This window comes from Diceros bicornis, chromosome 11, assembly GCF_020826845.1.
Source record: "Diceros bicornis minor isolate mBicDic1 chromosome 11, mDicBic1.mat.cur, whole genome shotgun sequence".
Classification (NCBI taxonomy): Eukaryota; Metazoa; Chordata; class Mammalia; order Perissodactyla; family Rhinocerotidae; genus Diceros; species Diceros bicornis.
The window spans coordinates 71,198,770-71,456,987 of NC_080750.1; the positions used below are offsets into that span (position 1 = coordinate 71,198,770).

The 258,218-nt window shown below is 45.5% G+C and overlaps 7 protein-coding genes across 14 annotated transcripts in view; 2 read left to right on the top strand and 5 right to left on the bottom strand.

Annotated features, from left to right (window-relative positions):
* The window catches only part of EGR3 (early growth response 3), a 6,224-nt gene extending 1,988 nt beyond the window's left edge, over nucleotides 1-4,236 (top strand). Inside the window, exon 2 of the mRNA XM_058550532.1 lies at nucleotides 1-4,236. This exon is cut by the window's left edge and continues 118 nt beyond it. Within this exon, the coding sequence (XP_058406515.1) occupies nucleotides 1-892 (892 nt within the window). The 3' untranslated portion in view covers nucleotides 893-4,236.
* Nucleotides 4,237-22,708: 18,472 nt separating this feature from the next.
* BIN3 (bridging integrator 3) lies at nucleotides 22,709-68,836 on the top strand. 2 transcript variants are annotated; one of them, XM_058550542.1, is made up of 9 exons: nucleotides 22,709-22,796; nucleotides 46,588-46,636; nucleotides 53,541-53,581; nucleotides 54,008-54,069; nucleotides 57,533-57,669; nucleotides 58,256-58,296; nucleotides 64,476-64,617; nucleotides 64,803-64,937; nucleotides 67,581-68,836. In XM_058550542.1, exons 1-9 carry the CDS (start codon nucleotides 22,789-22,791, stop codon nucleotides 67,725-67,727), a joined length of 762 nt encoding a protein of 253 aa, XP_058406525.1. In that variant the 5' UTR covers nucleotides 22,709-22,788; the 3' UTR covers nucleotides 67,728-68,836. The 2 variants fall into 2 exon arrangements, with proteins under 2 accessions (XP_058406525.1, XP_058406524.1); XM_058550541.1 differs by lacking the exon at nucleotides 22,709-22,796 and adding an exon at nucleotides 29,695-31,066.
* Nucleotides 68,761-84,381, bottom strand: CCAR2 (cell cycle and apoptosis regulator 2). 3 transcript variants are annotated; one of them, XM_058550535.1, is made up of 21 exons: nucleotides 84,285-84,381; nucleotides 83,382-83,476; nucleotides 83,015-83,106; nucleotides 82,499-82,590; nucleotides 82,177-82,291; nucleotides 81,876-82,005; nucleotides 81,595-81,691; nucleotides 77,829-77,948; nucleotides 74,810-75,032; nucleotides 74,605-74,718; nucleotides 74,101-74,264; nucleotides 73,460-73,631; nucleotides 73,142-73,372; nucleotides 72,813-73,034; nucleotides 72,075-72,219; nucleotides 71,852-71,931; nucleotides 71,259-71,405; nucleotides 70,962-71,073; nucleotides 70,679-70,864; nucleotides 70,321-70,526; nucleotides 68,761-69,594 (listed from the first exon to the last, which is right to left on the bottom strand). In XM_058550535.1, exons 2-21 carry the CDS (start codon nucleotides 83,437-83,439, stop codon nucleotides 69,550-69,552), a joined length of 2,751 nt encoding a protein of 916 aa, XP_058406518.1. In that variant the 5' UTR covers nucleotides 83,440-83,476; nucleotides 84,285-84,381; the 3' UTR covers nucleotides 68,761-69,549. The 3 variants fall into 3 exon arrangements, with proteins under 3 accessions (XP_058406518.1, XP_058406516.1, XP_058406517.1); XM_058550533.1 differs by having other exon boundaries at nucleotides 71,852-71,934; XM_058550534.1 differs by lacking the exon at nucleotides 84,285-84,381 and adding an exon at nucleotides 83,767-83,923 and having other exon boundaries at nucleotides 71,852-71,934.
* Nucleotides 84,382-85,205: 824 nt separating this feature from the next.
* C11H8orf58 (chromosome 11 C8orf58 homolog) lies at nucleotides 85,206-90,394 on the bottom strand. 4 transcript variants are annotated; one of them, XM_058550539.1, is made up of 7 exons: nucleotides 89,881-90,394; nucleotides 87,981-88,492; nucleotides 87,509-87,649; nucleotides 87,253-87,364; nucleotides 87,012-87,124; nucleotides 86,687-86,769; nucleotides 85,206-86,152 (listed from the first exon to the last, which is right to left on the bottom strand). In XM_058550539.1, exons 1-7 carry the CDS (start codon nucleotides 89,927-89,929, stop codon nucleotides 86,041-86,043), a joined length of 1,122 nt encoding a protein of 373 aa, XP_058406522.1. In that variant the 5' UTR covers nucleotides 89,930-90,394; the 3' UTR covers nucleotides 85,206-86,040. The 4 variants fall into 4 exon arrangements, with proteins under 4 accessions (XP_058406522.1, XP_058406520.1, XP_058406519.1 ...); XM_058550537.1 differs by having other exon boundaries at nucleotides 86,687-86,793; nucleotides 89,881-90,393; XM_058550536.1 differs by lacking the exon at nucleotides 89,881-90,394 and having other exon boundaries at nucleotides 87,981-88,972.
* Nucleotides 90,395-90,425: 31 nt separating this feature from the next.
* Nucleotides 90,426-107,729, bottom strand: PDLIM2 (PDZ and LIM domain 2). The gene is given in 14 exon segments (XM_058550543.1): nucleotides 90,426-95,302; nucleotides 96,358-96,475; nucleotides 98,023-98,171; nucleotides 98,405-98,487; nucleotides 101,874-101,952; nucleotides 102,109-102,260; nucleotides 102,393-102,462; nucleotides 104,588-104,739; nucleotides 105,452-105,546; nucleotides 106,663-106,688; nucleotides 106,690-106,774; nucleotides 106,777-106,862; nucleotides 106,895-107,061; nucleotides 107,064-107,729. Coding segments are annotated over 14 exon segments (1,896 nt in total). The 5' UTR covers nucleotides 107,520-107,729; the 3' UTR covers nucleotides 90,426-95,124.
* A 1,008-nt stretch (nucleotides 107,730-108,737) lies between these two features.
* On the bottom strand, nucleotides 108,738-131,700 carry SORBS3 (sorbin and SH3 domain containing 3). The gene is made up of 21 exons (XM_058550544.1): nucleotides 131,520-131,700; nucleotides 128,866-129,022; nucleotides 128,485-128,599; nucleotides 126,635-126,828; nucleotides 125,704-125,767; nucleotides 123,248-123,289; nucleotides 122,697-122,790; nucleotides 120,904-120,994; nucleotides 120,632-120,718; nucleotides 120,480-120,533; nucleotides 119,579-119,665; nucleotides 119,056-119,102; nucleotides 118,486-118,625; nucleotides 118,224-118,276; nucleotides 118,050-118,096; nucleotides 117,753-117,867; nucleotides 115,688-115,813; nucleotides 113,930-114,238; nucleotides 113,020-113,123; nucleotides 112,344-112,450; nucleotides 108,738-111,283 (listed from the first exon to the last, which is right to left on the bottom strand). The coding sequence occupies exons 2-21, from the start codon at nucleotides 128,965-128,967 to the stop codon at nucleotides 111,222-111,224; spliced, it is 2,040 nt and encodes a 679-aa protein (XP_058406527.1). The 5' UTR covers nucleotides 128,968-129,022; nucleotides 131,520-131,700; the 3' UTR covers nucleotides 108,738-111,221.
* Nucleotides 131,701-140,182: 8,482 nt separating this feature from the next.
* PPP3CC (protein phosphatase 3 catalytic subunit gamma) lies at nucleotides 140,183-242,383 on the bottom strand. Of its 2 annotated transcripts, XM_058550545.1 has the most exons (14): nucleotides 242,072-242,382; nucleotides 199,789-199,986; nucleotides 199,327-199,451; nucleotides 190,286-190,397; nucleotides 180,873-181,018; nucleotides 179,298-179,437; nucleotides 176,182-176,259; nucleotides 176,002-176,096; nucleotides 171,720-171,845; nucleotides 170,929-171,000; nucleotides 151,007-151,088; nucleotides 150,305-150,402; nucleotides 145,016-145,045; nucleotides 140,183-143,703 (listed from the first exon to the last, which is right to left on the bottom strand). In XM_058550545.1, the coding sequence occupies exons 1-14, from the start codon at nucleotides 242,118-242,120 to the stop codon at nucleotides 143,474-143,476; spliced, it is 1,581 nt and encodes a 526-aa protein (XP_058406528.1). In that variant the 5' UTR covers nucleotides 242,121-242,382; the 3' UTR covers nucleotides 140,183-143,473. The 2 variants fall into 2 exon arrangements, with proteins under 2 accessions (XP_058406528.1, XP_058406529.1); XM_058550546.1 differs by lacking the exon at nucleotides 145,016-145,045 and having other exon boundaries at nucleotides 242,072-242,383.
* Between the last annotated feature and the right edge of the window lie 15,835 nt (nucleotides 242,384-258,218).

A 258,218-nucleotide genomic window follows, 5' to 3' on the forward strand; every position in this document is an offset into this window, starting at 1 on the left:
CGACTCCCCTTCCAACTGGTGCCAGGACAACATCATTAGCCTCATGAGCGCCGGCATCTTGGGGGTGCCCCCCGCCTCAGGGGCACTCAGCACGCAGACCTCCACGGCTAGCATGGTGCAGCCGCCACAGGGCGATGTGGAGGCCATGTATCCGGCGCTGCCCCCCTATTCTAACTGCAGTGATCTCTACTCGGAGCCTGTGTCTTTCCACGACCCCCAAGGCAACCCTGGGCTCGCCTATTCCCCCCAGGATTACCAATCGGCTAAGCCGGCCCTGGACAGCAATCTCTTCCCCATGATTCCTGACTATAATCTATATCATCACCCCAACGACATGGGCTCCATTCCGGAGCACAAGCCCTTCCAGGGCATGGACCCCATCCGGGTCAACCCGCCTCCTATTACCCCCCTGGAGACCATCAAGGCATTCAAAGACAAGCAGATCCACCCGGGCTTCGGAAGCCTGCCCCAGCCACCGCTCACGCTCAAGCCTATCCGGCCCCGCAAGTACCCCAACCGACCCAGCAAGACCCCGCTCCACGAGCGGCCCCACGCGTGCCCGGCGGAGGGCTGCGACCGCCGTTTCAGCCGCTCGGACGAGCTGACCCGGCACCTGCGCATCCACACGGGCCACAAGCCCTTCCAGTGTCGGATCTGCATGCGGAGCTTCAGCCGCAGCGACCACCTTACCACTCATATCCGCACTCATACGGGCGAGAAGCCCTTTGCCTGCGAGTTCTGCGGCCGCAAGTTTGCGCGCAGCGATGAGCGCAAGCGCCACGCCAAGATCCATCTCAAGCAAAAGGAGAAGAAGGCGGAGAAGGGGGGTGCACCCTCTGCTTCCTCGGCGCCCCCCGTGTCCCTGGCCCCTGTGGTCACCACCTGCGCCTGAGGCTCGGGCCCCAACACTTTTCCCCTCCAGTGTTTCTCGGCTGCTCGCCTGAAAGCAGCGGGAAAGCTACCACGGAGGCGCAGGGGCCGCGCCCTGGCCTCTTATGGACGTGAGGTCCCTTGTTCCCCTTCGATGTCCCCCGTTTCCACCTTTTCACACCGGCCAACGGTTGGAGGCCAGGGCAGGAGACGCCTTCCCCTCGCTGCCCCCCTTAGCCAAGGCGTGGGGGCGGAAAGGTGGCGTCTAGCCCGCTTTGTTCAGTTCGGATCGCCTTGATCCAGGGGCCGCCGGGCCGCGCCAAGGACCTGCGGGGGACTGAAGGCGGGGCCTGCCCAAACCTCGCCCGACCCAAGCACCTCACTGTTCCTCCCACGTCTCCCTCGGTTCCCCCTCGAAGACCCGAGAGGGGGAGGGGGTAAGGAGCGCACCAAAGCGCAGAGCTTGCTGCCCGCCGCACGCACGCGCGTCTGCGTGCGGGGATGCGCGCGAGTGTGCGTGCTCGCGTGAGTGTATGTGTGCGTGTGTGTGTGCGCGCGCGCGTGTGTGGGAGACTCTTGAGCTGAACTGGGCTGTGTCCACCCCAACTCTTCCCCACATCGCGTCCCCAGGCGGCTGGGGAATGTCCCAGGCTGGGGGCCTGCACGTGGCCGGACGAGACGGTCTTCCATCTGCTCAGAAATAATATTTCTTACAGAAATGCCTCGGATGCCGCCGCCGCGGTACTGTTACCGCCGCTTAGGGTTTAGCCCCTCAGAACCCTGCCTTTTCTGAGCGCTTCCCTCTTAGGCCTCAGGGCAGTTTGGTCATCGGGGAGAAGGAGCAGCTATCACTGAACCTGCCTTTTAAAACGTGTGTTTCCTCAGCCCCACTTTCTAATCCATGTTCCTGAGTTTGCCCTCTGCCCTTTTCCCGTCTTCTCCCTTCTCTCTAAGCCTTCTCCCGTCTCTTTCAAAGTCTTTTTCCAGAAAGGCAGGCCTCAACCAGCCACCCCATTTCACCATGTTTTTGTTTTTTCTCACTCACATACCCATTTCTCCTTCCCGCCATTGATGGGAAGGTAGGCTCTTTTTTTGCCCTTTGTCATCACCAACACAACAGAGTTTAAATCTACGTATATGGTGTGTGTGTGTATGTATGTATATGTGTGTATGCTATATATACATATATATAGCATATACACTATATGTATTCCTAGGAAAATGAAATCTCTAGGGTACTTGGCTATCCGGTGCAGTGCACCGGAATAAAGAGAATTTGTAGGCATATATGGCTTTAAATGATTTATTTTTTATGAAAAATGTAACTGATGAGATTATACCTACATATGTGTGTGAGTATGTATATATACACATACACATATACACATACACACGTATCTCTGTCCAAATTTTCCTCAATGATATGGGGATTTTTGCATTACTCCATGTTGATGAATGAAGCATATCTTTTCCATACCCCAATCTCACCTTCTCCCTGCCCTACCTCACCTCTTCTCAGGCACCCCCTCTTCCCCAGCCCTCTCCACACAGGGGTGATTCTTTTGAAGTGGAGGAGTGGGGAAGGTTGCTCTCTGACACAGCTTCCAGCACAGTCTTGAATGAATGTACTGTTCCCTATTAGCGGTATTTCTCCTGTGGTCAGTAAGCTGCCCAGAGAGAAGGAACAAAGGTCTGGAGTTTACAGAATGTCTGTTTTTAAAGTCACTTTATGCTTTTCCCACTTTTTTTTTAAGAAAAAAGCACCATTTTTTGTTTTTTTGGTGGTGGATAAATAATACTAAAAGGAGTCTAGTGAAAGGGAAAAAGAATCAAAGAGCAGGGGATTGAGGGTTTCCAGGTACTTGGACTTTGTGTAGAGGAAGAGAGAAGAGGATGAAGTTTGCCAGGAGGGCCCATATTTTTTCAGCTGAAGGGTAAAATCTTTCTTTGCAGAGACAGTATTTTGCTGAATACTTTTTATAATGTGATAATTATTGAAAACAAAAATTTTGGTCACTTCGAAGCTGGAAGGAGGAACCAGATATCCTTTAATATTTTTCCTTGCTCCTTCTGGTTTATGCATGTCACTGCATGATAACTCTGAGTTTTCCTTTGTTTTAACAAAACTGTTCTCAAACATTTAAGCTAAACTAAGAGAAAAATAACTTTGTTGCCAAAAGGTTGTGCTATCCAGATTTTTTATATGTCTGCATGTTTTAAAAAACAACAAAAGAAAATGCACTCTAACTTATGTGAACTGAGAGAAAAAAATCAGGTTTTAAACAGGAAAACCTATGGGGAATGATATTTTTTGAAAGACTTTTGTATAAAGTTGAGTACTTAGAAAAAGACAAACCAGATGTAATATATTTTGTGGATGTTTTTATTTCTTGGATTTATAGTACCTTATACTAAGGTTAAAAAAATATGCTTGATATTGTGAAAAGGTGAAATTCTTCACCAACATTTCATTTGCTCCTTTGTCACATTGTTATGCCAATATAATATAGTTAATGAAAACAGCATTTTTAAAAACCGGAATATTGAAATGGTGTAATGTTGTACCATTTGCACTGTGAGCAAATGCTAATACAGTAAATATATTGTGTTTGCTGACAATCAGCCGGCCTATAAATCTCCTTATTTTATTTCTTGTTTTCATAGCATAAAGTTTTGGTTTGGCCTGTTTTTTTGTCTTGTTTTGTTTTTGACTGGTGGTTGGTTTGATAGGTTCTTATGCCTGGTCTTGCCGTTCTTGCTCTGAAAACTCTCAACGTGGAAACGTGAAATTTGGTGTTATTGGAAGTTGGTTAGAATTTTTTTTGGATCCTGGTGTTTCAAATCCAATGTTGAGTGTTCACTGTGGTTCTAAGAGCATAGGATTCTCCTCCACCCTCTGGGAGCCTCAAACTGCCAGAGAGATTAGATGAACAGATTAGATAAGCTAATGGGACTCAGGGCTAGTGACTGGAAACTTCTGAACTCTTGTCTCCAGTTTCCAATGGCTATTTGAAGGTAGAAGGGAGGGGATCTGCTGGTTTATGAACTATTTCTCTGATGGCCACAGGAAGCACCAGAACAGGACCCTGAAGGGTCTCTACAGCCACACTGAGTAGTGCTCTTGCTAAAGCTTTTAAAGCATGAAAAACAGGTAGAGACTTGAGAGGGGTTCTTCAGGGTTGGCAAGATAACCAGCGAGATTGGAAGCTCTTTTGTTGTCATATAATTGGGAAAAATCAGGTTTAAAAGTTCTACAACATCAGTCCCATTTGAACAGGATTCTCCAGGCCTTACTGTTTGTAGCTGCCTGGGAAAGGTGGTCCTGGCTGAAAAACAAGCTCTTATGAACCACCTAAGGATCCAAGGCTCCCCCCCCCCCCCCCCCCCGCCAAAGCCCCAGTAGATAGTTGTATGTCACAGCTGCACAGCCTTCTAGTTGCTGTATGTGGGACGCGGCCCCAACATGGCCGGAGAAGCGGCGCATAGTTGCGCGCCCGGGATCCGAACCCCGGGCCGCCAGCATCGGAGCATGCGCACTTAACCGCTAAGCCATGGGCCGGCCCAATCCAAGGCTTTTAAAAGAAAGAACATTTGGGATTTGGAGAACATACAGGGAATGTTTTATATAACATTAACCCCTCGCATTTTATGACTTCTATCCCCCACTAAAGCAATGCTTCCCCTACCCTATGAGCTTTCTTTTCCAGAACCTTCCCCTTCCTTAACTGAGTTTATTTGCCAGCCCTAGAGCTTTCCCCATTTCTCTTGTACCCTCCACTTCCTTCCAGTGTTCACATCTCCATCCTGCTCCCCTCACCTTATTTCCTGTAGTCTTTAGAATCCTTTATCCCTGTGAGCCTGGTTCTAGAGCAGTCTTTGGACAGGCCAGTCCTCTCTCTCTCCCTTTCTTCCTGCCTGCCCTCTAAAAAAACTCCCTTGCAGGGCCGGCCCGGTGGCGCAAGTAGTTATGTGCACGCGCTCCGCTGCGGCAGCCCGGGGTTCGCTGGTTCGGATCCCGGGCACGCACCGACACACTGCTTGGCAAGCCATGCTGTGGCGGCGTACCATATAAAGTGGAGGAAGATGGACATGGATGTTAGCCCAGGGCCAGTCTTCCTCAGTAAAAAAAAGAGGAGGATTGGCAGATGTTAGCACAGGGCTGATCTTCCTCACACACACACAAAAAAAAACTCTTGGGCTTCTCTGCCATGCATTTTACGTATTATCTGCCTCAGCAAAGTTTAAGGACTTGGTGTATGTAAATGTAGCACCACATTGTACATGGGGGACAGTGTCTCAGTGCCTGAGGTGCCAACCAGGCCAACCACACAGTGACAGAAAGGTAGTATAGCATCCCTGCTCAGAAACCGCTCTTGCCGCCGCAATGCATGCCCATCACAGTGAAAAATATGGGTGGTATTTCTGGTTGGCTCTAGTTACTACGAAGTTGAGGCCAGACCTGGGTGGAGGAGGTGGGCTGTGGCCTTAGAAAAGAATGTTTTTGAAGTGAGAAATCAATAAAGAGAATGCAGTATGGAATCTTAAATTGTCTCACCCACACAATTCTAGGTGACTAGCTGCCATCTTGAATTCCCTTCTCTTACCTCATGAAACTTTAAAAATTCCAATCTGCAACTTTATGTACAGCCACAAGGAGGTATCCTTCTTTTTTAACAAAGGGAATCCAAGATGGCACAAAAGTCCTAATGATCAAGTGTATAATCTATCTCTTTGCTAAACTAGATGTTTCCTTTCAGATTTCTGTGTGTTTTTCAAGTGAATATTATCAGAGGAAGATAGCATCACTGGGTGTCTTCATAGTTAGCATCCAGCCCCACCTGCACCTTCTCCAATCAAACCAAGCCTTCAGAGTCACACTTTCATCAACAGTGTACTATGCTGCATGATTAATCAACTCACTTCCCATTGGTGCATATTACTTAACCCAACCTGGTTCAACCACTGAGTTACTTGGCAATATGGCAGCCTGCCTGACTGGCACCAGCCTGGTGTGGTGTAATCTCTGATTCACACTTTGTAGCTAGATAAGGCTGTCCCAGATAGCATCACACCAGAAACCCAACCTGCCTGGGTTTTGTAAATATGGGGAGAGGAGACACAACCCTGAAACTTAGGGATGAAGTGGGGAGATGGTAGAGGAAAGGGCTGGATGGAGTTATCATGAGAAGGAATCAATGGAGGCTTTGCAAAGAAGCAGCCCAGGAGCACAATCAGGCATAAAATGTGGAAGAGGTAGAGGCATAGCCCCTTCCAAGTAACCCCTAAGGTGTTTGGGGGATAAATGAAAAGATGCCTTACATACAAACACACACACACACACACACACACACACACACACGTCAGAAGTGACATACTGAGGGTGATGATGACTCTTTGCAAAATTTTACTCAGTGAACTGGGGTTGGGTATAAATGAGGAAATACTTTGTGAGAACTGGGGCAAGGAGTGGCATATGGTTTTATATGGTGGTGGTGGTGGTGAGTGTGTAAGTTTGTGGCTGTATATTATTCACAAGTATATAAAAAGAAATAGCAAGGTGTATTCTGGTGAATGAAGGCAATAGCCTATGGCCAGTCACTACTGATCTCATTTTGCCAGTCCAGAATTTGACTGCCATGGATGAGGGGGTTGTGGGCTGCCTTTTCCTGGCCTTAATTGGCTCCCCTGGTGTCCTGGAATAATAAGCCTGGGGAAAGTAGGAGGCCTCTGTGTGTCCCAAAGACTAGAAATCATATTGGCAAAATCTTAACAACTAGGGGCAAAAGACTTTCTAAAAGGTGCCATGGAGTTTTTAAAATAGGTTGTAATCCTAAATCTATCCCAAGTGGTTCTTTTCAGAAAACCCACTCTTTGTGCAGAGAGAAATGAGGTCTCCAGAGGAAGAGGAAAGATCTGAGTGAATCTCGGAGCCCCTTGGTCACACTAATCCCTGGGTCAGCCCTGAGGACACAATCACACCACCATCAGTCATCCACAGAGGCCAAGAACATGTCTGGCCTCGACAGCTTCTTCCAGCACCCTAGCTCTTGAAACGTCACCACTCAAAAGAGTAGTGAAGGTTCCCATCTACCCCATCTCTAGTATTTTCAATGATTAGTCATTTTCAGAGCCGTCTGCAAGAACAGATGTGGGCCAGGGTTGGGGGCTATAGTCTCTGACATGTCTATACCCAGGCAGGAAGGGACCAGGCCCTCACTCTCCTGCCTGGGATCCTCATTCCCATCCTCATCATAGCTGCTTCATCTGGGGTCTGAAATTGAGGCAGTCCCTGCCACTGCCCCTGCTGGCAACCAGGGGCACAGTGCTCCTCTGCCCACTGACCCCAGCATTGAAATGCTATTTCTTCCCTTCTGGCAAACACGCAGATGGTTAGAAGAAAGGTTTCTGAGCAATCTGACTAAGGAGCTAATGCAAACAGAACACGGCCAAAAAGCTGCATACAAGAAGAATTAGAGAATGCAAGGTTCTAGATGGTGCTGGCTGCTCAACAAAAACCCAGTCTAACATCTAGGCTGTGTGGGAATTGGACCACCATATGGTTTCTTTAATGTTGCCTGACCTGCTTCTTGGCCTTGTCTCCAGGGGGCCCCCAGCACATTCTTTCAGGGCCAGGACATGGGGCTTCCTCGGTTTACTAAGATCCTGCTCTGCTCTCAAGGTCCCTGGATGAAGGACAAAGAAGGAACTCTCTGGGCCTCAGAATGCCTTTCCCGGACCTCAGACATCCTACCCTGTTCCTACAGTCTGCTCCTTCACCCCACTCCTGGGGGCCTCCAGGACTCTACATCCCTCCAGTCCCATCATTGCTTCAATGATGCTCTGGGCCCTGCCCATTTTGCATACAGCATGATCACTAGTCCTTCGGGCTGGGTCTCCCCATGATAGAGCCATGGCCCTCAGCCATCTTTATCTTGGGCCTTCATAGTGGCATCAGGACCCAATCAGAAACAGGCTGCTCTTTTCTGACCCAGCCAAGAGCAGACTTGAGTTCCCTTTTGGGTTACCACTGAGTTCCTAGTTATGGTCTTAGGAATGCTTCCACCTCTCAGCTCCTTGGAGGAAAAGAGATCTCTAACCCCCCCTGAGGCTGGGGACACCCCAGCCCTCCAGAGGAGAAGTTACCCTTGTCCATGGACCTGTATTCTCTGGGGTGGCTCACCAGGGAGTGGCCCCCCACCAAGAATGCATCAGGTTCCTGTCTCCACCAAAGGGAGAGAGCTTAGTGACCAGAACAGAGCTGGCCTCCAGGCACTTTGGCTTCTTCTCAACAAAAGGCTGCAAGAGCTCTAACACTTTCTACTCCTTAGCATTTTGCCCCTCTAGGTTGTCCAGGTGCCTAAAGGTCTTCCATTCCTCCTATTCCCTTCTCCTCACTGCTTAGGAAATTGAGGCCATTGGAGCAGGAAGGCAGAAAACTTCCAGTGCCTGTGCGACCCCAGGGTACCAAGGAAAGCCTTCTTGGGGCACTCTTTACTTACGCAGGTCTTTGTCCTGAAAATTGAGAGGTAGTTTGATAACCCAGCAGCTATTCCAGCTTTTCCCTTGGGGCACTTAACCTGCTTTGGAATCATTACCTCCATCCTAGATCTGAATTTCAACTCTGCCACTTTCTTGCAGCATGAATGTCAGCAAGTTTCTTAGTCTCTCTGAACCTCAGTTTCCTCCTGTTTTATCGTTGCTATCGTGGGGTTCAAATGCAGTAACGTATATGGTGCCTAGTTCATTGTGGGTGCTCCATAAATGTGACTTATCTTCCTTATCCTTTGCCTCTGTCCCCTTCCCCTAACTTTCAAATACAGATTCAAGAAAGAGGGTTCTGTCTTCACCAGGGATCAGTACCCCAATTCATACACAGCCAGAGGAACTTGCAGTCCTCCCCACCACTCCCAGCTCCAGCCATCCACTGGACATCTATATTCTGAAAATGGATCCTCTCTACCCCACCCCCAATCTGCCCAGAAGACACAAGTCCTGTCCCCTCTTGGCCACAGCTGCTGTTCATTGTTACCATTTCCTGGCCTGGCTCCTGACCCCTTACCAGGTCCTTTTGTCTCTCTCACTTAGATGGGTGGCTGTAACACCTTCTTGATCCAGTATCATCTGCAAAGTTAATTAATGTGTCATTGGGCTGTTGCCTGCTTCCTGATCCTTATCAGAGATTTAAATAAAATGCAGCAGCAGACCCAGCTCTTCCTCCTCTGTTCCTCTCCCTGGATCCCAGGCTCTTCTAAGTCATCTGTCCTTGACCTCAGCCTTCTGGCTGGTTCTCAGCTTCCAGCCTCAGGGCTGGTGGCGCTGCCCCTGCCCAACCCTAGTTTGGGCACAGAAATGCCAAGCAGGGCTTTAATGGCAATGATGTTCTGTGAGAGAATCATGGACATCTGGGTCCTTACCTCCTCCTACCCCCTTGGGCGGGTCTCCCTGGATTTATAGAGTCATAAGGGACCTTGAGAGGCTATTTAGTCCAATTCACTTCTTTTAGGTAAGGAAACGAAGGCCTCCAGAGCTTCCATGACTTGTCCAAGATCACACAGCCAGTAAGGGCAGAGCCAGGATTTCAGATCCAGGCTTTCGGTGGAGGGTCCTGTGGAGAGGTGCTGATTGCTTCATTTATTTAATAAATATCTGTTGAGGGATATAGCAGAGAACCAAAAATCCCTCCTTTCTCATAGCTTCCCTTCTCCAGGGCAGAAATAAGTAAAAAACAAACAAGTAAATACATACTACGTCCGATTGTGATATGTGTTATACAGAAACATTCAGCAGAGTAAGAAGAATGGGGAGTGATGGGGTGGGGGGTACAATTACATATAGGGTGGTCCAGGACAGCCTCAGAGGGAGGGGCCTTTGTGTGTGGTTGCGGGAAGTGCTGGAGCTGGCCATGTGGACACCTGGGCAAGAGCGCTCTGGGCAGAGGGGACAGCAAGTGTAAAGGTCCTGATGATGGTGTTCTTGGACTGTTCGATGAACCACATGGAGCCAGAGTGGCTGGAAACAAGTTAGGAAAGGAGTCAGCCATAAGAAGAAGTCAGAGGGCAGTGTGGGACCAGATCATGGAGAAAGCAAACAACTTCTGAAGGCTGATGGTCAGGGAGAGGCCTCTGAGCCCCAGGGCTGCCAGGCCACGGGATGCGTGCCCTCTCCCTCTGCCCAGGCTGCCTCTCCTTTCAGCCCTCAAAGCTGCCCTTTCTCTGCTTGGCTTTCTAATCCCCCTGACTGCAGTCTTCTTAACCTTTCTTTCATGTCCTCTCAGAGGCCACTGATGATTCCTAAACTCCAACTTGGTCAAGGAGAGACAGAACTGCCTCCTTCAAGAACCACAGCCTGAGAACCCTTTCTCCTCCTGTTGACGTTCACCTTGGTGCCAAGTTCCAAACAAGATGGATGACTCTTCCTGCTGCCCAACCTTAGAGTGGGAATCTCCCTCGGCCTCATCTCTCAGAAATCGCTCCTGCAAAGCCGGCTCCTTCCTTTGTCTGTGGCTGGATTGGCCTTGTTTCCTGCCTTGGCAAAGAGGCCAGGTTCCTCCAATATGGTCATATTCTCACCCCTACCCTGAGCCCTGAACATGTAAGATGGGACATTCCTAAAATCACTTGATCCACAACACTCCTTGCCACAGGCTCCATTGCCCTAGATTGTTACAAATCTTAGTCTTGTGGCATCATTTCTGTAGAGTTGTCTAAGCAGTTTCATTCTGGAGAAGAAAAATTTCTTCCCCTAGCCTTTTTTCGATCTTCTACATCATGTCTTTCCAAAAGCCCCCCTTAGTCTCTGTCTTTCCCTGGCAGCTTGGCATCATCCAGAGCTTCTTTGCATTTCATTCATTCATCCATTAATTTAGTAAAACTGCATTAAGCCAGGTACAGTACCTGTCCCTGGGGTGGTGGGGGAGCGACAGGTAGTACAAAGATAACCACGAACATGACACTGTCTCTGCGCTCAGGGATCTTCCATTTAGTCAGGGGAGAAGCAGACACATAAACAGACGGTTTCAATACATGAGGCCTAGTGTTATGTGATGGTGATCCCTGATAAAGTCCCCTAAATCAGAGTCTGCGGGGAGGTGGGGGAGCGGGAGATGGGGGTAAGGGAAACTTCCTGGAGGATCTCAGAAAGTCCTCTCCCAGGTCCCACAATAATAACAAAACCACTAAGGTACTGAGAACTTTCTACATGCCAAGTGTAGGATTATCCCATTGGACTCTAGGTAGAGTGGATCTACCCCAGGATGCTCACCTGGTGGCCTGAGGGGCTGATCACTCTCTTGTCCTTTTCCCCAAGGAGGAAGAGAAAATCCTAGTGGCCCATGGGCCCCGGGAAACAACATAGCAGCTTGGCATCTCTGGTGCATGCCCAGCTGGCTTGGTGGAGGTTGTCCAACCCAGAAGATACTTCCCTGTGTTACATTCTGGTCGCTTCTTCTTGCTTCAGGGCAGACTTTTCCAGGGCTGCAAGAGAGGTTAGAATGGGGGCTCCATCTTCTGATTCTCCTTGGTCCATGCAGAGTATCCCTCTGGCTGACCTCCCTGCCTGGTCCTCAGCCCAGGGCCAGAGACGGTGAGTGGGGAGGAAAAGCCTTCCCACATCCTTTTCTCTTTGGGCACTTAGAGTTCTGCTCCCACAATTCCATGCATCGACAAACCTCTGCATTCCTCCTTCTCAGCCAACCCACCTGCTATTCCTTTGCTGTTGGTTGAAGGGCTCAGGCCTCTCAGCCAAAAGAGTGAGCTGTAGCTTCAGTCCCAGCATTGCCTTTCTCTGTGTTAGACCATGAGTCAATCTCAAAACTTGGCTGAGCCTCTATTCTCCCATCTGTACAATGGGGCTAATATCCCTACTCCACAGGCCTTTGAGAGGGTTCACTGTGATGTAAAATTATGGAAAAGAGCTCTCCTGTCCCAGAAGCCTGAAGAAGACTATTGGGGGACACTTTTCTCCTTCTGCAGGTGGATATTCTGGGAAGATGTTCTAGGCAGAGCTAGGAGCCAGATCTGAACTCTCTTTACTAGGTCAGGTGAGAAAACCACACAAGATCCAGATGGCTCCGAGGTGACAAGCCCAGGAATGATCCCTGCTTCGTTGTTAGAAACTGTACCTTCTGGGTCTTATGACGCTGACATCTGCATCCAGTGGGAATATATGTTGCTAAACAGCTGTATCCCTTTGAGCTCCACTGCATCAGGAGTTAGGAGGCCTGGCTTCTGGTCTTGACTGACATTAGGACAAAGCTGCACGACATTGCAAAGTCATAGTCCCCCTCTGGGTCTTAAAGTCCCAGTGAGAAAAGTGAGTGGCACTAGTGGTGGATCCATACAGCACCTCCAGCTCTATGCAGAGGTTCCTGGACCATTGCTCTGTGCACACAAGACCCACCCCTCCACCTCACAGCTGGGGGGCTGAGCCAGGGCCCAGAAGGGGCAGGATGAGGGAGAAGCCTCTGCTCTTCTCCTCCTGGGCCCAAACTTAAAGATCCCCCTTCTTGCTGCTCGGAAGCGCCAGCCTCTCTCCATTCCCATTGGATCCCTGGGGCTCTGTTCCCTGTCTCTAGTTCCTTCTGGCCTGAATCCTTGGGGGGAATATTCTGTGGCTGTGTTTGTTTCTTGGACTGTGTTTTTTTAACACTTTGTCTCTCATATTTGCCTGAAAAGTATGTAGAAACTGACATTTACTGAGGTCTCCTGGTTTGGGGTCCCATTCGACCCAGATGCTCTCAGCAGTTGCCTCATGATCAGCCTTATGCTCATGGACTAGAAAGTCCCCAAGGGTGGCCAGCTCCTGGATGGAGCCACTGCCCTGGTGACGGAGCAGCAGGGGACTAGCGGGCTCAGAAGCTCTGCCTTTGGGTCTCTACTCCAAGTTTCCTCCTGCTGGGAGTCTTCTGGTTTTGTATTTTAGCCCCAAACACTCCACCTGAGACTCTGCCTCTCCTACCAGGGCCTCGTCTTAGGAAAGTCCTTTCAAGAAGTCCTGGAACCTCATTCCTCTTCCCATCCCCAAAGCCTAAGTGTGCTCCTCCCCATCCTCCTCCCAAACAGCCTGCCCGGAACAAGCAGCCCCTCCCTGCCGGCAAGCCCTCTCTCCCATCTTGAACATCACCAATTTACTCCATTCCTCACTGCACTACAGAATCTGCTGTGTTACCCAACCACCCCTAGGTCAAGCCTGCATGTTGGATGAGTTGAGTCATCACCTCCATCTCCTCCCCAACCCTCCCAGGACCCAGGCCTTGGTCTGGTTTAGCAGGCTGGGAGGGAGGGCTCCATCCCTTCCATGTAAGTAGCCTCCTAGGCCCCATGGGCCTCCTGGGACCAGGAGTTTCCTGGTTCAACCTAACTTTGTCTTCCCTGGAACAATACCTGGTGGGCCCTCCTATGTCCTCAGTACTATAGACCCCCCCATCACCACCTAGACCACCCAGCAGATCACCTGAGTTTGCTGACTGCCCATCTCTCCACCCTGGCCCCTTCTCTGACTAGTCATGGAAACTCTCTGGGCCTCAGATGACACATCTGTAAAATGAGGGTAATAATACCTCTCCTGCCTCAGGCAGGACACTGGGCCAGCCGATTTCCCAAGGTCCTCTTCCAGTCCTCTGAAGTCTGCTTGTTCTCAGGTCTTTCTCTCCCTTACTCTTAGGATACCTCTTCTGCAACCACCTGGGATTCTTAGTTCCATGTATCCCTATTCTCCTGCGCCAGCTCTCTCCTCAGCTCCCACCTCTCTCCCATCCACATCCTCCTACCGTCGAGTTTCTACAGACTTTCCTGTAGGAGTCTACAAACAACTCCAAGAAAATCCCTGAGAAAAGGCCTTCAGACAAACCCCCCAGAGGTTCAGGTCACCACTTCCCTCTGCACTCCCCCACACTGTCCAGGGAAACCCAGAGGTTCGAGAGCAAAGCCCAGTGTCCCTCTGGGGACAAGAAGGCAGGCTCTGTCCTCTGTTCACACCACATTCTGGAGGTGGCAGGGCCCTCAGCAGTCCCTTCTGTCTGCAGCCTGGGCTGCACAGCTCCCATCTTTGTGTGCACCCTGCACACACATGCACGCAGCAACCCTACTCAACTCAGCCACAAGCACAGTCTCTCCTGCTTTCCCTCCCCCTCTCTATTTCTCTTTCTGCGCTGTGCTCCCAGAACACACCCTCCCAGCCCACCAATCCTACACACGCTGCTGCACTTTACAAGCATCAGCTCCAGAATTTCCCAGTTCTCCACTCGCTCCTCCACCCCATCCCTCCAACTCCTCCACCCCCAAAGGGTGGGCCCTGTCTGCCCACAAGACAAAGATGCCTCAGCTTCTCCCGGCCTGCCTTTGGAGGAAGGGTCTTTGCTGGCTCCTCCATAAGCCCCTTGCCTCCCTTTCCCTATGAGGAAAAGCAGCCCCAGGCCCCCACCAGCCCAGGCAGCCCCTCCCCAGCATCTGGTGAGAGGACAAGAAGAAGGAAGAACTGTAGGTTCTTTTCTCCAAGACTCCTAGATTTTGTACCAAAATGCAGGGTGTGCTCCTGTTTGCATTTTTTTTTTTTTTGTTTCCTTTCTGAAAATAACCATGAAACTATCATTTCCTCCCACTGCCTTTTTCCCTATCTTATTTGGATTAGCAGAGTTGCTGGGAAAGGTGGTTTGGAGCCACCGACAGCCTCCTTCTCTGGCCGGGGTCCAGAGAACTCACAGGTGGCCTTCAAGCAGGTGCTGCCAGCTGGGCACTGGGTCCCACAGGGTGGAGGGAAGGAGCAGAGACACTGGGCACAGTGGGTCCCTGCAACCCCCTTGGTCTAAGACTTACGGGAAGCCAGGTTTCTGCCCAGCCTTGTCCCCAAGCTGGCAAATATTGGGAACAACTCTGCCCTGGTTTTCCCTCAGCTGTAGCTTCTGGGTGTGGGGGAGGGACCGGCAGGTCAGCCCCCTCCCTTGGCTGACAAGAGGGGAAGCTGCAATGGATGCAGTCTTTCACAGTGAGATGGGGGAACCAACACAAAGGAATCTGTACTTACACAAGAAGGAAAATGGGGTGCAGGCTAGAGGGTGTATTTCTCTTTTTCCATTTTGTTTTTATGCAATACCTGCTCCCATTCAGCCATTCTGGGCACTCATGCTGCTGCACTAGGAAGCAAGCCTCTGAAGATGCCAGATTCAGGGCTGAGGGTGGTGGATCATAGAGGCGCCCAAAGGAACCTGCCGCTCACTCCACTCAAGTGCCTTCAGGGTCCAGCCCACTGAACCCCAAGACTTGCTTGAGAAGCTGAGTTCTCCCCACCTCCCCTGGCCCTCACTGTGGACTGCCGGCCCTGCGGGTCTCAAGCCCTCTCTGACACCTCAGAGAGGTCAGAGACAACGCACTCTGGCAGAGGGGAGAGTAGGTAGAAACGGAGGGTGGGAAGCCAGGCCTTCTTGCCCTGACAGTCGTTGCACAAGGTACCCCATCCCAAAGGCCACAGCCACAGGACTCCAGCCTCCGAAGCCTACAGGGCCTGCCTTTGGTGTGGCTGAAGACAATGTTGAGGGAGGACCCCTGGGGCCTGGGAACTTGCAGTCCCGTACAAGGTGAGGGATGGCTGAGGCCAGAAGAGGGGTGAAGTCCTAGATGGCGCCTAGACCTTGGCCTGGCCCTCCAGGGCAGGAGGAGTTTGTGCCTCTGGCACCCTCCTCACTGGCACTTAGCCTCTCTTCCCCCACGGTGTGTCTTCTTAGGGGATTCTTTCCTGATCAATCCAGAGGTACAGGGGGCTAGCGCTGGAGGGAGACAGCTAGCCTGGCCTCACTGGCACCACTGGTTTCTCCTATACAGCAACAAGACCCTCTCTACATGGCCCCTCATGCTGGGCACCACCTTGTCACTGTGACCAGATTTACCCTCAGGAAGGCTGGAGTAGTGGCATCTGCTCCATCCGGTTTCTCTGGGTCAGGCTGCTGCAATGGGGGCTCATTCTTCTCTTTGAGGGTCCTCGACTGCCCAAAAGGCAGAAGCCTTGATATGAACTCCTCCCCTACCCCCACAGCCCTTCCAAACACATCCACCCCACGCACCCCCTCAATCCTGCCCCTTCCTCCCCAGCAGGACCCTTCCCCACCCCCACTCCCTGTTCCAGGCTGAGCTGCTGGGCTATTTGGGGCTCTGGCCAGCCCTGCGGTGTAATCAGTGCCCAGGGATAATTGCCACCTGCCCCGCCGGTGTCTGGGGGCTGTCTCGGCCGCAGCAGCAGGGGGCGGACACTGGGCAGCCAGGCCTGGAGCGGGGTCAGGCTAGGGCAGTCTTCCCTACTCCCTAGATCTGCTTTTCACCACACGTGGGACCTGTAAGGATTCCCTAGGAAAGCCTTGCGCTCCCGGGTACTGTGCCCACCTGGGACACCCTGCGGCTTCAGCTGGGAATGGATGGCTATCCCAGCCAGGGGACAAAAGTCCTGAGGCCACTCTATCACCCACAATCAGCTCAAAGCCTGCCCTCCCCACACCGCCTTCTGATATCAGTGGGTACTCCTCCTGGCTGCAAGTTGACCTCTGGGCGGGGCCACAGCTAGAGTTGGGCTTTGCAGCTACAAAGATTTCAGTTTGACCTTCATCACAGGCTTTCCTGTGGTCAAGCCCACTGAGCCTCATTGTCCTCCTTCAGGGAGGTGGTGAAGGCTAATGAGAAGACATGTGACAGTGAATCTTCCACAAATGCTAGCTCCCTCCCCTCTTGCTACTTTCTTCTTTCCGCTAAGGTAGTTTAGACAGCCTGGGTTTATTTAAATGCCTGTCATTCTCATTTGGCCAACTCTATGACCTTGAGCAATTGGTTCAGCCTCGGTTTCTTCATCTATAAAGGAGCTGCCTCAAGTTACTGTGAAGAATACATCACCTACTACATGTAAAACACTTAGCCCAGCACCAATAAGACTGGACAATGGTAGTTATTATTATGGGGAGCTGCAAAGGGCAGAAAATGGGGATGGGGAGCATCCAGAGGCCAGCTGTCAGCTGCTCAGGAGAGCAAAGCCTGAAGAAACATGCTGGGGCTGATGGCACAAAACACACAGAGACCCCAGTGCCAGACATCATCTATGCAGTTATGGCCCTGGGGGCTGAGGGCGACTTTTCCCAGGCTGCCTCCCTCTTTCAACCCCATTTGCTCTAAGATGGTGCCATATAAGCTTTTCCAGGTCATAGAATACCAAACACCTGTGGATATCTTATTTTTAAAAGAGAATCGGCAACAGCAAAATCAAGATGAAGTACTTTGCTCTTGGGACATGTAGAAATAAAATTGTTTTTATTTACTGTTATAGTCCAAAGATTATTTGTCCTAATCCTTGGAATTCACACAGATATCCACGAGCAGCTATTATTTGAAGGGCCACTCAGATAAATGTTTTCTTCCCAGGGTGCAGCAACATTGTGAGGGGAATGGGCTGCAGGGCTGGACGGCAAGAACAGGATCCACAGGGTCGGCCTGTCCCTGACTTAGCCCAGCTCCATCCCTCCCTGCTTCAGTGCCTTCCCCAACAAGGCGCAGAGCACAGAGCACCTGTCTCAGCCACCCCAGCCAACAGGCCAGACCAGGAGAGCGCCTCAGCTCTCCTGCTCCACCAGCACCAAGGCAGGAGCAAAGAAGGCCTCTTTGGATAGGAAGGTGAGCCCAAAGTACTAGATACTGCATCCTGGGGTTGGAGAGGAAGGAAGAATGCCGAAGTGTGGGGCGCGGAAAGTGGGTACCCTCCCCATCTGCAGGAACTTCTCAACCCCAGTCTGAGCCCTGAAGGCAGCAGTTCTTAGTTCCACCGCGGCCTGGGCACCAGCCCGACATCACAGCCATCATGGACTCTGAGCTCTCCCTCATCCTTTTCAGCCACCAATGCCCCACCTCAGGAACTGTGTCTTCAGTGACTTCCTCTGACTCCCCTCTCCTGGGTGTACCCTGGACCAGCCTGGAGGAACAGGCCACCTCAAGCCAATTCAGAGCCTGGGAGCAGTGGGCTCAGTGTTCCTCCTGCCAGTTCTCCTTCCAGAGGGTGCCCTACCATGGACCAAGCCAGCAGGGGCCTGCCGAGCCTTGACCAAGCAGCCCTCGGACAGATGCCTGGGGCACACGTCGTCCAGTGGGGACTGTTTTCCCTCCTGGGTGCACTCTCTCTCTCACTGCGTCTCCTCCCTGGCTTCTGTGAGCTAATCAGGGAGAAAGAGGGGGAGGAGGGGGATGCTGCTGCCTTCCCCGTTATCTGCAGCAATCCGGTGACTAATGCTCCCAGTTGGTAAAAAGGCAGTGTAATCAAAACACTTTTTTTTTTTAGTCCTTAAAGTTAGTCATTCTCCCAGAGTGGAAGAAAAGAAAGCCCACAGCAGGCACCATGAAATGCAAGCTGAGAGGCTCTCGCTGCGGGTGGAACTAAAGCATTGGCCGTGGCAGCTCCCTGTGGGTCTCAGGTTTGGGCCCCCTCCTCTGGGCCTTTGGCTAGCCTTCCTCCACACATTCAGTTGTTCTTGCTTTCCTTGACCTCTGGGCTGTCTGATCCCTGAAGGACTTCCATGCCAAGCCAGGATCTGCCGTTTTCTCTCACCCTGCCACGTGCTGCCACCTGCTGGTCCTGAGCTCTCCAAACTACAGGAAGCATATAAAGGCTCCCAGGGTGAGGCCAAGCATGGATCCTTTGTGCACTGGCCGCCCTCCATCCCCACCCGGGCCATTCAGTGCTGTGCTTCTCTTGGCTCCATCTGTCTCCTGGCTTCTGACCCCATATTGCCTTGACAGAGCCATGATTGTCAGGAACCTCAGGAATCATCAGCAAGATGTGGTATACCATAGTGGCAAAAAGCGTAAGTGTCAGAGCCAGGTCACCCAGGTTAGAATCTCCGTTTTACCACCTACTGGCTGTGCTTCTGCTCCTCCACGCTGATAACAATAATAGTACCTATCTCATAGGGTTGTTTAAAGATTCAATGTGAGCTGCTTAGAGCAGTGCCTAGCACATTGTGAGTGCTCAATTACTAACTCGTAATAAAAATAAGAACAACAGGGGCTGGCCCGGTGGCATAGTGGTTAAGTTCACATGCTCCGCTTCAGCAGGCTGGGGTTCACAGGTGCGGATCCTGGGCACAGACCTACGCACTGCTTATCAAGCCATGCTGTGGTAGTGTCCCATATAAAGTAGAGGAAGATGGGCATGGTTGTTAGCCCAGGGCCAATCTTCCTCTGCAAAAAGAGGAGGATTGGCAACAGATGTTAGCTCAGGGCTAATCTTCCTCACCAAAAACAATAATAATAATAATAATAATAATAATAATAATAATAAAGTGGAATGTGTACCATCACATCCCCCTTACTCATCCAAGGCAGACATTGTTAATCAATCACAGAACTTCTCCACCAACAGCAGATTCCCCAGATTCCTCAACACTGCACTCTAGGCAGCCAGTATCAAGTGGTGGAGTTGGCATGTGGGATCTAACCTAGACTCTTTACATTACAGTCAAGGAAGATGAGGCCCTGAGGAGGGAAGAGACTCCCTCAAGCTACTTGAAGGCAAAGCCAGGGTCTAGACAGCTATTCCTGGCCCTGACTGCTGCTTGGCAGCCCAACTTCTAATCTGCCACTTCACCCTGAACTTTGAGCCGTCCAGTGGCTTCCCCACTGGAAAGTCTAAGTCTAATATCTTCCTTCTTCTCCCACCCGTGCTCCTCTCCCTTGTCCTTGGCCCACAGCTGCCTAGAGAACCCTGTTGTTCTGAGGCATCTTGCTGAACAACTGCAGAACAGGGAGAAGCGGAGAGTGAAATCACATAGAAACCTGAGGGTCTGGGTCTTAATTTATGCTGCAGGAGCCTCCCTGAGATACAAAGGCCTTCAGGGCTGCAAGGGAGCTCTGCCCATCGATTTGGCCCCTTTGCATTCAGCCCCTTCAGTCTCAGCCCTTAAGCTCTAATGAAGCCCCTAATGGCTCAGGTCCAGTTCTGGAGTCCTTACTCTAAGATGATTAGAGGCTGGCATAGTGAAAGAATCAGAGGGTCAGCCCTAGACACCACTGTGGGGAAGGCTGGAAGAGGGCATACATAACAGGCTCAGAGATGAGGATCATGGGGAGCACTGCTTACCAATTTCTGAGTAAAAAGCTCCAAGGAACAGTCAGGGGTCTGGTGGCAGAGCTGGTTCCTCAGCTGCTTTCCCTCTGGTAAACAGCTTTGCCTCCCAAAGAGATCTCTGCCACCTGAACACTCTTCTAACTTCAGGCTCAGACTTCTGGGGAGGAAGCAGTATCCACTAGGCTTGAAACCAGGAGCACCCACCTCTACATGAAGCTCCTCCACTCTCAGCTTCCACTTAGAAACCAAATTTGCTCCTTTTCCATCCCTCCCCTGAAGGGGCAGAATCAACCATATTGTGACATCCTTTGGTTCCAAAACAGAAAAACATCTCCCAACCCTGGGTCTGGAGACCCTGAAGCTGAGTTTTCCACAACAGTGAGAGGTGTTTGTGCTTCCTCGTGTTCAGCTCCCCAGGGATCAATGCCACATGGCATACCATGCTCACGGAGGGAAGCTTGTGGGTCCACAGGACAGCAGGATGCCTGACCATGCATCCTCAGCCTAGCATGCCTCAAAGTGAGCAAATGAACCACAGGTAAGGAGACAGAGCTCAGCTCAGAGCAGACACTCCAGACAGACTTCTGGGAGGCCAGCACTCTTCTCAGTAACCTCAAAGGTCCTGCTGGCTGCATTAAAGGTCTGGGGTTGGAGGTAAGCAGCACAGCCCCAGTAGGGCCTCAGGCTGAAGCCTTTCCTCCCAGAAGGTTCATATTTGGCTTCATCCTAATACATCGCTGACTCCTCAGACCTGCTCACTTCTCTCAGCTTGCCTCTCTGCTCAGGCCCCACCTCATAAGCCTCCCTCATTCTATTTCCTGAGGGCCTCTGGAGTCAACAAGACAGTTGAGTTGGAACCTCAAAATGTCAGAGACTTGGGCAATGTTATCCATCCACTCATCTTCTAGATGAGGGGACTAAGGCCCAGAGAAGGGATGTGACTTGCCTGAGGTCAGCTGTAGTGTCAAAGATGGAACTAGAGCCCAGGACTTCTCCAGACTCTTCAGCCAGAACTCATTGTTATTGCCCTACAGAATGTGTCTCCTACCCTCTAGCCCTAAAACAGACTTCCCCTGGGATATGTCAGTTGTCTAGGCTAATATTTTGGGAAATTCTTTAGCACTATGGGGCAATAACTAGGAGACAGAGTGTGGGGAAAGGAGGAAGCAGGTGGGAGAGCCATCCACAGGAGCTGAAATGCCAGGAGGCTCATACACATACACAGCACCCTCCATCCATCCATCACACCCTGTGCAAAGCAGCAAGGACTGTCCCTCCCTTGGCCCACACTCTCTGCCCGGCTGCTGTGTAGTGACTTCTCCTCCTCCTCCTTACTCTTCAAAGCTGCTCTAGTGCTCATCTGGGCCTGTTCCCTGAGGAATAACATGGTGATGAAGCTGAGCTGTGTGATGTGCTTGGGGGCCACTCTCTATTGGAAAACTTTTGAGACAAACTCTAGACCCTCAAGAATGGAAACAAAAAACGCAAATGAGAGACGACCTCCCATGGACAATCGTCTGAGCTCCCCTACTCCCGCTGACCAAGCCCTCCACCCTGCCCTGGGAGGTCAGAGCAAATCATACACGTCTTCTGCTCTAGTTCATTGGCTTAGCTACTCTTCCAGCAGCCCCTAAAACACTAGAGTACATTTGAAGGAGAATGGATTCCTCCTCACTGCCTGCTCCTCTCTCTCCTAAGGCGGGAAATTCTTGGGAGTGAGGAGCCCAACACAGCCCAGAACCCCAGGCAGCTTATGAGGCACTAAGGCCTTGAATTCTGACTTTGGGGGACCCAAGGCAAGTGAGCTGCGTGCTTGGAACTCAGGCCTCTTCTCGACCAAGATAAGTTCCCTCTGCCTGGACCCTCTCCAGCCCTCACCTCATATTCACCTGGCTAGCCTGATTCACCTTCAGACTTGGATTATACGTTGGCTCCTCCTGGAAGCCTTCACTAAAACCGCATGTGTAGCTTAGGGGGGGCCCTTTCCAGGCTGCCACAGCCCCTGTGCTTTCCCATCATATATCATCAATCACGTGGTTGCCTATTTACCTCTCCCTCCAGGTAAGGAGCTCTGGGAGAGCATAAGGCAGGATCCATACTACTTTTTCATGGTTGCATCTTGGGGTCAACACAGTGCCTGGGACATCATAGTAGCTTAATGACTATTTGTTAAACGATGAGTAGAAAGAATGGGACCAGTCACATCATGTGGGTTCCACGGAGGGAAGCACAGAGGCAAGGGAGCCACCCCTACTCTTTGTCCTCTTTTGTTGAGTAAATCCACAGAACACTCCAACTTGAAAAGCACCTGTCCCACTTATATTCAGCGCCCTGTGCCATCCTGAAGGTGGAAAAAGATCGATTTGTTTGTCGGTAACAGGTAACCCATGTACAGGGTACAAAATTTAAAACATACAAAAGACCATAAGTGAATGTAAGTCTCCCTCAAACCCCTCCCCAAGGGCTCTTTCTCCCATAGACAATTACTGCTCCTGTCTCTGGATTAGAAATTTCTTAACAGAAAAACTGAGGCAATAACCCCGTTAAGCGACACGTGTAGTCAGCAGAAGACAATTTTACAAGTCAATGTTTAAGGCAGAAAACGCCCCCAGGGGTCCTTGTGCCCCCGCCAAGGCAGCAGGGCCCCGAGCCACGGCAAATCGGCGGGAACCCCGCGGCGGCGGAAGGGTTAACGCCCCGCCCCGCCTCCCAGCCGCCGCTTCCGGGCATTGGGGGCGGGGCCTACGTCACTTCCTGGAGACTGGCTGAATCCGGAAGTGATCCCCGAGGACCGAGAGGTGGCTGAGGACTGCAGCGCGGGGCAGGTGGATTACCATGAGCTGGTGAGTGAGGCCCGGGCGGCCGGGGCCGCTGTGCGCCTGGCCCTGCGTCCCTCTGAGTCCCTTTGCCCGCGCTGCCCTCACGGACTCGCCGCCCCAGAGCAGGGCCCGACGGGCGCCGGCTCTCGGGTCGTTCAAGGGGCCTTCCTCCGGTGCTTCCCTGGCGTCCCCATCTCTCGGCAGGACTCACCGGGAAGTGGGGCGGGGGATCCCCTTAGCCTGGGATCCCGGGTCTGACTCGTTTCCTGACTCTCTGTTCGGAGGAGCCTGTCCCATCTTTTCCCAGGTGCTTGAAGGGAGGGACTTCTCTGTTCCCTCCTCTTAAACATCGTTGAGGTGGAGTGTCTTCTTTCTCCCCTGTGGGCATCTCTCGCATCTCTCCACCGTTCCCATCAGCCCCAGGGCTCTGGCCCTCTGTCAGTCTGGGTCCCCGTTCGCTGATCAAAACCCACTCTTTTTCGGATGACTAGCCTTTGCACCAATTAACGGTCTTCAAAAGACAAAACTTGCTTCTCTTTTGGAAGTGGCCAGAATTAAACACCCACACCCACACTCCCAGGATAGGATTGGACTAGTTTTAATCATGTCCAAGGCCATTACCCGTTCACTCTTTTCACTCTAAAATAGACATAGGTAAGCTTAAACATGGGAACTATCAGGTGATGAGAAAAGAAGCCGGGGCGTCTTGGAGTAGTACAGTCACAACTCCAGAGCTGGAAGGCTCGTTGCTAGGGAACTGTGTGATACTCGGCTGGTAGTAGACACTTCATAATGTTTAATGGTTGATTTATTTTATACGACTCTGTTTCCCAAAGGACCTTACCTTCAGGCTCAAGGACCTGTATATCCACAACTCCAAACCTCAGGGAATCCAACTATAGTGTGCTTGTGTGAATACATTGACCCCCAGAGATGTATGAGATGAATCAGCCCTTTTGGAAACTGAGTTCCATCGGTGTAGGGAACATGTTTGCCACTCTATTCTCAGAGTCTAGCCTATTTCTTTATGCAAAGTAAGTGCGCGATAACTAGTTATGAATGAATAAAGATAGTAGAATATCCTTTGGGAAGGCTTTTGCAGGCTCACATTTGGCCGTCAGTGGAGACAGCTCTGGCCACAAGCAGCTAATGTCAGTCAGTGTTAAGGACAACTTTCTAATGTAAAATTTAAACCATTTCTGTCCCCCCATCTCCCCTGCTTCTTAGGTGAAGATTGATGGACAGATGTCAGACAATTGGCACCAGCATGTGGAGGGAAGCCCCGAGCTATGCCCTAATAAGCCCCATCAGGAGCTTCTCTTTTTCCCTCCACCTTTGCTCCAGGAGGCTGATAGGGAGCTGGAGCCTTAAAAAACTGTCTCATATTGTTATAACCTAGTTAGTGATGGGCAAAGTGGCAGTCCTTCAGTTCCCTTTCCTAGAAGAATTATTTCCTTTAAAGTGTCAGCCTGGGTCCCCAACCTTGTGATGTAGATGTCCTCTTGCCTGCTGCATCTTGAATCTTTGGAGTTCTCTTGCCTAATTTTTCAAGGTAAGAAGCAGAAAGTGCAGGTTCTTTATATTGCTTAGGTTGGCATTTACAATTTTTAAAAGTGAATTGATCTTTTCTTCACAAATCCAGAGAAGAGTAGAGCAGAGACCACTAAAGGTAAAGGATTCTCTGGGTGATCTGAAGCACATTGTTTCCACCTGTCCTGCAGAAAATTTTTTCCTGAAAAACTAGTAGCCTGTTTCCTGAAGTCTGTCAGGTTGGAGAGAATTGAAATTGATAACAACTGTCTAGCAAAAGCTGAGATTTTTATCCAGTAGAATTAATTTATCAGTACATGCACGTCTTGGCACCTCGCTGGACTGAGGATCACAACCAAAAGGGTGGCTTTGTCCCTCAAAGCTGAGATTCCTTTCTCTTCCTCCTTAGAGGCTTCTACGTCATCTCTTGCGTGGACCCTGACCCTCTCTCCCTGAGAGAGGAACAGCACCAGCGCCTGGGCACACAATTGCACTCAGTTCCTTGTTCAATGGCTGGCAAGGAGACCGGGGCTGGGTCCTTCTGATTCACTCCTAGAGTGGTTTTCCTGCTCCTAGAATGAATCCATCCATTCATCTGAAACTGGAATTCTCAGTGGGGGAAGAGACCAAAGTGACGTAGAGCTATCATGGGAGGCTGATGCCCAAGGTCAAGTTCATCAAGCACTTGGGATACGCCAGCCATCATTGAATAAGGCCTAAGGGCACACAGCCCATGGTCCCCAGAGGGGAACCATTGTTCTGGACTAGGCTGGGCTTTCAAAATGTCACAGTGAGAAATGTCCAATATTGATGCCCTTTGCACACTGTGGACTTTGCATGAAGAGTGAGAGGTCTCTGTTCTCTGCTTCCTCTGTGCATGCAGCCCGCCCACCCCTTGTTTGTGTAGTGAGTACCTGCTGCCTTCCTACACCATCTCCCCATCCACTCATCCACCCATCAGCCTTTCAGCAAGGTGGCCCAGTGGTGTGCCCTGCTATGAAGAAGTCATTTGATGTTCACATTTTAGATGGCTGATCCACCTCTTGGTCCCAAGCCAAGTGCTTCTCTTTCTCCTCTCCTCCTCCTTGTCTCCGCCTCTTTCTTCCTGTGTGTGTGCCTTTATTATGGTATGGAGGGAGAATTAAGTAGAATTAAGAATAGTGACCTTAATCTGACTTAGCTATCTCCAGGGATTCTAGCCTTCTCTGGAACTACACACCTTGATGATTTTAGGCTTGAATGATGAGGAAAAAGGAGTACTGGAGGAAATCTTCCTGTACCTAGGGGTCCAGGAAGAACAAAGGAAATTAGAGTCAGTGCAGGTAAGTTTGGCTAGGAGTTAGAGTGCTGAGTTCAGGTTTTGGTTCTCTCATTCACAATGTGGCCTGGTCAAGCATTTAACCTTTCTCTGTCTTGCTTTCTCCAACTATAGCATGTAGTGGATAATCCCAGCTGACACTGTGTCATCCAAGTCTGTTGTGAAAAGAATGGAGAATATGCAGATATGATTTTTTTCTGACTCTTCTGGGCTCTTCCACCTCGGTCTGCCCCTTAAATATTGGTATTCCTTGGGGTCAGTCCTCTTTTTTTTTTTTTTTTTTGCCTGTTCTCACTCTGTATACCCTCTGCATCATCAGGGTGAAGGCCTAACTCTGGGCCATGACTTATAAGGCCTTCTGGATCTGGCTGTCCCTCTTTACTCCAGTGTCCAAGCTTCTCCTGGTCTCTCGTGCCCCTGCTCCTCTCTATGTGCTGTTTCCTCTGCCTGAAATGCCCTTTACTCCCACCCCCATCTATCAGGCCAACAGCCACTCATCCTTCAAGAGTCAGTCAATGGCTGCCCACAGCCTGCCAAGCTGAGTTGGGTGCCCCTTCTCTGACCCTCATTAGCATCTGTACTTGAATTGTTGGTTTACTTGTCAGTAACCCCACTAGTCTATGAGCTGTTGAAAACAGGGACTGTCTCTTGGTCACACTGTACCCCCAGCACTGATCCCGGCAACCAGTAAATGTTTATTGAATGTATGAATGACGACTTTTTCCCATGTACTGCCTTGCCTTAGCTCGGGAAAAATTTTTTGATAAAAACATGCAAAACCTACAAGCCACTTCCTGAAATGAAGAGCCTCTAAGAGTGCTGTTGTTAGATCGACTGATGGAAGAAGTGGCTCTCCAGCCTCTCTGAGACCCTCTCTGTTCTCTCCCCTCTCCTCTCTGCCCACCCCCACCCAAACTACTTTATTCTGTATTTCCATAAGACTTCTATAGTACTTCCACGTCCTTCCATCTCACAAATGTGCACCTCTCTCCCGTGTAAACTCTGAGAGCAGGATTTATAACCTCTTCCTCTTTGTTTACACACTATCTTGCACATAGTAGGTACCTAATTGGTAATGTTGAATGAAATGTAAAGAAAGGACGGTAAACTGCTGGGTCAGACGGAACCATCCATATAGTTTCAAACATCTCAGTGGAGTCTCTTTTCCCTCTAGTATTACCATTGCTATCTTACGTTTGTATTGAGTGCTTTTAACTTTTCAAATTACTTTCCCATTTGTTATCTGATTTCGTCCTCACGTCTACATCCTCATGTCTTTGAAGTATGCAGTTTAGGTCTTATTATCTCCATTTGACAACTTGTTAGAATTCACTCAGGGAGTACCTGGCAGAACTGAAACTAACACCTGTGTCTCGTGAGTATTCTCTCCACCTGAACGGGAACGTTAGAAAAGTGAAAGATCATTCCTGAGCTGGTTGGAACCCAAAGGAAGATACTGTATTTTAAATGCTAGGGTGTATCAGCACTACCAGGTTGATAGTGAATTACAGGAAGTTGCTGAGTTTCACACATAAAATGCTAGAGGTAGTCCTTTGTCCTGCAGACCTCCAGCTATTCTGGGCCATCTCAGCTTCTTCCTACTGTGGGGCCTCCCTGCCTGTGACTTTGGACAGGCCAAGCACTCCCCAGGCTTTTTCCTCCTCTGTAGAGAGCATGGTAATGCCAGAAGACAGGGACCCCCTGCAGAGCCTGAGCGAGTCTGTATTTAACATGGCTTTGGGCACAAATGTAAAACACCTCATTCTTATTTCAGCTGTTTGTAATGAGCGGGGGAAGGGACTTTTTCCAGTTTTTGGAGTAGTTGGAAAAGTATCTTGAGCCCCACAGCTTCTTAGTCCAAGGCACTTTCTTATGCATTATACTCTTTAAGTAAATCTGTTGTAGCCTTTAGAGTTGGCAGTTAAGCTACTAGAGTTGTTTTCCCAAACCCATTATTTTGGTGGCTAATCCATTAAATAGGGCCCCGTATAGAGTGTTGCACATAGATAATGCTTAATAAATATATGTTGATTTAATGCTTATTGAAGATTTTTAACGTATAAGGGCTTATACTAAATGGTGGGGGACATTCAGAAGGCGATAAGAATCGATCCCTGTCTTCAGCATATGTAAAGTGCCAGGGATTCACAGGAATGACAGCAGATTGCTAAATGTCAGTGTGGCATTGACAAGAAAGACTTCAACTAGAGGATGTGGTTTTGCTGAACCTTGACCTAGCAAGTATGTACTGTTTCAGTGGGGAATAAGAGAGAGGTCCAAGTTAGAAGAATGGCATGAAAAGGTGTGTGAAGACAGAAGGCATCCAGAGTGTTTGGGCAGACAGTTAGGAGGCTGGTGTGGGTTAGTAAATAGTGATGTGGGGAGAGGCCTCGTGGATGAGAGTTGGCACTCTAGTTGGGGCCATGTGGAAAGTGCTTTCAGTGCCATGCTGAGGAATTGAAATTGAGCCTGGGCTTTTGAAAATTGAAGGTTTGGGGGCAGGGAAGTGGTGTGGCCAAAGCAGTGATTTAGATTAATTTGGCAGTGCTCTGCAGTGTAACTCAGAACAGAGAAAGAATGGAGCCAGGGGGCTGACTAGGACAGTGGCTTCCAAAACTTTTTGACCACAACTCGCAGTCAGAAATCCCTTTGATATCCCAACTCAAACACACACTTATACTCAAAAGTTTCAGTATGTGTGCTGTGCACTCTGATATTATGTTCTATTTCATTTTTAAAGGAATGACTCACTTCAATTGATTTCATGACTAATTTTGATATATGTTTACAATGGAATAATGTGTAGCAATTTAAATGATGAATGAGTGATAGGTATTCTATATAGACTCCAGTTTGAAAATCACTTATCTGGGAGTTTATTACAAATACTCAGACTATAAGCTAACACCTGTGACTCCAGCCAGCAAAGATAGAGTTGCTCATTTATTTGGTTGTTTTTCAAGGGTTATAATGAGAAATACAGAAGGAGCAACTGTAAAGAACGCTAGTGGTATTCTTCATAAGAACTTACTTCATAGATTTGAAAACTGTCAATCAATTTGTAGAAAAGAAAACCTGAATGGACAAAAGCCTTTACCAAGATGTTCTGTTTATTAGTAATCGGGGAAAAGCAGATTAAACCAACAGTGAGGGCCGGCCCCGTGGCTTAGCGGTTAAGTGAGTGCGCTCCGCTGCTGGCGGCCCGGGTTCGGATCCCGGGTGTGCACCAACGCACCGCTTCTCCGGCCATGCTGAGGCCGCATCCCACATACAGCAACTAGAAGGATGTGCAGCTATGACATACAACTATCTACTGGGGCTTTGGGAGAAAAAATAAATAAATAAATAAAATTATTTAAAAAAAAAAAACAACAGTGAGATACCATTTCACAGCCATCAGACTGGCAAAAATTTTAAAGTCTGGGAGTGCCAAGTATCTGAGGATGAGGAGCAGTGGGGACTCTGATCCACTTCCAAGTGAGGTGTGTAAATTGATACAGCCACTTTGGAGATTTTGCAGTACCTCCCACAGTTGGAGACATACCTACCCCCTCACCCATGGAAACTCCTGCACTTGTGCAGCAGGAGACATGCACAGGAATGTTGCTTCATCATTTGTAGGTGTCCAGCCTCCAAAGGATGGGTAGATAAAATGTAATATCTTTCCGTAAGAAAATATAGAGTCATTAAAATGAATGAAGTAAAGCTGTGTATATCAGTCCTGGACAAATCTCAAAAACATAATGGTGAACATAAAAAGCTAGTTTCAAAATGATGCATTCAATGTTGTACTATTTATATAAAGTTTAGGCCTGTAAAACAATACTACATTGTGCTTATAGATTTAAACTTATGTAGTAAAAGTATGAGAATAATAAATACTAAATACAGAGTAGTGGTTACCTTTAGGGTAGCAAGGAGGGAGAGAAAGACATGGAATCAGGCTGTAACACTGAGGGAGCTTTGACAGTATCTGTGCTGTGGTACTGTTCAAAGAATAAGATCTGAAGCAAGTATGGCTTCATGTTAGAGTTTGACAATGCTAGGTGGTAGCTACATGAGTATTTATTATATATTCTCTATAGTTTTCTGAGTGTTTACAATATTTCATAACTTTTGTCATGCCTAGCCTGACCAGCATCATGGCTAGGGCTGACCTCACTTTTCATAGCAAGAGAATTATTGCCTCCTGTGGCCAGTAGGTGGGGATGGCCTAGGGAGGTGGGCCTAGAAGTGAGTTTCCATCCCAGTGCTCCTCCTTCTACCTCCTGCTTTTTAGGGGCCAGACCTTCAGCAGAGAAGAGGAAAAGGTGGAGTGAAACCTCTTTTTATAATTCTTTGTTGGTAAGAGACAGCAGTGAAGATGAGATTAGAGATAACTAATCTGGTGCTTCTGAGTGTCTGCGTCTAAGCCACTGTTAACCCATCAGAATGGAAATCAGGCCACTGGAGGCTTCTCTCTGGCTTGTTCAGGAAGCAGGTTAAACCTTTCACCTCAGAACGCCTTATGTTTTGCCGTTTATAAAATGGGGAAATCCACTTTCTACCCCTTCCTGTCTTAACAGATTAGAATGAGGATAAGCGATAACTTGTCTATCAAATATTAGGAGTTTCTTAAAGAGCTGCAAAAAAAAATCCACACTGCCTCCCTGGATTGCCTGCCTTCCTCCCTTTTCTTGACCTTTAGATGCTCCATCAGCTTCTGTAGTCCTTTTACTACTCAGCAGGAAGCCACTACTCAATTTTAAGCAAATATGTTCACTTGGGCCTGGTGGTGGTACGTTATGATATGGGACTGCTGCTTGCCCCCAAAACAGAACAAATCATTTCAGATTTCCCAACCATACTTATCTATGTGTGACTCTGTGCAGGTCACCCCCTCTGGACCTCAGTTTGATCATCATCATCAAAATACCGCCACCACCATCTTTGCAGCAAATACTTACGGGGTGCTTACTGTATGTCAGGAGCTGTTTTAAGCATTAAACTGACTTAGCTTTCCCCGCAGCCCTATAAAATAGGTATGTCATTATCCCAGTTTGTAGGCAAGGACATAGGAAGGTTAGATAACTTGTCCAAAGTCTCACAGCTGGCAATTGGCAGAGTCAGGACTTGAACTCAAGCAGTCTGGCTCCAGAGTCTATCCCTTTATCCAGTGCCCTGTCTCTTGGGTGAAATACAGGAGTGCAACTTAAATGAACTGACGTATGGGAAGCACCCAGCACAGACACTGGCAATAGTAGATGCTCAATAAATAGTCGCTTTGATGAGGTGATCTCACCCAACATTCTGTAATTCATTCTGTCTTTATTTTTCAGAGGTCAGCCTGGGGAGTGTGGGGAAGGAGAGATCACAGCTGAGCTGGGTGATTGTTCTGGTCCAAGTAGCAAATCAGCCAAGTCATGCCTTTTATTTTTAAACACACACATACCTCCTCAGACTGGTGGTAAGTCAGGGTAGTGTTCTGTGTGCTCTGATTTTGGACCCAGCTAATTTAGTAGAAGGACTGAGCTGGAGCTGGAGAGACTGTGGTCATAGGCACTGGAAATGGATCATTTACAGCTCAATTCGTTTCCCCTTCTGATAGGGGCTCTCACATCCTTGCTCAGGCTGAACTTCCCTTGGCCCTCTGGCACAGTGGCCAGCTGGCCCTTCAGAGAGGACGGCATCCAACGAGCAGCTGCTCGGCCGGAGCCAGCTGCCTCTCCGTAAGCCCTGCCCTGGCCCTGGCCCTCTGTTTTCCCTCTCCAGTTGTCAAGGTGGTGGTAGCCTTGGTGGGGACTCAGACCAGAGAAGGCAGCGACCCAAGGATAGAGTAACAGAAGAATGGGGGGAGGAGGGGCTTGTACTTCAGCCTGCAGAAGCTGCTGCCTTTCGCCCACCTTCCTGCTCTTGCCGAGACAGTGACTCAGGCCCAGACCACTCCCTGGGGAGCCAGGATTTCAGCCACTATCAACTGCCGCCTACTCTTTGCTCAGCCCTCCCTTCATTCTCACCTCCCCCTTCCCCCCAAAACTGTGATCTTTGCCCAGCTAGAGATATCAGAAAGATGTAAGGTGGGGTAGGCTGAATCATTTCAGGATTCTTTCCACCCCTAAGCCAAGCCTAGGCTCATTCACATTCAACAGAAACAAATTCCAGAGGCCAAGTGAAGACCAGGGGAGAATGTATAGGTTTTAGCTTCTTTACATTCTTCTTTGTAATGGAAGTGGAGGACTCTCCAAAGAAGGCAGGGCTCAAGGGATCTGCTGGGGTGACCAGGGGATCCCCACCCAACTGCCATCTGGGCCTGCCTCTTGTCTCTGCCTCTGCAGTAGAGGGGGTGGGGAAACAAGAGATTGAAAAACATAGCAAATTGAAAATGCAAAAGAGCTGTTTTGGTAAATAGACATTACACAATAGCAGGAGTTTTTTGGGAAAGATTTTATTGAGACAGAATTAGCCAACTGGCATCATGCTGCTAATAGAGATATTTACTGTTTGAAAAAGTATATTTGTAGCTTTGGAGACCATCCTGTTGACTTTTCTTTATTGTGAAAGAAAATAGAACGTTTTTTTCCCCCTCTCACTCTGTACACATAGAACTTTTTTTTGTTTTTGAGGTGGGGCATGTTGGGGGTTGGAGAAGGGTAGGGTTGAGAGAAACGTTTTCTCCATTTTGTTGCTGAAGCCAAAATATCACTTCTCCTGCCCTCTGGTGCTCATATTTATGGAATGGCAAGCAGAACCAAGTAAGGAATCCTACTCTAGAGGCCGGGAGCTCAGAGCCCTCTTGATTTCTTTCAGAACATGGAGATTCTCTGGGGAGCAAGCCTAGCCTTCTCTCTGGACCTCTGCCTACCCACCCGATTCCAAGGGGAGCGCCCTGAGTGAAGCTGTGAGGAGGTGGGAAGAAAAGTCTCTGTCCTGGAGGACTGCTGGCCTGGCCCCATACCCCAGCTATGCCGAGGCAGCACTGCTCTTGGAGAGGCTTCGCTGCTGTTGCTCTTGCCGCACACTTTCCAAAGCAGCTGTGTCTCCTGAGGAAGTCCCCACGCTCCAGCAGGGGATGAGAACCCAGAGATGCAGTTGGGGATCAGTGAGAAGAGGAAGGAGAGCGGCTGAAGGGTAGTTGTTTTGCTCTTCCCTCTTGCTTTCCCTGCGCCACCTTTCACCACTTCGGTGGCAGAGAAATCTGACCCTTCCATCAGAGCACCTGCCCTAGTTTTCTGGCTGTTTCTCTGGCAGAGTGGAGCATATCCGCCATTTGGCAGCCTCAAAATAAACCCGGAAGACTCTTCTCCCTTCATATTTCCTCTTAGATGCTTTAAAATGTTTTCCCTTGAACTATACTCTGACAACTTCAGCAGGCTTTACCGCCCAGGCCAAAGGCCAGCTCTCTTTTGTTTGCTCCACTGAATGTGCTTTTCCTTGACCCCAGCTGGTACTTGTGGCTGATGATACCCTTTCTAGGTTTTGTTTTAGTCAGATAAAGATTGAGATACCAAAGACAATGATAGCACCTTTCTTAGTTCTTTCTATAGCCTTATCTAAGAGGAGTTTTTTTCAGGAAGCTTAAATTAGAGTATGGTATTTTATAGGGCCCTTGGGGCAATGTACTTATTTTACTCACTGATTTAATCATTCATTCAGTGCTGACTGTGCACAAAGCTAGACTGTGAGCTTCATGAGATCATGGAATGAGTCTATCTGGTTCATCCTGATATCTCTAGAACCTAGCTGAGTGCTAGGCCTAAAGGAGACCCTTAATAGATACATACTGAATATTCATTCAATGAAAGGTTGAAAATAGCACTGTGCCTGGTACAGTACTTACAGGAGTTGCAAAGAACCATACCATGTAGTCCCTGCCCTTGAAGTGCTTATGTGTCATAATCAGAAAGCAAGATGTATACACATCAAAGTTCATTCACTTTACCCTTTACCCAGCGGAATTTACTTCAGCGATGAAAGATGGCTCAGTCTTAGGAAACCTATTTGCATAGTTAGTTCATCACAATACTGGGTGGTAGGGGAACAAACTGGTCATCTAAATGCATGCTGAAAAGGCACTGGTATAATTCAAAACTCCAGTCTTTGTATCTTTTAGTAAACTAGGAACAGAAAGATATTTCCTTACTATTAGGAGGCTTTCTGGCTGAAACCAGTAACCCTCTTCATATTTAATAGTGAAAGACAGACTCAAAGCATTTTTACTAAAGTCAGAAACATTTTTTTCTATAATTTCTAGCCAATGCCATAACACAAGACAAGAAAGAGGTATAAAATGTTGGGAAAGAAAAGGGAAATTTTATCATTTTCAAATGGTATGACTATCTATTTTGAAAACCCAATTAGTTCTTTTTATTTTTTTTTCTTTCCAGCTGAATTTCTTGAGCTATATAGGTTAAGTATGTAGGTGTGGTAACTAGTTTCAGGGTAAATATGTAACACCCAATAGCTTTATTGTGTACCAGGAAGATAAAACGAAAAAGAGAAGTCCATTTACAGTATAAGCAAAAATATAAAATTCCAAGGAATGCACCTAATACATGTGTAGAACTAAAAATTTCACATGTAAGTATTACCTTAGGATCTTATTATTTAACAAAGTTAATGTAGAGGACATACATGAAAAAAGCTTTTAAGCCTAAAGGACATAATAAAAAGACTTGAATGAATGGAAAGAAATATTATGGCCCTGAATGAGCAAGCCTAATATTTGTAAAGATGTAGGTTCTTCAAAAGTTAATCTATAAATATAATGCATTTTCAATCATTAATATCCTGATTTGGGGGGTTGGGGGGCACAGCAGATGATTTGGAAGTTCATGTTAAATATTAAAACAAATTAAAAAGCCAAGAAATTACCTGAAAAAGAAATGTAATGAGAAGGAATTTGCTTTACTAGGTATTGAGAGCTGTTATAAACCTGAACAATTAAATCTATGTTATTGGCAGAAGAGTAGGCAGGTCCATGGTATGGAATAGAAGTATTTAACACTGAAAAAATGATTTTTCAATGATAGATTATTTTTAAAATTTAAAAAAAATTTTTAATTATTTTTAAAAGATAGAAAATTTAAAAAATTTTTAAAAGTCAGTTAAAACAACTGGCTAGCCATACACTCAAACTCTGAATGGAGTAAAGATTTAAATATAAAAAATAAACTGCTAAAATTCATATGGAAGCACAAGAGACACAGAATAGTCAAAACAATCTTGACAAAGAACCAAGTTGGAGGACTCACACTTCCCAATCTGAAGACTTACTACAGAGCTACAGTAATTAAGACAGTGTGGTACTGGCAATAAAGATAAACATGTAGATCAACGGAATAGACTTGAGAGTCCAGAAATAAGCCTTTACAATTTATGGTCAATTGATGCCAAGATGCCAAGACAGTTCAGTGGGGAGGAATAGTCTTTTCGACAGACAATGCTGGGATAACTGGATACCCACATGCAAAAGAATGAAGTAGGACCCTTACCTCACACTGTATATAAAAATTAATTCAAAATGGATCAAAAACCTAAGTGTAGGAGATAAAACTCTAAAACTCTAAGAAGAAAACGTAGAGGTGAGTCTTCATGACCTTGGATTTGGCAAAGAATTCTTAGAAATGATACCAAAGCACAAACAACAAAAGAAAAAATAGATTCAGCTTCTTCAAAATCTAAAACTTTTGTGCTTCAAAGGACACCATTAAGAAAGTGAAAAAACAACTCACAGATGAGAGAAAATATTTGCAAATCATATATCTGATTAGCAAATTGAACCCAGAATTTATAAGGAACTCTTACAACTCAACAATAAAAAAAGACAACCCATTTTTAAAATAGGCAAAAGATTTGAACAGACGTTTCTCCAAAAAAGACATACAAATGACCAAGAAGCACATGAAAAGATGCTCAACATCATTAGTCATTAGAGAAATGCAAATTAAAGCCACAGTGAAATAGCCCTCATTCCCACTAGAATGGCTAAAATTAAAAAAACAGACAATGACAAGTGTTGGTGAGGAGGTGGAGGAGTTGCAACCCTTGTAAGCTGCTGGCGGGAATGTAAAACAGTGCAGCCATTTTGGAAAACAATCTGGCAGTTCCTCAAAAGGTTAAACATAGACTTACCGTATGGCCCAGCAATTTCACTCCTAGGTATGTACCCAAGAGAAAGGAAAACATACATCCACACAAAAACCTATACAGGGGACCGGCCCCGTGGCATAGTGGTTAAGTGCGTGCGCTCTGCTGCTGGTGGCGCGGGTTCAGATCCCGGGCGCACACCGATGCACCACTTGTCAGGCCATGCTGTGGTGGCGTCCCATATAAAGTGGAGGAAGGTGGGCACAGATGTTAGCCTAGGGCCAGTCTTCCTCAGCAAAAAGAGGAGGATTGGCGTGGATGTTAGCTCAGGGCTAATCTTCCTCACACACACACACACACACAAATTTTAAAACCTATACAGGAATGTTCATAGCAGCTTTATTCGTAATTCATAAAGTGGAATTCATAATTCGTAATTCAAAAAGTGGAAACAACCCAAATGTCTATCACCTGATGAATGGATAAACTAAATGTGGTATATCCATGCAATGGAACGTTATTCAGTGATTAAAAAATGAGGCATATGAAGTGTGCAGAATAGGCAAATCCATAGAGACAGAAAGTAGATTAATGGTTGCTAGGGACCTGAGTGCAGGGGAGAAATAGGGAGTGGCTGCTAATAGATATGGAGGGTTTTTTTTGGGTGATGAAAATGTTTTGAAATTAGATAATGGTGATAGTTGCACAACTCTCTGAATATACTAAAGGCAACCAAATTGTACATTTTAAAATGATGAATGTTATGTTATGTGAATTATATCTCAATAAAGCTGTTACTTAAAAGTTAATAAATAAACCAGGTTCTGAGTAAAGATAACAAATTGAATACATACATCTAATTTATCTTCCTCACAAATCCCACAAAAACATAGTAAAGCGATTTTTTAAGGCATAAATCTACAGATTCAAGGAGAATAGAAAAGACATGAGCAACATTTGGGAATTGGAATGCAAGTGCATGAGGTAACTGACTTAGCAGTTCCAAGAAATCCAGATCCTCAGCTGGCATTTAGGAAAACCAAGAGCCAGCCCGGCTTACATCACAGAATCCTCAAAGGTTCAGGAACTGGTGGCACTAGTGCCTCTAGAAGTGGGGTGAAGCTGAGCGCTCAGATCCGGAGGACTGCTTGAAAGCTGTTTATGAGTAAGCTGTGAGCCCTGCCATCTCCCCCCAGCTCCATTTCACCAGGAGCCTGTCCTGCCAGAAGAATGAAGGGCCCTCCCGCCCCGGACAGCATGAAACAGGGAGTTTCTATACTGGGGCACACAAAGGTGGGTTTACTGGTGAGACTCATAAAGCTTAAGCTGCAGGGCCCCTCGCTTGCATGGACACTGTCCAAGGCCCTGGAAGGAACTCTAGCCATGTGTTCACATAATCCTGCCTTTTTGTAAACTTCAAAAACGTATTTATACTGCACTCGGTTAAGAAAACCTCTGCCTTCGCTTCCTCCTTTGTCCTTTCTAGTACCCCTCATGTTAGGCAGCTTTGGAGGAGCCTGGGCCTTTTTGAGAATAGATCTGGGGGTGGTGGTTGAACTGGGAGTAAGCTCTTTTAACTGCAATTTGTAAAGACATTTTTGGAAAACTTTAATAAAACAGATGAGAAATTATGGATTCCTAAGTTGGAGATATATGAAGGGTACCTCTTTTGGTCATCTTTAAATTTGTTTAAAAACTAAGGGAAAGGGGCTGGCCCAGTGGCACAGCAGTTAAGTGCGCGTGCTCCGCTGCGGCAGCTTGGGATTCGGATCCCAGGTGTGCACCAACCATGGTTTGTCAAGCCATGCTGTGGCACATCCCATAGAAAGTGGAGGAAGATGGGCACGGATGTTAGCCCAGGGCCAGTCTTCCTCAGCAGAAAGAGGAGGATTGGCGACAGATGTGAGCTCAGGGCTGATCTTCCTCACAAAATAATTAATTAATTAATTAAATAAAAACTAAGGGAAAATTTGGATAAAAAATAATGGAACACAAAACAAAAGTGGCAAAGGTTAGCAATTAAATCAATAGATATTATTCTAAAATCAAGTAAAATATAGTGGAACATTTTCAAATTGTACCAAAAGCTAGTGGTTCATTATGAGAATGAGATCAAGTGTTGATTGTTTGATAGTCCAGTTAATGTAGAGGAGGAGCAAATCATATGAACACATTGATAAAACATTTAAATTTCTGGTGGATTTAACATGACAGACATGACGACGATAACATAAAACTCATGATATGCCCTCCTACAAGGACATCAGTGACAAACCAGTGACTCTCATTCATTTGGAGAGCATTTAAGATTAGTCATTGTACACAAAAACTTGAAATGTGCCCTGAAATTTTATAGCTTATTTATGAAAGAAACATGAGATTTTCCTAAATTTTACAACAATCCTAAAATTTATATATTATCAGTAAGCTGAAAAAAGTCTTTTCTAAACTGTCAGTGATAGAAAACAAATTTCAATCAACCATACTAGAGGAAAGGCTGAATTATCTTCTTTTCTCTCTAAGAAAATGATGTTACCAACTCTATGTCACATGAAGAGGCAATCATAGACTATGTAGCCAAAAATTGTAGGAAAATAAATATAGAGGTGTGTCAGGCAGATGATTAATAAAAATATTAGGTTATTCTTGATTTTCTGATGTTCAGGTTATTTGTCAGCTGTTGTAACTTGTAATTTGTTATGCTCTTTTCTCTGTCTAAATAAATATTCACTTTCATGCCTATTTTTGTATTTATAATTTTGTATTTTTTTTCTTTAAAAGGGCATGCAAAGTTGTACGAGCTTCAGGCCCACAAAACCCAGACCCACCTCCAGCACCTCAAGCTGAGAGTAGGACTCCCAGAAGGACTCCGGAAGGCCGGAGGATGGTGTGAATGAATGCATGTGGGTGCTGACACACCCCTTCCCCTCCCCAGCACACACACGACCTCTTCTGCTCACTGAACTCCTAGGCGCTGAGCTGGGCCTTTACTCCCAAGGCAAGAGAGTGAAAGAATCTTCTCTAGGGAATCTTACCTGCCTAGGAGAAAAGATTAGATACTGACATCAGGGATTCCCCACCAAACTGCTCAGCCAGATCATCCTACACAGTAGACAGACATTATCCATTTACTCACAGCTTCTAGTCAGTTTTTTTTGTCCCCAGTCATATGTGTGAGCAGGCAACCAAGAATTACCACACATCCAAGGGAAGCATTTAGTATGAAAAATAGAGACGAAAACAGGAAAAAAAGCAATTGAAGGGAAACTGAGACTATTAAGGAAGAAGATACTTTTTTAAAGTTATCATTAAGATCCTCAGAGAGATGAAACATCTATGAAATAAAAACAGGATATCATAAAAATAAAAAGGACATCCTGAAAATTAAAAAGAGCTCTCAGAAATTAAAAATATGATAGCAGAAATGAAAAACTCTTTAGAAGTATTAGAAGATAAGGAAAAATTGAAAAGTAGAGAAATGAGAGGATCAGCCAAGGAGGATCAGCGTTGGAATTAGAAGAATTTCAGAAATAAGAAACAGAAAATGAGGGGGAAGAAATCAACAACAACAAAGTGTTTTTTAATCCCAGAACTAAAGATTATAAATTGCCGACTAAAAGAGTCCAGCCAGCACAATGGATGCAATTAGACCCACAGGTACATGGTTGTGAAATTTTACACCACTGAGGACAAACATAAGATCCTGTAAGCTTGCATAAAAAAAATAAAAAACATCACATCCAAAGGACAGCTTTAGACTTCACCATCACAGCAGTACTGGGAAATTAGAAGCCAGTGAGTCAATGCCTTTGAGATTCTGAAGGAAAATATGTCCAGCCTATAATTCTATACCCAGACAAACTAACTAGTGTGAGGGTAGAATAAAAAGGGTTTTGGTTATGCAAAGTCTCAAAACTTATCTCCCACACACTTTTTCTCCACCCAAATGAGGAGTAAACTAAGAAAGAGGACAGGGAATCCAGGTGGAAAAAATCCTAGGAGAGAGGCGAAAGGAATCCCTGTGAGGATAGGGAAGGGAGAGCCCAGGGTCCTAGCTGTCACCAGGAGTGGAGGCCACCAGACTGGAGCAGATCAAAAGGCTCCAGGAGAGACTGCTTCAGGAAGTGACAATGGTAGAGTACCTGATATGAGTGAATGTATTTAGAGTACATTTAGACTACTGAGATGGAATGAGGGATAAGTACATAGAAAATTAAGCAAATGAAAGAAAAGTGACAATTATTCATTGTAGGGAAAGCAAAAAATTATGTGGTGTTAGTTATGTACTGCTGTGTAACAAATTACCCCACAACTTAGTCTTAGCTGGGGGGGTTGGCTTGGGAACTCTAGAGGTTGCGATTCTTCTGAAGGCTTGGCTGAGGCTGAGCAATCTGCTGGCTGCCACATGCAGGAAGGAAAATAAAGCACATTGTGCTTCTAATAGTTTACTTAGCATTGATCTAACCAAATCACAACAGAACTGTATTAAGAGGAGGAGTTGCAGACGTGTCTTTGTGTATTAGGGGAGGAAGCCCAAAAGAGGTTTGTTGGTCTCGTTGAATCTTCCTCTTCCAAAATAAAAAGTCAACCGCTAGTTCCTAACACCTAACAATCAAGAGATAGCAATACAAGCAGTACAAGCATACCAGCACAAGCAGCAGAGCAGAAAGTGCTTATCTCAGGCAAATGAGACTGGGGGGGCCTAGAATCTAATTTTTACTTAACAAACCTTGTTGCCTTATTAAGCTACGCACAGGTATAACTTTGATAAAAGTAAAACTTAGATTAATAAAAGGGAATCAGTAATAAATATAGGTGAATTTTTATATGTTGGGGTGGAGAGGGAAGGGCTTTCTCAGTATGAACCGAAAGAAGAAATCATAAAGGATAAAGATAGACTTCGTAGATTTGACTGCATGCTAATCAAAAGCTTCTGTACATTAAACACACGTGTACAAAAGGGAAAAGCAAACACTAAGCCAGGAAAAAACACTGATATGCAGGGCAAAGGGCTGGTGGTAAAATGTAAACTATTTCAGTCTTTTAAAACATGTAAACTGTTTCAGTCGGTCCCTCTAGGGCAATTAGGCAAATGTGTCAAAGCCTTGAACATGTATATATCCTTTGACCTAACAATTCCAATTCTAAGAATTATCCTATGTGACTAATCCTTGATGTGCACAAAGATTTAGCTATTAGAGTTTTTTTTAATAATAGAAGAGGGGCCGGCCCCATGGCGCAAGCGGTTAAGTGCGCGCGCTCCACTGCGGCTGCCCGGGGTTCGCTGGTTCGGATCCCAGGCGCACACCGACATGCTGCTTGTTGAGCCATGCTGTGGTAGCGTCCCATATAAAGGAGAGGAAGATGGGCACGGATGTTAGCTCAGGGCCAATCTTCCTCAGCAACAAAGGAGGAGGATTGGTATCAGAGTTAGCTCAGGGCTGATCTTCCTCACAAAAAAAATAATAATAGTTAAAAAAATAATAATAATAGAAGAAAATTTTGAAACTGTTGAGTTAACCACCAGTAAGTGATGTGGGTTACAGTAATAAAACTAGTGGCAAAGTGTACAATGAAATACTAGGTAGCTCTTAAAAGTCAGGCTGATGAAAACTACGTATTGCCATATAAAAACATTCATAATATATGTTTCCTTTATTTTTTAAACGTTATGTAAATATGCATATATACACATGTACATATACGGATGTACACGCTGAGATTCAGAGGATTACTGTTTATTTTTCTTTGGGATTTTGTGTGTGTTTGTCCTTTATCTTTTTCCATGTTTTCCAAGTTTTTGACACTGATCAGGTGTTATTTTTGTAGTCAAGAAGAAAACTTAAGGGATTTTTTTAGTTTACTTGAAAAACATGGAAAGTGCAAAGAAGAAAACAGTAATCATATTCTCACCATCCAGAATTAACCACTACGAACATTTGGCATATTTGCTTCAGTTTTTTTCTTTCTACTGATTTTTAAAATATAATTAACACTAGGGGCCGGGCTGGTGGCGTAGTGGTTAAGTTTCGCCCTCTCTGCTTTGGCAACCCAGGGTTCATGGGTTCGGATCCCAGGCATGGACCTACGCACCGCTCATCAACTCATGTTGTGGTGGCATCCCACATACAAATAGAGGAAGACTGGCACAGATGTTAGCTCAGGGCCAATCTTCCTCACCAAAAAAAAAAAAAAATCTAGATAATTAACACCAAAACATTGATTTTGATTATCTTTTAGGTATGAAACTGTGGGCTGTTTTGGGTTTTTTTCCTCCTTCTTTTCTCTCTCTCTCTTCTCTGTCTCTTTTGTACTTTATAAAGTACAAGTTTTCTCTGATTAGCATGTTTTACTTTTTAAAGGGATAAACTGTAAGTAACTGTAAAAGGTAAAATATTTTAAAATGCCAAATAAATTCTGAGACTTTTAGAAGAATGTAAGCAAGATTTTGGACTTGAGAACAGCTTTGATTAAGCTGGGAGAAGGGAAAGCATTCCATATGGGTGGGGTGGCCGTATGTCCTAGTTGCCGTGGTCAATCCAAGTTTTATGCCTATTGTCCTGATGACATTATTAATGACATTTTTGCACTCAAAAATGTCCCAGTTGGGGACAGGAAGTTATAAGGAGTCTGGATTTGGGGGGTTAATGAACAGCCACTTGGCTGAATCAGGGTAGTTATATTGGGTGAAAGGGAAAGAAGACTGGAAGGAAGGTTGAGACCATATTATAGAGGCACTGACTGCTGATTTAAGAAGTACCCAGTCTAGGACTGGGTACAAGATAAGCCTAGAGCATCTCCTAGTCCAGAAAGTAAGGAAGTACCAAACAAAACACACACACACACACACAGATGTGGGTGTGTCAGAAGGACACAGTTACCATAGAAATTTTTCAAGTTCAGCGCTCTCAGTTCGTGGATGAGAAAGCTGATCTGGAGAGGTTCAGTGACTGGCCCAGATCTCCCAGCTGAAAGAGCTGCCAGTGGCCAACGCTGGAACAGTTTGAGCAACAAAATAAAGTAGTGTTGACCAAAGTATAAAATAAATACCTATGAGTCCATAGTGATATAAATGATTGAATGAATAAATAAATGGGGGAGAATAGGAATATCCCATGTAGAATTCCAAGAATTCCAAAGAATTCTAAGTAATTTATGCAAATACTCTGCCCTCGAAGAGGTAGAGTGTAACTCCTGGCTCCTGAAGTGTGGGCCGTGCATAGTGGCTTCCTCCCAAAGAGGGGTGTGGGGGTGGGCAGGGAGTCACTGTATAGTGAAGACACCTGAGAAACACTGCTGCTGCCAGGTGACCAAGGTGGATATCAACAGTAATAAGTCATGTTGATAGCTCAGACCCTGAATATGATGTGGTGAGAATGGCACTTCACCTTTTCCTCCCCAAAACCCATAACCCCAGTCTAGTCATGAGAAAAATATCAGACAAATCCCAGCTGAGGGAGATTCTGTAAAATACCTGACCAGCACTCGTTAAAACTGTCAAGGTCATCAAAAACAAGGAAAGTCTGAGAAAATATCACAGCCAAGAGGAGTCTAAGGAGACTTAATGACTAAATGTAATGTGGTAACCTGGGTAGGATCCTGGAACTGAAAAAGGACATTAGGTAAAAACTAAAGAAATCTGATTAAAGTGTAGACTTATTTTTATTTATTTATTTTTTTGTGTGTGAGGAAGATCAGCCCTGAGCTAACATCCATGCTAATCCTCCTCTTTTTGCTGAGGAAGACTGGCTCTGAGCTAACATCTATTGCCAATCCTCCTCCTTTTTTGCCCCCAAAGCCCCAGTAGATAGTGGCGTGTCATAGTTGCACATCCTTCTCGTTGCTGTATATGGGACGCGGCCTCAGCATGGCCGGAGAAGCGGTGCATCAGTGCGCGCCCGGGATCCGAACCTGGGCCGCCAGCAGCGGAGTGCGTGCACTTAACCGCTAAGCCACGGGGCCGGCCCTAAAGTGTAGACTTTAATATATCAATATTGGTTCATTAATTGTGACAAATGTACCACACTGATATAAGATGTTAATAATAAAGGAAACTGGATGTGCAATATATGGAAATTATTTACTATCTTCACAATTGTTCTGTAAATCTAAAACTTTTAAAATTAAAAGTTTATTTTTCCTAAAAAGGCATTCTTCCAGCAGGCAGAGATGGCTTTTGAAGAGGTCAGTTGAAAATAATCGGAAGAGTGTGATAAAGCTGTGTGTGATCCCAGGTGCTGGTGCAGAAGCACCCACACCTCATAGCAAGCACCCGCACCTCAGCGAAAGCCTCCCTCCTCCTTATAGCGTGTCCTCCTTCGTTTCCATTCTCTTAAAGAACAAAGGTTCCCCTTCTACATTCCACAGTATTTTAAGATTAGGTATTTTGATCAGATGATTTTTCCTAGTTCCTTCAAATACGTGTAACAAATTCGTGTGAAAGAGTATTGAACTATGAGTAGTAGAGAGAACACTAGACTGGAAGGCGCAGCCCTAACTGCTTGTTCCTGGTCCTGTTGTGAATCAGCAGAACGACCCTGGGCCAGTCACTGAACCTCTCCAGATCAGCTTTCTCATCTACGAACTTAGAGGGCTGAACTGGAAAAATTTCTGTGGTAACTTGCAGTTCTAAAAATACTGTGATTCTAAATTAAGATGTAGAGAGAGGCTGTGGCACCACAAATAATGGAATCTAAGTGCCAAATTTCTTTGCACCTCGTCTGTAGTACTAGACTCCAAGTTGGAATCATTTTGAAGACCACTCTGAGAATTCTGTAGAATTCTCATCCTACTCCCCATGTTCTTGGAATGGAAATTCAGCTTAGAATTCAAGTTTTAGGTAAGCTGAAAGGACCATCTATTCCCACTCTTTTGTAGTTTAAGAAACTGAGCTCCAGAGAGATTGTGATCAAATCACAAAACTAGTCAGAGGCAGAGACCAGGTTTTCTGATTCCTGGTCTAGAGTTTTTTATACCACAACGTGCTTCATACAGAACAGGACCAATCTTTTCTCACTGCCACCAGGACCTCATTTTTACTGTCACCAAAATGGTCCTTGAGGGCTATTATTCACTGTCCAAAACCATTGTGTCAGTCAACCCAATATGATTTTGGGAAAAGTAACTGGGGGCCGGGGGAGGGGACTAAGGAGCTCATCTCCCCTTAACCTTCCTTCTTTAGGTCTGAGAAAGGGAAATGGCCATTTCGTTTTGTCTTTCTTTTTCAGTTCTGTAGCTTCCCTTTCCCCTGGTAATTATATAGCCCGAGATTATTTGTTTATAAAAGCCGCGTGAATCAGCCAGCCCCCAAATGGTTAACGCTCCCAAATTATGGGGCTGGGTTAACAATAAACAGGATGTCCTCCAGAAATTAAATTTAAACCACTGTGACTCAGGCTGGCCCATCTCAACCAGATTGTTGTCTGGGGTTATTATCGGTGGTTAATTATACCGTTGGGTTTAGCAACAGTGTTGGTCAGTTTGAGGCAAGAGAAACCAGGCTCAGGGAGAAGGTGGTGTGGAGGGAAGGGCCTGGTGGAGGGGGTGGTGCAGCAGTGGAAGCGGGAGGTTTGAATGGAAGAGACTCTCAGGGTCCTGAGCACGGAAAGGAGAGTAGTGAGAGTGGGGTCTAATCTGTACCCTCAGGGCTCCTGCTGTAGCCTCTTCCCTGAGTTGATCCCAGGGGTGCTTAACTCACTCCTGGGGGCAGAGGGGAGCCTGCGTTTCTGTCACTGTTGGGATGCGCTGTGTTTGCCTTCTAGCCTGGCCGCACTTCTTTTCTTTTCAGAATTGTAGAATCATAGAATTTTCAGCGCCTTAAGGAAGCTTCTGAATTACCTAGTTTAACCCTCTCACGTCACAGAGGAGGAAATTAAGTCTCAGGGCCATCATTACCTGCCAAAGGGCAGCCTTCTCATCGGAGGTGGAGGCGGGGTTAATGCTCAGGTCTAGACTCCTAGACCGTGACCTTCCTTCCTTCATCACGCCAAGCTGTCTTCCACCTCCAAGTGAGGAACCTGAGGTGCAGAGCTTCCTAGCACGTTCAAGGCAGACTTGGGCTGGATTTCAGATTCCTCTCTGAGTTAGCTGCGTTTAGATTTTGTCAGTTCTCCTGGGACATAACCCAGCCTGGCTGGTCCTTAATGCCCCTACAATTTGTCATCTCTCCCTAGCCATACAAGAAGCCCTTCAGATCCAGTTTGTCCCTCCATAGAGCAGTAGTAAAGCACCTGATACGGTTGATCAGTGGTTTTTATGGTGGTTTGTTTTTTTTTTTTTTTTAAGATTTTATTTCTTTATTTCCCCCGCAAAGCCCCAGTAGATAGTTGTGTGTCATAGCTGCATATCCTTCCAGCTGCTGCATGTGGGACGCGGCCCCAGCACGGCCGGAGAAGCAGCGCGCCAGTGCGCGCCCGGGATCCGAACCCAGGCCGCCAGCAGCGGAGCGCGGGCACTCAACCGCTAAGCCACGGGGCCGGCCCATTTTATGGTGTTTTTTAAAGGCATGTTTTCAAGGGTGATAGCTATCAAGTGAGCCTGTAATTTCTGACTTTGCAGCTCCTCAAGACACAAGAATTATAGTGACTGTTATTCATACAGTGTCTCCCCTTACCTGCCTTCACCTTTGCAATGTATTTAAATGACAGACTACTAGTAAAAAAGATGCCCTGGGGCAGAAGGTGGTGCCCAAGACCTCCATCTGACACTGTCCACAAGAGGATGCCTCTCCTAGAGCTGCTGATGGTCCTAGACGCACAGGGCACACGATACTGTACTGGCCAGCAAGCCACTGCTACTCTTCTTTATCCTCCTGGGGGAAAATGGCCTCTACGTCATCAGTTGTTTTCAGCCACATCCTTCTCCATTTCTCCTAACATCCTTCATTGTCTCTTTCTCTTGTAGGATTCCTTTCAAGATTGGGCAGCCCAAGAAGCAGATAGTCCCCAAAACAGTGAGTAACCTGATTCTGAGACTCAGTTCTGTCTCACATGGCCTTCACATTGAACCAGAGCTTTGACTCAACACATCATGGGGCTGGGAAGGCAGAACCTGGCCCTTATTATTCCCAGTCATGTGGCACTGGAACCTCACATAGACTGGGGCTTGCAGGGGCCTCTGGTCCTGGGACATTTTCCTCCCTCAGATCAGCCTGGGCACCTCCACCTCCTAGGGCAGGTGGAAAAGATGGATTACAAAGGTGAGGAGGAATACAGTCACGCGTCACTTAACGACAGGGATATATTCTGAGAAATGTGTCGTCAGGTGATTTCATTGTATGAACATCATAGAGTGTACTTACACAAACCTAGGTGGTACAGCCTACTACACACCTAGGCTCTATGGTACTAATCTCACGGGACCACCGTCATATATGTGGTCTGTCGTTGACTGAAACGTCGTCGTGTGGCGTGTGACTGCACACTGCTTCTGAACAGCCCATCTCTGGGATCTGGCGTGGCTGTGTGCACTTTCCTAAGAGGGCTCCTGAAACATAGACCCTTGCCAAGGCCATGTCCCAGGCATTGATCTCTGGCGACTTCAGGCTGCGTGAAAGACCAGGCCCCTTTCTCTCCACTGCTAAATGCATTCTTAGCGAGGACAGAGTCACTCAGTGGGAGAAGGTAATTGAATCCTATCCCCCTTTGTGAGCCCACAGTTCATATCCCTATTGTATCTCCAGAATGGGAGGGGAAGAGAATCATAGACTCTTAGAAAGCTAGAGCTGGAAGTCGTTAGAGATCATCTGGTCCAACCTCCTGATTGTTCCTGATGAGGAAACCAAGGCCCATGGAGTCACAGTGACTTTCCAAGGTTATGAAAACCAAATGCAGACAGAGCTGGAATTAGAACTTGAGCCTGAACCTCTGTTCAGTATTCTTTCCATTGCCTTATGCTGCCTCACTCAGGCAGTGGAGATCTCCCGAGGTTTTGGAATTCTAGTAAGGAATGGCCTCTTCAACCCCCTCACCACAAATGTGAGCAAGGTTCTTGGTTTTAACATGGGACACCATAACGCCCCTCTCATTGTGACAGCTCCCGGAAGCCCAGCACCGTCAGCCTGCTGGAGGCCCTTGACTGTCATCCCAGCCCCTGGTGGTTCTTGTCTTAATAACCTCAGCCCTCCTTGGCTCAGGACTCAGAACTACAGGAAAGATATTGCTTCAGTTTGGCAGGAAGGGAAGTTCAGCACACATCTGACCAATGGCTTTATCATTGGGAAATCCAAAATTAGGTTACTTAAAAGGAAATGGGTCCACGTTAAAAGAGCCTTCCTCTTTTCAAGCAGAGGCAGGCCATGGCCAAACTCGAAGTTTACCTCCCATGCAGAGGCTGACCATCTGTGGAGGCTCTCAGCTGAAGCGCAAAGAATCTGGGCGTGCAAGTGTTGGGTTCTAACCAGCTACAGGAAGTGGGAAGGTGTGGCTTTGAGTCTCCAGAGTTTAATCCAGGGCAGATCTGAAAGGGAAGTGGTTTTGAGAAGGGACTTTTATTCCCAATACTCACTACCAAAAAACAAAAAGAAAACAAACAAAAAACCGTCCTAAAGCCCCAACCTTTATTTGAGATGGCCTTTGTGCTCCATGGAAAAGTATAAGCTAGAATGCAGTTTCCAGCTTCTTTGCCAAAGTTTGTTGCCAGAATGATCTCTGGGTCTTTTCATCTGAGGAGTAGCAAGGACTCCCCAGAGGAGGGGCAGATGCACAGTCTGGGAAAACCGTCAGCACCTGCGGATGGCCCCCTGCAGGCCCATGGCCTCCCTCTTCCCTTCCTGGCATCAGTCGCGTTTGGGATGGAATTGTAGTCCTCTACCTTCTGGCATCAGGTCCCTCAGACAGACTGGGCATCAGATAATGGTTAAGAAGCCGGATTTGGAAGGTTCCCTGCCTGGATTCCCATCCTGGCTCAGCCACAAGCCAATGTGACCTTAGGCAAGTTCCTAACTCTCTTTGAGCCTCCTTCTCCTTTGTAAAGTGGGGTGATCCTAGTACCTGTGTCATTGCGTATTATGTGTCTTGCATGAGCTGGTGCGTTTGAAGCACTTAGCACAGTGTCTGGCATGTAGTAAGCCCTCCGTAAGTATAAACTACGTTACAGGAAGACGGTTGATTTGCCTCTCTTTATAAACCGCCAGGGACTCAACCTGTCTCCAGCAGCTAGATTCCCCATTGCAATGAAATGGTAGGCTGGGCCTTTGATCTCTCACAGGGAATCAAAGCCGAGTTACAGCTTGGAATAGAGTTATTTGCTTCCTCAACTCCCCAGAGGCACTCAAGTACATGTAGCAAGATCCTGCCTCTTCAGAGTCTGGTTCTCCACGCCACAAGCCCCCTGCTGGCCCCCAAAACAGGCCAGGGCTGTGCGGTTGTCTCAGCATCTCAGGCAGCTGCCCCCAGTGGTGACACACTCTCTTATTCTTGCCCAGGAACTCAGGGAGAGGAGCAGATGTGGCTGCCTGGGTTATTGGAAGTCGTGGCACCCCTGTCATGGGAAGAAATGCTCGTGTTATCTTCAGGGAGTTTTAGAAGGTTTTTGACTCAAGGCACCCAACTGTCAGACACAAAGAAAGCATTGTGTGTTTGCCCTCACTGTTCTCCTGTGCCTAGGTTATTAACGCACATTCCGTTATTGTCGAGGCTTTGGCTGGAATGGCATGTTCTTTGCAGGGGCTGACCCCTGGGGCTGAAATGGAAGAACAGAAATCTCCCCCACCTCCCAATCCTGGCCTTCTGCTTAGTCACCTCCCACTCCCCCAGTTTATAAAGTAGCTGGAGCACCTTGGTGTGGTGAGAAAAAGCTCCACCTCCATCCGTAACCTGGGAGGATGGAAGAGCTCTTTGAAGCAAGGATGACCCTGAGTCTCACACACAAAGGAAAGCACACACTTAGATTCATAGCTAGGTAGGCGCTCTATGAAGTCAAGGCAGAAGAGAGTCCCGCCACGTTGAGACTTCACTTGAGAAAGATTTTCACGTGCAAAATGGAGGGACCCGCAGCTCATTCCTTAATCTTGTTGTAGCATACCAAAGGGAAGCTGCTTCCCCCCCGCCCCCCACCCCGAGCATCCCTTGAAGAGGGACTTCTCAGAGCCCTGAGCGCTCCCTCTGCCTCAGCTCTGATCTGACACAGCTTAGAGCCCTGGCTCTGCCTGCTGGTCTCCTTTCTCACTTCAACATGAGTGTGGGAACTGAGCCCATTCCTTCATTTAACAACTACTGAGCTCCCGCTCTGTGCCAGCCTGACCCAGGCACTGAGGCTGGAGCCGTGAGCAGCACAGTCCCTCACTTCCACCCTAGCCTTCAAGAATGCAGGGAGCAGCCAAGGCAATGGTCTGGTGCTTGATTCTCCCTGCGCTAACCTCGCCAGGCTGCCCCAGCCTGCCCTGCCCCTCCAACAGTCGAGCACATGTGTTTACACTTGCATTGTTGACTGGGGTCCAGTTGCCTTTTGGCAACGGCATCAGGCATTCAAAGATGTTCAGATCTTTTGTGTTTGGCTCTTCCCCTCAGAATGGATATCCCTTGGAATGAGACTCCAGTGTGTCCCTTTATTCCTTATGCATTATCTGAGGAGCTAGGATCCTCGTGGTGTCCCCTTGAATCTCTCCCTAGTAGAGGAGAGAGGTCTCAGAACCAGTGAGCTATGGAAGCAGCCACAACTCAGCTATAGAGGCTCCCGGAAGCAGGGAAACTTCTCTTCAGCTGTCGGACAGCCTTGAGCGGTGTGGAGGGGACGATTGAGCTCCCACTCCCAACATACTTCTCAGCTTCCCGTGTGAGACCTCGAGTTTCTCATCAACTGGAATGATCCATCCCAGTTGGAAACCTGCAGTCCCCCTCTGTGCAAGTCCAAGCAGTCCCCGCCAGGGAGCCCAGGTGTTCTCTGACATCCCCCACACATCGGCACGCTTGGGGATTGCAAAAGAGAGTGCCGGAAGCCAAGGCTGCAGCTCCAGGGGCTGGGCAGGCGCTCGGCCTCCTGTCCCGGAGCACCGACTCTGGGTTCTTGATCTTCAGGAGAGCTGGATTCTGGCCAAGACAACCTTAATTTTAATTTCATCTCTTTGGAAAAAATACTTTTAATATGTAAAGACTCTGCTCAGCTGTCACATCTTACGAAGTAAGAAAGGAGTTATGTCCAGTGAAAGGAGGCCCCGATATAGTCCAGGCACAGGAATTCAGGCTTAGCCAAAATCAGGGTTTTCCTAGCTGTCAATTGACTATGTGCTTTGTACTGCTTGTCCTCTCTGCCAAAGGGTGACAAGCCAGTCTGCACCCCCAGACTGCTCTGGTCCTCTCCCCACCCCAGTGCATAGGAAGGAACAAGGAGACACCGTCCGTCCGTGGGCCAGGCACTTTGCTCTGTGCTCTACCTAAACTGCTTGTTGACCCTCCAAACAAGCCGATGCAGCTGAGGCTGTCCCTGCATTTCCTTGTTAGCCACCTGAAATTTACATGGGATAAGTCTAAATGAAATTAACCCGTTTTACTAGAAAAGAAACTGAGATTCAGAATGTTAGGTCATATTTGTAATGCTCCACAGCTAGTGTGAGAGTTCATATCTTATCTGTCGTTGCCCATCCTCTCTACCACCTTCTCCCACAGCACTGTTGGAGAAAGGACTAGACTAACCTCAGTGCGGACTTGGAAGGGCCCAGGCAAGGCCCCTTTGCTCCAGAACAAATCTCCCGGCTGCAATCGCACCAGAGGCTTTTCAGGCCTGTAGCTAAGACTTTGATTCCTGTCCAACTACAAATCCCCTGAGTTAGGTAACACTTTCAACTTTCACCAGGCATATGTGCTTTAGTGGGAGTGAATTTTGAATTTTGAGTTGCTCTTAGGAAAGAGCAGCTTTTGATGGATCATAAGGAAGGCGATGATGAAAATTTTGGGTTCCTGGATGGAGAAAGAGTGGGTCTGTTAAAAAGAGGGAAAAAGATTGTAGGATAGGAGGCTGGGGCAATGGTGAATTTTACTTCACAATTTTCTGTAAGGTTCTAGATGGTAGGATCATAAAGTAAGGAAATGACTGTGTGTTCCTGCTTCTAAACTTTACAGTTCAAATGAGGAAGGTGAGATATCTCCACGCAAGGGAGACATGTTGTTGTGCCCTGAGGACCTTAGCTGAGTAGGTCCCTGCCGGGCCCTCTGTCAGTCTTCCCCAGTGTGCAGTTGTCTGCGTATTTGTTTTATCTCCCCCACCAGAGCCCATGCTGTTATATTCACTAGTGTGTATTCACTAGCACCTGGCAGAAGCATTGCACTCAGTAGGTGCTCAGTAAATGTTTGTGGCATGATGAGTGTAGTTTTTAAAAAAAAAAAAAGACCTGAGCTAGGAGTTGAATTCTAGCCTTGCTTTGCCACTTACAAGCCCTGTGTCCTTATGTCTATCACTTTCCCTCTCTGGACTTCATCCTCATTTTTAATGTGACATAATTGGCCTGAATAATGTTCTGACATTCCATGACTGTTGAATTTACCTGAACCCAAGCATGGAGTGTGAGGTCGATGGGTTTGTAGAATGCTCTTTCACTGGGGGCGTGTTGACGGAAGGGCGTGCAGGTGAAGAACAGGAGGGCTTTGACAGTCGCTGCAGATTTGCACTCCCTGACCTTCACCCTGTGACAAGCGTGAGAGTCAGGAGCTCTGGGTCTCACCGGCAGGGTTCTCGGAGTAACAGCCAAGCAAGGCAGCTTTTTCGGTCATGGCTTTAGTTCATCAGCAAACCCCTTGTTTTCCCTTTTGGTAGAATGATGGTTAAGAGCACAGACTTTGGAGCCAGGCTGCCTGTGTTCAGATGCCAGCTCTGCCGCTCACTAGTGGTGTCACCTTGCGCAGCTTACTTCACCTCTGTCCCAGCGACCTCCTCAGTGCCGTGAGAGCCACAAGCACACCTGTCTCCTAGAGGTGTGGAGGAGAAATCATGAGTGAGCACCCACGGCTGATAGCTGGGTCACTTCGTGGAGCACCTCAGCCCAGAGGCTCAGCAAGCCAGACAGGGAGCCGGTGCTGCCCCTGCAGAAGAGAACGAAGGAGAGGCCTTGAGCTCGGTCCCCTCCTTTGGGCTCCCAGACGTCATGCACTTCACAGGCCGCTGCCCTGAGAGACCATTGCTGAGGCCCCGTTTTACAGATGGGGAGACTCAGGCCCTAGGACTGCAAGGGACTTTCTTGACTTCACTTGACCTCTAGGCAGCAGAATTGGGTTCAGGATTCACACCCACTCAGTTTAAATATTGGCATTGGGGAAGCCTAATAACCAATCAAGAATTTAGAGAGCCTTGCCTGAATCCATGGTAATAGTATTTGTGTTTGGTACATCCCAGAGCACAGAGCATGGACATATCATCTTTCTTGATCCACCCTGAACTTAGCAGGTGGTAGGACCTGTGATGAAACCAGGGCTGTGACGGGGAGGTGACCTGCTCCGGCTCAGAGCTGCTAAGTGGCCGAGACAGTGCCAACTCCAGACCCGCCCACTTTCTTCTGCGCCCTGCTGCCTCCCTGGATGGGTTTCAGTCACATTCTGAGCACCTTACCTGCCACACAAGGGGAGGGTGAGAAGAGGGAACACAGCTTAGCGCCTCGCTCCCTGTGGCAGAATAACAGAGCCACAATCCGCTGGTGCTTGCCTGGCTGGCCCATCTGGGAGGAGAGTCTTTCGCCCTAAATCAAACACTTAATTAATTTGGGAACACAGGGATGTCGTATCATTAAGGATCTGCTGGTGCTTGTGTGAACTGGACGCTGCTGTTTTCTGCAGACTGTGGGAGGGCGTGGAGGGAGTTTCAGGAGGCTGACAGATTTTTTCCAATGTGTTGTCATTTCTCTGATGATTGAGTTCTCTCTTTTGTTACAGGTGGAGAGAGACTTTGAAAGGGAGTATGGAAAACTCCAGCAGTGAGTGTCAAACCCCAGAAGGACAGGGTGGAGGGTCAGAGAAGGGCAGGAGCCTTCTGCCAGGTCTTACTTCCCAAACTGCCTCATCTGCTCACCTCCCGTGAGTGGGCTGCTCATCTGCCCTGTTAGCACCCTGGGAGCCAAGGCCAGCTCAGTTCACCACCTGCCAGAAATTCTCCCACAACCGATGGCTGCGTGACAGTCGTGAACTCATAGCCTTTGGGTGCTTGGCTTCATGCAGAGCTTGTAGGAGCCCTTCAGTCAGTGGGAAAAATCCCCATAGAGAAGGAGGGGCGCCTTCTCCTCCCGGCAGGCATTCCAGAGTATCAGGTTGGGCTTGACTCAGGTAGACAAGAAGAAAGGGGCCAAAAGCAAGTTAGCGATGCCACGATGCCATGTATCCAGGCCCATGCCCCTGCCTTGCAGGCTGGAGGAGCAGACCAAGAGGCTGCAGAAGGACATGAAGAAGAGCACCGATGCTGACCTGGGTAGGTGGCACGTCCCCCACCCCCCGACTGACCTGGACTGGGTGGGGTAGAAAGGGATGCACTCCTCCCTCAGTCACTTTAGGGCTGGCTTTGAAGTAAGTGCACCTCACAGATGCCTGACACATGTCCCTGAGAAGTGGCTTGAGGTCATGCTTCACTTAGCAGATCACCACGCACCACTTTTCCCCACCGCAGCCAGGGGCCTGCCTGCCTGCCTGCCTGCCTGCGCAGAGTGCTGGCTCCCAAGGCCTGTGCCGCAGATCTTCGTGCCACTGGTGGTCCAGAGGACGTGGGCGGCTCTGAACGTGACTGCCCCTCACTCCTGGCCCCTAGCATCTGCAGACTGTGTGTAGCAAGCCAAGGGTCTGGTTTTGGAGTCCGTCTGTCACTTGTTTTGCTGTTGGTTCTGCATTACCTGGGCTACATCTTTGTCATTTCCCACTGCCTTTCCAGTGAGGGAGATGCTATGACCTATTGCTTCCTTTCTTTCCTACTTCTCCAGACAACTGCACCAGCAGAGCATAAATGAAGGGAAGGTAGTTGTTTTCATAGTGAGCAACTTTGGAAGCAAGTAGAACGTCAAGGATCCATGAAGTGGAGTCTGGCTATAGAGAGAGTAGTGTTCCAACAAAGAAATCAGGATAAACTGGGGACCCCTGGAGCCTAGGAGTACTGGCCTCCTCTGCCCCAAGTCAGAAGTGGAGTCTGGGCAGAGAAAGCCCTCCTGAAACAGTGGCGCCTCAGCCCATGACAAGGCCTGAGCCCCACAGTCCATGCAGAGAGCCCCACACGGTGGTGTGTCTGAGTCACTGGAGGGCTCGCTACAACTACAACGCGGATCGCCTGGTCCCCCCAGGCCTCTGATTCGTCAGGTCTGGGCAAGGCCTGAAAGTCTGTGTTTCTAATCAGTTCGAAGGCCATGCTGATGCAGCTGGTCCGGGGACCACACTTTGAGAACCACTGCTCCAAACAATTGAGAGGAATCAAAGTATACCTTTCCTGATCTTGGAATTTCCTAAGGTGCCTGGACTATATCTAAAATCCCAAGCTGTGTCCAAAACAACATCGTCTAGGTGCAACATTTGGAGGTTGTATCCAGAGACACACGTGGAGTCCAAGATCCTTGCTCTCTCTAAGGTTCAGAGACCACCAGCCTCCCAGTTTGTGCTGGGCTGACCAGGCCCCTCCCCTGTCCCTGCAGAGGCAGAATGAGGGATGTGAGCTGGTCCAGAGGAGAGTGGAGGCCACGGTGTCCTGCTGTGCTCACAGGGCCGTAATGTCTCGGGTGGGGATTCCAGGCCCAGTGCTACACCAGTGGCTAATTGCCTGATGGGACACATGCTGTTAACTGACTTTAGAAGATTAGGGCAAAGAAAGAGACAAAGACATGAAGATGTGAAGGCTTTAGGAAAGAAAAGGAAAATGGGGAAGAAAGTCTTCCCCGCAACCCCCTGACTTTTCAGGGGTTTTTCCTCAAATGTTAAAAAAAATTTAAATATTAAAAAATATATATATTTTAAAAAATATTAAAATATTGAATATTAAATAATTAAATATTAAAAATAAAATTTATATTTTATATTAATTTTAAATATTAAAAAAAATAAAAAGCATTTCCAGTTTTGTCCAGGTTTTTATTCTTTCAAGTATGCTGTCTGTGATGACCGTTTCATCATTCGGTCAAGCTACACATGATGTTTGCTCCTAAGTAGGCTTCCAGAGTCACTTCCCAGATTTTAAAGGGGGGTTTTCCTCCATTGCTTCAGCATTTCTGGGAAGTTTACATTTCCAGGCTTCTACCATATTTTGCCCTTTTGCTGGGTGCCTTTTGCTCCCAAATTCAAGAGAAACCCCAGGACGGTGCTCTGGGCAGCCAGTCATCCACTTTTTTGCTGGCATGCAGAGGGGCCTGGCTGAGGAGGGACCCTCTTGTTTCTGTTTCCCCCACTCAAAATGTAGAGGCCAGCCCCTCCTGGAGGGCTGGGGTTGGGACCACTCACTCCTCACATGGAGTGTGAGGCAAGGCCACATCTGCACTGAACTGGGAGGCGGACCTTATCTATTTGATTCTAAGGCCTTTTTTCACATTTAACCTCTCTAAAGTCGGGGTGTCATAACACTTGATAGTGTGTTCTGCTTTAATTGGCAGCATTTGTTTTTTCTTAGTGGTTTATACAATAACGGTGTGTCTTACAATTGATAGCATCTTAAATTCAATGACATAAAATAGTAAGAAATACATTCAAAACCTTGTTTTCCCCTGAGACTCTGAAACTGATACAGACACTATGGAATGAGCATGGCCCTTCTCCATCCTGTCTTCTCACTCCTCTAGAATTTTGTTTGCAAATAATGGAGACTTGAAAATTTGTACGAGACCAAGAACTCCAAAGCTGCTCATAGGTCTCCATCCTGCCTCTGAGCTGCCCTCTGACTTCCAGGCTCCCCATCTGTCGAACAGGCATCTAAGCACACACGTGAGGCTGCAGTTGGGCAGCGGTCTCCATCCATGGAGAAGTGGTTCAGAGAGGACCTTTAACAATGTAAGCAGACACCTCGTCAGAGCCTCGAAGAGCCTGCCCGCTGCTTTCCCCAGGCCGGATCACCAGGAGGCCCGTGGCCAAGGAGGCGGGTGCCCAGGGTCTAGTCCTAGCTCAGCACCTGCAGCTGTCTGATGTCGGAGGAGTTACAGACTCTTCTGAGCCTCACTTGCCTCATGCATAAAATGGAACCAAAATACCTCTACCCTAGATGTCTCCTGGGTTCTTTGAGCCCTAAGTAAGACAGTGGGTGCCTGCAAACTCTGGCAGAGGCAGGCTGGAGACCTGACTACTGTATGTCATGGAAACCAGGGTTGCCTAGCTACACCAAATCTGGCCTATTTTTGTCAATAAAGTTTTGTTGGTACACAGCCACACCCATTCTTTAGGTATCCTCTGTGGCGGAGTTGAGTAGTTGTAACAGATACCATGCGGCCCGCAAAGCCTCACATGTGACTCTGGCCCGTTTGATAAGTTGGCCAGCCCTGGTGGAGAGCACTGTGTTACTCTTGTCCCAAACCAAGCTTCACGTCCCAACTGCCTGGAGAGTTTTTTAAAAATGCGTATTCCTGGATTTCAGACTTACGGAATTAGAATCTTTGGAGCTAGAAGTCTATATTTCTTACAGCTTCCCACCCAGATGATTCTGCTCTAACCCAGAGTTTGGAAAATTAAGTCATTGCAACAGGTATAAACCACTCAAAAGAATTACCCAGAACAGCGTCAGATGATCAGGCATGAATATTATACAATGAGGACTAATGTCTTATGGTTCTCTGGTACTTTGTAGTTTTTATGGCCTGTGGCCGTGGGTGGAGGTCATCCAGGTGCAGGTCCCTGGACCAAAGGAGGACAGGGAGTCCTGAGGACAAGACCTTGAAGCCAGGCCCTTCACAGGTTCACTGAGCTTTGACTTCTTACAGCCATGTCCAAATCTGCTGTGAAGATATCCTTGGACTTGCTCTCCAATCCCCTCTGTGAGCAAGACCAGGACTTTCTGAACATGGTCACAGCCCTGGACACAGCCATGAAGCGGATGGATGCCTTCAACCAGGAAAAGGTGACTGGGGTCTTGGTTCCCTGCTTCTCGTGGCTTCTGTCTGGGTGGAGCACCCGCATGGAGTCCTTACAGACCCTGACTCCCTTTGGGCACCCTCAGCTCTCTGAGGCCTATGTGTCCCAAGCCCTGTGAGCTCTCTCCTGGCCGACCTGCTTCAGCATTGAGTGCTTCCTGTGGCTCCTGTGGGCTCACGTCTCTCACTGTGAGGCCACGAGGGAGACTTGGGTCAGTCAACTCTGCCCACCCGTGGCCCCTCCAGCTATCTGTAGTTGCCCAGCCAGCATCTTCACTGAGCAAGGTGATTATTGGCCTTGGCAGACTGTGGCTAGCAGAACGAGAACTGACCAGGGAAAAGGACAGTGCTCCTTGTCACCTTTCAGGCTTCCTGGTTGTTCTCTCTGCCTCACTCTAGCTGCAGAGTTAGGGGTTCCCCACCTCACCTGCCTGCTGTGGTCTCCTCCCTACCTGGGGCTCTTGGGATACCCCTGACAGGTCTCCTTTCTCTTCTCAGGAACTGAGGGCCTCCCCTTTTACGAAGAGTCTGACGTCCCCCCAGTTTTGATGTCGTCGGTTTTTCTTTTGACAGGTGAACCAGATTCAAAAGACGGTGATTGAACCCTTAAAAAAGTGAGTAAAGATCGTCTGGGGACCACAGGCCTCGGGGAACTAGACTCAGGGCACTTATCGGAAAGACAGGTCAACTGGCCACTTGGGGACTGAATATTATTGCTAGCAGCCTGTCCCCAGCCTCGCATGTGCTGACAGGAAACTCAGTGGGGACGCTGGCTACGTGATCTCCGGTAGCTGCAGAGCCCGGCCGTGTCCAGACACCCTCTGAGGGCAGGGCACTCCCAACCCTCCACGGCAGCTGGCAGGTGCTCCAATGGGCATTTTGCTGTTTTTCCCTTTGTTCCTGATTGAAAACCAGCGGGACCAGAGCTTGCTGAATTAAGCTAGCAGAGATCTTGGCCAGGCCTCAGCGGAGATGAGCGAGGCCTTTCATCTCTCTCAGCCGGATTGGAAGAGCAGCTGCCTGCAGCACTCAGCTTTTGAAATGTGGGGGTGGCCACACATGGGGAAGGGCGCAGCAGCGGGGTCCCGCCTGGGAAGGTCCCCTAACTCATGACCTGTCAGGGTCAGAAATTCTTCTGTGAGACTCATCTTCTGTCGGACAGGCTCTAGTCAGTGATCAGACAGGCCTATTCCCTGGGTGCCCTCAGGGGTGGGCCAGGGGGACAGGCAGGAGCATTGCCTTGAAGCTCCCGAATCACTTCATCTGCTTCCCTCAGCCTCTCCCAAACAGGCTCTGACCTAGAAAGGCTCCCGGCTCCCGCCCGGCAGCTGCGCAGCTGCACGTTATTACCTCTTCTGTGGTGGTCCCTGGCAGTCGCCTCACCCTGCCCGGTCATGAGGCTCTGCTAATTAGCATTAGGCCTGGCCCGGGGCCCAGAGGGAGATGAAGAGAGCAGGTCTGAGTGTCGGGGTTGTTGAGCTCTTCATGCCTGTGTAGGCCCAAGGGGGGTGGACGGCAGGGAGAGCTCTAAGCTGGGGCTGTCCGGAGGCTCAGCCATGGTAGGGAGGCTGAGCCTGGCATGGGAAGGGATTTCTCCCTGCACCCAGTTCCTTCCTAGCCCCTGCTCAGCCCCAGGTCCAAGGGTCACATGAGGAGCTGGGTGCTGAGGAGGCCAGTGGCTCAGGAGGGAGGCGTCAGAAAGAGCTCCCATTGCTTGTGGCTTTCTGACCCGGTTCCAGGACCAACGGTTAAGACCTGGGTGGGAAGGATTGATGGCAGAGCAGACCCTGCACACAGGGGTCCCAGGGGCTGCCACAGAGGCTGCCATGGACACCCACAGCTGGCTGGCAGAGCTGGGCAGGGGACACCAGCTCAGAGAACTGGGGGACTGACGCCCGTCTCGATTTCACAACCAACGAGGCGGCCTTGAAATCTGATGCCTAGCTTCTGGAGCCACATAGAGAGAAATCCCGGTTGCTTCCCACCACCCTAGCAGCCCACCACCTGCCAGGAAGGTGGGTGAGTGGCAGAGGGGGCAGGCACCATCTCCGCAGCAGATCCGCTGACCTCTGCGTGAGCCCCCCGGGCCTACCTGGCTACCCAGGCCAGCTTCTCTGCACCCCATTGCCGACATGTGATCTCCCCCAACCACATGAAACCGGCACCACCCGTTGCCTCCTCTTGCCAGGAGAGCAGCTCCCAGGGACCCCAGCACCGGAAACAGGAAACTGCAGCTTTCCTGTCCTCTGATGAGGAACATTGCCACATGGCCACCCCACCGCCCCCAGCCTCCCCCAGGGGCTTGGCCTCTAATCCCCCAGTCTCTGGGCCGCGTTCACATGGTCGGATGGGGATGCTTTCAATTTCCCTTTCCTGGTGGGTGGAAGATCCCGGCTGTGTGGGCACAGATTGAGGAATGGCAGGCATTCCCCACCAGGGCCGGCTGCTCCCAACCCACCTCCCAGCCGGCCTCTTTCTCCCTCCCCCTTTCCCTCCTCCCTTTCTCACTGTCTCTTCACCCCACGCTCACCCAGGGGAGGCAGTTTGCTGCTGAACCTTAGGACAGGCGAGTGCCTGGTGTGGGCCTAGCCCTGTCCTCCCTTCTTTGAGGACAGACGTAATGCAGACTTTAGGAGCCTATGATCCGGTGCGGAAGCCATGATGGTATTCTCAAGAAAAGGCACCAGTAGAATAAGTGCCGAGGTGGTGCAGTCGGATGGATGTGCTGGATGGGCAGTCCCAGCCTGCTCCCACCCCACCCATGGCCTTGGCCAGGTCCCTGCTCCTCTGAGTCTATTTCCCCATCTATGGAAAGGAAGAGCCAGACTGAACTCTTGCTATGGCATAGTCAGTGCTCAGGAGCAGGGGAGGGAGATGTCGGGGGGCTGAAATGGTCAGGTGAGCTGCGTGTGGAGGTCGGAGCCTATCCTGGGACTCTGGCTCAGGGACTTCCGTGTTCCACTTCACTACTGTTTATCAGGGGAGAAGCAGGGGACTGAGCACAAGAGGGCTGGCTTTCCAGCCATGCTTCTTTGCGGCAGCCCAGTACAAGTGCGGACTTCACCCTGCAGGTGAGCTGGGCCCCTATCCCTTGTCAGGTGAAGTCAGCAGGTACCTCTGTAGGGTCCCAGGGGCATGTCTGCGAGGGGCCCAGGCACTGGGGACCAGCCTACGCTTGTCCTCACCTCCCTGCTGACTTCCCTCCGCTGGCCTGCAGGTGGAGGAAAGCACTACCAGCACTTTACACTGAGGGGGGGGGTCTGCTGCCGGACGATCCCCTCTCCTCGCACAACACTGTGGTATTTATACCGCCAGACATGTGGAGCTGGCAAAGTCTGTTCTGTTGCTTCTAAGTAGAAAACGGGGAGGTGGGGCCTCAGAGGGGGAGGACCCTGGAGTCAAGGATCATAGGGTGCTTGTCCCCCACTCTTGTCAGCCACCTCAGAATACACTGTGGGATCTCCCTGCCCGACGTTAGTTACCCCACTTTAATGTGAGAAGAGCGTGACTCCTGCCCCTGCCCCTAGGGAGTCCCGAAGCTACCCAGGTGGTAAGTGATCTGTGTTTCATCTAGAGTGAACTAAGCCAGCTGAGCCTTCCGTGGCCTCTTCGCTTGACTGTGAGATGCTCCTGTGGGAGGCAGAAGTTATCATGGTTTTCCTGGAGGGTCTGATAAGCAGCTGGGATCAGTTTTCACTGCAGCCACTTCCTCCCCACAGAGGACAGGTGGTCTTGTTTGCAGAAGGCTGAAGGTAGTGTCGTATAGACACAAGCACTCTTAGACCACCCATCCTTGAGGCTTCCTGGCTCTTCATGGAGACTTGTTACCCCTGGATCCACGCCTTACTCACCCTTCTTGGCTCAGGCCTTGGCCCTGGGGTTGAATTTCTGTTTCCTTTGTAGGCTGATGCAGTCCCGGCATTTAGTCAGCCTTCCTGGTATATCTGAGCCTGGCCCTGGGGGAACTGAGGGAAGGGATTTATGAGGATGAGCCAAGGTACAAGTGTTGCCGGGGTCACAGGGCATCAGGAGCTCATGGCCGACCAGCGTGATGATAGTCCAGCTTTGTACCTGTGCGATGCGCTGCACACGCATTGCTGCATCTGTCGTGGTGCCCTTTCCTGAGGAGCGGAGCTCCAAGTGATGGGGTTGTGGCAAAGGCAAGAAAACCCTCCACTGCCGCCCCCTGTCTGTCTCTCACTCTCGTCCTGTCTCTGTGCTGGCACCCGGTCAAGTGGACAGCAGAGGCCCAGCCACTGGGGCCACCAAAGCAGCAGGTTGCTTCTAATGAGAGAATCAGGGTGGCTGCTAGAAGCCCTTTTCCAGTTGGGGTGGAGGGGGAGGTGGCATGGTGGCTTCTCAGGCCCAACTCTACCTGCTCCTTTGAGCCACATGATTCTCAGCTGCCAGTCACACTCCCCCCAGGAAGGGAGAAGGGTTCACCTAGCAACTGAGACCCTATCATAGAAACTGCCTAAGGCAAGAGCAGTGAGGCTAGCTCCTGCCGATGATCTCACCTGTTCAGACCTTCTCCAGGGGGACCATTTGTGGTCCCCACATCCAGTTTGCACAGCACCAAGTAGACCTACATCTTCCGCCTGGCAAATCAGTCATTCAAATACTGAGTTGATTACTACATAGGGGGCGTGTAAGAGGGTTCAGAGAACCTGAGGGTGGTCTTGCCCACTTCTTTAGCATTTCCAGTTAGGTAGTGAACCCATTAGGGACACCCATTAAGTTAGAAGACTTTGTGTTAGTAGCCTTCCTCAGGGATAAGCCCTTTGTTTCATCAGAATCTACTGCCTGGGTCTGTAGCTGTGTTTGGGACACTTAATGCTTTGGTCAAGTTTATATTCTCTATTTTCTGACAAAAGTATTCATTACTCTTATGTCACATGTACTCTTGATTTGTTGAGACTTTTAAAAACCAAATTCATGGTCTTTTTTTTTTTTTTTTTTTTTGGTGAGGAAGATCAGCCCTGAGTTAACATCCATGCTAATCCTCCTCTTTTTGCTGAGGAAGACCGGCTCTGAGCTAACATCTATTGCCAATCCTCCTCCTTTTTTTTTTTCCCCAAAGCCCAGTAGATAGTGGCATGTCATAGTTGCACATCCTTCTAGTTGCTGTATGTGGGACGCGGCCTCAGCATGACCAGAGAAGCGGTGCATCGGTGCACGCCCAGGATCCAAACCTGGGCCGCCGGTAGCGGAGCGTGCGCACTTAACCGCTAAGCCACGGGGCCGGCCCCATGGTCATGTTTTTTTGAGAGGCAGCCTTGGAAAATCATTCTTCGTGTGGTATCTGCCTACCCGATGATGACCCGTGAGCTTAGAGACGCCCTCCTGGCTCTGAGCGCTCGTGAAAGGCTGAAATCAGCAACCAGTTGAGGTCCCAGTGAGGAGAGCCCCAACTTCATAACTCATTCCTGCTGACCCCCCTTCATCTTCTCTGGGTTGCTTCAGGATGAACTGCCTCTTCTCCTGGTCCTGGGTTGCCCACTCTGTGCTTCTCAATGCTGAATAACCACTGTGCCGTCATTTTCCTTGGATGCATGGCCAGATCTCCACCGACTGCTTGGGCTCTCAGCTTGCGTGGTAGACGCCTCTGCCACCAAGCCCTCCAGCAGCAGTGATAGCACCTCCTGCCCCTTGGGAAGGAAGTTGCCCGATCTTCTCCTGTCCAGTTCCGGAAAGCATGCTTGCAGGTTTGCCTTGCCATCTCCAGCACTCATTAATCAGGAGAGATGGATGAGTCCTGCCCCGTGTCGAGCTCAAGATGTCATTGCCCCTCCCAGTTAAAGATGACACTGGTCACAAAGATTATGCCCACGGTGGCCAAAAATGGCAGAGCATCTGCTGCTGCTCTTTCTGAATGGCCCACTCCTCTGAACATTTCCTTGTGGTCCTTTTTAGTCCCGGTGGGGTAGGAAGAGATCCTTGAGTCGTTTTCCTTGAACATCTGGTTTGACAGTTTGGCCATTTCAATGGTAGAACCAAAAGAGTCCTGCTTTTCCTGTGGTCAGCTGGTAGAATGGGCCAGGAGTAGGTTTTGATTGCAGTTCTGTCGTCTGCTGGGATGCTTGAGTTCTCTGCTGGACCGTCTCTACCTAATTGTGACCTTGGCCAAGTGACGTCATCTCTCTGACCTCAATTTCTTTAGTTTTTTTAAAGGAAGATGTTGGACAGATGACTTCCCTGGAGTCTGCAGCTCTGCCACAGGTCTCTGTAAAGTGTCATAGGCAATGGGTGGGTAAGGGGCAGTGGCAGTGTAAGTGGCATCATGCATTCGTGACCCATCGTGTCTCCTTCCAGTCAGTGGAGTGACCCCTAGCCCTGTCTTCCCTCCCTTGGCTTACCCCAAGACAGCATTCTCAGTAGCATGAGCTCCGCGGCGGCCAGGGCCTCTCTGTCTCGTTCACAGTGAAATCCCCGAGACCTGGAACAGGGTCTGACACTTAGTAGGCACTCAATGTATTGTGTGTGTGTGTGTGTGGGAAAGATCTGAGCTAACATCCACGCCAATCTTCCTCTTTTTGCTGAGGAAGATTGGCCCTGGGCTAATATCCATGCCCATCTTCCTCTACTCTATATGGGACGCCGCCACAGCATGGCCTGACAAGCCGTGCATCGGTGTGCGCCCAGGATCCGAACCCGGGCTGCCAGCAGCAGAGCATGTGCACTTAACCGCTACACCACAGGGCCAGCCCCTCAATGTGTATTTTTGGCTGAATGATGAGCTTCGTGCCTGCAGCTCCAAGAACGGGCCCGTATCCAACCCAGCTGTGTCTGGCAGGTTTGGCAGTGTCTTCCCGAGCCTCAACATGGCAGTGAAACGACGGGAGCAGGCCTTGCAGGACTACAGGAGATTGCAGGCCAAGGTGGAGAAGTATGAGGAGAAGGAGAAGACAGGGCCAGTGCTGGCCAAACTCCACCAGGTACGAAGGAGAAGGGAGAGCTGGGGCGGGCAGCAGGCCACGTGGTCACACATGGCAAGTTCCTCCTTCACCTGGGGACCAACTCTGGGGCTGTGGAGCCAAGACACCAAATGTCCTGAGACCCCCACAGCAGGGACGCTGGATAAGCCAGTGACAGCTGTGACACCCAGGGTCTTGTTCCCCAGGCCCGAGAAGAGCTTCGGCCCGTGCGGGACGACTTTGAGGCCAAGAACAAGCAGCTCCTGGATGAGATGCCACGGTTCTACAACAGCCGACTGGACTACTTCCAGCCCAGCTTTGAGTCCCTGATCCGAGCACAGGTGAGGCCGCGCCCCACCCTGCCCCAAATGATGGCCCAGCACCCTTTCCCTTGGGAGAGAGCCATGGGCTTTGTAGACACGTCTCGTGCTGCTCCCTGCTCCCTGCTCCCCACACTGGAAGAGTGACTTAGCCATTCTCTGCAAGGACAGCATCGCCCCCAAGGGACGGAATCCAGGGGGCCTCTGGAGACTCAGACTCTGGGTGTCTGCTGGAATTTGTTTGGGTTCCTATATTGCTCTTGGTTAATCCCAGCCCTAGGACGAGGTTCCTTTTTGCTTAACAGTTCTTACCTCAAGTTCTCTCTCTCCTCTCACATTTTACCACGAGCAGCAAGAAGAAACCAGGCCACTGCTTTAGCACCTCACTTTGATGGGTGGGTTCTTTGCCTGGTGTGCTCGGGAGGTCAGGGATAGAGGGCTATAGGGCAAAGGCCCTTTTCTGAGGACCCTGCACCCCCTACACCCTAGTTAGTCCTATTCTATTGACGGGGGACTTTTAGTGACCTTTGAAGGGGTCCCTGAACCCTGCAGAGAGCTGTGTTCAGGGCCCCTGTCTGGGTGCCGGGCTGTGGTGCCCCTTCCAGTGGAAAGGCAGGCTGAGTGCGGCCTGGGCATGGGTGGAGGTACCCTGTGTAGCACTGGGGCCATGCAACTGGAGGCTCGGACACAGGCCAAGCCCCTGTCTTTCCCGCTACTCCAGGCTGTAAGGACAAAGAGTGTGCAATTGGGTATAGCTCCTGCCCCCCTCGCCCCCCTCGCCCCCCATTCTTCAAGCCATTAGCAGGGATTATTCTCACCACTTGTAAAAGAGAAAACACTGAGGTGTCAAAGCCAAGAGGTCTCCATGTGGGACCCCAGCTGACTGCAGGTGCTTAGCATCCTGCTGCCTTTCCCAGCAAGTAACAAAGCTCAAGACTCGACCTGTCCGTCCACCTCCAGCCCACTCCTGCACTTGGCCTGGGTATCTGGCTCCCTCCAGTGGACACTGCCGTTCTTTGCAGTGTCCACAGTTGCAGGCACCAGAGGAAAACTTCCCTCCCAGCGTGTCTGCCATCTTTGGCCCACACAAAACCCATGGGGCCGCACACTTGGGATCAGGAACCCTAAGCAGGATCGATGTTGGGGCTGGGACTTGTTACTGACCATGTCCTTGGTCGTTAGGGGAAAATGAGGCAGAGAACTAATATGCACAAGGGAGTGGGGGGGTTCCCACACTTGCCCATAGAGCATTGCCCCTGGAATAGGGGCTTCCTTCCAGCAGCTTCACCCTGGGCCCTGGAGGAATGTGTTTAAGGAGACCTGTGCCTTCCCTCTCCTGTGCCATCACCACCCCTGCTCCCAGCCCCCCAGCCTGCTGCATGCTGCCCTGCCCCCTCCATCCTGTTGCTCATGGAAGGAAGTTCCAGGGTGCCCAGGCTTCGGGGTGCCCAGGTTGGAGCAGTTTGGGGGCTAGGGATGCCCTGTAACCAGGCAGCAGCGTGGCTGGAGGTTGTTTACTGCCTCCTCAGCACCAGCCTCCCCCTCCCGTGGCTGCCACTGCCATTAGTCACTGGAGAAGTGAGCATTCCTAGTGACTCAGCCAGCGCAGTGCGGCTCTCAGCTCTCGGGCAGGGAGTTTCGGGGAGAGGGCCATCCCTCGCCCTCCCCAGCACTAGCCCAGGCCCCTGTGCCCTGAGGTGAAGAGCTTGATTTAGCTCCCCTCAGACCAGTGGAAACCTAGCTGTGGGAGACACTTCCTCAGAAGCAGCTCAGCCACCACCTTGCCACCAAACCTGCCACTCCGCCTTGCCTTGCCAGTAACAGCACTCCCAGCGTCTAGAGTAGTTGAGTTCCTTCTCCCCAGAGATAGCTTGGAGCTGGAGATCATAACATTTAGGGGTGTTTGAATAGTGTGGGACACTTGCATGAAAGTATGGATCTCCCTCATTCCTCGGCATGCCCCCGCCCCACTCCTTAGACCTCTCCCATCCCACTTCTGGGGCCTATGTAGAAGGAGACATGAAGTGAGCCTGGCCTCACCCCTGCTTTCCTGGCTGCCCGCTCAGGTGGTGAGTAACGGTGGGACGAGTTGGGAAGGAACAGGAGGCTAGGAAGGGTCACCTTTCTCAACTTTACTTCTAAAGACTGACTCTTTATAAAGACTGGGAGGGAGGGTCATGCCATGCCCTCTCTCCTGTGGATGGAAGCTTCTGGCTTCTCCTGGCTTCGATAAAGCAGTAAGCCCCTAGTCACAGTGCCTGACTTCCTAGCCTCCCCAGGACCCACCAAGGGTCCTCTTGCTGCTGCCAGCCCCGTGTCTTCCTCCTCACCCCTTACCCCTCAGCTGCTTGAGGAGCTCCTCCGCCTCCCACCTCACGAGAACCTGCTGCTTCCCTTCGACTTAGTGCCACCGTGGGCAGTGGCTTCATCCTCCCTGGTCACTGCGCAGTTTAGGGAGATGGGCCAAGGGGCAGGGCAGTGGTGGAGGGGAAAGTGGAAACCAGCCCCCTTCACTCAGCCCACGGCGCTCTGCTTGCCAGAACAGCAGCGGACTCGGGTTCTCTGGTTCACCGGTCCTGCTGTGCCCAGGGGGTGGCGGTGCTGTGGGGGCTTGGTACCCTGGGAGCCCAGCAGCTGCCAACCTCCTCCTGCCTCCCACCCCAGGTTGTGTACTACTCTGAAATGCATAAGATCTTCGGAGACCTGACCCAACAGCTTGACCAGCCTGGCCACCCGGACGAGCATCGGGAACGGGAGAATGAGGCCAAACTGAGCGAGCTCAGAGCCCTCTCTATTGTGGCTGATGACTGAGTCCCAGCCCCCTCGGAAGGCCCTGGGGTCATGTCAGCCTCTCTAGTTCGCCCTTTTCAAGCTTGGACTCAGGCGTCAGCCAGCAAAAGGGCCTCCCCTGGGAGAAGTATGGGGATGGCAGCAGCTCCTGCTCTACCTCACTAGCCCTCTGGAATAAGCCTGGCACCAAGAGCCCCGAACAGGCTGCTATCTCCCCACCCACAGCAAGAGCCCGCAGACAGGTAAACAATGTAGGGGCTTTCTTATTTCCAAAAGAACCATCCAAAGTGCATCCTGGCCTAGGGCCAGAGCAAGCTCCTAGCCTTCATCTTTGAAGGGCATGGGCTTTGTCATCTCACTCGAGGTCTTAGCCATGCTTGCATGGTTGGGATCACATCTACCTCCAAAAGACCCATCCTGGGGAGTCCACCCACCCTTGTTGCCTTTCCACTTCAGACTGTCTTTCCTGGGAGAGGTCCGTGACACTGCCCTGGGGAATATGAGAGCTGTGGTCCTTCAGTCCTGACAGGCCCCTCACTCCAGCCTCCGCTTAGCCCACTTCCAGCCCTTAGGTCAAGTGCAAGGAAGTGCCCCAAGTCTTGTAGGTTCCCTAGGAAATCGGGACTCAACTCATGTAAATATCCTATCACACACAATGTCACAGACCAATTCACAGGCCTCAAAGCAAGAACAGTGGGTTTATGTCTCACCTATTTGGAATGTTTTTATTTTTTCAAGTAAAGTTTTAAATAAAATTTCCACATATTATTGTGCTGTAACTAAAAGGAGGGGAGAGCCACCCCAGGTTTTTTTTCAGGCTTATGCTGCCCCCTGGTGAGCTGGCAGGACCCCTACAGCAGCCATCTCCTGACCAGCAGGCAGCAGAGCCCAGAGCACAAGGAGCTCTTCCTGCTTTGCCACCCTGCCCCTCCCCGCCTTCGGGAGGTGGCTACACCTCAGATCCAGCAGAGGCAGGGCCCAAGGCCGGGAGGAAGGGAGGGAGCATGGACAGACCTAGAAGAGGAGGAAGAGAAGAGCTATGGAGGACACTTGGTTTGTTTTTGACTTTGGTTTATTTAAAAAACAAAAAGCCAAAAAAAAAAAAAAAAAAAAACAACTTTATATACAAAGTCAAACTGAAACGACGCATTATGGAAAGAGGCAAGACTTATGGGGAACAGGGAGAAAGGCTGGGCCAGAGCCAATACCACATTCTGAACACAGGGAGCCAGGGGAAAGAGGTGCTGGTTTCTTCTAGCAAGTCTGGGGTGGCTGGAACACAGTGTTCACTGGCAACCACAGTCCGGCACCGATCGCTCACTAGCACGGCCTCCACTCCTGTGACAGCCAAGGGAGGCCCTTCCCCAAGAACCCGCTCCTGTAACCTGGCAGGATGTGTGCCATCCAGAGGAGGGGCTCTTACCCCCAGCCCAATTCCGTGTCTGTTTCTTCAGTTTATTGGCATCAGACCTTATGACATACTCGAAAAGCCTTTTCCTCCCCTGTCTTATTCTAAACTGGAAGAGGACAGGAGAAAGTCAGCACAAGACTAAAGGGCCCCAGGAAAAATCCCAAGGTAGAGGGCAAAATGACATTCAAGGGGTGCAGAAGATGTTGGATTTAGTTGTAAGTGGAACCGGGGTTCCTCACTCATCTGTCCCACATAGCACAGACAGACCCCCACCCTGACAGCCCGAGCTCCTCTACAGAGGCTGAGCACAGGGGTCAGCCACCCCTGCCTATGGCTCCCGGGTCCTGCTCCAGCTTCCTTCTGGAAAAGGGCTCTAACTTCAGCAGGCTCCATCGCTGACCACACAGGATGGCAGCTCCCGCACCAGGCCCCTCAGTTGCTAGGTGCTGGCTCCTCTTTCTCTACCCAGCTGTCAGCCTGTTTGAAACAGATGTAACAAGAATTAGGATTCAAGGAGGAAGGGCCAAGATCTGAGGACTACTAACCACTTCCTTCTGGGAGAGTCCAGAGTGCCAGCTGCTGACTGATGGACTCCATAAGAACCTAGTGGGTGGAAAAGGCGAGGGGAACCTGAGCCAGGGCAGAAGGAGCTGACGTGCTGGCTGTCCTCCTTGCCAAGCCTCCCCATGTGACAGCCAGCTCTCTTCTAGGGGCTCACTTTTTTTTTTTTTTTTTTTTTTTGTGAGGAGATCAGCCCTGAGCTAACATCCGCCAATCCTCCTCTCTTTTTGCTGAGGAAGACGGCCCTGGGCTAACATCTGTGCCTATCTTCCTCCACTTTATATGGGACGCCGCCACAGCATGGCTTACCAAGCAGTGCGTCGGTGCGCGCCCGGGATCCGAACCAGCGAATCCCGGGCCGCCGCAGCGGAGCGCGCGCACTTAACCGCTTGCGCCACCGGGCCGGCCCCCACTTTTTTTTTTTTTTTAATAATTTTATTTATTTTATTTTTCCCCCAAAGCCCCAGTAGATAGTTGTATGTCATAGCCGCACATCCTTCTAGTTGCTGTATGTGGGACGCAGCCTCAGCATGGCCGGAGAAGTGGTGCGTCGGTGTGCGCCCGGGATCCGAACCCCGGGCCACCAGTAGCGGAGTGTGCGCACTTAACCACTAGGCCACGGGGCCAGCCCAGGGGGCTCACCTTCTCAACCATTCGCTGCATCTCAAGCTGCAAGGGGGTCAGGCGCCTTCGGAACTCCTGTAGCAGCCGCTGAAGCTGACTCTTCTGTCGTTCAGCTGCCCGGGCAGTCTCCTCAGCCTCAGCCAGCCGGGTTCGCAGCTCCTGCATTTCTGCCACCAGTGTCTTATTTGTTACTTCAGTGGCTGAGAAGCGATTATGGCTCTCCTCTGGTAGGGGAAATATCAACAAGACTGCTGCTAAGTTAAGGCTTAAAGCATAGGGCAAGAAGCCTAAGGAGCAGGGTCTCCCCCTTATTCTCCATATATACACGTCTGCACATGCCCTCTGTGAGAGGTCCCCGTGGCTTCAGGCCCCTCACCCAGCTTCAGTTCCAGTGTGTGAATCTTGTTCTCTAGGTAGAGCCGTCCACTGTCCTGCTGCTCTGCACGTTGCAGCAGGTTCCCCACATTGATCAGGCTGCCATTGTGGGATACCAGGCCTTTGTGTTCCATAGGGGCAGCACCTGGCTTTGTGCTTTTCCCAGGAGGTAGCAGGTCCAGGTTTCCTAGAAGGGGCCATGAAAAAGATTTAAGGGTCTCAGAAGGAGAAAGCAGCCTGCCCTGCCCATCTTTCATGGAAGGCTGCAGAGCACCAGTACGCACCAAAGAGCACCTCCTCCGGAAGCCCACCGTCCGTGCCCTCCTGGCGGCTATACTGAAGGCTCCGGTACTGGCAAATGTTCTGCATCACCACCCTGCTGACCAGCTGTTTGGCCTATGGAAAACACACACCCAAGATACCCACTGATGAGAAGATGCAAACCCTTGCTTCCGTGGCATGCAAGAACCTAGAACCACAGCATCCTAAATCACACACAGGAGTGAAATGCGTGTTTATACGCATGTTATGTCAGGTGAGGCCACCTCAGAAAGGACTATGGGGGATGCAAGAGAAGGCACCTGCTCTGCACTGAGCCGCAGCCCAAGGGTAAGCAGGATCCTCTCCAAGTCTCGCCGGTGCAGGTAGCCACACCAGTTGGCATCAAAGAAGACAAAAGCAAGAAGACAGTCCAAAGGGAGCACAGCAGAGGGGTCCAGCTCCTTGGGCTGCAAGAGAAACAAGGATGAACAGGATTTACAAATAGTTCTCTCGATGGCTAAATTACCCAGGTTGTAGCCCTTTTAAAATTGAGCAGCTTAGCTGACATCATCACACCCAGGCACCTTCCAATTGAAGACATAGCCCTGGGCCAGAGGGGTCCCTCCCTGAGCCTGTAACCAAAGGCCTATTTGGAGCCCTTCCCCCCAGGGTAACCTACCGTGCTTCTAGATCAGACACCTCGCTCAGGCTCACCCTGACGGAGATAATCAAGTGTTCTCCTGGATCTTATGAAAGTGCCATTCCATGAGCCAAGAACCATCTTTTGTCTTTTGTCAATCAAAAGATGCCAGAAATCACTTGGTAAAAGCATGCCCCTCCCCCAGAAGTGAGTCAGAGGGCTTGCTAAGCTTCACTGTCACTGAGGCCCAGAGGGGCAGGAAAGAGGTCTCACCATGTCCTGAAGGGAAGAGAACTCCATCTCTGACTGGTTCGAGGCAACCGACCGGACCTCGGCATCCTCTAGCTTGGCTCCTGCTACAGAAAGCCTGAGATAAGCTTGGAGCCAGGACCACAAGGGCCCAAACTGGCTCCACAGTCCTAACGGGAGCGCTAGAGCCACAGAGCCAGGAACTGCCACCCGGTGCCTGCACGCTTCCCTCTCGCACTGCACGTACCAAACTCCTCCTCTCCATCATCCCTCAGCAGCAGCAGTTCTGGGTCGAGGGCCATCTCACAGAGGTCCTCAGATGCCTCACCCCGGGGCTTCTCCTCTTCCTCTCCCCCAGAAGATGGGGGTTTGGGCAAAAGCCCATCTTCCTTCTAGGGGACGCAGACAAGATGATGAGGAGAGTTGTCCCCTGTAATTACTAACAATAATAATGGCTAACATGAGAGCATCAACCATGCTCAGGCACTGTGTGAAGGGCCTCGTACACAGTGTCACATTTAAGGTATTTCATTACACGGGGTTTAGAGCAGACCAGGGAAATTTCCAAACACCTGGGATTTTCCTCAGGAGTCAATCTCAATCCCATAAGACATTATGTTTACTTGACAATACTTAGGCATTAGAAAGGGTTAAGGAAAGGCAGTGTTCTAGTTAACCATCCGGTAAAACACCTCTACTGCTCAAAGCATTCTTATTAACTGAGGTTTCTGTGCTGCCACGGCGTGCCAACCACGATTCCCTTCCCTCTTCCAGGCCCACTGCTCTTCTCCTAGGTGCCCCACCTACTAGCCGGATGGACACGTGCCTGAACACACCCCGGGGTCACAGGCGCATGCAGCATGAGAGGAGAGGGGGAAGACCCTGAAGCGCCCAGGGCAGCGCCGGGTACTACACAGCACTCGAGTCCTGGTCAGCCTTACTACGTGTAGCCCCAAGTGCCCGTGCAGGGGGCGGAGGTACTCACCGGCGGGGCGTCTGCCTCGGCAGCTGTGCCCTCACTCTGTACCTCATCCTTGGACTCCTTGGCCACCTCCTCCTTAACTACTTCTTCCTCCTTGGCTGCCTCCTCCTTCTCAGGTTCAGGTGGGGCCACAACCTTTTCAGGAAGGCTCAGCAGCATCTTATAAATCCTATAGCCAAAATCCCTCTGCAACATCTCCAGAAACAGCTCCGCCAACACCATCACCTGGTGGAAGAGGCAGCAGGGGTCCATGAACATCAGGAAAAAGGGAATGTTCCGAGCCCTGCCACCCCACACACCCCACCCCACAGCCTCCCCAGTCCTCTACCTACCTCAAAAGAGATCCTTTCTTTTGGCCTCCGGTCCTCCACAATACCATGGAGGGACAGGTGTACACAGCCAGGGCGCGCCATGACAGCAGGTTCCAGAGGGGGTGGAGGGGCCTCTGGGAGATCAGTGTCCATTTCCTGCTGAGCGGTGACCTCTGGATTCTCTGCATTCTGTTTAGAAGTGTCTGCTGCTTGCTCTGATGCATCTGCTGGCTGTTCTGTATGCTCTGTTTCCTGTGACAAAAGCAAAGAGCTGTCACCACCTGGGTCCAGGCGTCAGGGCACCTACTTTCTCCACTTGTTCGTAAGGCTCAGCCTTACCACTGGCACCTCCTGCGGTGGGGGGCCTGCCTCTGCAGCTTTCTGCTGACACAGGGCCTCCCACTCTTCCAAAGTAGGCATGATGGTCCAGACATCCGGCAGGTACACCACCACAGTCTGGAGCCGCCTCGGGGGTCCTGGCTGCAGGTACTGAAACTCGGCAAAGCGCCACCTGCTCACAGCAAAAGGAAAAATGAAGTACTGACCCATGAATTCGCAAGCAAGTGCTTCAGTTTCCAACCAACATTTAATGTGCACATACTGCATGCCAAGCTTTGCAAGTACAAAATTAAAAGATATAGACCAAGTCCTCAAGAAACGGTTAGTCACTGGGGAGATACAAGTCAGCACTTACTATCCAAGGTGCTAAGGCAATAAGAAAGAGCACTGAATGTGGCTGGGGGGGGCGGTGGGTCACATCTGACGGGCTTTGGAGGGTCAGCTGGCCTTCAACACACATACACATCCCTAGTCGTGCTCATGACCAAGGCAACCATTTGTGAGGGCTGAAGGGAGGGATGAGCTGGGACTAGGGAACAGAGAGAGCTACGAGGTCAGAAAGGCACAGAAGCTTGGCCTCCTGAACAGTCTCATCAACTCAGTGGGCCGGCCACAGACAGGACCTCAAGGCAGCCACTCACCACTTCGTGCAGGCGCTTAAGTCGATGCCGGTCTGGGCTTGCGCACAGCGGATGGCAGTGCGGACTAGCACCTGTGGGTCGCCCTTGGGGTCAAGGCCATCCAGGGAAGGAGACCACTCACCCCCAACCAGCACTGCCTCTTCTTCTTTTCGGCCCAGCAAAAACTGCAAAGCGATCAGGGATAAGAAATGGAAAACCAATTACTTGTGTCTCCCACTGTGATGCAGCCTGCCACCCCAGCATTGAGAGCAGCAGGATATGGTGGAGAGTCCTCCACATGGGGAAGCAGGGAGTTCTCTACCCAAGAACATGAACCAGCTACGTAACTCTTTCTGACAAGTAAGAACATCTCTAAGCCATGCTGTCCTGGTAAAATGAGCGGTATTTCAGCTCTGAAACTCCCTCTTTCTGTGAGTTCATGAACAGGAGATGAGCTGCTGAAAACCTGATAGGGACTGGATGTTATCAACGAATGCATCTTGCCTCCTGGACTCCAGCTCTTACCTTAATCTGCTTCAAAGGATGTTCTGGCGTCTCCCTTGGTTCAGCTATGTCATCCACAAAGAGCATGCAACAACGATACAACTCCTCCAATCCCGGGGAAGAAAGCAGCAGTACCTGTGTAGGAGCGGCATGATGGAGACACCCGAGAGCTTTTTCAGCCTCCTGTTAACAATGGGATAAAGCAGCAGGACCCCAGCCAACTCACCTTGGAACTGTATGCAGGGTCACCATCTGCAGGGAGTGGCCCAGCACCAGCATCTGGAGCTGACTCCTTCTCAGAAGACACCTGGATACGGCTTGGGTGATGGAGGGAAAAGGGCTGGCTCAGAGGGAAGGCTGACAGCCAGCTCAGGTGCACGGCCAGAAAATCTGAGGGAACCAGGAGGCTGCGGTAACGGCGCTGGAGTTCTAAGAAGTCACAGGTGGGGCTGCAGGAAGACAGCAAGGGAATCTAGATTGAGCAAAGACTAAATTATGTAAAAGATGGAACCGTAAAGGACTTGGAAAAAAGGGGAAAATTATTTTATAATCTGGGAAAGAAAAACTTTCTAAGTAAGATACCTCTGAAAAGGAAAAGACTGTTCAGATTTGACCACTACAATGTTACAAGCTCTAAAGGCAAAATAAAGCCAAACTGGGGAAGAAAAAAAAGGAAAACATTTGCAATACACGACAAAGAAAAGGGTCACTGTCTCAACAGAAAAGGAACCCACAAATCACTAACAGAAAGGTCACAAGTCTAAGAGAAAACTGGGAAAACAGACTTCAACAGGTACTTAGAAAAAGAAATGAGACTTAAAAGCCCATGAAAATATGCTCAGTCTCACTTAAAATTAAAGAAAGGCAAATCAGAATATCATTTTTCATCTATCAGACTGACAAAGATCAAAAAGGTTGATCATACAGTGTTGGCAAAGGCAGGGGAAACAAGTACTTCTTGCCCAGTTGGTGAGAATGTAAACTGATACACTCTCTTTGAGAGAAACAGCAATATCTGTCAAAGTTTAAAATCCAACCTTTTGAGCCAGCTACTCCATTTCTAGGAATTGATGTCAATAAAATGCTTGCACCTGTCCACAGAGATGTATGTAGAAGGATGTCTGTTACAATATTTAGGATAATTAAAGACTGAAAGTAAAGAACCAGTTAAATAAATTATAGTCCATCCATTCTGTGGAATACTGTGTAGTTGCTTAAAAGAATGAGTTCAATCTAATAAACATTAATATGGAATAAATCCTAAGATATATTAAGTAGAAAAGCCAAGTACCAAACAGAACGTACAACAGGCTTCCATTTGTGTTTTTAAAAAACACAGTTGTAGGGGCCAGCCCTGCAGCATAGTTGTCAAGTCCAGCATGCTCCGCTACAGCAGCCCAGGTTCATAGATTCGGATCCTGGGCACAGACCTACACCACTCGTCAGCCTTGCTGTGGCAGCGATCCACATACAAGATAGAGGAAGACTGGCACAGATGTTAGCTCAGGGCTAATCTTCCTCAACCAAAAAAAGAGAAAGATTAGCAACAGATGTTAACTCAGGGTGAATCTTCCTCAGCAAAAAAAAAAAAATGCAGTTGTGTGTGTGGCTTGGTGTTAGCAGTCCTGTTCTGACGTGATGTGAGGAGGCTCTACATCCACCCCTCTACATGCTGTGGGGAGCACTGTCTTGTGAGGAGATTAACCTTAGGACACAAGCAGGTCACGACTGAACAAGAGAGGCTCTGCCTGGGCCCAGGGAGAGGAACCAGTGACATGGGGAAGAGCAGTGGCAGCCCTCTTTCCCTTCCATGTCAATGAGGAGGTGCCAGGAGGCTGCCCCTGCACCTCAGCTCGCGCTTAAGTGGACTTTTCTTCTGGGGCCTATCTCTAACACATCAGCTGGAGCCCTACCTCTCCACTGCTAGATGGAACCTAGAATCGCTCATCTACCTCTCAGTCAATCAGTTTCTACGAGTTAGAATTAAGCATGCAGGCCAGTGTCCTCATACGTGCTGGAACGCTTAAAAAATACAGAGCCGGCCCAGTGGCATAGCGGTTATGCTGTTAAGGTCACGGCTCCGCTTCAGTAGCCCGGGATTCGCAGGTTCGGATCCCAGGCACAGACCAATGCACTGCTTGTCAAGCCATGCTGTGGCGGTGTCCCATATAAAGTAGAGGAAGATGGGCACGGATGTTGGCCCAGGGCCAATCTTCCTCAGCAAAAAAGAGGAGGATTGGCAATGGATGTTATTTTGTGTGAGGCAACGGCTAGCCTTCCTCACACAAAATAATATAATCATAATCATAATAATACAGAGGTTCCCTGGAAAACCAGTCCCAGGGTTCCTAGGATCTGTAGTTTCTACCTGAATTATAACTGCTATTGGGTACCTGGATTTTGACTGGTTTGCCTTAATTACAGCCTGGCATCATAATTTCTGATGATCAAATCATCAAGTTTTATCAAGGCACCCATGTCAGCGATGCTATGCTGGTCAAAATTCGAGATTTTGAAATAAAAAATCTGTCACATTAAAAAACAAAAATGAGGGGCTGGCCCGGTGGCGCAAGCGGTTAAGTGCGCGCGCTCCGCTGCGGCGGCCCGGGGTTCGCTGGTTCGGATCCCGGGCGCGCACCGACGCACTGCTTGGTAAGCCATGCTGTGGCGGCGTCCCATATAAAGTGGAGGAAGATAGGCACCGATGTTAGCCCAGGGCCGTCTTCCTCAGCAAAAAAAGAGGAGGATTGGCGGATGTTAGCTCAGGGCTGATCTCCTCACAAAAAAAAAAAAAAAAAAAAAAAAAAATGAAGCCAGCCCTGATGGCCTGGTGGTTAAAGTTCCACGCTCACCACTTCGGTGGCCCAGATTCATTTCCCAGTTGCAGAACCACACCACCTGTCTGCTGCCATGCTGTGGTGGTGGCTCACACAGAAGAACTAGAAGGACTTACAACTAGAATATACACCTATGTACTGGGGTTTTGGGGAGGGGAAAAAAAAAAAGAAAGGAAGATTGGCAACAGATGTTACCTCAGGGCAAATCTTGCCCTGCAAAAAACAAAAACAAAACGAACAAAAAGGTTGTAAGAACACATGAACACACACACACACACACACACACACACACACACACACACACACACACCCTCTCTCTCTCTCTCTCTCACATAGACTATATCTCATTTACACAAGAAACTGTTACCAGCTGCAAGTCTCACCTCCCACCCCAGTCTTGCCACTCACCTGTCCACAGTGTAGGGAGTGAGATGGACCCGGTAAGGAGGCAGGTCATGCCTTGGTTTCTTAGCACCCCAAGGCTCTCCAGCAGCCCGCTGTTTGCGTTTCTTGGAGTCATAGTCATCGCTAGAGGTTGATCAATCACCAGAAGGAAGAAACCACACTTACATACAGATTCAATACATACTGGCCTAAAAAGAACTGGAAACAATCTGAATCCCCAACATTAAAGAAATGGATAAAGAAGCCACGCTATCAGCCACATAACAGACAGCTATAAAAATATTAAAATGGATATTTAAATGCTTTTAATAAGATAGAAAACCACTCGTGTCAAACAAAAAGAATAATATGCAACACTATATATACAGCAGTGCCTCAATTGTGCAAAACTTTAAAAGCTGAAAAGAAAAAAAATATTAATAGCAGATGCCTCTGACTGATAAAGCTTATGAATAACTTTTTTGTATTTTTATGAACTTTATAAATTACAGTTACCACGTAATTTTTTGAAATGAGAAAAATAATTTAACTCATTTTTTTAAACAAAAGACATATATAGTACCATACTAAAGGTTCTATAAATTAAGTTTTATTAAAAGAGACAGTTCTGGTAACAAACCTCTAGGAGTACACATGAAAGTCATAAAAATACTCAAACCCTTTGATCCAATAATTCCACTCTTAAAAATTTATCCCAAGGAAGTTAATTCAAAAAGAAGAAAAAAGATTATATATAATAGGGCCGGCCCTGTGGCTTAGCAGTTAAGTGTGCGCGCTCTGCTGCTGGCGGCCCGGGTTAGGATCCCGGGCGCGCACCGACGCACCGCTTCTCCGGCCATGCTGAGGCTGCGTCCTACATACAGCAACTAGAAGGATGTACAGCTATGACATACAACTATCTACTGGGGCTTTGGGGGAAAAAAATAAATAAATAAAAATTATTTAAAAAAAAAGATTATATATAATAGAAAAAAATTCAAGCTGAGAGTAAGAAAACAACATTCATATCCAGCAATACCCGAATTTTTATAGTAAATAAATACAATCATCATACAGCCATTAAAACAATCAGGATTACATTGCAATATGGAAAAAATGTTTAATAAGAATGTATAAAATAATTTGAACTCTAAGAATAAAACTATAAAAAGTATGCACATATACAAAGACTAGAAAAGAACACAGGAAAAAAGTGGCAATAATCTTTCTTTTCAAAATTATTTTCTAAGGGTCTTTAATGGTTACCTTTAAAGGGAAAGAGGGAATGATACATTTTTACAGCTTAAATTTTAACTTTATATAATAGCATGTACTACTTTATACATTTTTGTAATAAATCACTTATTATAGTATCAATCTGTTATGGGTTCAATAAAAATAGAAGAGAAAAAAACCTTTAAACCATTATAAAATGCCAGGCTGATGTGGGGAAAACCCCCTATGTCTCATGAGAGAAATAATATCCACTGTCAATCCTTTCATGTGAGGTAACTGAGTTGATATTTACCAGAAGGTCTCTGTTCTTTCCCTTTAGACCTGCCTGGGTAGTGTTCCTAGTCATTATAGCCCTAAGTAACTAAGTTGATTATATTTAACACAAAGTTTTTCTTCTTTTCTCTTATATCTGCCTGGGTAATGTCCCCAGGCATCTCCATCCAATAGCTGCCTTCTACTCTTGCCTTTATGGGATGTCAGCGCTTCCATGTTTCTCACAGAAGAACCACTCCAAAGTCATATTTTGACAACTCTCTTCAGCTTGCCCATGACTGAAGTGAACTCTTCAGTAAATGCTGTCAACTTCTAGTTAAACTGGATGTTCCACTGAATCTTGTGAATTCAACGCCAGTTTTCTGTCCGTATTGTGAATCGTCAGGAATAGGTTATACGGCAGTACCAGCGGAAGACACCTCGGTAACCTCAGCAGGATACTGAGATGATACACCCAGCTGGATATACCTGTCTAAAACCTCAGTAGTTGAGGGTTAGCAGTCCAGTGGAAATATTGCTTCCTGCATCCCAAAGCCTGAAATTCAAAATAAAACTTGGCTTCCAGCCAAAATGCTAGTGTGGCTGACTCCTCTATAAACTGTTGTTTTCCCAGAGTGATCTAATTCCTACTGCCCCCTTTCCTACTCTGCAAATTCTCTCTACTGCCTAATGGTAATATCTCCCTCCCAAAAGTAACGTCTCCTTTCTCTGGAAGCCATGACCCTGAAGCATTATGACCAAAGTAACATAACATAGGGCTTGGCATGTCCAGGGCAATCAAAAGCAACTGACTACACAGAAAGCCTGGATTTGAACCTAAAGCAGAAAGCCAATAGCAGCCACTGATTTCTACCCAGGTGCCATTATCCCTGAGGGCACTTACTGTGATTTTTGTAATGAAAGCTTCAATAAACTCAGAATGTGAAAGGTAGAGAGTCCTTGGAAACTGAAGACCAGGAAGATGCACAGGACAAGAGGTGTGGGTGTATGCCAAATGTATACCAGAGAATTGAGAATGGGACAAAGTGTTTCAAGTAGTGGAGACACTGTGGAAAACAATCTAGACAACCAAAGCGTCCCCTGGTTGGAATTCACAATGACCTATCTCACGGGAACAAACACTAGTTTCAGCACAAAGACTGGCTACATCACTTTGCCTGAACTGTCTCTCTGAGTTACTAAATACCCCTTCTAAGTGATCAAATTAGACTGCATTCTCAGCCCTGACCACGTAATAATCTACTGGTCTCTGGGATAGGGGGCTGTTTCCTTATCAGTATAGTTATTTCAAAAGACAACTAGAACATGAGAGAACTTTCTGGAGTGATGGAAATGTTCTATATCTTAACAGGAGTCAGGGTTATATGGGACTTTCCATCTGTCAAAATTCCCAGTTAAGATTTGTGCATTTCAACCTACATAAATTTTACCTCAAAAAATTTTTTTTACTTTAAAAAAAATCAAGTATGACAGGGAGTAGATGAAAGGATAGATGAAAAACAATGGCAGATGTTGGTATTTGTTGAAGCTGGGTGATGGGTATATGAGAGTTCAGCATCCTTTTGTTTACTTTGCTTGTACTTGAAATTTTCCATAATAAAAAGTTAAAACGAAGACTGACAGAACTAGAATAAGTCTTAAGCAAACTAGTCTAGAGCTTAACTTCTAGGGATATAAACAAAAACCTTCAGGGAGAGAGTAAGGCAGGATAAGGAACACGTGAGCCAGAGAGAACAGGCAGCATGCTCCCAGCAGGCCCTGACACTCAGATGATATAGGATGGCCTGTGATGCCCCAGTGGCCAAATTCACCATGCCTGCCCGCACAGGGCTAAGAAGCTGCCTGCACAGCCAAGGCACATACACATTCTGACACCACACTAATGTGTACTGATATAAAGAAACCTGTTTTATACTAGGAATTAAAACATACACTGCAAAGTTACTTTTTTTGGACAATTACTATTTTCTTAATAGTTATGATTCTCGGCATCTCAATCTTAGGGACTAGAAAGAAAAAGGAAAATTATATATTAAAAAAAATTCAATATGATATTTTGAAAGATGAACTACATCAAATCCCTGCTTGCTGAACCAGTTTATAAAGTTCCAATATTTGTACATCCATCCATCTCAATGTGTCTGCCTATTTCAGGATAAAGGAACTAGGATTTAGCTGTAGAAAGAGAATATTAGTGTCAACAGGTGGCAAAGAAAGGGACATTGCTCCTGGAGGCAAATAAATAAAATAAAACATCTTTCCTGCTTGATCATCCTCTTACCTCCGGCCCTGGTCCAATCGTCCATGAGGACCCCGAGCAGGAAATCTGTTCAGGTGGCTCAGATGAAGAGTGTGGGAAGTCTGGAAGAGACTCAGAGCTGCAGAGAGGAGATGGCTGGTGACTCACAAACCCTAAATATCTGTCCAACTTCCCTGTCCATTTCTTCCAGTGCACAGAAGTACCCACTTCTGTTCTGAGAGCAGCAACCTGATGGTTGCAAATCTGTTCATCCAGAGTACCCCATAAAGCCACAACCCAACATCCATGCCACTGGTACTCACGCTTCTGAGGAAAGAGCGGGGGAATCCGGTGAGGCTGGAAGATCAACTGGGGCTGAGCCCCCAGAATGCCTTGCTTCTGGCCCAGGGCTGCCACATGTAGAAGGGGAGGTGCTGGGGACTTCAGTAGGGGCTGCAGGACAGTAACCAGGAAATTTAGGGCATCCCACGGTTGACATGCTCACTACCTTGGAAAGATGCTGCCCCACCCTCTCGACAAAAGTACAGTTCTTGCACAGCTTTCAGGGCACAGGGGCTTCCCTCCCTCCCCTTTCCAATGCACATGCTAAGAAGAGATGAATACCTGGTTGGAGAGTGTTTGCACCTTCACGGCATTCCAGGGCACTGCCTGGCCTGGGTTGTATGCAGCCTTCACCAGCACCTTCTCACCCAGCTGGGGCAGCCGGCCCTTCACCACACTGCCAGCACACAAGCCAGGAGGCCCAGTCAGGAGACAGACCCTGGCCAAGCCACCCTGACTGCCCCTGTGAGATTCTTCCCATTAAGATTTCTCATACCTTGCATAAAAACAGCAAAGCAATGGCTTCAGAGGGGCCCCACCAGCATGGTGACAGAACTGAATCCAACAAGCATTTATTTCCCGAAGGAGACCAGCTCAGGCCTACCTTAGCTGAAAAAAGACCTCTTCATCCACCACCCCAAAGTAATCGTGTAAGCTGGTAACAATGCCAGTGAAGACCCGCTGCTTCTCCCCACCCTATAAGAGAAGAGCCCAGCTTAGAAGTAATAGAGAGCATTTGTCCACACCCTGCCATTAGCATCTCATCTTTCTGCACCCCACCCCCCAGCTCAATCAGAGTATTGCATAGAGATTCACATGGAAGGAAGCATATGTGTATAGTGGACATAATCAATCTTTGGGGAGAGGGGAACTGTGCTGATTTTTGGGTCACAAGCTTCTTCTAGGGTTTCCAGTTCTTCTTTAATTCCAAGAAATACCCTAAAGATTTCCCTAGAGCCAGAACTTAGGACTCCCCAGGCAGAGGCGTCTAGTCAGCTCCGTACTGGCCCAGGACAGGAGTGTCAGGAATGATGAACACTGTGATGTAAGAACAAAAGCACCCATGCATGCTGGGGTAGTCACAAGTGCTGAAACTCACTAGAAAGAATGTCCAACCTACCTGAAGGTGCCTGGCATTTTGGGACAGGTCTGTGGCCACAGGAGGAGTGAGCAAACCAGGAGGAGGACCCAGAAGAGATGTTGACGCTGTGCCTATGGGGACAGAGAAGCAATCTCCAGGAACTGCACCTACTATCTTAAGCACTAGAGTCAGCTAGAGGATATGGTAAACCCAAAGGACAAAGTGGCTCCAAGCAACTCCTGCACAGGGTTTCACTGGCAACCACTGTGGTCATCTCCCAGGTTCCTAAGAAACACCAGCAGCAAATTGCACTCCACCAGGGAAACCCCAAAAGACACATTTTTAAAGACTAACTCCAAAGCACACACTTCCCAGTATGAGGCCAGGTGGGGATAAACCTGCTCACCTGAGAAGTTGCGTCCCCCCGGAAGCGGGTTGATCCGCTGGCGCTTAAACTGGGACATTGGGAATGCTGTCCTCTTTCAGAGTCTTGGAAAAAACCTTTAATCAGAAAAGAAATAAGTTAACAACCTCACAGGTAAAATTTCCATCTACCCCCAAAAAAGGAACCAATAATCTTAAGGAAAGTGGGGAGGTGGGTACCGAGAATGAATGGAGGAGACGGACGAAGTAGGAAACGAGGAAATTACATTGTTCCACTTTGCCTTCACAAGAACCCAGCGGTGGGCGACACCGTCAAGCCATTTTAAAGAAAAGGAAACTGAAGCTCGGAGAGATCCCGAGACTTGCCCGAGGCCACACAAGCAGTTAGGCACAAAACTGGGACTCACACCCAGGTCTCCCGACAACTGAGCGCTCCTCTCACCACGCCACGCCACCCCCGGGTGGCGGGGGAGAGACCCGGTGACATTCATTCATTCAAAGACATCCGCCAAACGCTCCACGCCAGGCCGGAAAAATGGAGGGGGCTGGCGCCGGAGAGGCGACGGTGTGCGCCCTCTCCGCGGAGGCCCGGCCGCCCTGCCCGGACGGGCGGCGGGCAGGCAGCCGAACGCCAGCCCGCTGCGCGCCCCCGCCCGCGCCCCGGCCTCCGCTCCCGCCTCGGCAGCCGCGGGCGCCGCCGGTGCCGGGCCGGGCCGCGGGGGCCACTGCGGGCGCCGCCGGCGCGGGCTCCCCTCCTCTCGCCCGCCCCCAGGGCCCAGGCCGTTGCCAGGGAGACGGGCCCTGCAGACCGAGGGGCGCTCGGCCCCTTCCGCGCCCCGTGCATCTTCACCGCCCGGCCCTCGCAGCCCCTCGGCCGGGGGAGGGGCGAAAGGGCAGGCGGGCCAAGGGGGGTCCCCCAACCCACCTGCGGGCCAGGGCCGCGACACCGGGGGACAAAGACACCCGGAACCACCACAGCCGCCGCTGCCGCCGCCACCGGAAGCGCCTCTCCGGAAGCGCGACCACTGGTCGGAAGCTGCCACCCTCCCGGATATGGTCCCTCCCTCCTCTCCACCGACCTCTCCCTTCCCCCACGCCGGCCGGCCATCCCCCTCCGACTGGGGAACGGAAGTGCGCCTTCCCCGATCGGACGCGCGTTAGGAAGCCGCGTCTCGATGGTGTCCTCGCTTAAGTGTACCATTAGGAAAACAGGCTTCAGAGAATTGGTTCCTTGTCCAAAGACAGCTGGAGCTGGACCCCCAAACATAAGGGAGCACCCACCACCCCCCGCTTGCCTCATCCTGGCAGACCGCAAGACTGCAGCAGCAAGAGAACCAGCCCCTCCTGACTGGAGGAGGAGAATGCCTGAACAGTGGCCATTTCCAGGAGACATTCTTGTGTCCGACTCAAGCCAATGACTTCATCCTAGCCCTGCCCTTCCACTGACAGCATCTGAACACACACCTCCCCTGCTGCGAGGACCCGCAGGAGACTGACCTTCTCCCCTCCCTCAATTAACAAAGAGCCAGGAGCCTACAGGCTATGGTAAGATAAACCACCACAATATTCAGGTAGACATTTCCTTGAGTCCTCACAACAACCCTGTGGGGTAAGCAGGTCAGGAGTTAGTGCCCTAATTCTTAAGATATGAAACCTCAGACCTCAGTGAAATGGCCTGACCTCAGTGAAATGGCCTGCTCAAAATTTTGCTGCTAATAACTGGCCATTTTAGTCCTGATTGGCAATCCCAGTCCCCTCTTATCCTCTGAGCTTCCCATCATCCCTCCAGCTAGTCTCCCTTCAACACCCATACCCTCCCCTTTCGTATTCATTTAACATACGCAAAGCACCTTGAGACAGTTTAATCTCACTTTATCCTCATAAGCCTGTGAGGTAGGTAGGGCAGGCATCAATACACCATTTGGGAGATTAGGTGGGAAGCTATGACTCAGAAAAGTCAAGGGACTTTGTCAGGGTCTCAAAGCTGGTATGGACCTCTGGCTTCCGCTCTGCCGTGTAAAGGCTAGTATGGAGCAGAGCAGCTGAGAACAGACCTTGACGGTTACTCTGCTGTTCCCCACATTGTGCTTGACCCTTCCGCTCCTGGTGCAGTCTCCATGGGCAAGACTCAACGCCAAGGCAGACAAGATAGCGCCCTTCTCTGTCCTGGGGCTGCCCATGCAGGGATGTGGAGGAGAGCAGGCCTCCAGAGCAGTAACTGCCCACTGAGGAAGGAAGGTTTTACCCTTCTGCAGTGACCTCCCCCAGAAGGCCAACCTTTTGAGTGAATGATTCAGGAGAGATGACTGGATCCAGCCAGGTCACAGCGCTGATGGTCTCAGAGAGAGAGAGACATCCTTTTGCACAAATACACATCTGCAACATGTGGGCCCCGACAGGTCACCATGCCAAACACACTCCATGGACGCCTGATCAGTAAGTTGGTTCACATTGTCTAAGCCCAGGGATTTCTGGCAACCAGGGAGGAGCCCGGGAGCTGCTGCACGCTGGGGCCCTCAGGAAACCAGGGATCCTCTGCCAAGCAGCTCAGGGCAGAAAGTCTCAGCCCTTGCCTCAGAGAGAAGGGCAAGCATCAGCAGCTTTTCCCGCCAGTGTCCAGAAGCAGCAATAGGGCAGAGGGCACTCCTCCACCCAGGGTCACGTCCCTGCACCAGGAGGTCTCAGCACACAGAAAGATTTTTTGCTCGTTGCTTCTTAACCACTAATGATGGCGTAAAGGTCTTCCGGAGGGGGTGGTACGGAGGCCTTTCAGGGAGGTCTCTTGACTCAATCCTGTGGAATGGAAAGGAGGCATCAAGCTAGGAGGAGGAAACAAAGGTAGCAGTGGCCCCAGAGTTGATGGAGCATTGCTCATCTGCTGTGGGAGCCTGGGGATATTAACTGACATGGTGCTTCTTCCCCCTGGAGAAGTAATCAGTGTAACCCCTCATCAGCCACGGTGGAGTCCTTTGTCTGTGCCCCTATCTTGCTTTCCCAGCGAACCTGGGGAGGTAGCTGAAGTTTCCGCTGTGAGGGGTCAGGGCTTGCTGGGCTGGCGTGAGGAGATTTCTCATATTCTGGTCCTGGCTCTGCCACTGATTCACCGTGCGGCCTCGGGAAAACAGCTTCCCTTCCCAGCCCAGACGCCAGCCTCCTCATCTGTAGATGGGGCGCTTTAACTACTTTCTGTTTCTTCCAGCACCCTCTCCAAGACTATGTCTCTCAAACTTCACAGGGACAAAGACAACAACTGGCAGTCCAATCTCTGCATCCTGGCCCATCAGGCTCCTCCCTCTGCCCTAACCCGGGCTGGGCCACAGGACTCACCTGGGGGCAGGGCCAGCAGGAGGGGCAGGGGGCTCAGGGTGTCGAGGGCTCCTCCAGCGGATCCGGTTGAGCAGGACCTTGACCTTGTTCCAGTGGGAGAGATCCCGCTGAGCAGAGGGTGAGGGGGTCACCACAAAGGCCCTCCCCACACATACCCCCAACCAAGCCCCCAGAGACAGCTGTCACCACAGCTGGGACAAATCACCTGCTCCCATCAGGAATCCTGTCATTTTCTCAGAGTTTCTGGGCTTCGGGGTATCTACGCATCCCAACCGCCACCCCCACCCCATCCTATCACCCGCCCCCACACATATCCATCACCTACCTTGTGTCCCTGGGAGGATGGAAAGACGTGAGCTGGCTCTGCTGGGGCCTCTGACAGCCTGGGAGGCTTGACGCTGGGCACGCCTGCCTTTAGGGGGGAAGCTGCTTTTGCCCCTTCAGAAAGAGAATCAGGTTACCCAGGGCCTGGAACAGGAAGCCACCCATGAAGCCCAGAGCTCAGGGGGTCTGCCTGGGGAGTCCTCGGCAGGCAGGACACAGAGGGAGACACAAATGCCCCTCACCTGTCTCCTGTGTCTGGCTGAGCAGCTCCCATGACCTGTGTGCGTCACTGCCTGGGGCACGAGAAGGTGGAGGTAAAGAGGCCAGGGCCAGCCCTTCCTCCTCTTCAGGATCCTGTGCATGGACAGACGGGCACTCCGGGTCTGACCAGAGGGCTGAGGCTGGGCTGAAGGGAGCCCTGGTTCAGGAGTCCCACTCCTCTTCAGCCTCCCCCACTCACTGGATCGCCCCCGCCCACTCACCCTACAGCTCACTCACCCCAAGGGGCCTCTGGGTCTGCAGCTGCAGGTGGAGCTGCTGGAGCCTGGCCATCTGCTCCAGCACCTGGCACAGGTGTTCCAGGTAGCAAAGCCCCTGCCCTGGGCAGCAGGCCCAGGCTCCAGGCCCCAAGCTCCCCACCTGTGGGACACAGTGAGGTAGAGGAGACTTCGGAACTCAACCAGACACCCACCGTAGGCGGCCAGCAGATGGGGCAGAATGGGCAAAGAGAGTAGGAACACACACCCAGCTGGCCTCCCAATGCCCAGCCAGGCAGGCCCTGTCCCTGCCACCTCCACACAGCTGGAAGTGGGGTGAGGCAAGAAGCTGTGACACAACCCGTCAATTAGGGGCAAGGAACACCTCACCCAGAGAGAGCTCCAGGGAGAACAAGTGGGGAGGCCCCCGCCAGCCCCCGAGGAAAAGGGCCACCTCCATCCACTCCTCACCCAGCCTGAGAGCTGGCACTCACCACCTCTGCTTCCTCCGGGCCTGACCCTGGGTCAGCTCCTGGCTTGGTGGCCTCCTGATCTTCTGCTCCAAAAAGGAGCATTTCACACTCAGGCTTGCTTGGTGGCTTCGGGGAGCGGTGGTGTTGTGACAAGCTGGCAAGGGAAGTCGGGAGCTGGCGGGACTGCTCCAGGACCTGCTCCAGCTTATGGCTGGCCAAGAGCTGGCCTAGGTGGGCAGGAGGTGTCATGGCAGCAAGGGCCAGGGGCTCAGGGCTCCCCATGGGCTCAAAGTCCAGAGAGTCCTGAGAAAGGCCCGGTGAGGTGGCCAGGGGGCTGTCCCCAACCACCATCTCCACTCCTGAGTCCCAGGAGGCCAGGTTGAGAAGCGGTATCTGCCTCCCGAGACTTCTCAGCTCTCCACCCCCCTTCCAGGAGTCTGATGAGCACCCTTGAGCAGCATCTGGGATCCGTCTGTAGGTGCTGGTGACTCTGGCCACTACACAACCTTGTGCCTGGTCCTCACCAGCCCCATCTGCAAAGAGAGTCAGTATAAGGCTGGGCAGGCTGCCCTCCACGCCCCCAGCATTCCTGGCAGCTGGCAGCATTCCCCAGGGAGGAGTGTCTGGGCCAGAGGTGAAGGGAGGAGACTGGACAGGCACAGCCCCACCCAGATCTCTCTCCAACCCTGGCGGACACATTAGGATGGGCTTCCCTTTACAACAGTCATTGTTAGCGATCACAAACCCATGACATGGGCTGTGTGGTAAGCAAAGCGTTGCAGCTCACATTCATCAGCTCCTTGGATGGCCTAGCTTCCTTTGAGGGCGTAAGTGCTTTCTTCCGGGGAGCCCTGGTACTCTCACCCCTGGGGTTGGCCTAAGACCTCCAAGTAATAGGTGGGAAGCTGCAGCCTCTTCAACTGCTCCCCAAGAGGGAGTGTGACTGTGCCCCCTCTCAGGGAGAAGGGGAAGGGCACAAAGAAGGAAGCCTTGGGCCGGCCCCGTGGCTTGGCAGTTAAGTGCGCGCGCTTCGCTGCTGGCAGCCGGGGTTCCGATCCCTGGCGCCCACCAATGCACCGCTTCTCTGGCCATGCTGAGGCCGCGTCCCACATACAGCAACTAGAAGGATGTGCAGCTATGATGTACAACTATATGCTGGGGCTTTGGTGGAAAAAAATAAATAAAATTAAAAAAAAAAACAAAGAAGGAAGCCTGGGGTCCCAACTGCCATCAGGATGCAAGATGAAGTCTCTCTGGAGCTCCTGAGGGAGGGTAATACAGATAACAACAGCCATAACCATTTGGAGGTTTTGTTCTTTTAAGTGCGAAACAAGGAAGATCTTGTGGAGAGTTGAAAAGAAAAAACTTAAACGGAAGCAAGGGAACTAGGGGGTAGGAGAAGCAGCTATCACTCATTCACTGTCGCCTCTGTGCCAGGCCCCCTACGATCGGGGTGCCGCAATTGTACTGATGCAGAAACTGAGGCTGGAGAGGATGGAGGCCTCAGCCGTCCCACAGCCGGCCACGAGGGAGAGCTGGATGCAAACCAGGCCCCTCTGGGCAAGGAAGTCGGCCAGGAAGTCGCCCTGCACGGCTCCTTCGGAAACGGGTCCGCCGCCGTGGAAGGGGCTTTCCCGGACTACCAGCTGGGGCAGAGGGCCGGGCGGAGAGGGATCCAGATCGACAATTAGAGGGAGGTGGGCCCGGAAAAAGTGGGATGGAGGTGGTGGCTGGTTTAACGCCAAAAACCAAAGGGTCTCCAACGTGCAAGGCGCAATCACTCGGCCCTCCTAAGGGAGGCGGCGAGGAGGGCGCCTCGGGCGGGTGTGCCAGGTGTGACGGGGAGCGCAGACACGGGCCCGGGCGCCGGGGTCGGCTCCAGGGCCGGAGACCCCAGCCGGCCTGGGGGTGGGCAACTCACCCCGGCCGCCGAGCGGCTCCACAGCGAAGACGCGCCGCCGGCCCAGCATGGCCCCGCTCCCGGCCCCGACGCGGCGCCCCAGCCGCTGCTGTGGCAGCGGGAGCGAGCGATCCGGACCGAGCAGTCGCGCCGGCGGCTCAGCTGGTGCGTCCGGCCCCCGGTGGGCGCGGCCCCCAGACACATCCAGGGTTGGGGAGGGGGAGGGGAAGGGGCGGGGCGGGGGGGTACGCAGGTGTGGGCGCGGGCAGGGGCTGGGGGCTGGCGCGCCAGGAAGGGCCGCAAGAGGGGTGCTGGGCGGCCCCCAGTGCTGGCAGGACGGGGACGAAGGCCCCCATCCGCTGTCCTTCGTGCCCGGGACAGCGTCTGCTCCCGCCCCCGGCCAGCCAGCGCAGACCCCGCCTGGGGACGCCCTGCGGGTGGAGGCGCGGGGTCACGCCGCCCCCCGGTTCACTCGCCGGTCTGTCTTCCTGCCGCCGTAACGAGCCGCGCGCGGGGCGCGGGGACTGGACGGGAGCGCGGAAGGAAATGGAGCCCCACGTGCCGGCCGTGGGAAGAGCGGAGCAGGACCCGGGCGTCCCGGTGCTCCCCACTGCGTGCCCGGGGCTCAGTCGCTCAGCCGCTCAGAAGCCTGGTGCGGTAAAAGGGGGAAATGATTCCTGCCCCCGGGAAGTCCTTTCCAGCAACTGCAGAGCGCCCTGTCTCCTGGGCTAGATCTGAATCCCCTCCTCGCCCCGTTCTTCTTCCTCACCCGGGTACCCGAAAGCTGGGGGCTGGGTGGGACTTCAGGATCTGGGGAAGAAGTGAGCCAGGGGACAGGGGAGCAGCCTGGAGGCGTTGGAAGTGTAAATGCTTCTCTGTCCCCACCCCAACCCTCTTTTGGTCCATGGGATTCTACCCCCACACTCTGAAAGGGGGCTGGGAGCCCAGGCAGCTGCTGAAGGTGAGACTGTCTGATAACCAGACGGGCTGGTGGCCTCCAAGGAAACTTCATCCTCCTGAGGAAGGTGATCCGGCTGGAAAAAGATCCCAGCAGGATCCCAATCCCCTGGAGGCAGATAAGGGAGCTGGCGGATGCGCAGACCTGCCCCAGAGCCTCTGGGGGAGGAGGCTGGGGCTGGAGCCAGTGGGAGGAAGCGTCTGTTCGTTGGGAGGGAGAAGACAGTCTGCGCCCCTCCCCCCCACCTTCTGCTCCTTGCTCCTTCCTACCCTTCCTGAACCACCCTGGCAGGAGCCTTCACCAAAAAACCACAAACTGCAAGATTCTAACTTTATAAGATGGGGAAACGGAAGCCCACAGCCAAGCCCCCAGAAGGAATAAAGACCAAGTGCCTGAATTACAGGCCGTCTCTTAACACCTTGACTTTAGGCCAATCCCATCCCTGCTAATCATGAGTCCTCTGGGTTGCCCCTCCAGACCCTATCCTCCTGGACAGCACCCCCACCCCGTTCCTCTTTTCCAGATACAGAGAGGGAAACAGAGAATGCTGGGCCTGGCAGGAACTGCTGTATGCAAGTCCAACAGGATATGTGGCACCAAACCCCCCAGGCCGTGCCAGACCCCATCCCAGCCCTCCCTGGGTAGGAGGGTAGGAGGGCTGGCCAGTCAGGTGGCTTCCTCCCTCCAAAGTAAGAGAGTGGGGAGGTGAAGGGAGGGAACCTTTGCCAGATCTCACCCTGAATTTGGAGAATGTAAGGCCAGATTCCAAGCAGTCTCCGTGGTGACTCGGGCAGGAATGCATCTGGGACAGGAAGCCCAGTCAGCAGGAGAGCAGTGTCAGCACAAGGCTTGACGTGGGCTCAAAAGAATGCTCCCCCCCCCACACACACACCCCAACGCACACTTCCCTCCAGGCCAGCTCCACCACCCACTGCATGCAGATATACTGGAGCCCTCTTGGTGATTGGGGATCTCCTTGGGGGCCACACACTTCCCTCCCATCTGCCTTCTGCTGCCCTGACTGTGGGTGCCCTGTGTGCAGAGCTGGGCCAGGCCTTCACCACCCAGAGAGCTCTGTGGCCCTGCACAACCCCCTCCGCAGTTTCTCCTTCACCCGCCTACTACCCACTACCAGAGAATCATCTCCCTCTGAGTGATGCCTGAAGGAATGGGAGGGGCAGCACAGCCACTCCTGGCTGCCACCTCAGGGGTGAGCAGCTGCCTGTGAGTTCCTGAGACACAGGGTGGCCGGAGCAGAGTCATCCCTCAGACTGAGGCCAGGGATGCCCCACTGCCCCTCACCCTCCGAGGGGGAATTCCCAGCTTCAGGAAGTGCATTTCCTACAAGCTCAGCACTGAGCTAGGCCCTGTGGGAACAAGGGCAAAGCCAAGAGTCTGGGGGAGCTCCTGCCAGACTGGAGATGGCTCGGAGCTATGGCCACCTCCCTTATGGCCTGGAAGGCTGCCCCTGGTGATGGAGGGGCCAGAGCACTCCCAGGCAAGCCAGAAACCCAGCAGTCAGGCTCCAGGTTTCATCCCAGCCCCCTTCCCTTACCAGCGAGGTCCTTGGGCCAGTCACTTATCCTCCTTGTCCTCAGTTTCCTCATCTCTAGAACAAGGATGACGACAATACCCGCCTCAGCACTGTGAGGACTAGGGTCAGGGCACTTAAAGCACTTCCGGCACTTGAGAATCACCTGGCTGTGTAACTTTGGGAAAGTCACTTTCTCATCTCCATCTGAAGGGGGCTGTGTTAGGTGCTCTCTTGGACCACTTCTACCTCAAATCTGTCATCATTTCTGAAGTTATTCCCCAAAATGCAGAAAAGAGTAAAGAGGGCCCTGCCGTCGCATAACTGGGTGGCCTCCCCCCACCATGTCTGGTGGGGTTGAGGGCTGGGGCAAAGATCAAAGACTGCCCTCAACTGGCTCTGCTGACAAACAGGCTTGGCTAATAACTTCATCTTCCAAAGAAGCTCACTGCCAGGCTCGGGCTCCCGCGTGGCTACAGAGAGCTCTGGAACTGAAACCCTCAGGCCCCTCGCAAGACAGCTGGCTGCCACAACTAGAGGTGGGTTTTAGCTTGAACCCATCCAGCCCTGGCCTTTGAAAGGCGTTCACCAGCTCGCTGGCACTCCCATTTCACAAGTGTCTCCACTCCCCATCTGTTCTCCACTCCTTAAAACACTGCGGGCCCAGCATCGTTTATTACAGGCAGGGATCTGACCACAATAATATTCCAACCCACCCCTTCCAACCTGTCACTTCCCTGCTTAAAATTTTCAGTGTCCCCAGAGCCTCAAGGTGAAGTTCAAACCATTTCTTCTGGCATTCAAGGCTCCCATCTCCCTTTCCAATCTTATCTCAGTATCCCCTTCGGCCACTGCACTAAACTGAGTGTTCCACTTGCACTTGGCGTTTCTCTCCTCCACTTGGTCATCCTTTCACACAGATGGCCCTGCTCTGAACTCACCGGGCTCCTGTGTGCCCCACATTGGCTCTCAGCACTCACTGCCCAAGCATTGTTTCATTCATGCTAGCTCAGTCGCTGCCACTGGACTATTATCTTCGGGAAAGCAAAAAAAGTGCTATCTTTCTCTAGTCCCATTGTCTGGAACCCAAGTATTTACCCACGGCAAGTTCGCGTTTTTGTGAGCATTCTCACATGGCCTACACCTGACACTAGGTGGCACCAAGGAGGCTACCCTATTTGGACCAGCCGTCCCAGCCTGACATTCTCCTGAGCCACAGAAAGCCTTGATCTTTTCTTTTTTTTTTTTTTTTTTGGTGAGGAAGATTGTCCCTGAGCTAACATTTGTGCCAATCTTCCTCTATTTTGTATATGGGACACCACCACAGCATGGCCTGATGAGCATTGTGTAGGTTGGCGCCCCTGGGCACCCGAAGCAGAGCATGCGAGCCTAACCACTATGCCACGGGGCCGGCCCCAGCCTTCATCTTTTCTATGAAAATAAAGGCAGCCATCCAGGCAAAAGGTGAAATGATTATATCAAGGTGTAAATTATATCAGGTGCCTGAAGAAGCAACACAAATAGTCTCCGCCAAGATGCCTTCCAAAGAGAGCCAGAGAGCACAAAGCACCCACCGAAGCCCAGCTTTGATCTTTCCTATGAAAATAAAGCCGAGGCTGCGGCCTGTCCGTCAGGCTGATCCAGCTGGGGGGCGGGGTGGGTCTGGAGCACCCAGCAGTACCCATGTGCCTTTCTGAAATGTTCTCTAGGATTAGGACTGGGCTGGTGGGTGAATCAGGCAGAACTCGGGCAGGGAACCACTGCTGTCCGCCTCACTCAGACATCTCCTAGAGCAGGCACGCCCAGCACTGGCTGAGCATTGAGGTTTTTTTCAAATCCGCCACCAATGAAGCCAGCACAGACCAGCCCTGGCTTGGAGGCCAGGCTCTTGGGGGGTGGTGATCTCGGTGGCGGCTCTGCTGGGTTGTCCCTCCCAGGCAAGGCTAACCTGCAGCTCTGTCCAAGGTTATTTCTGGTGAGTACTCCAGAGGCTGCCCCTCCTGCCCACCCAGCTCCTCTGGGCAAGTCAGCAGGGCTGACAGCACCCACACCAGGGAGAGCGAGGGGCACAGAGCGCCAGCCCGCGGGTGCTGGCAGAGCCTGAGACTGTCACGGAGATGGGCCTGGGCACAATGGGTCTGGGGCCTGCCTCCTGTTTCTCTGCTGCCCGTCCTCCAGGCCCCAGTACCCCCGAGTACCGGGGGTCGTCCCAGTGGAACAGGCGTCTTTACAAAAGGATCCAGGAAGAGCACTACCCTGACTAAAGAAGCAAGCCTCCAGCAGGGGGGCGTCATGTGACGAAGCACCACATGGGGCGGGGCTTTGAGGGGAGACTGAGAGTGAAAAAATTCTCTCCACCACCCCCAGGGGCCAGGGCAGGAAAGGAGAGGAAAGAGGGGCGTCTACTTATTTTGTCCATGTACAGATATTTATATGTCGAAAACTTTACACAGTGAACACCGTTAGCCTCTGGCCCACCCCTCCCCTTCTAGATGCTTATCTCCATGTCCCACCTTGCTCAACCCTGCTGGGCAAAGATGTCCAGTGCAGCACCCACCTCACGCTTGGGTGCACGGCCTGTCCTGGAGGGGCAAGCAAGAGTACCTAGCAGAGGCCTGGGAACGGGGGCTGCCCTCACCCACAGTCCAAGACAGGTCCCAGCCTCTGGCCTCACCCAGCAAGGAGGAAGGGGACCCCACCACCCACCATCACCCTCCCATGCCAACTTGTTATTGGAGTGGCCCTGGCGCGGAGGTACCCGCAGAATTGAGGGCACTCAAGCCTGGGAGTTGAGGGTGGGGGGTGCGGAGTAGCGCTGGCGGGCGTGCTTCTCGCAGTACAGCTCGTCCCCCACCCAAAAGTGCCCGCGCATCTTCAGGTTCAGCCCGCAGTCTGCGCAGGTGTAGCAGCCCGAGTGGCGGTACCGTCCCTCCTGGATGCGCACAGCCTGGTTCCTGTGAGGACAGAGAGGGGAGAGCCATTAGTCTGTGGGGCGGGGGGGAACAGGAGCACCAGGCATGAGGCCGCCATTCCCATTCCCATTCCCAGGGAGCCGAGTTCCCAGGCCAGAGTCTGGACCTGGGAAGATTCCAAACTCTTCTCAGACACTTGACTTCCCAAGCCCGCCCTCAGGAATCTCGCTTCAACAACCCTCCCAACCCCCACCCCCTGGACCCCCGATCAAAAAAAAGGCATTCCTCCCACACATAAAAGTAGATAAACTCCATCCTGAATCTTCTGGATTGTTAGGTGGAGCAGTGGTTCTCAAAGCGTGGTCCCAGGTGCCAGGACCAGCAGCATCGCATCACCTGGGGACAAGCTAGAAATGCAAATTCTGGGGCGAGAGACCTCTTGGAGAGGAAGCTCTGGCCTGCAGGCCAGCAATGCCTCCAACAAGCCCCTGGGGGCTCTTTGAGAACCACCATACAGGACAACTTCCTTGTGTCCGCACAGCAGGGGGGATAGTATTCCACTCTGCAGATAAAACCCCGAGGCCCACAGAGGCAGAGGGATTTGCCTAAAGTGACTCATCTGACCCTCAACTCTGAGCACGTAAGAAATTTATGGGGCTGGGGGGGGTGCTTTCAGCAATCTTCCAGAGAATGTGGCTGCATTATAATGCCACCCACTGAGAAAAATGAACCTACCTCCGGAAAATTCCTTCTGTTCCAAAGCGGGTGAGGGAGGGGGTAAGAGCAAGATTTTCCAGGAGGCACCTTATCTAGAGGCAGATCTCCGGAGGCTTTGAGGTTATGGGAGAGACATCAAAAGCAGGAGCATCTCTTACTCCCGGGGGCAGGGGGGAATTGGGGAGGAGGAGATGCAGCAGGAGGAAGCCAGCACAGGCATCAGGAGAAGGCTGAAATAACCCACTAACCATCACAAATCCACTGTGGCAATGCGCCCCTCAGGGTCCCTGACTGGTGGTTCTATGCAGGATGCCCCTCCTGAGAGCATCCTGCCCTCCGCCTGCCAGCGTGTGCCCTGCCTCCCCGGTCCCCACACTCACGCAATGCTGGTGCCACACTTCTCACATGTATGGAGCTTGGGCGGGGTGGCCAGGGCCCTGGAGGTGGGCAGGGAGGACTGGGGGCTCAGCGAGCTGGGCAGGAAGGCAGGTGGGCCACCTGGGAGGGGTGGGGGTGACAGATACGTGAGCACTCATCCCCCTGCAGCAGAATCCAGGCTGCATTGACTTATGTACTCCACCTCCTCAACACGGTTCCCGAGAGACTTGTGAAAGGCGCATGTACAAGCGGACCTCTAAAGTAACACTGGGTGTGAGAACGGGTAGCGGAGGAAGGACGTGAGTGTGCCAGACCCTTGGCCGAGGCTGGTTGAGTGCAGGGAGCACACTGGAGGCTGAGGCACCCTGAGGAGTGTCTGTGCTCAGTGGCTGACACGTCAGGCCAAGCAGGCATGACCTCTCCTGTGACCCAGTCATGATGACATTAATAGATGGTAATAATAGATAATAACAGCCCCACAAACCTTTGTGCAGGTTTCAAAGGGCTTTATGTGCATGGTTGCATCTGAACTTTGGAACAACGCTAAGATGAAGCACAGGTGTTATTGGGCAGGTATCGTCCCTGTTGCAGCCGAGGATGCCGAGACTCCAGTGGTGAAGTCACCATCTGTCTGTGCTCCTCTCACCCCACCGCCTCTCCCTGGGCCCTTTCCCAGGGCCTGCCAAGGCCTCAGGGTCATGATAGACAAGATTTGCTCCGAACCTTCTCACACTGTCCCCCTTACCTCCAAACACTCCCAAGAGCTAACCATCAGAGCTGGAACCAGCACAGGTACTGGTGATTCTGCAGATCAAATCCTTCTCCTGACTGCCCCATCCTCCCCCTGCTGAGGCCACTGCCCAGGCCAGGCCTCCTCATCTCTCCCTGGACTAGGGCAGTACACTGCACACGCATGCACGCACACACACACACACACTCCTGTGGCACTGTCCACTTCCTTGGGAACTGGGCAGGCCCATCTGCCCCAATAAACAGAGTTCCTCAAAGGCAGAGGTGGGTCCTGATCGCCTTCAATCTCCACACTTTGCACACGTCTGCCTGTCGGATGGACACAGTAAATGTCTGTAGAATGAACAACTGAATGGCCGGCGAGAGCCCGTATCTCTGATCGCTCTCTGAGACATCTCCGGGTGGCCTGGCATCATTTAACAGGCCCTCCTGGGTTAGGGCGCTCCTCAGCCTGGCATGCGAAGCCTCACAGCCAAGACTTAACCTCCACGGCCACCCTCCATGCTGCCAGGCCCTGCTGTTCTCTTGCTCCCACCCCAGAAGGCCTCCGGCTGCCAGCCTCCACATTCCACAGTGTTCCCTGCCACCATCTTAAGGCTATTTGTTAAAGTCTTGATCTTTTCTCAAGGGCCAAGTCAAATCCCTCTTCCTCCATGAAGCCCTCCCTGGAGACCCAGCCCACCTGGATCCCCCGCCCGCCTTTATGGCTCCCTGCCACTTTCCTGATCCCACGCCTGGGAGCCCCTACCAGAGTGCATGCTCCTATCATGCAGGGACCGGGGCTTCTGCGAGTCCTCCCCGGTGCCTACTCCCAGGATGAGCACTTAAGAAATACTAGTTCAATAACGTGTCCAGGCAGGGTCCCAGGGTGTCCTGGGGAACCTCCTTCCCCTACTCAAGCCCTCTGGGGTCCTCACCTCTCTCCTCGGCCTCCAGGGCTTCCTGCAAGAGCCGAAAGGAGCTGGACTGCCGGGGGGCCACCCGCCCCTCGCGATTTTCCTGCAGCATCTTGAAGACTTCTGAGTCCTCTCTCGGGAGGTGGCTTCCCCCTTCTGAGTCCACACTGCTGGGATGGGAGGCAGCCAGGACTGAGCGTCTCGTTCCTGGGTGTTAGGAGGGCCCCGTTCCCAAGCATGGGGCAGAGAAAGAGTGTCCCAGGGGCAAAGGATTCTGGGGGCCCAAGGAAAGCTGACTGGGCTTAGGCGGGGACGCCCCCCATCCCTCTCTGGGAAGCCCGTCCGTCTCATGCCCCTCCCAGGACCTCCAAGATCCCACCCCACCCTCCAGGGCCCACTGTACCTGAGCCTGGGGCTGGAGGAACGGGGTCCCAGGGAAGGCGGCAGCACTAGCACAGCCGAGTCGCCAGCGCGGCCGAGGCTGGCCTGTGGGAAGGAGAGGCGCCAGGGGAGGAGCCAGCAGTGGGAGCCTTGGGCCAGCACACCCATCTGGCTGCCAAGCCCGGCTGTTCCCCAGGCCCAACACCAGAGGGCTCCTGGCCCTTGCTGACCAGCAGGCCCCCTGCGAGGGACCATCACCCTGCCCCTGCCCTCAGAGCCAGGGCACCAGGGTCTGCTCCTGCTCCGTCCCAGAAGGGCAGGGAGGCCAGCACCCAGCTATGGAGGTGTGAGGGCTCCGCAAAGGGACTGGGCAAAAGGCAGAATAAAGACCAGCAGGTGACAGCTGAGCACGGACACCAGGCACATTCCTTTGTTATCTCATGCTATGTGTTTGCAAAGATGGTGCACGTTGGGGCCTAGCTCTGACCCCACAGAACAAGCCGAGAGGGAAGTAAGCTGACCCTTTGCAGTGGGGAAAGGAAACTCCCAAAGAAAAGAGAGCCTCAGAGACCACCAGGCAGGCCAGTGCACCCGGCTGAGGGCACAGTCTCCTAGAAAGCTAAAATCCCTCCATTTTACAATTCTAAGCCAGGGACGAACTATGAAGTCAAATGAAAAAACTGCATGAATTCCTCGTCCAAAAGTGGAAACTTCAGAGTCTTGAGAAGACAGCCCCAGACCCTCACCCCACCGGTCTGCATTCCTCTGCTCTTGGGCTTCTTTGGGAAAATGTTCTACAGGTAAGAAGACTGAGGGTCAGAAGGGCAAAGTGCCTGGTCCAAGCCACAGGGGAGGCAGAGGCAGGGCTGGGAGTCCACGCCCAGGTCCTGGGTGCCGTGCGGTCAACTCATGGATGGTGAGCGAGTTTCCTCAGGAATGAGGGCCACACCAGTTACTCAAGAACAATGTCCCATCTCACTGTCCTAGACAGGCCAGCATGTGCCCTGCACAGGGGTACTGGCCAGCGGGGAGGGAGGGCTGAAATCCGGCCCAGGCTTCCTTTGTGAGCCAAGTCCTCAAGCCAGCCAGAGGGAGAGGTACTGTTTTTACTTCTCACCTGCTCACCAAGGCAGGTGCCGACCCAGCAGGGGCAGCTTCGGGTTTCCAGAAGGGCACCATACGGGCTGGTGGTATCCTGCGCCTTGGGCTCAGTGAAGCTTCAGGCAGCTCAGGAGCCAGCAGCAAGGCCATGGCACAGCAGACAGGGGCAGGGGCACCTTGTCTACAGTCACCTCTGCTCCCTTCCTCCTGCCAGACCACCTCGCCCTGGTGGAGAGGAGCCCAGCTCCCTCTCCAGGAGCGGCTCTGCCTTTCTCCTCACTCCCCCCCAGTCAGCGAGGATACCTGCCTTCACACAGGGACCTTTCATCTCCAAGTCTAGAAAGGCTGCTCGCCTGCCCATCAAGAGCTCGTCTGTGGCAAGACCTCTCAAGATGTTCAGGGGAACACAGGGATGTCAATAAGTGAGAGGCAGAGGAAGGGGGCTGCCAGGAGAAATTCTGCAGTTAAACAAGTTTAAGAAATTAATAAAATTAAATATATTTCTTTCTCACGGGACTTCTTAGAGCCTTTAAGGTGCTAAAGTACACAGCGACTCCCAAGAGGGAGCTGCGGCCCTGTGACTCCCACCCCGTCTGACCACAGCCTCGTTGGTAGACCAGAATGCAAGCTTTGTTGGGTTAGGAATTTCTCTGTTTTTCCACCAACACATCCCAAGAGCCTAGCAGGGTCCTGACACAAAGCAGCTGCTCCATAAATATCTGTTGAAGGAATGAGCAGGGGCCTCGGGGTCAGAGAAGGGAACTCAGTGCATCAGGTCTGACTCTGAGGCCCAGAGAGATGTTGGGGGCTTGTCCAAGGTAACACAGTAGAGGTGGGACCAACCCAGGTCTCCTCACCACCAGCCCAGGGCTTCTCTTTACACTGCATGGGTGGTCCTCAAATCTTTGTGTGCATCATATCCCTGAGGACTCCTTAAACACAGGTTGGTGCCCCCATCCCACCCCTCCACCCTGGTGTCTGATTCAGTAGGTCTAGGCTGAGGCCTGAGAATTTGCATTTCTAACAAGTTCCAAGGTGCTGCTGCTGTTTTGAGAGCCACTCCCTGTACCACCCGCATCTCCCTTTTGCCCGGGTTGGGGACACCACGAGGAAGGAGGCCAGGATGGACGGGCCCTCTCCATCCATGCCCTAGGCCAAGCTCATTCCTGGCTGGTCTCAGCTGAAAGTCTCCCCAAGAAGGGCCCCCAGTCCCAAACATGCCAGGTCTTGCCTGTACCACTGTTTTCCCATCTCATTATTCTCTAACCTAAACCTACCCGTTCCCACCTCCAACGTCCAGCAAAATTCCTGACACAGCCTTCTCGGGCCACCCCAACCCACTCATCTCTCCCCTTCCAGGAAGCCTCTTGCCTTTATAATTAAGACCACACTGTTTAGGGCTTAATTGTTCCAAAATTGTTTTGCATGTTTGTCTTATCTTCACAATTACATTCTAAATTCTTTAAAGACAAGGATCTCATCGAATACATCTCTAGGCCCACATTGCCTGGTGGGCCACTGGGTGGGCCCAGAGAGGGCACTAGGGAGCCCCTACTGTGAAGCCCCCAAAGGACCCGAACTCTTTCCTTCTCCAGAGTCCCCAGTTTCTAGGACCCTCCCCCAGCCGTCTCCAAAGGCTCTGCTTTCTGGAATGCAGACTCAACCAGAGGTAGGATTCCAGCAGCTGGGCCTCATCCCCTTCACCCCAAAGGCAGGACATGCCTTCCCAACTCTGCCCCCAGCAGCTGTGGCCCACGACTGTTGGCCACCTCACTCCCTCACCTCCCCACCTCTGCTCTTAGAGAGGAGAAATGCCACCAAGGGGGGCTGGGCTGGCACTAGTGGACAGTGGGCCTGGGGGTGTCCAGGGGAGAAGGGCAGGGAGCAGAGGCAGACAGAGAGCAAGCCAAGTACAACTTGAGGCAGAACCACAGTCCTGCTGGTGGTTTTCTGCACTGAGTCAGAGGAGGAAGAAGGGGGATGGGGTGGTGGGAGTTGGGGGCGGGCATGGGGCTTGGAATGGGGAGGAATGTGTTCAAGAGATGCAGCCAAAGCCAAAAGGAATCATCCCAACAACAGCAGCAAAACTATTTCAGCCCTGGCCCAAGAGAAACACTCAAGAATCGAGGAGGCCAGCAGGAAGGGGGCGGCAGCGGTGAGCAGGAGTGCAAGAGGTGGAAGGCCACCTGGTACTGGCCAGGCAGGGCCGGGCACAGAAAGTGTGGCTGACCACCAGAAGCGATGGTCTCCCAGCTCAGGAGAGGAGTATGCCTGTTGCTAGGAGATGGAGACGCTGGCTGCCTAGGTAGGACCAGCCACCTGCAGCCCCATGGGCAGCACTGGCAACCAGCAGGGATGGGAGGCTCTCTCCTTCCCCTGGGTATCCTAACCTGTCTGCTTCCGGGGCGGCCCCCGTAGGACAAGCGGTCAGCAGCAGCGAGTCCTGGAGAATGTGCCAGGCTCTGGAAACTGACATGGGGGAAATGGACAGTGTGAGTGCCAGGGGCCCCATCCAGGCTGCCCCAGGGAAACAGGATGCCCTCAGGATCTCCTAAACCCAGTTACTGAGACTTGGAGAGGCCCGGCATGGACCAGGTAGCCAGGTTGCCCACCCTTTGCGCTCACTTGCGGCTGATCACTGCCTCTCCAGAGAGGCCGTGAGGGCTGGGGGGTGGTGGCGTGGAGAAGGGGCTGTCTGGCCGGGGGCTGAGGGAGGTGGGGCTGGAGCAGGAAGACCTCAGGGAGGACTGGCTGTCAATGTGCGTCCTCACGGAGCCCTGTGGAGAGAGCAGCCCTGTGGAGAGAGGGGCAGGAGAAGCAGGGAGGGGGTACCCTCCCCCACCAGCCCTGCCCCTCAGGCCCCCCTCACTGCAGGGTGCTGGGGCTCCCAGCGGAAGGCACCATCCTACCTGGAAGCGAGTCGCCAGCGCTTCCACGGAGCTGTCCCCATTGGTCTGCCCGGGAGAGGCAGCCCAAGACCTGAGGAGAGGACAGAGGGAGGCGAGTGTCACAGGGGTCCTGGACCCCCCGCGGAGCTGGAAGGGGCCAGATTTCAGCTGTTCCAACAGCAGATTCTCAAGACTAGTAAACTGTCCAGAACACCCAGACATCGAGTTGTCAACTTTTAACTTTGCCAAATTCAAAACAGACAACTACTATCAACGACCACCGTCATTTCTTAAAAGAAAAGAAAGTTCAGCACCAAAGAGTAGAAAGGACATAATTTCAGCAAAAAGATTAATAAATTCAATTTTATTGAAAACGCCTCACATTATCCCCCCACCTTCTCATTTTCTTTTCTTTTTTTTTTTTTGGCATTTCATCCAAACTTTGTCACTGGTCAGCATCAGTCTGTAGATCAACTTTGGGAGAGACTGCTGCCTTCATAGAAAGAATCCTTTATCCTTCACCCACGGAGAAACTGAAGCCCAGAGAGGGAAAGCGAGTTGCCCAAAGTCCTCAAGCCCAACAATGGCTGGGCCAGCTGCCCAGGCTGCAGCCACTGATGGCTGGAACACCTCTGAGAGGGTCACTCCCGGTCCCTTCTGCAGGGGAGGCAGGCTTCTCCCCAGTAAAACAAAGTGTGGGGCTGGACCCCCTTCCTGCCAGGCAGGTAGAGGCGGGGCCCAGAGAACCAGAGCAACACGCAGGCCCAGCTCCCCCACCAGTCACCAAGGCAGCCAGCGAGAGGGGCTCCCCCACCCCTGCTCCCCAGGAACCCCATCCAAAGCCCTTCCCAGTGGAGCCTGCTGGAGCCTTGAACAGGAAGTCACTGGAGGGCTGGGAGCTGGCTGAGGCTGAGGAAAGAGGCTGCCATGTCCCATCCCCACCACGCCATTCTTGGGTGTCCGGCACTTCTAGAGAGGTCAGCAAGAACCTCATCACCACCCACCATGCCGGCCTCAGCCTCCTGGGTCAGAGGGAAGGGAGCTTGGGCTTTGGCTCCAGCCAGAGCACTGCTTCCTGCCACAGGGCTTTTGAGTGCCTGAGAGGCCCAGGGGTGGTGGTGGTGGGGGGGGGGGTGGGGATGGGGCTGCAGTGAGAGGTGTGGCTAGGAGGGGTTAAGAGGGGGCTGGGCAAAAGAAAGAAGAGACAGAGAGCCTTGACTTGCCTGAGGTGAAGCTGGAGGCCTGGGGGTGCTCAACCAGGCCCACCTCCCTGATGGGGCTGGGTCCCCCCAAGAGGGACCTGATAGGAAGTGGTGGTCCTTGCCCCTCCCCCGCCCCACTCTGCAGCCTCTTATAGATCTTGGTTCCCTTCCTAGATGCCATGAAGTACTCTCCACCCTCCTCCTCTGGGCCCCATTCCTGCAAACACTCGTGAGCTGCAGTGGCACAAAGAAGTCACCAAAGAGGCGGGGTCGCGAGCACATCCCGGGAGCCAGCTTTTCTGCAGCACTGTGAGGCAGCAGGGGTGAGGTGAGGGCATGGAGCCAAGGGCCCAGAGAGAGCCTAGAGGTGGGGGCAGTAGTGGAGAGGCAGGAGGTACCTGATTCAGCTTCAAGGCCGGCCCAGAGGGCTCTCCTGGCGGGGGATCTCCCAGCATTCCTGCCCTGTGACTCATGCAATGCCCCACCCCAGGGAGCCACCTGTTCCCCCCCCAACCCAGGCCTCCAGGCTGAAAACCCTACAAGCCTGGGAATCCACCTTCACCAGCAGGTCCCAGAGAGGCAATGGGGAGGGACAGAGGGCTCTGTGGGGAGTGAGCCCCCAAACTCCTCACCCCACCCCTGGGATCTGAGCAAAAGCCGACCCCTCTTGGAGGCAGAGGCCCTGAAGACCCAGCCTAAGGCACACCTTTCTCCTCCTCAACCCACTTCATGCCCCCGCCTCATACCCCGCACACTTGGGAACCAGTCAAACCCAGGCATCCAGGTAGCTGATGCCAGCCTGCCCTGCCTGTGGCTGCATGCCCAGCTGGGCACAGAGATACCCCTCAGCCCACCCTGCTACAGGCCCAGAGCTTGAAACCTTCTCGCAGTTGAGCCGACATGGCCCGGGAAGGCCAGGTTAAGGCTGAGGGCAGGGGGTGAGGGAGGCACTGTGTGATGGGCGGGCAGAGGAGAGAAGAATGCTGGCAGGCACTGCAGAGGTGGAGGGCCTACCGGTCCAGCTGCAGCCGCAGGGGCGAGGGGCTCTGGCGGATCTTGCTCTGGGCCTCGGCGTGAAGCATGCCCTCTGCACTCTCCCCGTTGATGGCCACGATGATGTCGCCAGGACGGAGGTCAGCAGCCTCGGCCTTGCCCCGCTCGGTTACCTGCAGGGGATGAGGAGAAGGTGGTCTGAGGTACCCCCGCTCACACAGTGGTGACACTCAGGTAGGGATGGAGGACATGGGACTTCCCTCTGTCCTGCCCAAGAAACACAGAAGCTGGTTTGAACCAGGCTGGCCTGCGTCCCCTTGAACATCTCTCTCCCTGCCCATCCGGGTCTGCCCAGCTAATCAGCTAATCTCCTCCACAGCTGGAGTGGCAACCCCCTACTCCCCCCGCAGCCCCCCACTACCACCCAGCAGTGGCATTCTAACAGGGGCCTCCCAAAGAACGTGTAGTGGCAGAATTTCAGGAACTGTGCTTAGAAATACTTTTGGATAGAGAGCCCTGCCCGTGCAAATCGCACTATGCAGGTGGCTGCCCGCACACAAGCCCTCTGTGTAAATGCTCCCCGGCCTGGGCCTGGGTCAAGGGAAAACTGCCAAGAACTCGGGGGCTCCTGTTCTAGTAACTACCCAAAATGGCTGCCAGCAGACATGCAGTTGGTGACCTCGGAGAAAAGAGCAGGCCTTGTCCTTGGCCCAGCTCCCTTTCACTCCCTAGGAGCCCATTCCCGCAGCGGTCCCAGCCCTCCCTGGCCAACACACCAGAAGCAAGACTGGCTCTAGAACGAAAAATGAAAGGTGTCTGAGGGGACTGGATAGACAGGGCAGACTCTTTGGAGGCACCTCCTTATCTCCTGGAACTAGCCCTTACCTTGGTCACCATGATGCGTGTGTGGAAATCCCTGCCCCCAGTGATGCGGAAGCCCCAGGGCCCCGGCCCCACCACATCGACTGTCAGCGCCATACCTGAGGAAGAAAGGATGGAGGGGTGGAGCCTGCCCCCAGCCCCCAAGGGACGCTGCAAGGTGGCAGGAGAGAGGCAAAAGGGAGGAGAGGGGATGACAGGTCCACAGAGCTGCCAGTCAGGAGCTGGGGTGGGTGGGGAGGGTAGAGGAAGTGACTGACTACCACCCTCAACACCAGTTTCACTTCCCCCTACCCTGGGAAGCCACCACTCTTGAGTTCCCCCTTCTCATCTTGAGCAGATGGCTCCCTGGAGGCAGACTGTCAGGGAGCCAGGCAGGGGCTTGCTGGAGAACTGGCACAGGGCTGGCAGGTGGTAATGTCAGCATTTCCTCCCTCTCCCCCTCCTCCACCATCAGGGCTAAGTCCCGCTAGTGCTTGCTTCCTGTCCCCAAAACCAACAGCACAAGATACTTCCTCCCTGCTCTGGGGGAGGGCAGTGCTCTGGGAACAGAAGTGACAGCAAGGAAGGGGGTGGCACCACCACAGACTGTTCAAGTAGTTGGCAGGGTGGGAGCTGACAAAATATGGTGAGGGTCTTCAGAGGGGCCTCCTGGCTGCCTGCCCGGCCCCTGGCAATGCGCTCCAGATAGCCAAGCCTGGGCTTCCTACCTCCCCCAGGGGTCTGCTGTCCTCCAACCAGCCGGGCAAGAAGGACCGGCTCATTTGCCAAACTGGGCACACCCACCCCCTGGTGCTGGCCAGCAGGGGAGCTGACTGATGCTAGCTGGGGCCACAGGCCTCCCATCCACTGCCCCCTCCGCTGGGCAAGGGAGTGTCCTTGCAGACCCAGCCCTTGTAGGATTTCCTGAGCCTCTGGTTCTGGAGTCAGGAGACAACCTAGCCAGGAAGCTACAGTGCCAGGCTGGGCCAGCACTCTGCCCAGCACCCCCTTCCACTCCCAGGGGAGGCCCAGAGACTGCAGTGCTGCCCAAAGCTACCGGGGATACTGGGGCCCCTTTGGAGTCTAGGAGCCTGAGGAGGGGGCACCCAGGCAACAGGGGCCGTCTGCCCTCCTCCAGGCCCTTTGGCTTCTCCTTTCGCCCAGGCCCAGCCTCTGTGCCTCCCCAGACCCCCAGGTGGGCGCTGGCGGCTCTCGGACGCCTTGGATTCTCAGACCTTTGAGCTGGCCAGTGGACTCCGCGCCGGGGGCCGCCGGGAGGTGCCCAGCGCGTGGGCCCGGCTCTCCCAGTTCTGGCGCCTTCCACGTTCCGAGGCCAAAGTACCCGCGGGCCAGGGGCTGGAGGAGGAGCGCCCGGGACGGGGAAAGCCCAGCCCGCGGGGGGCGCCAACCGCGAGGGAGGCAGCAGGGAGAGGAGCTGCGGGCGCAGACCCGGAGTAGTCCGGGCACCGAGGGGCGCCGAGGGGGCGGCGGGCGCGCAGGGGGCGAAGGAGCCCGGGCCGGCCAGGGCAGGGCGCCGCTGTGCGGATGGCGCTCAGGTGGGCGCGCTCATCTGGCTCTGGCTCACCTGTCGGGCTGAGCGGCCAGGCCCAGGACGGAAGGGAAGGGAAGGAGGGAGGGCGAGGAGACGCCGCCGCTCCCGCCGCCGTCTGCCCGAGTCTGGGGAGAGCCCGCCCGGGGCTCCGGGACCTGCCTCCGCCCATGTGATCCCAGGGCCGCCCCTGCCACCGCCCCTGGTCGGGGAAGCCGCCTCCTCCGCGCAGCCCAGCCCCGGCGCTGCCACCTGCCCGGCGCCCGCTGGGGTGCGGGGGTCACGCTCCGTAGAGCCCCTGAGAGTCTGCGGCCGTCCTCCCCGAGGTGCCCTGTCCTCCCCGAGGTGCCCTGTCCTCCCGACTGCCCCCTGAGCGCAGGGGAAGCCTTCTGGTGACGGTCCCGCGCCCCACTTAGCAGACAGCTGAAGCTGCCATCCCCTAAAGCTCTCCCGGGCCGGCCGCGCCCACCCCGCTTCAAAGGGCCCCTCGAGCACCCCACCCCTAGGGCCGGGGCGGGGAGAGCCGGCTTGGACTGTCTGCATCCTGCCTGGCTCCTCCGCCCACTCCGGGCTCCGACGCTGGCGCAGATGCCGCCCCGACACCCACAGATCCCAACCCGGGGGCAGCCCCTCGCCTCCCCCAAGGGCCGGCGGGCTCCCTGGGCGGCGGCCGTGCAGAGCTGCCCTGCTTGAGATGCCCCGCGAGCCCGCGCCACTCAAAGCGACCTGCCAGGCCCAGGAGGAGACGAAGAGAGACTCGCGCCTGGAGGTCATGGGCACCCTCCTGGGCCACACGCGTCCCTTATTCTTATAGGCTGATGCCTTTTCCATTCCTGCCCTTGCCCTCCCCTTCTCTGCTGCCCTGCCTGGGGCCAGCCAGCGGACCACCACCGCTGGTCCTCGCCCCCCATACCCCCAGCCCTCTGCCAACCACCTGGAACCCAGGCTCCAGGAATCAGGAGAGGACAGCCAAGGAGAGGCCCCAGCTCAGAACCATCTGGCAAATGTTTCCCCCGGAGCCATACCTGGGAACCCTCACCCTGGGGACCACCCACTGGAGCCGGTTTTTGCGTCTCCCGTTGGTCTCCACTTTGCACTCTCTCTGTCAGACTGGTCTGTTTCCTGGTGGGGGGGGCACACCTGTAACTTGCCTGCCTCAGGTGTGAGTCATCCACTCCAATTCCCTCTGCAAGGAGTGCCCTCACCACCCCTCTCATCCACCTGTGCCCCATATCATCCTCCCTGCACTCACACACGAGCCTCCACAGCCTCTGTGCTCAGGGTGTGTAAGCCACTCTCTCCCTAACTAGTCCTGTGCCTCCTGGTACGGCCGCTCTGCCTAATGCACCTGTTCTGTCTCCGCAACGAGACTGGAAGCCCCTGAGGGGGCAGGAAACTACAGGTAGGGCAAGCACACCTTTGAGGTCACACAGACCTAGCCCCAAATGCCAGATCTGCCTCTCACTAGCTGTGTGACCTTGGGCAATTTGCTCAGCTACTCTGGGCCTCAGTTTCCCCATGCGTGAAATGGGGATAGTGCACAGCTTCTCCTCCTTTTGCGCAGATTGCCCTCCCATATAAAGCTGCCTGCGCACAGGTTCCTCTGTGGGCAGGGTGGGCTTTGTTTGGTTCACTGCCCCATTCCCAGCACCTAGCACTGTGCCTGGCCCATAGTGGGCATTCAGGAAGCACTTGTTGAATGAATACTGTGTGAATGATTGAGTGGATTTGTTTCCCTTCCTTCGCCCCCCCCCCCCCCATTTGTGGCAGAGACTCTGTTTTACACCTCTTTGAGCTCCTGACTTTGCCTTGGACAGTCTTTAGAAACGTCCACAGGTGAATCTGCAGGATTTCTGCTCTGTGGGTTGTGCATTCACGAAACTCATGACCAAGACAAAGTAGGCCAACCCCAGGGCATGACCCCATGGAACAGAAGGAAGTGCTGTCCCACTCTCAGCAACTCTGTGGCCCCGGGCACTCACTCACCTGACCTCTATAATGGGACGAGCAGCCCCCGTGGCATAAGGTCCTTTCGGGCGCTGACCCCTCAGGTCTCCCTCACCCCTCAGGTTTCCGATTCTCCCTTCCTCTCCCCCCTCGTGCCAGGTCAAGGCACAGAAGTGGTCATCGTCCAGGCAGGGCTGTCATGGTAGACAGCCCAAGGGCATAGGGTTGGTTTGCTGCAGAGGTTTCAGGGCGTCAGAGAGGGTCTAGATTTGGTTTCTGCCCCGGGGAAGGGAAATCTCAGGCCTGATGCCTTTTACAAGGGCATCAAGGAATGTGAAGGAGCTGGGATAGGGGATCAGGAATGGTATTCCATAGGATGGGCTGCACCTGCCAACTTAGAAGCAGACCCTGGTGACGACTGGGGTGGATGGAACGGATGAAGGAATACACGTAGGTCTTGTTCTCCCAGCTGCTGTTTAACCGTGGCTGGAGACTAGGCCGCACCCAGGCTCAAGGAACCTGCCAGGGCCAGGCCACGGCCCTGTCACTCACAGGCCCTCCCACCTCAGTCCTGACAGAACGAGGCACCACCACCTCTTCCCACCCACCTGGGGTGGGGGAGCCTTAAGTGACAGGCCTAGAAAACAAGATTGCCAGCAAGAATGTAAAACAGGCCCAGCCCAGGCTGCCCCAGGGAAGTCCTTGACCTCATGTGTGACCTTCCTTCCCCAGGGGCCTCTGCACAAGGAATGCTGGGCATTTGGTAGACTTTGTAGAGAGGCGGCAAGGATCATGGGGCCTGACTTTAGCATTTTATAATGATGTGACCCAGACAACTTAATTTCTCAGCCTCAGTCTCCTCCTGTAAAATGGAATCATAACCTGCCATTGGAGTGCTTCCATCAGATAACGCCTTATGCTCTGCTCAATTGCCAGCGGCTGCCGAGGAATGGAGCTTTCCTTCCTCGGCAGAGCAACCAGGCCCAGACTGTGCCACCACTGTCACCCCACAGGAACCACCAAGCCCCAGGACTCTGAAACCTTGGGTGAGAAGAGTCACCTTGGCACGAGCTGTGCCCCACCACTCCCAGCTTCCCGCAACTGATTGCTCAAAAACCTGAGCCAGAGAAGAAAGTAAACAAACACCCGGGGGCTTCAGGTGGAAACAGGGCACACAGAAGAACATTAGGACCCAAAGAGCTAGACATGTCATCCATTCCAGCAACCCCACAGCGGCTCCAGATTCAAAACAGCCCGCAAACAAGGTCACGTTCCGCTCCGGCTCTGGTTTCTCCCCAGTCAGGCCTTGCCCTGGTCCCCAGGATGTCACTTCTCTCCACGCTGCTTGTCAGACAGCTGCCCGATCCTGAGGGCTGAGATCTTGATAATAATGGTGCTTTTCCAGCCTCCCCTCACACACTCACACACACGCGCACACGCACATCCCACCTGACTCCCAGCACAGCCGACCACAGAGAGAATTCCCACACCCCTAAGCAGGAGGAGCCCTCCCCCACCTCAAAGGAAAAGGACTGCAAAGCAAGGTCCAGGCATCCAGATTCATTTTACATTCTCTTCCGGGGGGACTTGGGGGAGCTGGGGAGGCAGAAGGGCAGCACACATCAGTGTCCCTGGAAAACATCGGGGACGGGCCAGTCCTCTGAGGCCACGGCCTTGTTGGGCACTACAGCAGCAGGACAAGGCACACCCCAGGCCCAGGGCTTGGCAGCCTTTGGGAAGGGGGGCCTTTGGGCAAGACCTCCTGCCAGGCCTTGAATGCTAAGGAGGTGCTGTGTCCACCCTCCACCTTACTCCCAGGCCCAGCTGGAATCCGGAAGGCAAAAGAGGCAGCAGGCAGGCTGGAGTGAAAGGAGTGGACTCTCCTCCAGGCAGAGGCGGCCTTTGGTCTCTATGAGGTTAGGAAGCTGGTCCTTGTTAGAGGAACCCCATGGGGGTGAAGCTGGGAGCCGTTCCTGTTAGAGGAAATGCCAGAGGAGGGTGGGGGTGGGGGACTCAGGGTTCTGGTCTCAATAAGGCCTGGAAACAGTCTCCACTTCAAAGCAGACCTCTGTATTTGGAGAGTTGGGTAGCAGAGGAAATAAAAGGCTGTTCAAGGAATGCCTGTAAGTTGTGGGTGGGAATCAGTCCAGGAGGCTTCGAGGGGGCTCCAAGGGAAAGGCTGGTGGGGTTGTCTGCAGATGCCAGCAGTTCAGGGCCTGGAGAGGAGCATGTGGGAGAGCGGGTTCTCTCTCCCTCTCGTAAGTGCTACTGCTGAGCTCTGAGTTGTCACGGAGACCATCACACTGGAGCTACGTAATTTCCAGGGAAGGTCCCAAATTTCTGGGTCCTCCGGGACACACCTGAAAGAGGAAAAACAGAAAGAGCATTCCTCACACTTTTTAAAATAGAATGTGGGGGTAAGAGCCCTGTCCCCTACTGGCAGTGCCCAGATCTGCAGCCTGAGTCCCTGACAGAGGAAGGCGGGGCAATGGGGGAGACGACACAACTTGCTTTCCTCACTCATGCCCCCTAGTGGCAGAAGCTTAGATGGGCAAAGCTACACTTGCTAAATTCAATAAGGAGCAAGGAACCCCCAGCACTCAACTGTGTGAAAGCGCAATCAGCACTGAATAACCCCACCCTTCCTTGGGAGGGCAAGGAAACAGGAGGATGAATCACAGATCTTAAATCAGGAGAAACCTCACTGGTCTCACCTTCATGATAGAGATGGGACAGGTAAGGCCTAAGAGAGAGCCAAGTGAATTCCCCAAAGCACTCAGCTCCTTAGGGGGAGAGGTAGGACTAAAATCCAGGCCTCTGGTCTGCTGCAGCCCCAACAAACTGTGTCCTGGGTGGAGGAGGGGGAATGCTAGAAGATATAGCCTTCTCTTCCCCTCCAGCAGGCTGGTATCCCGACTTCCTTATGAGCACCCCACACTCTTCCTGCCCCCAGGCCTTGCTGATGTTCCCCCCCATGCCTATCTTTTTCTCTCTGCCTCCCCAAATCCTTGCCCTGACCCTCAAGGCCCAGCTCCTCCACTTCCTCCAGGACACAGGACCCCTCCCCCAAGGACTGCTCTGGAGACAGGTGTGCGGTGGGAAGGAGCAGGGGCCTGGCGTTCAGGAACCCTGCTGCCCTGAGTCCACATTGACTTCACCAATGACCCTGGGCTGGTCCAGTTTCCTCCCAGGCCTCACCCCTCCTCAGGGCATGAAGTCAGACAACAGAAGTGCTGGCTTTGGGGAAGCATCCCATGCCAGGCCTTCCCAGGAGCCAGGCTGGAAGTAGGTGGGGGGTGCTCAGGCCATGAATCTTTGCTGAACCAGCACTGGCAGTAAGCAGCAGCCCACCCAAATCCCCCCAGGAACCCTGAGATACCCCTTCTGGCCTGCCCCCCCCCCCCCGCCCCGCTCACATACCCACAAACCAGCCATCGTCACACTGCTGCATGACATCCACCCGATCCCCCTCCCGCAGCTCCAGCTCGTCTTCGTTCTGGGGCCTGTACTGGTACATCGCCCGGTACCTGCAGGAGACATCGTCATGGCAACCACCAGAGCCCTTGCCCCTTCCCCAGCCCAGGCCCAGAGAGTCTAAACCCAATGTTGCCACGTCCTCTGAATTTTCTAGGGTGTCTCCATACTTCTGTTAGCCCCTGGCCCTGCTCCAGGAATGGGGACTCTATCAGGCTTCTATGCATTCTTCCCAGGGCCTGCTCCCTGCCCTCCAAGCCCTAACCATCCAAACGTCACCTCCTCTGAGCTCCCCTTGTTTTCAAGTCTGTTCCACCAGTTTCCACACTTCATGCATACATGCACTGATCTCAGGGCTGGAAACCCAGTGAGGAGACTGAGGCCCAGCGGCCCAGTGTGGGAGGTTTGCTTTAAGGCCACAGGGCTGGCAGGGATGGGTCAGGAACACCACAGATAAGTGCCCCTCCATTACCCATAAGCACTGCAAGCACAAGGGCTACCTAGCAGGAGCTTACTAAATCCATCCCGGAGGGGAAGGGGCCGGCTATGGGGGTCAGTGTGCTCAGCACAGCCTGCTCGGCAGCCCTCCACCCCTGACTAAGCACCCCTAGACGGTACTCACGGGGTCCAGTGTATCTGAGTAGTGTTGGGGGAGGAGGTCCCCAGGTCCAGGGGACGGCTGGAGCCTCCAGGATGGGACAGAGCTGACCCAGGGGTGCTGAGACTCTGGGGATGCACGAGGGGAGAGTGAAATGGGCCTCCCCACTTCCCCTGCAGCAGCACTGCCCACACAGCCTCATCTCATCCGCTCAGTCCCCACCACATAGGCAGATCTGCCCAACTATTTCACATCACAGGTGCTGGGAAGGTGGGGCCCAGGCGGGGCAGGTGGTTGATTTCTGAATGCCAGCAGGACAAAGCCGAGAACGGAAGTTCCAAAGACTGGCTGCGCCTGCGCATACTGGTTTGCTGGGTGAATGGATGAACACAGGAGTGAGGGCACCTGACTGTGGGCTATGGCAGGACGAAAACGAATGACTACCCCACCCGTCAGCAACTATAAACTTTTAGTTCAAACCCAACTACCCTCTGCAGTGGGAACTACTATCCCCATTCTACAGATGAGGAACATTCCACAGGTGCGAAAACCCAAACCCAGAGACGGTAAGTCATCTGCCCAAGATCACACAGCAGGTGAACGGCAGATCCCCGACTCCTGGCACCACCCTGTTCCAGGGGCTGACACAGGCTGATCACAGGATCAGGAGACCTGGGCTGGCTTTGGGTCCCACCTAGAGCTGGCTGGCTGCCCCATGCCTCCCCGGGCTGCAGCTCAAGGGCCACAACCAACTCGAGGAGTCTGAGGGCCACAAGGCCAGGGTGAAGCTGCAATGCAAGGTCCTGCCCAGTCAGCACACCAGTCTGTCCTGGGGCAGTCTGGGAAGGATTCCGAAATGCGGACCTGGCACAGGAATGGGGGATATGGTGTGGGAGCACAGGTCAGCTCTCCACTTCCAGGCAGGTCACCTTACCTGGGTCTGTGGTCTGGCCTCCTGGGCAGAGAAGGAGAAGCCAGTGCGGCGAGGGGAGGTTCGGCCCCCTGAATCGGTGGGATCAGCTGGGCTGCGCGGTGCTAACGGGGAGCTGGGGTGACGGGCAAGATGGGCGGTGGTCAGGCGGGGAGACGCAGGGAGCTGGGGGCCGTCGTCGCAGACCCGGACCCGGGGCTCGCGGCACACCTGCACGTAGCTGACAGGGAAGATGCCCTGGCGCCCTGTGCCCGAGATGCGCCCTTCGTACCAGTTCTCGTTCACCTTGCGGATCAGGCAGATGCGCTCCCCCTGGGGGGAGGAAGGAGTTAGTGTCTGCAGGGCCCTCCTGGGCACCACGCCCCCGAGGGTGCCCCAGAGGCTGTCTCGTTTTAAACCAACGCCTTGCAGAGGGATTAGGCTCAGAGAGGTCAGCAGGTCGTGTGGAGGTCACATAACTAGGAAGTGGTGGAGTCAGGAGCGGACCCACGCTGCCTGAGGGAGCGAGTAGAAGTCTGAGCTCTTCCCACAACGCAGGCACTGAGTGTGGATCAAGTCCTGCTGCTTCAGGAAGCCTACCCACGTACATCCCGCTCCGAGGTCACAGCACTCTCTCTCCCCAGAGTTCCAGTCACAGGGGAACCTGGCGCCTAATAACACACAAATGACACAGGTCCAAACCGGGCTCTGCCAATTCCAAGCTGTGTGGCCTTGGGCAACTTACTTTGCCTCTCTGAGCCCTGGTTTCCTCACATGTGAAGTGCGGATAACAACACTGTTGCTGAGAGGAGGAAAGGAGATCAATGGCAGACTGGTAAGAAGCAGCGGACAGGCATCAGCCACTAGTGCTGTAACCATCCGGCAGGGCCTCTGCCACCACACCGGTGATCTTGTCACCACTGCGTCAGAAAACAGACTCCCCAGGGCAGCGGTGTGTCCTCAGGGCCACGGGCTGACTGACGTTGGGGCGGGGGTGGCCCTGGGGAGAATGGTCTCCCTCTCCTGCCCCCACCTCTCTCCCGGTGCCCAGCTCTTCTAAGGGACATTCACTAGGGGTAATCATGGCCTCAGCCCTGAAAACCAACCAAAGGGAGACCAGTTCCCTGCTTTCTAGGACAATGTTTTTCAAGCTTTCTTGGCACAATCTATAGTAAAAAATATGTTTTAATAACAATCCAGCACACATGCACATGCATGTACACACACATACATATATACATAACTGCCTAAAAGTTTGATAGAATACCCTTTCTACATTCAAGGCATTTTAATATTTCTATTCTATACTTTTAAAAATGCTGATTGTGATCCTCACAGCCTACCAATCTACAACTTAAAAAAGCACAACTACTCTAGAAGTTTCTAACAACCTTTTTTTAAATTAATTTATTTATTTACTTTTTTGCTGAGGAAGAATGGTCCTGAGCTAACATCCATGCCAATCCTTCTCTACTTTTTGCATATGGGACACCGCCACAGCATGGCTTGATGAGTGGTGCATAGGTCCATGCCTGGGATCCGAACCCATGAACCCTGGGCCGCCGAAGTGGAGTGCATGAACTTAACCAGTAAGCCACCGGGCCACCCCGAGTAACAAGCTTTTTAAAATGGGCTAAATTGAGGGAAACATATCCAAAGATATTGGGAAAAAGCTGAGATACTGGGATGGGTACACCTGACTGTTTAAAAAATGTTTCTACTGCACATATTTACCTGTCTCTTCACTCCCCACCCCCCACCTCCTGCCTGGCCTGGCCGCACCTTGCGAAAGGACAGCTCCACCTCCAGATCCCCCTTGAAGTTGTACTGGGCCACAGCTTCTCCATACTCCAGCACCTGGTAGGTGGGGGGCTTGATGGGCTTGGGGATCTCATCTGCAGGCAGCACCTGCAGGAAGAAAGAGCATGAGAAGACTCACCTGGGCATCAACTGGGCCCAGAGTCGGGGCTCTTGAGAGGAGGATGCAACCAAGAGAAGGTGGTATGGGCAAGACCTGCCCCCAGGCCAGTGAGAAGACACAAGCCTGGGGGTGGCCCAGGGTGAGCACAGCCAAGGGGGTGGTTGGTCCCAGGTGGCTCCTGGAGGAAGAATTTCCACTAGAGGTATGTGGAGTGGGCACTACTGGAGAGGGCAATGGCAGTGCAAAGATGGAAGTCAGTCCAGTGAGAATTTAAACTGGAGCACAGAAGGAAATGAGAGTTCCAAGGAGCAGGGAACAATGATGACCTATTTTAAAAGTGAAGATCTAACACTTTACCACTGCCAAGAGCCAACTGTCCCTCTCCCACCTCCCTCACCAGGTGTCCAGAATCTCCATGCCCTCTTTGCTTCACCCTGCTCATAAAAATCAAGAAGCTGATAAACTGTTTCATCCTAAGATGTAAGTGACTGATGACATGGAATACTGTATATACTTTGTGGAATTTCAGAATCTGAGATCATGCTGAGGGTAGGGGGGCCTACCAAGGCCCATCAAATCAAGAGCCTGAATTAAGGAACAATCCAACCCATGAGTCAAAGAGGAAATCACAACAGAAATGAGAAAATAGTTCAAGTTGAATGAAAAAAACAAAATATCAAAATCTGTGGGATATGGTTAAAGCAGTGCTTAGAGGGAAATTTATAGCATTAAATGCTTATTTTAGGGAAAAAAAATTCAAGTCAGTAATCTAAACTACCACACTCGGGCCGGCCCGGTGGCTTAGCGGTTAAGTGCGCGCGCTCCGCTGCTGGCGGCCTGGGTTCGGATCCCGGGCGCACACCGACGCACCGCTTCTCCGGCCATGCTGAGGCCACGTCCCACATACAGCAACTAGAAGGATGTACAGCTATGACATACAACTATCTACTGGGGCTTTTGGGGGAAAATAATAATAAATAAAATCTTTAAACTACCACACTAAAAAACTAGAGAAAGAAGAGCAAATTGAACCTAAAGCAAGCAGAGGGAAGGAAATAATAAAGACGTAGAAATCAATGACTGAAAACAAAAATAAAGAAAAATCAATGAAATCAAAAATTAATTCTTTGAAAAGGTCAATAAAATTAACAAACCTCTAGACAGAACAAGAGAAGACACAAATTACCAATATCAGGAATGAAAGAGATAGCATCACTACAGATCTCACTGACATTAAAAGGATAAGAAAGAAATCTTATGAACTACTTTACGCCAATAAATTAGATACCTTGAAATTCCTTAAAAGACACAAATACCAAAGACAACCTGTACTAGTCTCACTTCTCAAAACCAGAACGTGTCTCTGGATTCAGATTCTGGATCTTCTACTTAATACCTTGTCTCTGAACCTTAGCAAGCACATCTGTGAGATGAGGATAATCCATCACTTTCCCAGGTTACTGGGAGGAACGAGGGAGGGGTCCACATGAAGAAGAAGACGCCTGCTTATGTGATTTGTAAACTGTGCACGACTGGCACTCTTGCCAGCTGCAATTAGGATTCTTTCCAAAGACAGCTTGAGAGAGCTGGACTCTGAGTGGTGAGAGTCTGGGACACTGACAGGACTGGTGGTCTGCGGCAGGGGCTGGGTGGCCTGGGCCTCTCATGGGCTGGGCTCCACCTTTAGCCCTCATTTAAGAAACATTTCCTGAGACGCGGCACTGGGCCAGGCCCTGTGGAGGCCAGGGGCAGGAATGAGGCTGAGACTTGGCCCCTGCCCCTGGGGCTCACAGTGTTAGTTCTCAGGAAACCTGAGAAGTGAGGGAGCTCCAGAGGGGAGGGCCTGTGGATGGATAAAGGGGTTTGCACACTAAGTCTGTGCCAACCCAGCTGGGCTCCTGCTTGCTCCCACCCCTCCCTGCTGACCTCCACGTAATTAGCAGGGAAGATGCCCAGCCTGCCATGGTGTTCCCCCTCCAGCCAGTTCTTGTCCACCTCCTTGTGGATGTAGACAATGTCGCCCTTCTTCAGAGTCAGCTCCCTGCAGGCCAGAGCAACGACAACCACAAGCTGAGGTCTTCCCGATCCTCCTTCCTTTCAGACCCTGTCCAGTGCCCCCAAAGTTCCCTCCACCCTCTGTGGATGCCCACTGCAGCCCTGTCCTCCCCCTCTCCCCCAGAGTGCAGAGACTGCCCCAGCGGGAGGGGAGAGGAGGGCACTTACTTGGGGGACTGTGCCTGGAAGTCAAACTTGAGCCTGGCGGCCTTCCTCTGGGCAGGGGGAGAAGACAGAGGGGCAGGTCCTCAGTCAAGCAACTGGCAGGTCCGGACCAGCAGTCACTGGGATCCACCCCAGGCCCTCCTTGCCCCCTGACTCTAAAGCCCACAGCCCCCTTACCTTTTTCTCTTCCTTCCTGGCTGGGCTGCCCCCTCGTTCAGAGGCACTAGGGTCTGTGGAGAAGCACTACCTCAGCTTGGGAAGGCCATGTCTGGCGGGTAGGGGTGGGGTGGGGGTGGGGTTGTGCCCCCTCCCCCCCAAGGAAAGGCACCAGTGGAAGCAGGGGGATCTATAACCTTTCTGCCACCCCCGGGGGCACCAGCATATCTGGTGCGCGGTGGTGGGCGTCCGGGTGTGAAAAAGAGCAGGATCTGGTCCTTACCTCGGGTGGAGGAAGGGTAGACAAAGTCCCTACGACCTAGGAAGGGGCTTCCTCCATCCGCCATTCTGTGAGGGCTCAGGGGCCGAGAAGGACCCAGGTAAAGTGCATTCGGCGCGCTGGAGCTCCAGGCGGAGGCCGGGCTGCCCGAGGACACGGGCGAGTGAGCTACCTGTCTGGGGCCTCGCGCCCTCCCTGGTTCAGCCCTGACCGCCCACATGCCGCCCCCCCTCCCCGCCGTCCCCCCCCCCCGCCCCCCCCCCCCACCTCTCAACAGCACGTCCTCCTTCCCGGCAGCGGCGGCGGGAAAGGGTGCGGCCCGGGCCGGGGACACGGCAGTGCGCATGGGAAGAGCGAGGGACCCTCGCCCGCTCCGCCGCTGGCCGCCGCCCCGTCCCGGGGCTGGAGCAGGCTGCCCTTGCGGGCCAGGGGACGGTCTCCGGCGGCTGCGGTCCCCGCCGGCCCCGTCCCCCTCTCGGGGCTCGCACCCTCCCCGCGCACGCCCTGCGCTCGGCCGCGCCGCCGCCCCCGCCACGTCACCCGGCGCCTCTCCGCCCCTGTCCCCCCACTCACCCGGCGCGGGGCCGCGGCTCCCGCGACCGTCGAGGCGACTGGGAGCTCTGCGCGGGGAGACGGGCGCGGTCAGGGCCGGGACGCGGGTCCCAGGGCAGCCGAGGCCGCCGCCTCCGGAAAAGTTTGCAGCTGGGACGGGAAGGAGGTGGAAGGCGGGAGGGCGCGGGGTCCTAGAGTCCCGGAGCGGGAGGCGGGCCGGAGCCAGAGCAGCGAGGAGCGGGGGCAGCGGGGTGGCGGCCGAGGGAGGGCAGGCCCGGGAAACCAGGGCCTGGGAGGGCTGGGGTCCCCGCGGGCTGAGGTCCAGGGGGCGCGGCGGGCCGGCCGACGTCAGTGACGTGGACTCGGCCGGGAAGGGTTCGGAGGGCTCACTAGGAAAAGTCAACGCCCTGCATTTTATGGAGGAGCGAGCGGACAGCGACGGAGTCTGCCAAGGTCGCGCCGAGTGCGGCTGGAGGCGGACCTCTTGTCTGCCGGCCCCTCCTACCCAGCCCGGCTGCTGCGGGCCCGGCTCCAGCGCCCGTACCTTAGGGGATGGCTGCCGGGTTTCAATTGCCCGCAGGTCCTTGTCCAGCTCCGCGCTCAGCTTGGCCAGCTCTCTCTCCAGCAGGACCTGGGGGCGGGTGAGGAGGAGAGACTTGGGCAGTGGAGGGAGGGGCAGGCACGGGGATTGGGGGGCACCGGTCAAAGGTCAGATGGGAGAAGCTCAGTGGGCAGCAGGACAAAGCACACGGTGCTTGGATAAAGGGCAGGCTCAGGGCACAGGGCCAAGACAGGCTCCCTGAGGGAAGGTGTGTCTCAGGGTGTCAGGAGGGCACCCCAGTCACAGCCTCTCACTGGCCCCTCCCTCCTGACCCAGCTCACCCATCTGGTACTCCCACGGCGGTACCTTAGCACTTCCTGATGGTGCCCTGGTACCATTTTTGGTCACGTTACTTCTCTGTTCAAGAGCCTTCAGGGCTCCCTGTTTCTCTCCCATGGAGTCTTCTACAGTCAGGCCTCACTGTAGCCAACCTGCTTTCCCGCTCTCTGCCCATCCCAGCCAGCTGAGTGTTACACACACACAAGCCCCTCCAGCCCTTGTCTCTGCGCCTCCCCTACCCTGAGCACCTCTCTGCCTCGCCAAGCCCTCCCAACGCTTTAGAGCCCAGCTCCACCTCCAAGAATACTTCCTGACAATTCCAGTCCATGCTAACCACTCCCTCCTCAGCTCCTGCTGTGGTCAACACACATCTATTCAACACATGTTTGAGTGCGTGCTGTATGCCAGGCACTGTCCCCGTAAACTGTATGGACTGGAGAGGGTCAGAGCGTTGGGTCGGTGGCCTTTGCCCCTGGTCACTGGGGCTAACACCATCCAGAATCTCCCTCATTTGTCCCCCAATATTGCTGTCTCCCCTCCCTCCCACCTACCCTGCAGCACTCACCTCGATGGGCTGGGAGGGCTTCTCAACAGGGTCATCCACAAGTGGTTTCTTGGGCTAAGGATGGGAAGGGTGAGTCAGAGTGGGTGAACCACTTTCCCAAATGCACTAGCTGAGGGGTGCGTCCACTCCCAGAAGACCAGGCCAGCACTCACCTTCTGCCCAGTCTCTAGTTCTTGCAGAAACTGGTTCCAATAATCTTCCGTCCAGACATTGTCCACTTTCTCTCGGCATCGGGTCACCTGCATGGAGGTGGGTGGGCATCAGCTTGAATGGAGCAGTACCGGGACAATGGCCAGGCTCAAAGAGCAGGCTTTCAGGCCACTGCCCCACTCCTATGCCTCCCAGAACCCTCCTAAGGATTCTGGGTTCTCCTGGCTGCAGCATGACGCTGGGGGCGGTATGGGGAGGATGCTGGGCTGGCTACCTGATTTGGGGTCTGGAGCTGGGAGGAGGATGCTCCAGGATTACAGTTGAAGGTGCTTCTAGGAAACTCTTCAGAGAGGTCCCAGCTTCTTCTAAAGAAAGGGAAGGATATCTCTTCAGTTTCCTTTTAGGGAAACTGAGGCATACGTGAGACCACAGCCCTGGTAGAGGGAGCTGCGCCCGTCTCCCCACCTGCTCTGGGCTGTGGAAGCAGTATTAAATAGTGGAAAGTTATGAGCCCCGAGTTCAAATCCCAGCTCCAATACTTAGCTGTGTGACCTTTGGGCGTTACTGAACTCTCAGAGCCTCAGAGTCAATACCTGTAATAGGAGAAGGAGTCCCACCTTCGTAAGGGTGTGGTGAAGCTGAGGTGAGGGAACACGTGTGCCACCTGGGAGAAGGCCTGACCCGTGCATCTGCTCCATGGGTAGCTAGTCCCCTTCCTGCTGGCCTTGGTGAAATATCCTGCATTTGTGTTCAGTCTGGCCCCACGACCGTGGCTATGGATGTTTGTGCAGCTTCAATGCAGCTGATCTTTCCGGCTGCCACGGCTCAAGTGGTCTTGCCCAAGGTGTGGTTCTATATCCTAGTCCAAGGAAAACCCAGGGCAAGGGACAGGAGTCCTGGGCAAGTTATTTCTGCTCCCTGGGCCTCGGTTCCCTGAGGGCACTGGATCAGCGGCGCCACCAGTGAGAGCCATTCCAGCCACCGAGCCGCTGCTCTGTCCCATCTGCCTTGGTCCCCCCAGGGTGCCCTTCTCAGCTAGCTTGAACGCTCCAGCCTCTGTTGAGTTTGAAGGTTTCCACCAAATGGAACTGCTGTACCAAGTTGATCAAATGATGGAATGTCTGACCGGAGGGTCAGGATTTGTTGACTGTAAGTAGGACTCTATAGTCTATTTTAGACATAATATTAGTAATAACAGTGATCACGAGAATGGAATACGTCGTTCCTAACTGAAGGAAGCTCCAGTCATAATTAAGCCTGTATATTAATACTGTTTGTGGAGACTTGCTACGTGCCTTAATCCTCACAACCACCCTGTGATCCCCACTTAACAGATGGAGAGACAGAGGCTTAGATTGGTTAAGTTGCCCAAGGTCACGTGGCTAGTGGCAGTACACCAGTTTGAATCCAGAGCTCTGGGTCCAAATCTTGAGCTGTTAGCCTCTATCTTATTGATGATGCCGAGAACCTCATCATGGCTACGCTAATGAGGTTAATCCTCCCTGTGAAGGAATAAGAAACTCATTGTTTTCACTCTGAGAGCGAAGCTCCTAACTCCCAAGGGTGGAGGCCCTCCAGGGCCCTGGCAGCCCCGCTGAGCCTGTGGGGTTTGTACAGAGGAAGAGAACTGCAGCCTTCAGCTATCTGGAGGGGCATTTGGGAGGAAACTTGGGATCCTCTACACCGTGTGTTTTCTCTCAGGCTTCAGAGTGGATGGTCACGGGTCCAGGCCTAAATGCGGGCCACCCTCTCTCCACCCCACATGACCTGTGGATCTTTGGGGTGATGAGTTCCTGCTGCCGACCACAAAGGCATCACAAACATTCCTGACCAGGAGTGGGTGCAAAGCCCACCCCTGCCCGCCATTCCCCATTGGCCCTGTCTAGGAAGGGAGTATCTGGAGCCGTGGGGACCCTGAGAAGGGGCAGGGCCCCGGGGGGAGTGTGACCCCAGCCTGGCTGCTCCGAGGCTGCGCCGGCTGTGGCCACCAGGGGTGCCAGTCCCCGCAAGGCAGCCAGCACCCCTCTGCAGCCCTGGTGTAGGGGGCCCTTCTCCACCATGGCTCACCCGCTCAGAGATGAGGCCTGGCCTGGCCTGGAGACAGGTCTTTGCTGGAGCCCTGGATGCCTTGAGTTTGTAGAGGTGACACATGAGGAAGCCACTGAAGGTGGGAGAAGACAGGGCGGGGGGAGGTGAGAGCTAGGGTTGAAGGCGTCTGGGTGACCATTGAAAGTTCTGGCACCCACGCCCACCCACATTCCTGGGTGGCTCGTGGAAACAGGGGTGGTGCTCCCAACCACTAAATGTGGGCTTTGTGCCAAGAGCTTTACCCCCTTTATTAAATCTTCAAAATAACTCTGGGGTAGGTGGTGCCCCCATTTTACAGATGAGGAAAGAGAGGCCCAAAGAAATCATGGCCAGGGCTAGGCATTTGCTGGACAGTGAGGCTGAAGCTCTTAATTACCACCGACCAACCAGGGATTCAGAGCTCACAGGAAATGGGCTCTAAAAACTTCTCAGGTTGAACTAAGCCAACTGGGGAGCCCCAAAGCCAGGCAGGGGTACAGGGAGGGGCAAATGCAGGTGCTGGGCTGGGGCGAGTACCCGCACCCCCTCACCTTTGGGTGCAGGTTCCTCAAAGATCCAGTCCTGCTGCAGGTCTGCGGGAGGAGAAAGAAGCAGGCCAGGTTAGGGCAGCAAGCGAGGATGGGAGCTCTGAGAGGCTGCCTCAGCCGCTCCCAGGCTCCCTCCTGCCTGAAGCAGGGGCCAAGGGGCTGAGTCATGGCGTGAAGAATGTCCGGAGGGAGGGAAGGAATTAGGCGGGCAGTTCTCGGGAGGGCTTGACATGCCTCTGGCAGACTTAGCGCCTGAGCGAGCCAACCTAGGCAGTGGACTTGCCCAAACCCTCTGGCTCCTCCCTCCTGTGTTCCCACACACACCCTCTCCCTGACCTTTGTGGACCTGCCCTCACCATGTCAGGTTGGGGAAAGTCTGCTTTCTCTGCTCCCTCTTTCCCTTTCTGCACCCTCTTCTAAATGCCTGTCCTTCCTCCTTTGCCCAGACTCACTCCTCATGGTGCTCATGACTTTCCAGGGCCTCTTAGGAAAAGACACTGACCAGCCAGCGGGTCTGATCCCCTTGGCATGCGGACGTGCCGCAACAGCTCCCACCTTAAACACAGACTGAAACACCTCTCTCCAATCCCACATGTCCCTCCAGCTCCTGGATTTTTCTGGTTGGCTGTAAGTAACTCACTGTCTCCAACTCCCCTTCTCACTAAGCAGGCTTTCAGCCTGAACAACTCTCATCAAGGACCCTGGTGACCTCCACATTTCCAAATCCAATGGTCAGCAGTGCTGACCCATCAGCAGCATCTGTCACAGCGGATCACTTCCTCCTTTTGAAATTCTGGTTTCATTTGGCTTCAGGGAGACCCCTCTGGTTTTACTCCTACCTTCCTGGCAGCACCTTCTCAGGCTGCATGGCTGACTCCTGCTCAGCTCTCGACCCTTTAAACATCCAAGTGCCTCAGGCTCAGACCTTGGGGCTGCATCTCTCCATCTCCCTAGGTGACCTTGTCTAGTTTTCTGGCTTAAAAAATATCATCTATTCCAGGGATTCACAGCCTTGGCTGCACATTAGAATTACTTGGGGAGCTTTAAATCAACATTTCTTTGAGTGAGTCTCAGGTATTTCTATTGCCCCTGAACCACAGACTTGTGTATTAACTGCCTACTCAACATCTCCACCTGGATGTACCGGACCTAAAATGTACTGACTGCCTCTTAGACCTGCAGGTTCCATAGTCTTCGCTGTATTTAAAAATGGCAACTCCAGGGGCCGGCCCGGTGGCGCAAGCGGTTAAGTGCACGCGCTCCGCTGCGGCGGCCCGGGGTTCGCTGGTTCGGATCCCGGGCGCGCACCGACGCACTGCTTGGTAAGCCATGCTGTGGCGGCGTCCCAAGTAAAGTGGAGGAGGATGGGCACAGATGTTAGCCCAGGGCCGTCTTCCTCAGCAAAAAAAGAGGAGAATTAGCGGATGTTAGCTCAGGGCTGATCTCCTCACAAAAAAAAAAAAAAAAAAAAAAAATGGCAACTCCATCCTTCAGCTTGCTGGGTTTAAAGTCATCCTTGACCCCTCTCAGTAGCCCGCTGCTACTGCCCTGGTCTGAGACACTGTCGTCTCCAGCCTGGATTAAAGCCAGGCCTCCTAACTGGCTTCCATCCCTGCCCCACCATCTCTTCCCCACCTGGCAGCCAGAGTGAGCCTTTTCAGCCATCAATCATCAGAGCATGTCACACTTCTGCTCACAATTTCCCTGTGGTTCCTCAGCTCTCGCAGAGTAAAAGCCAAAGTCCTTACCATGGCCCCAAAGGCCTTGCATGACGTGACCCGTCCCCTCTCTGACTCCATCTCCTACCACGTGCCCCCTCTCACTCCAGCCCAGCCCCTCCTTGCTGCTCCAGATCGGGCCAGGCCTGCTTCTGCCTCTGGGTCTCTGCTCCCTGTGCGGTGGCGCTCCTCCCAAGCCCTGCAGGGCTCACTGCTTCACTCCTCAGCTCCCTGCTCAGCTGCCGCCTCTCAGGGCCTTGTCTGACCCGCCTACAGCCGCAGCACCTCCCTGCACTGGCACCCCCAGCCTTTTTCTCCCTGGTCTCTCCACCATCTGCCACGTGAAATACGTCTCTACTGATTCCGTCTCCCTCTGTCTTAGCTTCACCAGGGGAGGGACATTCTTTTTTTGTTCCCTGTTTTATCTTCAGCACCTACAATAGTGCTCGGCACACAATAAGTGCTCAATAGATGGTCAAGGGTGTGCCTGAACCAGTGAGTGCCCTTGTGGCTTCCCAGTACCCTCAGAGGATACCGTGGACAATGTTCGTCATTGTCCTCTGAGGACAGGGGGCAGATTGGAGCCCCCTTTGGCCTGTTTCAGGGACCACTCACCACAGAGTCTGGGGTGGGTGGACAAGGCCTCCCCGAGCAGGTGAGTTCTCTTTTCTGAATCCCCACCCCAGCCCCAGGGGCCGGAGCCCACTCAGGCAGAGAGAGGGCCCTGGAAGGGGGTCTCACCTGGCATTTTCCGGTGAATCTGCTGGAACATTCTCCGGTACCAGTCCCTGGGGCTGTCAACACTCTGGGATCAGAAAAGGCAAAGTCAGGCCACCCTCCCAATATCAAGTCACCAAAGTGTTCCCTCACTGAGTCCTTTCTCTGGCCACCCTTGAAGCCCCAGTGGGTGGGCTGTTATCTGTTGTATCTTTAATAACAGTAACTTCACGTGGCGTGTTCCATATGAATAAGACACATGGAAGCATCTCCATCAGTGACGACCTCTGAGCTGTGAGATGGGGGTGGTTTACGTTTTTTCTCTTTGCTTTTCTATATTTCTGATGTTTCCACAAAGAACATGTGTTTCTAGGTCATGAAAAATAAATGCAGTCATAGAGGGGGAAATGGTATTTCACATCCCCTGCCTCACCTGAGACTCACAACAGCCCTGGGTGGCGGGACAGGCATATTGCCAACTTCAGGTTCAGATGAGGAGGCGGAGAACCAGAGGCAGGCGGCTGGCTCAGGACAGGCGTGGAGGCAGAAGTGGGCAGGGCCCCCCAGAGCCTGGGCCCAGATGCTTCCATGCCTGCTATGGCGTGAGGCCTCTCACTCAGCCCCCCACTCACTCATTCAGCCAGTCATTCATTGAGCAGCCAGTTCACGAGTGCCGTGCAAGGCCCATCCTTGCCAGGAGCAAGCCTCCCAACAGTGGCTCTCCGCCTCAGAGAACTTGGGGGCATTCTAGCTCCCCTTTTCCCCCCAACAAACCACTTGTGCAACTCAGACACACAAGAGTGCCTGTACCTTTATGGGGCTCATGACCCCCGAAACCCATCATGGTTGAACCCCTGCTTTAGTCTGGAATGGTCTGGGTACAGCCCTTGTGGCCCCTACTTTAGTTTACAGAAGTGAACCATCATCTGTCAGTGGCCCCCAGCCCTGGACTCACAGATCGGGGGGCGATAGGCATGCCGCTCTCATCCACAGGCCCGATTCCCTCGTACTTGACCCAGCGCTTGTCCCGACGTTTGCTGTCCTTAGTCCACGTGGCTGACCAGTTCTGGGGATGCTGGGAGGCTGGGGTCTTCTGGCTCCCAGAGGGCCGGCTCCCAGGGCCTGGCCAGGTCTGATACCAAGCAGGGTCTGTGGGGTGTGTGCAGGAGAGCGTTAGCAAAGGGCAGGGACCCCACCTGAACTTGTTCGTCCCTTAGCTCCTCAGAACATTGATCCCTGTTGGTTCAAAAGTTTCAGCATCTCCTTGTTTGTTTGAGTTGATGACGCAGACTCTAAAAACCTCCCCATCCCCAGCAGGACCACGAGCCTCTGTTTATTTTTTAGTAAAAGTGAATGAGAATGGATTTTGTCTTGAGAAATCTGTGCCCACCCCCACCCCACACTGCTTTCCTAGGGCTGTCCTAAGACTTTTCAGGATGAGTGAGGGCTGAGAATCATCATTTGCAGAGAATGCTGGGGACATCCCAGCTAGGGAGGCAGTAGGATGTGGCAGAAAAGACGCTGGGCTTGGAGGGGACAGACCTGAATTCAGAACCCGGCTCTGCCACCTACTGGCTGTGTGACCTTGGGCATAGCAATCAACCTCTCAGTACCTCAGTTTTCACACGTGTAAAACGAGGGTAATCATGGCAAAGATTCAGGGAGATCTCGTGTGTGTGACCAGCACAGTGCCTGATCCACAGTCAAGAGGCTCTCGATAAGGGACAGAAACTCATTCACCAGACGTGGTTACTGTGTCCTCAACTTCCCCAGAACCTCAGCCCCCAGGTCACCAGTATAGCAGCATAAGGGCTGCCAGGCCAGACAGACAAGGATTTTTTTTTTTTTAATAAGTTTTTTATTTTTTAATTTTATTTATTTTTTTCCCCCAAAGCCCCAGTAGATAGTTGTACATCATAGTTGCACATCCTTCTAGTTGGTGTACGTGGGACGCGGCCTCAGCACGGCCAGAGAAACGGCGCATCAGTGCGCGCCTGGGATCCGAACCCGGGCTGCCAGCAGCGCAACGCGCGCACTTAATCACTACGCCACGGGGCCGGCCCAACAGACAAGGATTTGAATCTCAGCTCAGCCTCTGCAACTGCACATCTCTGAGACCCAGGCTCCTTACTGAGAAGATCCTGATAACTGTGACTTACCTTGCCAGGACACTGAGGGATTAAATGAGAAAAGGCTCCAGCATGTTCTAAGCGTTCAACAATTATTTGTTAAATGAATAAACTACTTGACACAGTGCCCGCCTCAAGGGAATGCTCAATAAAGGATGCCATCCTCCTCAGGAAAGGGGCCTTCAGGGTGGGCCTGCACCCCAGAGGTCCCAGGATCTCCCAGAGCCCATAGGCCAGACTGGGGAGGTTCACAGGAGCCCAGGAGCTGAGAGGCTCTCCAACTTTCTGCTGTGCTGGTGAGTACAGACCTTAGGGTGCAGCATCCACCCCTCTACAGCCAACATATGCTCACATTCCTCCACCCTTCCATCCCCGGTCCAAGCTATTTCCTGGCCTGCTGGAGGCCACTCTGGGGCCCAAGGCTCTGTCCCCTGTACACTTCCCTCGCCTGGCACTGGGGGAGGGGAGGGGAAGGGATCTATCAGCCTGCTCTCTCCCACAGCGAATTTCACTCTCATAGGCCAACACGCTCACACTGGGAGGGGCAGTTAGCTGAGCTCAGAGGCCCCCCCATCCCTCCCCTACCCCTCCTGCCAGACCCAGGGTGGTAGCAGATGGCAGGGCCCAGGAGGCTCTGATCCCCCAACCCCCACACGGGACTCCTGAGCAGACCCACCTGGGTGCTGGGAAGCATCTCTCAGTGGGAAGTACCCATTGCATACAGTCCTGGGCGCAGGGTCATGGAACTGGAAATTAAGGGTGTTGGAGCCACCATTCCGGATCACAGGCACCTGTGGGAAGGGGCCAGGAGCAGCAGCTCAGGCCCAGAAGGTTCTGCAGAAGGTGGGAGGGATGGCTACCAGGGCACAGCCAGAGTCCATGGTGAGGGCTCGAGGGCCAGCCTGACCCTTCTGGGGGAAAGCGGCGAGGCTCTCTAGAGCTGCCTCCCAACCCTTCCCTCCCTCCATTCCTTTAATCCTCCTGCCCCTATCTGTCCTGCGAGGTCCCCGCCAACTGTGGGCTCACAGCACTCCCTCTCCCTCGCTGTCTCACTCACCCATGTACCCCGGGAGGATGACCCTAGGTGGGCCCGGAGGTGGCTAGGGATGAAGTCATCCAGGCTGAGCCCAGTGGGGAGGCTGCAGGGTGGGGCCTGCATGCTTGGGTCAAGGTCGGAGGACTCCCGGTGTGCCAGCTGCTCCGCTGTTTGTCCTCTGTGGGGAAGGAAGGAAGGAGGAAGGAAAAGTCCTGCTGAGCCCAGGCTGCTGTGCCCTCTGGGCCTGACCCCAATAGGGGTGGGGGAGGAGGGCACGGCTGTGGGAAGGGGTCGAGACCAGCTGGGTGGGAGCTCAAGGACCCAGGAAACAGCCGCTGCAGGCCCCTCCTGCAGGCTGCCCCATGCCGGCTCCTAGAGGCACAATGGGCTCTTGTTAGGCCCCAGGCAGGAGCTCGGGGTGGGGGTGGGAGTGGGGGAGGGGAAGGCCCAGGCAAGGAGGAGGGGAGGCTGGCTAGGAGCAGGCCTGCTGGACAAAGCCTGGGGCCCGTGGGCCTGCTGGTCAGCCCCTCTGGGGCTCTCACTGCACAGTGCAGCCCGCTCCCCCAGAGGGAAGGCAGAGGGAACTGGGGCAGCTGGCAGGGGCAGGTCTGGGCACTCAGCATTTTGTTTCAGTTCCCTCTGCCTCCCCCAGGCCCTGCGTGCGCATCTGCTTGCCAGGGGGCACAAGGGGTTACTCAGGCCGGGGAAGAAGCCCTGGACAACGGCAAGGCCATCCGCCCACTGCCCAACGGGGCCAAAGTTCTGGGGACGGGGAGAGTGTGGAGGCATTTCCAGGCAGCAGGAACCACTCCTGGACTCAAAGTTTCATCTCCCTTCTTTGGCATCCTTCGCTTGCTGGGACTGAAGCCTCACAGGGCTCAGGGTGCCAGTGAGGAGTGGGAGTGGAGAACGAAGCAGTGGGTAAGGGCTCTGTTGGACTTGCTGATGGAGGGGTGGTGCTGAGTGCCGCACACAAAGACACATACATGTGGGCACACCCCACTGCCTCCTACACCTCCAGGCTCTTTTTTGAACGAAGGATCTTCCTGGAAGCACCATGCCTGACTGGCCAGCCGGGTTCTTCTGCCCCATGCAAGGGTTGGGTCAGGGTAAGGGGGCTGCAGGCACTCTGGAGATGGAGGCAATGGGGCTGTCCAACAGGGCTTTTCTACCCAGAGGGCTGAGGTGTGGAGCCTGTCTCTCCTCACCTGTGCTATTGCACCGGGCCAGAAGCTGAGCCAACCTCCACCACCTTCTGGGGCTAGACCAATTCTGGCATTTTTGTTCAGCGGTTAGCCTTGTGTGTGCCTGTGGTGTCTGGGGGTTCATGGGAGGGCTGCGAGGGCCTTGTGAGGTGCTGTGTGTGTGTGTGTGTGTGTGTGTGTGGTAGAATGTAAGCACAGTGCTGTGAACGCGACTTGGGGAGCGTACCACCCAGGGTCACGTGAGCAGAGTGGGGGTATGGGTACAGAGGGGTGTCAGCTGAGTAATAGGTGGGGGAGAGTGCAGTGGGGGGTCATATGAGCAGCACAAGAGTTATGGGGACCAGAGGGGAAGAAGGTACAAGAGGGGCTGTATTACTCCGGTACCCAGTTCCTGCTCAGGGCATGGGGGGCTGGAGGGTAGAGACAAGGCTGGGGGCAGCTCCCTGTCTCTGGTCTGAGTGAGGATTCCTTCTGACATTCAAAAGACCTATCGAGGACAGCTTTTCCATGCCCATCCCTGGCTGTGGAAGAGTGGAGGGCTGGGGCTGGAGGAGGGGCAGCTCACCAGCTGGATCCAATTAGGCCTCCTACCAAGAGCAAAACATGCAGACCCGCCCCAGTTCTCCTGCTCTCCCTCCCCTTGTGGGGGAAATTGAGGCAGGCAAGAGCCTGAGAACAGAGGCCTGGAGAAGGTTGGTTCCTAGCAGCAACCCCTTCCTGCCCAGCTGACTGCTTGAGGCCAAATTGCCAGGTCAGCATCAGCAGCCCTAACCATCAGCTGACCCGGCCTCCTTCCCTCGCCTCGGTCCCACCCTGCTGTGCTCGTGAGAACTGCCCTCTAGTAGGATGGGGTGGGGGCAGGAGGTCCCCCCACACACCGATTTTTCAGGGGTTGCTGATCCTTGGTGGCTCAATCTGCCCCTCCCCAACACTGTGCCCCGTGGCACCCCCCAGGGATATGCAGGGGTGGGTGGGGAACAGTGGCTGAGTTTTTCTCCTGGCAGCCAGCCAGGAGACATTAAGGAGGACTTATAGGGGAGACAGAGGCACGGGCGAATTGGTCCCACGCCCGGCAGAGGACAGAGGGTACCAGGAAATCTACGGGGTCCCCCCAGAATTCAGGAAGCCCTTCACCCCGGCAGCCAGCTCCAAAGGGCTGGAAGAGCTGCAGAAGCCGTGTTGGAGTCGGTAGGCTCCTTCCCACTTCCAAGTACCGCCCCGACCCCGGGGGCTTGGCTCTCGGCGCTTTCCCGGGTATTCTCCAGCTACAAGTCCACATGGACACGGCCAGGTTTCCTCGAATTTCGCCTTTTCTGAATTGAGGGAGGGCCTCTTACCTCTTTCCACCTCAGAGTTTGGGACGAGGACCCCAGGGGGAGGGGCCCTCTGCCTTCCCTTCGGGTCGGGCGCGGCTCCCTCCCGGCCTGCGGCCCCCGCCCCCTCTCCGCCCCTCTCCCTGCCGGCACCTACCTTCCCCGGCGAGCAGGTGGCGGGGCCTAAGGATGCCCGGGAGCGCAGGGGCATCTCTGCCCGGCTCCTGCCTGGCGCGGCCGCGGCGGGCGCTCGGGCAGGGAGGGCAGGCAGAAACCCGGGCTGTGCCGTCCGCCCTCGTGACCGGGTCAGGACGGGGCCCGCAAGGCCGGCGCCCGAGGGGAGCGGGGGACCGACGGGGCCGAGGGCGCGCACCGCAGGAGGACCAGGAGAGGCGCGGGCGGGCGGCAGTGTCGCCCTTAGTCTGGACTGTGGGCCGCTGGGGGGCGGGGGCGGGCGGCGACTCCCTCTCCCGCTGGCGGCCGGGGGCGTGCGAGTGCCCTCCGTCGGGGCCGGGCGGGCGGGGACGCCGGGGCCCCTGCAGAGGGGGCCGGGCCGGCCGGAGGCGGCGCCGGGAGGGGCCGCCGAGGGTCCCCGGGGAGCCCGCTCGGGTTTCCCAGCTGCCTCTCCCGGCCCCCACCGCAGGGCTGGCGTCGGGGCGGGGGCGGGAGGACCGGCGAGAGCCACTCAGAGTTTCCAGCGACATTTCCAGCGTGTGGGAAGGGAGCCCTGCGCGGCGGAGCCAGGACAGAGGGCAGGACTGATTCAAGAGGCCGGGCCGAGCCAGCAACTGATACGGAGCCGGCAGCCTCGGAGACAGGACAGGGCTGCAGACAGGCTGGGGCCGAGATAAGGGCGCCACGTGCAGAGCGGCCTAGCGGACCGAGTTCAGGTCCCGCCGCCTCCCTCCGCCCCTGGGGAGAGAAATCTCGTGCTTGCGTAAGCGCGTGCCCGGCGTGTGCAAACACACACACACACACAGGCGCGTGTGCACTGCAAACGGGCGGATGCTCACACACGTGCAAGCACCGCGGAGGGCAGCCCGGAGAGGAAATCCACCGACGGGAGCTGGCCCCCTAGGCGAGCCGCGCCCCTGAAGAGGATGAGGGCGGAGTCCCTTTGGCCGGGATGGGGTTACCAGGGTCTTGGTGTTCCCATACGCGTGTTTGTTTTGATCTTGCTGCTTTTCCGCTGTTCCCGCTGCTCTGACACGGGTCCCAAGAGCCCGCGTCCAGTGGCTCTCCACCCCTTGGTCATCCCTCTTCCCCTTCTCCCCCAAGCCTCTGGTGGGCACAGGGCCTGTTATAGAAAGTGAGGGTGCTTACTGAATGTTTACTGCTGATGGAAAGACTCTGGAGTACTTCTTAGCCGTTGGCTTGGTTCTGGGACCCCAAGCTCCAAACCAACCATATAGCAAATAGTTATTGGGCAATTTCAGATCCATTTCGGGAGTGATCAATTATAAATTATGAAAATATGAAAACGTTTACTGCATACCTACTGGGTGTAAGATTGGTGCCCTGAGGCCACCATGCACTTCAGAGTGTTTTCCAAGCACATCATTCAACCTTCAGAAGGAAGAAGGAAGAGAATGGAGGAAAGATGAAAGAATCTTTTCTTAAATTCCTACATCGTTGATGCTATTAGCTTGATCCTTCCTCAATTCAGTTAAAAGATGTTTCCAGTTGGGGTGAACCAGCTTGAAACAATATCACACGTGAAAAGCAGAACGAGATGTTTAGGCTGAGAAGAAGCTTAAGAGAGGGAGGCATGCTGGCTAGCTCCCAGTGTCTTCAGGGTGGTGTGAGGAAACAGACTGGCTGCACCGGCAGAAGTGGGACCATTGGGTGCCCACTTGGAAGCAAATCCAAGGTTTCCAAGGATGAGCTTTTACATGATTACAGGAATTCTGTACTCTGCCAATTGGGGGACACCTTTGTAAAGGCAATGATTGCACGGAGCAGGGAGCTGAACGAGATCACCTTGAAGACCCCTTCCAAGAGTCAGTGATTTTCCAGGACAGCTGAAGGGACAGGGTTGGGATGGGTAGCCCTGCCCACAGACGACAGCTGCAGAAAGGAGTGTAGGAGCTCTCGGACTTCCTGAGGGCAAAGTGCATTTTCCCTTCCCTAAAGCTTGGATACTTACTTACCCACCCCTAGGCACCATCTCCTTCCCTCCCTCAGGGACAAAATATGTGCCCATGTCCCTTGTCATCAGTTTTTTCCCACCTGTCAGGATCCTCACGACTAAGAAGGGCCACATCTTTTTCATGTTCTTCCTTGTTCTCCAAAGATGGTGAAGCTGAAGATCTCCCAGCTCCAGGAATCCTGGCCATACCCTCTCTCACCAGCAGCAAGCTTCTCTCATTCTCTAGGGCTCTGACCTGGACTCCAAGATAAATATTTAACGTAGAGGGTGCAGCTGAGCTGACAATGGTCTCAACTTCCTGTGTGTCACAAAGGGAGGTGGCAGCCATGGGCAAGGAGCTGGGGACTGGCTACCAGTTTCATCTCTATGGGAATAGGGAGTCCAGTAAACAGCTTGTAGGAGGAGGCGGGGTAGGCCTTGCTGGAGGAAACCTGAGCCTTTCTCCTGAGCTTCTTGGACTTCTGCCTGTCTACTTAGGCCCGGGCTCTGCTGTGCTTATCACCTTCTCTCTCAGGACAGAAACTGCTTTGCCCTGGCACCAGTGGAAATCGCCCTCCTTCCCAGAGTCTTAGGCTATGTGCTTGGACAAGAGCTGTAACAGGATCCCTCTATCATGTTTCCTCGTGCCCATCCAGCTTGACAGAAGAGAGGATGAGAGATTGGTGGGAGCATAGAACATAAGGAACCTTGACCGACTCCTCCTTTTCTGCCCATATTTAGGGAGAAGAATCCCTCCTCTTTGAAAAGTGGAAGATTAAAGGGCAAAAAGTACCAAAGTCCAGAGATTCAGCCAAGAAACAGGTGTCTGATTTCTCAGCTCCTCCCTCCAGTCTCAGTTCTACTTGCTGCTGGCCCGACCCCTAAGACAGCTGGCATGGTTTAGGGAGAGGCTGAGGATAGGGAAGGCTGTCCTAGGTGACCTGGCTGTTTCAACAACAGAGTAGATTCCTTTCACCCCAATCCACTATCTCCTCTGGCGTCTGCCTTATTATCTAACAGGGACCTCCCTCCCTGTGACTCTTCCACATCTCTGGGACTGCCTTTTGTCAGGGGGCTGCCTCTGTCTTCTTAGAGCCACTTGAGCCATGGTAAACAAAGTTACATAACTGCTCTGTTTTTTCCTAGCTATCTGATCCTACTCAGCAGGATGCCCCACACCCACCCTGCTCCTTGAGGCTGCCACCTTGTACACTATGGATTATCCCCCAGTGGCACCCATGTCAACAGAGGTCTGTCCACGCCCACCACCCTAAGGGATGATTAGCTGAGAGACTACCAATAGATGTTGTGGCTCTTCACACCAAGGGGAGAAGAGGGTGGCTGTTCATACAGGAATACAGGTCACTCTGAAAACCAACCTCTGTTACCAAGAGGAGGGATAAATGGAAAGAGCACTTAAGTAGTTTTTTTTTTGTAAGTGAGGAGGGTGAACAGAGAATTTAGTTTTATTTCTCAAATGAGAGAAAGGAAGCAACGGATCCCAGAAGACATAAGCCTGAATTCTTGTTTCTTGAGGAGTGTCTTTTTTTTTTTTTTTTTAATTTTTTGTTTATTGCAGTAACATTGGTTTATAACATTGCAAAAATTTCAGGTGTACATCATTGTACTTCTATTTCTGCATGGACTACATCATGTTCACCACCAAAATACTAATTACAACCCATCAAAGGAGTGTCTTTATCTAGTGCTGGGAGTCTGGCATTCGAATGTCACCCTCTGAGATCTACCCTGAGCAGCCAAGGGGGCTCCCTGGCTCTGTGCCTCAGTCCCCCGACATTAGACAAAAGAAGGGCATTTGCTATTGCTTCTCTCCTCCTCCCCAGGGATGAACTCCTGGTATATTCTTTAGTTAGTTTTTTATTTGTGCTCTCAGAAATGAGTTTTCTTCTTGCCAGGGGAACTGAGCAACCAGATCAGAATGGCTTAGCAAAGAAAGCAATGTCCCTTTCAAGGAGTTTAGACTTCTCTAGAGGGGAAGACCACAGTGACCCATAGGAAAGAATTGAAACCAAGTCACATCAGACACACCAGTGCAAATCTGGACTGTGTTTCATGCCCTGGGCTCCATCTCTTTCTCTGGGTCCTCTCCTGATTCCAGCTCCTGCTGATGTTGCCAGCCAAATTCCACTGATGGCCCTCGTCTATGCCAAACACTCATGGGAACAAGAGCAACAGAAGAGGAATACAAGTGACCCACTGTGGGGCTTGGAAGACCCTCCTAAGCTGACAGTGGCATGACCTGGTCCCTCTGGAATCCATATTTTTTGATATAGTCACTGTAAAGTAAGGGATCTCTGTGAGTCAAAAAATACCCAATACAGGTCAAGTATGGTCAGTGTCAGGGCCAGGCAGCCAGGGTGAATAAGTGGATCCCTATGGGAACAGAGGATGAGGCTTTCAGGCCTGCCTTGCACAAATATTTCCATAGCACACACACGATGTAACAGGCATCTACTTAGGGTTCTCAGAGTCAACTATATGCAAACCCCAAAGGCCATGAGAGCACTCAGCCTTTTGTCCAATTATCTATTCATCCTTCTTCAAGGATGCCTCTACACTGACGTCACATCGGCCACTGTTGTCTCTCTCCCTCCCTCCTTTTGTAGATGAGCACACAAGGACAATGTGCAGATGGGGTGTCTTTGAGAAGAACCAAGCTGGATGAACCTCTTTTAGTTCTCACGAAAGAAAGAGCAAGTGGCTGTCAGCTCTTTAGGAAGCAGATTTTACAAGAGAAGGATAACTAAGTGATGACCTCAGAGGGAAAACCCAACCGAGTTAACTCAGCCACAAACAAGGGCACACAGACCAGGAGCTGGAAAACTGGGTCTGCATCAACCTTCTTTCCTAGAGCAGGTAAATGGAGATAAGGAAGATGAGAGGGCTGATTTCTTGGCCAGTAGACACCGCAAGGTAGTGCTTTGGCCTCCAAACAAAGAATAACCTTGTCTTCCCACCTCCTTCAATTCTATGATGAACCTTCTCCTGAATTGCAGCAACGTTAAAAAGACTGCCTAATTTGCCATTAAGTTATTAATCCACTGTATCAAAATTAAATGGACTTTCTTTCTAAAACCTGAAAGTTATGATAAAAATTTAAACAAAAAGATCATGCAATTACATACAGCAGGCAAGAAAGCAGGGACTGGATCTAGATGTAGTAAGAGTTAAACATGAATTTGCATTTGAGTTCTTAATTTCCAGGCTTGTAAAAATTTTTTTCACAACTCTGGAAATAAAGGCCAATATAACCTCATTCTACTGAAGGTTTAGCTGAGGTATAAGGACACTGCTAAGTCAGGACGCTCTTGGAATAACAAAAATCCCAAAATGTATACTCAGCTCATTTGAAAGGAGAAATCTGGGCTCATCTTCCAGCCTGTAAACTGCACTGTGGCCCTTGATATGGCTGTCCTTACAGTCAAATTGCCATACTTAGGCCTGGCAGGGCCCAGACCTAGACTTTCCACCTCTACTGCCATAGCCCATAGCATTCCTTCACTGATACATTCTCCTCCCCAAGGACCCTGGGCACTTTCCCTATCCTTAATCCCCCACTTGACCAGAGGAGGTTATTTTTCCTTGTGAATCCACAGCACCTCATGATATTTCTACTTTTCAGAGGAATCAAAAGGCTGGTCTGACACTTCCTTTTCTTGGTAGTCCAACTCCACATTCCACTCCTCTCTGGCTTATTTGACTTCTCTCAAGATGCAATTCATCCATGTCTATTATTAAGATCCCATGCAGAGTTATTAAATTACTATAATAAAAATTATTTTTATCTTTTGTAAAGACTATATGTTTTCTGGGATGTCTTTCTTCCTTTCTTCAAGGCGCTGGGACTTGAGCATGAGTTAGTGGTGGGCAAAGTGCCAGGAAGGAGGCTGGGGCGAGGGAGTGGATTCTGAGTGGGAGAAATAGAAACACCACTGCAGCCAGCAAAGCCAGTTTAAAACTAAATGGCTGAAGAGGTGAAGGAAAGAGGTCCTTTTTATTCTGATGGGATTCCTTTCCTTGAGAGGGGAATTCCTTGCAATTATCAGAGACCAGACATCAAACGTCAGGCTTTCCCTTGACTTCTGGAATTATTAAATCAGTAAGAGCCAAATATAAGTGCCTCCACTAGGAAACAAAGGAAATAAAGACACAGGGAGCCAATAAAGTTATCATTTAATTTTAAGAGTGTTTTCTTCTTTTTTGTTTAAAGATGACTTCCAACTTACAGTAAGAAATTTTTAACATTAATTTCTTGTTCACAAAAAAGATGTATTAAATGATTTCTGCCAATAAATAACATTTCCACCATTTTCTTTAACATGATTGAAAGCATGAAAAAGCAAGTAATCTCTAAGCACAAGCAAATAATCAATCCATCGTTCAGAATAGCCTTAAAAAAATTACACAACCAGCTAGCCTCATATATCTGACCACCTCATTTAGGAAGCAAAATGAGATCCTTTCTTGGAAAATGCCTGCTGACCAAATAGCTATTGGTCACAGTGCACTGAGAAAGGAAAAGTGAGGCATTTATGATGGCATCTTCAAAAAGGTTCTTTGACAAACAAAAAACTTCTTTATTGCCTCAAATCAAAATCTACGGTAGGCCTCCTCCACATTACATGCACTTCACTTTAACATGCAAAAAAAAAAAAGTTATTTGGAGACAACTATGTCAAGGGAGTAAAGGGAATCTGGGCAAGAACTTACAGGAAGGCAGTGCGCATGGCCCTACTTTAGAGCTGCTCAGAGGGATGGTCCATGTCCATGTCCTCACTTCTTGATCTTAAGCCACCTAGACTTGTCATGAGGGTGTAGAAGAGAAGATGCATAACCCTGTCTCAGACAAAGGTGTTATTTAGCAAGTCTTGCCAAGGTAGCTGGGGCGTGAGGCCAAGGCCTCCTGGGAGGGAATATACTCTCCAGTATCATCTTCACCTTTGTGACTGCATAGATGAAGGCAGCTAACCCTGACCCCATTCACTCTGGCTGGCCAGACATAGGCAGGTCAGGTCACAAGTCTCAAAGCAATAAAGGTTCCCTCTTTCACACTCTGTCAAAGGCACAAAGCTCTATTGTTAACACAGTTCTCTGCTCCTCTCAAGATAAGACTAACAACCTTGTTTTCGACTACACAACTTTCTTCCTCTACACACATCTGCTCTTTCTTATGGCTTTCCCACAAGCGTTTGATCACAGCAGTGCTAAAGAGGGACTGTGGCGATACAATGCTTCAGAACTGTCTTCCAGGTAATCTAAACCCTCCTCCAGCTACTAGTGCGGCTCCCTAGGCTGCCCTCTGCTCCCTCCTACAGCAGACTTCAGAAAAGATGTGGACTGGGTGCCAGACGAGGTGGTTATAACCACAAACGATTTAGGAAATTGGAGCCTCATCCTCACAACTGGGGCTCTGGGTTCACCCTCCCTCTGAAATCTTTTCTGCTTGGGTAGAGAAATCTGAATAATGCTTTGAAAAAAACCTGGGTTCTACTGTTACTATAACAACTATAATAAGTATTGGGGATTCTAGAATGATATCTCAATAAGTCTTTATGGGTTCAAAAATAATTTTCAATACAAAAACTGAAGGGAAAAACCTAACAGATTAATACAAAGAAAAACTATGAATCAGTCAATCTGGGGCAAGCTCTTCCTAAACCATTTTAACTGACTGATCACCCAGATTGGTTAGGAGGAACTTAATTCTCAAGAGCTTCAGTTTTATATTTATAGATATAGTACAGTCAAAAATTCTGGAGATTAGCTACAATATTTACATAAAACAAGGGAGGGTAGAGGAACAGATTTCAGCTTTACTCATTCTGAAAGGCTAGAGAGACTCTTGAGTAATGACCATGAGCAGCAAGCCCAGCTGTATCTCATGTAGGCATGGTTTATAATATTTTTTTTTATAGAGAGCAGCTGCCTCAAACTTTGTGTTTTAAAATTACTCAGAAGAGGATCTAAGGGACAATGCCAAGGCTGAAATGCCCAAAGTTATCCAATTTTAGGAAATCCCACCCTTGCTCCTTAATGACATTAAATAATAATATTGCCAAGGGTTTTTCTTTCCCTGAGCAGTGTCAGGAAATCATACATAAGTTATCAGGATAAAAAGCAAATCTTTGCTATTGAGAGAAAACTTGCTTCATTGAACTGCAATTGTTCATTTAGGAACAGAAAAGACAATCTAATTATAGATAAAACGATATGAAAAATACTGGTATTCCTGGAGAGGCTGATTCTTCTATTCCTAGGCAAGAGCCAGATCAAGCCCATCCGAGTGCAATAAGCCGTTTTCAATTTGCTGGTCAGTAGCCAGTCACAAAAGGCCTGCATATCAGCAATGTCTATACCCATAACCAAAGTGTTACCTTGAGTTACCTGTTACTCAGTGTTTTAAAGAACATTGAGGCTGCTTTTGTTTTAGTATCCCTATACATACACATACACACACACACCCCCACCCCCACCCCTAGCTGATTGTTTTGCTTTTGCTCTAAATATTCAGAACACAGAGATTTAAAAAGGACATATGTTTTGAACTTGTGTTAGATGAGGTTTTAAATTTTTATTAAAAAAGAATCATCTGCTCAACTTGCAATTTCACATAGTGTGGATGTAAACAAAACTGGGAAAACCAGTCCTTGGGAAGTGTCATGTCATTTCTTTTCTTTTTTTTTTTTTTTTGTGAGGAAGATCAGCCCTGAGCTAACATCCATGCTAATCCTCTTCTTTTTTTTTGCCGAGGAAGACCAGCTCTGAGCTAACATCTATTGCCAATCCTCCTCCTCCTTTTTTTCCCCAAAGCCCCAGTAGATAGTTGTACGTCATAGTTGCACATCCTTCTAGTTGCTGTATGTGGGACATGGCCTCAGCATGGCCGGGAAAGCGGCGAGTCGGTGTGCGCCTGCGAACCGAACCCGTGCCGCCAGTAGCAGAGCGTGCGCACTTAACCGCTAAGCCACAGGGCCGGCCCGGAAGTGTCATTTCTAAAATGGTACTTCACAAGAGTTCACAAAGGAGCCCTCTGACATGTCTAGGGAACTGATGAAAGGGGCTTCCCCAACCCCCACCCCAGATGAGAAGTTGAAAAAAATAAGGTCCCTGTGGACCTTAAAGTGAAGGAGAGCAAGAAAAAAAGTATTTTCAGTATCTTTAGACCAAGCAGCAGGGAAGATTTAATAAAACAGAAGAGGCTTTGAAAACAGCAATACTGCAGAGCTCTGACAGCAATTACAATGTCTGAAATGACGGCCCTAGGCAGGAATAATAGTCCTACGCAAACCCAGGGCAGGCAACCAGCCATCTTAGGGGCTACTGTTTAGATTAAAACCTTCAAAAATATGTTAAAACCCTCCAACAATGTTTAAAGTGAGAACAAGTCCTGTTATTCCAGTATATTCCTAAGGTTCATGCCTTCTACACTGTCTTGAGTCACTGGTGCAAAGTGATTGATGGTCTCACTTTAAGAGGCTATCTGTACCATATAGACACACCACACAACTTTCTAAATTGTTGAAATACACATTCCAGCGTTCTACAGAACATAATACCTTTACCTTTAAAATTCAACAGAATTTTCAAACCTAACTTCCCTCAAGAAGTTGTTGCTCTATATTAAACTTACTCCGATTTTCTTGAATCATGACTTCTTACCTCTCTACTCTGGCTGATCCTTCATCAGCTCAAACGGTACCTGTAAAATACATCCTTTTGCCAAGTGTCTGTCAAAGAAACTTGCTTTATTCTACTACTTCTTTTTGAGAAGATAATGAAGACATAATTCCTGAATAATCATCCTTTTTACTAGTACAATATTATTTTTTGCTTATAAGGATTTGTAATAACTATTTCACTACTTGCCTGCTGATTGAAGCGTTTAAGAGTGGTTTCTGCTTGTGGATTGTGGCTATCAAATCTGTCATTGGACTGACTGACTGACTTTCACATTAGGTGAGACTTCCAAAACAGCCGTCTTTTCTATACTGGGATTGGAGGAGACAGGAATATGAGGATATCCAGGTGATGAATTCCCTCCTTGAGTACAAAGAAATGATGATCAGTAAAGACAGCTACTCAAGACTTTTTCTCCCTTCTTTCACAGGTATTACTCACAACCCAATAAGAGATCTTTTATCTCCTTCCCCAATATCCTTCCTATCTTGTTTATTAACAAGCAATACATGCCACCAGATTCCAATCCCCAAAATGCTTTTATTTCTGTCATAAACAAACTGAGAACTGTTAGCAAAAGGTATAGAAAAATAGAGATAGGTGGGCTAAGTCTTCATTATTCTAATGAAATTATGTTTCTTTGTTTTTTTTGGTGAGGAAGATTAGCCCTAAACTAACATCCATTGCCAATCCTCCTCTTTTTGCTGAGGAAAACTGGCCCTGGGCTAACATCCGTGCCCATCTTCCTCTACTTTATATGTGGGATGCCTGCCACAGCATGGCTTGATAAGTGGTGCATAGGTCTGCGCCCGGGACCTGACACCGCAAACCCCAGGCCGCCGAAGTGGAGCGTGTGAACTTAACCACTAGGACACTGGGCTGGCCCTGAAATTATGTTTTTTTGAAGAAGGTTTCTGACGTCCCTGAAGCTCCCAACATAAAGTACTACTGTCTGAGATAATTGCTTCAATGCTGGACTCCTACATCCCAAATGACATTAAGGAATTTCATAAATATGCACTTTGGTGTAGTATTGCCCAGACATGTACATTCATTGCAAAGACAACCAATGAGTATTATGGCACCTGCTACCAGGCTAAACCAAAATGCGAGCCTAAGGATTCCCAAAATTTCCTTCACTAGTTGGTCATGACTTGGAAAACTAAGGGAAAATTATTCAAACATTAGGTCTGAACATTTGTTTTTGTATTTCAAAATATGCTGACAGAGACTGACAGTTCAACCTAATGAGTACTGAAAGATGGAGAAATATCCCAGTAATTGATATAGAAGCTAGGAAATCCTCCCTCATCCAATGCCCTTTAGCAAGACTTCCAATTCACAAGGGGATCATTCCACCTTCATCAGTTTCCATTACCCCTGTTAGTTTCAAAATGCTGACATAGAAAAATAGGAGGATGATGGGGAGAAGAGATGCAATAGCTGATGAAATAACACAGAAAGGCATGGATGATGCTTACTGCCACAGGTTCTACAGAGGGCATTTATAAAATATTTACAAATGCAGCTTCCTTTGCAGTTGGGATAAATCACCTGGGGTTCAAAGATGAAAGCAAAAGGATCTGGCAACAGTTAAGAAACCTCCCAAGTTCTATGGGAAGTTTAAACCAATCATGTACATGGTTCAATGAACTAATTTTAAATAATTCTAAGAAAATCCCTCATTATTTTTTATTTTGCCTTACTGAATATGTTAAAAGGAACTGAGAGTCCAGAAGAAAGTAGGTTATTACGGAAAATATTCCCCTTGGCCCTTAAAATCACTGGGTTTGAGTTAGTCACTTAGAAGTTCTACTATAATCAAGTTTTCCATAAGAAGAGAAGTTTTAGCCACTGAAATTTGAGAGATCTTCTTCAATGGTACCCTGTAGAAAGGGAAAAAAAAAAAGAAAAGAAAAACCTCCTTGTATTCGAAAAGTTATTAGTCTGAAATAAAAGACATTGCTTTCCAAAAACAAGAGAAAAGGCTGGCTAGTTCAAGTCAGAAACCCAGGGTGGTGGTTTCCAAGGCCCTTTTATTAGGGGAAAGTCCCCTTTATAGCACAAGACTTCACATATGTGTCAGACAATCAGATCAATTCCTAAAAATTAGGAAAAAATGGGAAAAACAAAACAGATGCAATTTTTATATATATTAAACATAAATTAAAAGAATTTATAAAATGGTCACCTTTCTTACAGAATAAATGCAGAGTGTATTATGAATGCACCTCCAGGTTTAAGTTGTTTATGTTTGTTTTCCAATAATAAATAAATAAAATTGGTTAAGGTTTGGATCCACCTGCTGGGCCACAGGAGGACTCTGAGTCACTACTGGCTTTTCTTCCCTTGTCGCTCCTGTGCACAGCATTTGGTTGTACAGGGGTTACCAGTTTCACTGGCCCATCAGGGTACTGGCTGTCTTTTCGGGGTGGCATCCGCTCATTAATTCGGTCCAGACCTCGGGCTTCTTCAAAACTCCGGATCCTGTGCTGAAGCGAAAACCCCCTGATGGCTACAGAGAAACAGGAAAGGGAGGAGCTCAGTTTGACAGCAAAGTGACGAGCTTAAAGTTTCTTAGCACAAAGCAATCTCCTAGAGAGAACACAGAGGGGGGCTACGGAACACATGTCTGGGGAAGGGAAGGGGCAATGTGTGATCTGCATTAGCCTTATCTGAAGCTACTGCCTCTTTAAGGCCCAAAAGGCACCTGAAACTGAAAGTAATTCTCATAGAAGCTCAATACAGTTAATCACAGTAGAGTACACCTGACAAAAAGCTAGTATGTTCTTACTTAGCTCCCATACATTTGAGAAAGAGTTTCTTAGAGAAAAGGCAACACTAGAATCACAGAACAAGTTAAACAGAGTAGTTACTTTAGCACAAACATCACATTGACCACAAAAGAAGTAACAAAAGACCTAGTCCTTTTGTTTACAAGGACAGCTTTTTATCTTGCACAAGGAGGAGCTGAACATAAGTTAAAAGCCATCTACAAAACAGCTTCTAGATGTTTTCTTTCTGATTGAACTTTTGTATCATCAAGGAAAGGCATTCCCTTTTTTTTTTTTTCGCTGAGGAAGATTCGCTCTGCGCTAACATCTGTGCCAATCTTTCTCTATTTTGTATGTGGGTTGCTGCCACAGCATGGCCACCAGTTAGTGGTGTAGGTCTGTGCCTGGGAACCAAACTTGGGCCGCCAAAGCAGAGTGCACCGAACTTAACCACTAGGCCTCAGGGCTGGCCCCCATTCCCATTTTAAACCACCTTACCTAACAAAACAATTAAATTTATAATATAAGCTTATCAATTCCTACGGTTTTCATCTTGATTCATAGACAATTTGTTACTTAAAATTTGTTTTCATAGAAACAAAGATAATTTAGCTTGACTGCCTGAGGGCAACCTCAGAAATGAATCAAACTAAATTCCTGTCTACTTTTACGTCTACTCTTGATATCCTTTAGAATCACTGGATAAAGAGGCTGACCTGTTTGGATCTCTAGTGACCAAATGGATGTCTCTTGCATATGGAAGGGCTACAGGATTAAACCATTTGATCCCTTGTGACCAGTTGCTTAAGCTTCAACCATTGCATTAAAACTAACAGAGCCCAGAAAAGACTTGAGCTGTGGAGAGGGTCATTTAAATTAACACAAATACAGGACACAAAGGAAACCCTTTGTGAGCATGCTTAGAAATATCTATTCCTTTTGTCACTGTTACAGTTCTGGTGATGCAATAGTAAAAGATTTCAAATGTTACAAAGCTTTGTAAAACTAGTAGACAGACACATGATTACATCTATCACAGGAATATGGCCATACCTTCCCGGGCCTCTACCGCTTCTACTGTGGCTGTAAGAGGCAGGAGCAGTGGCATGCAAAAATGAAGACAGAAAAAGAGTGAGTAAACCAACAGCATTCCTGCCAGCACAGACATCCCAGGGTCCCACTTTTTCGCCTATTCCCATCCATAATAAAAGTTGACTAGTTAGAGAAGCGAGAGGATTATTGCGAAGAAACTAAATTGGGGAGAAATATGAGATGGGGAGAGTTTCTAATATTTTTAACATTTCAGGTGGCATGGGAACCTTTTAGCTAATGGCATCTATAGCTAAGGCAATGGGGTCAGTCAAGCTGACTATAAGAAACCAAGAGTTACGTTGCTTTCCTCCTTTTAAATAGACAGCTGCTAATTTATGTCTTGACATTCACATATCAAAATAACTTGTCGAGTCAAAGAATTTAAAACCACAACCATTCTTTAGCTTGAAATGGCTCAGATGGTATTAAATGAGCTGCTGCTGGGTCCTATTCAACAAAATTATTTAAAACTACTTCTTATTGCTCTTAAGCAACTTACGTGGGGTGCAACTACCCTTCTTAATTACTTAATAAAAAACAGTAGACTTTGAATAACAGATGGGCATTTGGAAGGAGAGAAAAATGAAGTTATAAGTGAAGGGTTTTTCTTTCCCAGGGGTGGAATACTAAGCTGGCAAAGGCATAAAACTATTCAATCCCAGATACAAATTCATGTACCATCTGGGATTAGAGATATAGCAGAGGCTGATATTCCCAACCCATATGGCTTCCATTCACTGTGCGAGAGAGCAGGCCAGTTACTAAGAAGGCCATCTTCTCCTTCATGATAGAAAAGGAAGCAACTTAAAAATTAGTACCAACCGGTAAACTTCCTTGCATCTTCTTTTAAAGACAATAACAGCCCTAATATACGAAAAGGTTACAGGTTGTAGCAAGAAAGATCCCATTAGGAGAAGAACGTTGTCAGTTCCTCCAATACCAATTTTTTAAAAGAAGGCAGGGAAGAATGATGAACAGTAATAGTTTGCCGTTCCTGAGGCTTTATATATCAACAATAGAGGAGAAACTGGAAGAACTGAAAGTTAACTTCCTAACGCACCATGAAAAATGGAAACTTGGAATCAACTTATCAAGTGCGTATATTTGCCAACCATATGTAGGCATGTGTTAAAGCAATGTCTACCCTCTCTAATCTCAAATAAAACAAATAAACCATCACAAGAAAATGACACTGCCTTCAAACAGTACATCACTGATGCAAGTGGGAGAACAAAGCATTGCCTGAAATTGTACACAGAGTGTTGGACTAGAGTTTAAAAGCTATGTGGTAAAATGGGTACTAGTATTACATTGTTTTGGGCCCTCCTAGAATTGCTTTTTCCATTGGGTATTAAGATATCAGCTTGCACTGAGGCTGATATCTTATTATAAGAAACAGACATATAAAACTGAGAAACTTTTCTTTACCGAAATATATTTTTCTTCACTGAAATATAATTCATATACCATAAAATTCACTTGTTTGAAGTGTACAATTCAATGATTTTAATATATTTAGAGTTGTGCAACCATCCCCACAATCTACGGTTAGAACATTTTCATCTTCCCAAAAAGAAACCCATTTTCCTTCCTTATCCCTTCCCCTTAACCCTAGAGTCAACTACTAATCTATTGTCTGTCTCTATAGATTTGCCTGTTCTGGACGTTTCCTATAAATGAAATCATACAATATGTGATTTTAGTGACTGGCTTCTTTCACTTAGCATAATGTTTTCAGGGTTTATTCACATTTAAGCATGTATCAGTACTTCATTCCCTGTTATGACTGAAGAATAGTCCATTGTATGGTCATACCACATTTTGTTTAACCACTCATCAGTTGATGGACATTTGGGTTGTTTCCATTTATTAGCTATTACAAAGAATGCTGCTACAAACATGCATGTACAAGTTTTTGCGTGTATATGCTTTCATTTGTCTGGGGTATATAACTAGGAGTGGGAACTGCTAGGTCACATGGTAACTGTACGTTTAATCATCAAAGGAACTGTGCCAGATTGGTTTCCCAAGTGCTGCAACACTTTACATCCCCACCAGCAGTGTAGGAGGGTGCCAATTTCTCCACATTCTCACCAACACTTGTTATCATGTCTTTTTGATCACAGCCATCCTAGTGGGTGTAAAGTGGCATCTCACTGTGGTTTTGATTTGTATTTCCTTAATGTCTATGATGTCAAACATCTTTTCACATGCTTATGGGCCATTTGTGTGTCTTTGGAAAAATGTCTATGCAAATTTTTTACCCGCTTTTTAATTCGGTTGTCTTTTTATGATTCAGATATGAGTTCTTTATATTTTCTAGATACCAGTCTCTTATCAGATATATGATTTATAAATATTTTCACCCATTCTGTGGGTTGTCTTTTCACTTTCTTGATGGTTCCATTTGCAGCACAAAAATTTTTAATTCTGATGTAGTTCAATTTATAACTGAATTGTTTTGTATCTCATGGTCTTTGTGAATCTTGTTCAGTTCTTGGCTTTCCTCTTTATTTTAGCTACTAGGAAGCATGGAGTCAAGTTTACGGCTGAATGTTAGCTTTTTTTTGTTTTGTTTTCCTTTGCACTCCAATTTCCAAGCATATTTATTTTACTTCACTGTGTTGAATGTATACTGTAACTTACTCAAATACCTCTTGGAACAAGATCGGGCATAAATGAATGTATGCTATAAAGCCATATCGGATATTGTTGGTTGAAAGTTCTCCATGTAAAGTTAAATGAACAATAAGAGGTCTTTTTTGGCTAATGCTCCAGTTTGCCAATGAACCTGTGGAGCTGAGACTTTGATGGGAAAACGAAAAAATAAGCTCCTATCAATCAATAAGAGTGAATAAGAAGCTCTAAAAAGTTGGCTCCAACTTTAGTTTTGTTCTTCTTACGCATTCCTAAAGATTTCTATCAATTTTGGAAGTATCAATAAACAATCCTATATTGATTAATAACATTCATATTCAAATTAGGAACAAAGAGAAATTGGATATATTTGGAACTGAGAACAAAAGGTAGACCAAGGATTATAAACAAAACTTCAAATGATACATCCATAAAATTCTCTTTGTTACTCATACCAGATTTGCAGGTTTGCTCTTTCAAGGTCTAGAAAAATCTGGTTCAGATTAAACAAACAACTGTGGATCAGCAAATTTTCAAAACTTTTCAAGTAAGGATGCTTCAGGACATTCCCTTTCTTCTTTACCCATGTTAATTCCTAGTAACTCTAAATTGTCTTGTCAGAGCTGCTGTCAGAATATCTCATAAGACTAATTACCAAACAAAGGAATGGTGTAAAAGTATTTTGCTTACAAGAAACTGCACATTTATTTGAGAGAAGAAAATTCAGTCTGAAATAGTTTATTGATCCTTTCTATGAAACTACAGAAATTAATTATATACTTCCAAGGAGAAAATGTTCATTCTTCTTTCTAAATAGCTAAACTCTAATATTCCAGTATTCAATTTGAAAGAGAAGGAGGAATTGAATCCTATAAAAAGAAAGGGGAAAGAAAAGGGCTTTTTCCTGTTAATCAACAGCAATGGAATTTCCACAAAAAGCAAAGGATTCCTGTAAGTGGCAAGATGACAAGGAAAAAGAAAAACTTAAGTAGAAACAACTCAATAAAACAAGGGGGCAAAAAAAGCAGTGAAACTCTAGTTTAAGCTGTTAGTTGCTTTACCTCTGGTTTTCATGCCTGTAATTAGTTATCCAATGATGTGATCTCAGGTCTCTTCCCCTTGCCTGACCAGATCTATGTTTATTCTAACAAACATCAACCTTTTCATTCCAGGGTTCCATAAAACCCTCTCCTTAGAAGTCAGAGCCCATATAATTTTTAGAACTGACACTCTGGTCGAAGAGGTGACTGTGGCACTGCAGTAGGATATGGCTTGCAGGCAAAGAGGCAGATTCCCTCTCTGATTGAGAAACTCTAACCAAAAAAAATTAAGGTATAAAACATACACAAGTGAGACGTATCATGTGCACAAATCTGAAGTGTACAGCTCAATACATTTTTATATATGTACACACTTGTGTAACGACCACCCAGATAGTGATACAGAACATTCCCACTACTCCAGAAGTCCCCTGTGCCCCTTCTGGGTCAATATTCTCCCACCAGAGGAAGTGCCATTCTGACTTCTATTACCATTGATTAGCCTGCCTGTTCTCGAACATCATATAAATCACACAGCCTGTGTTCTTTTGTATCTAGCTTTTTTAGTTTACCATAATGTCTGTGAGATTCAATCATGTTTTTGCATGTATTCAGTTATTTTTTTATTGCTGACTAATATTCTATGGTACAAATATAACACAATTTATTTATCTATTCTACTATCAATGATATTTGGGTTGTTTCCCGTTGGGGCTAAGGTGAACAATCTTACGCCCATCCTTTGATGGATATATGCACTAATTTCTCTTGGATATATACCAGGTGTGGAACTCTTAGGCTATAGGGTAAACATGTTTTGCTTTACTGCCCAACAGTTTTCCAAAGTGGCTGAATCAATTTATATAAGTCCATCAGCAATGTATCTAGTTCTAGTTCTCCACGAATTCACCAACACTTGGTATTGTCAGACTTTTTAATTTTAGCCATTCTAGTGAGTATGTAGTGGTATCTCACTGTGGTTTTAATATCCATTTTCCAGATGAGTAACTATATTAAGCATCTTTTCATATACTTATTGGCCATTTTGATACCCTCTTTTGTGAAGTGCCTGTGAAAATCTTTTTACCATTTTTTAAAAAATTGGTTGTTTGTGTTTTTCTTATTGAGCTGTAGTTCTTTATATATTCTGAATACAAGTCCTTTGTCAGACATAAGTATTGCAAAAAGCTTCTCCCAGTTTACGGCTTGCCTTTTCCCTCTCTTAATCATGTACTTTTGTGAATAGAAACTCTTAATTTAATAAAATTTATTCATTTTTTATTTTAAGGTTAGTACTTTTTGTGTCCTATTTAAGGACTCTTTATCTATCCCAATGCCTATTCTGCATACTTTCTTCTGGGAGTTCTACTATTTCACCTTTTATATTTAAGTTATAATTCATTCCAAATTAATTTTTGTCTAAGGAGAGAAGGGTCAAGATTCATTTTTCCCCCAGATGGATATCCAATTGGTCCAGTATCATTTATTGAAAGAAGCCCCAATTTTTAATTTTACATTGACTGCCAGGTAATAGGAGCACACATCCCATGAAAGGAGCATTTCTCATACTCACCTGTCTCAATAGTCTGCTTTCCTCCTGAGAGGACACCCAGAGGAAGTGTACCTGTAGGAGTCAGGCCCTTGAGAGTCAGCACACTCTCACTCTCTTCCCTGCAAAAGAAGATCAAAGCTCTGGGTTAATGCCAGGGTGTCTACCACTCAGCAATGCAAACACACTTGAAGGAAGTTCAGAAGAGATACACACAGATGGAGGACAGGTTCTCCTTCTCTCTACCCCTTCCCTGACCCAAAATTTTCTGTAAATATTCCAATTTTAAACAATCAGTCAGGTCTTGCTTTTCAATTAGAGGTACTTAATAGCCAGGTGCCATCCTAATATTTCCCCTATATTATCCCATCGAATCCTCCTAATAACTGTGTGAGGCAGGTCCTGTTATTATCTCTTTTACAGACAAGGAAAATGAGGCATAAGATCACACAGCTAAGAAGAGGTAGAGCAAGGATGTGAACACAGGCAGTCTGGCTCCAAAATCCACATCACACCACCACGTTCACTGCATCTAAGCTTGTACCAAGCGAGTTTGCCAGGACGTTCTAGTCACTTTAACGTGCAGGTCTGATTCAATCCACACACAACCCGAACACCTACAGTTCTAATAACAAGTTCCAATTCTAAAGAACTGTTCTGAAATCAACTTCTAATTTTCTCTCAAAATGCTTTCATCCCACACTGTAATGACAGACTTATCCTTACCGAAGAATTGAAAAGACCCGTGCCATCTTCCCAATGGCTCTGATTTTATTCTTGATGATCTCCTTTCGAACTGTAGTGCCTCCTTAGAGAATACAAAGAACAAGTGAGTTAAAGGAATGTGTTAACAGGTTAGTTTTAAAAAATGAAGGATAAAGTGTCTTTCTAAGTTAAAGGGTAGTTTTAAAAAAAGAAATCAAGGCCTAAGTTTGCTTAAACACAAATCTCTGGAAGTTCTAAGAAGCAAAAGAAAAAATAACCCAGAAGAGAAAAAAAATAAGATGAAGTAAAAAAAAGGAGGGACCACAAAAAAGACAGTCTAGGCAAATCTATGAGAGGGAGGAACTTATCTGGGGTTCTGAAATGTAGAACACGGTGAAGGATGAAATACACACATATAAACAAAGACTGTTGCTACAGCAAAGATCTCTTGTGAGAATCCTATAAGCCACCTTAGGATGCAGGGTTTGACCTGCCAAATGACAACTGCTGATTCAAGCAGTTGTCTTCTGCATGTAAACACAACACACAGCTGGCTCACCTGAACTTCATGAGGGCTGCTTTCATTCTATAATCCTCACTTACTCACAAATTGGTGAGTTATTTCCTACCACAGACAACTGTGCAGTACAAATTACGATGATGGGTAAGATATTTTATAAAGCAACGTCAAAAAAGTTAATGTAAGACTTTATGGTCTTTTCTCATCTAAGATTCAGGGAACAGCTCACATACGAGAAGCCAAGGTCCAGGCATGCACCAGATGACCACATTCAAAAGTCTAAAAAAGAAATATGGCCTCTCCTTTCTCACCCCTCCAGCTTTCAGTATCCTACAGGATCATAAGCAGGTCCACAGAAAACATATACATTAAAACAGAAAGGGAGGATGGAGGGCCTGTCTGAAATTATTCAACTAAAAAAGTCTAATAGACTGCGTGGGACAGAGAGGGAGTATTAAGCTCTTAGCACATGTTAGTGGTATACCTTTCTGATAGCTTGAAATGTAGTGATCTTCAGGGAGAAGAGACACCAAGAAACAAGGAGATGAAGAAAGAAATATGAGAAGAAGAATTTAAGTATACATGGAAGAGAGAAAAAAAATCCAAGTGAAATGCGATGAGAGAAGCAGGCTATTATCCTTATCAGCTCAGAAGAGACATCCTTGGTATCATGACAGAATGTTAAATTACAGATCTCTTGTCAGTTTTTCCATTTCTTAAAAGTTTATAGTTTTACATTAATTCACATCTATTATTATCTAACATGTTCTACCCCCACAAATCATGAAAATAAAATTAGACAAAGAAAACAATATTTGTGGAACAAATGATGCTGAAAACAAGGAACAAAAAACAAAGGACAGAACCATGAGCTTACAAATCTCTTAGTAAGAGTATTATGTTTTTGTTTAATGGATTCAATATCTTCCCCTGTCTTTCTGGAGATATTATAGTTTTTCCTTTTTTAAGATTGTATTTTCTTCAGAATCTCAAGTTCATTCAAGGTGCTTTTTGCTGTTTTTGTTGCTGTCTCTCTTAGAAACTTTCCTGAAGTGTCTGGTAATCCTTGGTGTCTGCTCATGACTAAGCGCGAGGGACCAAAAAGTTTTCAGAGTTGGCGGATGGACTGTTGACTTGGAGCTTTACGTGGAGTGATCAGGGTGGGCCGTTGTGAGGTAATTCTCTGTATCAGTATTGAGTGTGTATAAGGCCACTTAATTCATCTGTTTTACAATGTATTGATGCCTTCAATTGTATCCCTGGTTCAAAAATTCTTTGGTTTACAGTTTATTTAGAGATTAGCCTCCAGATCTGAAGAGGAGGCAGTTGCCTAGTAGCAACTAGGTCTTTAACCGCCATTCCAACAGTTTTCACCTAGAACTAAAATAAGTTCAGTGCCCATCTCCCTCCTCCCCCAACCCACAGTCCCCAACTCTAGCAACTAGTTCTACCAATTTCTTTGCTTTTTGAGGATTCCATGCTGGAACTCAGCATTCCCCATTACCAAGTTGGGCTTTAGCTTTCTTGAATCAGCTAAGTCAGTAAACTAATTCATCTGTTTTCCAGCTTCCAAAAATTCCTACAAAAATCTCTGCCTTTTTTATTGTGAAGTATGATAAACATACAGAAAAGTACGCAAAACAAATGTGTAACTCAATGATGTATTAAAAAGCAAGTGGCCATATAACTACCAGTCAGGTCAATAAATGGCACCTTCCCAGCACCTCAGATGTCCCCCTTGGGCCCTCCTAATAATTAATTCCTCTCTTCCCAAAGTATCATTTTTTTGACTTTTATTGAAATCACTTTCTTGCTGTTCTCTATAGTTTTACCATCATGTGTATCCACTAGCACTGCAGTTTTTATTGTTTTTAAACTTTATGTAATTGGAACAATCAAATATGTATTTTTATGTCTGGCCTCTATGGCTCAACATTATGTTTGTAAGAGTCATCCATGTTTTCCCTGTTACTGTAGTTCACTGTCATTATTGTATACAATTCCACTATATGAATACACAACCATTTATTTATCCTTTTTACTTTCAGTGGTCATTTGGGCTGATTCAAATTTTTGGCTATTTTGAATTAGGCTGCTATGAATATTCCTGTGCATTTCTCTTTGCTGCACATATTTCTGTATATATGTTCAAATTGGGATAACAGTTTGGCATTATCTACTAAAGTGAATGTACCAATTTATAGTTTAGTATATGAGCATTCCTGTTGCTACACATCCTGGCCAACACTTGGTATTACGCATCTTTAATTTTAGCCAATCTAGTGGGTGTGTAGAATCATCCACTGTGGTTTGAATTTGTATTTTTATGATTACAAATGTGGTTGAATATTTTCATATTGGCCATTCGGATATCCCCTTTTGTGAAGTGCTTGTTCAAGTCTCATCTTATTGATCTGTAGTTCTTTATATATTCTGCAGGTGAGCCCTCTGTTGGTTGTGTTGCAAATATCCTCTACCACTCCATAACTTGTCTTTTTACGCTCTTAATAGAGTCTTCTGATAAACACAAGTTCTTACTTTTAAGGTAGTCCAATTTATTAATAGGTTCCTGTATGGTTAGTGTTTTTTATGTTCTGTTTAAGAAATTTTCCTCTAGCCCAAGGTCATGAGATATTCTCTATTATAAATTTCTAGAAGCTTTATTGTTTTGCCTTTCATATTTGAATGTATTAATCCATCTGGAATTTCTCAAATAGATATCCCCAAACTATGAAAATATACCATCATGGGGCCGGCCCGGTGGCATAGCGGTTGAGTGTGCGTGCTCCGCTTTGGCAGCCCAGGGTTTGCAGGTTCGGTTCCCGGGCGCACACTGACGCACCACTTGTAAAGCCATGCTGTGGTGACGTCCCATATAAAGTAGAGGAAGATGGGCATGGATGTTAGCCCAGGGCTAATCTTCCTCAGCAAAAAAGAGAAGGATTGCCATCGGATGTTAGCTCAGGGGCTAATCTTACACACACACACACACACACACACACACACACACACACACACACACACAAACATCATTTTCCTACTACTCTGCAATACTACCTCTGGTGTAAATCAAGTGTCCATGTATTTGTTCTGGACTATTTCTGGATTCTCTATTCTGTTTCTTTTTTTTGTTTGTTTTTGTGAGGAAGATCGGCCCTGAGCTAACATCTGCCAATCCTCCTCTTTTTGCTGAGGAAGACTGGCCCTGGGCTAACATCCATGCCCATCTTCCTCCACTTTATATGGGATGCTGCCACAGCATGGCTTGCCAAGCAGTGCGTCGGTGCGCACCTGGGATCCAAACCAGCGAACCCTAGGCTGCTGCAGGGGAGCACGCGCACTTAACTGCTTGCGCCACCGGGCCGGCCCCTCTATTCTGTTTCAATGCTTGTCTGTCCTTGCACTAATAATTCTAATTACTTTAGCTTTATAGGAATCATTGGATAAAGAGGCTGACCTGTTTGGATCTCTAGTGACCCAATGGATGTCTCTTGCATATGGAAGATTACTTTAGCTTTATAGTAAGTCTTGATATCCTATAGAACAAGTCCTCTCACCTTATTCTTCTTCAAGAGTTAAGCTATTTCCATATGAATTTTAGAATGTATCCTTATCATTTCCATATAAATCTTAGAATCAAATTGTGTTAATATTTGACTTTGTTTGCATCCATAGATCAATTTGGGAATAATTTATAGCTTTAAAATACTGAGTCTTCCAATAATCCATGAACATGATATTTCTATTTATTTAGATCTCCTTTAATTTCTCTAATAATGTTTTGTTTTTGTTTTTGTTTTTGTTTTGTGAGGAAGATAGGCCCTGAGCTAACATCTGCCAATCCTCCTTTTTTATTTTTGCTGAGGAAGACTGGCCCTGGGCTAACATCCATGCCCATCCTCCTCCACTTTATATGGGACGCCACCACAGCATGGCTTGACAAGTGGTGCGGCGGCGCACGCCGGGATCTGAACCGGTGAACCCCACGCCGCCACCGGCCCCTCTAATAATGTTTTCTAGTCTGTTGCTTAGAGGTATCACACAGCATTTGTTAGATATATTGTTAGGGATGATATTGTAAATGGCATCTTTCTAAAAATTTCATTTTGTTTGTTGCCGGTAAATAGAAATACAACTAGTTTTTACTAATTGACTTTGTATCCAGTAGCTCTGCTACATGCACTTATTGATTCTAATTATTAATCTATAGACTCTTTAAAATTTCCTCTTTACACAATCATATCCTCTATAAATAATGATAGTTTTGTTTCTTCCTTTCCAATCTTTATACCTTGTATTTCTTTTTCCTTCCTTATTGTATTGGATACCACTCCTAATACAATATTGTATAGAGTTATTGACAGCCAGCATCCTTGTCTGTTCCCAGTTACTGAGGAAAGCTTTCAACATTTCACCATATGATGTTTGCTATAGGATTTTATAGATATGTTTGTCAGATTAAAGAATTCCTTTCTAAACCTAGTTTAAGAGATCTATTATAAATGAAAGATGAATCTTACCTGTTTCTATATCCACTGAGACAATGATTTTTCTTTTTTTCCTGTCAATGCAGTGAATTATAGTGATTGATTTTTTAAATAAAATTTTTATTTTAGAATAGTTTTAGATATACAGAAAAGTTGTAAAGATAGTATAGAGAGTTCGCACATACTCCTCACCTGGTTTCCATTATTATCAGAATCTTTCATTAGTATATACTGACCAATTTTGAATGTTAAATCTTCTAACATTTCTGGAATAAGTCAACTTGGTTGGGAGGCATAATTTTTTTTTTTTTTGTGAGGAAGATCAGCCCTGAGCTAACATCCATGCCACTCCTCCTCTCTTTGCTGAGGAAGACTGGCCCTGAGCTAACATCCGTGCCCATCTTCCTCCAGTTTATGTGGGGTACCGCCACAGCATGGCCTGACAAGCAATGTGTCTGTGCGCGCCCGGGATCCGAACCCAGGCCGCCAGCAGCAGAGCATGAACACTTAACTGCTACACCACGGGGCCAGCCCCAGGAGGCATAATTTTTTAATGTATATGCTAGTTTCAATATGCCAATGTTTTGTTTAGGATTATTGTATCTATATTAATGTCTTTGTCCCGTTTTAGTATCATAGTTATACCGGCCTCATTAAATGAGTTGGGGAACACTTCTTTTTTATCTCAGGAAGAATTTGTATAATATTGATGTTGTTTCTTTCTTAAATGTTTGGTAAATTTGGTGGTGAAGTTACTGCGCCTGGCATTTTCTTCATAGAAAGATCTTAAATAACAGATCCTATTTCTTGGTAGGCATGTGATTATTAAGATTTTCTACATTGTGACAGTTTGGGTAAGTTATATTTTTCTAGGAATCTCTCCATTTCATTTAAGTTTTTTTTTTTTTAATTTTTTTTATTTATTTAATTTTTTTCCCCCAAAGCCCCCGTAGATAGTTGTATATCATAGCTGCACATCCTTCTAGTTGCTGTATGTGGGACACGGCCTCAGCATGGCCGGAGAAGTGGTGTATCGGTGCGCGCCCAGGATCTGAACCTGGGCTGCCAGCAGCGGAGCGCGTGCACTTAACTGCCAAGCCACGGGGCCAGCCCCTCATTTAAGTTTTTAAATTTACTGGTATAAATTTTATTCTTGTTATTTTCTTAATGTCTATAGAATCTGTAGTGATGTCTCTTTTTGTAGTACAGTCATGCGCCACATAAGAATGTTTTGGTCAATGGCAGATCGCATATATGACAGTGGTCCCAGAAAATTAGTACTATATAGCCTAGGTGTGTAGTAGGCTATACCATCTAGGTGTGTGTAAGTACAATCTATGATGTTCACACAATGACAAAATTACCTAACAACGCATTTCTCAGAAGGTATCCCCGTCATTAAGCAATGCATGACTGTACTGGCATTGGTTTTTTTGTTTTTTTTTAATTGTGAAATTTTTGTTGTACATTATTGTTTGTCAGTCACCATATAAATGCATCCCTCCATCCCTTGTGCCCACCCCGCACTCCCCTTGCCCCTGGTAACCACCAAACAGTTCTATCTGACCATGTGTTGGTTTATCTTCCACATATGAGTGAAATCATGCAGTGTTTGTCTTCCTCTGTCTGGCTTATTTCACTTAACATAATACCCTCCAGGTCCATCCATGTTGTTGCAAATGGGATGATTTTGTCTTTTTTTATGGCTGAGTAGTATTCCATGGTATATACATACCACATCTTCTTTATTCAATCATCAGTCAAGGGACACTTGGGTTGCTTCCATGTCTTGGCTATAGTGAATAATGCTGCGAGGAACGTAGGGGAGCATAAACCTCTTTGTGTTGTTGATTCCAGATTCGTTGGGTAGATACCCAGTAGTGGGATAGCTGGATCACAAGGTACTTCTATTTTTAATTTTTTGAAGTATCTCCATATTGTTTTCCATAGAGGCTTTGCCAGTTTTCATTCCCACCAGCAGTGGATTAAAGTTTCCATTTCTCCACAGCCTCTCCAGCATTTGCTGTTTTTTTGTCTTGGTGATTACAGTCATTCTAACGGGTGTAAGATGACATCTTAGTGTGGTTTTGATTTGCATTTCCCTGATGATTAGTGATGTTGAGCATCTCTTCATGTCCCTATTGGCCATCTGTCTATCTTCTTTGGAGAAATGTTTATTCATTTCTTCTGCCCATTTTTTGATCGGGTTGTTTGTTTTTTTGTTGTTCAGTTGTATGAGTTCTTTATATATTATGGAGCTTAATCCCTTGTCAGATACATGGTTTGCAAATATTTTTTCCCAGCTGGTGGGTTGCCTGTTCATTTTGATCCTGGTTTCATTTGCCTTGTAGAAGCTCTTTAATCTGATGAAGTCTCACTTGTTTATTTTTTCTTTTGTTTCCCTTGTCTGAGTAGACATGGAATTCGAAAAGATCCCTTTACGGACAATGACAAATAGTGTACTACCTATATTTTCCTCCAGGAGTTTTATAGTTTAAGGTCTCACCTTCAGGTCTTTGATCCATTTTGAGTTACTTTTTGTGTATGGTGAAAGAAGATGGTCTACTTTCATTCTTTTGCAAGTGGCTGTCCAGTTTTCCCAGCACCATTTATTGAAGAGACTTTCATTTCTCCATTGTATGTTCTTAGCTCCTTTGTCAAAGATTAGCTGCCTGTAGATGTGAGGTTTTATTTCTGGGCTTTCAAGTCTGTTCCTTTGATCTGTGTGTCTGTTTTTGTACCAATACCATGCTGTTTTAATTATTATTGCTTTGTAGTATGTTGTGAAGTCAGGGATTCTGATGCCTCCAGCTTTGTTCTTTTTTCTCAGGATTGCTTTATCTATTTGGGGTCTTTTGTTGCCCCATATGAATTTTAGTATTCTTCTATTTCCGTGAAGAATGTCCTTGAGATTCTGATTGGGACTGCACTCAGTCTGTAGATTGCTGTAAAGCAATCTGTAGATTGCTTTAGGTAATATGGACATTTTTAACTATGTTTATTCTTCCAATCGAAACATGGAATATTTTTCCATTTCTTTATGTCAACATTGATTTCTTTCAATAATGTCTTATAGTTTTCATTGTATAGTCTTTCACTTCCTTAGTTAAATTTATTCCTAGATATTTTATTCTTTTTGTTGCAATTGTACATGGGATTATCTTCTTGAGTTCTCTTTCTGTTAGTTCGTTTATGGTATATACAAATGCAACTGGTTTCTGCAAGTTGATTTTGTACCCTGCAACTTTGCTGTGGTTGTTGATTATTTCTAATAGTTTTCCAATGGATTCTTTAGAGTTTTCTCTACATAAGATCATGTCATCTGCAAACAGCAAGAGTTTCACTTCTTCACTGCTTATTTGGACTCTTTTTATTCCTTTTTCTTGCCTAATTGCTCTGGCCAGAACCTCCAGTACTGTGTTGAATAAGAGTGGCGAGAGTGGGCACCCTTGTCTTGTTCCTGTTTTCAGAGGGATGACTTTCAGTTTTTCCCTGTTGAGTATGATGTTGGCTGTGGGTTTGTCATATGTGGCCTTTATTATGTTGAGGTACTTTCCTTCCATACCCACTTTGTTGAGAGTTTTTATCATAAATTGATATTGGATCTTGTCAAATGCCTTCTCTGCATCTATTGAGATGATCATATGGTTTTTATACCGTTTTGTTAATGTGGTGTATCACATTGATTGATGTGCAGATGTTGAACCATCTCTGCGTCCTTGGTATGAATCCCACTTGATCATGGTGTAGGATCTTTTTAATGTATTGCTGTATTCGGTTTGCCAATATTTTGTTGCGGATTTTTGCATCTATGTTCATCAGGAATATTGGTTTGTAGTTTTCCTTCTTAGTAATGTCTTTGTCTGGCTTTGGTATCAGGGTGATGGTGGCCTCGTAGAATGTGTTGGGAAGTGTTCCATCTTCCTCTATTTTTGGAATAGTTTGAGAAGGATAGGTATTAACCCTTCTTTGAATGTTTGGTAAAATTCTCCAGAGAAGCCATCTGGTCCTGGACTTTTATTTTTTGAGAGGTTTTTGATTACTGTTTCAATCTCTTTACTTGTGATTGGTCTACTCAGGTTCTCTATTTCTTCTTCTTCTTCTTCTTTTTTTTTTTTAAAGATTTTATTTATTTACTTATTTTCCCCCCAAAGCCCCAGTAGATAGTTGTATGTCATAGCTGCACATCCTTCTAGTTGCTGTATGTGGGATGCGGCCTCAGCACGGCCGGAGAAGCGGTGCGTCGGTGCGCACCTGGGATCCGAACCCGGGCCGCCAGCAGTGGAGCGCGTGCACTTAACCACTAAGCCACGGGGCCGGCCCTCTCTATTTCTTCTTGATTCAGTTTTGGGAGGTTGTATGAGTCTAAGAAGTTATTCATTTCCTCTAGATTGTCCAGTTTGTTGGCATATACTTTTTCATAGTATTCTCTTTTAATATTTTGTATTTCTGTGGTATCTGTTGTAATTTCTCCTTTTTCATTTCTAATTTTATTTATTTGAGGCTTCTCTCTTTTTTTCTTGATGAGTCTGGCTAAGGGTTTGTCAATTTTGTTTAACTTCTCAAACCACCAGCCCTTTGTTTCATTGATCCTTTCTACTGTTTTTTTTAATTTCAATTTCATTTATTTCTGCTCTGATTTTTATTATTTCCCTCCTTCTGCTGACTTTAGGCTTTGTTTGTTCTTCTTTTTCTAATTCTGTTAGGTGTAGTTTGAGGTTGCTTATTTGGGCTTTTTCTTGTTTGTTAAGGTGGGCCTGTATTGCTATGAGTTTCCCTCTCAGGACCACTTTTGCTGCATCCCATATGAGTTGGTATGGTATATTTTCGTTTTCACTTGTCTCCATATATGATGATTTATCCTTTAATTCATTCATGATCCAATGGCTGTTTAGTAGCATGTTGTTGAGTCTCCACAGCTTTGTCACTTTCCCAGTTTTTTTCTTGTAGTTGATTTCTAGCTTCATGGCGTTATAGTCAGGAAAGATGCTTGTTATGATTTCAATATTCTTAAATTTATATAAGCCTGCCTTGTTTCCTAACATATGGTCTATTCTTGAGAATGTTCCATGTGTGCTTGAGAAGAATTGTGATCTACTGTTTGGATGGAGTGCTCTATATATATCTATTAAGTCCATCTCATCAAGTTTTTCGTTTAAGTCCATTATTTCCTTATTGATTTTCTGTCTGGATGATCTGTCCATTGATGAAAGTGGGGTGTTAAGATCCCCTACTATTATTGTGTTGTTATTAATATCTCCTTTTAGGTTTGATAATAGTTGCTTTATGTACCTTGGTGCTCCTGTGCTGGGTGCATATGTATTTAAAAGTGATATGTCTTCTTGGTGGAGTGTCCCTTTTATCATTATATATTGCCCCTCTTTGTCTCTCATTACCTGTTTTATCTTGAAGTCTACTTTGTCTGATATAAATATGGTAACACCCACTTTCTTTTGTTTGCCATTAGCTTGGAGTATTTTCTTCTATCCTTTCACTCTGAGTTTGTGTTTGTCTTTAGAGCTGAGATGTGTTTCCTGGAGGCAGCATGTTGTTGGGTCTTGTTTTTAATCCATCCCACTACTCTGTGTCTTTTGATTGCAGAGTTCAGTCCATTCACATTTAGGGTAATTATTGATATATGAAGGCTTATTGTTGCTATTTTATTGCTCTTTTTCTGGTTCTTTTGCATTTCTTTTGTTTCCCGTCCCACGTGTTTTGGACTACCGATTCAGTTTGGTAGTTCTGTATGAGGGTTCTCTTAGTTTTCTCTTTCTTTATGATGTGTGACTGTTCTGATTATTTGGTTAGTGGTTACCGTGAAGTTTGTATAAAAAATCTCATGGATGTGATAGTTCTTTTTTTTTTTTTTTTTTTTTTTGTAAGGAGATCAGCCCTATGCTAACATCTGCCAATCCTCCTCTTTTTTCTTGCTGAGGAAGACGGTCCCTGGGCTAACATCCATGCCCATCTTCCTCCACTTTATATGGGACGCCGCCACAGCATGGCTTGCCAAGCAGTGCGTTGGTGTGCACCTGGGATCCGAACTGGCGAACCCTGGGCCGCTGCAGCAGAGCGCACGCACTTAACCGCTTGCACCACCGGGCTGGCCCCTGTGATAGTCCATTTTTTGATGGCCTCTTATTCCCTTAGACTAAGTCAATTCGATCCCTTTCTTCTTCCCCTTCTAAGTTATTGTTGTCACATCTTATTTCTTCTTGCGTTATGAGTTTGTGCTTAACATGATGATGTTATATTTATTTTTGGTGCTTACCTCCCTTGATCTTTGGTTTTATAATTAAGTATTTGCTAATCTGTTTTGATAGAGAGCTGCAATTTTGTTGACGTATTTTCCTCCTTGTTCAAAACTTTGAATCCCCTTTCTCTTTGTTTCCTTAGGCATGAGGGCCTTCTTGAGCACTTCTTGTAGTGGCGATCTTGTGGTAACGAACTCCCTTAGCTTCTGGTCATCTGAGATAGTTATTATTTCTCCATCATACCTGAAGGATATTTTCGCTGGATAGAGTATTCTTGGCTGAAAGTTTTTTTCCTTCAGAATTTTGAATATATCGCTCCACTCTCTCCTAGCCTGTGAAGTTTCTGTTGAGAAATTGGCTGAGAGCCTGATAGGAAATCCTTTGTGTTACTTTTTTTTTGCCTAACTGCCCTTAAGATTTTTTTCTTTATCATTGACTTTTGCCAGCTTTACTACTGTATGCCTTGGCGAGGTTCTTTTCATGTTGATATATTTAGGAGATCTGGTTATTTCATTCACTGGTATTCCCAGCTCCTTCCTCAGGTTTGGGAAGTTCTCAGGTATTATTTCTTCTAACAAGTTCTCTGCTCCTTTTTCCCCTCTCTTCTCCCTCTAGAATACCTATAATCCTTATGTTGGATTTCCTAATTGAGTCGGATATTTCTCAGAGAGTTTCTTCATTTCTTTTTAGTCTTAGCTCTCTTTCCTCCTCCATATGGAGCATTTCTGCATTGCTGTCCTCGCTATCGCTAATTCTTTTCTCCATACTGTCAGCCCTGATGTTTAAGGCTTCCAGATTTGTCTTCATATCCACTATTATGTTTTCCATCTCTAAGATTTCTCATAGGTTTTTCTTTATAGTTTCAACCTCTTTTGTGAAGAAACTCCTGATTTCACTGAACTGTCTATCTGTGTTTTCTTGTATTTCATTAAGCTTTTTTATGATGGCTATTTTGAATTCTCTTTCATTAAGGTTATACATTTCTGGCTTTCCGGGTTGACTTCTGGGCGCTTGTCATTTTCCTTTTTGTCTGTAGATTTAATATATTTTTGCATAGTGCCCGTCGGCGTTGGCTTATTTTTCCTCATAGTGAAAATACACAGTTGCAGTTTTCTCTTGCCGCCGCTGGGTGGGGGTAAAGGGCTGTGTACTCTGTCCTGCCTCGATCTGCAGGTGCTCTGGTTGGCCCCTGACTGAGCTGAGGCATGGATGAGCTGAAGCATGGCTGATCTGTAGCACAGCTGAGTGGAGGCTGCGGGGGGTGAAGCGTGGGAACAGCTGGAGCTGGAGTGTGGGAACAGCTGGGACTGGAGCACAGCTACGCCAAAGCATTTGGGGCTCAGGTGTGGGGGGGTTGAAGCAGCTGTAGCTGAAGCGCGGCTGGGTTGAAGAAGCAGGAGCTGGAGTGCAGCTGGGCCGAAGTTGCTGGTGCCAAGTCAGCTGGAGCCTGAGCATGACCAAGCTGAAGTAGCTGGAGCTGGGGGTGGGGCGGTCGAGCTGAAGGAGCTAGGGGTGGGGCAGTCAAGCTGACGCAGCTGGGGCTGGGGCACAGTCAAGCCAAAGGAGCTGAGGCTGTGGCGTAGTAAAGCCAGGGAAGCTGGGGCTGTGGAGCGGTGGGGCCTGAGCTACCACTGCCTCTGGTGCGGGGGCGTGGACACGCCCTGTTGCTCGCTGGTGGGGCCTGGGTGCCTGGGGGCTGCTGCCTCTGGGGGAGGGGCACGGTCACACTGCTGCTGTTGGTGGGGCACCAGCGCTGGAGGATCACCACCCCTGGTGCCCAGGCACCTGGGGGCCGCTGCCTCTGGGGCCGGGGCCAAGCTGAAGTGCCGCTATGCTGAGGCTGTAGGGCCGCCGTGCTGAAGCGTTGGGCGGGTGGTCCGGGTTGGGGAGGGGTGCTTACTTTTGCCTCCTCGATCTCAGAAGTCTCTCGCCTTGCTGTGGCTCTCTGCTCTCCTGAGGGGCTAGCTTGTTGAAAGTACCCTCGCAACAGTTCCGCTCCCTCTGTAGGGGGATTCCCCACGGGCTGTGAGGGGTCTCGGAGAGCACCGCTTTTCCTGTGGAGAGCCTCCCCTTCCCCCCTCTCTGAGAGCCATGTGGTCTCAGTCTCAGGGTCACAGTCCTTGGGGAAGGAAGGGAGCTCCTCTTACCTTCTCCACTTCCTCTGGGGATTCCAGCACCTCAGTCCTTGGGTGTACGGCTGCCTGGGTGCCTCAGACTTTCCCTGTGTTATGTGAATAGCTTCAGTTGGAATATGAATGTCCTTTCTGCTGTGTCTTAGAGGGGGAGAGTTCAATGGGGGAAGCTCACTCCGCCATGATGCTGACATCACTCCTGGCATTGGTTATTTTTTGTCTTATCATTTTTATTTGGTAAGTTTTACCAGCGATTTATCAACTTTATTAGCCTTTTGAAAAGAGCACATTTTGGTTTACTGCTCCTCTATATTGTATTTTGTTTTCTATTTGTTAATACTGCTCTTAACTTTTTATTTCATTCCATCTACTTTCTTTAGGTTTAACATACTATCCATCCTTTTGTTAATTTCCTGAGCTGGATGCTGATTTTCCAACTTTCTGCATTTCCACTATATGCATTTAAAGCTATAAATTTTCCTCTAAGCATTGCTTTAGATGCATCCCTCAAATTTTGTTGTTGTTTTTCAAGTCTAAATCATTTTGTATTTAAGCATTAATTTTACAAAATGTGGTATAAAAATAAACCAAATTGGGGCCAGCCCGGTGGCATAGCGGTCAAGTTTGCGTGCTCCGCTTCAGCAGCCCGGGGCTTGAAGGTTCGGATCCCAGGCGTGGACCTATGCACCGCTTATCAAGCCATGCTGTGGCAGCATCCCATATAAAGTAGAGGAAGATGGGCACAGATGTTAGAGCAGGGCCAATCTTTCTCAGCAAAAAAGAGGAGGATTGGCAATAGACGTTAGCTCAGGGCTAACCTTCCTCAAAAAGAAAAGAAAATAAACCAAATTTACAACTTAATTTGTTCATGTAAATTGCCTTGAAAATACATTGCAGCTATGATGTGCACAAGATTTTATGTGCATTTTGGAAAAAATTACACAGAAACAGCTGCTTTTTCACTAAACTTGGCCTGTTTCCATCTCTTTTGGTCAGTGCACCAGTCATGCAAGGTGAGAGTTATCCGGACCTTGTTGAACCATTCTAGGTGATGATTTATCTTCTCTGCTTGTAACAAGGTAACTTGGGACATACAGCCAAATGCCTGATTGAAATTTTTAAAAGAGAATTCTTTGTAGATGGCATCTCTCTCACTTAATTCTGACCACCCTTCTGCTTTAAAGTCAAGTACAACTTGGTTCCTCTCCTCTGCTATCAACCAGTGAGCATCTGCTGACCTGGCCATGAGGTTTGAGCCCAGGGCTGCCTAGTGCACTGCCTGCCCTCAAGTTTTAATATGTACTACTTTTTATTTTTATTCAGTTCAAAATATTTTCAAATTTTCATTGTGATTTGTTATTTGACCCATGGGTTATTAAGCATATTTTTAAATCTCCTAAAATATGCGGGTGTTCTAGTTATCTTTTTGTTATTGATTTATATCTTAACTGTATATGGTCAGAGAACAGTCATTATGATTTTAATCCTTTGACACCTGAATCTTGCTTTTAGCCCAGTATATGGTCAATTTTTATACATGTTCATGTGTGTTTGAAAAGAAAGTGTATTTGGCACTTATTGGATGCAGTGTTCCTTATATATCGTCTAGGTCAAGTTCATTAATTGTGTTCTTCTAATTTTCTATAACCTTCCTAATTTTGTTTGTCTGCTTATTCCATCAATTACTGAAAGATATTTGTTCAATTCTCCCACTATCATTGTGGATATTTCTATTTCTCATTGTACTTCTGTTAATTTTTGCTTTATATATTATGAAGCCATGTTACTAATTGCATACAAACTTAAAATTGTTACATCTTATTTTTTAGAGTCTACTTCATGTAACCTTAATCTATCTACAACAGCTTTTCTTTGGTTAGTGTTTGCATTATGTATTTCTTCTTTTACTTTCAAACTTTCTGTATCCTTACGCTTTAGATATGCCTCTTATAAAACATTATGAAGTTTTTTTTAAATCCTAGCTGACAAAGTGTCTTTTATCCATTTACATTTAATGAAATTGCTGATATATTTATCATCATAATTTATTCTATTTGTCCTACTGCTATATGTACCTTTTCTCCTTTCTTGCCTTCTTCTGGATTATTTTTTATCATTCCATTTTTTCTATAACTTAGAAGGTATATACTAAAAAACTCTTTTCTTACAGGTTACTCTAGAGATTACAACATGCATCTCTTACTTATCAAAGTATAATATTAACAGGTACTCTTCTCCTCTTCCCAGATAATACACGGCCCTCACACACTTTAACTCTATTTATCCTACAGCCAACTATTACTGTCATATATTTTAATCCTGTCTTTTAAATCCAACAAAACATTATTATTGTTTTTAAAAGTCTACATTCATTTGATTTACCCACATATTTTCTACAATTTTTACTTTTTATTTCTTCCTAATCTCCAAGCTTCCATCTGGTATTTTCCTTCTGCTTGAAAAATTTCTTTAGAATTTCATTTAGTATGGGTCTCCTGGTAATTCCCTCAGTAAATTTTTTAGGGGAGGAATATCTGAAAAATGCTTACTTCCTCTTCATTCTTGAAGGGTATTTCTGCCAGGTACAGAATTCTAGGTTACCAGTTATTATCTTTCAGTGCTTTGAATAGGTTATTCCATTGTTTCTTTCTTCCATTGCTCCTATTAAGAATCTGCTGTCAGTTTAATTGTTCTCTTTTCAAAGTAATCTCTTTTTTGCTGGCTGCTTTAGGATTTTTTTCTTTGTCTTTCATCTGAAGCACTTTTACTAAGACGTGCTGCTTATGTGTTGTTTTCTTTGTATTCATTCTGCTTTGGCTTACAGGGTTTTTTCAATCTGTGGCTTAATGTTTTGTCCGTTGTAGAAAATTTTTATCCATTATCTCTTCAAATGTTGGTTCTACCCCATTCTCTCTCTCTTCTCTGGGACTCCAAACATACAGATGATAGGCCTATTCACTGTATCCTCTATGTCTCTTATGTTTTTTTTGGTATTTTACTTTTTCTCTTCATGATTTATTCTAGATTGTTTCTCCTGACCTATCTTCTAGTTCATTTATTGTCTGTTTAGCTTTATTGAAGCTTCTGTTAATTCATCTGTTAAGTTTTTTAATTTGTTATTTTATTTTTCATTCCTAGAATTTTCTTTTAGTGCTTTATCAACTCTGCTACAACCCTTTTATAATTTATAGTTCTCTGCCAAAATTTTCAATCTAGTCTTTTATGTTCTTGAACATAATAAGCATTGTTTTGTTTTTTAGCATAGTTATTTTAAAGTTATTTATTAAGTTTGGTCTGATAAAGCCAATGTCTGGAGAACCTGGGGGTCTGTTTTTATCTTTTGCTTTTTCTGCTGATTCTCATTCATGTCGTTATGTCTCCTCATATGCCTAGTTATTTTCGGTTGTGAGCCACATATTATATTTGAAAGACTGTAATAATTTAAGGTCCTAAATGACGTTATCTTAGTCTAGAGAAGTTTGCTTTTGCCAGGTGCCTGGGACTACCTTATTTAAATTTCACAGATTGAAATGATTGAAGGTAGGCTCTAGTCCCTTCCAGGACTCTTCTATTTCTAGCTTACCATTACTCTTACATAGATGCAACCTTTGGGGGTCCCAAACCAAGAAGCAGAAGCTTACTAGCACTCATATCATACTTGGAAAGCCATGAACCTCAACTTTTTTAACTTCTATCAAGAGGGCTGCTCAATCTCTTAGTCTCCTCTTTTGAAACCCATGAACGTCTTTAGAAGAGAAATAGTCCCAAATGTTGGTCTTATCTCTCTAGATTTACATCTTTTTCCAGATCTCAACTTGGTAATTCTTTCCTACTTTGTTAGCTTTCTGAATGTCTTTAAAGCAAATTTAAAAAATATTTTATCTAGCTTCTCTAGGTAAGAGTCAGGCTTGATTTAAAAAATCTAGTCTGGCATTACTAAAGCAGAAATCCTTAGTTTATAACACCTAAATAAAACCAAAATTGTATTGTGGTTTTAGTGTGGTTTCAGGAAGGAATGGAACTACAAGTGTATTCAATTCACCATCTTAACTTAAAATGTTATTCTTAATTTCCTTTCAGAAAAAAATTTAAAAAGCATACATTAGCTTATGTCCACATACCTTGTAAAAAATAGGAATAAGAGGATTTTATCCATTTAATTTTACAGGTAGAATATTTAATAGATTTTCTATATCTGTGCCAATAGCTCTACTTTATTCTTTTTTTCTAATAGTTGCACTTCATATCATTCAATCTAACTCAACAAATATTTACTTACTATGCTCATTACTATAATGGTGAACAAAAACCAGTTTTGTCCCAGAACTCAGGGAGTCTACAGTTGAGGGGGGGTAAAATATATGAATCTTGTAAAAACATAAATAAATGTAAAATTGTAACTCTATGGAATGCTAAGGAGAAGTACATGGTGATATGAGAGAGCATGACAGGGCTATTGCATCTAGTCAGGGAGGTCAGAAATGTCTTCCATGAGGAATTTACAATAAGCTGAACAGGAGCTAACTAAAAGAGAAGGGGAGAAAGGAGGCTTGCATAAAGGAAATAATATTCCATGCACAGAATCTATCATATGGATATATAATATTGATTTACCCAGCTCTTCACTGATGGACATTTAGATTATTTTGACTCTTTTGCTACTACAGATGATACTGCAATAAATATTCCCATATACAATTTTTGGCATAATTATCTTTACGATAATCAAGAATCCTTTCTTAATACAAACAAAGGGTTCACAATAATTTCCTTTCCCACTTAGATTTGAATATAAATTTTACTAGACCTATTTTTTAATATTTCACCTTCTCCTCACTTAAACTCTTGATTTTGTTTTAATTTTCATTTGGCTGCACTATTTCCACAGGAAGAACTTAGTGATCTGCTATCCCATAACTAAAGGTGCTCTGCACGTTCAGTGTAGAATCTGAAGCATAAGTATGTATAGGACTCTCCTCTCTATTCTCAAAGTAAGCTAGCCTTCTCCACTATGCAGATAGATAACCTAACAGATGAATGTATCATCTTAGTACAGAGCTTGGAAAGAAGGAGACAGTCAGAGGTTTGTGCTCAGGTGCCACCATCTTTCCAGTGTCTTCTGCATTCTTAGATAAATTACGACCTACCTTTAAAATCAAACCTCCCACAACACCCTAGGAAAAAAATACTTGGCCACATATACAATACAATGTTAATATATAAAGATCCCTCACAGGCCAATAAGAAGAAAAACAAACAAAGATGCACATAACCCAGTAGAAAAATGGGCAAAAGGCATGAATTGACAATTCACAATGGTCAATAAACACAAGAAAAAATGTTCATTAGTCATCATAAAAATGCAAATTAAAATTTAAAAAACACCAGACTATAAAAATTATAATAGGGCCGGCCCCGTGGCTTAGCGGTTAAGTGCACGCGCTCTGCTACTGGCGGCCCAGGTTCGGATCCCGGGTGCGCACTGACACACCGCTTCTCCGGCCATGCTGAAGCTGCGTCCTACATACAGCAACTAGAAGGATGTGTAACTATGACATACAACCATCTACTGGGGCTCTGGGGAGAAAAAAGGAGGAGGATCGGCAATAGATGTTAGCTCAGAGCTGGTGTTGCTCAGCAAAAAGAGGAGGATTAGCATGGATGTCAGCTCAGGGCTGATCTTCCTCACACAAAAAAAAATAAAATAAAAAGTAGTGCTTCTAAAAAAAAAATTATAATAAAGAGTATTGGAGAGAGCACTGTGAACTATGCATAACACACACAAAATGTAAACTGGTACAGCCTGCCTTTCTAGAGGTTATCTATATCCAATTTAAAATTGTAAGTACAAATTGACACAGATATTCAACTTCTAGAAATTTATTCTACAGAAATAATCAAGAAAACGTTATTCTTCATTTCCTAAAATTGCTTTTCTTTCTTTCATGCCATATATCAACATCTGACTTATATTTACTTATGGTTTATCTTCCCTCTTCTAGAATATAAGCTTATTCAGAGCAAGGACCTAAACAGTACTTGGCTCATACAAGACATGTAATAAATATTGGTTGTTGAACAGAATAAAGATTTATCTATAAGAATTTTCAAAACTATGGGGTTTTAAAAGGAAAAATTTGGAAAAATTCCAATATCCAACAGCAGGGGATTGGATAAAACAAAGAATGACCAACATGGACAACTATGTAACTGTTAAAAATTAGTCTACAAAAAAACAGTAAATGTCATGATAGTATCACATGACCTCATTTTTGTTGAAAACAAAAAAGAGAGGCAAAAATATATGCAAAGATAAAAGACAGCTAACATAGTATATACATCAAGATGTTAACAGTGGATTATCTATGAGATGGTAGGACTATGGGTGACTTTTTTTTCCTTATTTATGGTTTCTTGTTTTTTTTAAATTTTATTTTTCTACAATGAACACAATTCTTTTCTAGTAAGAAAAAGAAATTACTCAAAACAAACTAAAACCAAAAGCAAAACTTCTTTGTTTCTAGTTCAAATGAGGAAAAGGCAAGTTTACCTTCAATTTCATCATCGGAAATCAATTCATCATCAGAGCATATGTTGAGAATGTTAACCAGCATCTCTGTGACTATATAAGACAAAATAACCCAAAATTTATATAATTAATAAGGTCCTTTCTCTAAAATAATGTGGATATCTAAATGAACATACATGTTAAATAAGCATAGATAAAAATGATTTGTCATTATGCTAGTAAGAGTAGCTTTAATAGCATTAAATCTAGACCTTCAGGTTTATATAGCATTTGGGGAGATTACTTGCTCCACTAAAAATCTGGAGTCTTCGAAGAGTCTATTGTGTAATTACTCAATTTCATTAGACTGCTGTCCAGAGCCTTTTTCTCACTGATATGCACATGAAAAGATTTCTTCCCATTTTACAAAGAAGTTAAGCCACCAGGCCTATGTCCAACAGGCTTATTTTATATATGCATAGGAGTACAAATAAAATTCTAAGGACAATATTTCCTATTTAAATCTCCTTATCACTGAAGAAATCACTGAAGGAATGATGTAGTGACTTATGTCATTTTAATATCTTGATCATAGTAGGATAGTTAATTTAAACTGATATTTAGAATAAGAAAAGCACAACTGACTAGAATTATAATTTAAAAGCCAATTAACTGCCATTTAAAAACCTTTGTAGAGAACAAAGAAAATTAGAAAACATTTCTGGTAACTTTAAGAAAAACACTTCTGAGCCATTCAGGGCTCATGCAGATATAAAAGTGTGCTCAGTCACTAGTTAAGACAACTGGTGGTCCAGATGCTTTAATTCTCTTACCTTTCTCCCCAACAAAAGGCAAAGACCACGTGAAAACATCCATAAAGTTTGGAAGCCAGTAGGGGTGTGGAGAACAGTTAAACTGCCGGATATTCATGACATTGTTTTCATATTTTAACACAGCAGCTAAAAAAGAAAAAGCAGGACAATCCAGCACAGAGGAACACGACATGGCAACTGGTATGCTGTGTACAGCTGTGTACCTACTACACAGAGTTCAGGAACTTACTTTCCATTTGTAAATTCAGGACTTGGTATTTAAAGGCAGATGGAAAATCTTAAAGCATTTTATAAAGTTCATTCTTTTAAGAATTATCCTAATGAACAAAGCTACCCGAAGAGCTCATATAATAAAAGTACAAAAGAAACTGAGCTCTAAAACTTCAAAGGGTCACTGCACAGTAACTATCTACAGAAATCAGGTTCCACATGAGAAAAATTTCATCATAATTTCCCTTTATATGCCAAACAGTTACAATCACAACTCTCCTTTGAGGGCAAACATTCCTCAGGAAATGGACACAGCCTGTTTTGCTAGTCATTAGCCAGAGCCAAAGATTATATAAACTCTCTGAGAGTTTATAATATAGCAGGTATCAATTCATAGTGGGGGATACAGATGGTTAAACCTGGAGCAATCTACAAGAAGCTTCAAAAGTAGATTAAATCATTTCTGCATACAATATAGTGGATAAAAAATGCCCATCTCTCCTATACACAGTCAGTACACTGCTAGCACTCTATAAAAGTTTAATATTAACCAGTTCATAAATTTGCACACATACGTTGGTACCAAACTGATTTTCTTTATATTTTAAAAGTTTAAAATCTAATTCCTGGGCCGGCCCCGTGGCTTAGTGGTTAAGTGTGCACGCTCCACTACTGGCGGCCCGGGTTCGGATCCTGGGCACGCACCGACACACCGCTTCTCCGGCCATGCTGAAGCTGCAGCAACTAGAAGGATTTGCAACTATGACATACAACTATCTACTAGGGGCTTTGGGGAAAAAAAGGAGGAGGATTGGCAATAGATGTTAGCTCAGAGCCAGTCTTCCTAAGCAAAAAGTGGAGGATTAGCATGGATGTTAGCTCAGAGCTGATCTTCCTCACACACACACAAAAAAATCTAATTCCTTAGTCTTCATCATCAGCTTAACCATCATCATCATGTTGTTTGCATTATTCTCTTAATTATTCATACTGTGATCATAAATAGAATAGGGTATAAAAGTTCTCTAGAAATGACAGATATAGGTCATCTCCTGGTTCCTGTTTCTTCGCTTAATATAAGATTGCCTAGCGTTCTCAAAATTTAAATTGTTGAATGTCTAAAATGTACACCATAGATTATAATGAAAATATGATCTCCAGCTCTTAAAAACCAAACACTGGCTACAATGTACATGTCCCATTATTTTCATGTATATCTATTTTATTTAAGTCAGATAATATATAATTATTCAACAATTCCCTCAATCTACACAGGAAAAAAGAGTGGGGAGGTGGGTCTCAACAGTGGATGATTAGAAACGAGAGCTTAAAAACTGTCTTTGGGTATATTCCCACTGGACACACAAAAAATAGGAATAGAAAGTTTTAAAAATCATGAGTTAAGCGTCTTTCATATAACCAGCGGAATTAAGCAATACCTGTTGGTACCAATAAGTCTAAAGAATATGCAAGAAAGAAAAGCAACAGTAGAAGAAAGAAAGGAAGGAAAGGAGGACAGAGTTGCCTTTTCCAAGAAAAGAGGTGCTTGCATGGGGAGTAATTGAGGACCACCAGAGATTGTTTCAGTGCCACATTCTCTGCCTTTTTCCTAAAAAAAATGCTAAGAAACAACCAAGGAAAATAAGATCGTTTCAAGATAAAATTACCAATTACGTCAAAGCTGACAGAAAACTCAGGTAGAATGGACTGTGACTTTAAAAGTTTACTAAAGGAATAATCAAGAACAAGACCAGGTTAGAATGGGGCAAAAAGTGAGCTGGCAGTTAGTTATTAAAACAATTGCTGATTTAGGTGACATGTTTCAGCTTAGCACACTGATAAATCCACTGAGCAATCCATAGATATTCGTAACAGTGAGGTGAAAAAACGGAGTGAGAAGGGAAAATCTTTATCCCAAACACAAGGACTAGGGCCACTGCATCCTTGAGGAAGTTTAACACGAGCAGCACATTCCATTCATAAGGGAGGAAACAAGACCAGAATTCGCTCAAATATTTTGGAAATATAAGAAAAAAGGAAATAAGAAAGAATGGAGTTAGGGAGAAGCAGATGATCACAAGATAAGACTCAGAAAAGAATGACAAGAAGCCAAAAGGAAACAGAAGGCTGGGAGAGAACTTAAGTCAAAGAAATGCTTTTTAAAAATGGACAGCAAGTCACTGAAGGACACATTGAGATGACTGATCCAAATCAGATTTAAATGAGATACGCCATTCCATAGGTTACTTTTAGATAGAGGAAATAGTAAGTATATTTTGGACTTCTTTTAAACTTCTTTCCCCAACTGCATATACAAGGTATGACTATAAAGTAATGAGACTTAAGAAACCACCAACTACAAACACACCAGACCTTATATATCAGATGAGTGTGGTCCTCTGATGTAATCACCCCAGGCATAATAACAGTAAAATGTTATAGTATTGTAGCAATTTATAGTTTGACCAGTGCTTTTAATATTCATTTTTATTATTCCAACTTATCTTCGACAACCCTACATGAAAGGTATTTTAAAGATAAACTGAGGCTCAGAGAAGTTAAGTGTCTTGTTAAATGTGAAGTATCTTGTTAACTGAATTTAATTTAATTAATTTATTTATTTATTTTTCCCCCAAAGCCCCAGTAGACAGTTGTGTGTCATAGGTGCACATTCTTCTAGTTGCTGTATGTGGGACGCGGCCTCAGCATGGCTGGAGAAGCAGTGCGTCTGTGCGCGCCTGGGATCCGAACCCAGGCCACCTGCATCAGAGCGCACACACTTAACCGCTAAGCCACGGGGCCGGCCCTTGTTAACTGAATTTAAAAGTGAAGCAGGACTAGACTAGGGTTTCTGATTCCTAGCTTAGTGCCCTTTTCAGTACACCTTGCTGCCTTACCATATATGTAGTCCAAAGATGCTGCCATTACTCAAAACATTTTTGGAACTCCTCTTTTGGAATTGCCTGCAGAGCTATTCTACAGCAACACAAGAAAAATCAGTCTCATTACCTTATAATCATACCTTGTTTCTGACCCCAAATGGTATCGTCTAGCTTGATCACTCACCTTATTCATTAGTCTTGACTCCGAATGACTTTTGGCTGTTCCAAAAATCAAATCCACCCTCAAAGGACGAAGATTTCCCATCATTGAGGATAATCAAAAGAATGTGTCGCAGACTCTGAAGGCAATGCCAAAAGAGGAGTTCCAAAAATGTTTTGAACAATGGCAGCATTGCTGGAATAAGTGTATAGCCTCCCAAGGTAACTACTTTGAAGGGACAATACTCGCTTAGATATATACGTTCTGGCATGTTTGTTTAAAACTTCCATTATTTTATAGCCATACTTTATAAACAACATAACAGGTACAGAGGCATGAAGTTTTTAGGTGGACTACTGCTCTGATACAAAATTTATGAACAATGAATCCTAAAAGTTAAATTTACAAAAAGACTTTAATAGAATAAAGTCTTAGAAGTAGAATTTCTGGATCAAAAGGCATGTGTATATCTAATCTTCTTCTTTTATATGAGAACCTGAGGTTTAGAAAGATTGTGTGACTTACCTAAGTCACACTACTGGTTTCTGGCAGGGCTTGGACTAAAATGAAGATTTTTCTGACTGTTTGTACTGTATTCATTCTACCTGTACCATACTTCAAGAAGAGCAAAAACAGCTTAATAATTCACAAACATTAAAATACCAAAAGCTGACATTTTATTGAGGTACTGTTATGAATAAATTAAATTCAGTAAAACCCATCATTTATGCTGACTATTCTAACTTGAACCTGAAGTAATTTATTCTTCTTATGTTTTGATTCAGTAGTACCAGTAAGACCTATTGTGATTATTATTTACACTCACAAAGAGCCCCATAATTCTTAGGAGATGAAAACCAAGCAGTAGGTTAAATTCTAAGTTTATTGGCCTTTGTTTCAATTAAGACCTCTTTTTTTCTTATTTAAAATTTATATACATTAAAAAAAATACATGTACACATACATATGATTAAACTAGAGCTCACATTTACTCACAAATTCAAACTCAAGTATCACTGGACTCCTTTACCTTTATTGTTATAGACATCTAGGTAATTGGGGGCGGAGAAAATTGTAATGAGTGATGGAAAGCCTGTTGTTTGGCTCTTCCGGTACATTCGATACCTGGAAGAGAGATGACAGCCCATCTGTCTTGATATCAAAGCAAAAATTCTGCAGTGATATTTGGTACAGTTTTAATATAACTTACCCAGCATCTTGGGCTTCGTGGGCTCTGATTATTGATAACAAATTATTGTTCTGCAAAAATTCACAAACTGCAGGATAACTGAAAAAGAAAATTAGAAAACATAAATCCAGAATTTAAAAAATTGTTTTTTAATTGGAGGAAAGGGAAAAGTCAGGATGACATGAATTGATTTTGTTTCAAAATTATAAGCTTTACATACCACTGAACTTTTATTAATAGCTTAGCAATCATTACTTGATTCTTCCATTTCACTAATATATCTTATTCTAGATCAAATATGCAAATAACAGACAACTCTAGGACAGAAAAGAGCTCCCCCACCTTTTATTTTTGTCTTAGCCCATACAATAATAACACAACACCAAAACTTTCTTGGTATCTTTTTTTTTTTTTTTTTTTGGTGAGGAAGATCAGCCCTCAGCTAACATCCATGCCAATCCTCCTCTTTTTGCTGAGGAAGACAGGCCCTGAGCTAACATCTATTGCCAATCCTCCTATTTTTTTTTTCCCTTTTTTCTCCCCAAAGCCCCAGTAGATAGTTGTATGTCATAGTTGCACATCCTTCCAGTTGCTGTATGTGGGACGCCACCTCAGCATGGCCTGACAAGCAGTGCGTCGGTGCATGCCCAGGATCCGAACCTAGGCCGCCAGTAGCGGAGCGCATGCACTTAACCACTAAGCCACCGGGCCGGCCCCCTCTTGGTATCTTGATATAAAAAAGTACCATAGTAGTATGTATGTGTATAGTAGGTGCTAGAAACTGAACACATGATTTTCAAATTGTCCAATTGTTAGAAAAGTTAAAGAACCTACTTAAATCTTCACAAGTAATATTAACACCAAGATGATATTATGCAGGAATATTTCAAGAGTAAATGCAAATATTATACCAAACATTATTCTAATGAAAGGTATGATATTTGCATCTACTCCTAACAAATATTTTTAGTACTATTATCTTTGTGAATGAAAAATATCTGAAAAAAAGAACTAGAGAATACAAAACCATCCGGAAATTATCCAAATGTTAATTATTTAGTTTATGTTTGAATCTTTGTTTCTTACTATGCTCACTAGAAAAAATTAACTTTTAAAAGAGGCTGTACATTCACAGGGTATAAAATAGAAAGACACAAAAGGGTAAAGTGAAATGCCTCTCTCCTTTCTGCCTCTATCTTCCAGCTACCCTGGAAGCAACCAATGTTCCTGGTTTCTTTGAGTACCCTTTCAGAGATACTCTATTCAATTTCAAGCAATCACACAGACATACATGCACATGCCTCCCTCACTTGCAGAAATGTTATCAGATGGTACGCATAGCTCTGTACTAGGTCTTTTTTTTCACTTCACATTAGTGATTATTCCAAATCAGTATATAAAGGGTTGGTTTTCTTTCCTTCATTTTTAAAAAACAGCTTCATTGCATTGTCTGGTACATTCCATTGTCTGGATGTATGACAATTTATTTCACTAGTCTTCTATTGAACGTTTAGGTTGTTTTAAATCTTTTATCATAAATAATGTAGCAATGAATAACCTTGTTACATATATTTTACACATTTGCAAGTATAGTCGATTCTAGTTACCTGCAGTAGCTATGTTCTATAAAGTTGCTGCAAAAACTGAATTAGGCAATACTGAACCACTGCTCCCAGGGCAAATACAGTGTTAGGGTCCTGTTAGCCTTTGGTCACAACATTTTCATCAACCGATCAATATATAACCTTGTTTTATGTGTGTTTCTGAGTAAAGACACCTTATTTAATATATATTGTTGATTCATTAACATGGAACTCATGGCCAACAATGCCACAACTCATTCCTAAGTGAAGTTTATACAGCACACACGTATTTTCTCTGTAAGATACATCACAGCCTTGCTGCATACAGGAACACTAGACAGCACTCAGCACTACGCTTGGGGGCATTTTAAACAGCAAAATCACCAAAAAAAAATTTGGAAAATGTTGCACTAAATAGACCACAAAAAAAATACTTACAGTATGAGATATGCTTACAATATGAGAGCTGAAACAAGAAGTCAAAACAACTCCTCTTTCAGCCTCAGCTGGGAACATGTGAGGTGACTCAAATTTTTCATCACTCTGCACGTATGCATGTCCATGAATGACCATGAAAGTGCTATGAGTATTGATTTTGGGGCCACAAATAAATCTTATTAAGTAGGCAAATTTGCAAATCAGAATTCGTGAATAATGAAGATCTACTAGATAGCCACAGGATTATGTTTTAGAGTAGAACCTCTGGAGCAAAGGCCATGGGCATTTATAATTAAGAGATATTGCCAAGTTGACCTCCATAGAAATTGTGCTAACAGTGAAGAAGTATTGTGCTCTTTATTTTAGGCAATGTATGTAAAGAGAAGTAAAATTTAAATGATTTCATCATTTTAGTCACTGCTAAAGTTGGCAGAAAGGAATGAAAAAAGGTTGCTTAGAAGAATGTTAAAACTATGGCAAAATTGAGGCTTCTTACTTTTGTATGTGAATGTCATTTAATGTATGCAGTATCTTAGGCAATTAACAAAGATTTTTAAGGGACTAAAATTATTTGTCACAATAAAATGTCAGGATTTAAAAAATTTAGACTTCAAACTTCCCTATATCTCCCTATTTTTGAGTGTCAAAGCACAGTGAAGGCTTACATATGAGATTTAAGACAACAGCCAACTTCCAGGAAATGTCCTGGGCTTAGTTTACAATGTCCTGTTCTTTTCATATCTCTGCCTATACCAGTAGGTCCAAAAGCTGGAGAGCTTTTTAAAAAAACAACAGGATTCCCTTGTCTTAGATCTACTGAATCAGAATATCTGGGGGAAGAGCCAAGAAATCTTTATTTTTAAAAAAGTCTATAGATGATGTTTGGGAACAAATAATCTAGATTGTTTAGAGTCAAATATTACTGAAGCACTACAAGATGTTTTGTTCAATCGTGTTCAGTATATTACACTTAATAGGGCAAATACCTAACCAAATATAAACAAACAAGAGTATCAAAAAATTACACAAATTCAAGATGTAAAATACTTTAAAATAACTTGATAAACTATATTAAAATTTCCTTTCCTAACTTTATAACTCTGAGGATTAGCTTACCTGTAAAAATAAGAGCACCCTCGGACAGTGTTGTGGGTATAGTGCTCCAAGGTCTTTTCATTGCCATAATCCTCTGAGGGATCAGACCAAAGCAGGTCACACACTGGCCCAAAGGCTGGAGGTTCTTTAAACCTGTCTAACTAGAAGACATGCAAAAGCCAAAAGAAGAAAAATCATGAAAGCAAAAGAGCTTTTAGAAACTGGTATGGGTAAAAAAACCCCTTCCACCCACAAGAATGTATTAGGAGAGAAGGTGGTAAGCCTCTGAAGGATTTTCCTGCAAGAAAATGAATATTTAACAAATTTAGATACACAATTTTTATTTTTTGCAATAAATTTTTATAAATATCCCTGTCATCTAACCATACTGTAGAAAAGAACTCCCTTACATCCTAATCTTAAAAGCAGTACTCATTTAATTCGAATGTGAAATCAACCACTATAGAGATACACTATTATTTAGAAAGACTATGTAAAGTTCATTTCAATTGCCTAGGTGAGCCAATGTTACCATGAGAGCAGGGAGGGTTTTACAATGGTTTTGTTCATTGTCTACCTCATTCCAATGGAGATTTATTTTAAAGAATGCTAGTTCTCTTTTGTAAAGGGCTTTTATCCTTTCTAGTCTGTACAGTGGAGGTATTTCAATATCAGTTATTAACTTAAGCCTGCACTTACTGCTGCTTTGGCTAAAATCATAAAAACCAAGAGAAAACAAGTAACTAGAATAGCCAAGTGTCAAGAAGAGGACTTCTACTAAATGAAAGGGGAGCTTTTTATTAATGCAATTGATTAAGAATTGTAAAATTCAAGATATCCTATGTAAAAGGGAAATGCTGGTTATTTAAAAGACAATCAGGCAGCAGAAAAGGCAGTGCATATAGGCACACCCTCTTACTCTGAGGAGAGTAACCTTAATTCTGAGAAAATAGTTTTATAAACAGAAAAATCTTTAGTCTCAGTACCTATATGAGAGAGGTAAGAGAATACAAAGGTAGAGAGGAGAAGATGGTAACATAGAACAAAATAAGTCTGATCATCTTTTTTTCTATCATGAGATACAGAATCCTGGAAATAATAATCACCCAGTCAGGAAAGTGTAGCAATTAAACTCTATCATCTAAAATGTCAAAGTCAATGAATTTCAGAGCTGGAAGAGTCTTTAGACCATCGATTACAACTTCCTCATTTCACAGAAAAGAAAATGTGACTCAGACGTTAAGCGACCTGGTCAAGGTTACACAATGGCAGGACAGGGATTAGAACCCTGGTTTCCCTCCTTCCGCATTGCTAGATAATTTAAAGTTTCAGGGCTATACTCAAAAAATGTTATGTTTCTAGCTGGTAAAAGCACAGATTTCATTAAAAATTACAGAAATTTGCTGGAAGATATATAGCAAAATGTTAACAGTAGTTACCTCCCAATAATGAAACCACAGGTAATTTCCATTTTCTTACTTTTGATTATCTGTAGTATTTAAAATTTTTCAGCAATCAAGACATATTAGTTGACTACAATAAAGAACAAGATTAAAAAATACATACACCCCATGAGACTAACAAAAGCTTACTTACTTTCCTAATGTCATCTAAACAAGTAATTTCAGGTGACATCCCTCCGTGCACACAAAGAAACTGCTGGTTTAAGAGGGCAGCAAGAGGAAGACAGTCAAATGTATCCATACACGCATCATACACCTGTTCAGAATATTTGATTCGACCTGCCAAAAAAGGAAAAGCAGTCAAAGGAAGAAAAGCTAAAATTTATCATATGTGAAAAAGGACATAGGCCAGAAGATTATAAAGCTACTTCCAAGTCCTTTATTTCAGGCAAACTTGAAAACACAATCATCTTTGTAAAGATCTTTTTGAAGAGTTGTGGATAAAGGGTAAACAAAATCTCTCTCCTTCTCTCAAGTCAAGGGTGACCTTGGATTAACTCTCTAGCTCTGTTGCCCTAGAAGCCTGATAGGGTGAATGTCAGCTGTGTTATTAGGCAACACTGCTTTTGATAAAAATTACCCAAATGTCTGGTGGGAAACTATAGCTTTGGGCTTCTCTGAGTGCGTGACTTATAAGGTATGTCCCTTGTGCGACTCTGGAAGCTATGCCAGTAAAGCTTTTACAAGAGATATTGGCACTTGTAATGCATAAGGCTTCTAAGTCAGGGTGGCTCCCTACTTTGCCCAGTGTGGATACTGTTTCCTTGCACCATAGCTGTGACTTGGAGAGGGTGGGAGGAAAGAGAGGCAAGAGGCAGAAAACCTCTGGACTGCTGTATGCACTCCTATGAGGGCTACTCCACTGAAAAGGGATGCCTCGTGCTGCCCTTCCTGGACTGCATCCTTCTAAGTAGATGGATGCCAAGTATGGCCCATGGTAGTCTTGTGAGTTTGAATATTTTGTTGGGTCTAAAAAGACCCCTTGTTGGTGTTGAAGATATAAAAATGGAAACTGGAGTCTGAAGAGTCATCAATAAAATGTCAATAATCTTTTTGCTCACGATTTCAAGGTCTTTAAGCAAATTATGTCCTGGTTCTATTTTATGTAAAAATGTTCATCTTAATGAATTATATTTTGATATGGTTGTCACGTTGGGGCTACAGAACAAGGAAATACTCCAGTGGGTAGAGTAATAATTGTGGGGTCTCCAGAATTATTGAGAAAGAATAGGTCATGAAATAATAAGTAGGAAACTGGAAGAAGGCTTTAGTTTAAAGAGAAAGGGAATATTTTCTTCTTCCTTGGCCTTGGACTTCAAAAAGTCAAGCTGTGTTTGGAGGTGCATGTTGGTAGAGGCCAGAAGTCGAACAAGTAGGCAGCTCTACAGAATTGTGAGCTCCTTCTCTTCCAAGATTCTATGAAGATGAGACAGAGCCTAAGGACCTAGAAAACAAAGCTACAGCAAGTGAGTGAGATTATCTACTTGGTAATTATTTCTGTGTTTATTTCCTTCTTGTAATCTCCAAGCTTTTAGAAAAGACATGTTTTAAGTATCAGAGCCTGGTCTTGGCAAGGCTTTGGGGAACAAAGTGAAGGGGAATGAGTCCAGATTTGGGCCAGAGTGCAGTACACAGGTGGCAGGAATGACTGGAGAGAGACGTCTTAGGGGAAGGTGTAAACCCGTGGACCACATTTGCAGTTATGAGGCTCCCCATCCCTGGATGTGAAGCTTCTCTCTTTAATGCCAATATTGGGTGATCAGGGTTTGAGAGCATTAAGGGAGTCTGTGGGTTCCTTTAGAAACTTCAGAGCATTCCGTATTACCATGATAGCAGTTAAGATCACCTATTTCACAACATATGCTAACTCTTTTATGACATCCAAGTTAAGAAGAGACATGTCTTACGCATCTTTGTATCTCTTTACAATTACATCCTTATACTTTGCTTTGTATTTGAACACTATTAATTTTGGCTATTTCAAAAGTAGACCCATCATTGGCCATAAAGTCTATTGGAAAAAAAAAACAAAACAAAAAAACCATTTCATTTGTGGCCAGTGATTGACTTTTTTCTCTTGAAAATATTTGGAGCCTGAGTTCTCTCTGTTGCCAACATCAATAGGGAATTCCTTTGTAAGAGTCCTCAACCTGCACATGGCCAGGAATTTGAATTACTTATTAATTCACAGTCCATAAGCTCATTTTACATCAATAAAATGCCTTACAATCCTAAGAATGACTCAAAAAGAATTCCTTAGCCTACTTCTCAAAGAATGCCAAGTCTAGAAAAAGATGGCATGTAATAACAGTGTCTTAACCCATTTTGTAAATTAAAACAGGAGGTCACAAATCAAATTAAGCAGAAAGAAGTTCATGTTATATTAACACATGACCAAAATAGATTACAAAATGTTACCATTTTTATTTTCTTAAAGTATATGAATATGTATATATTTAAATACAAACACATTTATTTTCTGAGGGATTAGATTAAAGGTGATATCTATATTTTTCTTTTACTTAGTTTAGCTGTATTTTCTATGATGGATATATAATATTCGTATATTAATATTATTATTACATTACCTTTATTATTGAAATTTGTTGAAGGCTCACAATGTGCCCATGCCATCAGTGAGCTAAGTGTTCACTGCAGCATGGTGGTCAAGAGAATGGAGTCTGAACCTGACTAGCTGGATTTGAACCCCGGCTCCATCACTTACTAGCTATGGTACTTGAGAAAAATTACTTAACTCTCTGTGCCTTGATTTCTTCATCTATAAAATGGGCATAATAATAATACTTACCTACATTACAAGGTTGCTGTGAGGATTAAAGGAATTCATATACATAAAATGCTTTGAATAATGTCTGGCACATCATAGGTACTATATAAGTGTTAACCAATAAAATTACCTTATTGAATCCTCACAGAAACTCTATGAAGTAGATACTATTACTATCTTCATCAAAAAGCCGAAGAAATTGGGCTTACTTGCCCAAAGTTGCAAGCTAACTGGAACTTGAAACCTGTTCATTCTCTTAACACCATGCAATACTCCTCCCAATCATTATTTTTAAATTAAACATTTAATAGGAGAATCTAAATAGCAAAATATATAATTTCCAAAGGTTAAATCAGCTGACTCAAGTTCTTTATTTTCACGACAAATTTTAAGATATACCCCATAAAACAATTATTTCTATAATGAAGGAAAAATGTACCTCAGTCATAGGATTACACTGACACAAGTTCTAACTAGCATCAGTAATACAACACTAACAAAACAAAATTTTCAACAATATTCTTTGAAGGTAATTTTAAGGGTCAGAACTATTTGCAAGAAACCACGACCCAGTCTAGCCATTGATTAAATATTTGTTTTAATTTTTATTTGCTTTTATTATTTAAAAAAATAGGTAATACATTTACATGGTTCAAAATTTAAAAGCTACAAAAGAGTATGCAGTGTCTTCTACCCCCTCTCTGCAGACAACCAGTATTTCTAGTTTTCTGTGTGTCTTTACAAAGACATTCCATGCATACACATGCAGATATGTACATTTATTCTCTTTTCACAACAGCCTTTTGTTTTTTACATAAATGGTAGCATACACTGTTTTGCACTTGCTTTTTGTATTTAATACAATTGCATATTTTGGAGATCATGCCACATCTTTTTTTTTTTTTTTTTGTGAGGAAGATCAGCCCTGAGCTAACATCCATGCTAATCCTCCTGTTTTTTTTTTGCTGAGGAAGACCGGCTCTGAGCTAACATCTATTGCCAATCCTCCTCCTTTTTTTTTTCCCCAATGCCCCAGTAGATAGTTGTATGTCACAGTTGCACATCCTTCTAGTTGCTGTATGTGGGACGCGGCCTCAGCATGGCCGGAGAAGCGGTGCGTCGGTGCGCGCCCGGGATCCGAACCCGGGCCGCCAGTAGCAGAGCGCGCGCGCTTAACTGCTAAACCACGGGGCCGGCCCCATGCCACATCTTTATACGAAGAGCTTTACAATTATTTTTTTAAATATCTACATAGTATTTCACTTCATGGATATACCACAATCTAACCACATCAATCTCTTGCTACTATAAATAATGCTATAATGAACGACAAACAACATTTGTTTATTAAAAAAAATCCACCTGTCACAACAATTCTGTTTTCATTAGCAAAATTATAGGAGTTTCTGGAACCTGTCAGTAAGCTGTTTAATTACACATCAAAAAATGGCTCACGGAAACAAGAAATTAATTTACTTTAAACATTTGGACCCAGAGCTATGAGGTGGAATCATAAAAGCACTAGATTTCTTGCTTTCCAAGTATGTAACAGTAAAGAAATGTTTTTACAAAGATAAATGATATCTCAAAAATTAACTGTTATACTTTGCTACTCAAATTATCTCTGGATTTGAAAGGAATGTAAAGAAAAATAAAAATCTCTGCAATATAAAGCAATTTTAGAATTGATATAAGAAAAGAAAAGCCTCCACCTGCCCCCTGTGGCAATATTAACAACACTGCAGCTGCAGTCTGGAACTAAGCATCACTTGGCAGTAATTATACGGTGCTGATTCTAAAGGCCACTGTGGCCCTTTTAAGAGAGGTCGGCTTATCATTGAAAATACCCATGCAAAGCAGCACACATGCTCCTTCCTTGTATAGAAATAAAACTTGAAATTGTACTTGAATTGGTGTGCTTGTTCCAAGATTTATTTGCATTTCAGATGCAGCATTAGAATGAAACAGGAGTTCTTTGCAGGTAAAAGAAAGAAACCTGGTTTAACTAAATTAAAGCATGTGAAAAGCAAATAACAACCTGAGATGAGAGATTCTGCGCAAAATGAACCACTTAAAATGTTTCCCAAACCTACTGTTCCATCTTTTAAAAATAGTCTGAACCAATTACACCAGTCAAAAAAGGAACTCTGAAAAAACAGAGGAACAATTAGATAAAATGTTACCTAAAAAACCTGAACCTTAATTCGGAACAGAGGCATCCATAGACACTTGCCTCATTACTGTCTACTGCTAAACTTGGAGCATTCCAGGGCCTTTGTTAACTGCTTGATATGCATAATGGAATATTTTCAAGTTAAAAAAATATGTAATGCAGAATACCCCAATATTTGACTTAGCAAACAATGCAAAATATTTCCAATTTTTAAACTATTAGGTGAAGTGATTCTCAAATGACAAATAGCAAATACTTTCCAAGCCTCTGAAGCAGGCCTTCTTAACCAGCAGCATGCAGCAGAATTACCTGAGGTGCTTTAAAAAGCTGGTTAAATGCGTGGGCCGCAACTGGGTGATTTTAAAGTTACCAGTTTAAAACAATTATAACACTAGTACATGGTGATGATAAAAGATAATTCAAGCAGTACTACGGGAGGATATAAAATTAAAAGTACAAATCTTCCTGACCCAACTTCTCACAGGTAATCACTATTACCAATTTCTTTTTTTTTCTTTTTTTCTTTTTTTTCACTGAGGAAGATTCGCCCTGAGTTAACATCCGTGCCCATCTTCCTCTACTTTATATGGGACGCCACCACAGCGTGTCTTGACATGGCTTGACAAGCGATGTGTCGGTGTGTGCCCAGGATCCGAACCTGCAAACCCCGGGCCGCCAAAGCAGAGTGCGTGAATTTAACTGCTACGCCAGCAGGCGGGCCCCACTATTACCAATTTCTTCTGCATATTATATATTTTTAATTTATAAAGGAGATCACACTATACATGTTCTGCAAATGGCATCTGTCACCTAACAATATATTTGAACATCTCTCCATATCAGAACATCTAGATCCACCTTGATCTTTCAATAGCTGCCCATTATTCCATTTTTTTAGTTGTATTATCAGTTATTTAAGCAGTCCCTTGTTAACATTTATATTATCTCTCTTTTTTTTTGCTATTACAATTAACATAATGAACATCCTTATACATTCATTTCTTATTTTCTTTTTGTGAGTATATAGTATGGTAGGCAGAATTCTAAAGTGACCTACAATGACCTACACCTTTGTATAATCTGTGCCCCTTGGAGTGGGTGGAACTTGTGAATGTGTTGAGACTCCCATGATTGCATTTTGCTATGACAAAAGAGAGATTCTCCTAGGTGGCATTTTTCCAGCTGGCTGATCACAGAAGAGGTGGGCAGAGAGACGCATTCAGGCTGCCTGGAGGAAAGCAAACATCCATATTGTGAACTACCTGTGGAGCCATGTGGCAAAGAACTGCAAGCAGTCTCTAGAAGCTGAGGGTATTCCTCAACCAATAGCTAGGAGGAAAAGGGGGACCCTAACCCTACAGTCACAAGGACTGCCAACAACTAGTGAGCTTGGAAAAAGACCCCAAGCTCCAGATGAGAACTGCAGCCCTGGCAACACCCTGATTTCAGCTCAGTAAGACTCTGAGCAGAGAATCCAACCACATTGCACCTGGACTTCTGATCTACAGTAACTGTGAGATAACAAATGTGTTGCAGCTAAATTTGTAGTAATTTGTTATGCAGCATTAAAAAACCAATACAATCTGCACGACAAATTCCTAGAAGTCAAGTTGCTGCGTCAAAAGGTTTTACAGATATTGCAAGATTATTCTTCAAAATACTTTACACCAATTTAAACACTCAGCAAAACAGCGGACCTAATTTTTTTTAACTTCCTGGTTATTATCTACTGATTTAAAGTGTTTATTCCAATAAGTCCCAAAGGCTGGAATGATCTGTATCTTGCTCACTTGTAGCTGACTTTTCTGTCAGAGAGATTTTTTTTAAGTGTTCATACTCTAAAATTTCTTGTAATAAGAATGACCTTCCCTTCCAGGCTCTACTAGGAGGAAGCTGTCATTACAACCACCAACTCCAGCGTAGGGAGCTATCCGTAACAAGAGTTCATATGAGCATATGGAACGCAATCAAACTGCAACCTACCTATAAGTAAAGGGATTTGGGTTGGGGGGGGTTGGATAAACTCTGAGTCTCTGAAAACAAATTTAAAGGTTTTGTTTTCAAATTTGAATATTCTTTTTGGAATAAAGCCTTAACTATTTTATAATATATTCCCCTCCAAGATAATAATCTGAAGAAAAATCTGAATAGGACACAAAGTGAAATCCAAGATCAAAATATCAGTTACATGAACACTAAAGTGTTTTCACCTATTCAGGATTATTTGAGGAAAGAGGTAGATTTTAGAGCCAGACAAGCCCCAAAAGATTTATTCCTTATTTTATAGAGAATATGCTATTTCAGAAGTCAAAAAAAGTAGCATTTTGGTATTTTTTTATTTCAGTATTTTCCTTTCACTATAAAAATTCCTTGGAGTATAAACTGATATATAATTTTTTGGAAGGGCTATTTAGAATATCTATCAAAAGTCTTTAAAAATGTTCGTGCCCTCTGACCCAGTAATTCTCTTCTCAGAGTTAGTCCTAAAGATACAAATTATAGATGATCATGCATTCAACAAATTAATTCAAACAATATTTATTAAGCATCTCCTATGAGTTATTAGAAACTGTTCTGGGAAAACAACAGTGAATAAAACACGTCCCTGCCATCATGGAGCTTAAATTCTGGCAGGAAAGAAAGACAATAAACAAATAAATACATAAAAAATTCATAAATTTTATATATAAAATATATAAAAATTTCAGGTGTTAATAGATGCTATGAAAAAAAAAAGCAGAGTATGAGAGTAAAATGATGTTTTGTTTTGTTTTGTTTTGTTTTGTGAGGAAGATCAGTCCTGAGCTAACATCCATGCTAATCCTCCTCTTTTTTTTTTTGCTGAGGAAGACCGGCTCTGAGCTAACATCTATTGCCAATCCTCCTCCTTTTTTTTTTCCCCCCAAAGCCCCAGTAGATAGTTGTATGTCATAGTTGCACACCCTTCTAGTTGCTCTATGTGGGACGCGGCCTCAGCATTGCTGGAGAAGCGGTGCCTCGCTGCACGCCCGGGATCCAAACCCGGGCCGCCAGTAGCGGAGCATGCTACGGTTAACCGCTAAGCCACGGGGCCGGCCCAAATGATGAGATTTTAATTTAGAAAAAGTAAGCAGGGGGGCTGGCCTGGTGGCGCAGCGGTTAAGTTCGTGCGCTCCACTTCAGAGGCCCAGGGTTTGCAGGTTCGGATCCCGGGCATGGACCCATGCACCGCTTGTCAAGCCATGCTGTGGCGACGTCTGATATAAAGTAGAGGAAGATGGGCACGGATATTAGCCCAGGGCCAGTCTTCCTCAGCAAAAAGAGGAGGATTGGCAACAGATGTTAGCTCAGGGCTAATCTTCCTTACAAAAAAAAAAAAAAGTAAACAGGGAAGAAAATCTGTGAAGTGATGACATGAATGAAGTGCGGATGTAGATCTTATAAGCAGAGATACCAGGGGAAACAAGAAACAATAAGTGCAAATGCCCTGGGGCAAGTTCTCCCAAACATCCCCAGTACAGTCACCATCAGAATGAATGTTAGTTAAGAGCCAATTGTGAGTACCTAGATTCTGGTCAAAGAAAGCTGTGAGGTTTTTTTTTTTTTTAAATCAGCTAGTATACAACATTCTGACTTTCAAAAAAATTCTACCTTATATATATATATACGATGGAATACCTCTCAGACATAAAGAAAGACAAAATTGTCCCATTCGCAACATGGATGGAACATGAGGGTATTATGTTAAGTGAGATAAGCCAGTCAGAGAAAGACAAACACCATATGATTTCACTGATGTGTGGAAGATAAACAAATACATGGACAAAGAGAACAGATTAGTGGTTACTAGAGGGGTAGGGTGTTGGGGGATAGGCATAAGGGGTAAAGGGGCACATATATATGGAGACTGACAAATAATAATGTATAACTGAACTTTCACAATGTTATAAACTATTATGACACCAATAAAAAAACCAACAAAAAAATTCTAGCTTTACTAATAAACTTTTTACTATTACAGTATTATTTATAATTAGAAACAACCTAAATGTCCTACAGTTGTTACTAAATCTGCTACATACATGACAGTGCATTCCTAAGATGGAATACTTTAAAAACATTAAAATAACATTTTAAAATCATGTTAAAAAATATTTAATGATATGGAAAAATGCTATTATATAAAGTGAAAAGAGCAATTTTTTAAATAGTACATATGAGCCCAATTTTATTTTAAAAATATATACAGTATATATATTTGAACTACTTCATAACAATTTTTATATATACAGAAAAGAAGACCACATCCCAAATAGTCAGATAACAGTGTGACTACCTTTAAGCAGTATGACTGTGCACAACTTTTATCTTCTTTGGACTTTCCTGTTTTCCAAATATACCAAATGTATTACTTTATAAACATAGTGGGGAACCCAAAAGTTATTTTCAAAATAAATATCTTAAAAGGTGGACTCTTGGTTCTCACCAGAAAAAAAATAGAACAGAAAGCATTTGAGTTCCATTAGTTTCTTTTTTCTTTATGAACATAAACTCACTTTGGGACTGGCTAAAGGGTAACTAGAAAAGTAGAAGTAATTATACTTACATTCCTGTTTGAAGGTAAAATATTCTGTAAGATGCCTGCATTCATGATTTCCCCGAAGCAGAAACAATGTTTTGGGATGATTAATCTTTAAACTCCATAAAAACAGCACACACTACAAGATAAATACAAAGATAAAATTTTTATATGTGACCACAATAACACATAAAGATGATTTATATAAATTCAAATAACTTGTAATGGCATATCTCATTGCTATTCCCAAGTAGAAACATGAAACCTTCCAGCTTCTGAGTGTGATATGCCGTTGCCCTAGAATTTGTCAGAGCACAGAGAGTAGCCTTCATAGGAATCCCTCCTTAATTTCTGTTCCCATGTTCTATCCAAAAATCAGGAACTCTGTGACAAAGCCTAAGGTGTGTATATATACACACCTTAGTCCTAAAACCTGTATTTTATTTAATGGAGAAACACTAGAGACATTTCCACTAAAATCAGAAACAAGGCAAGGATCTCCACTATCTCTACTACATTCAACATTGTAGTAGAGGTTTTAGCCAATGGAATTAGGCAAAAGAAATCAATTAGAGGCTTAATTAAGAATGGATAAAGAAAAAAATAAAACTATCTCTATTTGCAGATGACATGATCGTATACCTGAAAAACTCCAGAAAAATTAATAAAACTAACTCAAATAATAAAAGAATTCAGTAATGGGGGAGGATATAAAATTAACATAAAAAATCAACAGCCTTCATATACATAAACAATAAACAGGACACAATGGTAGAAAAAAACTCCATTTACAATAGCAGCAAAGACTAAATACATAGGAATAAGTTTACTAAGAAATGTGCAAAACTCACACAGGAAAAATTTAAAACACTCCTGAAAGACACAAGAGTAGATATGAACAAATGGAAAGGCATTCCCTTTCTTGGATAGGATGATTCAACATTAAAAGATTATAGTTCTTCCTAATTTATTTTATAAAATCATTCTAATTCTAATAAAAATACTAACAAGCTATTTTATGGAGTTAGACAACTCGACACTAAAATTTATATGGAAAAATAAACATGCAAGAACAGCCAGGAAATAGCCAGAAAAACCCTAAAAAAGAGAAATTATGAGGGAGGACTAGCTCTACCTGATGTTTAAATATACTATGAAGCTTCTATAATTAAAACAGTGATACTGGCACATATACAGATAAATATACACGTGGAATAAAATAGTCCAGAAATTAATCCAAGTACATATAAAAATTTGGTTTATAATAAAGCTGGCATCCTAAATCACTAGGGTAATTATGGACTTCTTAATAAATGTCTCTGGGACAAGTGGTGCCATTTCAAAAAACAATTAGATCCATACCTCACATAATACATGATAAATGACAAATGGATAAGGGATCTAAATGTATCAGAATAAAACCATTCAAGTTCTAGAAGAAAATATGTGGGTGAGTTCTTCTTTAGCCTTAGTGTAGGGAAAAACTTTATAACTAATGACTAAAAATCTGGAGGCAAAAAAAGAAAAGATGGATAAATCTGACTACATAAAAATAATGTGCATGGTAAAAAACAATTTGGCAAAAACTGACAAAACCACACATTCACTTAACTTTTGACCACTTCTAGGAGCCTACTCTGAAGATACACCTCTAACAATAGGAAAATACATCTGCACAAAGTTGCAGCATTGTTTGCAATAAATAGAAAAATACTGAAAACAATCTAAACGACCATACATAGGAAAGAGGTTGAGCAAATTAGGATACATCCACACAATGAAGTACTATGAAGCTATAAAAAAAGAGTGAGAAATCCCTATAAACTGATTGGGAGTGATTTCTAGGATTTACCGTTAAGTGAAAAAAGCACAAAAAGTACAAAAGAATATCTATAGTATGCTATCATTTAATGTAATAAAGAGGATATAAGAAATACACATGTATCTGCTCATTTGTGCATAAGAAACACAGGAAGGATAAATCAGTAACTAAAAAGACCAGTTACCTACAGAGGGCAGAGCAGAAAGGGGTGGAAAGAAGGGGGAACTGGGACAGGGTTGCGGGGGATGAGGCGAGCTCGACACTTTGCAAAGCACACCTTTTTGGAGAGCTTTAACCTCTAGAAACACTGTAATATTTTAAATGTACCACCCAAAATAAGTAATTAAATCAACCAGGATATGAAAGAAACTCAAAATGGAATATAAACAGTAACAAATGAACCTAACTGTATTATATATAAATGGATAAAAAGCCATAAAGAACGGGAAAGGAAAGAAAGAACCAACCCAAGTAACGTTGGAAAAAGAGCATTTTGACTGCATACCATAAGGCTAAAGACACAAAGAAATGTACACAAATACTGTAACTCTAGTCAACCTGTTTTTCACAGTATGAGTTGGCTGTTATGTACCTATCTTATGGGTATACTAGGAGTGACCAGCCAAGTGAATATATTGTAGATGATGAGGCCCAGGAAAGAGGGAAGGCTAGAAGGAACCTTGTGATGTTGGACTGGAATCAGAGGTATCATATGAACTCATGCTTTTTAAGATATACACAGATAAATAAATAAAAATGTGAGTGTAGGTATGGCTTAGTATACATATATATTTCCTAGCTCCTTCTGCTGAGAGGGCCTCGGAGCTGGAAAGCACTTTGTGTATTGATTTTGGGATTACAAATAAATTTTGGCAAGGGGGCATATATGCAAATACAGAATCTGTGAATAATGAAGATTGATCATAAATATTAATCATGAAATATACGTATCTAACATACAGCCTCAAAACATAAGCAACAATTGACAGGATTTTGGTGAGAAACAAATAAATCAATAATTGTAGTTGGAGATTTTGACAGAAACCCAAAAGTAACTCATAGTTCAAACAGACAAAAATAATCAAAGTTATAGAGAACAATTCAACAAGTAAAGAATGCATTCTTCTTGAGTATATATGGGATAGTCACAAAAATCTACTAGGTACTACATTACAAAGGGAATCTCAATAAATTCCAAAGAATGAATATTTTTCAGATCATGATCTCTAATCAAATTACGTTAATTAGAATTGGTAACAAAACACTAACTCTAAAAAAATCCTGCATGACTGGAAACAAAAAACACACTACTTCATTGTCCTAGGGTTACAGAGAATTCTTAAAATATAAAATACTGAATGATAACAAAAACAATACATGTCAAAATCTGTGGGACCCAGATAAAGCAGCATTTAAAGGGCACTGTACACGGGCCTGCCTGGTGGCGCAAGTGGTCAGGTGTGCGCATTCTGCTGCAGCGGCCCGGGGTTCGCCAGTTTGGATCCCGGGTGCACACCGACGCACTACTTGGCGAGCCATGCTGTGGTGGCGTCCCATGTAGGGTAGAGAAAGATGGGCACAGATATTGGCGCAGGGCCAGTCTTCCTCAGGAAAAAAGGAGGAGGATTGGCAGATGTTGGCACAGGGCTGATCTCCTCACAAAAAATAAATAAATAAAATAATAAAGTCAAATCACTGAAAAAGGTCTAAAACATTTAAAAAAATAAATAAAGGGCACTGTACAGTGATAAGTACATTTATTTTTTAAAAATAGATATGCAAATAAGCTGGTATATGCTTAACCTATCTCTGAAAGGTCATACAAGAAACTCTTAGGAGTGATTGTAAGAGTGGGATGGCTAACATATGAGGAGATGCTCAATTTCATTACTAATTAGAGAAATATTAATTGAAAAAACAATAAGATACTACTTTATACCCATAAAATTAGAAAATGAGACAAAACCAAATTCTAGAAAAACAGATGTAGGGGAATATGAACTCTTAGGTACTACTGGTAGGAGTATAGACTGGTATAGCTATTCTGAAGTAATCTGGCAATAGTCTGTTCAAGTATGATGGCGTATATCCTTTTACCTAGCAATCCCACTCTTGTTCATAAACCACAGAGAAACTAAAACACGGGACCATAAGTGGATTTATATAAGAGTGTTCATCACAGCAGTGTTCATTGAAGAAAGAAACTGAAGGCAACCTAGGTGTCCACCATTGAGGATGGAGAACTAAAATGTCATAGAGGTATACTGTGGAACACTACACAGCAGGCAGAAAGCAATGAACTAGAGATATACAGCAATCTGGATAGATCTTAAAAACATAATGACAATTAAAAAACAAAATCAACAGAAATAGAGCGACAGCAGTGGTTCTCAGTGTGCCACGTTCATCTCAAAGTGCGGTGTGTCATCATCACATGGGAACTTGTTAGAAATATAGATTTTCAGGCTCTACCCCAGACCTAATGAATCAGAACAGAAATTCTGGGGTGGGACCCAGCAATCTGTTTTTGAACAAGCCCTCCAGGTAATTATGATGCATGTTAAAGTTTGAGAACCACTGAAAAGTACCATAACATTTATGTAAAATTAAAGTACTTTATCCATAAAAACCTTACACACTAAAAAATTAACATAACGTATTATACGCATTCTGAAGCATATACCAAATACAACAGAAACATGTGTAACAGGGAGAGGGAGTAGGGAAAATAGAGGTCACAGAAAAAAAATAAAACAACAGAGAGGGACTAGTAATAAATGTGCCATGACCTGAGGAGCTTGATTAATTCAACTGAGATTTTCCCACCTCCCAAAAAGGAAAGACTTCAAAATTCTGAATCCAAATGCTTCTCAATATACCTAATCTAAGTCACCAACATCTTTTGCCCATTCTTACAGATTAGATTTCTTACTTTTCCCAACCAAGAACATGGTATATCTTTTGATTTATTTGGGTCTTTATTTCTGCCCCCTGAAAACAACCAACTCACCTCTTTTGTTTTTTGGTGAGGAAGATTGGCCCTGAGCTAACATCCATTGCCAATCTTCCTCTTTTTGGTGAGGAAGATTAGCCCTGAGCTAACATGTGTGCCCATCTTCCTCTATTTTGTATGTGGGACGCTGTCACAGCATGGCTTGATGAGCGATACATAGGTCCATGCCTGGGATCAAACCTATGAACCCCAGGCCGCTGAAGCAGAGCACAGGAACTTAACCACTACGCCACCAGGCCAGCCCCCAACTCACCTTCTTGAAGAAATGAGATATATAAAAGCACAACCCATATCCACACTACAATGTAATTTGGTTGATATACCTCTCAGCCTCTAATCTCAAGTCTTATTTCCATATATTATACATCAAGATGAAATTGTACAATTATCTTGTACAATTCAATTACAAGGTCATGATTATCAGCAGATCTGTTTAGACACTCACCTACTTCTTTATTTCTATGTGAACAGGATTTCTACTCCGCCTCGAGAATCATTTCTGTACGTTAAAAACTGTGCACCAGTTGGTCATCTGATAACATTTCCTCTTTGGTGGCTCCTGTACCTTTAGTACAACATATCCTATGCTGAAAATGTTCCTTTTAATCCTTTCTCTTATTGCAAAATCAATTAAAGGAAACTAAAATGTAGCTCTCCCTACCACAGAGGAAGTACTTTATAACGGGTACAAATGAAGAAGGAACATCAAAAGGCTCAGAAAAAATGAAACTTGACTAATCTGTTTTACCAGTGACATTTGGACCAGTCCCTGGTGTACTAATCAAAGCCCACACTGCTTCTGGAAAGATCAGTACTTGCTATGGGCATGAAAAAAAAGTCATCATGTCTTGATTCTCTCGTACAGGCTCAAGAAAAGAGAAATGATTAAGTATGGAAAGAGAAAATAAATTGAAATAAGGTTCTGTGAAAATAATTTGGCAATATGCATCAAAAGTCTTAAAAATGCTGACACTCTTTCAACCACTTATTTCATTTTAAGAACCCGATTGAAGAAAATACCAGAAATGCTGTCAAAGATGTATTAAAAAAAGATGTTAACTGCAGCAATATGCAGAACAAAAATAATTGGAAAACAACTTTGTACCACCTACAGTACAAGTGATACAATATCCAATTAACTGTTGCTTAAGCCATAAAGACATTAAATAACTCACGAAACAAGAAATCTGGAGGTAAGATGTCCAGGTTTAGTGTACCAGCTCAGCATCCTCACCAAGAAACCATGCCCTCCCTACCTCTTTGATCTGTGATTCACAGCTTGTCTGCTTTTCATCCTTAGTTACAGTACCTCATGGTCACAAAATGGCTGCTACAGTACACACACCCACATTTGAAATGACATAGTGGAATGGAGGTCTAAAAGCTTTCACCTTGCAAGAGTCTTTTCATCTGGAAAGAAAATGTTTCAAAATACACACACACACACACACACACACAACACAACACAACAAGAACACCCAGCAGAGTTCCCTCTATATATTAGTGGGCAAAACAGGATTCCATGTTTACCCCTAGACCAAGCACTGGTGACAGGGAATGGACTGCCATGACTAGCTCAGACCAACAAGAATTCATTCCCTGGGGCTGGGATAAGGGCCTAGCCTCCCTGAAATCCAAAGTTCTCCTTGAATCCCTAATCCCATTATTTTGAATAAAATAGAGATTTTGATGGTAAGGAAGGAGAGAAAAGGTAGGCAATAAGCAGTACCTGCTACAAACCTAATTATTCAACAATAGAGGAAGGGTGAAATAAATTATGGTATTTATACCACTAACCAGGCTTTTGGAGAAATTTTAATGATAGAGAAAAATGCTTTCAATACAATGTTGAGAGGGGAAAAAAAGAGTACAAAAAGGAATGCACAAAATGATTTCAATTTTCTTTAAAATATATATACATAAGTGTAAAAGAAAGAAAAAAGACTGCAAGAAAATATACTAAAATGTGAACAGTGATTATCTCTGATTTATAAAAGTTTTTATTTTCTTAAATTCTGCATTTCCCAATTTTTCTACAAAAAAAATGAACTATGTCTAACAAAAAATTATAATAGGGACTCCATTATCCTATTTGCATTCATTTGACAGAAACACCACATCATGCTTATCAAGGACATCGATAAAAAATTATTGTTCAAGTATATGCTTGTATCAGATTGGACTAAGCTGTAGCCTACAGAAGTTTATAATCTTAGTGGTTTGTAAGTAAGTGACTTCCAACTAACACTAGATATAACCTACAGTTCAGTTTTAAAACTGGTATAAAATAGCATTGTCATTTTAGAGTTTTGATTCATTTATATTTTAAGATATTCCAGAAAAACCCTTTAAGTTAGCCAAACATCAAGTAACGAGAAAGCCAAATACAAACTATGATTTATTAACATTCATTCATTCATTCAACAAATATTAACTGAGTGCCCTCTATGTGTCAGGCACTGTGCTAGGTCCTAATATGAAGAATATTGCTGATAATTAAGCACTTACATATTACACTGAAAGATCTATTCATCAGTGTATCTTTTCTATTAGACTGTCAGCTTCCATGTACAGCATGAATTTTATTTATTGTTTTATCCTCAGAGCCTGCCATAAAATTGGCACTCAGAAGACATTTGTTGATGAGTGAGGAAAAGAATACACAAAACAAAATACTCTGAATATAGCATATGTGTACAAAAAAATCACTGCGGATTGTGTGTGTGTGTGCTTTACTGAATACAGTGATGCACTGAAACTATTTTTAAATAAGTATGTGAGTTAACGATCAGAAGATGATTTGGTACAATATCTTTTTAAAGAGTTGTTTCACTAAATAAAATGACTGATTAAAACTTCACTAAATTCTGTATTTTTCTCTTCAGCCCCTAAAACCTCCTCACACTAGCAAACACGCAAAGAAGTAAACATTCCATGTATATTTCAAACATCCATACTTTTGTCTATTGAAACTTACTGTCTGTTGAAACATGACGTGAATAGGAACAGGGAAGTTTTTCAATTACATAGTCCGAATATGATCTCCACCCATCCCAGGTACCTATTTAGATACCTTGGGAATTTACTGAGCCAGTACGGAAAACAAGCTTTATTTTCTTAGTTTCTATCATTAACTTTTATCCTCATACATGACACTAAATGAACTTGAGGCAGTGGCAAATAACATTGAACTTTTCTGATTCATGAATTTAGGCTGCCTATATAACTAAAGAGTAAGATCTATTTCTCTTGTCGTTTATTTTGCCGGCAGCTTTAGAACAACTGCAGCTTCCCTGGTTGAGCACCAGGTGAGATAGCTAACTTGTACTTAGGAGTGATGCTGCACGAACAATAACCCTTTAACCACCAGAAACACACCTAGTACAGTGAGATTCTCACACTATGAGAGAGAGGCAGAAGTAAAGACTGCAAGACCAAGCTGACTCAATTTCTCATCCCACGATTATTCTGGGCACATTATAAATTCGATTACCCACGTTATTTCCAAAGTTACTTCTCTTTCATTTGCCAAGCATGTACAGCTGAATCAATGGACGTTAAATATGAATGTGTGGTGGTTCCACTGTACTCAAGTTCTTGCATTAGGTTCCAAAACAGTTTTATCTTTTACACATAAATGCTTATACTTTGTTTTAATTCTAACCATTTTCCTCTCATCGTTTAATTTCCAAAATATATAAAAGTAAACTGTGAGTTTTCATTAACTTTATCAACCGTAATCACTTTTTCCTTCAATGAACATTTATTAAGTGCTTACTATGTCAATAGTATCAGAAATTATTCCTACAATAAGTGAAGTGCCTGCTTATTTAGCTCTGCAATTACTCTAAGAGTTAACTGTAGCCCAGCAGCTTATGGTCTTACAATTAAGGTCAGCTAATCCAAACCATGTTTAGGGTGAACAGCAATTTATGTCATTTATATACAGCCTATACACTATCTTCAAAGAGGAAAGTTTTAGTAAATATTTAACTTATTTGCAAAGTTGGATTAATACAGCCTTCTATATGTCAGATGTTCTACTGGCTAAAAAAAGGAATACATTTTTTAACATCAATTAAAACCTTTCTCTATCACTTTAATTACTGAAAGTAACAAAGTTTATAAATTCTGCCAGTGTTCTCATTTTAATTTCTTCTACCTAAGAATGCAAAGCAAATTTTTTTAAAAAAGACAATATGATAGTTCCAACATATCCAGTTTAATTTTTACCTCAATACTGAAATAGCCTCTGTCCACATAGTCACCCAGAAAGAGGTAGCGTGTGTTACTAGGTGATCCTCCAACTTCAAACAATTTCATCAGGTCAAAGAATTGTCCATGAATGTCACCACACACTAGGAAAAACAGGACACAGGGTGAGGTGAAAATTGATGTCTTAGAAGAGAAAGGGCATTTACACCAAAAGGGATCACAGTTTAAATTTAACTTAAATCACTTCAGCTTTTGACTGGACTGCTCTATAATTATAGTCAATCTATCAATACTGACTAGTCCTACTAGAATTATTAGACATTTTACATTGTATTTCTTCAATGAACAACAAATATACTAAACAATTCTAAGACTGTCTCATAATTCCTATAAAAATTATTACACATTTTAGTTGGTTATTTGTAATCATTTCTCAAATTAGCTCAAATCTAAGTGGCACCATGCAAATACGTCTTATACCTGTGATTGGAGCATCTACTTCTATCATAGTCTTCTCTTGTCTCAGGATGGCAGCCCCATCATTGATGATCTTTAAGGCTACTTCCTCTTCCAGTCGCCCTTCCTTCACCAAATGGTTTTTCAAAAGGTCAATTTTAGGTTTCCCATTCTCAAATACTTCCTTCAAAGTAAGCCGCTGGGTTGGAGGAAAGGGCACAGCTAGAAAGACAGAAAAAATAATTTAAAATACTTAAATGTATAGAAAACAACCATGAACACATTTCCTTTATATAACAAATTAAACCTAATATATCACCATGATTTCACATCCACAGACCAGAACACCAGAACTACAGGGAAAGAAATTCCAAGATATTGTATATTATTATTATATCATAATGATCAAGTCTAATTTTTAAAAAGTTGGGGGCTGCCCCTTGGCATAGTGGTTGAGTTTGTCAGCAGCCCGGGTTTGTGGGTTTGGATCCTGGGCACAGACCTGCACCACTGTCAGCCATGCTGTGGCAGCGATCCACATATAAAATAGAGGAAGACTGGCACAGGTGTCAGCTCAGGGCTAATCTCCCTCAAGCAAAAAATGAGGAAGATTGGCAACAGATGTCAGCTCAGGGCTAATCTTCCTCAAGCAAAAAATGAGGAAGATTGGCAACAGATGTTAGCTCAGGGCTACTCTTCCACAGCAAAAAAAAAAACGTCACAAAGTCAAAGTCATTTAAAAGATATATGTATATGTGTGTGCATAAATTATTTTTACATAATAAACATGAAAGACTTGAAGTTGATTCAGTAAATAAGCTAAAAGTGAGACAAGGGATTAGATGATATGAATATCTTTTATCTATGTAAAAGGTGTTAAAAATGAAACTGTGGTTAAACAAAATGAAGAAAAAGAAATCACAACACTAAAAGGTCATCTATTTCTTCCAAAGAACTGACCTAATGAAACCATATGTTTAGAAGTTTGACTTCAATTCCTGGTCAGGGGAATCATAGATGTATACTTTATGCTCAAAAGGTAGTTGCTTAAAATATTACTGACAACAAGAACACCACTAATAGCATGGATCTCTTCCTGAGAATAATTTGCTATGTAACAGGGCATAAACTGGAGTATGGGAGGTCTAGTTGTGTTTCCTAATCTGGAAATGCTAACAACTCACTTCAGTTTATGCTGGATATAAAGTTTATATAATATCACGGCAAATTAGCTTTAACAGAAAAAAGTTTTCGACATTTTAAAATTGACTATCATCTCCTCATTTACCTACTTTATAATGCAGTCCACTTCAGATTCTCTGTGGTCTACTAACCACAAGCCTATAAACGATAAATTTAAAATGATTTAAAATCATTTTAATTTGTGATTTATGTCTGGTGGTTTCACTTCTAGCTTTATGGAGTGTTATTAAGAACCAAGTTGAAATCTACAGATACTTTAAAAATTTTAGACCTGATCTAGCCAACCATTTTGTATTATTTACAAGTAAAGAAAGTTTTATGGTAAGTTTCGTCATGCTCTTGGCTACGACTTGACTCATTTTGACTATTCAAAACTCACTGAAAAAATGATAGCAGCTACCCAATCAGTAAATATTACCTTGAGATAGGGAACCATGTATATCCCCATTTACCCAGGACACTCCTAGATTTCAACTGCTCTCCCAGCACAATTGTTAATAGTGTCCCCTTTCACTCTCAAAAGTATCCTAATTTATTTACTTATTTTTTTGTGAGGAAGATCAGCCCTGAGCTAACATCCATGCTAATCCTCCTCTTTTTGCTGAGGAAGACCGGCTCTGAGCTAACATCTATTGCCAATCCTCCTCCTTTTCCCCGCCCCCCAAAGCCCCAGTAGATAGTTGTTTGTCATAGTTGCACATCCTTCTAGTTGCTGTATGTGGGATGCGGCCTCAGCATGGCCAGAGAAGCGGTGGTCGGTGCGCGCCCGGGATCCGAACGTGGGCCACCAGTAGCGGAGCGCGCGCACTTAACCACTAAGCCACGGGGCCAGCCCAAAAGTATCCTAATTTGATGGATAGTCTTAATTTGTGTTATTCTGATGGAATATCACCATACTACTTTAATAGGATAATCTACTTCTAAAATAAAACAAAAATAAAATATTATGATGAAGCTTTTATTTATTCATCTGGTGAGTCTCCAAGACAGGGTGAAAGGTTAGTCCTGAACAAGTTTACTTAAATTTTTACTAAAATGTAATGGTACTACGGCTGTGTTTAACAACAACAACAACAACAACAAAATCCTTTATAGTTTAGAGATTCTTACTGAAATATTTTCAGATGAAATTACATGCTATTTGGGATTTGCTTTAAAATAATGGGGGAGACAAGGAATAAGCAGTAGTATAGATGAAAAGGACTAGTGAGTTAATAACCATTGAAGCTGAGTGATGCTCACTTGGAAGTTCATAACACTGTTCTCTCTACTATTGTAATATGTTTGAAATCCTTATAATAAAAAAAGTAGAAAGAATTACCAAAACTAAGAGTGTAAGCTTTAGAGAAACTTTCTTTAGAGAAATTTATATGAAGTTCAATCAAGAGTTACACTTAATCTAATTTATTGTAGGTGACTTCAGAGAACCACCAGTCCTCTGAAATCTTGATCCAAAAAATAGAGAAATAGAAGATTCCACACACAATCCATCCCCTTTTCATACTTAGTTTAACTCTTTCTGGTTTTTAAACTCTTATTCTCAATTTCTAGAGAGCCAATCTGCCCTTTCCCAGTTTTGAAATGAACCCCACAGAAATCTTGTTTTTAATCTCCTACTTTGTAAACCAAAGAAATTGGTCAACAAACTAAAAACAAGATGAAATAATATAAAATCAAATATGTTGGAATTGACAAAAAAGTATCATAACAGAAGTAGTACCAGAGACAAGAGATCCACAGATACTATTTGACTTCTCCCAGTAGTAGTATTACTATTAATAAAAATAATTTTCCTTAACTACTATCCAGTTGTAGTAGAGAACAGTTTAGAAAACAGGAAACCCATTTTTCTTACATATCATGAAAGTTATGTAAGTAGAGGTGACAACAACCTAAAGAGCTCTTGAGGAAGAAATTTAGAGATGTTTTTTCTTTCTCTCAAATTCTTCAGTTCCAACTTACTTAAAACAAAACAAGTAAACAAATCACTTAGTTAAATTAAAGCAAAAGCAAGGTTGAATCAAGGATCAAGGGGATTATGGTCAGCTAAAAGAAATGGGACACAGCTGAGCCAGGTACACGAAGAAGAATTAAGATTGGTTTGGGACAACATGCATAACAGAAAGTTCCAAAAGAGTCCTAAGTTTTTAGGTTAGGACAAATAAAATCTACCTCCATCAAATAGGAGCAAAGAATCTTCAACTTTAAAGGAGTGGGTCCTACCTCCCCTCAAGTTACTCCTAGCTATGTAAAGAAGCCCTGAATTCTATCTCCCTTCTTTTACCAGACAGTTCTATACACACTATAGTTGAGGTTGATTCGTAGAAGAGTGGAAACAGCCACCATCCTGAGAAGACTAAAGAAACAGCCATCATCCAGCTAAGTTTGGCCATGAAAGGAAATAGGAACTTGCCAACTAAACTTGAAATCTCCTTTTTTAAAAATACGCCCCAGGGGCCGACCTGGTTGTGTAGCAGTTAAGTGCACACACTCCTCTTCAGTGGCCCGGGGTTTGCAGGTTCGGATCCCAGGTGCGCACCAATGCACCGCCTGTCAAGTCATGTTGTGGCAGCATCCCATATAAAGTAGAGGAAGACGGGCACAGATGTTAGCCCAGGGCCAATCTTCCTCAGCAAAAAAAGAAGAGGATTGGCATCGGATGTTAGCTCAGGGCTGATCTTCCTCACACACACAAAAAATATGCCCCAGATACAGAGAGTCCATATGTCTGAGTATGCCTATCGGGATATTCTGAGTTTATTCATTTTGTCCTGATGTAATTATTAATAGTACCCCCTTTTACTCTCAAGTATCCTGATTTAAACGACCTATCCAGGAACAACATTTATTAGAATCACCTGAGGTGTTTGTTTAAAATGTAGATTCTTGGGCCTCAGATTTGTGGAATTAGGACTTTTGGGGATCCCACATAGGCATCCGCATTGTTAACAGGTGCCCCAGGCAATTCTGTGCACAGTAAAATTGGTGTTAGAGTGAAGCAGGAAAATGGTGAAAGGGTATTCTAAGTAAAGACACAATAATCTCAGATAATCAGCACCTCCATTCCCCAGTCATCACATAGTCTTAGTTGATTGGTTCATGTCCTTTTCCCCAGTCTCTACTATGGCCACATGGATACAAAGAGTTTGGAATTCCTGATGGAAAAAAAGGAGGATCTAGAGTACTGCTTTGTAAACTATCTGTGGGAACTGCCGTCTACCCCACCCGCCCCACCAATTCTCCAATCTGTCAAAATCTATGCTTTGTAAAATGCAATAAAAATAAATTCCTAGAAAAATAATCACATGCATAGACGTTGCGCCAATGTTAAATTGCTATAAAAGCAATTAAATGCTCAATTTTTGTACTTATCACAATTAGTAACAATTTGTGGACTTGATACTGGTTCATGGATCACACTTTGAGTAACACTGGTTTGGATAAACAGATTCAGGGGAAGAAGAATAGGACTAGAGTCAAAACTTGAATACTATGTATATACACATCTTCAAGCCCGAGTCTGGAGATTCTATTAAGTCTAATGTAGACAAAAGATGGTGTTCGGCTGACTTCACTACTCACTTCACATTGAAGGATAACCTTTTTTCTAAGAACCCAAATCTCTTACAAGTTCATTTCCAATTGCCTTTAATGGCACACAGGATTTTGTTATTAAAAAATACAACCTAGGGGCCGGCCTGGTGGTATAGTGGTTGGTTTCGTGTGCTCTGCTTTGGCAGCCCAGGGTTCACAGGTTCAGATCCTAGGCCTGGACCTACACGCCGTTTATCAAGCCATGCTGTGGCGGGCATCCCACATACAAAATGTAGAGGAAGATTAGCCCAAGGCCAATCTTCCTCAGCAAAAAGAGGAGGATTGGCAACAGATGTTAGCTCAAAGCTAATCTTCCTCACCAAAAAAACAATCAAACAAAAAATACATCCTAAACATTTGGACTCCACAGGCAGACAAACGAGCTGAAGTTTTAGCTTCTAACATCTTATCTGTGCTTTAGTTAAACTATGAAGTATATGAACTCTAACACAGAGGTTCAGTTCTGGCATCCTTTCAAATTATAAATAAACCACTCACCACCACACACAGAAGTTTCCCTTCTTCATTCCTGTGGTTGTATGTTGCCTCTTTAAATATTCCATTTATAAAGCAGTCATCCTTCCAAAACAATGTCTTAGCACATTTTTCAAATTTCAAAGAAAAAGTACTAGAGTAGTTTTCAAGGCTAATAAATAACTCCAGACATTTTATTTATTCAAAAAATTAAACTAACCAAACTAGGCATTTTTAAATGAAAGAACCAAAATCTCATTAATGTCAGCGTCCAAGTTACTGCTTTATTGGTTACACCATATCATCACTTGCGGGTAGGGAGTGGTCCCTTCATCTTTAATACAGGTCTGTTATTTGATAAACTACAATCCTTACCGGTGAGAAAGTAGGGTTAATAGAGGGATTACAAGGTCTCAAAATACCAGCATAGAGTTAAAAAAAAAAAAAAAAACTGACTATGAACCCAAAGGTCATTTATCCAGAAATGTGATAATGCAGGCATTATAAAACTATAGTACTTTGTTTTTTTTGTGAGCAAGATCGGCCTTGAGCTAACATTTGCCAATCCTCTTTTTGCTGAGGAAGACTGGCCCTGGGCTAACATCCATGCCAATCTACCTCTGCTTTATATGGGACGCCGCCACAGCACCGCTCGAAAAGCAGTGCATCGGTGGGCGCCCAGGATCCGAACCAGCGAACCCTAGGCAGCCGCAGCAGAGTGCGCACACCCACCGCCTGTGCCACCGGGCCGGGCCCCTAGTACTTTGTTTTTTTGAAGAGTAGAGGAGGTCCTTGTTATTCAAAGATGATTGGTACTAGAAAAGGCCATTTAAAAGTGTATCCAGGGCCGGCCCCGTGGCTTAGTGGTTAAGTGTGCGCGCTGCGCTACTGGCAGCCCGGGGTTCAGATCCCGGGCGCGCACTGACGCACCGCTTCTCCGGCCATGCTGAGGCTGTGTCCCACATACAGCAACTAGAAGGATGTGCAACTATGACATACAACTATCTACTGGGGCTTTGGGGAAAAAAAAGGAGGATTGGCAACAGATGTTAGCTCAGAGTCGGTCTTCCTCAGCAAAAAGAGGAGGATTAGCATGGATGTTAGCTCAAGGCTGAACTTCCTCACCAAAAAAAAAAAAAAGTGTATCCACGTAGAAAAATAAACATTCACAGTAAATAGTGGGGGCAAACAATTTGGCATTTTATCTCTAAAAATAAAACTAAGTGGAGGAGGATGGGCTGGGATGTTAGCCCAGGGCCAGTCTTCCTCAGCAAAAAAAAAAAGAAAAAAAAAAGAGGATTGGCGGATGTTAGCACAGGGCTGATTTTACACACACAAAAAATGAAACTAAGAATTATGAAAATGATTTTATTTCATAATAAACACAATTTGCAGAATGATCATAGAGAGAGTTGTTTTTACAAATAAAACCAAGGGCTTCATTGCTAAACCCTCCTCTGAACTTCAGACTCTTAAATCCAACAGTCTATTTATCATCTACTTGGATGTCCAAAAGGCATTTAAAATTTAACATGTCCAAAATTGAATTTATTATTTCCCATACCACCTCTAGTCTTTTCCATCTAAATATATGGAACTACTATTCACTCAGTTGCTTAGGCCAAAAACCTAGGGAGTCCTCCCTTAATCCTTATTTCCCTGATACACCCCAGAATTTCAATTTATCAGCATGTCTGGTTGACTCTTGTCTTTAAAATACACCTTGGATGCATTTTTTAACACTTCCATCACTGCTACCCTATTCCAGTCATGACTCTCTCTCCCAGATTACTGCAATAGCTTTCTAACTGATCTCCTCTTCCCCCGCTCCTCTATTCTTGGCCTTTTACAGCAGCTAAAGTAACCTTTTTCCCCCAGCTTTACTGAGATGTAATTGACATATAAACATTGTGTAAGTTTAAGGCTTATGATGTGTTGATCTGATACACTTATATATGGCAAATGAATACCCCACCTCCATCACATCACATAATTACCATTTCTCTTTTGTGGTAAGAACATTTAAGATCTACACTCTTGGCAACTTTCAAGGATATAATACAGTATTATTAACTATCATCACCATCTTGTACATTAGATCCCTAAAACTTATTCATCTTGTAACTGGAAGTTTATACTCTTTGACTAACATCTCCCCATTTCCCCCATCCCTCAGCCCCTGGTAACCACCATTCTACTCTAGGAGTTCAGCTTTTTTAGACTCCACATATAAGTGATATCATACAGTATTTGTTTCTCTGTCTGACTTATTTCGCTTAGCATAATGCCCTCAAGGTCTATCCATGTTGTGGCAAAGGGCAGGATTTCCTTCTTTCTCATGGCTGAGTAATATTATATTGTCTATATATACACCACATCTTTTTATCCATTCATCCATCTATGGACAGTTAGCTTGTTTCCATATCTTGGCTATTATGAATAAGGGTGCAATGAACATGGGAGTACAGATATCTCTTCAATATAGCGATTTCCTTTCCTTTGTATATATACCCAGAAGTGGGATTGCTGGATCATGTGGTAGTTCTACTTTCAATTTCTTGAGGAACCTCCATACTCTCTTCCATAGTGGCTGTACCAGTTTAGATTTCCATCAACAGCATACAACGGTTCCCTTTTCTACAAACCCTCACTGACACTTTTCTCTTTTTTTTTTTTTTTTGTGAGGGAGATCAGCCCTGAGCTAACATCTGATGCTGATCCTCCTCTTTTTTGCCGAGGAAGACTGGCCCTGAGCTAACTTCTGTGCCCATCTTCTTCTACTTTATATGGGACGCCGCCACAGCATGGCGTGACAAGCAGTGCGTTGTGCGTGCCCGGGTCCAAAACTGCGAACCCCGGGCCACCGAAGTGGAGCGTGCACGCACTTAACCCCTTGCGCCACCAGGCTGGCCCCCTATATCGCTTGCTTTTTTAAGATAGCTATTCTAACAGGTGTGAGGTGATATCTTGCTGTGGTTTTAATTTGCATTTCCCTGATGATTAGTGATGTCAAGCACCGTTTCACATACCTATTGGCCATTTGTATGTTTTCTTTGAAAAAAATGTCTATTCAGTTCCTCTGCCCATTTTTTAGTTGAGTTGTTTGGTTTTTTGCCATTGAGTTGTATGAGTTTATTATATATTTTGGATATTAACCCCTTATTGGATATATGATTTGTAAATATTTTCTCCCATTCTGTAGGTTGCCTCTTCATTTTGTTGACTGTTTCTTTTGCTGTGCAGAAGCTTTTTAGTTTGATGTAGTCCCACTTATTTTTGTTGCTTGAGCTTTTGGTGTCATATCCAAAAAATCATTGCAAACACCAGTGTCAAGGAGCTTTTTCCCTATGTTTACTTCTAGGAGTTTTACCACTTCAGGTTTTATGTTTAAGTCTTTAATCCATTTTGAGTTAATTTTTGTGAGTGGTGTAAGATAGAGGTCTAATTTCATTCTTCCACATATGGTTATCCAGTTTTCCCAATACCATTTATTGAAGAGACTAACCTTTCTCCATTGAGTATTCTTGGCTCTTTTGTCAAATATTAGTTGACTGTATATGCAAGGGTTTATTTCTGGGCTCTCAATTCTGTTCCATTGGTCTATGTGTCTATTTTTATCCCAATACCATACCATTTTGATTACTAAAGGTTTGTAGCATAGTTTGAAATCAAGAAATGTGATGCCAAATGTACGGTGATGGATGGTAATTAGTCTTTGGGTGGTGAACATGATGTAGTCTACACAGAAATCAAAATATAATGATGTACACCTGAAATTTATATAATATTATAAACCAACGTTACCTCAATAAAAACAATTTGGAAAAAAAAAAAAGAACTGTGATGCCTCCAGCTTTGTTGTTCTTTCTCAGGACTGCTTTGGCTATTCAAGGTCTTTCGTGGTTCCATGTACATTTTAGGATTGTTTCTTCTATTTCCATGAAAAATGCCATTAGAATTTTGATAGGGATTGCATTGAATCTATAGATGGCTTTGGGTAGTACGGACATTTTAACAATATTAATTCTTCTGATCCATGAACACAGGATACCTTTTCATTTGTTGTGTCGTCTTCAATTTATTTCAACAAAATCTTGTAGTTTTCAGTGTACAGAGCTTTCACCTCCTTGGTTAAATTTATTCCTAAGTATTTTATTGTTTTTGATGCTATTGTGAATGGACTGTTTTATTTCTTTTTCAGATATTTCATTGCTAGTGTACACAACTGGTATCTATATGTTGATTTTGTATCCTGAAATTTTACTGAATTCTTTGAGTAGTTCAAACAGTTTTTTAGTGGAGTCTTTAGAATTTTCTATACATAAGACCATGTCCTCTGCAAACAAAGACAATTTTACATCTTCCTTTCTGATTTAGATGCCTTTTCCTTCTGCTCTAGCTAGGACTTCCAGTACTATGGCGAATAGGAGTGGTAAGAGTGGGAACCCTTGTATTATTTCTAATCTTAGAGGAAATGCTTTCAGCCTTTTATTGTTGAGTATGATGTTGGCTGTGGGCTTTATTATGTTGAGGTACAGTCCTTCTATACCCAGTTTGTTGAGTGTTTTTATCATGAAAGGATGTTGTGTTTTGTCAAATGCTTTTTCTGCATCTGAGATGATCATATGATTTTTATCTTTCATTCCATTAATGTGGTGTATCACATGTATTGATTTGCATATGTTGAACTTTCCTTGCATCCCAGAGATAAATCCTGCTTGCTCATGGTGCGTGATCCTTTTAATGTGCTGTTGAATGAGGTTTGCTAATATTTTGGGAGGAATTTTTGCATTTATATTCATCAAGGATATTGGTCTGTAGTTTTCTTTTCTTGTAGTTTTCTTATTTGCCTTAGTATGAGGGTAATGCTGGCCTCAAAAAATGAGTTTGGGAGTGTTCTCTCCTCTTCAATTTTTTTGGAAGAGTTTGAGAAGGACTGGTATTAATTATTCTTTAAATGTTTGGTAGAATTCACCAATAAAACAATCTGGTCCTGGGCTTTTCTTTGTCAAGACGTTTTTGATAACTGATTCAATCTCCTTATTTGTTATTGGTCTGTTCAGATTTTCTACTTCTTCATGATTCAGTCTTGATAGGTTGTATGTTTCTAGGGATTTATCCATTTTTTTTCTAGGTTGTCTAATTTGTTAGCATATAATTGTTCACAGTAGTCTCTTATGATCCTTTGTATTTCTGTGGTATCAGTTGTAATGTCTCCTTTTACATTTCTGATTTTATTTATTTGAGTTTTCTCTCTTTTTTTCTTTTAGTCTAGCTAAGGTTTGTCAATTTTGTTAATCTTTTCAAAAAACCAACTCTTAGTTTTGTTGATCTTGTCTACTGTTCTTCTGTTCTCTATTTCATTTATTTCTGCCCTGATCTTTGTTATTTCAGTGGTAAAAGCTGCTGGGTTTATCTGTTGAACTGGTCACTGTGAACCTTGATCACTCCCACTGTGTGACTGCTATAGGTAGCCCCTTCATTCTAATCAATTCTCTTCTCAAATGTCACCTCTTCAAAGATCTCTTCCCTGACCATTTTATCTAAACAAAACAACACTGTCTAGCAGAAAGGGTTTGGTTCTTCACTAATTTCTAATTAAGTAATTTCAGGTATATACTATATGCAAATTTATTGTTGAGACATAAGGAAACTAAGTCTGAGCCAGATAACAATTGCTGAATTCTACAATTATGTAACGCAATGTTCATTTCAGACATAGCAAACTCCTGCTCAACCTTTCATCCTAAAATTATTTTCTACTCCAAGTATAGTCTGGAAGGATCAACAGTATCAAAATCACTTGGGAACTTTTCAGAAATGCAGAATATGGCCCTAGCTCACACCTACTGAAATCAAAATCTGCATTTTAACAAGATCCCAGGTGCACATTAGGTCTAAGAAGCACGACTATAATTCACTGATTCTTAACCCTGATTGTACATTAGAATAACCTAGGGAGCTTCTGAAAATATAATGCCTTCATTCCATTTCTAGAAATTTGTATTCAACTGGTTTTAGAAATACCCAGAAACTGGTATTTTCAAAAATCTCTCCAGGTGATCCTAATGTGCAGATTGAGAATCACTGCTCTAATTTAATCTTGACAAATACAATTTTTTTCCTAATTTCACATCATTCTAAGTTCTTGTATTCTTCTCAGTTCATCCTTCTTTAACTCTAGAGCTGCACTATCTAATAAGGTAGGCACTAGCCACAGGTGGCCATTCAAATTTAAATTAATTAAAATTAAATAAAATGTATAATTTAATTCCTCGGTTGCACTAGCCACATTTCAATGCTCAATAGCCTCATGTGACTAGTGACTACCACATTGGAGAGCACAAATACAGAACATTTCCATCACTTCAGAAAGTTATATTGCACAGCACTGCTCTAGAGTATTTACTCAAAAAATACAACAGCATTAAAAGTTAATTTGAGCAAACTTAACTAGTATAGTGAGTCAAAAATACAAAAACAAAAATAAAAGCACTATTCAAATAGGAAACTATAGTGTAAGATTCTAAAAGCAGTTAAAATTAATGAAAATCAAAAATGATCCAAGAGCAAGAGACTATTTGGGCTGAATGCAGACAAAAAGTTGGCATTTTTATACTTTGTGCTCGAGGCAATTTGTGCAACAAGTTCTTTCTTTTAGTCCTCCAAAATAAAACTGGTTTAAAGAGAAAGGTTTTAAGAAACTTGAAAACTTTTAAAAGTTAGAAAATTGGGGGGTGGGATGCCCTACATAAATTTTCATTAACATCACATAGTAAACTAAAAGCAGATAGCTACATGCTAAGCATTACTGCAATAATAAGGCTAGAAGCAGAAAAATGTGTTACTAGATAAGCTTTCCAGTTTTGAGATATTATGAATAAAGCTGCTATGAACATTCTTATTCCCGTCTTATGGCGGACGTAAGCATTCCTTTCTCTTGGGTATATACCCAGGAGTGGGACTGCAAGGTTATGGGGTAGGTACAGGTTTTGTCAAACAGTTCACCAAAGGCTTATACTATTTTACTCACACAGCGAGATGTGAGGATTCCAGTTACTCCATATCCTTGCCAATGATTGGTATGGGTCAGCTTTTAAATAGTATTCCATTACAGTAAGTGTCTCCTGGTATCTCTTTGGGGTTCTAATTTCTATTTCCCTGCTGAGTAGGGATGCTGAGCAACTTTCCACTTGTTTATTGGCCATCTGGCTATCTTCTTTTGGGATATGCCTAACCAATCATTTCTTTGTCCATTTAAAAATTTATTTAATATGTTTTCCATTGACTGATAAAAGTTCTTATATATTCTGGGTATGTGTCCTTTATCAGATATATACTTTTTTTCTTAATCATCCTTATTTACATAAGCATACAATTCGATGAGTTTTGACAATCATTATAACAGAACCGACTGTATAGCAATTCTTTAAACTTTGTTTTTGAAAATATAGAAACCTAATTTATTTAACCATTTTCTTTCTGTTGAATGGTTAGACTATTTCCAAAAAAATGTATTTACTATTATAAATTACACTGCAGTGAATATTCTCATATATACGTCTTTGTCCAAATCTTTGATTACTTCCCTATGATAGATTCCTAGAACTTGAATGTATTAATTATCTATTGCTGTGTAACAAATTACCCCAAAACTTAGTGGCTTAAAACAGTAATAGTAATTGTTATTATCTCTCACAGGTTCCGTGGACCATGAATTCAGACAATGGAAACAGTGGGGCTGGCTTGTCTCTGCTCCATGATGTCTGGTGCTTCCGCTGGACACTGAACAATCAGGGCCTGGAATCATCTGAAAGCCTGCTCGGTCACTCGTCCAGTGGTTGAGGCTGGCTGTCTGCTGAGGCTTAGCTCAGGATTTGGATGAGAATATCCACATATGGCCTCTTCATGTGACTGAGCTTCCTTCACTATGCTGACTGAGTTCCCAGGACATGCATCCCAAAAGAAAGAGAAAGCCAGGAGGAACCTGTATCCTTTTTATATCATAACCTCAGAAGTCACGTCACATCATTTCCACCATACTCAATTGGTTGGAGCAGTCGCAAGCCTGCCCAAGTTAAAGAGGAGAGGAAGTAGATTCCACCTATTGATGCAGAGTGACAGAATTCTGTGAGAGCATGTGAGACTAGAAGTACTGCTGTGGCCATTTCTTGAAAACAGAATCGGTCATACTTTCTCTGTCTAAAAGAAAAACAGGGGCCAGCCCTGTGGCTCAGTGGTTAAGTGCGCACGCTCCGCTACTGGCGGCCCAGGTTTGGATCCCAAGCACCCGCCGATGCACCGCTTCTCCGGCCATGCTGAGGCAGCGTCCCACATACAGCAACTAGAAGGATGTGCAACTATGACATACAACTATCTACTGGGGCTTTGGAGAGAAAAAGGGAAAAAAAGGAGGAGGATTGGCAATAGATGTTCGCTCAGGGCCAGTCTTCCTCAGCAGAAAGAGGAGGATTGGCATGGATGTTAGCTCAGGGCTGATCTTCCTCACAAAAAAATAAAAATAAAAAAAGAAAAGAAAAACAAAAAAGTCTAGTCACTAATGCCTCTAACAAACTTTTAAGTCAGAGCCTATTTTAAATGGGCCATCTCATATTTTCCAAGCTATTACCAAATTAGAATATCTATTCACTTATTACAGGGAAAACATTCAAGTTGATATATTCCCAAATGTTTCAAAATAATTTAGGATGCCATATTAGAAGTTGTATAAACTAAATATTTTCTGATTTGCCAGTTGTAAAAAACACACACACATACACACACACACACGATTTTTCCTTCTAAATAGAGAAAGGATAAAAATACAACTATTGATGTAAAGCATACATTTAAAAAATACTTGATTCAAAATAAAATGTCAAGTTTCCAGTCTAAAATGGCTAGTAACTCCTGATGTAATATCTCAACTTCTAACTAAAATACATATGAAAATAAGACACAGAACAAAATGAAAACTCTCACCATAAAAACTATGAATGATTGATAACTCAACAAGTGTCTTCAAGGAATTCATTCAAGTAATGCCTATGTGTTAGGCATTGTTCTATGTGCTAGTAATAAAGTTTTGATCAGACAAATAATATTGTAATGCATAAGTACATACATATATACCTTTAAAAATCATAAACTATTTCATCATAGGTAGGTATCATAATTTACTTACTTATATCATAATTTATTTAACCAATCTCCAATTTTTGGAAATTTCAGTTATTGTTAAATATTTTGCTGTTACAATGTCTGTAGCAGATTTTCTTTTCCAAAAATGGCTACAACAATATTTCCCACTCCATGTACTCTTCTGCAATGTGACCTTGCCCCTCCCCTATCAAGAACTGGAGTCTAACTCCCCTCCCCTAGAATCCAAGCTAGCCTTAGAGACTTGCTTTAACCAATAAATTGCAGCAGAAGTGACTTTCAGCTTCTGCCTTGGTCTCCGGGAATGCATCTTCTCCAGTAGAATAGGTGCTCTAGTCAATAATCCCAGTTGAGCCAGGCTTCGAGTAATCTCAGCCCAGGCATAACTCACTCCACTCAAGCTTAAGGAAAGACTATAAATATTTATAGGGCACTCACTATGTGCCAAACACTGAATAGGCTCTTGGGATCATCAGTTAAAAAAAAAAAAAGGCAAAAAATTTTGTATGGCAAGAGAAAGAGAATACCATTCCAAAGACTCAATGAAAGAACAAAGCATTGAAAATGATAAGATCCAGAAGACATGTTTATGAAACTAACAAAAACAAAAAACAAGACAACATGGCCTCTGTGTAACACGAACAGATGGCAAAGATGAGATGAAAGGAAGGATGGTTGAGATAAGGAAGAATTGCTTGCAGAGAGCAAAAAGAGGAAATCAAACTTCTAAAAATAAAGTATGTAATACAGAAGACAAACCAGAGAAGCTCTTTTAGAATGCAAAAGGAAAGACGAATATGAAAATGACGAGAGACGATGACATGCGAAGAATAGAGGATGGAAAGCCAAAACGGCAGTTAATGATATTCCTGGAGAAATAAACTAGAACAACTGTAACAGGAAAAATACTCAAAATAAATTAGAAAACTTTTCTGAGCTATATAGAAAGGTTTGTTTAAACACATTAAATTGGATTTCTGTGTTTCAGGAAAAGCTAACCAAGAGGCACATTCTAGAAAACTTTTTGAATTACTAGGATAAAGAAAAAACTTAAATCACAATGGTCTACAGTTTTTTTTCTGGAATATTTAATTTCTAATATCACTGGAATAATACACACAGAACTCCAAGGAGAAAAGGTTGTGACTTGTAAATTTTGCACACAAGCAAATAATTTATATTACGTGTGAAGGTCATAGAAAGATATTCACAGAATCAAAGGGACTCAGGAAATATATCACCTACACAGCCTTCTTGAAAAAAAATTACCTCAATACTTACTTTAGGTAATGTTCTGTACTTGATTTGAATGCTGGTTACACAAGTATGTTCCCTTTGTGAAAATTCATCAAGCTGTACACTTAGGATTTGTGCACTTTTACACATTATACTTCAATAATTTTAAAAAACTTTTTAAAGCAAAAACAGTTAAGTTCAGCTGACCTCAGTCAGAGTTGAATTAAAATTAATAAAAAACTGTAGAAGTCATGGTATCAAAGATTTTCAAGTCTAGCTTTATTCACTTTGAACCCCAGACTCAGAAGTCCAGGTTGATTTCAGAAAGATTATGTAACTCAGAGATCAAACTTCCATTCATGTGCACGTATTCTGTTTCAGTTCCTTTCCAGTGCTAGACAATGTGTTTCTAGAGTGATTTTTTTCACCCCACTGTTAAAACAGAATCTCTCTTGACATGGTTGATGACCAAATCCAAATCACATTTTGGACACTATTCAAAAAAAATTACGGAACAAAGTATTTGTCTTTATTTCCCCTCTCTCCTCAAAAGCAGAAGTACAGTAAGTAATAAAACAATGTTCATTACCAAGTAACTTGAATAATGATTTTCTGTATTCTTTAAAAATTTATACACCAAGAGAGGCCAGTCTATCAGTGTTTCAGCAGGGAAATGCTGCACTGAGGTTCGACATCAGTCTGCATCTTCAGCTGAGACACCTGGCATTATAGTCAGTATAAGGAGCCAGGAGAAGAAGAGGCACATGGTGCCGTTTTACTCTCTAAGTCTAGAATGTTCTTTTAAGACCTCTTTTCAAAGCATTTTCTTCTCCTGAGCTGCTGTCCCCCATAGGGATGCCAGAGCCATGGGTGTCTTGTTTCAAGGAGAAAGAGGGAAGAAGAGCCAATGGAAACATTGATGTATTTGGTCCACTGATGATAATAATATACAAGGTACAGTGAAAACTCAGCTGTCAGGGACTCTTAGGGAGTGAGTCAATTTGGACAATGGAATTCTTTTTTTCTTTTTTTTTACTATTTCATTAAAGGTTGATTATAAACATATATATATGCACACATACATACATATATATACACACATGAAATTTTAAAAATAAAAGGCACATTTATGAATCTAAAACAAATTCTTATAGAATCAATGAAGTCATTTTTAAAGGTTAGGATACAAAAAAACTACTAGGTGATAACTAATATGCCAAATGCCTCTTACTTAAAATCTACAAGTGTTCCAGTGTTAACTCTACTTAAAAATAAATCCATACAATATGATCTAAACTGTGACTAAATAATGTATTAGAAAAGGCAATAAGGAAATATACTGAAGTATTAGTGCTAGGTAACAAGATTCTAAATTATTTTGTTCTTCCTACTTGCCTATTTTTTAACTTTCTCCAATGACCGTGTATTACTCTTATAATCAGGAAATATACATATATATATATTTAAAAAGTCAGTTTACATAATTATTTCGTACACTACACAATCATGATGATATTCTTTGAAGTGAACAATAAAAATTGGAAGAAAATGATGAAAGTATAAGCAAGAGTGTTTGGACTACAGATGGTTTTATTTTTTTCTATTTGCTTTGCCCTACATTCCAATTTTTCCAAGTTTTTAAGAAACTATTCAAAGAAAAGTAACAGATGCCAAGAGCAAAAAAAAGGCAATCTCATTGGCAATAACTTTCCCTATGTTAATCAGTTTTATACACAAATAAATAAAATTTTTCTCAGATCAGCAGAGCTGTATCTCAAAATGACTCTTACCAGTAACATTCAAAAATTCAACCTCAAATTTAAGTTACACCTATAAACAATCAAGAGTTACTACAATGGCACAGAGGAAATTCTGTGGCTTATGCTTCAAAACATTAAAAAGACATTGTGGTAGGCAGTAGATAGGCCTCTCATGATTCCTGACCAACAGTATACACATACGTTCTCCCAGTTATTCCATCAAACTATAATCTAGGTATTGTTATGAAGGAAGTCTGCAAATATAATTAAGGTCCCAAATCAGTTGACCTTAAAATAGAGAGATTATCCAGGTGGGCCTGACCTAATCACATGAGACCTTTAAATCTGGATCTCGAGGCTAGATATGTAGGAGCTCAGAGATCTGAAGCATGAGAGGCATTTGATGTGCAAGTTCTCCATTGCTGGCTTGAAGATAGAGGGGGCAATGTAGCTAGGAATGTAGGCAGCCTCTAGGAGCTTAGAGTAGCCCCCGGTTGATACAGCAAAAAATAGGGACCTCATTCCTATCACCACAAGGAACTGCAACAACGTGAACAATCTTAAAAGCAGATTCTTCCCCAGAGCCTCCACATGAAAACTCAGCCTGGTGGGCACTTTGACTACAGCCTTCGAGGCCCTGAGCAGAGAAGTCCATGCCACGATTGGACTTCTGAACCACAGAAATGTGAGCTAAAAAATGGTTGTTGTTTCAAGCTGCTAAATTCATGGTAGAAAACTAATACAGAATTCTTGAAGTCAAAGTTTTTTTCTAAGGCCTTTCAACAATTACAAGTACACTTTCATATACACAAGAAACTAAACACCGGCTGCCTCTTAGAATCGAAACAGAAGCCACAACTTACAACTGTACTATGACTCACAAAACAGATAAACTGAACCAAACCAAACCACAACATGCATCACAGACTATCTAAACTCCAACTCTCTTTAACACCAGATCCCTCGGATCTATATGTTCTAAGGTAAGGCCTCAGGCAAACTAATTTAACTACCTCTGCACAGACACTAGATCTTACCTAACACTAGAACTTCATGAGTTCTAGCAACTCATCTAGTTTACGCCTTCTAACTAATCCTTGCCCAGATTACAAACTTCTGCCCTAAAATGCAACAACAGTCCCAAATCTAACAGCAGTATCCAAAGAGTAGCCTTTCTTAACTGCTTCCTCTTTTGAGAGGATCCCTAGTTCCTCCAGTTCTCTCTGCTTGTTGCCACAAGTTAAATAAACCTAACTTCTTTTCTTTAACTACAAATAAATCCTTGATCGTCTTTGGTAGGTGGTTTTTGGGTGTCCTACAATTTAACAACTGGCATTTACACTAAGATTCAGCTGACCTCCTTGTTTCTGGGAAGATCCACGATGTTGTAATAGTGTGCACATACAAGACCACTCGATATCCACCTGCTCAAGGCCACCCTGCCCGTGACAGTGAGGTATCTGAGCTTCAACAATTTTGTTGAGCACTTCAGGGTCAAAGTGGTATTTGGGTCCTTTGACTTTAAGTCTCATCAGATTGTACTGTTTGTGAGTGAAATTTGGCTTCTACCTAATTAACAGGCATTCTTATCATCTGTCTGCTTGTTCAGTATCTTGAGTGTCATTCATCTATAAGAGGAAGTCCACAGGCAGAGGACAGACATGGGCCTCATAAGTCTATCTTCCAGCCAGCCCCAAAGGCTGACAAGTTCATAAGGTCTCATCAAACTAAAATCTTTAGACAAACTTTGCTTTGAGTCACTTTTTCTAAAGCTTCCTAAGGACTTTCCTTAGTCCTTATAATCCTGAGAAGTGTTTTGCTTAGTTATGTCTGCCTGGAGCTGAGGTTCTGATCGGCCCCCAAGTGATGACAGTTGATCTTTGGTGTGACTTCATGTCTCCTGGAGACATGTGGTTGCAAAAGTGCCATCCTTACTAATCGCTGCAGGTCACATGGAGTTTTCTCAGTCTGAATCTGCGTCTCCTCTGTGCTTCTCTACCTGCTTCCTCCATGTTTTCAGACTATGATTATAACTCAACAAACGGCATAACTTGACCAAAGAAAAAATATGCATTACAAATGGCCTCTTGGGGAACTTTTAACATGAACAAGATTGTTAGTTGAGAGGCGCCTTAAAACAAACAAGGAAACAGAATTTTAAATATCCAATGCTCTTTAATACTAGGAGGCTTCCAAATGCAATTCAAATTCTAAAACTGTCTCCCAGCAAGACTTCCCAAACTCCAGGATAAAAAGGAGAAAGGCAGAAATCAGGCTTTTGTAAGCCTCCCTGATCTCTATCAATTAGTCCAAATTTTGATATACCTAAAGGCTGCAAAACCTGGAAAAGGCTAATCGGCATCACCCTAAAAAGAATTTAGAAATTAATTAATCCTTAAGAAAAAATGAAAAGCCCTTATAATTTGTAACTCTCTGGAAGTTATAAGATTACTCAGATGATAGGAATTTCTAACACTCTCAGAATTTCATTCTCACTCAACCTTTAGCTGTAACAATGTCGTTCAGTTATATTGATTTTGAAGGAATGTAAAAGAATGTGTGAAGACAGGGGAATGTGAATGAATAGTATCAGATGTGTTTTTGCTTATCTAGGAATAAAGAGAATAATTTTGTCTTAAAATAAGAAATGTCTGTCTCACCACAAAAAAGAAATGGTAATTATATGCTGTTAATATATTGTTATATGGTGGTAATCATTTGTAATATATAAGTGTATCAAATCAACACATTGTACCACTTAAACTTACACAATGTTTATACATTATATCTCAATAAAGCTGGAAAAAGAAATTACTGGTTGTGCCAAGATGTGAAAGAAAATAGTGAAGGACAAATTCAACAGTATACCATAACGGTAGAAGGTCCAAGAATAAGTACACTTTATTTCTCTGGGTTTATAATAGTTCCAAAAAAATGAATCTGAAGAGAGAAATAAAATATGTTAAAATTTTTGACAAAATTGGTCAATTTTTTTTTGAGGTTTATCATGAGGGATAAAGGCTTATAGGGACGGCCCCATGGCTTGGCGGTTAAGTGCGCGTGCTTGGCTGCTGGCAACCCGGGTTCGGATCCCGGGTGCGGATCCCGGGTGCGCACCGACACACTGCTTCTCCTGCCATGCTGAGGCCGTGTCCCACATACAGCAACTAGGAGGATGTGCGGCTGTGGCGTGCAACTATCTACTGGGGCTTTGGGGGGAAAAAATTAAAAAAAAATTTAAAAAAAGGCTTATAAATCCTTATAATGCAAATTCTTTCATGAATAATAAACAGAGTAAAACCAGAATCTGATTTTCTTTCCGTAAAAAGAGCAAAGTTATTCTTTTTTTTTTTTGGTGAGGAAGATTTACCCTGAGCTAACATCCATTGCCAATCCTCCTCTTTTTTTTTGCTTGAGGAAGATTAGCCCTGAGCTAACATCTGTGCCAATCCTCTATTTTTTGTATGTGAGATGCCTCCACAGCACGGCTGACAAGAGCAGTAGGTCGGCACCTGGGATCTGAGCCGGTGAACCAGGGCTGCCAAAGCAGAGTGCGGAACTTGAACCACTCAGCCATGAGGCTGGCCCCAAGAAAGCAAAGTTATTCTGTGCCCAGATAAGACATTCCTTAAATCATCAAAATATTTTGTTAACTCTCTATGCTTTTTGACATCCTCACAAATCTTTTTTTTTTTTCTTGAGTTCCTTACTTTTGGAATAAAGTTAACATTCCTAATAATCACTGTCGCTTATTGCTATGTTTTAAAAGATACTGCCTGTAACTATTTCTTACCTTTAGATAGTCATGGATTGTCACATGACAATTCTCTTTGATTTTGTTCTTCTCCAAACACAGACTAATAAAACTGTTACGAGGTTTCTCACATCTACAATATCTTTGGGTTTATACTAAATGACCATTAGGTAACCCAAAAATTTGGGCTTTCACCTTATTAAAAATGTTTTTAAAGGATTATAGAAATTATTAGCTTTGTTTTGCATTCTCCAACTTTTAATTAACTCAAAATCATTGTGAGAGCTCTTTGCTTTATTAAAATTGGGTTAAAAGAAAAAAACTGACAAAAAGAGAAGTTCAGCCTTTCTAAGTTAATCATGTATAAATAAAGTGTGTTAAAAGTAATATGCTTCAGGGGTCGGCCCGGTGGCGCAAGCGGTTAAGTGCGCGCGCTCCGCTGCGGCGGCCCGGGGTTCGCTGGTTCGGATCCCGGGCGCGCACCGACGCACTGCTTGGTGAGCCATGCTGTGGCGGCGTCCCATATAAAGTGGAGGAAGATAGGCACAGATGTTAGCCCAGGGCCGTCTTCCTCAGCAAAAAAAAAAAAGAGGAGGATTGGCGGATGTTAGCTCAGGGCTGATCTCCTCACAAAAAAAAAAAAAAAAAAAAAAAAGTAATATGCTTCAATGTTTGTGTATCTTTCATGTTAAAAGAAACATACAATCATATACAAAGACCGACACAATAGCTATCTACAGAAAGATTTTATCTCTAGGTTTAAACAGGCTTGTTTTGGTGAAATTCATAATACATTTTATAGGATAGATCAAAGGCCTGGAGATTTGTCAATGTCCTCTCTGTTCATGACATGTTCTTACTTTCAGGATAATCAGTGACTAACTCCTTATAAAACCAATTATGTACCTTACTTTAATAGAAGATTCCACTCTTTTCCATTCTAATAATGCTGGTTAATATAATAAATTAACTAAAGCCTGTACACTCAACATCCACAAATGGTTTCTGCTTCTTCCTTACATTCACCTAAACTTCCCAGCTATAATCTAAAGATGAGGAATTGAATCTCGTGGAGATATAGCAAAAGAACTTCTGTAAAGGTATGTATCATGAACTCATAACTATTGATACTACAGAGAATAAACTATGTGTATTGCTGACATCATTGCTATGGAAAGACATTGTGGCTGAGTCAGGATTTCCAGAACTGTTTTGGTCCAAAGGCAGAAGACACTGTGAATAGACTGTTTACATCCAAGATCATCAGAACACAATCTCCCAGAAGCCAGAAGCCACTGATTACCATGCACTTGGCATGATTTTGCCCTTTATTCTCTTGGCTATTTTCTTCTCTCTCTGCAGGTTCAAGATTCTACACTGTCAACAAACACCCTGTCCTTTATTCTTTGTACTACCAAAACCTTTATCTTTGACAATCACCGAATATAGGACTAATTCTTCAGATACTGGCAAAGGTGAATAATCTATATCCAAATTAAAGGGGAAAAAATTACTTGGTCACCAAAGGAAGATCTGAAAACATATGAGATACGTATAAGGGACATTATTTCAAACTTTAATAATAATTCTTGTTTGAGGTTTTGTCTGTTGCAGATGCCATGTGTGTGATCTCCAAGGTCTTAAATGCTGCAGTCAGCCATTATCATGCCAGATGATTCAACAAATGATCACCTAAGAAAAAGAACAAAATGGCCCGCTGCTTTTAGAGGTCAAAATTACTACCATCAAAAGCTTGATAAACATTCACACTATCTAACAATGCTACAGATCTTGATTGACGACTTCCCCTAAATAGTCAATCCTGCAGCTTAGTAAATAAATGATCAGAAGCAGAGACCGAGAATTGAAACAGAAACTACAATCTGCTCACAAATGCTCAGGAAAACACTGTGAGCTGCAAAACAGGTAAACTGAACCAAACCAAACCACAATGTGCACCCAAGACTATCTAAGCTCAAACCTTTCATAACATCAGCTCATTATGTTCCTGTAGTACAAACTGATCCAACAGTAACTCCTCAGGGACTCACATGTACTAAAGATAAAACCAGTGACTGTTCTAGCAACTCACCTAAAATACATATTCTAGTCAATTCCTGCCCAGACTAACTTCCATCCTAAAATCACTCTATGACTAACCTCAGCTCCTAAAACCCTGTATATCTGCCTAACTCCCTCCTTCTGAGATGTCCCACAGTTATTCTAGTGTATGCTATTCCTTGCTGCAGCAAGCTAAATAAATGTAACTTATTTTTGACTCTTAATGCGTTCCTGGTGGTCTTTGGTGGTGGGCTTTAACATCTCTAAGACAGGGAACAGGTGGCCCAGGGTTAGGGATAGGAAGAAAACTTTTTGCTACATCCCTTTAAAAATTTTATACCATGTTACTGTATTACTTATTCAAAAAATAAATAAAATTATAACTTAGAAATGTATACAACTCTATTATAAATGAATAAATCAACAGTAATACTACCAATATCCAATCCAGCTGCAACTCACCCAGGAATCAGAGTATTGCTGGATGTCAGCAGAAAGGGAAATTCACTACCTATCTATACAAGGCTAGAAAGATTATAGACCACTAATAGATCATCAACACATCATCAACAGATCCTTTTATCAAAATTCAAAATCTCTTCCCGTTTGGAAACTAAATCTAAATCAGCCAGCAGTTAGCAGTGATAATTAGTTTTATACCTAATGTGAACAAATTTTTATTATACTATGTGTTTATTAAAATCAAATTTAAAGACCCTTTACCCTGTCATTAAATAACCTCATAAATGGAGCTATGCTTGATAAATATGGCTCACACAGTGCTGCAAATAAAGTGAAGGTTTCCTAGCTATTTTAACACTTTTTTGAAATTCTCAAACATAAAATTTACAAAAATACAAAGAACAGCATAATGAATACCCATGTAGTATCAATTATCAACCTGCTAATCTCTTTTTTTTCTTTTTTTTTGTGAGGAAGACTAGCCCTAAGCTAACATCTGATGCCAATGTTCCTCTTTTTGCTGAGGAAGACTGGTCCTGGGCTAACACCCGTGCCCATCCTCCTCCACTTTATATGGGACGCCGCCACAGCACAGCTTGACAAGCGGTGCGTTGGTGCGCGCATGGGATCCGAACCCACAAACCCAAGGCCGCCGCAGCGGAGCGCACACACTTAACCACTACGCCACTGGGCCAGCCCCAGCAACCTGCTAATCTTCAAACTACTCTTTCTGTAAAGATTTCTCTAAAGCAAAGATACTATACACTCAACGCAAAAGAATTTTTCAAAACTAAAGAGCACAAAAACCAAAAAATACCACAAAAACAAAAACAATCTCTCAGAATGACATTAGCCAAAGGTAACCAGCATTAAAATTTTGGTGTATATCTTAATATTTTTAATATTTAAATATATTATTTTATAATCAGTTATACTATACAGACAACCTTGTGATCTGTTTTTGAATTTTGTATTACACTACTAAAATTTTCTCACACCAGGGGCCGGCCCGGTGGCGCAAGCGGTTAAGTGCGCGCGCTCTGCTGCGGCGGCCCGGGGTTCGCTGGTTCGGATCCCGGGCGCGCACCGACGCACTGCTTGGTAAGCCATGCTGTGGCGGCGTCCCATATAAAGTGGAGGAAGATAGGCACCGATGTTAGCCCAGGGCCGTCTTCCTCAGCAAAAAAAAGAGGAGGATTGGCGGATGTTAGCTCAGGGCTGATCTCCTCACAAAAAAAAAAAAAAAAAAAAAAAAAAATTTTCTCACACCAACAATTATTCTACAATATAAATTTCAGGGTCTGCATCATAGAGATAATTCACCTAACTTATCTGCTATTATTAAACATTGAAGTTATTCTTGTTTTTGATTTTTTTTTTTTGCTACTATGAGTAATGTGGCAACAAATACATCTGTTCATACATCTATAAGCTCATATGTTTATTGGCCATTTGAATTCATCCACTTATAAATTATCTAAAAACATCATATTCTTTGCTCATCTTTCTTCTTGTCTTTATGTGTGATTTGCAGTTTTTTTGTGTGTGTGTGAGGAAGATCAGCCCTGAGCTAACATCCATGCCAATCCTCCTCTTTTTGCTGAGGAAGACTAGCCCTGGGCTAACATCTGTGCCCATCTTCCTCCCCTTTATGTGGGACACCGCCATAGCATGGCCTGACAAGAGGTGCGTCAGTGCGCACCCGGGATCTGAACCCAGGCAGCCAGCAGTGGAGCTCGCGCACTTAACAGCTATACCACAGGGCTGGCCCCTGATTTGCAGTTCCGTAAGTATAAAAGACGACTAAAGATATACCCACATACTTAAGCTAGCCATAAAGTGCAAATATTTTTTCCCCAAAGCACACTTTTAAAAGGAGGCATTTTAACTCCAGGCGATATTTCAAAGTAAATTTTATCCTTCTAAAGCAAACTACTAATCCCTAGTTCACAGTGAGTCTGTTTATTTCCTTTTTTCAGGCTTTCTATTCAATTTTGCAGTAGCCTATCAATCTGCAATCTTGTTTTAGCCAAAGTAAGTCATTCGCACTAAATCCTGTATTAATTTTAGGGTACAGATTCCATACCTTCTTTAACATAAGCTTCATTGAGGTTTATTTAGGTACAATAAACTACATCCACTAAAGTGTACAATTAGATAAGTTTGACACACATACGTATTTGTCAAACCACAACCACAATCAAGATACAGAACATTTCCATTATCCCCAAAAAGATTCTCTCCTCTGCCCCCAGGACCTGGCAACCACTGATCTGTTTTCTGTCACTACAGACAAATTTGCACTTTCTAGTTTTACATAAATGGAACTGGCCAGTAGACAGTCTTTTGTGTCAGGCTTTTGTCACTAAGCATAATGATTTTGTGGTTCATCCATGTTGTTGCATACATCAGTAGTTTGTATCTTTTTATTGCTGAGTAGTACTCCATCGTGAGGATACATCATATTATGGTTATTCATTTAGCTGTTGACTATTTTTCCCGCTTTTGGCTATTATAATTAAAGCTGCTATAAACATTTGTGTATAAATCTTATGTTTTCACTTCTTTTGGTAGATACCCAGGGGTGGAATGCCAGGGTGGTATGAGAGGTGTATAATTAACATGTTAAGAAACTGCCAAATAATTTTCCCAGTAGTTATGCAACTTTATATTTCCACCAGCAGTGTATGAGAGTTCCAGTCACTCCATACCCTTGTAAAACCTTGGTAATTTTTTAATTTCAGCCAGTCTAATGAGTGTGTACTGGTATTTCATTGTGGTTATAATTCACATTTCCCCAATAGTTAATAATGTTGAATAACTTCTTAAATGCTAAAGATCATTTGTATATTTTTATCTGACTTGCCTGTTCAAATCTTTTGTCCATTTTTAAATTCTGCTGATTGTCTTCTTCTTAGTGAATTTTAAGTTTTTTATACATTTGTGATACAAATCCTTTATAAGACACATGCAGTGCGAATATTTTCTTTCTCTCAGTCTGTGGCTTGCTTTTTCATTTTCTTAACAAAACATATTCAGAAAAACAAAAGATTTTAATTTTGATGAAGCCCAATTATCAGGTTTTACGGTGTATGCTTTTGGTGACCTAAGAAAACTTTGTCTACCCCAACGGCACAGGGATTTCTCCTATTTTTTTATTTTAGAAGTTTATAAAAATAGAACCATTTCTAACTTTTACATTTAGGTCTACGATCCATTATTAATTTTTGTGTAGGGTATCGGATTTCATTTTTTTCCATATGGATATCCAGTTGTTCCAACACCAATTTGTTGTCAAGCCTTTCTTTTCATTGCTGAAATGCTTTGTCAAAAATCAATTGACCATTTATGTGTGGGTCTATTTCTGGACTCTTCCATTCCCTTGATCCATAAGTCTTTCCTCTCACCAGTACCACACTGTCTTTTTTTTTGTTTTGTTTTGTGAGGGCGATCAGCCCTGAGCTAACATCTGTGCTAATCCTCCTCTTTTTGCTGAGGAAGACCAGCTCTGAGCTAACATCTATTGCCAATGCTCCTCCTTTTTTTCTTCCCCAAAGCCCCAGTAGATAGTTGTATGTCATAGTTGCACATCCTTCTAGTTGCTGTATGTGGGACGCGGCCTCAGCATGGCTGGAGAATTGGTGCGTCGGTGCAAGCCCGGGATCCGAACCTGGGTCACCAGTAGCAGAGCGTGCTCACTTAACCGCTAAGCCACCAGGCCGGCCCCACACTGTCTTGATTATAGCTTTACAGTAAGTCCTGAAATCAGGTAGTGTGAGTCCTTCAGTTTTGTTCTTCCTTTTGAAAATTTTTTTATTCTCAGCCTTTTTTCATTGCCATATAAATTTTAGAATCAACTTACCAATTTCTATTAAAAAATCCTATTGGAATTTTGTTTGAGACTGCATTGTAACTACAAATCAGTTTGAGCAATTGACATCTTAACAATATTGTATTGTCTGATCCATGAACATGATATAACTCTCCTTATATTTAGGTCTTAAAATTTTCTCAGCAATGTCCTGTGGTGAAGAGATTTTACACATTTTTGTCAAATTTATTCTTAAGTATTTTGTTTTTTGGTGATGTTCTGAGTGAAATGTTTAAAAATTTCATTTCCCAATTGTTTGCTAATAGTATATAAAAATACAATTGATTTTTATATATTCACTTTGTATCCTCTGACCTTGCTAAATTCAATTACTAGTGGTTATTTTGCAGATTCCTTAAGATTTTCTGTATAAACAATCTTGTAATCCGCAAATAGAGACAGTTTTACTTCTTCCTTTCCAATCTGTAAGCATTTTACAGTCATGCCCTGCATAATGATGTTTTGGTCAATGATTGACTGCATGTATGACTGTGGTCCCATAAGATTAGTACCATATAGCCTAGGTATGTAGTAGGCTGTGCCATCTCTGTTTGTGTAAGTACACTTCATGAAGTTCGCACAATGAGGAAATCACCTAACGACATACTTCTCAAAATGTATCCCTGTCATTAGTGACACAAGTTCTATTTCTTGCCTTTATTCAATGGCTAGGGCTATTAGCTACAATGCTGAACAGAAGTGGCAAGAAAGGCCATCTTTGCCTTATCCCTAATCTTAGGGGAAAAGCATTCAATATTTTACCATTGAGTATAACATTAGCTGTACGTTTTTCATAGATGATCATCAGTTGAGGAAGTTTCCCCCATTTCTAGTTTTCTGAGAGGTTTGTTTGTCTGTTTAAATCATAAATGGGTGTAAAATTTTTGTCAAATGCTTTTTCTAAATTTATTGAAGTAATCACGAGTTTTCTCCTTTATTTTGTTAATATGGTAGGTTATACGGATTGATTTTCAAATGTTAAACCAACCTTGCACTCCTGGGATAAACTCTACTTGGTAATGATGTGTTGTTATATATTTTTTAATATATATTTTAGGGTCTTCTTCATCGTCTTTTTTTTTTTTTTTGAGGAAGATTGGCCCTGAGCTGACATCTGTTGCCAACCTTCCTCTTTTTCTTTTTTCTCCTCAAAGCCCCAATACATAGTTATATATCTTAGTTGTAGGTCCTTCTATGTGGGAACACCTCAGCACGGCTTGATGAACAATGAGTAGGTGCGCGCCCAGGATCCAAATCAGTGTACCCCAGCCTGCTGAAGCAGAGCGCGCGAACTTAACCGCTGCACCACCAGGCCAGCTCTAGTCTTTTTATTAATATATTCAATTTGCTAATACAAGTTAGTTAAAATCTCTGACCCTAAATTATTTATGTTGTAGTAAATTGTCAAAACTACAGTATCTACAAAATGCTTTTCAATATAGGTTTTAGATTTCAATTTTCTTAACTGGAGCTGCAATAATAATAGTGATCGTAATGTTTACTGGTTGTGTTCTAACTACATAACAGGCATTATGCTAAGGGATTTACATATATATTGCCTCATTTAACCTAATAACACTCTATGAAGTATTATTATCCCCATTTGACAGATGTGGAAACCAAGGTTTAGGGAAGTTAGAAAATTCATCTAAGATCTCACAACTAGTAACTGGAGGAACTGGTGTTTGATCCCAGGTCAGGTGACTCCAGAGACTAAGCTCTCATCCTCTCTTGCTACACCGCTTTACTAAATAATCTCTAATACTTTTTCTTTTTTTGTGTGTGTGAGGAATATCAGCCCTGAGCTAACATCCATGCTAATCCTCCTTTTGCTGAGGAAGACCGGCTCTGAGCTAACATCTATTGCCAATCCTCCTCCTTTTTTTCCCCTAAAGCCCCAGTAGATAGTTATATGTCATAGTTGCACATCCTTCTAGTTGCTGTATGTGGGACGCGGCCTCAGCATGGCCGGAGAAGCGGTGCGTCGGTGCGCGCCCGGGATCCGAACCCGGGCCACCAGTAGCAGAGCGTGCGCACTTAACCGCTAAGCCACGGGGCCGGCCCTCTAATACTTCTTCTTAATACACAAATCAAAGTAATATAAAATGGCTTAGAATGAAAATAATCTGAGAGGCCACTAAAGTTTAAGTCCAAATGAGAACTATGTAGGCACAACACACAACTAATAACATTCCTATACAAGATATACTCCCATGGAAACAAAAGGATTTTACACAATTCTAGATAGACTAGCTATAACAGTCTCTTTCACACACACACAAAAACACAAAATAAAGTGAGTGACAGTGAAGTGATTATTAGTGGTCATCTTGAATCCACTGTAATTCTCACACAAACTCGCAAAATCATTAAAACTGCAATATGTGAAACATACAATGCTACATGCTAAAACTGCACTGTTCTTCATAATAATAAAGCATTTTATCCTTTTATCATTCTAATTACCGTTGCTGACCTGCTTAATTTGATGTAAAAGCAGCAAACTTTGAAGAAATTCATTGACCACACTCAGAACTACTTTTCTCTTTTCCTAATATTAAGAGCTAGGAAAGACAGTGTGTACAATCACCAACTCCTCCTATTCCTTGATGAAACTGACATTCCAGCTTCATTTCCAATAACACCAGTTGGGGAGGTTTACAATTCAAATCTAATTGTCCAGTGTCATCCTTTTAAAGGCTGAAAAGTTGTATGTTACTAACTGAAAAACAAAACATTCAATAACTGAATAGATCTAAGTTTCTACAGCTAACCTTCCTAGAATCCTGGACAATCGTGATATTTGTTAAAACTTGAAAGTTCTGAAATCTATAGAAGACAAAGAGCTAGAAGGATTCTTTGAGATAAATTCAAAAATACTAGGGAAGTAATTATATTCTAAGTTAAATAATTCAATATTTTTCTGGCACCTACTATATGCTCACACTGTGTAGGTAATGAGTAGATTATACACTTTTAACAATGGACTCTACCTTGAAGAACTTTATGTTCTATTTAAGAAGACAAAAGAATTCACATAAAACAAGACATAACACAGAACAGTTAAGCAATACATTGTATGATATAGACTTAAGTATGGAAGATTATAAAGGTGATATCAGTGATGGCTACAGAAATCAAGAAAGAGCATCAGAAAGCTGAGAGTAGAGCTGGGTCTTCTGGAAGTTCCAAAGCCACTTCCACATTTTTAGGTATCTGTTATAGCAGCACTCCACTCTTGGCACCAAAATACAATAACTAAAAGGTATGCTAAAAGGGAAAAAAAAAGAAAATTCCAGACACATATGTAATATACTGTATGTATGGATATTTTAAATGAAATATTTCAAAAAGTAATTTTATATAAAATGGTATAGGAAAGAACACAAATACTACAAACATCCATGTACCTACCTAAAATATCGTTAGCCATATTTGTTTCAAATACTTTTTAAGAACTAAAATGTCACAGATATAGTTGAAGACAGCCTTCATCCCATTCCTTCCTCCCCAGAGGTAATTAGTACCTTTAAGTAGTTGTGTTTCCTTCCCACATGTATATAATTTTGTTACAAATATATCTATGCACAATATAGTATATTTTAAATTTTTACATAAATGGTATACTGTGTATCCTTTTGCAAATTGCATTTTTATACTCAACATTGCTTTCCAGATTTATCTGGAATGTGGCCAGGTACCCACGTTTCTTCATACTTTTTTAAGCTCCACAGGTGATTCTGGTTGGTAACCAGAGTTGAGAATCATCATTCTAAGCCTATACACATTCATCCAAGAAAGCTTTCAGTGCTCCCAAATTGCTAACACATGTTAACCTAGCTTTTTACCATGAGTCAGTTGCTGCTAGATCACTTGTATTTCAATAAAAATTCTTTTACAGTGCTTCCAACTCAGAAGCAAAAACTCTAATCAAACCAGGTCTGCACATGATTCGAAATAATAACCAAACTATAAAACTGAGTTTCTGGTGGGGGAAGGGGATGAGTATGGCTATAAAGGGGTAGTAACACAAGAGTTGTGCTAACGGTACAGTTGAGTATCTTGACTGCGGCGGTAGTTACGTGAGGCTACACATGTGAAATCACATGGAGCTATACACACACACACAGACACACACAAGCACACACACGAGTCCGTGTATAACTGGTGAAACTTGAATAAGCTCTATGGATTGTGCCAATGTCAATTTCTTGTTTTTTGTATAGTACTGTGGTTGTGTGGGATGATGATACTGCGGAGGAAACAGACCTAGGGGAGGGTATATAGGACTTCCCTGTACGTTTCTTTTTTTTTTTTTTTTATAATTTTATTTATTTATTTTTTCCCCCCAAAGCTCCAGTAGATAGTTGTGTCATAGCTGCACATCCTTCTAGTTGCTGTATGTGGGCTGCGGCCTCAGCATGGCAGAAGAAGTGGTGCCTCGGTGCGCACCTGGGATCCGAACCCGGGCCCCCAGCAGCGGAGCGCGCGCACTTAACCGCTAAGCCACAGGGCCGGCCCTGTACATTTCTTTGCAACATTCTGTGAATCCATAATTATCAAAACAAAAATTTAATAAATTTTTAAAACTAAGTTTCTAAAGTACACTGAAGAAATTCTGCAGCCTTTTCACAGTCAAATTCAATTCAGTATACTGCTACAATATATATCCACTACATAAATGATACATATTTTCAGGTAAATATACCTAATATCTGATGTAGATTAGCATAAACGAGAAAGGCCACATTGGTGATGACCATTTTAATCCTGCAGTAAGCATGAAAGATAAACCTTAAAAGTTATTGGCCTACTATAAGCTATTATTTTTAGATTATTGTGTGGTCTTACCCTCATGGGACACTAGGATTTACCTAAATAGCTATCTCTGTTCACTACAAATAACCCTGCTTTCATTCCTATTTTAAGCCAGCAAGGCTGCCCTACTTTTGCAGACTTATTTCCTAATCTACTCACCTGCCTTTCCAATCATGAACCAGTTAAACACTGCTGAAGAGGTTATATTAAATATTATTACTGACAGTCATATGTACCTTTTAGATCCTTTCATAACCTATTAGAACAAGTAATTTTATTTCAATGATCTGACACAGCTCTTTGAGATCATTCCCTCTGTTCTTTGATAGTCACAGAACTCATTTTCAAAGTATTAGGAACTGGCCCTCCTACAACCAATTAAATAATAACCACTACCAGTGACAGCCGGACAGAAACAATAACTTTATAGTGACATCATATGTTTTCAATAAAACAGTACACAATAGTCAAAAATAACCAACTTGTCTTCATGAATAAACCCAGCAATTACCTTTATTACTCTGGCCATTCATTAAAACTATCATATTTTATTTTTAAACCTCCACAGAGGCTTAGGTCACAAGAATAAAATGTACCTAGGCAGACACACAAAATAAGTCGTACCTCTTTAGGCCACCAATCAACAGTCAAAGTCTAAACTTGAAAGGATTATCAATTTATACAGTGAGGGAGCAAACATTTCAAACCAGTCTATGGTTTAGGCATCTGCTCTTCCTGGTGGTAATTAGTCACAGGAAGCTCCATAGCTCTAATTTTCTGTGACATTTTTGGGAGGCTATTATACGCTATATTGAGTACTTTTCAAGACAGGATTTAAGCTTCTAAGTATAACCAGAAACGTGTTGCTTGTAGTAGGAATTCATCAAATATTTATGAGTACACGATTTTCAAAATTCTATCTATACTAAAGAAAAGGAAATTTTCACAATTCCTCTTTCGAAATATTTTAGGTTTGACTCCTTTCAAAAGCTAAGGAAACTAATTTGGAAAATATAAAATACAACACTCTTACACTTTCATTTCACATATGCCACTTAAAGTCAAATAGATCTGCTGTCAGATCTCACCAGGATTCAAGATTAACTCCTTTAATAAAGAATAGCTAACATTCATTAAGCACCTACTATGGGCGCTATGCTAAGCACTTTACATACAATATGAAATGCAATCTTTAAATTCCAAGGTAGGTACTGCTATCTCCCATTTCAAACCTGAAGCAAGGAAAATAAATAACAGAAGTCACACAGCTAGTAATTAGCAGAGCCTTTGCACCTTCCTACACGGTCTTCCACAAAATAAGCTTCTTACGCTTTCACTTACTTAAACATTTACTAAGCACTTATGTGCTAGGTACTGTGTTCAGCATTAAGAATACGCAGTTCTTGGGGCCAGCCCAGTGGTGTAGTGGTTCAAGTTCAGTGCGCTCCGCTTCAGCGGCCCAGGTTCGAGAGTTTGGATCCCAGGTGCAGATCTGCACTGCTCATCAGCCATGCTGTGGTGGTGACCCACATAGAAAACAGAAGATTGGCACAAGATGTGGGCTCAGAGCTAATCTTCCTCAAACAAAAAAAGAGGAAGACTGGCAACAGATGTTAGCTCAGGACCAATCTTCCTCAGCCAAAAAAAAAAAAAAGTACCCGCAGTTCTTGCCCTTGAAGGAAAGTTTAGTGTGAATAAAGAACATAAAAAATATTTAATGTACAACAAAAATTTCACAATAAAAAATATTTAAAGAAATTTGTATAGCAATGAGATTTGCTCACAGGAGCATACAGGAGGCAACATCTAACCGTTCTGATGATGATGATAGCAAACATGTATTTGAGCACTTACTGTGTGCCATCACTGCACTTTGCAGAGCTTATTCACTCCTTAAAACTACCCTGTAAGCTAGGTTTTATTATCCCTCTTCCTCAGATAGGGAAACTGAGGTAAAACAAGGTTAAGTGATTTGTCCAAGGTCTTGCAGCTACTAAATGAGGCAGAATTTGAATCCAGGTATGTCTGACTTCGAAGCCCATGTTCTAAAACTGTTACTCTATACAGCCTCCTAGTAAAGGAGAAAAAGGTTCTCAGATGTCTTCTTGGTTAAATCTTGAAAGAGCAATAAATAGAGGCTAGTAGAGTTGAGGGACAAGATTCTACATAGAAGTAATGCAAAGATACACCAGAACACGGCATTCTAGGGAATTACAAGTAGTGGTAGAGTAGGTTTGGGAATGAGAGTGTGAAATGAGGAGGAGAAAGTAAAAGGTTAGAGATTTAGCACAAAGGGAACTACACATCATCAAAGTTCAAGTTTATCCTACAGGCAGGTAGTGCTCATGAAGGATATCAAGCACAGCAAGGATCCTTTACATCATCCACAGGTCATGAGGGCAGCGTGGAGACTAGATTAAATAGCTCTAGTGAGAGGCTACTGCAATAGTATAAGCAAGAAGTGAGACAGGGAGAAGTAGGTTATGTAGAAAGCAGAAGTCCACAGACTGAATCTGGTAGATCTGGATATGAAGTGCAAGGGACAGGAAAGAATCTGGCCTGACTCCCAGGCTTGTCATCTGAGCCAGTGACTAAATAGGTAAGTGGGGTGATTAACAGGGATGGGAAATACACTTAGAAAATCCTTTCTATCTTCTCTACTTATTAGTGCTTTTTAATATTTATTTCATCCATTTACTACCTTCTTCAATCTCGCCAATAAAATAAAAACAACTGTCTCACTTTCCACAGTATCTATTTTTATAATGTTTGAATTTTCTATAATTGTGGATTACGTTTATAAGCTGATTAAGCCTTGGGTTTTTTTAAACACAGCCATCAAAATAATCTTGCTGTCCTCTTAATGGAATCACTGTCAATTGCCCTAGCAGTTGTCAGCTATCCTACTTCCTCCTCCTCTCTTCATTTTACCTCTTTCAATTCTCTGACACTTCTAGTTTACTCATCCTCTCTGCTCCTGAGTCAAGCATACTCTTTTTCTCCATCCTTAGTTCTGCATGGTTTTCCAAGCCCCACCAGATAGCTGAAACAACCTCTTTTCTGCTAAACAACTTACCTCCATTTCACATCAGCTATAATATACTTTAAAACTCATTTTCTTCTTTTTAGCTTTCTCTCATTAAGACAGTACTGAATTCTCAAATATGATGGTAGCCTTTCCTAAGCCTAGCTGTTTTGAAGTATTTTTTTTCCTCTTTTTTATTGTGAAATTTTTGTTGTACATTATTGTTTGTCAGTCACCATATAAATGCATCCTTCCACCCCTTGTGCCCACCCCCCACCCCCCTTGCCCCTAGTAACCACCAAACAGTTCTATCCCTCCGTGTGTTGGTTTATCTTCCACATATGAGCAAAATCATGCAGTGTCTGTGTTTCTCTTTCTGGCTTATTTCACTTAGAGGTATTTCTTAATTGCACTTTTTTTTCTCTCCTCAACTTTGTATTTTGAAAAACTGAAATCCTATAAAAAAGTAAAAGAATAGTAAAATGAACATCCACTGCTCTTTACCTACATTCACAATGGTGAACGTTTTGCCACTTTTGCTTTCTCTCTCGACAAATACATAATTATTTTCCTGAACCATTTGAAAGCAAACTGCAGACATCATGGCATTTCAACCTAAATATTTCATCAGGTATTGCCTAAGAATAAGAACATTCTCCTTTATAACCACAATACCATAATACCATATCATCACACCCAAGACATTTAACATTGATATATCCTATGCTCCATATTCAAATTTCTCCAGTTGTCCCCAAAATGTCCTCTATAGCTTTTTATTTTCCCAATCCAGGCTTGGCATTGTACTTGACACTCATTTCTCTTTCATCTGGAATAGTCCTCCTACCTTCTTTATTTTTAGATCACTTTGACATTTTTGAAGTGTTCAGACCAGTTATCTTGTAGAAAGTCCCACAAATTGGATCTGTCTGATTGTTTACTATAACTAGATTCAGGTTGGACACTTTTAGAAAGGATTACATAGGTAATTCTCGAGTGAATTCTTAAATTATCTCCCACTGTTTATTTCATTTAGAATTTCAGTCTCTTGGCCTGACATTGTCTAGACAATGCACAAAAACATCACGAATTGTTCGTATTCAATAAATCTAATAATGATCATCACAGATATACATTGCCTTGGCCAGCTTATACAACATATCTTTCTGTCACCCAACCTAGAGATCCTAGTTATCAAGTTATACCCTCTTCTAATAATAAACAATGACTCAAGAAACTAAAAGATTTCACGATAAAAATCTAGTTTGCCAACAAAATAAAACTGTATATAGAGAACTAAAAGTTCTCTCCGAATACACATGAATAATTAGGTAGATTATAAAGATAACTAAGTCAGATATCACTTAGGTTGATCTAGATTGGATTGAAATTTTTAGACCTCAGTTTTGCAATTTATAATGCAGCTAAAATTTAACATGAAAACTTTAAAAGAGTGTTATATTCTATTAATGATTGCACCAAAGGATGATAATGATGAAGAGCACCCCTTTATTTCCATTAGTCCTTTAGCAATTAAGTAGTAACAAAGCCCCAATATGACTACAAATACCAGAATTAGCTGAATAATTTTGTCTCTCAGAGACATGTGTCCAAAAATTAGCGTTTTCCCAAAATGTCACTTTAACAGAAAGATATTCTATTACCAAATACTACTTAGAAAAAGGCTTTTAATTGTTTAATTCACTTTAAGAAATGAGTCCTTAGCATTTTTCTCTCAAATGATCCAATAACATTTTTTTTTTTACTTTATAGTAAAATGTGATAACATGTTACTTTATGGAAGAAAGCATTATTACCAAATGTCTGATATAAATAAGGCTTCAATCACAACCATTAACATACAGGTAAAAAAGAATACCTTATTCCTGTTCAAAAAACAATTAAGTGTTTAAGATGTCCTTTCCAAGGTCTGAGACTTCCTCTCAGATGTGTGAATCTCAAATAGCACTGATTTCCAATGTTTAAATAGTTTGGCAGCTTGTTAATTACAATGGTAAACTAAGCATAACTTAAACAAATATTGTTGACAAATATAACAGATATGCACTATATGACCTGTTCACATTGAATATTTATACTTGAAAATTTCTTCTGAGTTAGTATTGTATCAAATGATTGAAAATATAAATGACCAAAATATGAATATAAGCATTTTCAAACCCTTTTCATGTTGATTGAAACCATCATGAAAGAATTTAGGTAAAATTACAATATTTATATTAAAATAATATTTGCATTTATTATAAACATTTGCATAATAAAAGCTTTAATATATATGATTCTTTTTCCTTTGAATTCAAAATACACCAGCAGATGGAAATACATGAAAAGTATTAAGAGCAGTTGCTTCTGGAGGGAAGGAACATGAAGCCTTTGTTTTCTTCCCCTTCTGCCTTTCAAATTTTATAATTATCAGGGTTAAGCTTATTTAAAAGAAAAAAAGATTTTTTTAAATCCCTCGGTAAATCCATTCTCATAATACGAGAAAGGGGGAAAGGGAACAAGAGCTGAAGAAATAAATGAGCTACAAGTACCAGAGACTAAAGTGAGGTTCAGGGTTTGTTTTTAGTGCTGGTGAGTGGATTCGGACCCCTAGCGACCCTGTATACAGCATACCCAGTCTTTTTACACCATCCTCACATCTTCTGGGGCTATGTCAGACAATGCTCCAATGCTATTCATAGGGTTGTCATGGCCAATTATTTCAGAAGTGGGTGGCCAGGTCCTTCTCCCTAGTCTGTCTTAGTCTGGAAGCTGCAATGAAACCTGTCCCCATGGGTGACCCTGCTGGTGTTTGAAATACCGGTGGCATAGCTTTCAGCATCACAGTAACATGCAGCCGCCACAGTATGACAACCAACAGACAGGTGGTGTGGTTCTCTTGCCAGGAAACAAACTTGGGCCATGGTAGTGAGAACACTGATCTTAACCACTAGACCACCATGGCTGGCTCGGGGTTCAGGGTATACTTGTGGAAATAGGAATTTTTGTCCTTACCGCTCTTCTTAAACTCTTTTAAGAAAGCCATGGCCACACTATTCCCAGTGCCAGGATATTAAAGAATCAGTAGCCTCCAGTGTGTGCTACAAATGACACAGTACATTCTATGAATATACAATATATGTGAATTTCATGAGCATGGGAAAACTGGATCAGCATCTTGCTGAAAAGAAGTTTGACTCTTCTGTTAAATCCCATTCGGCCACCAAATAACAAATTTAGACAACAGATTCTCCATATCTGTCATGTAATTCCTAGTGAAATTTTCTTGTTGCTTCTGAAAAGATTCGGCCCAGAGGAATAAACTGTTTTTATAAAAACCACTGTCAAAGAAAAAAAATTCCCTCAAACAGGAAAAGAAACTTGGAAACCAGAAAAAAAATCAAGCTGACAGATTTCACAATTCAATTATTTGAGTTTTTACTTTTCTGCTCCAGATACCAGTAGTGACGCCCCAGCGCATGCATAGGGACTGTTCTAGAGGCTCACAGAAATGTTACTCTTAAAACAAAGAAGAAACAGATGAGCACCTATTGGCTACATTGCAGATGGATCTCCATAAACATTTAATGAATGAGGGAAATCATAAGAATTTTTATATTTTTAAACATAAAATAAACACCCTCAACTGCTAGAGAAGAAACCAGCTGCCAGGAAAGTACTAGACAGACTGTGTCGGTCTCTTCACATTGTTATCCATGGGATTCCACCCAGACATCCTTTATACTATAGAAAAGGTATTTTCCTGACTGGGAACAGTTTCCTAACTTATGTTATAATTTCATATACTTTCCAATTCTGCTATTTTTCAAATGTCAATGATTTCTCTACTAATCACTTTGTAGTAAGTGATCTATTATCAAACTACGATCATGTTTCATAACACTACCCTGTCTTAAGCTTTTCACATCCCTTATGTTATTTGCATGGCTTGGATGCTTGACATAGAAGGTATTATTAAACCTATTTTGTAGATGAGACTATTGAAGCAAAAAAAAAATGAGAGAGTTTAAGTAAAAAGGCAAGGTTAAGGAAAAAACAGGCAAGGTCACAAGTAAGCTACAGAAGCAGGAGTAAAATCTAGGTTTCCTGACCACCAGTCTAGTCCTTCTTCCTTTCAGGAAAGTTGCTATCTAAAGGACACTTATAATACAAATCACTCTCTCCACCCAACCACTCTTCTCCAAGATTTGCTCAAACAAAACAATTAAGCAGACTTTAAAGTTAAAAGGAAATGACAGAACCAAAAATAACTGGGGTGTGGTCTCACCTCTGAAAAAGATTTTCAGCTGGTGAATAAATGCAGACAACTCTGGCCAGACAAGATAACATCAGATCAGGATTTAGTATTCAATACTAAATGGACCTTAGCTATATGTATAATGACACCTTACTTTCTTAGAATAAACATCAACTATTTCTAACTCTGGAAATCTCGGAGAAAAAGCAACGTTAAGTCACCAAGAAGCCAAATTGCTATGGTAAAGTTCTTTCTTATGCTCAAGTTTTTATATACGAGATAAATCCACACATTCTAAGGGCCTGAAATCATTTAAGTTTCATTTATTTAAGTGTAATCTTTTAAGTAAAAAACATGCAGTAATTTATAATTTCGTCCAAAAAAAAAATTTCAGTCATACAGACTATGAAGGTATTCACTTAACTGTGGGCATGCTTAGCAATAAGCTAGCACCTGTATTTTAACCACGTTTTATTTTACTTTACTTCTATATTTAAGGGTCTGAAAGGGTCATTTTAAAATTTCCTTTATATCTTATGGCATGTTACAGTGGAAATTACATGCTACAATGGCGATCAGAATTTGAGATTCGTGAAGGTCTGAGGACTGCCACTAAGCCTCACTCAGATCCTATTTATTCTGACTTGACACACAGTTCTGGTTTATCTGCTTTCCCTGCCTATTTCAGTTAGAAGTGGCAGATTAGAAGGGCATATTTTGACAGATAGAGAACAGTACTGGAGGAGATAAACTAAAAACAGACAAAAGCACTAAACTGGTATAGCAGTGAGGAGTCATTTTAGTACCGGAGGAAACTGCCAACACCCTCATACAGCAGAATGCACCGGCCATATTAACAGCACAGGACAGAAATTAATGTACATAATGATGACCTTGATTTATTAAAAAAGGTTATGTTTAGCGTATTCTGAATCTTAAGAGAGGGTTATGTACTTTTATGTGTTATGTACATAAAGACTAACATTAAAATTGTCCAAATAATTTATCAGTTAAAGGGCTAAGTCAGTTATACAAGCAATTCACTTAAATCTCTAATGATATCAGACAAAAAGCTCAAAAAGCCCATTATGTATATTTACTAAATATTATATGGTGTAGATAATCAACATTTACAATCAACAATTATGATGCTGACTTTTTAAAGGGGGAAAAACTGGGGCCGGCCCGGTGGCGCAAGCGGTTAAGTGCGCGCGCTCCGCTGCGGCGGCGGCCCGGGGTTCGCTGGTTCGTGATCCCGGTGCGGCCCGGGGTTCGCTGGTTCGGATCCCGGGCGCGCACCGACGCACTGCTTGGCAAGCCATGCTGTGGCGGCGTCCCATATAAAGTGGAGAAAGATGGGCACAGATGTTAGCCCAGGGCCGTCTTCCTCAGCAAAAAAAAGAGGAGGATTGGCGGATGTTAGCACAGGGCTGATCTCCTCACACAAAAAAATAAATAAATAAAGGGGAAAAACTAAGTTACACACTAAAATTACGTAGTGCAATCAACATTTATGATGCTTGATATTTTTAGGGGGAAAATATCTAAGTTAAACTCTAAAATTCCCCCCCTTCATTGACCACTCAATAGGATTTCCACTTAAAAACAATGTATTCTTGTCACCAATCTTAGTTTCCTTTCTCATTCTAATCACCAAAATGAAAAAATAAAAGTATTTTAATGGTTTTCCCCACTTACAGGTAATCCCTTTATTCAGAGGCCATTAACACAGCTGGTCTAGGTATATTCCCTTCTTATAAAATACTGCTTTCAAACCAATTGTTAACACTCAGACACAAGAGTTGTACTTAAGTCTTATGGCTGAACAAAAGAAGCACATAAATTAGTGGTTATGTTTAAACCGGTATTCCTAGTTTAAGGGCAGAAACAACTACAATGTAAAACCCTATAGGTATTAGTAAGCAACACTTTAGTTTACGTCGGACATCTGAATCAGAGAACATCATTCTCCAAGGCTCTATGGCCGAAAGGAAAATAAAACACCAGCATCATGTCAAGAGATCTGTAAATCCCATCATAAAATGGATTTATTTGTATCTGTTTCACCATATCGTTTCTTTTAATAATAGCAGTGGCTTGTGATGATCTGGAGAAAGTGGGCCAAAGGTACATGGTATATGTCCTAGAAAACAGTGGGGGAGGGGCGAGAAAGATCTGATCCTAAAGAAGGGGAGCGGCAGAAAGATCTGACTTCAAAGAGTCTACTCAACTCCCTGCCCACATCATCCTATTTGGCTTCCCCAGATAACAGACTTCAAAGGAGGAATCATTTCTTTTAAAAAGATAAGGATCCAGGCCTTTTTGGGGTGGGGGATAAAGAAACCCCCACCTCACCTTCAAGTCCGCCACGGTGGGAGGTACATTAGCCATCTCCAGCTAGCTATGGGTTTAGGCGCAAGAGAAGACGCCCGGGGCCCCCGCGGGCAGCCCTCTTGGGATCCCCGCGCTCCCTCTCCCACACCCGCCTCTCCCACATCCCCACCAGGTCCTCCTCCGGGATGGGCGCAGCCTGGGTCCCCTGCCGCCCTCCTGCCTCCCCGCCTCGGCTCCCTCCCTCCGGCCCCAACACGCTCTCCGGTAGACGAGGAAGGCCCGGCCCGCTTGGCACCTTTAATGACGCGTTCGGTGGTGGAGAGGTGGAGGTTCCTCCCGGACATGGTCCCTCAGACTCCTCTGGCTCCAGTAGACCCCAAACGTGCGCCGCCGCCCCCGTCTCCAGCGGTCTCGGCTCCCCGGGCCGCTCAGTCCTCCGTGCCCCGGCCGCGGCTCGTCAGGGCGGCGCAGGCACCAGAGGGAGGCGGCTGCGGCAGCCCGGACTCAAGCCTCACTGACAGGATGCGGGCCCGCTGGCCTCTCTCCCCGGAGGCGCGGAGTCGGGACCGCCCGCGCCCGCGGCTCAGGAAGACGACCTGGCTGCTCGCGGCCCGGCCCCGTGCGCGCGCTCCCGCCCCGTGCGCGCGCTCCCGCCGGCGCTCCCCCAACTTCCCGGCGGCCCGCGCGCCGCCGCCGCCGCCGCCGCGCCGAGGCCCAATGCGCGGCCCCGCCGCCCGGCCAGCGCGGCCGCCTGACCTCTCGCTCCAGGCAGCCGGCGACCCCGGCCTCACCCTTGCCCCGCAGGCCGTCGGCCCGCGCGGCCACCCTCGGCGCATGCGCGCTTCCTTCCCCTCCTTCGGCTCGGACAGTCGGTTTTCCCTTCTCCTCGGGCTGCCCTCCCTGCGGCTGCTTCCTTCTCTTGCCGCTGCTCGGGCCGGTCGCACCTAACGCCAGCCCCGAGGTCCGGCACGGAAAGTCCCAGCGAAGCAGCGGCCATCTTGTGACCCGGCCAGAGCGACCCAGCGGCTGCTTTGTGGAGGCATGACCCGCGGTCACCCTGGGGCCACCGTGCAGAGAGCCCTTGCCTTCCAGACCTTGCCCGCGGAGGCCGCCTTCCCTTTCCTCTGGGCCTGCCACCCACGGCCTCTCGGAGTCGTCATCAGTTTAACCGCGCGCCCCATTCACCACACCATCCAAGCCCGAGTCAAGTTTTCACGTTTGTCGAGGGCACATAGGATAGTAAGAAGGATGATCGCGCCCATCCTCGTTCCAGTCCTGGAGTTGGGGGACACCAGTTCCCGAGTGGGGTGGACAAGACCCTCGGCTGGGCCCCGCCGCCTCCTCTCGTCCACAGGAAAGGGGAGGGCAGCCGCTCTGGGGAGCCCCTGGGCCAGACCTGCTCAGAAAGGAACTGACCTCCTAGGCCCCGCCTGTCATCTGCCCGGCTAGAAGCAGCCTCTTCCCCTCTGATGCAGTGACACGTTGCCTGCTTACTGTGGAGCACGTCGGGCGAGTCTGGAGTCTTAATCTGGCTCATCTGTACGTTAAAAACTGACTTGTTTCTCTCCTTAAATTGGAAGCCTAGAATACAAGCTGTCTTACTACGACTGTCTTCCCTCACCGAGTCTTGTGCCTGGCAGTCAAAAGTATTTTAGCAATGATAATGGAATATTGAAACTGAGATCCAAGGAAGTATAGGCAAATTATAGGCAAACCAGTCTTAACAGTTACTGCCGTGGCCAATAAGAATTCATATGTGGCTATGTACATTTAAGTTAAATTAAATTAAAAATTTAAATATTCATTTCCTCAAGTGCACTAGCCACATTTCCAGTGCTCAATAACTACCTGTAGCTAGTGGCTACCTTATTGGACAGGGTAGAATAGGACATTGCTATCATAGCAGAAAGTTCTATGGGACAGCTCATACCTACAAGGTTATAGAGGTTAAGCCTAAATCTTCATTAACATAGATTTATGTATTGGGAGGAGGTCTGGAGATATACACTGAAGTCGGCCTTGAATTATGCCTTGGAGTTTTGACCAGAGGCCATTCATAGCAACCTCTGCAGGCAGGAGCACTTTAGGAGCTGAATAGAATTTGGTTCTGTTTTCTTAGGCCTTGACTTCAGCCTTCCACCCAAGAGTTCAGATATCCTGAGGAAGTTTTTTTATTTAAAAAGTAATTAAGAGCTCCACACTTCTATCAAACAGAGCAGATCTCTAAAGGTCAGAAATAAATGGGTCCTTGCGTCACAGTAGATGCTAAAATTCATCTGGAAGAACATAAACAGGATAGCTGGAAAAAAAAAGTTTAAGAAAATACTGTAAACCAATGTGAAGAGATGGATTACTCAATAATAGTAGTGGAAAAATTAGCCAACTATTTGGATCTCAAGTGGGAGCCACTCCATAACATTAATATAAAGTAAACCTGGTTTAAAGAGTTGTGTGTAAAAAATAAAAGGGAAAACAATCTAGAAGAAAATGAAGAAGTTATCCTTCTTGGATAATTGTGGTAATTTTATTTTATTATTATTATTTTTTTTTTTTTTTTGGTGAGGGAGATCAGCCCTGAGCTAACATCTGTGCTAATCCTTCGCTTTTTCCTGAGGAAGGCTGGCTCTGAGCTAACATCTATTGCCAATCCTCCTCCTTTTTTTTTCTTTCCCAAAGCCCCAGTAGATAGTTGTATGTCATAGCTGCCCATCCTTCTAGTTGCTGTATGTGGGATGTGGCCTCAGCATGGCCGGAGAAGCGGTGCGTCGATGCGCGCCCAGGATCCAAACCCAGGCCACCAGTAGCAGAGCACGCGCACTTAACCGCTAAGCCACGGGGCGGCCGTAATTGTGGTAATTTTAGAGCTAATAGATGCTGACACCCCTTCCCTTCATGTGTGCATTTATCAGATCAAAACCAACTCAATGAATTCAGGTAAGGACTTTGTTTTTTTTTTAATTATTTATTTATTTATTTTTTCCCCCAAAGCCCCAGCAGATAGTTGCATGTCATAGTTGCACAGCCCTCTAGTTGCTGTATGTGGGACGCGGCCTCAGCATGGCCGGACAAGGGGTGCGACGGTGCGCGCCCGGGATCCGAACCCCTGGCCGCCAGCAGCGGAGCGGGAGCACTTAACCGCTAAGCCATGGGCCCGGCCCCAGGTAAGGGCTTTCTAACCACAAAAGTAATGAATCACAAAATTTTGCTATGTTTGACTATTTGAAAAAGATGAACAATTAAAAAGGCACAAAACTGGGGAAATATTTGCATCTCATATTGTCAGGGTAAAGAACTTTCACTATTTAATAGAAGAGCTCTACAATCCAAGTATGGACAAACACCATGAACAAAGAATTCATGAAAATAAAATGTAAGGCACTAAACACTAAAAAATGTTCAACTTTATTTGTAATAAAAAATGCAAATTAAAATAAGATGCCATTTTTCACATAGCAAATTGGAAAACATTTTTAAAAAGTGACACTGTTGGTAGAATTATAAATTAGTGCAACTTCTCTGGAAAGAGATTTGGAAGTATCAATCAAAGAAGATATATGTATGGCCAGTGAAAAGATTCTCAACACCTTTAGTCATCAGGGAAATGCAAAATAAACCATATCAAGATACCACTTCACTAGCCTACTGAATAGCTAAAATTAAAGACTCTCAATACCAAGTGTTGGCAAGGATGGGAGCAAATGGAACTCTCCTGCACTGCTGGTGGGAGAGTAAAATGCTACAACTACTTTGGAAAACAGTTTTGAAGTTTCTTATAAAGTTAAACATGCACCTACTCTATGACCCAGTAATTCTACTCTTAGGTATTTTACCCAACAGCAATAATTATCCAAAAAATGGAATATTACTCACCTAATAAAAGAAGTAATTATTGATACATGCAACAATGTGGATGGATCTCAAAAACATGTTGAGCAAGAGAAGCAAGACACAAAATAGTATATACTATATGATTTCATTTGCATAGGAAAACGGGTAAATGAAGTATGATACTGGATGAAACATTATGCATTATGAAAAATCATGATATTTTAGAATAGAAAGATATTTAATATGAGAAAAGCCTCAGGAGATAGCGAAAAGTGAAAAAGCTAGAATATAACCATATGCAGTATGGATCCTGTTTTGTTAACAATCAAGCAAATGTATGCATAAAAGACTAAAAGGAAATATTAACATATTCATTCGTTCAATAAATGTTAATTAGGTGCCAACTGTGCCAGGCACTCTGCTAGTTGATAGGGGTGCAGTGGTGAGCTAAAATCCACACAGTTCATACCCTCACAGAGCATTATCTGATGAGGAAAACAATGTTAACAATAGCCATCTCTTGGTGGTGTGATTAAGAGTGACTTATAGAGTGACGTCAGCATCATGGCGGAGTGAGCTTTCCCGTGAATTCTTCCCCCACAAAATACAACAAAAGTAACAGCCACAGACCAACAACGGAATCCCAGACAGTCAAAAGCTGGAGCGGAGGGATCCACACTGCCGCACATCTGAGAGCGGAACGTGCTGGGCCCCCGGAGGAAGTGGGGAGAGGTAAGGAGAACTCCGCTCCCTCCCCATCAGATCAGCGATCCGGTCCGCGCGGCTCCCAGAGAGGGGGGAGGGGCGGCCCTCGGCGGGAAACTGTAGCTCTTCGGGCTCTCTCAGCCAGTGGGAAACTCCCGCACAGAGGGCTCAGAGGAGCCACAGGGCTACCATCAACATCTGAGCAACCCAGAGAGCGGATAAAGAGGGGCAAATGAGAAGCCTCCCAAGTCAGGGACCCAGAGGGCAAAAGAGAGAGCTCCCCCCTCCCCGCAACCCGGAGTCTGCAGCTCGACCAGATCTAGCGGTCCGAGGCAGACCTGAATAAACTGGACTGGACCCGTGGATCGCAGTGGGGAAAAGAAACAAAACAAAACAAAACAAAACTGCGGATCGCAGCAGAAAAACTGGGGCAGAGCGCAGGGGGCTTAGACTACACAGCCCTTTACCACCACACAGTGGCGGCAGGTGGAAATTGCAACCAGAGACTTCCAGGATGAGGAAAATCAAAACCAACACAGGAACCACAATGCAAAAATATATGAAATCACCAGACCAGAAACAAAATGACAAGCACCCAGAAATCAACCCCGAAGACACAGAAATCCATAAACTAAATGACAGAGACTTCAAAATAGCTATCATAAAAACACTCAACGAAATACGAGACAACACAGACAAACAATTAAATGAGATTAGGAGTTTCTTCACAAAAGAGATTGAAATCATAAAGAAAAACCTATCAGGGCTGATGGAGATGAAGAACACAATGGAGGAGATAAAGGAGAATCTGGAATCTTTAAAGAACAGAGCTGACAATATGGAGGAAAGAATTAGTACTTTAGAGGATAGGAATACAGATATACTCCAGATGGAAGAAGAGAGAGAACTAAGACTAAAAAGAAATGAAGAAAGACTCCGAGAAATATCGGACTCTATCAGAAAATGTAACATAAGAATTATAGGTATTCCTGAGGGAGAGGAGAGGGAAAGAGGAACAGAGAGCCTATTCAAGGAAATAATAGCTGAAAATTTCCCAAATCTGGGGAAGGAGCAGGAAATACCAGTAAGCGAAGCCAACAGGACTCCTATATATATTAACAGACAAAGGCCTTCACCACGACACCTAGTGGTAAGACTAGCCAGGGTCAACGACAAAGAAACAATATTAAGGGCAGCTAGACAAAAACAAAAAATAACGTACAAAGGAACTCCCATCAGGCTCTCAGCGGATTTCTCAACAGAAACTTTTCAGGCTAGAAGAGACTGGAATGATATATTCAAAATACTAAAAGACAAAAACTTTCAGCCAAGAATACTCTATCCAGCAAAAATATCCTTCAAATATGATGGAGAAATAGTAACTCTCCCAGATAAACAAAAGCTAAGGGAGTTCATGGCCACGAGACCGCCACTACAAGAAATACTCAAGAAGGCCCTCAGGCCTGAAAACAAGAAGAGAAAGGGAACACAAAGCTTGGAGTAAGGAGAAAAGTAGGTAGACAAAATCAGAGAAATAGTAGATCTTTACCGGAATAGGTTAGCAACCACTTAAATACTAAACTCAAAGATCAAAGGAAGAAACTCACCAAAAATAAATTTAACCTCATCACTGTAAACACACAGCCACAACACAAGATAGAATAAGGTATAACAAGAGCAACTTAGAAGGAGAAGAGGAAAGTGACTGAATTGACTTAGTATAAGGAAATAGGAGGCTATCAGATAATGGACTATCTCATACAGAAGATTTTTCGCCCAAACCTCAAGGTAACCACTAAACAAATAATCAAATTAAAACCACATATGATAAACAAAGAGAAAACTAGGAGAATCATAAGACAGAACAACCAAACTGAATTGGCAGTCCAAAACAAATGGGACAAGAAACAAAGGAAATGCAAAAGAACCAGAAAATAAGTGACAAAACAGCAACATTCAACCCTCATATTTCAATAATTACCCTAAATGTAAATGGATTGAACTCTCCAATCAAAAGATACAGAGTGGCAGGATGGATTAAAAAGCAAGACCCAACAATATGCTGCCTTCAGGAAACACATCTTAGCACTAAAGACAAGCACAGGCTCAGAGTGAAAGGATGGAAGACAATACTCCAAGCTAATGGCAAACAAAAGAAAGCAGGTGTTGCCATACACATATCAGACAAAGTAGACTTCAAGATAAAACAGGTTAAGAAAGACAAAGAAGGGAAATATATAATGATAAAAGGGACACTCCATCAAGAAGACATATCACTTATAAATATATATGCACCCAACATAGGAGCACCAATGTACATAAAACAACTATTAACAAACCTAAAAGGAGAAATCAACAACAACACAATAATAGTAGGGGATCTTAACACCCCACTTACAGCAATGGATAGATCATCCAGACAAAAAGTTAATAAAGAAATATTAGACTTAAATGAAAAACTGGACGAGATGGACCTAGTAGACATATACAGAGCACTCCACCCAAAAACAGCTGACTACACATTCTTCTCAAGCGCGCATGGAACATTCTCTAGGATAGACCATATGTTGGGAAACAAAGCAAGCCTCAATAAATTTAAGAAGATTGAAATCATAACAAGCATCTTTTCAGACCATAAGGCTATGAAACTGGAAATGAACCAGGAAAAAAAAACTGGGAAAATGACAAAAATGTGGAGATTAAACAACATGCTACTGAACAACCAATGGATCATTGATGAAATTAAAGGAGAAATCAAAAACTATCTGGAAACAAACGAAAATGATAACATGCCATATCAAACCATATGGGACGCAGCAAAAGCGGTCCTGAGAGGGAAACTCATAGCGATACAAGCCCACCTTAACAAACAAGAAAAAGCCCTAATAGGCAACCTTAAATTACACCTAACAGAACTAGAAAAAGAAGAACAAACAAAGCCCAAAGCCAGCAGAAGGAGAGAAATAATAAAAATCAGAGCAGAAATAAATGATATTGAGACCAAAAAAACAGTAGAAAGGATTAATGAAACAAAGAGTTGGTTCTTCGAGAAGATAAACAAAATAGACAAACCCTTAGCCAGGCTAACTAAGAAAAAAAGAGAAAAGGTTCAAGTAAATAAAATTAGAAATGAAAGAGGAGAAATTACAACGGATACCATGGAAATACAGAGGATTATAAGAGAATACTATGAGAAATTATATGCCAACAAATTGGACAATCTAGAAGAAATGGATAAATTCTTAGACTTATACAACCTCCCAAAATTGAACCAAGAAGAAATGGAGAATCTGAATAGACCAATCACAAGTAAAGAGATTGAAATAGTAATCAAAAACCTCCCAAAAAATAAAAGTCCAGGACCAGATGGCTTCTCCAGTGAATTTTACCAAACATTCAAAGAAGATTTAATACCCATCCTCCTCAAACTATTCCAAAAAATAGAGGAAGATGGAACACTTCCTGAATCATTCTATGAGGCCAACATCACCCTGATACCGAAACCAGACAAAGACAATACAAAGAAAGAAAATTACAGGCCAATATCGCTGATGAACATTGATGCAAAAATCCTCAACAAAATATTGGCAAACCGAATACAACAATATATTAAAAAGATCATACACCATGATCAAGTGGGATTTATACCAGAGACGCAGGGATGGTTCAACATCCGCAAATCAATCAACGTGATACATCACATCAACAAAACAAAGAATAAAAACCACATGATCATCTCAATAGACGCAGAGAAGGCATTTGACAAGATACAACATCCATTTATGATAAAAACTCTCAATAAAATGGGAATAGAAGGAAAGTACCTCAACATAATAAAGGCCATATATGACAAACCCACAGCTAACATCATACTCAACGGGGAAAGACTGAAAGCCATTCCTCTGAGAACAGGAACGAGGCAGGGCTGCCCACTCTCACCACTCCTGTTCAACATAGTACTGGAGGTTTTGGCCAGAGCAATTAGGCAAGAAAAAGGAATAAAAGGAATCCAAATAGGTAATGAAGAAGTGAAACTCTCACTATTTGCAGATGACATGATTGTATATATAGAAAACCCTAAAGAATCTGTTGGAAAACTGTTAGAAACAATCAACAACTACAGCAAAGTTGCAGGGTACAAAATCAATCTACAAAAATCAGTTGCATTTCTATATGCTAATAATGAACTAACAGAAAGAGAGCTCAAAAAGATAATACCATTTACAATTGCATCAAAAAGAATAAAATACCTAGGAATAAATCTTACCAAGGAGGTGAAGGACCTATACAATGAGAACTACAAGACATTATTGAGGGAAATCTACGATGACATAAAGAAATGGAAAGATATCCCATGCACGTGGATTGGAAGAATAAACATAGTTAAAATGTCTATATTACCTAAAGCAATCTACAGATTCAATGCAATCCCAATCAGAATCCCAATGACATTCTTCACAGAAATAGAAAAAAGAATACTAAAATTTATATGGGGCAACAAAAGACCCCGAATAGCTAAAGAAATCCTAAAGAAAAAGAACAAAGCAGGAGGCATCACAATTCCTGACTTCAAAACATACTACAAAGCAATAGTAATCAAAACAGCATGGTACTGGTACAAAAACAGACACACAGATCAATGGAACAGAATTGAAAGCCCAGAAATAAAACCACACATATACGGACAGCTAATTTTCGACAAAGGTGCTAAGGACATGCAATGGAGAAAGGAAAGTCTCTTCAATAAATGGTGTTGGGAAAACTGGACATCCACATGCAAAAGAATGAAAGTGGACCATGTGCTATCGCCATTCACAAAAATTAACTCAAAATGGATCAAAGACCTGAAGGTGAGACCTGAAACTATAAAACTCATAGAAGAAAATATAGGCAACACACTATTTGACATTGGGTTTAAAGGAATCTTTTCGGATGACATGCCTACCCAGACTAGGGAAACTAAAGAAAAAATAAACAAGTGGGACTTTATCAGACTAAAGAGCTTTTATAAGACAAATGAAATCAGAATCAAGATGAACAAACAACCAACCAGCTGGGAGAGAATATTTGCAAAACATACATCTGACAAGGGGTTGATCTCCATAATATATAAAGAACTCACACAATTGAACAACAAAAAAACAAACAACCCGATCAAAAAATGGGCAGAGGAAATGAACAGACACTTCTCCAAGGAAGATATACAGATGGCCAATAGGCACATGAAAAGATGCTCAACATCACTAATCATCAGGGAAATGCAAATCAAAACAACACTAAGATACCACCTCACGCCCGTTAGAATGGCTATAATCACCAAGACAAAAAACAACAAATGTTGGAGAGGATGTGGAGAAACAGGAACCCTCATACACAGCTGGTGGGAATGCAAATTGGTGCAGCGTCTATGGAAAACGGTATGGAGATTCCTCAAAGAATTAAAAATAGAGATGCCCTATGACCCAGCCATCCCACTACTGGGAATCTATCCAACGCACCTGAAATCAACAATCCAAAGAGGCTTATGCACCCCTATGTTCATTGCAGCATTATTCACCATAGCCAAGAAGTGGAAGCAACCTAAGTGTCCCTCGACTGACGATTGGATTAAGAAAATGTGGTATATATATACAATGGAATACTACTCAGCCATAAAAAAAGACAAAATCGTCCCATTTGCAACAACATGGATGGGCCTGGAGCGTATTATGTTAAGTGAAATAAGCCAGAAAGAGAAAGACAAACACTGTATGATCTCACTCATATGTGGAATATAAACCAACACATGGACAGAGAAAACTGGACTGTGGTTACCCGGGAAGTGGGGGTGGGGGGTGGGCACAAGGGGTGAAGGGAGTCATATATGGGGTGATGGACAAACAAAAATGTACAACCCAAAATTTCACAATGTTAGAAACCATTAAAATATCAATTAAAAAAAAAAAAAAAAAGAGTGACTTATAAACAACAAACAATTTTCTATATTTTTCCAATTTTCTGTGGTAAGAAATTATTATTATTTTATAACTAGTTGAAAATAAAGAAAAGTGCTCTTTTCTTGCAAAAGCCTATCATCCAAGCCTAATTCCAGTAGTATTAAATATTCATTTAGAGAACTTTCTGACTGATTTCTCTGATCCAAAGAAAACATTTAGAACCACTCATGAAAATATAAAATAAGAAAACTCTAATTAAGCTCCCTTCCCAAACAATTTTTTCTTTAATGAGTAACACTTAGCTTTATTGGTGGTGGTGGTATTTTCAGTCATCACATCAACAGTTCCCAGTGACTATTGGAGAATTCTGTTTCATTCAGCTTGTATACCTTTCCACCTGGCCAGGGTCAGTATTTTTATCTAATTGGTGAATTTGATTCTCTTTCCTTTTAGTTTCTGCATGTCAGAATTGAGTAAATATTTGAAATTACCAAGATTCACGTTTAATTGGCATTTGTACTGATTTCTTCAAATCTAGGTTTCCATCTCGCAGGGCTTGTGAGACTTGGTATATTTCCTTCTGAAACTCCCTAAGCACTTCATAAACCTTAATTAATGACCAGCTCCTCTGAGAAATAATTATGAATGCTCTTAATTTAACAGAAGCAAAGGGAATCCTAGTTTCCATTGTTGTGGAAAGTAACCTGGCTTCAGTTTCTATTTGTATGAAGCCATTAAATATTAAATTTCTGTGTTAAATGCAGACAAGAGAACTGTAGAATATTTTAAAACTAGGGTAAAATGAGCATTCCTAAAATAGCTACACAGAACAAAAGGTAATTTACAGTGTATAATCTCTCATTTTATATGAAAAGCACTACATAAATGTGTTTATTAGTAATACATATTGTATGGACATCATATGCTATACTGTATTTTTTCATATCTTCCTATAAGTGCATTTAATTTTGATTAAATTACCTTGACATGGATCCGGCCTCCCCCCCAGTCTTGAGGTCTAAAAAAGTTAGTGAATTCAGATATAAAAATGTATTTTTTGTAATTGGAAAAACATAGCCCAAAGCAACATCCTACCAATAATAGCCTGATATCAAATTAATAATCTCTTTGGAACTTGTAAGTAAACAATGCTAATGAAGTTCTGCTGACTGGTAAATATATATTTACAGATTGATCTTCAGGCCATTTTTGGGGCAGTGTGCAAACCTCTTAACGGTGTGTTATCCCTTGGTCTTCCTGGGAGAACCCAATACTTTGAGAACCATGACAAGGACTGGGGAGCCCCAAAGCTGCCATCACTCCCTATTACTTTTGTTTGCATCGTTACAAAGCAGGAGAAAACGGTAGCAGTCATTACTGGCTACCTAATACAGTACAGTCTAGAAGAATAGAATTTAATAGCTCTCCCACACCTGGGCTCCAGCATTCCACAGGTAAGATGCCACGGGTAGATGGCACTGGCTTTCATCATGTTGCTTGGGCTAAAAATTTGGGGGGGGGAGGGTTGTAGGGGGATACGTTGGGGGGAGGCTCTTTCCCTCACACATCATATCCTGTCAACTTACTCCCCCTACAGTCTGTTTTTCCACACAACAGATCTTTCTAACTTAAAACATAAATCTGATATATATGTCATGCCTCTGCTTGAAACCCTCAGATGTCTCCTCCTTTCCCAAAAGTGGTCTGATTCCTGTCTACTTCTTTGAACTCAGCTCAAACCTCTTCCCCCTAGAACTGCTACAGTTCAGACATAGTGGCCTTGTTTATACTGTATATACTACGGTTTATACAAACTGAGCTCAAACAGACCAAGCTCACTTCTCTTCCAGAGCTCTTGCGTTTGCTGTCCCGCTAGCTTAGAACCTTCTTCTCCTAGATCTTCACAGAGCTGCCTCTTCATTACTTAGGGCTAGGCTCAAATGCATCTCCTGGGGGAGGCCTCCCCTGACTGCCAGAGTAGCTAAAGCTACACACCCCCACCACTCTCTACCTCACTACCCTGAGCTAATTTATCTGTAACACATTCCTTTGTCTACCCTCACTCTTTAAGGGGAGTACCTTTGTCTGTTTCGTTCACTGCCATGTCATGCTGTATCTGGCACAAAACTAGAGCTCAATAATTTGTTGAATGACTATCATCCTACTAGTGGCCAGAAACAGAAGTTCTTAACTTGTAGCAAGGGTTTCAAATCATTCCCTCCCCATCCTGCTCCCAACTGTAAGGGAAATTAAGATTTTGAGTATATTTATAAGTGCTTTGGGGTGTGTGAGAGAAATGTGTAGGAAAGCATATACTTTCCAGATTCTCTAAGGAATCCCAACAAAATGTTAATTACCACTGGTATCGAGTTTTAATTTATAAAGCACTTTCTCATACATTTAGTTCTCATTATGTTTATGGAGCTGGATAGTATAGAAATGATCATTTCTACTCATAGATAAACACATTGAGGTGTGGAGAGGTTAAACATATTATCAGAGCGCACACAGCCAGTCGATGGTGGAATTGACACAAATCCATTCTTTTGGACTCAAGATCCTGTGCTCTTTTGGCTGAAGACAAAGATAGAATCCAGAATCCTGGGCCAGTAGTTTTGCATTTGTTCTTGCTTATCTTTATTTGTTTCAAAAAACACCAAACTTAAAAGCTTTTCTAAGGAGTTTCTTATTTAAACTAGCTTATCAGTCTGCATTAAAATTTTCAATGAAAAAATATTACCATCAGCTAGATCAAGGCAGTTTTCAAGCAAAATTTTAATGTATGAATCAAGGAATACAAAATAGTTTTCCATTAGGCTAAGTAGAGCATAATTAGGAAAACAGATTTGCAGGAATAAATCTAACACAGCTTAAAACCAAATGAAAAGTGTTGAGATCTCTAAAGTTTAGATTTTATCTACCCTGTTAGGATACATAATTGAACCATCTATACTGAAAAATCAACTTAATCTAATTTTTATAAAAATCAGTTTTTACAGAAAAGAAAAATCTAAAGTTAATTTCTCTCTCCCCTGCTCACACAATTTTCAAGAGAAGAGGGGAAAAAACTACATTGTTTGGAGAATTACTACTGAATGTTTAAACCATGTGAATTTGGCAGCATAAGATATTTCTTCTCAAGGGCCATGTCTACAGGATACAACCAGACACTGGCGTCAAGAGAATTTGTTTTATTAACCTCAAGAAGTTGTAAGGAACATGCCACTTGAAAGAATCTCCTATTCTGGGAAGATACAGTAGATCAAAGAGACTTTTTTCCTTCCTTACTAGCATCTATAATTAAGACCTAATCCTTTATTTTAAGCCAAAAAAAAAAAGTCTTGTTTATTGAATTAGTTGTTTTCCTTCCCCTTAAAACCCACAAGGTTAACATGTTTTCAAAGGAATTTTCATACAACTAGCTTGGGTGTCATTTGTAGATTTTGATGCATTTACAAATGTTAGCCAAGCAGCGAGTGAGTGCCCTGTGTCCTTGGACCCGCCACCCTCTCCCGACCGCGTCAACTTCTACATCCTGTCCCTTGGCCATGTGCTCCAGAAGGCGAGCGCAGGCCCAGGTCCACGTACAGCAGGGTGGCAAACAGAAGAACAACCTTCTTGAAGTAGAACTCGTCTTTCACATTGGCAGTTGTGGAAGCGAGGACAAATTTACCAGTTTAGAGTGTGTGGCGGCTAGCAGCAGCTGCCCCGCGGTAGCAGACAGCAAAACCAATGTATGCAGTTTTCTCCAGTGAGAGCCAGTTCAAGCTCTGCGGTGGGGTCCAAGGGCGCTCTCCTGGGCAGCTGCAGCACCCCACAGATGTGGCAGTGGACGCCAATGGAGACATTATCGTGGCAGACTATGGCAACTGTTGGGTCAGCATCTTCTCCCCTGAGGCCACATTCAAGACCAAGACTGGAGCTGGCCGCCTCACGGGCCCCAATGGAGTGACTGTAGATCTGAATGGACTTATCACTGTGGTTGACAGCAAGTTGCTGCATCTTCACCTTCCAGCCCAATGGCAAGCTGGTTGGCCTTTTTTTTTTTTTTCTTTGCTGAGAAAGATTTGCTCTGAGCTAACATCTGTGCCAATCTTCTTCTAATTTTGTATGTGGGTTGCTGCCACAGCATGGCCACCAACGAGTGGTGTAGGTCTGCATCCCCAGGAACCGAACCCAGGCCGCCGAAGCAGAGCGTGCCGAACTTAAAAACACTAGGCCACGGGGCCGGCCCCTTGGTTGGCCTTTTGTGGGCCTTGGGGCCACTGACTGCCACTTTGCACGGCCACAAAATGGGGCCGTGAACAAGAATGGGACTGTAGTGACAGATTTCCATAACCATTCAGTGAAGGTATACAGTGCCAACAGAGTTCCTCTTCAAGTTTGGCTCCCATGGCGAGGGCAGTGGGCAGTTCAATGCCCCCACAGGAGTAGCTGTGGACTCTGATGGGAACATCATTGTTGCTGACTGGGGCAACAGCTGCATCCAGGTATTCGACAGCTCTGGCTCCTTCCTGTCCTATATCAACACATCTGCAGAGCTGCTGTAGTGTCCAAGAGGTCTGGCACTGACCTCAGATGGCCATGTGATGGTAGCCTGTGCTGGTAACCACTGCTTTAAGGCTTATGGTATCTCCAGTAGCTGCAAAGTCTGGCTCACAGACGGACAGACATAGGGGTGATTGGACAAGAGGGTCTGGCTGGGAGGTGGGCCAGACTTGGCAGCACTGCATAGGCTGTGGGCATGGGGGTGCCTGGTGCCCTCTCTATCCCCATCTCCCAACCCCAGGGTTGCACTTTATTTATTCGATTCTTGCTTTGGTGACTGGGTGGGTCTGGACTGTGGTCCCAAGGATGTGTGCAGAGCTCACCCTGCCCTCACGTTACACACCTCCCATGACCCCTCAGTCTGCTCCCGATCCCCAAGCCTGGGGCCAGAACAGCCCCTTACTCCAGGACATAAGTTCCTCCAGTTGTCTCCCTACCACCCCATACACACTGACAGAGACAGCAATACTCCACCTCCTATATTAAATGAATGTGCTCACCAAAAAAAAAAAAAAAAAAAAAAGCCAAACACAGGCCAATATATATTCTAAGAGGGCATTTCACATTTAAAATTACTTTATCAAAAGATTTCTTATCAGGGGTCTCCACTAGGAATTTCATGATGGCTTTGTAACATGTGTCTATTTATAAAAACCTATGTGGATTATTGCCTAAATTTATTCTTATGCAATCTCAATGTTCCAAAGATCTATAAGCAAACCACAGATAGAGAAAAAAAATCCAGGGGCTGGCCCTGTGGCCTAGTGGTTACTTTTGGTGTGCTCTGCTTCAGCAGCCTGGGTTCAGTTCCTGGGCACATACCTACACCACTCCTTGGCAGCCATGCTAATGGTGGCAACCCACATACAAAATAGAGAAAGATTGGCAACAGATGTTAGCTCAGGGCGAAACTTTCTCAGCAAAAAAAGAGAGCATAAACTCCAGAGCCTAGTGGAAGAACTACTTCTTGGCTTACGATTGCAGAATGAGAAGACTTTTCAGGTTATTCCTTAACTATAGTTGATGCGATCATCTCGGAATCCCATCCACCGCCAGGGTCAAAGATTGCTGTTACACAGGAAGGATATACTCTCCCTAACTCGCTCCTTTCATTTAAAATAAACCCTGAATAGACATGTGGCAAGAAGGGGTTATGATATTGGCAAGAGAAATGTTTTTTGGCTGGCAGCTCTAAACATACTTAGCTGAAGGCTGATAAGGACCTATAGATCTTTTCCAACCACCAATTTTCTCTACTTTAAATGGAATATAATTTAGCTTATTCCAGAAGCATGAAAGGGATTCACTTCTGCTGGGATTTGCACCTATCAGTCTTCAAAAGTCTAGGTATTTCATGGGGCTGGCCCGGTGGCGCAAGCAGTTTAGTGTGCGTGCTCTGCTGCAGCAGCCCGGGGTTCGCCGGTT

Bases quoted from the DNA above. Each gene is read 5' to 3' on its own strand.
- BIN3 (XM_058550541.1), top strand. From the start codon at position 31,023: ATGCCTTTTATTTTTAAACACACACATACCTCCTCAGACTGGTG. The intron at 53,582-54,007 runs GTGAGTGTCAAA...CCTGCCTTGCAG, and splicing joins GAGTATGGAAAACTCCAGCA to GCTGGAGGAGCAGACCAAGA. The intron at 57,670-58,255 runs GTGACTGGGGTC...TTCTTTTGACAG, and splicing joins ATGCCTTCAACCAGGAAAAG to GTGAACCAGATTCAAAAGAC.
- CCAR2 (XM_058550533.1), bottom strand. From the start codon at position 83,439: ATGTCCCAGTTTAAGCGCCAGCGGATCAACCCGCTTCCGGGGGGACGC. The intron at 82,292-82,498 runs GTAGGCCTGAGC...GTGTGCTGGCAG, and splicing joins GAGGTCTTTTTTCAGCTAAG to TGTGGTGAAGGGCCGGCTGC. The intron at 70,527-70,678 runs GTGAGGGGCCTG...TTCCCCTACCAG, and splicing joins CACACTGGAACTGAAGCTGG to AGGAGAGCCATAATCGCTTC.
- C11H8orf58 (XM_058550536.1), bottom strand. From the start codon at position 88,658: ATGTGTCCGCCAGGGTTGGAGAGAGATCTGGGTGGGGCTGTGCCTGTC. The intron at 87,365-87,508 runs GTGAGTGAGCTG...GTCCATGCACAG, and splicing joins AGACCCAGAGGCCCCTTGGG to GATCCTGAAGAGGAGGAAGG. The intron at 86,153-86,686 runs GTGAGTCCTGTG...TCCATTCCACAG, and splicing joins CCTGCTGGCCCTGCCCCCAG to GATTGAGTCAAGAGACCTCC.
- SORBS3 (XM_058550544.1), bottom strand. From the start codon at position 128,967: ATGCAGGCCCCACCCTGCAGCCTCCCCACTGGGCTCAGCCTGGATGAC. The intron at 122,791-123,247 runs GTGAGGGGGTGC...TCCCACCTTCAG, and splicing joins TGAGGAACCTGCACCCAAAG to TGGCTTCCTCATGTGTCACC. The intron at 119,103-119,578 runs GTACGGGCGCTG...CTCCCCGCGCAG, and splicing joins CCCGGCAGCCATCCCCTAAG to AGCTCCCAGTCGCCTCGACG.
- PPP3CC (XM_058550545.1), bottom strand. From the start codon at position 242,120: ATGTCCGGGAGGAACCTCCACCTCTCCACCACCGAACGCGTCATTAAA. The intron at 190,398-199,326 runs GTAAAAATTAAA...TTTATCTTGTAG, and splicing joins GAGGCTATTTCAGTATTGAG to TGTGTGCTGTTTTTATGGAG. The intron at 171,846-176,001 runs GTAAAGGAGTCC...TTTCTTTTTTAG, and splicing joins AGATGTCTATAACAATAAAG to CTGCTGTGTTAAAATATGAA.